At 38.0% G+C, this 281027-nt stretch overlaps 1 protein-coding gene across 6 annotated transcripts; it reads left to right on the top strand.

Annotated features, from left to right (window-relative positions):
* The first annotated feature begins 68385 nt into the window (after positions 1–68385).
* TTLL7 (tubulin tyrosine ligase like 7) lies at positions 68386–268840 on the top strand. Of its 6 annotated transcripts, none has more exons than XR_010750278.1 (22): positions 68386–68548; positions 125305–125513; positions 125720–125851; positions 128216–128337; positions 129174–129241; positions 134628–134786; positions 146726–146942; positions 149403–149567; positions 155087–155245; positions 161506–161600; positions 163870–164017; positions 164100–164173; positions 165763–165898; positions 181102–181188; positions 185472–185670; positions 190835–191040; positions 192391–192525; positions 194311–194391; positions 226279–226439; positions 243300–243473; positions 264013–265599; positions 268526–268840. XR_010750278.1 is itself a non-coding variant. In XM_066376652.1 (22 exons), the coding sequence occupies exons 3-22, from the start codon at positions 125489–125491 to the stop codon at positions 264131–264133; spliced, it is 2664 nt and encodes an 887-aa protein (XP_066232749.1). In that variant the 5' UTR covers positions 83570–83594; positions 84018–84198; positions 125305–125488; the 3' UTR covers positions 264134–268840. The 6 variants fall into 6 exon arrangements, 5 of the variants coding, with proteins under 5 accessions (XP_066232751.1, XP_066232746.1, XP_066232749.1 ...); XM_066376652.1 differs by lacking the exon at positions 68386–68548 and adding exons at positions 83570–83594; positions 84018–84198 and having other exon boundaries at positions 264013–268840; XM_066376654.1 differs by having other exon boundaries at positions 125756–125851; positions 264013–268840.
* The last annotated feature ends 12187 nt before the right edge of the window (positions 268841–281027 follow it).

Raw genomic sequence — 281027 nt, 5'->3', positions numbered from 1 at the left:
TCAGAATTTAAAAAAAATATTCTTTATTACTGACAAAAACGGAGTTGCAACTTGAAAGTTTTGTCAGTCAGCTCGTCCTGCTATTTCTTACTATAAATTTTGTTAAACCAATTTAACAAACATTTATATCATGATACTATATTTTAAGTACTATACAAACAGTAGCTCATTTTATCCTCAGGTATGTTGCTTTATTATTATTATTATTTCACTTATGAGCAAACCGAAGCACAGAGAAGTTAAACAACAGCCTAGGTTACACAGCTATTTGGTGGGAGTAGAATCTGAACCTAGATAGTTGGGTTCCAGAGTCTGACCTTCAATATACATTATGTTGATCAGAAACCTATTGATGCGGTGGTAAATTGCTTTCTCTCTAGTAAAAATCCCATTAACTTGATAATAGTTGCAGTGAGGTTACTGTTTGGGGAAATTTGTTACATTTTTTTCTAGGTTTCCATTAAACTCAAGTAACATAAAAGTAATAGAATGTTTGGGTGATGGGCACACAATGAAATATACAGATCATGTATCACAAAAATGTACACTTGAAACCTATATGATCCTATTAACCAATGTCACCTTAATAAATTTCATTAAAAAATAATAGAACAAAGGGTTTGGTCTAGATGTCGTAAGGTTTTGTGTCAGCATTAAACAGTATTGCAATAGTATCATCCTTTTCATCACATTTAGTTTTGTGTTGTGGATGTGACATTTTGCCTTACATACAAAGAAAGTTCAATAAATAGCATTAGGTCAAATATATACCAAATTAAAGACAACTTTTTAATATACTTTATTCTGGAGGGTATCTTTCTAGAATCCTGGAATTCTCATACTGGCCGTATGCTATCTACAAGAGACCCACCTCAGAACAAAAGATACAGACTGAAAGTAAAGGATGGAAAAATATACTCCACATAAATGGAAACATAAAGCTGGGGTAACAAAACTTATATCTGACAAAATAGTCTCTAAAACAAAGGCTATATACTAAGAGACCAAAAGTGACACTACATAATGATAAAGGGAGCAATTCAATAAAAGGATTTAACCATTGTAAACAGTAATGCACTCAATGGAGTAGCACATAAATACATAAGGAGATCTTGATGGACATAAAGAGAGAGATAATAGCAATACAGTCATAGTTGGGGATTTTAACAACCCATTGACATCAATAGATAGGTCTTCCAGACAGAAAATCAACAAGAAAATGGAGGCTTTCAATGACATGCTAGATCAGTTGGATATCTTCAGAGCACTTCACCCCAAAACAGCAAACATCCATTCTTTTCAAGTGCACATGGAACATTTTCTAGATATGATCATATGTTAGGACACAAAACAAGTCTTCATAAATTTAGGAAGATTGAAATCCTATCAAGCATGGTCTCTGACCACATGGTATGAAACAAGAAATCAACTTCAATAAAAAAAACTGAAAAACATTCAAACACATGGAGGCTAAATAGCATGTTTTGAACAGTGAATGGGTTAACACTGAGATCAAGGAAAAAAATTAAAATTACCTGGAAACAAAAGAAAATGAACATACAACAACTCAAAAATGTATAGGACACAGCAAAAGCAGTCCTGAGAGGGAAGTTTATAGCATTAACAGGCTTACCTTGAAAAGCAAGAGAAATCTCAAATAATCTAACCGTATATTTAAAAGAACTAGAAAATGCACAACAAATAAAGCTCAGAGTAAGTAGAAGGAAGTAAATAAAGATCAGAGCAGAAATAAATGATACAGAGTCTAAAAAACAATACAAAAGATCAATGAAACCAAGAGCTGGTTCTTTGAAAATAAATAAGATTGACAAACCTTTAATCAGACTCATGCGGAAAAGAAAGGACCCAAATATATCAGAAATGAAAGAGAAATAACAACTGACTTCACAGAAATACAAAAGATTATAAAATATATGCCTTTTTAGGAACCAGCTTTAATAATAAAGGAATTGTTCATTTATAATTTGTCCCTTTACGTAATTTTGAATTCCAGATCTCTAATAAGAAGGCAGCCATCTATTTTTGTAAATCATTAATTTGAAAAGGATGCAATTACGTGATTCTAGAGTTCGATATATCAGAACTACGTCCCGAAAAACTAATAAGCAAAAAATTCAGTTTTGCAAAATGTATCCCTGTCTCAATTTAATTTTATCATTAGTTGAAAAAGAAAATTAATTGTTAATAAATAAAAACTCAACAATTGAAAATATTATTTTTTCCTTATACTAACTAATATTTGTTTCTTAGCTTCCACTGCTGCTCTGATCAAGGAAAATTATAATTTAACAGTATAGTTTTATAGTTTTTAACTAGTTAACATTCACAATGATTTAGTTGTAATTAATACAAGTTGGCTTTTTATTGTTAGAAAAGTTATCTGTGAGAATTCAATTGTTTGCATAGCGTCTAAAAGACTTTCAAGATTTTTTTTTATATTTTAGAAAGGATTGAAATTTTATTAACTAGTTATTCTTGAGTGATTAGAGACTGGAGCTCGCATGGGGCAATGCTATCCTTTGCAATGAATGACTTTGCTGTAACTTAGACAAGTACAAAGGTAGAACTGTATTTGGTTTCCCTATGAAAGCAAATTTATAGCAAGTTTCTTACAAAATTCACAAGCTGATTCTAAAATCCATATGGAAATGCAAAGGACTTGGAATAGCTAAAACAACTTATAAAAAGTAGAGCCAAGTTGGGAGACTTTAACCTGACTTAAAGATTTATTATAAAACTACAGGATATTAGGGTTCTCCAAAGAAACAGAACTGCGAACTTGAAAAACGAGGAAAGTTGGTGGTATAATTTAATGAGTCTAAAGGCCTGAGAGCCAAGGGAATGGTGTGATTAGTCCCAGAGCTCCAAGGCCTGATATCCGAGAGCTCTGTCATCTGAGGGCCAGAGAACACGGGTGACCCAACTCAAGAGAATTCACTCTTCCTCCACTTTTTTGTTCTATTTGGGCCCTTAGCAGACTGGGTGATGCCCACTCATATTGGTGAGGGTGAGTGGATATTCTTTACTCACTCTACTGATCTTCTGGAAACACCCTCATGGACACACCCAGAAATAATGTCTTACAGCTATCTGGGCATCCCTTAGCCCAGTAAAGTTGAACCATAAAATTAATAGTCCTATACAATAATCATCAGACTGTGTTGATGGTATAAAGATAAATAAGCAGATCCATAGAACAGAAGAGAGAATCCAGAAAGAGAACTGTACATATATTTTCAATTGATTCTTAACAAAGGCACAAAAAGGTTAAGTTACATATTCAGTGGAGAAAGGTAATGGTTAAACAGATAGTTCCATAACAATTTGATCCTTATGTCACGTATTTTGATCATATATCTATATCTGAGTTATATGGGAACATTAACTCAAAATGTACCATATACATAAATATAAAACAAAACTATGAGAGATTTTCTAGGTAGATTTTGTTGTTAATTTCTAGTGTTATTGCATTGTTGTCAAAGTACATTCTCTGTATTATTTTACTCTCTGAATTTATTTAGAGGGAGTTTATGGCCAGTTACATGGTCAAATTTTGTTTATACTACCAGTCTGCACGAAAAGGACTCCTCCACTAATAAGTAGGAGGTCATTTCCATGGCAGTGTCTCCTACTGTCAGCCCTGAGCTATTGAGCTCCCTCATTCATGGGATTCCTCATTGCATTAGTGAATAAAGTATCGTCTGGGTGCTTTTAAGAAATAAAGCAGTCAGTGGGTTCTCCAATCTCACATGAAATATCTGTCCAAAATTCACACACCTGGAGCCAGCTGAGCTTTTCTTTAATACTATTCCAATGCATTTCTAGTATTCCCATCTCATTTAGGTAGGCATCAGAATGTCCAGGCTTCAAAATGTCATCTCAAACTATATTAGGACAGCCCCAGAAGTCCTACCAGAATGTTGAATCACAAAAAAATGGGTGAATGTTCCCCATATCAATAAGATTTCCTCCATCCAATCCTATATTTTTCAGCCTCCTCTACTAGCAATCTACTCCCACAGTTGTTCCCATAGTTCCTGCAAGTACTTTTTAGCCAGACCTGAAATTCCTTTTGTGTATACAGTGCAGTCAGCTCTTGTTATTTGAGGTAGTTGTGTTCTATGAAGTCACTGAACCATATCCCTAAGTTAAATACAAGGTTAGATATCTGGTAACTTTGGTTCATAACATTTTCATTGACTGATCAATACATAGCCTTGTTTTATATGTGTTGCTGTTTAAAAACACCTTAGTTAATATATGTGGTTGATTCATTAACATTGTATAACTCATGACTGAATGAAGCTAATGTAAGACATATTTTCTTCATAAGGCACAACACAGTCTTTTGAACTTAAAAACATTAGACAACAGCCTGACCTGTGATGGCGCAGTGGATAAAGCATTTACCTGGAACACTGAGGTTGCTGGTTCGAAACCCTGGGCCTGCCTATTCAAGGCACATATAAGAGTTGGTGCTTCCTGCTCCTCCCCTCTTTCTCTCTCTCTCTCTCTCTCTCATTCTTGTCCTTCTCTAAAAGGAATAAATAAACAAAACAAAGAAAAACATTAGACAGCATTTCAGAACTACCCTTGGGGGCCATTTTAAACAGCAAAATTACCAATAAAAAGCACAAAATGTGAAGAAAACATGGTATTAGAAAGATTTGAAAAAGGTCTGAGAGCTGAAACAAGAAGGCAGTGCGGACTTATTCAACCTCATCTGGGTATCTACAACTAGCAACTCAAATTTTTGCAGCTATACATACAGCTGCAAATGACCATGAAAGTACTGTATCAACTTGGTGGTTACAAATAAATTTTAACAAGTAGGCAAACTTGACTGACCAGGTAGTGATGCAGTGGATAGAGCATCAGATTGGGATACAGAGCACCCAGGTTCGAAACCCCAAGGTCACTGGCTTGAGCACGGGGTCACTGGCTTGAGCGTGGGATCATAGACATGACCCCATGGTTGCTGGCTGGAGGCCAAAGATCACTGACTTTAAGCCAAAGGTTGCTGGTTTGAGCCCAAGGTCTCTGGCTTGAGCAAGGGCTCCTTGGCTCTGCTCTAGTCCCTGGTCAAGGCACATTTGAGAAAGCAATCAATGAACAACTAAGGTGCCACAATGAAGACTTGATGCTTCTCATCTCTCTCTCTCTTCCTGTCCGTCTGTCCCTATCTGTCCATCTTGATGTCTCTCTCTCTGACCTTTTTGCAAAAAACAAACAAACAAAAAAACAAGTAGGCAAACTTGCAGATCTGGAGTTCATGAGCCTGACCATGCAGTGGATATGGCCTGGGGCCCTGAGGACCCAGGTTCAAATCCCCAGGGTCACCAGCTTAAGTGCAGGGTCACCAACTTGAGGATAAGATCATAGGCATGACCCCATGGTTGCTGGTTTGAGCCCAAGGTCACTGGCTTAAGCAAGGGGTCACTGGCTCAGCTGGAGCCCCCTGGTCAAGGCACATTTGAGAAAACAATGAACAACTAAGGTGCTGCAACAAAGAATTGATACTTCTTATCTCTCTCTCTTCCTGTCTGTCTGTCTGTCTCTTGCTCGCTAAAAAAAAAAAAATCTGGAGTGCATGAATAATCATTATCAACTGTATTTTCTCAAGCAGGAACTATACTTACCTGTTTAATGCAATGAGTGGAGAAGGTAGATCTTGAAGATGATAAGCATTTTCTTTGAGGCATATGTCTCAAGTGAGGTTCTTGAAAGATTTTTTAGCTCAGTGTCTTCTTCTTTTTATTTTTCTTAGAGAGAGGCAAGGAGAGAGAGGAACATCATGCTACTCTTGTATGTACCCCGACCAGGGAATCAAACTGACAACCACCATGCTCTGAGACAATGCTCCGACCAACTGAGCTATCTAGCTAGGGTTTAATATATACTGCTCATAAAAATTAGGGGATATTTTATAGCTTCATATTCATTTTGAAATATCCCTTAATTTTTTTTTATAAATAAATTTTTATTTTAATGGGGTGACATCAATAAATCAGGGTACATATATTCAAAGAAAACATTTCCAGGTTATCTTGTCATTTAGTTCTGTTGCATACCCATCACCCAAAGAGAGATTGTCCTCCGTCACCCTCTATCCAGTTTTCTTTGTACCCCTCCCCTTCTCCCTCCTTCCCTCCCCCCACCCCCCGTAACCACCACACTCCTGTCCATGTCTCTTAGTCTCGCTTTTATGTCCCGCCAATGTATAGAATCCTGCAGTTCTTGTTTTTTTCTGATTCGCTTATTTCACTCCGCATAATGTTATCAAGATTCCACCATTCTGCTGTGAGTGATCGATGTCATCATTTCTTCTAGCTGAATAGTATACCATGCTGTATATGTGCCCCATCTTCTTTATCCAGTCTTCTATTTTTTTTACAGTGATTAAAAGCCTTTAAGCAAACTCTTGGCCAATACAGCAAGAATCCATAAAAGAGTAGTGTCCGAAATATCCCTTAATTTTTGTGAGCAGTATATATACAGAGGCAGATTTAACGGTAGGTGCACCAAGCTCTCACCCTGGGCCCTGATTTCTGAAGGGCCCCGCAAAATGCCATCTTTACACTTTTTCTAATGAAGGGAAGGCCCTTCACTGGGCCCTTAGGGGCCCAATATTTTCTTCTGCGCCCAAGGCCTCAACCAACCTTAATTGCCGTGTGTGTGTGTGTGTGTGTGTGTGTGTGTGTGTGTGTGTGTGTGTGAGAGAGAGAGAGAGAGAGAGAGAGAGAGAGAGAGAGTGTGTGTGTGTGTGTGTGTGTGTGTGTGTGTGTGTGTATTTTGGAGACAGAGAGAGGAAAGGAGAGAGGGAGGAGTGGGAAGGGAAGCATTTCTTTGTTGTTCCATTCAGTCATGCATTCACTAGTTGCTTCCCCTGACCAGGGATCAAACTGTCAACCTTGTCATTTCAGAATAGTGCTCTTAACCAACTGAGCTAACTGGGCAGGGCCAACTGATGTCTTCTAACAAGGGGCAGAGACCTATTCTGCTGTTCAGAGTAGTCTGGTGATATTAGTCTCAGGCTTGCTTATGGGTCTTCAGAGTCTGACCTTTTCCTGTTAAGGCCATCTTTGACATTGAAGACCTGGAAAGGCTGGACATTCCATCTTTATCATAGCACTAGCACTCTTACAAACAGAGCTGGAGTCCAGTTTTCCTATAGCCTGCAGAAGATAAGGATCACCTTAAACAATACTATTGAGTTGCAAAAATGTGGATTAATAGTTGGAAAAACCTGAGCTTGTCTTTTTCTTCTTCAAGTCTTCTAAAAGTTAGCAACAGCCAATATCACCACCATCCTTATATTTACTATTGTTCCCATATCTTTTGCATTCCATAGCTATCCTGTAACCCAGTGTTAATCTTTAATCTTCACCCATCCCAACCCCATTTCACCAGGTAAAACAGATAAGAGAGGATAGCCAGCAAAATTTTAAAATAAAAAGCAATAACTTTCTTTATCAGATGTTAAAATATATTTTAAACCAAGGTAGAGTGCTGTCCCTCATCCCCCCCCCCCCCACATTGACAAATATTTTGTCATTCATCTACAAATGAAAATGCCTTTATGGAAACCGTGGGATCCAGCACCACTCACCAAGTAACGTAGGAGAGTCTTGCCCACCTGTGTATCAGGTAACAGACAGACCTCCAGCCTGGCTGTGGACACTGAAGTGTCCTGTGAACCACCTCCAGCTATGCTTGACTCAGTTCAGGAGCCCCTTTGTGCAACACTTACTGAGACAATCACTCATGTACAAGAGACCCTTTGCCGAAGTCCAGGTTTTCTGATGAGAGGACCTAGCACTCCACTGGAGAAAAATTTAAAAATCAGTTTGAACACATTGGAACAATTTAACTTTAACTAAGTCATTTCACTTGCAAGGCAGCACAGGTTAGGTCCAAGAGAGATATTCCTTGGCCCATTATTTCTCCGGTAAGGGAAAGAGCAGGCCCTCGCTTCCCCAGCTATGTAGATGGTGACAAAGAGGCTCATTTTTCTCTCACTCCATCTAGAATAGTAAGAAGAACTCTCCATGAGTAGAAAATGGGAAGAGACTGGGAAAGTAGTACATAGGACTGTTGGAGGACCTTAAACAAGCAGGAATCCTAACTGCTTGGTGGACTCCATCAAGAAGCCTCACCTACACCCACAACCACTCTGTGGCCAGCACCTTGCATGTGCTGCTAAATGTGGCACAACCCTAATGAATATTCACTCAAGCAACAAGGAGCTTTAGAAGATGGCTACTTAGCTCATCCAGATTGAGCGGAGGCTCACCAGCTTAAGGGAGGGGTCACTGGCTTGAGTGTGGTATCATAGACATGACCCCATGGTTGCTGGCTTGAGCCCAAAGATTGCTGGCTTGAAGCCAAGGTTGCTGGCTTGAGCCCAAAGGTTGCTGGCTTGAGCCCAAGGTCACTAGCTTGAGCAAGGAGTCACTCGCTCTGCTGTAACCCTCCCCTTCAAAGCACATATGAGAAAGCAATCAATGAATAACTAAAGTGCCTCACCTATGAATTGATGTTTTTCATCTCTCTGCCTTCCTGCCTGTCTGCCCCATCTGTTCTTCTCTCTGACTCTCTGTCTCTGTCAAAAAAAGAAAAAAGAAAGAAAAAGAAGAAGATGGCTAGTTAGCATGCATAGAAAACAAGCCCAACTCTGCAGGACAGCAGAGATGTGCTATAACAGTGGTCCCCAACCCCTGGGCCATGGTCCATGGGCCATTTGGTACCGGTCCGTAGAGAAAGAATAAATAACTTACATTATTTCTGCTTTATTTATATTTAAGTCTGAATGATGTTTTATTTTTAAAAAATGACCAGATTCCCTCTGTTACATCCGTCTAAGACTCACTCTCGATGCTTGTCTCGGTCACGTGATACATTTATCTGTCTCACCCTAAAGGCCGGTCTGTGAAAATATTTTCTGACATTAAACTGGTCCGTGGCCCAAAAAAGGTTGGGGACCACTGTGCTATAAGAAGCTGTCAACACTCATCCTGATGTATTTTAGGTTAGAGAGAAGGCATGTAAGCTTAATAGTTCTGCCACAAGGGGGAGCAAGAGTGTGCCCATAGAGGGTCTGAGAAAGCCTCAGAATCTAGCAGGGCTAATGAAAGTAATTTTTCTCCCTGAAGGCAGTTAGTAAAAACTGAAGGAGGTAACTGCTACTTCAAATGCAAAGATAGCCTCATAAAACTCCAATGAAAGTGAAAAATTAAGGAGAAACATGACACCATCAAAAGATCATAATGTTTCAGTAATCAAAGATACAGAGATCTATGATTTATCCAATAAATAATTCAAAATAGCTCTTTAAAGGAAACTCAATTAGCTACAAGAAAATACAGAAACACAGGTTAACAAAATCAGGAAAGCAATACATGAGCAAAAGGAGTTTAACTAAGAAACAGAAATTATACAAAAGAACCAAACAGAAATTCTGAAGCTGAAAAGGTCATTGAATGAAATGGGAAAATATAACACACAACACCAACAGCAGACTTGATCAAGCAGAGGAAAGAACTGGTGAGATTGAAGACAAAAAGGTTTTCTATTCAAAAGAACAAAGAAAAAATGAAAAGGTGTGAAGAATGCCTACATGATCTATGGCAGGGGTCCCCAAACTTTTTACACAGGGGGCCAGTTCACTGTCCCTCAGACTGTTGGAGGGCCGTACTATAAAAAAAACTATGAACAAATCCCTATGCACACTGCACATATCTTATTTTAAAGTAAAAAAACAAAACGGGAACAAATACAATATTTAAAATAAAGAACAAGTAAATTTAAATCAACAAACTGACCAGTATTTCAATGGGAACTATGCTCCTCTCACTGACCACCAATGAAAGAGGTGCCCCTTCCAGAAGTACAGCGGGGGCCGGATAAATGGCCTCAGGGGGCCGCATGCGGCCCACGGGCCGTAGTTTGGGGACCCCTGATCTATGGGATACTATTTATAGAGCCAATTTGTGAATTCTTGTGTTCCAAAAGGAACAGAGGAAAGGAGACAGAAAGCTTATTTAAAGAAAGAGTGGTGCCCTAGCCAGGTAGCTTGGTTAGAGCATCATTCTGATATGACAAGGTTGTGGGTTTGATCTCTGGTCAGAATCATACAAGAATCAACCAATGCATGCATAAATAAGTGGAAAAACAAATTAATATCTATCTCTTCTTTCCCCCCTCTCTCTAAAATCAATAATAAAAACAGAAAGGAAAAAAGAAAAAAGAAAGAAAGAAAGAAAGAAAGAAAGAAAGAAAGAAAGAAAGAAAGAAAGAAAGAAAGAAAGAAAGAAGGAAAAAGAAATGCTGAGAACTTTCCTAATCTGGGGAAAATTTTGGATATCCAAGTTCATAAGCTTATAGGTCACCAAGAAAATTAACTAAAAGAAATCCTTCCCAAGTCACATTGGAACAAAACTGTCAAAAATAAAAAAAAAACAAAGAAAGAATCTTAAAAGTAGCAAGAAGAAAAAAAACTTGTAACTTACAGGCAACCCCATAAGACCATTAGCAGATTTCTCAGCAGAAACATTATATACCAGAAGAAAATGAGATGAGTGGTGAAAAAAACAAAAAACCCACAATTGCCAACCAAGAACACTTTGCCTGGTAAAGCAGTCCTTCAGAAGTAAGGGAAAGATAAATACTTTCCCTGACAAACAAAAGCTGAGCTAATTTACTACTACTAGACCTTTCTTACAAGAAATGAAAAAAAGGAATCTTTCAAGCTGAAATGAAAGAATGATAAGTACATATGAAAATATATGTCACACTTGTAAAGATAAGTATGTAGTAAAATTCAAAATACTCCAATACCAAGTGCTGGCTGGTTAGCTAGTTAAGAGTGTCATCCCAAAACAAGGTTGTGAGTTTGATCCCCAGTCAGGGCACACAGAAGAAACAACCAAAAAATGCACAACTGAGTGGAGCAACAAATACTTCCCTTCCCCCCGCTTCCCTTCCTCTCTCTGTTTAAAAGTCACTAAAAATTAACTCCTGGCCGGATAGCTCAGTAGGTTGGAGTATCATTGTCCCCGAGCATGGAGGCTGACAGTTCAATTCCCCAGTCAGGGCACATACAGGAGCAGCTTGATATTTCTGTCTCTCTCTCTTCTTGCCTCTCTCAAAAAACAAAAACAAAATTAAAAAATACTCCAATGTCATAATACAGTAATGCATTACTTCTAAGTAATACCCAGTGGATGCCTGAAGCCATGGATAATACTGGACCCTATATATACATGGCTATAATAAAATTTAATTTATAAATTAGGCACAGTAAGAGATTAACAACAATAACACATAGTAAAATAGGACAGTTATAACAATGTACTATAATAAAAGTTATGTGAATGTGGTCTTTTTCAAAATCTTATTGTACTGTACTCACCTTTTCACTTAAAGGAAGCATTTTGTGGCTTCTCTTTGGCATTTCTAAATCGCCATCATCATTACTCTTGCATTTTGGGGCCATTATTAAATAGAATAAGGGTTACTTGAACTGATTCCCTGTAATACTGTGACAGTAAAGGGATGATTCATTCCTAGGCGGGATGGAGATTTCATCACATTACTTAGAATGGTATGCAATTTAAAACTTTTGAATGGGTTATTTCTGAAATTTTCCATTTAATATTTTGGACCATGGTTGATAATGGGTAACTGAAACTGCAGAAAATGAAACTATGGATAAGGAAAGACAACAGCTGGAATTTTAGTGGATATTATATCAAAAAATAACTTGTCATAGTAAGAAAATTGATACTACAGTTAAATATAGTTTACCTTACACTCCAAATAAGATTGCTTAAGTAACCTTTACTTATGGTCTATCTTCAAATTCTCTTTCAAATTCTTATCTATTTACATTAGCTCAGAATTTAAATAACTTGAGCCAGGTCACTACAGTAAAGACAAGAAATTCTAAGCATAGTATGTCACTCCTTACTTACCTCTAGTCTTCCCATTTAGTTGCACAGGAATGTTAGTTTTTGGTGCTCCAAAGAGAAGATTCAAGGATGATGCTTTGAATAATGGAATATTACTTGGCTTTAAAGAAAAGGAAAGCTTACCCTTTGCAACAACATGGATGGACCTGGAGAGTATTATGCTAAGTAAAATAAGCCACTGAGAGAAAGGCAAGTACCATATGATTTCTTTCAAATGTGGAATCTAATGAACAAAATGAGCTAACAAGCAAAATAGAAGCAGATAGATAGAGAACAGACTGACACCTGTCCAAGAGGAGGGAGGTTGTGGGTCTGCATGGAAAAAGTGAAAGGATTAAGAGGGGAAAAAAACCAAGACAAAAAAACTCATAAACACAAACAACAGCATGAAGATTACCAGAGAGAAAGGGGATTGGGGGAAGCAGAGGAGGGTATTGGGAGAATAAATCATGATAGAAAGAGACTTCGGGTGGTGAACATACAATATACTATACAATGATGTTTTAAAGAATTGTACACCTGAAATCTATGTAATTTTATTAACCAATGTCACACCAATAAATTCAATAAAAAAGTTTTTAAAAATAAGGAAATCAATCAGTGTAATGCACCATGTGACTAGAATGAAGGGGGGGGAACCATGTATCATCCCAACTGATGCAGAAAAAGCATTTGAAAAAAATTATTATAATAAAAAAAAAACCTTGACAGACTAGAAATAGAAGGAAACAGCCTCAGCATCATAGAAGGCATTTTGAAACACCCACCGCTAACACAATATTCAATGGTGAAAGACTAAAAGCTTTTCCTCTAAGATGCAGAACAAGATCAGATAAGGATGCACCTTTTCACCACTTCTGTTCCACACTTTACTGGAAATTCTAGACAAAACAATTGGGGGGGGGGGAACACAATTAAAGGCATCCAAACTAGAAAGAAAAAAATAATGATGATTACTAGAGTGGAAGCAGGGTGGGAGGTAGGTTGGAGAAGGTAAATGGGGAATAAATGGTGATGGAAGGAAACTTAACTTGGGGTGGCAAACACACAATACACTATTCAGATGGTGTGTTATAGAATTTTACCCCTGAAACCTCTATAACTTTATTAACCAATGTCACCCCAATAAAGTCAATGAAAAAAAAAATAAAATAAATATTAAAACGTAGAAAACTTAGTGCAAAGCTACAGTAATCAAAACAGAAGTACTGGCATAAGGATAGACATATAGATCAACAAAATAAAATTGAGATTCCATAAATAAAGCAGAAATATATGGTCATTAAATTTTATCAAGAGTGTTAAGACCATTCGATGAAAACAGAGCGGTCTCTTCAACAAATGGTACTGGGACAACTGGATATTCACATGCAAAAGAATGAAATTAAATCCTATGTCACACCATATATAAAATTAACTCACATAGATCAAAGACCCAAGTATAAGCCAAAACTATAATTTTTAGAATAAAATATGGGGGTAAATCTATCAGACTTTAGACTTGTCAGCAGTTTCTTAGATATGACACCAAAGCACAATCAACAAAAAAGTATAATAAATTAGACTTCATTAATAATTTGAACTTTTGTATATTAAAGAATAGTATCTAGAGAGTGAAAAGACAACCCTCAGAATGGAAGAAAATACTTGCAAATTATTAATTTTAATAAGGGTTTAGTATACATAATACATAAAGAACTCCTACAATTCAACAACTAAAAGACAACATAATTAAAAATTAGCAAAGTAATTTTAAAAATCGGTTGCACATACTGACTGTATTAAATGTCACTTAATTGTATACTTCAAAATGGTTAAAATGGTAAATTTTATGTTATGTGTTATCACAAGTGCATGGAATACACACCTGCTAAAGATTCCTAGGAGTGAGTCCCCAACGCTCAGCAGCACTAGACATTATCAACGTTGTAAATTTGGTTGATCTTACAGGTGCAACATATATGCTTTAATTTGAGAAATTTTAATTATTAATGAGATCAAGTAGCTTTCCCTGTAGTTATTAAAACTTTGAATTTTTTAAATTTTGTATTTGTTTCTTTTGTATCTTACTCTGTTTTAGTTGTAAGGACTTTTTTTTTTAGTTCATTTTTAGAGAGAGAGAGAGAGAGAGAAGAAGGGGAGGAGCAGGAAGCATCAACTCCCATATGTTCCTTGACCAGGTAAGTCTGGGGTTTTGAACCAGCAACCTCAGCATTCCAGGTCGATGCTTTATCCACTGTGCCACCGCAGGTCAGGCTAGTTGTAAGGACTTTTTAATGTTTATACTAAACTTTCATCTATCATGCACATTGCCAAAAAAAGAAAAAAGAAAAAAAAGAATGATGTTTTGAAATTGCTGGTCAACCTAGTTAGGTTAGAAGGGTCAGAGGAGTACTTCAGTGAGGGGAGAAAACTAACTAAAGATTCGTAAGTGAGGCCCTGGCCAGTTGACTCAGAGGTAGAGCGTCAGCTGGGAGTGTGAAAGTCTCAGGTTCGATTCCCAGTCAGGGCACACAGGAGAAGCACCCATCTGCTTCTCCACCCTTCCCCCTCTCATTTCTCTCTGTCTCTCTCTTTGCCTCCCACAGCCAATGCTCCATGGGAACAAAGTTGGCCTGGGCACTGAGGATGGCTCCATGGCCACTGCCTCAGGTGCTAGAATGGCTCCAGTTTGCAGCGAAGCAACAGTTCAGATAGGCAGAGCATTGCCCCCTGGTGGGCATGCTGGGTGGATTCCAGTCAGGCACATGCAGCAGCCTGTCTGTCTGCCGTCCCCCTCCCCCCCACTTCTCACTTCGGAAAAATACAAAAAACAAAAAAGAAAGATTCATAACTGGAATTATCTTGCACTGAAGTGCAAAACATGACTAGAATATAGAAAAAAGTAAGTGGAGTGAGGTTAAATTCTAGAGGGCGTATAAGGATTAGACATTTTAATTATTGTAGATTGATGTTTGGAGACCATAGTATAGCATCTTAAAAGGGAAGTATGATAAAAATTATTCTTTAGGACTATGATTTATACTATAATATGCAGGTTAGTTTAGTCCTGAGACTGTACTATCTTTTTTTTTTTTTACAGAGAGAGAGAGGGACAAACACAGGAAAGGAGAGATATGAGAAGCACCAATTCTTCTTGCAGCATCTTAGTTGTTCATTGATTGCTTTCTCATATTTGCCTTGAACTGGGGGGGGGGGGGGTTCAAGCAGATTTGCCTTGAATGAAGGCAGGGAGGGGGTACAGCAGAGCTAGGGAGCCCTTGCTCAAGCCAGAGACCTTGGGTTCAAGCCAGCAACCTTGGGCTTCAAGCCATCAACCTTTGGGCTCAAGCCAGCGACCATGGAGTCATATCTATGATCCCACACTCAAGCCAGCGACCCCTTGCTCGAGCTGGTGAGCCCATGCTCAAGCCAAATAAGCCTGTGCTTAAGCCAGTGACTTTGGATTTTGAACCTGAGTCCTCTGCATCCCAATCTGATGCTCTATCCACTGCACCACCGCCTGATCAGGCTACTGTACTATCAGAAACACCAGGAACATTTATAGTTGATTTAATTGCATATATCTAATTCTTTTAAATAATATTGCTGTTCCAATAAAAATGAAAAGCCATGTGTGTGTGTGTGTGTGTGTGTGTGTGTGTGTGTGTATTCTCTCTGAGAGAACACACAGAGTATAATAGCGAAAAATCAATATAATGTGTTTCTGGGCCAATGCTTTTGTGTCTTTAAAAAAATTTTTTTTTGAAGCTTAAAAATAATAATCAAGTTTGATTTTCATTCTTCTTGGGGTGTGTGTGTGTGTGTGTGTGTGTGTGTGTGTGTATGTCCATGTGTGTGACTGACTAGGTTTTAAGGACAATTACAAAGGCAAGAAAATTTTTGCTTTTTGGCTTTTGTTAGCCTAGATATTGGTTAAAGGTGACTAGGACAAAATGCATTTGAAGAGCATTGCCGTACTATATTAGATGGCAGCTTGCATTTTTATATTATTCTCAAAGGCTTTGATATAATGAAAAAATTTTTCTGAATGAAAATGAAATTGCTATATTCTTTGGGTTTAACGAGGACCAGAGTTCTCTTCAATTAAAGACATGCAACATTTACCAGGAAGAAGAGCCAGAAGTAGAGTTCTGTGATTCCTCTTGAAAGACCAGGTCTAATTTCTAAATTCTAAGCTTTTTTCTTCAGTTTTAGAAAACAAAAGTTGACAGAGTAAATAAGTAGCATATAGTTTATCATGCTCTTCGAAAACTATCAAAAGGTTCTATTTTTACCTTAGGGAATAAAATTTTGGCCCAAATAGTTGTGAAAAACAGAAAAATAATCCTGGGCTTTAAATAAAAGGATCTGAATAAATCTAAAATTCATGATTAACCCTTATTCACCTCATCAGTAAAATGGGTGAAATTAGTACCTACTTTATGGTATTGCTGTGAAGATCAAAGTGAGAAATTCATGCAAAGTACCATGCACATCATATACTACAAAGTAAAAGTTAAATAAAAATGTTAATAATTCTCTTGCTTGCATTATTGCCATAGCTTCTGTATCAGACTGGGTTCATTTAGAGAAGAAAAGCCACCTTATATCTCTGAGTTATATAGAATAGTTAATTTATTATATGGATTAGATCTTACACAAATGTAGAAACTAGTCAAGAAATCTATGCTAGGCTCTGGCTAGGTAGCTCAATGGATAAAGTATCTTGGCTCGCCGAGGTTACGAGTTCGACCTGGTCAAGGAACGTAGGAGAAGCAATCAATGAGTGCACAATTAAGTGGAACAAGGAGTTGATACTTCTCTCTCCCCCCCTTACTTCTCTTTCTCATCAATGGAAAAATTAAAAAAAAATAGAAATAGTAAAGTCTATGCCACACTATGTCGTCTTTGCACCTGGTTTTGGGTCTGTCAGTTGGAGTGAGATGGATGAGAAGTGGAGGAGAGCAAGAACAAAGGAGAACTTGCAATGATGAATGGAACCCAAGGGAACAAACTGGATTTCATGAAGACAACAGGAACCTCAATGGTGTGAGCAACCTGCTGGAGAAGCTGGTATTCACTGTCATGGAGTTTCAGATAGACTTTGCCCAGGACACTAAGAAGAGATGTTGGGCGAACTGGAGAAACTGTGGATTCTGATGGTATCCCACACCAACAAGTTAAGCTAGAAAATCAGCAACAAATATTAACCTCCACACTGCCTGGAACCCTACACTGAACACAAAATGGCAGCTTCTAAAATTTTCCACCATATAAATTTTGAACCGGTTTTTCTTGTGGCCAATGCTAACTTGGAATTACATAGGAAAAAGAATGATAGGATTTTCCTTTTCTGGACATTTCATATAAGCAAAATCATACAATATGTGATATTTTACATCTGGCTTATTTTTTCAAGTGCTATTTTTTTTATTATTTTTTATTTAGAAATTAAATTTAATGGGGTGACATTGACCCATAAGAGTACATAGGTTTTAGGTGAATGTCTCTATAGCATCTGAACTGTTGATTGCATTGTGTGCTCATCACCCAAAGTCAATCATTTTCTGTCACCGTATATATGTCCCTCTTTACTTCCCTCCCCCTTGTCTCTTCCCCCTGGTAACCACTTCACCTTTATTTATGTCCATGCATCTGGCTTTTTAAGAGTAGCATAATGTTTTTCAGGGTTATCCATGTTGTAGTATCTATCAGTAGTCCTTTCCTTTGACTCTGCTTTTATCTCACAGTACAAAGAAGTGTTATGAGTTATTATGAGTTGCTCCCATTGATCTTCTGAATTCCAGACGTACTCTTTCTTACCCCATTATGCAATAATAACATGTCTCCTTGATAGAATCAATCACCCCAATAATTCATTTAGCTCTCTTCTTTGTTGTTTTTCATGCATAACATACCCCAAGCAAGCAGATAGCAATCTCAACCTCTAGTTTAATGGAACAATTGCTGTGTCCCCTGATGGAAATATGCCACCCTTGGGAACTAAATTCTAGACCAGCAAAGCCCAATGTCATGAACACAGGAAGCGATAATTTTTATAGAGGATCCCAAAGAAAAGTGCCTGTAAAAAAAAGAGAAGATATGCAACCTTATATACATTTGTCAAAATATTCTCCATATTTCAAGCCATGCAATTAAAAAATATGACTATCTATATAGCCCTGGTTGCCTGGTCTGCTTGTATGTCATTGTCAACCTTTATAAATCCACCTGGTGGAGGTGTGATAGCCATATGGGCCCAGGAACTCTGAGCTGATTGGAAATGATTGTTCCCTTTGCCAATAACATAAAGTCATAAGGTAAGCAAAGATATTATTTAAAATTCTGTATATTACATAAAAATTCTGTGTATTACAATATTTATCATGATTTTTACATTTTTATTTTTTGAGGAAGATTATATTAAAATATTGTGTTGATTACTAAGTTATGGCACTGCCTTAATTTTGCACCCTAGATGAATGCTTCATGCATCTCATTCTAATCCTGGCCCCGGTAAGAGGTAATATTGAAAGAAAACATTCCCATTCCAACCAGTTAGTTCCCAGAGGTATAAATTCTTAAAAACAAGACAGGGAACATCATACATTGGGCACAGATTTAGAACATACATTGTATCCTGTAGACATTGCCCCCAGCCTTGCAGCTGCTGTTATCTAGTATAGTTGGTGTTTTCACCTGAGTCTTCAAAAGGCTATTATTCTGCCATTCTATCCAGCCAGCCACTTCAGGATAATGGAGCACATGGAAAGACCAGTGAGTTTCATATGGCAAATTGCTGCACTTCATGTACTATAAAATGAACTCCTTAATGAGAAACAAGGTCTAGAATATAAGGGTGCTGAATAAGGCATTCTTTGAGTTCATAGATGGCGGCTTTGGCAGAAACATTACAGGCAGAGAAGGCAAAGTCACATCCAAAGGAAGTGTCCATTACAGTGAAAACAAAGCACTTCAATTTCCATGACAGAAATAGGCAATATAATCAGTCAGCAGGTTCTCTGATGCCCCTGGGGAATGATCCCTTATAGAGGTTCAGTGTTTGTTGGTTACTTAACCAGATCAGCTTTGATTAGAAGTCTGTGTTGCTACTCAAATCTATAACCTCTGTTTCTGTTGCCTTGGACAGTTTGTCATGATTACATTGGACAAAGATGAGGCAGCTAGGGAAAGAGATTGACTGATAGCCAAAGAATCAGTCATCATCTCCACTTGGTTATTAAAAGCATTTTCTGCTAAGCTTGTTCCTTGATTAGCTCTTACTGAGGACACAAATATCTTCACTTTCAGAGACATCTATCTATATAACTTTTCTCCAGACTTCCTTGCCACCAGTTTTCCAATTGCGTTCCTATCAATTTTCTGACCAGCCAGCCAAATTATTAACCACTATCCATGATTTCTACCTCTGGTGTTCCAGGAAAAGTGAACAACCAGATACACTAGTCAGAGTTCTGCCCACTGGAAGGATCTTCCTTCAAGGCCACTTCAGAGTGGGGCTATACTGCTACAGTAGTCTACTTTTGTGTAGTATTAGTATATGCAGAACCATATGCAAATCAAAATCTTTTTCCTAAGTCAACTAACTATAGAACACGTGATAAGAAGAAGGAGGAATTGTAGTAGCCATAAGAGCCATGGATATATGGGTTACTCATGCAACTTACTTGTACCTTAAGGACCTTCTCAAGACCAGTTTCTGTATTGTTCCAATTTTTAGTATATGTGCTGCCAAAGTGAGTCCAAGGACAGTCTCATATATACCACTTCTACTGTGTGACGGTGCTATTGTGTGTGCCCAACATTATGACTTAGTGGATTAGACAACACTCAGTTTATGTGGGCAGCTGAAGTTGCATGTTACTTTTTGGACTCTGGTGAGTCAGCATTCCATCACTACTAGGGCTCAGTAACAAACCAGATGTTGTTTTCTTGGAAGAACCATAGTTATGTGCTGACAGTGCGAAGCTTTGCTCCGAATCTTGAGTGTCATTTAGATACCTGTCAAAAACTCCATCAGGCTTGACTAGGTGGTGGCTCAGTAGATAGAGCACTGGACGGGGATGCGGAGGACCCAGGTTCGAGACCCCGAGGTTGCCAGTTTGAGCGTGGGCTCATCTGGTTTGAGCAAAGCTCATCAGCTTGGACCTAAGGTCGCTGGCTTGAGCAAGGGGTTACTCGGTCTGCTGTAGCTCCACGGTCAAGGCACATATGAGAAAGCAATCAATGAACAACTAAAGTGCCACAACGAAAAACTAATGATTGATGCTTCTCATCTCTCTCCATTCCTATCTGTTTGTCCCTATCTCTCTCTCTCTGACTCTCGCTCTGTCTCTGTAAAAACAAACAAACAAAAAACAAATAAAAAAAACCCCCATCAGCATACATGTCTGCTGCATACACTTTTAAGCACCATCATATCTGCTGAGTCATATGACTCCAGAGCCTTTGCTCCCTCTGCACCCCACTCAAAATTGGCAACTTTTCCAGTTACACAGTAAATTGATCAGAATAGCACACCTAAAATGAGTATATGTATTACCTCCAAAACACAAAGAGACCCACAAGTTGTTATGCTTTTTCTTAGTAGTGAGGGGGACAGATCCAGCAACTCATCTTTTATCTTGGAAGTGATAGCTTAAATATGTCTCAGAATATTGGAACCATAAAAATTCACTGAAGGGTTAAGCTCTTGATTTTTTAATGAATTTATTTCCCATCATCTGAGATTCATTCATCTTACCAAAATGTCTACAAGAGTTTCTGTTTCTTGCATACCAAGCCAATCATTATGATATCATCAGTAAAATGGAGCGCAGTAATCTCCTATGGAATACAGAGGTAATTAAAGTCCCTGAAGAATAGATGTCAGCCTGGGCTGAAGAGTTACTATAACCTTAAGGTAGGAGCATGAAGGAATCTTGTTGGCCCTGGTAACTGAAAAGTAACTTTCTGTTAGTTTTGCTGATAGGTTTAGAGAATAAAAGGCTACGCTGGATAAACAACCTGGATACAAAGTATCAGAGATATGTTGAATTGTACTAGCAACAAAATTCTATATGGAACAGGAGCTTCAAATGAAGTTAACACCTGATTAAATTTAGACATCTCCACTGTCATTCTCTAAGGCAGTGGTCCCCAACCTTTTTTGGGGCCATGGACCGGTTTAATGTCAGAAAATATTTTCACGGACCGGTCTTTAGGGTGGGACGGATAAATGTATCATGTGACCGAGGCAAGCATCAAGCGTGAGTCTTAGACGGATGTAACAGGGGGAATCTGGTCATTTTTTAAAAATAAAACATCGTTCAGACTTAAATATAAATAAAATGAAAATAATATAAGTTATTTATTCTTTCTCTACGGACCGGTACCAAATGGCCCACTGACTGGTACTGGTCTGCAGCCTGGGGGTTGGGGATCACTGCTCTAAGGTACATATGTCTTCAGCATAGATCATGTCGTTTGTATACTTAAAACCCTCCAATTCTTCCCTCAGCCTACAGGACGAAATCTAAAGTCCTTAGGTTCACATACAAGAAACAACTCATGTTATTTTCTTGTGTTTTCTTGAAAGTTTTATGTATCTTTTATTTAGTGAATTTACTGTATTTTAAATATATTTTTACATATGGGGTAGGCAAATATACAAAATTTTTCATCAGGGTAGCAAAGCTTTTTAGAAACATTTGTTAAATATTGCATTATTTCATGGAGAATTTTGCTATTCCCCTTTGCTACATACCAAAATTCTACATGTTCATGTATCTACTTCTGAGTTTCTCATTTGATTCTACATATCTTTACTTTAATTCCTGTAACTATTCTAAGTCTTGAATACTGGCAGCAGGTGTTCTCCCAGTGGCTGCTCAGTCTTCTGCTTTCCATCTGATTTATAGCTTGCTAAATTCTGCTGGAAAGCCTGCACTGCACTTACAAGTGGATTTGGGGTGATCATATTTTCTTTGTTTTTAATGTTTATTTTATTGATTTTAGAAAGAGATAGAGCTAGAGACAGTAATATCGATCTGTTCCTGCATGTGCCCCTGACTGGAGATTAAACCAGCAACCTGTGTGCTTCCAGACAATGCTCACCAATGGTGATATCAGGACAGGGTAGGGTGATATTTTAAAAATATTAAATCTATCCATAAGCGGGTATCTTTCTTCATCTACACCAGGGGTAGTCAATCTTTTTATACCTACCGCACACTTTTGTATCTCTGTTAGTAGTAAAATTTTCTAACCGCCCACCGGTTCCACAGGAATGGTGATTTAAGTAGGGAAGTAACTTTACTTTATAAAATTTATAAAGCAGAGTTACAGCAAGTTAAAGCATATAATAATAATTACTTACCAAGTACCTTATGTTGGATTTTTGCTAAGTTTGGCAGAATAAATCTTTATAAAACAACTTACTATAGTTAAATCTCTTTTTATTTATACTTTGGTTGCTGTGCTACCACCCACCATGAAAGCTGGAATGCCCACTAGTGGGCGGTAGGGACCAGGTTGACTACCCCTGATCTATATAGTCCTCAATAAGTTTATAACTTTCTCCATAAAGATCTTGCATACTTTTTGTTCTATTTTTCCTAATACTACTTTTTTTTGCTTTTATATAAAATTTTAGGAGTATAAGCACACTTCTATTCTTTACTAGAATACCTTAAATGTTTAAAATCTCACTTAACAAAGCTTATGATAATCTCTTCATCACTTTCTGAGTAATTCAATGATTTGAGAGTGCTGAAATCTGACCACACATAGGCTAGGAAACTTAGTACTTGGTTTGGTTTGCCCATAGGCTTATTTTTCTGTGAACCAGAAACTTTTGCTTCTAAGGTTGGTACAAATTTAGGATCCGAATTTCTTTCCCCCAGCACCATATTCTATATTCCATCCATGACGTTGGGCAGAAGGAAAATGTGATCCCTTTTTTGTTTATTTCATTTTTCCCTGAACCATTGGGAAGTCCATGGAGAAGTTAGCATCGAGTGTTCCCCAACTTTATGTAGTTCACTCAACTCAACTGTTACCCGTGCTTGGAACTCAAGACATGGACTTACCTCCTAACACCAACATTAAAGTGTGGGCTCTGCTCTCAAAGACCATATCCAGTAGGATGCCCTCATATGCTATTACTCATCATTCTAACTTAAAATCCTTGTTCATTTCTGTTCTGGTACTTTGCATTTTCCTATTCTTAATTTTGAATTACTAATAAATTGAAGAGAATTAAAAAAAATTTCATGCAGTGTTTTTATGTGTTTAAAGCAGGTACATGATGGATCTTATGCGTCAAGTCAGTTCATCATACTACTAAATTCTCTTTCCACTGGACTAATAGTCATTGCCTTGGGGGCCAAGGTGGATAACATTCTATAGCAAAGAAGTTTTTACGGGAATTTTTAAAACACCCAGCATTCATCACAGTCTGAAAATAAAGAGCTTTTGATTAGCAATGGCTAGACCTTAAGAAGAAAGTTGTTCTGTTTTGATTTCTAAAAAGATTTGGCTTAGATCATCAATGCCAGAGCCTGCAGGACTAGAAGCATGAATATTATAAAAGATAAAAATTAAGTAGGGCAGAATATAGACTGTGACATTATCCCTTCAAAAGAGGCACAGAAAATAAAAAGTCCATGTATCTACAAGAGAGTCACTACAGCAGGATGCAAGGGAACCTGATAACAACAGCTACGGGTAGACCATCTACAACAGGAGACCCGACAGAGGTGTCAGCTGAGTCTCAAATACCATATTCCCCCATGTATAAAATGTTCCCACATAGGCCCAGTGGTTGAGTGTCGGCCAGGTGTGTGGATGTCCTGGGTTTGATTCCTGGCCAGGGCACACAGGCGAAGTGCCCATCAGCTTATCCACCTTTACCCTTCTCCTTTCTCTCTATCTCTCTCTTCCCCTCTCGCAGCCAAGGCTCCATTGGAGTAAAGTTGGCCCGGGCACTGAGGATGGTTCCATGGCCTACATCTCAGGTGCTAGAATGGCTCTGCTTGCAACAAAGCAATGCCCAGAGGGGCAGAGCATCACCCCCTAGTGGGCATACCAGGTGGATCCTGGTGGGCACATGTGGGAGTCAGTCCCTCTGCCTTCCACTTCTCACTTCAGAAATATACAAAAACAAACAAACAAACAAAACATTCCCATGTCTAAGACACATGCACCCAGGACCTGAAATTTGAAAAAAAGAATGTATTACATAAAGTTATTGAACTCAAGTTTTATTCATCTACAACACTGAGTGCAAAAATAAGTACAAAAAAGCAGGAAATGCAAGTTAAGAAAAAAATCTACAACCATTGTGTAAGATGCACCCAGTTTTTAGACCCCAAATTTTTTGAAAAAAGTGTGTTTTATACATGGGGAAATGCGATAATCAGCAAGCCTGAGAGCCAAGGTGATTTCTGGAGCAATCATCCAGTCCTATTTACTCATAAACATCAAACAGCAAGCTACATTTATTAGTGGGCGAGGCAAATGAGGGCAAGAGCGCATCAAGAGAACTAGAAGCTTCTCTTCTACTCTAATGACAATGGTTAACATTTATTAGCCCATTTAGTATATGCTAGAACTTGTTCTAAGCATTCAAGTGCTTTATCTAATTTGATTCTAATAACAACCTCCGAGATTGGAAGTGTGATTAAGGTACCTCTATTTTAAAGATGAGGTGATTAGATACAGCAAATGTAAGGTCACATAGCTAGAATTTGATAGACTCAGGGTTTTGTTTTTTTTTCTTTGTATCCAGAACTACTTATGGGAGAAAAGTGAGAAAAAAATCCTCGAGGGGATGAAAAGCTAGATGAAGGTTTGAATTTGAAAATGACTCAGTTTACATCCTGAAGAAAATTGTCCCAAATGGTCAGACTTCTCTAGAGAGACAGAGTGCATGCATGTGCACACAGACACACAAATACACACGTTTATTTATTTATTTATTTATTTATTTATTTATTATAAGAAATTGGATTACACAATTATGGATGCTGAGAGTTTTATAATCTAATCTGCTATCTGTAAACCAGAAACCCAGGAAAGCTGATGGTGGAGATCCAGATTGAGTCCAAAGGTCTGCAAACCAAGAGAGCCAGAGATGCAACTCAGTCAAAAGGCAGGAAAAAAATCAATGACCTAGCCCCTTCAGTCAGGGGTGCTCTTTACCCTGTCTTCTATGAGGGCTTCCAGCTGATTGGATGGGACCCACTCAACTGGGGAGCACAACCTGCTTTACTCAGTCTACCAATTCAAATGTTTATTTCATCCAAATACTCCCTCAGAGACACAATAACAATGTTTTTACCAACTATCTGGGCATCCTTAGCTCAGTCAAGCTAAGGCATAAAAATAATCATCACTAGTTCATTCTTTTTTAACTCGGCATCTATACAGATCTCTTTAAATCAATCTCCAAATAAAAACAACATATTGGTCATAATTATACCTAACATGATATAGCTATCCTGCACACTGATAATGCGCTAACCCCTTCCCCAGAATAAGAGGTAAAGTCCTTGAGTCACATTTACTCTTCTCCTTGATATTTCATAACAAATACCGCGATGTAAAATGAACAATAACTAAATATTATGATAAAAGTTAATACATCTTAGGTTATATGATAAAAGAATAAGAGAGCAAGGAATACAAAGATATTTGCTTAATATATATTAATATACATACACCACCATATTTATAACAAAATAAGGAAGATTATGCCTTATAGTTCTCATTTCTTTAATGATCACATGGCTGTAGCTAGCCAGTGTTGACAGCTAACTTTTCTCATTGCCTATTCTATATTTCTTTATTCTCATCAAGCAGCTCAGCTGCTCATGGTCCTTTACATGGAGTGACCTAAACCTTCTTTCCTGAAGGATCTGGGCCATTTGCGCAACCTGGAATGGATTCTTGTTAGTTTTCCATTGACTAATTATAAGACATTGCAATACTAAAAAACACTGTGAGGTATACTACTTTACATTCCAGATGTACTCTTCCCCCCCACCACTGTGAAGTAGTAGTTCAATCTCTCCTTGGTAGTCAGGATCAATCACCTCAGCCTGCACACTAACTCCCTTCTATGTCTGTTAATTTAGAGGCATGCTGAGTCCAAAGTGGACTGCACAAACATTAAGCACCAGTTTTAATTTTCAGTTCAATGGAATCATTGTGTGTTTCCTGGTGAAAGCATTTCTCCCTATGGAATTAAGACCTCTAGACCAGTAGAGCATTCGGTCATGGGAACAGGAAGCAAAAATTGTAACTCGAGTAATAGTGAGAAGTGCCACTCCTATTTCTAGATTTATAGATCTGTAAATTTTAGCTGTAGGAGAAATGGGACCATATTTTGGATTTAATTTAGGGCATATACAGCCTTGCCAAAAACCTTGCTTCAGCCCTGTAAGGTATACAACCTCACTGGAGCCGTAACTGGATTTTCAAAAGGCCATCCCACTGTTCTTTCAAAACAGTTGCTTCAGGGGTGGGGATGATGATAAGATTAGTGAATTACATGAGCATGGGTCCATTGCTGCACTTCTTTTGTTGTAAAGGGGGTTCCTTGATCAGAAAAAAACACTATGTGGAATACCATGCTGATGGATAAAGCATTCTGAAAGTCCCTAGATGGTGGTTTTGGCAGAAGCATTGAGTGCAAGGAAGGCAAATCTGTATTCAGAGTAAGTGTTAATTCCAGTAAGAAGAAAATGCTCTCATTTCCATAATGAGAACAATCCAGTGTAATCAACCTACCACCAGGGAGCTAGCTGACTGATCACCCTGCGGAATGGTGCCACATTGGGACCTTAGTGTTAGTCTCTGCTACTGATAGATTAGACAGTCTCTTGTATCTAGGTGAGCTTTAGTGAGTGGAAGCCCATGTTGCTAAGCGCATACATAACTATCATTTCTGCCATCTCTGGTCACTTTGTCCATGAACCCATTGGGTGATGACAAGGGTGGCTTTGGAAAGAGGCTAAGTGAAGCTACAGAATGAGTCATCCTATTCACGTGATTATTAAAATTCTCTTCTGCTGAGGTCATCCTGTGGTGTGCATTCACATGGGACACAAACATATACCTTCATGTGTTTTGCCTATTCAGAGAGGTCTCTCTACATATGTCTTCCCCAACTCTTCTTGTCACCAATTTTTCATGTCCCTGACCATTCAGTCAAACCACTGTCAAGACCCCATAAATTGGTATATAATCCCAGATCTGGTCATTTCTCTGAAGCACAGTGAATGACCAGGTACACAGACCAAATTTCTGCTCACTAGGAATATTTTTTTCACAACTGTCCTTCAAGGATGTCCCAAATATGGGGCTCTAGTGCTGTAACCATCCACTTCCCAGTGGTGCCTACATATGGGGCAGAAAGATCTGTAGACAAGGCCTGAGTCTTCCTTCCACCACTAATTAATTATAGAAAACTCCCCATGAGACCATAGGCACAGACTGAGAGAGAAGATAACATAGCAGGAGTGAGGACCATGGGCTTTTGGGTCAGTTCTTCATATAACTTGTGCCTTCAAGGTCCACTTGGGCCCAATCACATATATACTACTCCCATTTGATTATGAAGTGCTGCTGTGCACAACCAATTCTTTAACTTAGTGGATAGATTATACTCACAGTTCATAATGGGCAAACAGGTTGCATGGTAACTTGATGGCCATAGTTAATATTATCCAGTAATAAGCCAAGAGATACCGTATTTCCCTATGTATAAGATGCACCTTAATTTTGGGGCCCAAAATTTGAAAAAAATTGTATTACATAAAGTTATTGAACTCAAGTGTTATTCATCATAAAATTCATACAACTCCTCATCACTGTCAAAACTGCCATCCATTAGCTTGTCCTCATTTGTGTCTGATGATGAATCACTGTCTTCAACAATGAGTGCAAATACAAGCGCAAGTAAGTGGGAAATGCAAGTAAAAAAATCTACACCCACTGTATAAGATGTACCCAGTTTTTAGACCCAAAATTTTTTGAAAAAATTGTGTCTTATACATGAGAAAATATGGTATTTCTCAAAAGGAGAGTGTCTAACTTTGAAGGAGAGCAGGGCTTTACTCCAAAAATTTAAGGGCCTGTATTGTGATTCACCTAGAGGGGCCTACCTGCCAAAGGCTCCAAGCAGCATCCTTATTTGTCATGAACACTTTAAACATCATTCAGTCTGTTAAACCATTTGTGGTCCAAGAGGCAGAGCGGCTTATACAGCCAACTGGACCTGATAGAAAGTCTTCTCCTGTTCTGGGACCCCTCAAGTCTAGCAGCTTTTCAGGTCACTCAGTAAATGGGCCAGAGTAACACATCCAAGTGAGAACTATGCTCCTTCTAAAATTCATAGAGGTCTACTAGGCATGTTCCTCTTTTTTAGTTATAGTAGCAGTTAGATTCAGCAAGTAATTTTTAACCTTGGAAGGGATAGCTCAACATGTCCCATACCACTGAACCTTTAGAAATTTCACTGAGGGAGAAGGCCCCTGAATTTTTGTTGGATTTATTTCCTACCCTCTGGCACAAAAATATCTTACCAATAAGTCTAGAGTACTTACTACATCTTGCTCACTTGGTCTAACCAGCAAAAGGTCACCAATATAATGAGTCCTCAGGCTATCATGTGGAGAGAAAGGGCAATCAAGATCCTTGTGAACTAAACTACCACCGAGGGCTGGTGAATTAATATTCCTCTGAGGTAAGGCAGTGAGAGTGTATTGCTGGCCTTGACAGCTGAAAGCAAACAGCTTCTGCTGGGCTTGACTGATGTGGATGGAAGAAAAGGCATTTTCCCTATCAATAGCTGCACGCCAGGTATCAGGGGATGTGTTAATTTGCTCAAGCAATGAAACCACATCTGGTACAGCAGTTGTCATTGGAGTCACCATCTGGTTAAATTTACAGTAATCCACTGTAATTCTCAAAGATTCAACTGTTTCTTCACAGGCCAAATGGGCAAATTGAATGGGGAAGTGGTGGGAATTACTCTCCCTGCCTCCTTTTCTTCCCTCATGCTGGCAATCTCTGCAATCCCTCCAAGAATCTGATATTGCTTTTGGTTTTACTAGTCTCCTAGATAGAAGGGATTCTAGTAGCTTCTATGTGGCCTTCCCCACCATAATAATCCTCATTTCACAGCTCAGGGAACCAAAGTGTTATAATTCTGGAAGTGGCAAGATTACGTATTTTCTTCTACTGAGCATAAATAGGGCACTGTGAACATGAGCAAGTTCAAGTTCAGTTACTATCTGTATTATGAATATAAATTTCATACTAGTATACATGTAAACCTTGGTCTTGTATTAAGCATTCTATAAATGTTTACAATTATTATTAACACCTCCTTCATGTAAATTTCTATGTTCTCTACCCAAAAGTCTTCTTCCAAAATTTTAGGTTTTTGTTTTCTTCTAGTGGTCTCTCTAGTTTTCTGATACCAGTGACTTGCCTTATAAAGCATCTTTTGGCCCTCGCTACTACTGCTTGCCTACTATGTAGGTGTATTAGTCTGCTTGGGCTGCCATAACAAAACACCAGAGCCTGACCAGGAGGTGGTGCAGTGGATAGAGCACTGGACTGGGATGCGGAAGACCCAGGTTCGAGACCCCGAGGTTGCCAGCTTGAGCGTGGGCTCATCTGGTTTGAGCAAAGCTCACCAGCTTGGACCCAAGGTCCCAAGGTCATTGGCTCAAGCAAGGGGTTACTCGGTCTGCTGAAGGCCACGGTCAAGGCACATATGAGAAAGCAATCAATGAACAATTAAGGTATCGCAACAAAAAACTGATGATTGATGCTTCTCATCTCTCTGTCCCTGTCTATCCCTCTCTCTGACTCTCTCTCTGTCTCTATAAAAAAAAAAAAGAAAAAAAAACACCAGAGACTGGGTGGCTCAAACAACAGGAATGTATTTTCTCTGTCTGGAGGCTAGAAGTCCAAGATCAAGGTTCCTACTAATTTTTTTTTGGTGGCAACCCTCTAGTAAACACAGGTGCACACAGTTATAAACACATAGCTATAAAATTCAGAGAATAAAAATTTAAATTTAACATGATTCTTTTTTTTAATATTTATTTATTTTTTATTTATTTATTTATTTTTACAGGGACAGAGAGAGAGTCAGAGAGAGGGACAGACAGGGACAGACAGACAGGAATGGAGAGAGATGAGAAGCATCAATCATCAGTTTTTCGTAGCGACACCTTAGTTCATTGATTGCTTTCTCATATGTGCCTGGACTGTGGACCTTCAGCATACCGAGCAACCCCTTCCTCAAGCCAGTGACCTTGGATCCAAGCTGGTGAGCTTTTGCTCAAACCAGATGAGCCCGCGCTCAAGCAGGCAACCACGGGGTCTTGAACCTGGGTCCTCTGCATCCCAGTCTGACGCTCTATCCACTGCGCCACCGCCTGGTCAGGCTAACATGATTCTTATGGGGATACTTATAAACATAATAACTAAGTAAACATGATGAAGTGTGGTTAGTGGTTTATTGGAAGTATCTAAAAGTGTATAAGTAAACATTAGGGAGAAGTAAATGTGTAGGGAAATTGGGGAATGCAATAAAAACTAGATGATTTTTCAGTTAGAACTGAGGCAGGAGTATACTTCCCTAACCAGAACACATTGATGAAGATTATTTAGACAGAGAAATCAAAGGCAAGGAGTACTGAGAGTTAGCTAAGGCCATTGACGTGGTTTTGATATAATACAAAAATTTTCACCCACTGGTAGAGCATCAACTTGGCTTGTGAATGTCCCCAGTTCAATTCCCAGTCAGGGCACACAGGAAAAGCAACAACCTGCTTCTCCATACCTCTTCCTTCCTCCACTCTTCTCCTTCCACAGCTGTGGCTTAACTGGTTCAAGCTAGTTGGCCCAGGGTGCTGAGGATGACTCCCTGGAGGTGGATGGAGCTTCTGCCTCAGGTGCTAAAAATAGCTTGGTTGCCCAGCAACATCCCAAGATAGGCATGGCATGCCCTGGTAGGGAGCTTGTTGGGTGGATCTTGGACTGGCACATGGGGGAGTCTGTCTCCTTGTCTCCTCTCTTCTCACTAAAAAAAAAAAATCTTCATCCATACTCAGTACTACAATTTTATTTACAACTCATTCTTTTGTTTCTATCTATTTCCTCTTTCTAAACTTAAATTTTACTTAAACAAACTGTTTTTCTATAATGTGATGTAGCAAGAAAAAGTTTTAATGTGGTGTTTGTTCAAATTAATAGAAATGCAGAGTCCAGAAAAGAGAAGATGGTAGTCTCTCTCTGCTCTGCACAGATAAAAATGTACTTTGATTAAAATAGTCTGTTCTGAGAATATACATTACAAAGGATAATAAAAACTATAGTGCTTCCACAGAAGAGCAACCTCTATAGTGATCAGAAATTTAATTAATTAATTTGTTTTTGGCTGAAACAACAGAAATTTATTGTCACAGTTTGGTTACTTCTAAGGCCTCTCTCCTTGGCTCATAGATGGCTGCCTTCTCGCTGTGTTTTCTCATGACTTTCTCTGTGTGTGAATGATGAGGAATTTAAACTATGAGCAATGACGAACATTTGGATGATCCCAAAACAAATAGCCTTGTGGAAAGTAAGCAGAAGGAGAGAATAGAGAAGCATATGGCCACAGAGTAGATCTAAAACCACTGGTTATAAAAAGTTAAGAGAAAACAAATTCCATTAAGTGTAAGGAATAATTTCCTAACACATAAAGCTGTCACAAATGATATAGATTGCCTTGGAAAGCAGTGAGCTTCTAACTACTAGAGTTGATTGAGCAGAAATTTGTGAGGGATATTATATAGAATATTTAACTGCTACATAGGGAATCAGGCCAAATGGCATCAAGATCCCTTGTAAACCTGAAACTCTTGGGAGTCAGTTTCAACACTTTGAATTTTGAAGATATGTACTAAGAGTCCATTATGATGCATAGAAGCCAACCTAAAATGCTTGTTATTATGAATGAGAATGTGTCAATCCTCCACATGGTGGAGTATGGAGCAGGAAAGTATCAGAGCCCCAGTTGTATCAGTCCTCTTTTGCTAGATACGCTGGAGTCACAATCTAAAAATCTTGGTGCCTTGCTACAATAAAGGTTTCTTTCTTATTCTCATTACGTTAACTGAATGACTAAAATTCTGGACATCATCTTATTTTGAAGTGTAGGCTGAAAAAGAAGTCTGCACCTAGACTTTGCTGGAAATATGGAACTATATGGAGGCTTTTTTAAAATTGATTTTAGCAAGGGGGGGCATAGCTCTGTTCCTGTATGTGCCCTGACCAGGGATCGAACCGGCAACCTCTGTGCTTTGGGATGATGCTCTAACCAACTGAGCTATCCAGCCAGGGCACATGGAGGCTTTTAAACTTTAGAGTTCACATCACCATTCCCACTCAACTTCATTGCTCACAGCAAGACATCTAACGGGCAGGAAGGGTAGCCTGAAAGGTAGGAAATGTTTTAACTATTTTTAAATGTTATACTATCAAATTTTGTTGCTATGGGTTGAAATTTAACAATTCCACACAGTGAAATAAGTGACATCTAGGGAGTAAAAAACCCCTTTTTACAGCATTTATTTTAGAAGTGCATTTTCCTACCAAAAGACAGAATAATCTAAAAACCTACTACCTATTTCACTGCAGGAAGAGATAATAGAATTCCAGGTATTCATAGCACGTATTTTTGCAGAGATTTAGGAAAAAGTTTTCTCCTTATTTTATCCTTGCCTGTGAAGAAACATAGAAAAATATAAATATCCATGGCTCCCTAAATATAGTTGATAAAGCCTTTGTGCTTCAAAAGTAAAGTTTTGAATAATTAATCAAAACTATAAAGAACTTTGAATAAGTCCATGACCAGAGCTGGTTGGATGATGAGAGATATGACCTTGTTTTATGTAGGGACTGTGCAGCTGGGTATAGAGCAGTTAGTGTTGGAATTGAACTAGAACAGAAGGGATAATAAGAGGGAAGATTTCCAAGATCCTTTCTTTCAAATTAAGAGTATATCAAGCTAAGTATCTGAATTTACTTTGAAGGCTATAGAGGCTAATGAAGACTTTTAAGCAAGGAAGTAGCAGGGCTATATTTGTGTTGTTAAAACAAAATCATTCAGACAATAACATAAATGGATTGGAAATGGGAGAAAAATAAAACAAGACTATTAGAATTAGAGTAATGCTTGCTAGAAGTGAAAGGCCCTGAAACTAGACCATAAACAGTAGTAATAGAGAAGTAAGAACAATGGAAAACTATTAGAGAGATAAAAAAGAATAGGACTTGGTGGCTGATTGGATGAGAGGTCTGAATAAGAAGAAAGACCCCGGTGATTGTCAAATTTGGGGCTTGGTGCAGCTGGGCACGTATTGTGAAATAGTTTAGAAATGCAGATTTAAGTACTAGTTGCTACATTCTTGAACAAGTTCTCCTGAGCCTCCATTTCTTCATACATAAAACCAAGCGGAATATAATATTTCTATCATTGAGCTATTGTGAGAAGTTACACACTGTTACCACTGCCAACTTTAGAGACCCTCTAAGGCACTTTAGAGACTTGGGGACACATTAAGATAGACCAGTCTGCCATCTAGGCTGCTATTTTATTTAACATGTGCTGCTGGAATGTACTGGCCACGTGGATGTCTCTAGTATTACTTCAAAATGGATATACTTAAAAATGTTTGCCACTGTGTTGATTCTGGTTTGCCTCACGTTAATATTAGATGACTTTTCTTCTCCCTTTAGCTTCTTATTAGATGTCTTTGAACGTGAACCTTTGCTCAACTCAAGCTCAGTAGATGACGTACTTAAATTACTATAAATTTTATACATCCGCTAGGGAGGAACAGTGACACATTTGGGGATTAAGTGATTTGTTTAATTAGAAAAAAGATCACAAAGTAGAGTTAAATTTTAAAAATTTGAATCAACTTTGACTATAAATCCTGTTACTTTAGTGGGGAATCAGCATTGATATCAGTCTACCAGTTGTCCCAAGGGACCATGCAATTGGTAGTGTAGTCTTGAGTTGCACAAGAAATCTCTTAATTTGCAGGCTAGCAAGCAATCTGCAGTTTATCTGAGATGTTTAAGATGGAGCTTCATAAAACTTTCCTGGGCTCTTGTTCCCATCCTCCCCTACCAGGTGGGAGGGGGAGAAGGAAGCAGTAAGGGAGTGGGGAAGAAACAAGGAGCAAGTCCTCTCTTGGAAGATCCAGCATATGTCCCAGAGCCCAGCATGATGGCCTTGGATCAGCCACCACCTAATTGCTGTCTTGGTGAGATGTGGACTTGATTGACATACTTTGCGTGCAAATATAAACCTATAGTAAGTCATGACATGTTTAATTTCAGGCAGTGATTGAAAGAATATGATTGGTAAAACAGAACAATCTTAAAAAGGAATGACAAAAGCAACCCCACAAGGGACAAGAGAAAGTGCTTTGGCTCAGTTACTATTATGTAAGAGAAGGTGGTATTTCACCCAAGCACACCCTTCCAGCTGCTTTCTCACCTCTGCAGGCAGACATTCCAGCTTGTGAGACACTGAGGTGTCTGCAGCTGTATTTCCACCCCTTTTCATGAGACTTCTAGTCTCCTTGTCAGCCTTTTCTTCATTACTCTGAATCAGGCTCAGGTGCCTAAACTTCTATGTTTCTATCAGCTCTGGCTTATACAGCAAAATATGATAGGATAGGATAGCATAGGACAGGATAATAATACTCATACAGCAGATTATGATTATGTTTCGGAGCAGCTATGATCTTCTCCAGAATCAGTGTCTTAACATTCAAAATGACAAACTGGTCCCCTCTGCATTGTTCAAAATCTACACCAATTAGAAATTGACCAAAGTTACCATTTCATATTTATTTATTTATTTATTATTTTTTTTTATTTTTACAGAGACAGAGGGTGAGTCAGAGAGAGAGATAGACAGGGACAGACAGACAGTAACGAAGAGAGATGAGAAGCATCAATCATTAGTTTTTCATTGCGCGTTGCAACACCTTAGTTGTTCATTGATTGCTTTCTCATATGTGCCTTGACTGCGGGCCTTCAGCAGACCGAGTAACCCCTTGCTGGAGCCAGCGACCTTGGGTTCAAGCTGGTGGGCTTTTTGCTCAAACTAGATGAACCCGTGCTCAAGCTGGCGACCTCGGGGTCTCGAACCTGGGTCCTCAGCATCCCAGTCCGATGTTCTATCTACTGCGCCACCGCCTGGTCAGGCCCATTTCATATTTTTTAAATTGAGTTTATTGAGGTGATATTGGTTAATAAAATTATATAGGTTTCAGGTGTATAATTCTTTAATACATCATCTGTATATTGTATTGTATGTTCTCTACCCAAAGCCATGTCTTCTTTCATCACCATTTATCTCCCCTTTACCCTCCTCTACTTTTCTCCACCACCCTTCCCTTCTGGTAGTTACTGTTGTCTGTCTATGAGTTTTGTTTTTTGCCTAATCCCTTTACCTTTTTCACCCAGCCCTCCACCCTTCTCTTGACAGCTGTCAATTCGTTCTCTGTATCAATGCATCTGTTTCGATTTTGTTTGCTAGTTAATTTTGTTCATTCCACATATGAGTAAAATCATATGGTATTTGTCTTTCTCTGACTGGCTTGTTTCACTTAGCACTATACTTTCTGAGTCCATCCATGCTGTCATAAAAGGTAAGATTTCTTTCTCTTTTATAGCCAAGTAGTATTCCGTTGTATAAATGTACCACAGCTTCTATCCACTGATGGATACTTGGGCTGCTTCAATATCTTGGCTATTATAAATAATACCACAGTGAACATAAGAAAGCATATAGTCCTGGCCCTGGCCGGTTGGCTCAGCGGTAGAGCGTCGGCCTGGCGTGCGGGGGACCCGGGTTCGATTCCCGGCCAGGGCACATAGGAGAAGCGCCCATTTGCTTCTCCACCCCCACCCCCTCCTTCCTCTCTGTCTCTCTCTTCCCCTCCCGCAGCCAAGGTTCCATTGGAGCAAAGATGGCCCGGGCGCTGGGGATGGCTCCTTGGCCTCTGCCCCAGGCGCTAGAGTGGCTCTGGTCGCGGCAGAGCGACACCCCGGAGGGGCAGAGCGTCGCCCCTGGTGGGCGTGCCGAGTGGATCCCGGTCGGGCGCATGCGGGAGTCTGTCTGACTGTCTCTCCCCGTTTCCAGCTTCAGGAAAAAAAAAAAGAAAAAAAAAAAAAAGAAAGCATATAGTCCTTTAAATTAGTGTTTTGGCTTCTTCAGATACATTCCCAGAAGTGGAATTGCTGGGTCATAAGGCAGTTCTATTTTTAGTTTTTGGAGGTAACTCCATACTGCCTTCCACAGTGGCTACACCAGTCTGCATTCCCACCAACAGTTCATGAGGGTTCCCTTTTCTCCACATCTTCGCCAACACTTATTTTTTGTTGATTTATTGATGATAGCCATTTTGACAAGTATGAGATGATATCTCATTGTGTTTTTTTAATCTTATTTTTATTAATTTTAATGCAGTGACATTGATAAATCAGGGTACATATGTTCTGAGAAAACATCTCCAGATTATTTTGACCTTTGATTATGCTGCATACCCCTCACTCAAAGTCAAATCATCCTCTGTCACCTTCTATCTGGTTTTCTTTGTGCCCCTCCCTTCTCCCCACACCCTCCCTCTCCTTCCTCGCCTCCTCCCCACCCCTTCAGGGAGGTTTCCCACTCCCTGTTACCATCACATTCTTGTCCATGTCTCTGAGTCTCATTTTTATGTCCCATCTATGCATGGGTTCATATAGTTCTTAGTTTTTTATGATTTACTTATTTCACTCCATATAATGTTATCAAGGTCCATCCATGTTATTGTAAATGATCTGATGTCATCATTTCTTATGGCTCAGTAGTATTCCATAGTATATATGTACCAAAGCTTTTTTTTTTTTTTTTTTTTTTTTTTAATTTTTTTTTTTTTTTTATATAATTTTATTTTTTTAATGGGGTGACATCAATAAATCAGGATACATATATTCAAAGATAACAAGTCCAGGTTATCTTGTCATTCAATTATGTTGCATACCCACCACCCAAAGTCAGATTGTCCTCTGTCACCTTCTATCTTGTTTTCTTTGTGCCCCTCCCCACCCCCTATCCCTCTCCCATTCCCCCCTCCCCCCCCGTAACCACCACACTCTTATAAATGTCTCTTAGTTTCACTATTATGTCCCACCTACGTATGGAATAATACAGTTCCTGTTTTTTTCTGATTTACTTATTTCGCTTCGTATCATGTTATCAAGATCCCACCATTTTGCTGTAAATGTTCCGATGTCATCATTTCTTATGGCTGAGTAGTATTCCATAGTGTATATGTGCCACATCTTCTTTATCCAGTCATCTATTGATGGGCTTTTTGGTTGTTTCCATGTCCTGGCCACTGTGAACAATGCTGCAATAAACATGGGGCTGCATGTGTCTTTACGTATCAATGTTTCTGAGTTTTTGGGATATATACCCAGTAGAGGGATTGCTGGGTCATAAGGTAGTTCTATTTTCAGTTTTTTGAGGAACCACCATACTTTCTTCCATAATGGTTGTACTACTTTACATTCCCACCAACAGTGTATGAGGGTTCCTTTTTCTCCACAGCCTCTCCAACATTTGCTGTTACCTGACTTGCTAATAACAGCTAATCGAACAGGTGTGAGGTGGTATCTCATTGTCGTTTTGATTTGCATTTCTCTAATAGCTAAAGAAGATGAGCATCTTTTCATATATCTGTTGGCCATTTGTATTTCTTCCTGGGAGAAGTGTCTATTCATATCCTCTTCCCATTTTTTTATTGGATTGTTTGTTTGTTTGTTGTTGAGTTTTATGAGTTCTTTGTATATTTTGGATATTAGGCCCTTATCTGAGCTGTCGTTTGAAAAAATCATTTCCCATTTAGTTGGCTTTCTGTTTATTTTGTTATCAGTTTCTCTTGCTGAGCAAAAACTTCTTAGTCTGATGTAGTCCCATTCATTAATTTTTGCCTTCACTTCTCTTGCCATTGGAGTCAAATTCATAAAATGCTCTTTAAAACCCAGGTCCCTGAGTTGAGTACCTATGTCTTCTTCTATGTACTTAATTGTTTCAGGTCTTATGTTTAGATCTTTGATCCATTTTGAGTTAATTTTTGTACAGGGGGAGAGACTGTAGTCCAGTTTCATTCTTTTGCATGTGGCTTTCCAGTTTTCCCAGCACCATTTATTGAAGAGGCTTTCTTTTCTCCATTGTGTGTTGTTGGCCCCTTTATCAAAAATTATTTGACTATATATATGTGGTTTTATTTCTGGACTTTCTATTCTGGTCCATTGGTCTGAGTGTCTATTTTTCTGCCAATACCATGCTGTTTTGATTGTCGTGGCCCTATAATAGAGTTTGAAGTCAGGTATTGAAATGCCCCCAGCTTCATTCTTTTTCTTTAGGATTGCTTTGGCTATTCGGGGTTTTTTATAGTTCCATATAAATCTGATGATTTTTTGCTCTATTTCTTTAAAAAATGTCATTGGAAGTTTGATGGGAATTGCATTAAATTTGTATATTGCTTTGGGTAATATAGCCATCTTGATTATATTTATTCTTCCTAGCCAAGAACAAGGTATATTCTTCCATCTCATTAGATCTTTTTCGATTTCCCTTAACAATGGTTTATAGTTTTCATTATATAAGTCCTTTACATTCTTTGTTATGTTTATTCCTAAGTATTTTATTTTTTTTTGTTGCAATCGTGAAGGGGATTGTTCTTTTGAGTTCCTTCTCAGTTGTTTCATTGTTGGCATATAGAAAGGCTATTGACTTCTGTATGTTAATTTTGTATCCTGCGACCTTACTGTATTGGCTTATTGTTTCTAGTAGTCTTTTTGTGGATTCTTTGGGGTTTTCGATGTATAGTATCATATCATCTGCAAAAAGTGATACCTTTACTTCTTCTTTTCCGATATGGATGCCTTTTATTTCTTTGTCTTGTCTGATTGCTCTGGCTAGAACCTCTAGTACCACATTAAATAAGAGTGGAGAGAGTGGACAACCCTGTCTTGTTCCTGATTTAAGGGGGAAAGCCTTCAGTTTAGTGCCATTTAATATGATGTTAGCTGATGGTTTATCATATATGGCCTTTATCATGTTGAGATATTTTCCTTCTATACCCATTTTGTTGAGAGTCTTAAACATAAAATTGTGTTGTATTTTATCGAAAGCCTTTTCTGCGTCTATTGATAAGATCATGTGGTTTTTGTTCTTTGTTTTGTTGATATGGTGTATTACATTAACCGTTTTACGTATGTTGAACCATCCTTGAGATTCTGGGATGAATCCCACTTGATCATGATGTATTATTTTTTTAATATGTTGTTGTATTCGATTTGCTAGTATTTTGTTTAGTATTTTAGCATCTGTATTCATTAGAGATATTGGTCTGTAGTTTTCTTTTTTTGTGCCATCCTTGCCTGGTTTTGGTATGAGGGTTATGTTGGCTTCGTAAAATGTGTTTGGAAGTATTGCTTCTTCTTCAATTTTTTGGAAGACTTTGAGTAGAATAGGAACCAAGTCTTCTTTGAATGTTTGATAAAATTCGCTGGTATAGCCGTCAGGGCCTGGACTTTTATTTTTGGGGAGGTTTTTAATGGTTTTTTCTATTTCTTCTCTACTGATAGGTCTGTTTAGGCTTTCTGCTTCTTCTTGACTCAGTCTAGGAAGGTTGTATTGTTCTAGGAATTTATCCATTTCTTCTAGGTTGTTGAATTTAGTGGCATAAAGTTTTTCATAGTATTCTACAATAATTCTTTGTATATCTACGGTGTCCATGGTGATTTCTCCTCTTTCATTTTGGATTTTGTTTATATGAGTTCTTTCTCTTTTTTCCTTGGTAAGTCTTGCCAAGGGTTTGTCAATTTTGTTGATCTTTTCAAAGAACCAGCTCCTTGTTCTATTAATTTTTTCTATAGTTTTTCTGTTCTCTAATTCATTTATTTCTGCTCTGATTTTTATTATCTCCTTTCTTCGGCTGGTTTTGGGTTGTCTTTGTTCTTCTTTTTCTAGTTCCTTAAGGTGTGAAGTTAAGTGGTTCACTTGGGCTCTCTCTTGTTTGTTCATATATGCCTGAAGTGATATGAACTTCCCTCTTATCACTGCTTTTGCTGCATCCCATAGATTCTGATATGTCGTATTGTCATTTTCATTAGTCTGTATATATCTTTTGATCTCTGCACTTATTTCTTCTTTGACCCATTCATTTTTTAAAAGTATGTTGTTTAGTTTCCACATTTTTGTGGGATTTTTTCCCTCTTTTTTGCAGTTGAATTCTAGTTTCAAGGCTTTATGATCAGAAAATATGCTTGGTACAACTTCAATTTTTCTGAATTTGCTGATGTTGTTTTTGTGGCCCAACATATGGTCAATTCTTGAGAATGATCCATGTACACTGGAGAAAAATGTATACTCAGTTACTTTGGGATGAAATGTCCTGTAGATGTCTATCATATCCAGGTGCTCTAGTGTTTTGTTTAAGGCCACTATGTCTTTGTTGATTCTCTGTTTGGATGACCGATCTAGAGCCGTCAGCGGTGTATTGAGGTCTCCAAGTATGATTGTGTTTTTGTCAGTTTTTGTTTTAAGATCAATAAGTAGCTGTCTTATATATTTTGGTGCTCCTTGGTTTGGTGCATATATATTAAGAATTGTTATGTCTTCTTGATTCAGTGTCCCCTTAGCCATTATGAAATGGCCATTTTTGTCTCTGAGTACTTTTCCTGTCTTGTAGTCAGCATTATCCGATATGAGTATTGCTACACCTGCTTTTTTGTGGATGTTATTTGCTTGGAGTATTGTTTTCCAGCCTTTCACTTTGAATTTGTTTTTATCCTTGTTACTTAGATGAGTTTCCTGTAGGCAGCATACAGTTGGATTTTCTTTTTTAATCCATTCTGCTACTCTGTGCCTTTTTATTGGTGAGTTTAATCCGTTTACATTTAGTGTAATTATTGATACTTGTGGGTTCCCTATTGCCATTTTATATCTTGCTTTCTGTTAGTTTTGTGTCTTGTTTGATCCTTCTCTTTTGTTTTTCTATCTTTTGTTTTTATTTGGTTGTATTCCATACATCTTTCCACTGTTGCTATCTTTTTTATCTCATGTGCTTCTGTGGTGGTTTTTTCAATGGTGGTTACCTTTGAATAATGAAAAGGGTCCCTACCCTGTTCATTGTAGCGAACTATTTTGTGAGTACTTTTGCACTCCATCGTCCTTTGCTACTGTTAATCTCCATCTTCTCCCCCTCTTTCTTTTTGTTGTTGTCACAGTTTAAATTTGGTTTTATTGTGTTCTTCTTGGAGCTTTTACTTGTGGCTCTGTTTTTTTTTGTTCTTTGTATCTGATTGGAGAACCCCCTTTAGTAATTCCTGGAGTGGGGGTTTTCTGATGATAAATTCCCTCATCTTTTCTGTATCTGTGAATGTTTTTATTTCTCCTTCATATTTGAAGGATAGCTTTGATGGGTATAGTATTCGTGGCTGAAAGTTCCTCTCTCTCAGGACTTTAAATATTGGGGTCCATTCTCTTCTAGCTTGTAGAGTTTCTGCTGAGAAATCTGATGATAATCTAATGGGCCTTCCTTTATATGTTGTATTCTTCTTTTCCCTGGCTGCCTTGAGAATTTTTTCTTTGCTGTTGGTTTGTGTCAATTTCATTATGATATGCCTTGGAGTAGGTTTGTTGGGGTTAAGAAAACTTGGAGTTCTGTTTGCTTCTTGAACTTGAGGCTTTAGTTCTTTCCACAGGCTTGGGAAGTTCTCATCTATTATTTGTTTGAGTATATTCTCCATTCCATTTTCTCTCTCTTCTCCCTCTGATATACCTATTATTCTTATGTTATTCTTTTTGATGGAGTCAGATAATTCTTGTAGGGCTATCTCATTTTTTTTAATTTTTGAGTCTCTTTCTTCTTCTCTCTGTTGTGCCTCAAGTTGCTTGTCTTCTATTTCACTAATCCTCTCTTCTATCTGACCTGTTCTATTAGCTAAGCTTGTTACTTCATTTTTCAGCTCGTGAATTGAGTTTTTCATCTCTGTTTGATTTGTTTTTATAGTTTCAATTTCCTTGGACATATATTCTTTGTATTCATTGAGTTGTTTTCTGAGCTCCCTAAATTGCCTTTCCGTGTTTTCTTGTATATCTCGGAGGATTTTTAGGATTTCTATCTTGAATTCTCTGTCATTTAGCTCCAAGGTTTCCAATATATTAAATTTTTTCTCCATAGATTTTTCCTCATCTAGCTGTGTTACCTCTCTTTCTTTTGTATCCATGATATTCGATTTTCTCTTCCTTAATGGCATCTGAGGGTGGTTTTGTTGATAGTATTAATGAGATTTAATAAAGAATAAAAAGTTTAAAAAAATAATAAAAAAAAATCGAAAAAAGTTGTTTTTTTAAAAAAAATTAATAATGAAATAAAGAAAAATAAAATAAAATTAAAATTAAAAAAAAAAAAAAAAAAAAAAAAAGGAAATTATTCCCCCCCTCTTTTTTTCCTCTCCTCTCCTCTCCCCTCTTTCTTGATAAAATCTTGTGGTGGACTGTGAATTATAACAAACAATGCCTGTGATGGAGGGCCTGAATTGGGGAAAAGTAATAAAGGGGCAAACAAAAAAAAAAAAAAAAAGAAAAAAGAAGAAAAAAAAAAAGAGCGTATGGACCCACAAAAAGCAAATAAGGAAAAAATTTGGGTCAAGAATAAAATGATTTGCTTTTAGGTGTTGGTTGTCTAAGAGTTATGATGAGAGGATTAAGAGGAAAACGGAAAAATGGGGGGACAAATTAAAAAATTACTATTGTATTTAGTGGAACAAGAACTAGATAATATGGAGAGCCAGGGATGGGAGCACTGCTAGTGAGTTAAAAAGGTGAAGTAAAAACCCCCCAGAATGCCAGAAACATAAGTTTGAGTCCCAGATAAGATAATTTGTTTGTTATTGAGGTTTGAGTTAGAGGAGATGTAAAGGAGAAAGGAAGAAACTAATATAGAGGGAGAAAAGAAAGAGAGAGAGAGAGAAAAAAAAAGAGGGATCCACTAAAAGAAGAAAAAAGAAAGGAGAGAGAGAGAGAGAGTTAAGGGTTTTGGAGTGCAACCCTCATAGAGAGAAAGGAAGAGAAGAGAAAAGATAATGGGAGATGTAACACTTATGGGTAGTGTAGTTCAAGGAGAGGAGAGAGTAAGACCGGCAGAGAGTTAATCGGCCAAATTGGAGGAGGAAAAAAAACGTATCAAGAATGAAGATAAGAGAAACAAACGAACAAATATAATAAAATGGGATAGGTTATAAAGTCTGCAGATTATTCTTGATTTTGAGAGGTTATCTTCTTGCTTTTTCTTTTCTCTCCCTCTTCCTGGTCGGTGACTCTGTACCCCGGGTTTTGCCCCTTTGGCACGCTCAGGTGGAGGTTTGCAGTTGATAAGTCTCTATGGCAATGTCATGTATTGTGCTTTAGTCTCGTTGGCAGTCTAGGCTATTAGCATTTATAGGCTCCGACAGTGAGAGAGTCCGTGTTCCTAGAGCCTTTCTCCTAGTCTTTCCTTCCTCAATTAGTAGCCTGATAATCCAGCTATGGGGTTGCTGCTGCCTCTGCCTGGATAGTAAGAGGCTCAAAGAGCTGGCAACTCCCCACTCTATTTCCACTCAGCACAGGGCTCTGGGTAAGGCTCAGTCAGTCAGAGCTGCTAGCATAATCAGGCGGGCTTTCCGGCCATTCAAAGACCTCTGGCTCTGCCACTCTGTCCGGTAACACAAGCGGGTGCCCACTTCCGGGGCGCTTGGAGGAAACTCTCACTCACTGGCTGCGCGCGCAGACCAGGATATCCGGCCAGCAGTCTCACGCTCTAAGTGAAACCCCCAACCGCAGGGAAAAGTTGCAGCGTTGGAATTGAGTCTCGCTCCGTCCCCGTGCGCGGCTTTTGCAAGGCGCTGGGGCGGCCCGAGATTCCGCTTTGGCCCACACAAAGGCCCCTGACTCTGCTCCTCTATGCGATAACATGGGCGCGCACTGCCGAGGCACTCGGAGGAATCACTCACTCCTTATCTGCGCGCGCTAACCAGGATATGAGGCCGGCCGCTTTCCCTCTGAGTGAAACACCCTCCGGCACGGAAAATCTCCACCGTTGGAATTAGTTCTCACTCCCTCCCGTGCGTGGCCTTCCCAGGGCGCTGGGGCTACCCAGAGACTCTGCCCTCGGCCCACAGAAAGGCCTCTGACCCTGCCTCTCCGTGAGGCAACACGGGCACTGACTCCCGGGGCCTAGGAAGAAATCTCTCGCCCACTAACTGCGCACCAGCCAGGAGACCGGGTAAAATGGCCGCGCCGCTTGTCTTTCTTTGTTTGGGTTTGGCGCGAGTGTTAGCTTGTATTGCCCGGGTTGCCACAGGATCAGATTTTCCTTGGCTTGGATCTCCGTGCCACAGCCTGGTTCGGCCGTTTGTTTTGCGGCCTGGATGTATTCACCCCCTTTGCCCGCCTCAGTTTCTATATTCACAGTTACCAGAGAAAGCCGCCCTGTTTAGGTTAGTGAGGAAGGCGGAGCATTTCTTACTCCCTATTTCCTTCGGGGTTTGGTTATATATTTAGCCAATTTTTCACTCAATCATACCTTTGGGTGTATTGCGAAGCATCTGGAAGCTCCAAGTATAGGTTTTTCTGTTTCTGGTTGAAGATCTTGTTGAGTTTTGGGGGAGACTTAATCGGTATCGCTTCCTACCCCGCCATTACTCTGACGTCATCTCCCATGTACCAAAGCTTTTCAATCCACTAACTTGCATTTCTCTGATGGCTTGTTAACATTGAACATTTTTCATATGTCTTTTGGCCATCTGTATGTCCTCTTTGGAGAAGTGTCTATTCAGGCCTTTTGCCCATTATTATTATTTTTTTTTAAGAGAGAAAGAGAGAGAGAGAGAGAGAGAGAGACCGGAAGGGAGAGCCTTTGTCCATTTTTTAATTATATTGTTTGTTTTTTGATGTTGCATTGTGTAAGTTTTAATTTTGTATATTAAACTCTTATCAGACGTATCTTGGCGAGTATGTTCTTTCATTCAGTGGGCTGTATTTTCCTTTTGTTAATGGTTTCCTTAGCTGTGCAAAAACTTTTTGGTTTGATGTAGTCCCATTTGTTTATCTTTCCTTTTGTTTCCCTTGCCTAAAGAGATATATCAGGAAAAATGTTGCTATAAAAAAATGTTTGAGGCCCTGGCCAGTTGGCTCAGCGGTAGAGTGTCGGCCTGGCGTGCGGGGGACCCGGGTTCGATTCCCGGCCAGGGCACATAGGAGAAGCGCCCATTTGCTTCTCCACACCCCCCCCCTCCTTCCTTTCTGTCTCTCTCTTCCCCTCCTGCAGCCAAGGCTCCATTGGAGCAAAGATGGCCCGGGCGCTCAGGATGGCTCCTTGGCCTCTGCCCCAGGTGCTAGAGTGGCTCTGGTCATGGCAGAGTGACGCCCCGGAGGGGCAGAGCATCGCCCCCTGGTGGGCAGAGCGTTGCCCCTGGTGGGTGTGCCGGGTGTATCCTGGTCGGGCGCATGCGGGAGTCTGTCTGACTGTCTCTCCCCGTTTCCAGCTTCAGAAAAATACAAAAAAAAAAAAAATTGTTCGAGCCTGACCAGGCGGTGGCGCAGTGGATAGAGTGTCAGACTGGGATGCAGAAGTCCCAGGTTCGAGACCCCGAGATTGCCAGTTTGAGCGCGGGCTCATCTGGTTTGAGCAAAAAGCTCGCCAGCTTGGATCCAAGGTCGCTGGCTCGAGCAAGGGGTTATTCGATCTGCTGAAGGCCCACCGTCAAGGCACATATGAGAAAGCAATCAATGAACAACTAAGATGTTGCAATGCGCAACGAAAAACTAATGATTGATACTTCTCATCTCTCCGTTCCTGTCTGTCTGTCCCTGTCTATCCCTCACTCTGACTCTCTCTCTGTGTCTGTAAAAAAATAAAATTAAAAAAAATTTAAAAAATGTTTGAGATTTTACTGCCTATGTTTTCTTCTAGGATTTTTATGCCTTTGGGTCTAACATTTAAGTCTTTATTTTAAGTTAATTTTTGTGCATGGTTTAAGAAGGTGATCCATTTCATATTTTTGCAGGTATCTTTCCAATTTTCCAAACATCATTTATTGAATAGACTATCTTTACCCCATTGTATATTCTTGCCTTCTTTGTCAAATATAATTGACTATAAAGGCATGGGTTTATTTCTGGGCTCTCTATCTCTGTTTTTATGCCAGTACAATACTGTTTGACAACAATTACCATTTCTACACACCGATCCTTTCACTGTAAAAAGAAAAATGGGTAACTGTAATCTAAATTTTCTCAGTTTTTAAAGGATTTCATTGATAGTATTCTCCCCACAGAAAACCTCAATCAGTTGACAGAGAAGTTTTTAAAATAATTATAAATTTGGCCCTGGCTGGTTGGCTCAGCTGTAGAGCGTCAGCCTGGCGTGCGGGGGACCCGGGTTCGATTCCCAGCCAGGGCACATAGGAGAAGCGCCCATTTGCTTCTCCACCCCCACCCCCTCCTTCCTCTCTGTCTCTCTCTTCCCCTCCCGCAGCCAAGGCTCCATTGGAGCAAAGATGGCCTGGGCGCTGGGGATGGCTCCTTGGCCTCTGCCCCAGGCGCTAGAGCAGCTCTGGTCGCGACAGAGCGACTCCCCGGAGGGGCAGAGCATCGCCCCCTCGTGGGCAGAGCATAGCCCTTGGTGGGCGTGCCAGGAGGATCCTGATCAGGCGCATGCGGGAGTCTGTCTGACTGTCTCTCCCCGTTTCCAGCTTCAGAAAAATACAAATAAATAAATAAATAAATAAAAATAAATAAAATAATTATAAATTTAAATTTGTTATAAAAAGTTATAAGCCTGACCAGGCAGTGGCACAGTGAATAGAGCATCGGACTGGGATGTGGAGGACCCAGGTTTGAAACCCTGAGGTTGCTGGCTTGAGTGCAGGCTCATCTGGTTTGAGCAAGGCTCACCAGCTTGAGCCCAAGGTTGCTGGCTTTAGCAAGGGGTCACTTGCTCTGCTGGAGCCCCCCTGGTCAAGGCTCATAGGAGAAAGCAATCAATGAACAACTAAGGTGCTGCAAGGAAGAATTGATGTTTCTCATCTCTCCTTCCTGTCTGTCTGTCCCTATCTGTCTCTTTCTGTCTCTGTCACCAAAAAGAAGAAGAAAATGAAAAATGATAATAAAATGAGAAGTAACATGGTGATTGAATTTATTCTTTGTCTAGCCCAGTATGAATATATGAATAGTATCCCCTCCTTAGCTACTTTCACCCAATCTCTTTCTGAACTGTTAGATGATATTGACATTAATATAATAATTAATATTGCTATTTCACTTTATAAAGTTTGAAATCAAAATCATCCCTGAAAACCACTGCAATTTGATGATTCTGATGCTTGGTATTTCACTGAACACACATCAGAGCACAGCGTGGTGTGGCAAGAACACTCAGGGAAATCCTCCATCTGTTGGAAATGTACCACAAGGTTCCAGTGAATCTGAAATGGAAAAAAAAAACAGACCAAAGCCCTGGAAGGGCCACCAGAGCAACTCCCAGACACAGCAGTCAGTTCTTCTGGTACCTCCTCTCATGATTTTGGGGAAAAGCACTTCAGTGAGTGATGACAGAATGTAAACACATGAAAATAATAATAAGTGGCTATAAATTCTGTAATAAAACTCCCACTCACAAAAGATAAACATTCAAGCTTCCTGTAATTTTATCTCACAAGAGATGAGCTAAGGGCAAAAGCTCTCCATATCCCTTTAATGACTTCAGTAAAAGGATGTCAAAGGAATTATTCAATAAGGCTCAGTTTACATTAACTGAAGACATACAATGGAGGGGTCGAGATAGTGTGGCTGCTTAGAATTAGAAACACAGGAAATAAGAAATCGGAGTGAGATCTGAATCATTTCAAGAAAGGTGAATTAAATAATTGCTCAATGAAAAAGGGAAAAATGATAAGAGCTTCTTTCTAGCTACTGAAAAATTTCTATCTTGAGTTCTTTCCTTAGGCTACATGATGCAGATGGGAAGCTTTATTCTCCTAGTTAACACTCCCCGCAGCAATCCAGAGATGACAATGCATCATTTGTTCCCTAAGTAGGAAAGAAGCCAAATATTCAGAAAAATTAAAATTGAGATTTTGCCTTTTACTGAGCTGTTTTTTTTTTAATATTGTTATATTAAAGCACCTACTTGAAAGGCAGAAACCACAGGAGGAACCGAAAACATGAGGCTAGTATTTCCAAAAGGAAAGTTTATTTTAAAAGGCCTGGATGTAAGTGGGCTGTCAGTCCAAACTTCAGGAGAGAGCATCAGACATGGGGGTTACTGCAAGCACCACTGGCTTGGGGCTGTGCGCACCCGGACATGCTCAGATAAGCACATTTAGCTGTGGCCCTGGCCACTGACTTGACGATGAGTAGGAGGAGGAGAGCTCTGCTGCAGAAACACAGGTCTCCTTTTGATGCAGCACAGGCTTAATCAGTGTGATCCTTTCTGGCATCCTTGACAAACTTTGAAGACAGCCAAAAGGTCAGGAATCTCCCAGGAACAGCTGAGACCTGGCGTCTCTGAACCCTTGGAGAAGCCTTCATAAACAACTATTGTGACTTCAACTCCCCTAACAGTCAGGTCCCTCCCCAATGCAAGCTCTCCCTGACACTACTGCAAAGGCAAACTCTCTGCTACACCTCAAAGTGAAGGCCAGGAAGCCACCAAGAGAGAGAGAACAGTTAGCAAATCAACCACCACCTCACAGCGAGGGATGAGAATGCTCTGCCCTGAGCCCTACTGGGAAGCTGGGCGAGGGAAATCGGAGCCTCAAAGGAGCTCTGGATCCAAAGGAACCCTGAACCCAAACCCAACATTACTGTCAGAAGAAATGCAGAATGTTTTAATCAGCTACCTGGGATTTGTTTTAATCATGTATGGTAAGATACAGACACAGAAATGGTTGTTATGAAGGGAATATCATGGTTGATCAGGAGGAAAAGGGAGAAGGGGAAAACATGGACAAGAACCTTTACTGTGGTTTCTGAAGGAAGGAACAGCTGAAGCAGGGTAAGAAGGTTTTGGTTTGGCTAGTTTTTTGTTTTTTTTTTTGTGAGAGGAGGGAAGATAGTGTGATAGACTCCTGCATGCACCTCGACTGGGATCCACCTGGTAACCCAATCTGGGGTCGGTGTTTGAATCAACCAAGCTGTTTTTAGCACCTGAGGCTGACCTGCTTGGACCAGCAGAGCCATTCTCAGTGTCTGGGGCCAATGCTTAAACCAATTGAGCCACTGGCTGTGGGAGGGGAAGAGGGAGAGCAGGGAGAGAGAGAGTGGAAGAGAAGCAGATGGTTGCTTCTCATGGGTACCCTGACTGGGGATTGAACCCCAGACATTTGCCTGCCAGGCCAACACTCTGTCCACTGAGTTCATTGGCCATGGCCGGGGTTAGCTAGTTTTAATAATTTAAGCAGTCTGTGGGGGATAAAAGGTAGCTGTGGTCACTATGTCTACACTTCCTGCCAGTGGCAACCAAATTCTGTCTACATCTGGAGTTGGTCTTGTGCATGAGTTTCTTGCCTTTCCTGGGTGGCAGCTGAATGCTGATTAATAATATGCAAGGTCTTGCCTGACCAGGTGGTGGTGTAATGGATAGAGCGTCAGACTGGGAGGCAGAGGGTCCAGGTTTGAGACGCTGAGGTTGCCAGCTTGAGCACAAAGTTGTTGGCTCGAGCAATGGTCACTTGGTCTGCTGTAACCCACCAGTCAAGGCACATTTGAGAAATCAATCAATGAACAACAAAGGAACTGCAATGAAGAATTGATGTTTCTCATCTTTCTCCCTTCCTGTCTGTCTCTATCTGTCCCTCTCTCTGACTCTCTCTGCCTCTGCCACAAATAATAATAATAATAATAATAATAATATTCAAGGTCTCAAATGGGCTTTTGCCTCTCTTCCAGAAAATTCTGCCACTTCCTTAAATGCAATCTGTCTTTGTTTGTACTTGGTAGGCAAGAGGGTCGCTGCCCTTTTCCACAGTGATTTCAGGCTTTTGCATCATAGGAAAGAAGAAAACAAGGAAGCAAGTAAGACCTTGTGTCCATTAGCTAAGAGCTGCCCAATTCTTCCTCACATCTGCATTAGGAATGTGGCTCTCTCAAATCTCCCACCTTATCTTCAGTCTTTCTGCAGGTATCCTGTGGAGGCTTGTGGTGAAAAACTTGAGAGTGAATGCAATCTTATCTTGTTTGGGGAATGTTCAAGTATTCTAAACTGGTACATCAGCCCACACATGTGTTTTTCCTAGCCTGCTACAGGTCAAAAGGTTCCTCTGTTACATCTCTCCTTCGAGGAGCTTATCTCTCATCAGAATTCAGGTTACTCAGCTGCCTTGTGAACTCAGCTCTCTGAAATTCTCCAGGAAAGTTATGTTTTGTAAATGACTACATTTTCTTTCATTTTTAAGTTTAGTATAATAATCTTCACATCTTGTATATCCAAAGTGAAAGCTGCAGAATTGTGTTCTTCCATTTTAAACAGTAGAAATGAATTCTGGCCAATTTAAACAAACAAAAAAAAAATCTTACGGTGAATTAACAAAATCCACAGGTAAGGTAAAAAAACCAAGTTCAAATTTGACAAGAACCAGGGTAATTCCAAGGTTATAGGCAACAAGGACTACTTAACTATTGTAAAGCCAGTATCCAAGGCCAGGGCCGCTATCAAAGCAGCCCGGCCCATGCGGGTTCGCATTGGATTCGGACAGTCGGTAAAGAAACAGCGGAGCCAAAAACTGATGGGCCATAGTCTTTAATTCTAGCTTGCACCCGGCGGGCAAGTAAAAATACACACTGGGCTCCAAAACCCAGTCACATTCAGTGCTCACAAAGCCACTGACTTATCCGAGTTTCCTAGAATCAAAGGTTTCTAGCTCACCAGACTTATTCACCTCTGTTCCCCATCTCCTTCCTTATCCCAAATACAAACTCTACACAAACTGGCATCTCACTCAGCACTCCACCATCTTGGCTGCTTCTCCTGGCCTCCTCCACGTGGCCTTTCTCTGCTCTCCTCTGCTCTCTCTTCTAATGATAATCTCAGGACAAGAGCCAATTCCCGTTCTGCCCCCACTTTATATTGTAGCTTCACAACCTCTAATCCAATATACAAAATAGGGAAGTCTCTAATACAAAGTCACTTCTCTGAGGCATGATTGGATTGTACCACCCCACATCAAAAAGGGTGGGAAAGGCTTAATCCCAAAACCAAGCCCCAGGCTACAAGGATTCTCAACACACATTAATATCACCTGGGTGACGGCCTCACGTGGGCAGCGGAGCCATCTTGAACAAAGTGAGCACAATACATTTTATCTGCCCAACAACTATCTTGTTAGGGTATGTATGGCCAGTAGCCACGGCCACCATCACAGCCTCCTGGCCCATGCAGGTTCGCATTTGATTCGGACAGATGGTAATGAAACAACAGAGCCAAGAACTGGTGGGCCATTAGCCTTAATCTTAGCTTGCACTTGGCGGGCAAGAAATACACACAAGTAGGAGAACACTTCCCTTTATATTCAGGGCTTCCAAAGCCACTGACTTATCCAAGTTTCCTACAATCAAAGGTTTCTACCTCACGAGCCTTATTCACCTCTGTTCCCCATCTCCTCCTCTCTGTACAAACTGGCTTCTCTTTTAGCACTCTGACATCTGGGCTGCTTCTCCTGGCCTCCTCCACGTGGCCTCTCTCTGCTCTCCTCTCTGCTCTCTCCTCTAATGCTAATCACAGGAACCGAGGAAGAGCAAGTTCCCGCTCTGCCCCCATTTTATAGTGTAGAAATCAAAACTTTTAATCCAATATACAAATAAGGAGGTCTCTAATACAAAGTCACTTATCTGAGGCATGATGGGATTGTAACACCCCACATCAAAAAGGGTGGGAAAGGCTTAGTCCTAAAACCAAGCCCCAGGCTACAAGGATCCTGCCTGCCCACAACCTGTCCCCAACACACATTAATATCACCTGGGCGACGGGCTTCCACGTGGGCAGCGCCATCTTTAACAAAGTGAGCATAATATATTTTATCTGCCCAACACATATTTACAAACTTATTTGACCAACAGGAAAAAATTAATCCCAACTGTCCTAGGTTGTCAAGACTGAAAGTTTTGGGAGAATTTCTGATGGTCAGTTTACTCTTCATACTTATCTCTTGGTTTTATGAACACCAAGGTTATATAAACATGTAAAGCTGGTAGTCACGGCCACTATCACAGCCGCCTGGCCCATGCAGGTTTGAATTTGATTCGGACAGATGGTAAACAATGGAGCCAAGAACTGGTGGGCCATTAGCTTTTGTTACATCCCAGCGAGAGAGGCCACAGCAGACACAAAGTGAATTTTATAAGTTTTATTGCAGACCTGCACAGGGACTGCAGGCAACCTAAGCAAGGGAGCACTGCAGCCCCCCAAACCTGCACAGGGATGCAGGTAACCCACACAGGGGAACACTGCAGCCCCCCCAAACCTGCACAGGGACTGCAGGCAACCCACGCCTCCGAAGAGACTGGGGCACTGCAGCCAACCAAACCTGCGCAGCCAACAAACTGCGCAGGGACTGCAGCCCCCCAAACCTGCACAGGGACTGCAGCCAACCAAACCTGCGCAGCCAACAAACTGCGCAGGGACTGCAGCCCCCCAAACCTGCACAGGGACTGCAGCTCCGAGCTTCTAAAATGGCTCCTTTTTATAGGGTGGCTGTCTAGGATGAGCAAGCATTATACAGAAGCTGATGTGGCTGTTAGTCATTGGCTAGGGAGGTCGTGCGCAGTTACGGGGCGGGGGGGGTATTACTCAGTGGAGAATTTCAAACATAAACTTCTGATAAGGGTCTCTCTGACTCAATGCAGGATGTTGCTGAACTCTTTGTTCTCAGCGTCACAGGGACCTTGTACACTCTTGGCAGCCCCAGCATGTCAGTATTCCCTGAATCTAACACTTTAATCCTAGCTTGCACCTGGTGAGCAAGAAATACACACAGTGAGAAAACGCTTCCCTTTCCATTCAGGGCTCCCAAAGCCATTGACTTATCCGAGTTTCCTAGAATCAAAGGTTTCTAGCTCACCAGCCTTATTCACCTCTGTTTCCCATCTCCTTCTCTCTGTACAAACTGCACAAACTGGCTTCTTTTTCAGCACTTCGTCATCTTGGCTGCTTCTCTTCTCCTCCACGTGGCCTTTCTCTGCTTTCCTTTATAGTGTAGAAATGAAAAACCTTTAATCCAATATACAAACAAGGAAGTCTCTGATACAAAGCCACTTATCTGAGGCATAATGGGATTCCTCATGAGAGTGCACACACCCCCGCCATGCAACAGTAAAGAGTGTGGGGAAAAGCTTAGTTTTAAAACTAAGTCTTAGCCTATAAGGATCCTGCCAGCTTACAGCCTGTCTCCCACACCCAATGTAAACTATAAGTGAGCAAACATATATCATATTTACAAACTTATTTGACCAACAGCTTTGTTGTTTCATTACTGTCTGTCTGAATCAAAATGCAAATCTGCATGGGCCAGGTGGCTGTAATGGTGGCCGTGGTTACTGGCCATACATTGGCATAGTCTGTGGCAGGATTTGGAGATTGGTATGGAGCTGCCACCCTTGAGGTGCATGGTAAAGGACTAGTTGCTGTTATGGTTCCCATGGCTGTTCTTTTGGGGGCCGTAGGCTGGCTGACTTTTACAGCCATGCGTGAGGAAACCAAGAGCTCTGTGGAAGAGCCTTCCCGGACCTGCAAACCGAGCAGTGGAAGGAGCTGGAGCAAACGTGGGAGAAAGAGATGCTGACCCTGGAGCTGGAGCAAGCACCGGAGGAGGAGGCCGACCAGGTTTGTGAGATTTGCTTGAAAATGGAGCAGCCACTGGAGAAGGAATCACAGGTTTGTGGGTTGCAGATTGCCCTGGATGTTGTGGAGAGCCAGCAGCAGCAGGAGGCTGGGGGCTCAAGCCCGACAGCAGGAGCTGATGTTTTCAGTTCCTCTTTGGAGGATGAGGGAATAGGGCTGGAGTTGCAATCTGCAGTCTCCAGAAGGTGAGAGCCCAGCAGCAAGGAGTACCTACTACACCCCTGGTAGGTCTGCATTTTTGGGACATATGGATGAATGCGATCATGCTCTCCGGAGCAGAAATGGAAATGCTGACTGCCATTGCCATGTGCTCCTCTTTAGGACAGTGTAAGACCTGCCAGGAAGGCAGGGATGAGGGGAGTGGCCAAGGCCCCATGTGCATGGGCTGATTACTGGACTACAACCAGAGTGGGCACTGGCTCCTTTGTTGGATGGACTTACAAATTTTGGACAATGTGAAACACCCTGATGGAGGTGGGGGGCAGCTTTACTGGAAGCCCTCCTTCCCCTGTCCTGGGAAGCTTTTTCCATGGTTAGAAAGAAGGCCAAGGACATTTTGCACTTTTGTCAAAGTGCTCAGAGACTGGTGAAATGTACCCTTGTAATTGTTGAAATTGTATATTTGTCACGTTGTTGTAATTTTTGTAATATGCCTAATTTCCTTGTGCAGGAATATCTGTGCTTTAGATTGAGAAAGTGAGTAAAAGGAGTGGAATGTTGGTCAAATAAGTTTGTAAAGCCTGACCAGGCGGTGGTGCAGTGGATAGAGTGTTGGACTGGGATGTCGAGAACCCAGGTTCGAGACCCCAAGGTTGCCAGCTCGAGTGCGGGCTTATCTGGTTCGAGCAAAAGCTCACCAGCTTGGACCCAAGGTCACTGCCTTGAGTAAGGGGTTACTCAGTCTGCTGAAGGCCCGCAGTCAAGGCACACATGAGAAAGCAATCAATGAACAACTAAGGTGTTGCAACGAAAAACTGATGATTGATGCTTCTGCTTCTCATCTCTCTTCATTCCTGTCTATCTGTCCCTATCTATCCCTCTCTCTGACTCTCTCTCTGTCCCTGTAAAAAAAAAGTTTGTAAATATGATATATATGTTTGCTTGCTTATAGTTTGCATTGGGTGTGGGGGACAGGCTGTAAGCAGGCAGGTTCATTATGACCTAAGGCTTAGTTTTAAGATTAAGTCTTTCCCACCCTAAGTGACTTTGTATCATAGACTTCCTTGTTTGTATATTGGATTAAAGGTTTTCATTTGTATACTATAAAATGGGGCAGACTAGGGGTGCTTGCTCTTTCTCGGTTCCTGAGATTAGCATTAGAAAGGAGAGCAGAGAAAGGCCACGTGGAGGAGAGGAGAAGCAGCCAAGATGGTGGAGTGCTGAAGGAGAGGCCAGTTTGTGCAGAGTTTGTGTAGAGAGAAATAGATGGGAAACAGAGGTGAATAAGGCTGGTAAGGTAGAAATCTTTGATTCTAGGAAACTCGGATAAGTCAGTGGCTTTGGGAACCCTGAATGGAAAGGCAAGTGTTTTCCCACTGTGCGTATTTCTTGCCCACTGGGTGCAAGCTAGAATTAAAGCTAATGGCCCACCAGTTCTTGGCTCTATTGTTTCATTACCATCTGTCTGAATCAAATGCGAACCTGCATGGGCCAGGCGGCTGTGATGGTGGCCGTGGCTCCTGGCCTTACAGAGAGGGAGAGGGGGAGAGAGAGAGAGAGAGAGAGAGAGAGAGAGAGAGAGAGAGAGAGAGAGAAAGCATGCGCTGAGGGGCTTGGTAGCCCTGCTGAGGCTGGTGGGGTCTGTTAGTCCAGGGGAGTTTGGAAAATGAGTTGGGGCTTTGGGAGCCCTGAGTGAGAGGAAAGCTGTCTTCCCTCCTTGCTCATCTACTGATAGAGATTTTAATAAATGAAATGGCCCACCATTTTCTGGCCCCACTGTTCCTTTACCATCTGCCTGAACCTAATGTGAACCTGCACGGCCATGGCGGCCACCACTGGCTTTACAGTCCTTATGAGACTTGCAACCAGTAGAGCAGTGGGCAGTGGCAACGCACCCTGGGCTCCCTCCCAGATCCTGTCTCCAAGACTCCCTTTCCTCTCTCCCAGAGTAAGCTCTTACGAGGTTTCTGGAGCGCCAACGCAGCCCTGGTCCCTTTTTGCTTCTCTATTCTAGGCCTTTCCTTGTTTCACTGTCTCTAGCTTTATTAAATTTACTCTCAAAATAAATTTCTTTCATTCTTTTTTTTTTTTTGGCCGTGTGTTATATGGAAAGAGCAGACAATGCTAGGGAACTTGTTTTTATTCACTGAAAATTCAAAATCGTCATGTAGCTTATTATATGATATGTTAAATAAAATCAATAGAATAGACTTTGAAAGAAACACTGTCTAGTGTCATTTTTAAAATCTTTGTATAATTATATTAATTTAATAATTCTTCTCTGTAGTCTGATAGTATTCTGAGATTTATTAGTCTTGGCAATGAGTTAGGCAGGACAAAGTCAGAGGCAGCACAAAAACACACTTGATAGAATTATTTATCGTGTCAGACTTTTTTTCCTTGTACTTCTAAGGAAATTACTCTTGTTGAAAGCTGAGAATAGGACAAAGGTTTGCAAGTTTAATTTTTTACTTTTTGCTTGGCAAATGTAATGGCTTTTCCTGAGGAATCGGCCTGATAATAAAATATTTTATGTCTGCCATAGTTGGGTCCACAGATGGGATGAAATATACTAGCTGCTATTCCTTAATGAGGCAGTAGTGTGGAGCAATAAGGATGGGAACTTAGAAATCAGAAAGACCTAGATTTAGATAAACTTGGATATAAATCCCACTTTGGCAATTTCTAACTTTGTAACACTGGAGAAGTTATTTAATTCCTTTAAAATGTCAGTTTCTTCATAGAAGATGGCAATAAAATGGTCTGTTCATATAATCTCTTTAAATGAGAATTAGATGAAGTAAATGAGGTACTTAGTATAGTACATTTTACTTACTGAACAGCCGATATAAAAAGAACTGTCATAATAAGCTCTCTTACCATAACAATCTACCAGGCTGTCTCCTCTCTGGGTAATTTAGGTTGAATTGTTTACAATTTTTCTGGAGATAAACTCAATGCACTGAAATCATGTTATTAAAACAATGATTTACCATAATCATCAACCAGAATTGTTAGAGTCTCTCTTAAAATAACCAGATGTGCAAATTGTAATTACTGTATACCAAAAAAGGTGTCTGTCAATGGAAGGAGCAAACAGAAAACCATAAGCCACATTCTTGACAAAGTGAAGAAAGGGGAATTGAATTGGATAAGAACTATGCCCCTTCTTCAAAAGATATCACTCCTGCCTGACCAGGCAGTGGCACAGTGGATAGAGTGTTGGACTGGGATGCAGAGGACCCAGGTTTGAGACCCTGAGGTCGCCAGCTTGAGCGCGGGCTCATCTGGCTTGAGCAAAAAGTTCACCAGCTTCGACCCAAGGTCACTGGCTCAAGCAAGGGGTTACCTGGTCTGCTGAAGGCCCGCAGTCAAGGCACAATGAGAAAGCAATCAATGAACAACTAAGGTATCACAATGAAAAACTGATGATTGATGCTTCTCATCTTTCTCCATTCCTGTCTGTCCCTATCTATCCCTCTCTCTCACTCTCTCTCTGTCCCTGTAAAAAAAAAACAAAAAAACCCAAAAATAAATAAAAATAAAAACAGATATCACTACTGTGGGGGAACTTTGTACAAGACTGATGATCACTCTCTTTGCTTGAGGGCCTGGCAAGTTTGTAGTCCTTCAAATCCAATTATAAAATCATAGAGCCATAATCAGTAAAACAAATATTTGAGAATTTTTCTTTTTTATCTGCTTTGTGGATGATTTACTTTGAATTATTCCTTCCCTATGTGCCAGTGGATTACATTATGGGTTATAAACTAGGTGAACTAGACTTTAGTCCTTGGACCAGTCTTTGACTTCTTATATGACTCTGAAAAAATGATCCTGTGACTTAGTTTCCTTTTCTGTCAACCTTTGATAATAAAATTGTGTTTCCTTAAACTGCAGCAGCTATGGGTAAAAATGAAGACACAGTAACTACAACAGTTAGTACTCCTTTCTTTCCCTGTCTCTTCTAGGTTCTTTCCCATCTTCTGGTGAGGTACCTTAAGTTCCATTTAACATGTTCCTCAGTTTTTGGAGAAAAGAAATGGGACTGATGAAGAGTTAGCTGAGAACCTAGGATGCCACAGAGCACTTGCCATTTTCTATCCCCTTTGCTTGAGCTCCCAAGAAATCAAGGGTGGTTGCCGCCCCTGGTGCAACTTCTCCCTAGTTTGCTGCCATTGCTGATGCATATGATAAGTTACTGTCCTCAAAAATGGGTCCAGCTGAAATTAGGAAAACAAACAAGAAGTCTAACCCCAAAATTAAACATATCTTTGTCATGAAGCTCCCAAGTATTACTGTTTTATGGTTTCAATGTCTTCCTGAGTTTCCAGTATAACATGTTTTAGTTTTTCTTGCACCCTTACCTTCTCAGGACTTGAAGTTGAGAGCTAGGCTGGAGGACAACGTGAGTAAGAAATAGCAAGCTGTACTCAGGTTCCTGCGCAGAGACATGGTTACGCTTGTGTGCTTTTTTGCTTTTTTTTTACCTTAGAATGACTTAAAAAAAAAAAATCGGTAAACTCCTCAGTCCTTCATTCAGACATATTCTTGGCAGACATAATTCTTCCAGACAAGCTAACTGAGCTTTAAAGCATGGACTACCCAGGCTCAGACAGGAACCTTAGCTTCATTGTCCTTTATATGTTCTTTTTATAGCATGAAAACAGGTGTTAACACATTTAATAATAACTAATGCAGACAGTCTGGCTCTACATAGGTGGAGCCTCTATAATGGACAGATGACTCAGATCAGATGTCCACTTCTCCCATCTTAACATCTCAGCAGCACATAAGAACTCCAGAACCATGATGCAGTTCCAGGAAAAATGAGTGATGCTCTTGCATTGACTTAGATCAAATCTTTACTACCTGAGGAAGTGAGAGACTTACATAAAAGTTAATTTGAGTTATAAGAAAACACAGGTAGGCCTAAGGGAGATTCTGGTTACCTCACCAAACACAACTCCCTTTTTCTTCAGCCCCAGGCTATCTGCTTTCAAAAACTAATGGCTCTTGACCCTGGCTGGTTGACTCAGTGGTAGAGTGTCGGCCTGGCATGCACGAGTCCCAGGTTCGATTCCTGACCAGGGCACACAGGAGAAGCGCCCATCTGCTTCTCCACCCCTCCCCCTCTTTTTCCTCTCTATCTCTCTCTTCCCCTCCTGCAGCCAAGGCTCCATTGGAGCAAAGTTGGCCCAGGCGCTGAGGATGGCTCCATGGCCTCTGCCTCAGGTGCTAGAATGGCTCTGGTTGCAACAGAGTGACGCTCCGAATGGGCAGAGCATCACCCCCTGGTGGGCATGCCGGATGGATCCTGGTCAGGCACATTCGGGAGTCTGTCTGACTGCCTCCCTGTCTCCAACTTCAGAAAAATACAAAAAAAAAAAAAAAAAAAAGAAAAAAAAAAGAAAAAAACAAAAACAAAAAACCTAATGGCTCTTGACTTCCATGGGCAGCTGGGTAGAGAATTGATGTTTCAGGCTTTGTTGGGGTTTCTAGAAGAGGGAATTTAGTTTGATGTCTCTTCCCTATGGGATGGGGAAAGAACATCATCAGGGAACTCATGAGGACTAAAAGCTGTGGATGTTGAAAAATGCTGGGAGATCACAGATCTGTGAATTTCTAGACAGAAGACAATGTTGGTACAGATCTTCTTTTCCTCATATCTTCAAGTAAGAGCTGTGAAGAATGACTGGATCTTCCCATTCCTCAGGTTGTAGGAGTACCAGAAGACCTGATAGCAGGACAGCAACAAGGTCTGGGAGCTTCTGCTGCAAATTATAGGCCTCTATGAGTAGGGATAGCTTCATCTTTCATGGTTTGTGAGATTCTTGCCATATTATTATTATTATTTTGTATTTTTCTGAAGTGAGAAATGGGGAGGCAGACAGACAGACTCCTGCATGTGCTCGACCAGGATCCGCCTGGCATGCCCACCAGGGGGTGATGCTCTGCCCATCTGGGGTATTGCTCCATTGCAACCAGAGCCATTCCATTGAGCCATCCTCAGCGCCCGGTCCAACTTTGCTCCAATGGAGCCTTGGCTGCAGGAGGGGAAAAGAGAGACAGAGAGGAAGGAGAGGGGTGGAGAAGCAGATGGGCGCTTCCCCTGTGTTCCCTGGCCAGGAATCGAACCTGGGACTTCCACACGCTGGGCTGACACTCTACTGCTGAGCCAACTGGCCAGGGCTTAGTTATTATATTTAATTATGAGTCAAGGGAAAAGGGGAATAAATACAACTTGATCAGAAAGACAAGCATAAGAAAAAGTTAAAGGGGAAAACAACATGGTTTTATAAATAAATAAAAAATAAAGAAAGAATAAAGTTAAACACTATTCAACTAAAATTCTCTTTTTAAAAATGATTGTTAAACTTAGGTTTTTAAAAAGAGATTTATATACTTTGCAAAATATATATTTAAACAGTAATAAAAGAGATTTGAAAATAAAAGAAACAAAAATCCCAATAAAAAACCCCCAAAGGAAATGAATAGAAAGACATTAAGAGAGACTAGATTAACAACAAACAATATGAAACAGAAGGTTAAAAACACTAAATAGGTTAAATGCACTGTTTTCAGCAAGCAAAATAAGAAACTAAATAGACAAACAAAACTTTTAGACAAGAAAAAGACGTTATTTCTTTTTTTTTTTTTTTTACTTTTTTTTTATTTTTCTGAAACTGGAAACGGGGAGGCAGTCAGACAGACTCCCGCATGCGCCTGACCGGGATCCACCCGGCACATCCACCAGTGGGCGATGCTCTGCCCACCAGGGGGCGATGCTCTGTCGCGACCAGAGCCACTCTAGTGCCTGGAGCAGAGGCCATGGAGCCATCCCCAGCACGCCCGGGGCCATCTTTTGCTCCAATGGAGCCTTGGCTGCGGGAGGGGGAGAGAGAGACAGAGAGGAAGGAGAGGGGGAGGGGTGGAGAAGCAGATGGGCGCCTCTCCTGTGTGCCCTGGCCGGGAATCGAACCCAGGACTTCCGCACGCCAGGCCGATGCTCTACCGCTGAGCCAACCGGCCAGGGCCAAGATGTTATTTCAATTCAAAAAAAATAAAAGAACATACTAAAAATACAATTGTACTGGGTTTTTCAGTAACTCTCCCAGAATTGAAATAATTTAATAGATCCCCCCCACAAAAGCTATAGAGAAGACATAGAAGAAATGAATAAAATTAATAAACTTGATTTAATTTTTAATATAGTATTCCTTGAATAAAGTATTTTATTTCTTGAATAGGAGATATATATATTTATATTAATATATTATATATAATTATATATATTTCCATAGGGCTTTACAAAAATAAATCATTTCGGGGGAAAAAAACCTTAACAAATTTAAAGAAGTAGAGAGCTTACAGGTTACATTTTGTCATTACAATCCAATATTGGTAATTGGAAATTAAGAAACACACAATGAGCCTGACCAGGCAGTGGTGCAGTGGATAGAGTAATGGACTGGGACGTGGAGGACCCAGGCTCGAAACCATGAGTTCACCAGCTTGAGTGTGGGGGGGCTCATCTGGCTTGAACACGGGCTCACCAGCTTGAGCGCAGGGTTGCTGGCTTGAGCATGGGATCATAGACATGACCCCATGGTCTCTGGCTTGAGTCCAAAGATTGCTGGCTTGAGCCGAAGCTCACTGGCTTGAGCAAGAGGTCATTCGCTCTGCTGTAGCACCCCGGTCAAGGCACATATGAGAAAGAAATCAATGAACAACTAAGATGCTGCAATGAAGAATTGATGCTTCTCACTAATCCCAGTCATGAGAATTCTACCTCACAACCTAAACATCCCCAAAGGCTCCATGTTGGGCAGATAAAATGTATTATGCTCACTTTGTTAAAGATAACACGAGGAAGCCGTCGCCCAGGTGATATTAATGTGTGTTGGGGTGGGCTAAAGGCAGGCGGAATCCTTGTAGCCTGGGGCTTGGTTTTGGGATTAAGCCTTTCCTACCCTTTTTGATGTGGGGTGGTGCAATCCAATCATGCCTCAGAAGGTGACTTTGGGTTGGAGAATTCCCTACTTTGTATATTGGATTAGAGGTTGTGAAGCTACAGTATAAAGTGGGGGCAGAACGGGATTTTGGGTTCTTGGTTCCTGAGGTTAGCATGAGAGAGTGGAGAGAGTAGAGCCAGCAGCTAAAGGAGGCCACGTGGAGGAGGCCAGGAGAAGCAGCCAATATGGCGGAGTGCTGAGTGAGATGCCAGTTTGTGTAGAGTTTGTATCTGGGATAAGGAAGGAGATGGGGAACTGAGGAGAATAAGTCTGGTGAGCTAGAAACCTTTGATTCTAGGAAACTCGGATAAGTCAGTGGCTTTGTGAGCACTGAGTGTGACTGGGTTTTGGAGCCCAGTGTGTATTTTTACTTGCCCGCCGGGTGCAAGGTAGGATTAAAGGCTATGGCCCACCAGTTTTTGGCTCCATGGTTTCTTTACCGACTGTCCGAATCCAATGTGAACCTGCATGGGCCGGGCTGCTCTGACGGTGGCCTTGGCCCTGCCTGCTGGCTTTACACTCCACATTCTAATACCATCATCTCTGAGGGTTAGGATTTCAACATATAAGTTTGGGTGGACCAGTGGTCACAAATATTCAGACCATGTAAAGCCAGCAGGCACGGCCAGGACCACTATCACAGCAGCCCGGCCTATGCAGGTTCGCATTGGATTCGGACAGTCGGTAAAGAAACAATGGAGCCAAAAACTGATGGGCCATAGTCTTTAATTCTAGCTTGCACCCGGCGGGCAAGTAAAAATACACACTGGGCTCCAAAACCCAGTCACATTCAGTGCTCACAAAGCTACTGACTTATCCGAGTTTCCTAGAATCAAAGGTTTCTAGCTCACCAGACTTATTCACCTCTGTTCCCCATCTCCTTCCTTATCCCAGATACAAACTCTACACAAACTGGCATCTCACTCAGCACTCTGCCATCTTGGCTGCTTCTCCTGGCCTCCTCCACGTGGCCTTTTCTCTGCTCTCCTCTGCTCTCTCTTCTAATGATAATCTCAGGAACCAAGAGCGCAAGCTCCCTCTCCGTCCCCATTATATAGTGTAGAAATCCAAACCCTTAATCCAATATACAAAATAGGGAAGTCTCTAATACAGTCACCCTCTGAGGCATGATAGGATTGTACCAACCCACATCAAAAATGGGTGGGAAAGGCTTAATCCCAAAACCAAGCCCCAGGCTACAGGATTCTCAACACACATTAATATCACCTGGGCAACGGCCTCTTTAACAAAGTGAGCATAATACATTTTATCTGCCCAACAGACCACAACAAGAGAAATATAAAAATACCTAAAAGCATTGGGAAAACAAACACTTTACACTAAAACAATGGTGTTGGTCAAATAAGTTTGTAAATATGATGTATATGTTTGCCCGCTTATAGTTTGCATTGGGTGTGGGAGACAGGATGTAAGCTGGCAAGGTCCTCATAGCCTACGGCTTAATTTTAAGACTAAGCCTTTCCACCCTTTTAATACTTAGATCTTTTCAACATCCTTCTAATACTAAGATCTTCTCAAAACTAAGCTTTCCCTACACCCTTGACTGTTGTATGATGTAGGGTGGTGCACTCTTACGAGGAATCCCATTTATGCTTAGATAAATGGCTTTGTATCAGAGACTTCCTTATTTGTGTATTGGCTTAGAGGCTTTAATTTCTACACTGTAGAATGAGGCAGACCGGGGAGCATTCTCGCTCAGATCCTGTCATCAGCATTGCAGAGGAGAGGCAGCCAAGATGGCGGAGTGCTGAAGGAGAAGCCAGTTTTGTGTAAAGAAAAGGAGATGGGGAACAGAGGTGAATAAGGCTGGTGAGCTAGAAACCTTTGATTCTAGGAATCCTTAAATGAGCCAGTGGCTTTGGGAGCCTGTTGGGCAGATAAAATGTATTATGCTCACTTTGTTAAAGATGGAGGCCGTCGCCCAGGTGATATTAATGTGTGTTGAGAATCCTTGTAGCCTGGGGCTTGGTTTTGGGATTAAGCCTTTCCCACCCTTTTTGATGTGGGGCGGCACAATCCAGTCATGCCTCAGAGAAGTGACTTTATTAGAGACTTCCCTATTTTGTATATTGGATTAGAGGTTGTGAAGCTACAATATAAAGTGGGGGCAGAACGGGAGTTGACCCTCTTGGTTCCTGAGGTTAGCATGAGAGAGCAGAGAGAGTAGAGCCAGCAGTGGGAGGAGGCCACGTGGAGGAGGCCAGGAGAAGCAGCCAAGATGGCGGAGTGCTGAGTGAGATGCCAGTTTGTGAAAAGTTTGTATCTGGGATAAGGAAGGAGATGGGGAACTGAGGAGAATAAGGCTGGTGAGCTAGAAACCTTTGATTCTAGGAAACTCGGATAAATCAGTGGCTTTGTGAGCAATGAATGTGAGTGGGTTTTGGAGCCCAGTGTATGTTTTTACTTGCGTGTGTTGAGAATCCTTGTAGCCTGGGGCTTGGTTTTGGGATTAAGCCTTTCCCACCCTTTTTGATGTGGGGAGGTACAATCCAATCATGCCTCAGAGAAGTGACTTTATTAGAGACTTCCCTAGTTTGTATATTGGATTAGAGGTTGTGAAGCTACAATATAAAATGGGGGCAGAACCAGAATTGGCCCTCTTGGTTCCTGAGATTTTCAGCAGAGAGAGTAGAGCCAGCAGCGGGAGGAGGCCACGTGGAGGAGGCCAGGAGAAGCAGCCAAGATGGCAGAGTGCTGAGTGAGATGCCAGTTTGTGTAGAGTTTGTATCTGAGATAAGGAAGGAGATGGGGAACTGAGGAGAATAAGGCTGGTGAGCTAGAAACCTTTGATTCTAGGAAACTCGGATAAGTCAGTGGCTTTGTGAGCACTGAATGTGAGTGGGTTTTGGAGCCCAGTGTATGTTTTTACTTGCCCGCCGGGTGCAAGCTAGAATTAAAGACTATGGCCCATCAGTTCTTGGCTCCGTTGTTTCTTTACCGACTGTCCGAATCCAATGCGAACCTGCATGAGCCAGAAGGCTGCTGCGATAGTGGCCCTGGCCTTGGATACTGGCTTTACAGAGCCCTGAATGGAAAGAGAAGTATTTTCCCACTGTGTGTATTTCTCGCCCGCTGGACACAAGCTAGGATTAAAGGTAATGGCCCACCAGTTCTTGGCTCTGTTGTTTCATTACTGTCTGTTCAAATTAAATGCGAACCTGCAAGGGCCAGGTGACTGTGATGGTGGCCTTGGCTACTGGCCATACACTGTTCCTATCTGTCTCTCTCTTTCTCTGTCACAGAAAAAAAAAAAAAGCTAAGTAAATATGAAAGGTGACTCTGGAGGGTACATTAATCTAATAAGACCTAGAAGAAATAAACACTTCCCTAGCAAAATATACATTATTACAAATGGCCTGGAATTAGAGAAAACTTGAATAAACCAGTTATTATGGAAGAAATTAGAGAAATGATAAATGATTTCTTATTGAAAAAGGCAGCAGGCAGATGGATTCACAGATGAATTTTTAATTTAACCATTAAAGGGTAGATAATTCCAATATCATTTTTAAACTATTGTGGGTCTTAGAAAAAGATGGAAAGTTCTCAAGTTAATTTTATGAATCCAGAATACCTCAAATACCAAAGCCAAAGAAGGAATTCAACAGCAACAATTAAAAGTGCAGGCCAATTTCACCTATGACTGTAAATGCCAACTGTTTACATAATGTATTAGAGAATATAATAGAGAAATGCATCAAAAGAGTAATACATCATGACAAAAGAGGCTGTATAGAGGAATAAAAGGGTAGTTCCATTCCAGGAAGTCCATCCACATATTGATTGCATTAAAAATTAAAGGAACAATAGCCTAACCATTTTCAGTGGGTGGTGAAAAGACATCAGATAAAAGTCATGCAACCAATGTCAAGGAAAGCTTTACTTACTATACTTTGTTTCTTGATTGAATTCTTTCTCTCATGCAAGACAAGAATCGAGGTTTGTCATTTCACTAGTAACACTGGCACTAAATTTCTCTGTCCTTCATTCAGAAATGTTTGCTCCAGTGCTGTCAACTTTTACAAACAGTTGGCTGGAGATGTCACCAATCTATCAGTCTTATAACTGATAAGGTTCTAATCGCAGCTTGGTTTCAGGTGGACCACCCAAGACCTTATCCTCTTTTCTTATATCCCTGTCAACAAGACAGAGAATACTAATTCAAAAGGCATTTTGTCTACCTACTCCAATCCCGTTCTACTGTTGTATCCTTTGATAATGAAAGAACTGAGCACAGAGGGAAGAATCACACCTTTCTAAGGTGGATGCCATCCCGGCCCTGAGTCACACATGCCTGACTTGGGAATTAAGTGTCCTGGCTCCTCAGCAACATGGTGCTCTGGGGATTTCCCTTGCACTGGTACTAAAGTGTGAATATTTGTAATTAAAGTTAACATAATAACAATGGTACAACATAGGGTAATAATTTAGTTTTATTCCTTATTTCTCAAAAAGCTTCCTTAAGGTGATGTAGAGATGTCAAGGCCCTATTGCTTCTCTAAATTCTGATAAGGCATATATTAGGTCCATTTAAAAACTCCAAGATTGGAAGAATAGTAGTGTAAAGTCATATATAATATAGTAATAATAGTTTAGGTGTAAAGTGCTATACAGCATAGGTGATGGTGAAACAATTAACTAAAAGGTAGAGGGGATTTCCTCCTCACTCTTAATGTGATTCTAACAGTGCATTTTGGCCTTGATGTTTCTAGGGTAGTTCTGAGCGAAGTCCAGTCTCTTCCTTCTGATCCTTATTTCTAACCTCAGGGTGTTGCTAACCTGAGATACTTAAGGGTCTCTCTCTGCACCATGAAACCTAGTTTTCACAAAGAAAGAAAAAAACATTCAAGTGTCAACCGTGGACATGATAAGGCTTTGCCTATGTTTCCCAGAGTTTTTCTGGTGGAAAGGCACTAGACAAAATTCCAGGTACAATGCCTACTCTGCCACTCATGATCTGAGCTGGAAATCCAGCACCGCAAACTCTTAGCCCTGTTTCTCTCTTTAAAAAAATAAACACACACACACACACACACACACACACAAACACAATATTAACAATGTCACAGGAGGTTTCAGAAGAATAAATAAAGGAGTAAAACTGGAAATACTCTCAGTGCAGTGTTTGGTCCATAGCAGTTGCTTAGCTTATGTTAAAATTATGTTACTTATAAGAGGATAAAACCTTTATACAGAAAAAAAAAGCTTTTAAGTGTGAAATTTAGTATTGTTTGAAATTTCGTATTGTTTTTCTTTTGCTCTCTTAAATTTTATTTTATAGCTACTTGCTGACTTTTCTTTCCCTCCTTCCTTCCCCTCCCCCCGCCGCCTCCTTGTTCTATTACGAAAACTATACGTTTGTCTTCATCTCTATCACGGTCTGAAATGAACCTATATCACCTGAGGTAGAGACTATAAAGGTGCTTTCACGAAAATCCAAGGGGTGACAGTGTGGGGACTCTCCTCCAGTTCTACAAAGTTCATTTTATATTAGGACTCGATTCCGTCCCAATTCCCAAGACACTAATTAGAAAATGGTGAACAATGAACCTCAAATATTTTAGAATTTCTTTCATAACCTTTTATAGCTGTGTATGCTAAAATGGTTTCCTAAATCTACATTTTCCAAACTCCTGTGGTTCAATGTTTTCCGAGTAGTAACTCTGGGATTCAAAACCGTCCCTCACTTCCCGGTCTTTACAAAGGATGAGCCCCTCTTGACTTGATTTGCTAACTTTCAAGCTGCCAGGATACCGTTTTATTCTTGGCTCCGCAAAGACGCTCGGATAAAAGACCCGAGGAGCCCCTCGGAGGACGCGGGATGCCCTCCCGGCTGGCGGTGAGGTGAGCGCCAGGAACCGGCGCCGCAGGCCCCGCGGTGGAACAGGAGGCGGCACGGGGGCGGGCCCCGGCCAGCGCCCTTTCGCATCTTCTCAGAAGGGGACACCGCCCAGGGGACACCGCCCTGGCGCTCGCGTTGCTAGGTCCTCTGTTTGCGGCCTTCTAAAGGAGCCCCTAGCGGGACCAAGGCAAACCGGGAGGGGGGTGGCCGGAGATTCCGAAGGGCCGTCTTCAGTACACAGCCCGCTCGCTGCGCACGCCGTGCACCCCCGGTCGCGGCCCGCGAATGGTCTGGCCCGTCGGCTGCCACCACCGCCTCCCGCAGCAACTGCTGCTCCAGCTGCTCCGGATCGAGCGCCGGAGCCTGGAGCCGTGGCTGCCGCGGGCGGTGGGCGGCGGAGAGCTGCGCAGGACCTTGGTTCAGGCTGCGGCCGGTGGCCGCTTGCTGGAAAGCGGGAGCCGCAGAGGCACCGCGGGCCAGGGCGGCGAGGACCGGGGCCGGGCTTTCCTCACCCGGGTGAGTACCTGCTGCCCCGATCCTCTCCGATCTCTTTCAACTCCCCACGCCGCCGAGGTCGCTCCCCCCACCCGGGACGGTCACTGCTCTGGGGGCACTGTCCCTCCCGAGCAGCAGAACTGGGAGCTGCTGCTGCTGTTGATGCTAATGATTCAGCATCATTTGTGCCCCAGAGGGTTGGGCATCATGGGACCGTGGGGACGAGGTCAGTTGCTGTGCTCTCCCGTCTGCTTCTGGGCTCCAGGTGAACCACCCGGGCGGGCGGGCCGGGTCGGGCGGGATGAACCAGGAGGCTTCCTGCTGGCTTGTTCTGAAATGCCATCCGTTCCCTACATCCTGGTACAAACCTGCGTTCGTTTGCGGTGCAGTCTTCAAAGTGTGTCAGGTTAGTGTTTTTTTCGACACATGCGAGTGAAGTCTGGGGCCATTGTGGGTATCTGTTTTTCTACTCCTCTCCCCCCCCCCCCCCCCGCATTTCTAATTCATGCCATCATCTACTTAATTTTACATCGCGTGGCATTCTCCGCTAATGTGTGAGAAAGATGCTGCATCAAAGTTGTCTTTTATTCAAGGTGGGTTTGATTGGTCTTGGCCTGGGAGGAAAAGATTGAAGGTAGGAAAGAATACTTTATGAGCCTAGGCATATATATAATTTCATTAAATCATTCACAATCCAGAACCAAATGTGGAAAGTGAGGAGCAGGAAATTTAAATTATGTGCTCAAGGTTACAGAACGCTAATTTGCATACAAATCTTTATCACTCTGAAGCCCATCCCATGGACCTTTCACTGTATTAAGAAATTCTTGATCCAAGTGTAGGTATACTATATGGTCTGTTAAAGTGAATTAGTTTTCATAGGCGTAATCTTAAACTACAGCAACAACAACCTGTAAACTTCCTGTGTGTATAATTATTGTTCTTTTAGTACGAAAGTAAGAGCCTGCTTTGAATTATGTGGGGGGAAACCCCTATTTTCTTAGAAAGCATATGTCAAAAACCAACATCTGGACAATACTGCATGGGAGAGCTAGGTCATAACACATTTTGGCAATGCTATGTGTTGAATGCTTGTGTTGAAGGAATCAGAGAAGTAAAAAAAAAAAAAAAAATCCAGATATGTTTTCTTTTTAAACTTTGGAAAAACAGAGCCCTGGCTAGGTAGCTCAGTCGGTTAGAGCATTGTCCCAATATGCCAAAGTTGTGGGTTTGATTCCTAACTTATGAGTGCATAAATAAGTGGAACAACAAATTGATCTCTCTTTCTCTCTCTGCCTTCCTCTTTTCTCTAAAATCAATAAATAAAAATTGAAAAAACTTTAGGAAAATATTTGCAGTAAGTACAGTTATCTAGTTCATTAAGTGTGTGACTGAACTGTTTTTGTGGGGTGTATTACCCCATTATAAGATGACAGGTAAACCGAGACTGATAATGTTAATTCATTCATTACAATTCTGTGATTTGGCATAGCAGATGATAATTCTATCTAATTCTATATTACAGACTAAGGAACTGAAATACAGAGATGGTTCAAAATCATATAGCTAATAAATGGTAGAATCTGGATGAGCATTGACTCTTAAAAAATATAGGTGTTGTAGCAAAATGTAGTTCTTTGTAATAGTAGAGAACTGAATTGATTTGTTTTTGACCTGTCTTTCAGAGTTAACAATAATAAGGACTTTGTGTGTTCCTTCTGCAAAAATAATACAGGCCAGGTTTTTCTTTGTCCCTTGTTTGGTCATTTGATTTGCTTTCATTTATGATTTATGTATTTTCTCTTAAGATATGCAACTCTTGTTAATGTCTCAGGAGGCAGGTTGCCATAGTGCAAAAAAAAATGCTCATTATCTCTAAGTGCTGGAATAGTATTTGATGACAGACAGGAACATAGTCATTTTAGCTCATCATTTCTAAAGTATTGAACCATTTGCATTGGAGAATTCTTTTTTTAAATTAGTGGGCCATAAGTGCCCAAAGAAGGCCATAAAATGGAGGTACAAATTTACATTTGTTCAGACAAGACTGTAAGAGAAGTAGGGTCTTGTAATGAGTGTTAACTTTGAGTTCTAGGTCATTTCTTTTTGTTCTTTATATGGCTATAGACTATATCCTGAACTTTGGTGTGAAACATCTTGAAGTTTAATCTGGTTCATCCCAAGAGGCACAGCAGAATTGGTATGAATGAATAAGCAAAAATACAACACCACTGCTTTTTTTTTTTTTAAAGGAAAATGCATAGCCTAGTAATGGAAGGTCAGCAGGATATTTTACAACTGAAGCAACACATTTTATTTAGATATCATTACTGAGAGTGTGAATTTAATACCAACTTGGCTTTGGAACTGTTCTCTTTCTCTCCTCTATATTTATTTGTCAAATGACTCCTGTATGCAAACATTTAAATCAGGGGTAGTCAACCTTTTTATATCTACCGCCCACTTTTGTATCTGTTAGTAGTAAAATTTTCTAACCGCCCACCGGTTTCACAGTAATGGTGATTTATAAAGTAGGGAAGTAACTTTACTTTATAAAATTTATAAAGCAGAGTTACAGCAAGTTAAAGCATATAATAATAATTACCAAGTACTTTATGTTGGATTTTCGCTAAGTTTGGCAGAATAAATCTTTATAAAACAACTTACTATAGTTAAATCTATCTTTTTATTTATACTTTGGTTGCTCTGCTACCGCCCACCATGAAAGCTGGAACGCCCACCAGGTTGACTCCCACTGATCTAAATTCTTGACATTAAGAGATTTAAAGTCTAGCTGGGGAGATATTTACTTACATACAGGTAATTAACAAAATAATTAGAATTGGCTTAATACCAGAAAAAGGTGGTCAGCAACCTTAAGTTTGCTTCTTCGTAAGGTCAGTACCTTAAGACGAAAGAGAAATAGTCGAGTTTGGAGTCATTAGAGGTTTCAGGAAAGTCTTCATGGGTTTAAGTGAATTAGATAACAGAAATGGGAAGGATTTCAATAGTCAAAGAGAAAGTCAGTCAAGAGGTTCCACTGAGAAGTGCAATACAGTGGTACCTTGAGATACAAATTTAATTCGTTCTGTAACCGAGCTCGTAAGTCAGTCAACTCGTATATCAAACTGCGGATACTGGACCCGTGCGCCAACACACCAACTTGTGGCAGCTTCCAGAATCATGACTCATATCTTGGAATTTCGCTCGGATCTCGAACAAAAGTATGGACTGAGTCGCATCTTGTATCTTAAAAAATCCGTATGTTGGTCTGTTCATATCTCAAGGTACCACTGTATTTTCTTTGGACATACCATGACAAGTTATGAAGAGCCTTGAATATAGGCAGTAAAATCTGCACCTTAGCTGCTAATGATAGAGAACTAATGCACGTTTTTAAGCAGGCCACGTTCCTCTTGGCTAGTCTTACTCCCATTCTCCATATTCCTTGCTCCAAGTGCCCTTCAAGGAAATGGTGTATTCCTGGGTACTGATATTAGAAGGGTTAGTCTTCAACTAAACTGAGAAAAAGTTTTTTATGCAAGTAAAACTTTTCCTCTTTCAAGGAAGTTGGCCTTCTTAAAAGCTTTCCCCCTTCATTATAGAACTATGAACAATTTGGAAATTGTAAGAATTTAAGAAGGAAAAAAAATCACCATAATCTTACTAACTAAAGACAACTACTATTAATATTTTAATGAACTCTCTTCCACTCTTTTTTCCATGCATAGTTTTAATCATGCTATGTATGTTACTTTTTTTTTTTCTTTTTTTCAGAGACAGAGAGTCAGAGAGAGGGATAGACAGGAACAGATAGATAGGAACGGAGAGATGAGAAGCATCAATCATCAGTTTCTCATCGTGCATTGCGACACCTTAGTTGTTCTTTGACTGCTTTCTCATATGTGCCTTGACTGCAGACCTTCAGCAGACCGAGTAACCCCTTGCTGGAGCCAGCGACCTTGGGTTCAAGCTGGTGAGCTTTGCTCAAACCAGATAAGCCCGTGCTCAAGCTGGCGACCTCGGGGTCCCGAACTTGGGTTCTTCCGCATCCCAGTCCGATGCTCTATCCACTGCGCCACCGCCTGGTCAGGCTATGTATATTACGTTTAAAGTACTTTTACATTAAATTTTAGAACATTAATTTGCACCTAATTACAATTGAGCAGTAAACTTTCAAAATGCCTATGTTATTTTTTCATTAGATTGATGTACCATAATTTTCTCATTTCTCATTGTTGGTATGTTACGGATAGTAATATGTAGTAACACTGGGTGAACATCCTTGTTCATAAGCTCTTTTTTTTTTTTTGGCAGAGACAAAGAGAATCAGAGAGAGGGACAGATAGGGACAGACAGAAAGGGAGAGAGATGAGAAACATCAATTCTTTGTTGTGGCTCCTTAGTTGTTCATTGATTGCTTTCTCATATGTGCCTTAACTGGGGGGCTACAGCAGACTGAGTGACCCCTTGCTCGAGCCAGTGACCTTGGGCTCAAGCTGGTGAGCCTTGCTCAAACCTGATAAGCCTGTGCTCAAGCTGGCGACCTCGGGGTCTTGAACCTGGGTCCTTCACATCCCAGTCCGACGCTCTATCTACTGCACCACCGCCTAGTCAGGCATGAGCTGTGTTGATTGGTCAGTTCATTTATATGGATTGATTGATTGAGTTCAGAGAGATAGAAATACTGATTTGTTGTTCCACTTATTTGTGTGTTCATTGGTTGATTCTTGTATGTGCCCAGACTGGAATCAAATCTGCAACCTTGGCATATTGCTCTAACCGACTGAGCTACCCACCAGGGCCAATTGGTCAGTTTGTTTGCAAGCTTCAGTAACCTGATTTATTCTGCTCCTGGTGGCATCCTGCCCCTGTCTACGGGACTATGACTAGGTAGTTTTGCACAGAAGCCGAGCTCTGTAAGATGTCTTGAGATTGGGAAAGTGATATTATCTTAAGAGCAGAAAAAAAAAAAACCCAGTTAATTGTGGCTTAACAAGCTATGTTCTAACCTTATCTTAAGGAAAGTATGCCTACTAAAACATTCTATATAGGCAGGTCTGCAGGATATGATTACATTCCAGTGAAGCTCTGTCCCTTAAAAAGGGCTCATTGAATAATTTTAACTAAAACTAAATTCTAATGTATCTGGTCTGTTATGGTTTGCTGTCAGATTCAGATATACAACATAATTATTTGATATGTGTATATATTGGGAAATATTACCAAAATAAATCTAGTTAACATTTATCACCACACATAGTTGCAAATTATTTTTTTCTTGTGATACTTAGTTTGACTATTTTATGCAAGTTTTAAACTCCACTGGATTTTGTACGTTCCCTTTGGAATATTTGCATATTAATGATAGGATATTTGCATATTCATAATAACACTCAATCTTGTCCTTGACTCCTCACATTACACTCTTTCAGGCCACCTCTTTTGACTGGAAAGACTACTTAAATCCTGGGGACTGGGAAAAAGGCAGACAGTTGGGGACCCTAGGGGAAAAAGATGTAAATAAAGTTGGAGAAAGATTTTTGTGAGAGTGACCAAGAGTTTATAGTTAGAGAGGGGACATATGTGATAGACTACTTTCTGGTTCTAGTGCTGTACTTGTGGACTTTAATCCCCCCACCCCCCCCAACATCTATCTCTTTCAAACTTCAGCTTCTTCCATCCTCTGTGTCAGATTACCTGGTGTCCAGCTTTACTATCCTGCCAATGCGAAGCCTATGAATTCATTCTTGTACTCTGCTTTGGAGAATACATATAAGTGATGGTAGAAGTTCCAACCTCCCAGTTTTCAGCAGAAGCTCTGATTACAAAGTACAAGAGGGTGGTGGACATTGAAGACCACCCTCCACTTCCCCATTCGTATTGTCAGAGATGGCCTTTAAGAACAGCAGTCACTGGGAGACACATAACCTTCCCAATGGCCCCTCTGGCCATTCATATATTCCCTTCTTCTTGTTCCCAATATCCTCCAATATTTCTCAGAGGAAACGTCTCTCAAGGTGGAGAGAGACTATGCCTCAGTTTCCCCCACCAGTTGTACAGACAGATGGTACTTCCTCCTTAGACAGGTATATTGGCCAGATCACTGACTGGCTCTTCTAGGATCTCACCTGAGCTTCCTCCTGGTCCTGCCCCCACCCTATTTGGGAAGCTGTGGAGATACAGGGAGATCATTCCCTGTAAGGATCAGTAGAAGGGGACTCAGGGCAGATGAACATATCTGCAGACACAAGCAGAGAGCAGGGAGGCATGTTCTTATCATATTCTGTCCTGGGAAACTTGAAAAAAGACAGTGAAAACTGAAACATCACATTACAAACCAAAAAGAGAGCCCCCATGTTCAGGACCGGACAGGTGCTTTCTGCTGTTGGAAGCAGGACATTGAGGTAGGCAGAGTGTTTTGTCCTATACTTAGTTGGGACCTATTATTTAAAAGTTTGCTAAAGCTTATAGACGGTGGTGAATCATTTCTATACTTCTTAGGCATTATGTGTCAAAGTTGAACTGGGCTTAGACAACAGTTTCCCGAAGGTTAAGTTAAAGTTAAAAAACTTACATTTAAGTAGGCTTGCCTATTTATTCTCCACTACTCTTATTTCCTAGTTCCCATTTGACATTTTTCTGCTAACATACACCTGCCCATAGTACATATAAGCAGTTGACAAAGCCATGGTTTTTGTTTAGCCTTTGGAAATGTGAGCGATAAATATACTGTTCTCTTTTTTCATTCACCTTTTGCTTGCAAGCAAGTGGTTTGCCTATGCTTATTTGGCTCCTTTGAAAGTTCAGAGTTAGGTAGTCAAGTGGTCACTGGGTCTCTTCTGGGGCTTCCCTAAAGGTCTCTGAGAACTCCTTTAAATTGATGATATCCTTGGTCTACTGGGTATGCTGAATTATCCTCATTATTTGATTTGTCTAAATTGGTTGTGGCACCCAAGTTTTCAAACTTGTCTTCTTTTTGTTCCTCTGCTTAGTTATGCTAAATGGAACATCATGTTTGACCAAGGATTATTTTGAATATTTCTCTTTTCCCCACTACTTTGCACATTTTGAACTGGTGCCACATCTAACTCAACAAGATGACAGTAGTGTTTTTTATAAAAATTCTCCTTTCTCCACCATTAGTGTATTTGCAGTCAAGTTGACTTTAAAGTAAATCGATCACTTGTAGATTTGGAAGATGGAGCAGCAGTAATTCAAGCAGCAGCTTCAAGACAATTTCAACGCTCTCTGTTGGATTAGATTTTTAGGGTGGCTTAAGTATACGCCTCATTTGAGATAGTACTATCTTTCTTTTGTAAGAGAAATGACTCTGCTTAAGATTTATTTGTGTAAAATATGCTTTTATTGGTGTGGTCTTAATACTAGGTTTGACTGATTTTGCGATATGAGTGGTTATACGTCAGTATTGGTAAGACAAGTTATCAACTGTGGATTTAATTTGAATCATTGCATATGATGGGGAAATTTTCATGTGTAATTTTTCATTAATATTATTTAAAGTCTGTTTCTTCAAGTTCCTTAATAAATAAAATCTGTAATGATGTGTGACATTCACAATGATTGCTAAAAAATCAGGACAATAATTTTAGCACACATCTCAGTTTATATTTAGAATCAGCCAGTCTGCAGTTACTCAACAAATATGTGCTAGCTACTGTACAGAGAGGAACGATAGAAATTTTACACTTCCTATAATCAGCTTACTGTGCAAATCTAGATGGGGCATTTTCATTTAGCTTTAGGTTTGATGAAATCCAAGATGATAATATTCAATTACTTAACATCCCTTATCCTAGAATCCTAAGGTTTGGAAGATTATTTCTTTCCTCCATTTTAACACTAAAAGTCATGCTAGATAGAGAAGGAATAAAAGAAAAGCAAAATTCACATGAAGAATCACAGTAAGGATTAGAAATTAGGCTACAGCTTCCCCTTTTAGAAACTATTTTTGCCTGACCTGTGGTGAAACAGTGGATAAAATCTCAGCCTGGAATGCTGAGGTTGCCGGTTCGAAACCTTAGGCTTGCCTGGTCAAGGCAGATACGAGAAGCAACTGCTTCTCACTCTCCCTACTTCTCTCTCTTATCTCCTCTCTAAAGAAAATAAGTAAAATCTTAAAAAAACAAACACTAATTTTGACCTTAGAAGCTAGTAGCTACTGTTACATGTAAACAAGAGGATAACCTTCATTAATTTATTGGATAATTTTGTTGGTTTACTTTTTTAGGATAATTTGAGGAAAAAATAACTTGTCAAATTTATTGAATACTTTTTCCTAATTTCTGACATATACTTTTAGTTCACATCTGCTTCCCCTTGGTCAGCACACATATTTCAACTTATTATTTTTGGAAAATTGAAACAAATCATTTCTGGTACCTGCCACAAAAAAATTAAGAAAAATAGACACCTTAAATATTATAGAAAGTTCAATGGGAGGATTCAGTGTTTCTTAAAATCAGATGGACTGTATGTATGTGGAAAGCTTTTTCACTTGTCAAAAATCAGTGCCAAATGAGTATTTCTGGCAGAAAAAAATTTTGCTACTGCATATGTTAGGGGTTGTCATTGTGGAATAGGAAGCGTTCTCTCTTAAAAATTTATCTTGGGTACATATGTCAAGAGCTATTTTCATCCTTGACTAAAGAATTAAAAATTAAATATGTTTTCTATTAGATATAGTATGGAATATTTGCTTCCATAATGTGCTTGAGAGTATCTGTGAATTTGTTTTTAGAATCCACAAGGAACCAGAATAATAAATATAGGATGGAATGAAGGTCCTAAAGTGAAATTCTACTAGAAACAAAATTAAACACATACAGTCAGCAATATCTATGAATACAGGGTGGGGCAAATTAGGTTTACAATTGTTCATATGAAAAATAATACAATAATTAATAAACAATAATACAAGAATAAATTCTGTGTTTGTGTACTCACAAGTGAAAACCTACTTTTGTCCCACCCTGGACAGAGATTTAGATTTCCAAGTAAAATTACCTAATGGTTGTCCAAGAGTTTTACTCTTCTTGATATATCATCATATTCTGGTAATATTTATCATGTTTTCTGGGAGAAAATGTAGTAACTTTTTCTTTCAGAGTAGTATATTGTGATTCATGTAATTACTTGGGTAATTTCTGTCATTTTGTAGACATTCCACAAATGCAACTTTTTCTTCCAGTTAATATCATATTTTGCAGCATTGGTTATTTTTTATATAATCTTTTTTGTGATGAAGAAATATAACATGAAATATATAATATTAATCATTTTTAAGTGTAATGTTAAATATGTTCATATTATTATGAAACAGACCTATACAACTTTCAGATCTTGCAAATCTGAAACTCTATATCCATTAAGCAACAACTTCCCTTTCTCCCACCCCCAAGCTCCTGGCATCACCATTCTGCTTTCTGTTTCTATGAATTTTATTACTTTAGCTACTTCATATGGATGGATTGATATAGTATTTGTCTTTTTGTGATAGGTTTATTTCACTTAATTTAATATCCTAATGGTTCATCCATGTTGCAACATGACAGGATTTCCTTCTCTTTTTTTTAAAAGCTAAATAATATTCCATTGTGTATATATACAACATTGTAAAAATTGAATTTATTGGGGTGACATTGGTTAATAAAAGTATATAGGTGTCAGGTGTACAATCTATATTACATCAACTGTATATTGTATTGTGTGTTCCACCCCAAGTCATGTCTCCACCAATTATCATTTATCCACCCTATACCCTCTTCTCCTCCTTCAGTCCTACCACATTTTGTTTATCCATTCATCTGTTGATATAAATTTGGGTTGCCTCTTTGTTAATGAGAATAGTGCTGTTTGAACATAGATGTGCTAATATCTCTTTGAGATACTGCATTATATAGTTCTATTATAGTTCTATTTTTAATTATATGCGGAACCTCCATAATGTTTTCCATAGTGATCGCAGCATTTTAGCATCCCTCCAATAGTGCTCAAATGTTCCAATTTCTCTTTTCCTTCACCATCACTTGTTATCAATTGATTGATTGGTTGATTGATACTAACCATTCTTAGGGATGAGGTGATATCACATTATGGTTTTGATGGGCGTTTCTCTGATGTTTAGTAATATTGAGCATCTTTTCATGTGCCTGTTTGAATATCATCTTTGGAGAAACATCTATATAAGATCTTTGCCCATTTTTTAATCTGGTTATGTGATGTTTTGTTGTTGAGTTTTTGGCATTTTTTATAAATTCTGGATATTAATCCCTTATCAGGTATACTCTCACTCTATAGGTTGCTTTTTCACTCTGTTGATTGTGTCCTTTGATGTCCAAAAACTTTTGTTGTCCCACTTGTCTATTTGTGCTTTGTTTTCTATGTAGCATTGAGTATTTTTAGCAGTTATAAAAATGTGTTCACAGAATTGTTTCAAGTTGGTGTTTATTATTTTTTCTCTTTATTCTTTAAAGTCTACAAGATTATTATTATTTAAAATTTTTTTTTGATAGAGACAGAGAGAGAGTCAGAGAAAGAGATAGATAGGGACAGACAGACAGGAAGGGAGAGAGATGAGAAACATCAATTATTTGTTGCGGTTCCTTAGTTGTTCATTGATTGCTTTCTTATATGTGCCTTGACCTACCGGGGAGCTACAGCAGACCAAGTTACCCCTTGCTTAAGCCAGCGACATTGGGCTCAAGCTGGTGAGCCTTGCTCAAACCATACAAGCCTGTGCTCAAGCTGGCAACCTGGGGATTTTGAACCTGGGTGCTCTATGTCCCACCCAGTCCGATACTCTATCTACTGTGCCACCGCCTGGTCAGGCCACAAGATTATTATTAAGACTATTTAGTTATAATGAATGGTGTAATTATTTAACAAATTAAACTTAATTTTGATTGACTTTTTTTTTTTTTGAAGAGCTACTTTTTAATCTGTGCCTGTAGAATTTTGTTGGCTATGATTTATATGTTAATAAGGATTGTTTTAAACCTATACATCAATTTAGAGACAATTAACATGTTTACTATGTTGATTCTTCCAATCTGTGAACATGGTATGTTTCTCCAGGTATTTAGGTTATTCTTGATTTCTTTTATTATCATCACTTATAATTTTCATTACACATATCTTGTATCATTTTCTTTGGAGCAATTGTAAATGATACTGCATTTTAAATTTCTATTTCCATTTTTTGTTTTTATTATGTGGAAGTACAATTAGTTTTTATGTGTTAGGTTCTATCCTGAATCCTTACTGAAGTCTATTTTGGGTCAAAGATTAGATACTTTTAGCTTTTTTCCCCCCTTTTACATAGACAATAATGTCATCTGCAAACTGAGACAGTTTTATTCTTTCTTTTCAATATGTATGCCTTTCTTTTTCCTTTCCTTATTGTAACAGCTAGAACGTCTAGTATTGTGTCAAAATAAGAATGGGTGTGAGTGGACATCTTTGCCTTGTTTCCAATCTTAGAAGAAAATTATTCAGTGTTCTGTTGTTAAATATGATGCTAGCTGTAGGTTTTTTGTACACGTTCTTTGTTAGATTGAGATTTTCTCCCCACTCTTCCTAGTGTACTGAAACTTTTTACCCCGAATGGATGGTAAATTACATCAAATGCTTTTTATGCCTCATTTGGTATGGACATATAATTTTTTTAAAGCTGTTGTGCATTGATTAATTTTTGAATAGTGAACCAGCTTTGCACATATGGAATAAATCCCATCTGATCATATATCTATACATGACACACAAATATATACATGCATACATATACAAACATTGTTGCATTCAATTTGCTAAAAAAGTTGTTAAAGATTATTGCATTTATGTTCATAATATTGATCTTTAGTTTCATTTTTGCTGTGCTTTTTAAATTTGGTTTTGATTGTTAGAATGCTACTGGCTTTGTGTTGAATTTGGGTGTGGTCTCAAGTTCAAATATCTATAATTACCTGAAAAGGCTATTAAAATACTCTTCTTTTCTAACTATATCTCTGTGAGGCCAAATATTTTTATATACTTCAACTAAAATAATTTTTTTTTTTTTTTTTACAGAGGCAGAGATAGACAGGGACAGACAGACAGGAACGGAGAGAGATGAGAAGCATCAATCATCAGTTTCTCGTTGCGCGTTGCGACTTCTTAGTTGTTCATTGATTGCTTTCTCACATGTGCCTTGACCGCAGGCCTTCAGCAGACTGAGTAACCCCCTGCTGGAGCCAGCGACCTTGGGTCTAAGCTGGTGAGCTCTTTGCTCAAGCCAGATGAGCCCGCGCTCAAGCTGGCGACCTCGGGGTCTCGAACCTGGGTCCTTCCGCATCCCAGTCCGACGCTCTATCCACTGCGCCACCACCTGGTCAGGCTAACTAAAATAATTTATCAGAATGAATACAGAAGCAGATATGGATTTTTTCTAAAGGAAGATATTAAAAAATTTGATAAAACATAAAATGATGCACTCATGCCTTTTTAAAATATAGTTTTTTAAATAAAGTATGTTTTAGTTAACATGTAATGTTATTATTGTTATTTTAAAATAAATGAAGAAGGAACTTAAACATGTATCAGTTTTAGTTTCTAGTAGGGTAAGAGTTGATATGTATAACCCCCAAAACAAAACTCAACAACATTTACAGATCATAAAGAGTGCCAACACCAAAAAGTTTGAGAATCACTATTGAGACAACCAAGGCAAAGAGAAAGGTGAAGCCAGAGGCAAGGATATGTGCATCTCACACTTGCCATTGGTTTAACCAAGTTGTTCCATGTGCTTGTTGTCCTTTCTCCACTAACACTTACATTTCACAAAAGAAGCATTTTCTTTCACATTGGCTCACTGACGTGTACTTCCTGTCCTAGAATAAACATGGTAAATAGACCAATAGAACTTCACAATGTATTCTTCACCAAATGAAGTACCTTAAATTATTCCCATCCTAACTTTAACAAATACCAAACATGTAACTATATTTGAAGTTATAAATTATAGTAAATGGAATAACAGTATTAACTCAATGAGTACTGTACAAGGATGAAGTAATTTAGAATGTTTTATTAAGGTTTGACTCTAATACAGTACAAGAAATATTTGAATTACTGCCCTTTGATTTTGATGATTGTGAATGGTTTTTCTTTTGTACGTTTCCTTAGTACTTTATTGAGGTATAATTTATATAGAGTAAAATATATAACTTTGTGGGGTTTTAAAAGATTGTGGTAAATGGTCTTGAAGATTAGTAATTTGTAATAGTATGAGCAGGCAAGGTGAAATGAACAAGAATCTGAAAATATCAGTAAGGACAAAAAATAAGATGAAATTAGCTAGGGAAGACAGTGACATTGGCTTATAAAATACATATTCTGAAATTGTATATGTTTATTAGGGCTAGTTCTACATTTAATATTGAGTTTTCTACCTACCATGCAAAAAGGGAAACACAAAACGTTTAATGAGTAATGAAAAAGTTTATTCATAGGAAAAACAAACCAATCACCTACGAGGAACAAAATTGTTCCTGTATAGAATTCAGAGTGAAATTTCTGCTGTAGTTTCTTTTACAAGTGGACTCCTTCTAGTGTAGTGCCAGATGTCCTCAACATTGTTACAGCGCACTCAACAGGATTTGTTGAGCTATTTTTAAAAATATACTTCAATATAGGTCCATGGTATGGCTCTGTGTCTTTGGGGGAAGTAACCTTAAGATCTGATTATTCTCTTTTCTTATATGAGAATAATATTTGCCTTGAGAGCATGGAGATGTATAAAGATCACAGTATGTCCTCAGTAAATAACTAGTATTCTTCTTAAAGCAGTTCTGTTAGGGTGTCCATGACCAGCAATGTGGTGTGTGGCCCAGCTATAGAGCTCTCTGATGACCTGGCTAATCCAGGAATGGATGTAACAGTATCTCAAAGAAGGAAGGTTTACATATCTTTTAGGAATTTCTTCATACGTATTATTTTTATTACCTAACATTTTGAGAGGCAATACACTGAAGATTTTACTTCCTGAAAATAAAGTATGATCTTCCCTTTGTTTTGAGTGCTCACAAGAAAAAGAAGGGCCCAGATGTTTCCTGTCCAGACTAATTCAGTGTAATGGTCGTGGTCTTAGGTTTGGAGTCAGTTAGGTACTTTTAATATGTGTTGAAATAATAAATGAATTAGAGTCAAGTTTATACTCTGGCACTCATAACTGTCATGACATTATATGCAACTAATTTGATAATAACATAGCTAAATATCTTTCATATCAGAAATTTCTATTTTCACTACTGCTAGATTAGAGTTTTCAGGTTTAAATAAATACTTCATATCATATATTTATATTAATATAAATTATTATATAATTTTAAGTTAATAATTACTAATATATGTTATTATATCTTATAATAATATAGTAAACTATAATTCATGTTTATGTCTCCTTCTCCAAATACCAAAATACCTCCTGCTTTATTGGAATGCCTTCTGGTATAATTTTGACTTAAATTGATTCTTTAAAAATTAGTTATAAAGTGAGTTACAAAAATCAGTTATAAAAATATGTAAATATTAGATTTTTGCTGTCAATATATTAGTCTTTCTTTCGTAGTTGAGATTAGTTGTTTCTAATAGGAAAACTAGATGAATGCTTGATTTGTGCAGAGTATTTTTTCTCTATAACATGAAAGATCTTTGGTAAACCATTCTAGAGGGTGGTTAAGGATTCCTTCCTCCCTCCCGCTTGCCCTCCTTTCTCCGATCCGTCTCAGCTGAATTTTGGAGAGGGCTCTGACTCAGGGTCCCTTTATTAGGTGTGTCCTCTGATTTGAGGGTTTCTGTTTGTAAAGAGCCAGATAAGTGGACTGGGAAGGTGAGAAAGAAAAGCTTCTCTGGCTCATATAGTCCCGTGGGCATGTTTGTAACTTGATCTCCATTTCTGACTGGTGTCTGCATCATTGTTATCCTATGGTCTACTTAGGCAGCCGCCTCAGCTTCTGCAATGGGTGATGGGTTATTAGTTTAATTCTCGGAAGTTTAGTTATATATTTGGGTAGGTAAGAGAGATGTTGTTATATAACACCAAACGGACTAAAATAAGGAAAATAGGAAATTAAATTTTTGGTTTAGGCTACCTGAAGGGAGTTATATTCAAAGTACAAACTAAATATTTAGCATGGTATAGGTAAAATAGTCACATAAATTCTATTAATGGAATTAAATGAATAAGGAAGGAAAGCATTGCTGTAAACATATCTGAAGTGTCCAGTCTTGGGACCACAATAAGTAAGGCTTTGCAAATTATTACTTGTACCCTCCCCCAATGACCCCTTATCCGGCCCGAAAGAGCCATGTTTAAATTGAAGTTCAAATGTAGAAAACTCTGAGTTTTGCCTACTTTTGGTATTTCTGTCTGTGCTCGAAAAGGAAATGCTTGGCTTATGACCAATTCTTTACCCTGTTTGGACATCATCAGAACTGTAGATGCTGCAGCCTGTTTTTTCCTGAGATGAATCAGCGATGCTGTCTGCCAGTCGCTCCAGCCGTGGTTGGCTGTTGACTCTAATAGTGAGGCCTGTAGTGGTAAAGTGAGGCTGCACAAATTAGAAGATCATAAAGCCATTTGATTTGAGCCAAAAACTTGAAAGGAAAAAATGGTATGTGATCTTCTTTTTCACATTTTAAGATTTTATAAGTTTCTAACTAGAAATATAGAAGATTAACTTTGCAGAAAGACTGGAAAATCATGAATTCCCAAAATAGATTTTTACGGAGCATGAAAACTTCTAATTTTAATTCTCATTTCTATCCCATTAAAATTTAAAATTGCTTTCTTCTAATGCTACATAATTTTAAATCTATTTTAAATTTATATAGTTTCCATGCTAACTGGCATTTACTATGTACAGTGAATGATAGGTGTTAAATGTTTTAATTATTCAGATCACTGTGATAATACTGGACTTTTGTATGATCAGGGATATAAGATAGTCAAACTGTATATTTCTTTATATACATATATGCATGTATATATAATATATTTTTAAAAGGCTTTTTTGAATCATCGAATAGTTCCAATAATTCAATAAAGTTAACAAATTTTAAAGACATGGTAAAATGCTTTTATTTAGGTGAACATAGATGATAAAGAGTTGGATGGTGTTAAGGAATTAAAATCAAGAGAGAATAAATGGTTATTTCTTTCCTTTAGATTGATGTTTTAGTAAAAATGTTTTTTTCCCATTGCCATTCATAGTATGAAAACATAGTGCAACATTAGTGTATTTTATTTGATGTGTTTAACACAAGTATTTAGTTAAAAGCAAGTATGAAAACAGGAATTGGAAGAGTCAATTAATATTAAAATAGATAAGAGAATAGGCTGGTGTAAACACTGTAGGCTAATCCAGTAGAGTGGTTTTTAAAGTTTGTCTTCTTTCTTTGATGTAATCTTTAGCAGAGCAGAGTGTCATCTAGGTGAGATGTGGATAAGCCAGATATTAAAGTAATTCTAGTAGTAATTTGTGATAGTTCAGAAAAATGGAAGCTGAAATTTATTTTTCACTTATAATTTGTGTCACCGAAATTTCATGAGTAAAATAACGAAGAGCTACTAGACCTGTTAAAAAAATTAAACTCCGCTGTGTATCAGGCTCTGCGTTTTGTTCGTATTGCTCAGAGAGACATGCCCTTTCCAATAAAGAACTTTAAAGCAGGTGCTTTAACAAAGCAATGCAGTGTGGTAGGTATAACAGGGGTGTTGCACTGCAGAACAGCTAATTCTGTCTAGAAGACAGAAGGAAAGAGGGGACAACTAAGCTATACTTGAATGTTGGGTAGAGAGGAAAATATCCCAGGAGTAAAGAAAAACATAAATAAGGATATGTGAATTAGAAAATGAGTAACATTTTTTCAGGATTGTCCTTTTAGTCTCATGCTTTTATTTGTAGAATATTTTATTTTATTTTATTTTTTTTTTGTGGCAGAGACAGAGATAGGGACAGGCAGACAGGATGGGAGAGAGATGAGAAACATCAATTCTTCGTTACGGTTCTTTAGTTGTTCATTGATTGATTTCTCATATGTGCCTTGACCGGGGGGCTACAACAGACCAAGTGACCCCTTGCTCGAGCAAGCAACCTTGGGCTGAAGCTTGTGAGCCTTGCTCAAACCCAATGAGCCTGCGCTCAAGCTGGTGATCTAGGGGTCTCGAACCTGGGTCCTCCGCATCCCAGTCCAACGCTCTATCCGCTGCGCCATCGCCTGGTCAGGCAATCTGTAGAATATCTTACAGACATATTTAGTTGCAACTCATGGTAATAAATATGATTTACTTTTTGCTATAGTATACACACCCGCACACACTGCACACACCACACACATAGAGACATACAAAAGTTTCAAGACACGGTACTTGTAGTTAATACTTTTTATACTATATGTAATGCAGTCTGGCACTGTTATGTTTTCATCTAGTCCATTCTATTATTTTATTTAAAAATGCTTATTGAGTTTCACTAAATTGTGTTTATTACCCTCTGTGGTTCATGATCTGTATTAAAAACAAAACCAAACAAGCAAAATCCTGTACTAGAGCTCAGAATTCATAGGAAGACCCCCTTCATACCTAATGAACAGATTTGTAACTATATGGTGCTTTCTCAGCAGGGTTTCAAGATTCTAAGAAAAATATTGATGGCTTTAGCATATTTGCAATTCAGAAGGCAACATGGTGTATTACAAAGGTTTTGAGAATTGAGCAGACTTGTCCAAGTCTTTGACAAGTTATTGAACCTCTCTGAATCTCATATTTCTCATCTGTAAAATGGAATTAATAAAAATCTATTAGGACTAAATGAAATAACATCTGTTTTTAACATGACTCTCAAACTTGGCTATAGCTTTAAATCATCACAGGGGAGCTTTAACAAATTTCAATGCTGAGGCTGTGTCCCAGATCAATTACATTGGTATGTTTGGGGTTGGGACATAGGCATCCCTATTTTTTTTTTGAAATTTTATTCTTGAATAGCAGTTCTCCATATCTCCCATACTCCAGCCCTTGACAACCACTATTCCTCTCTCTGTTTCTACTTGTTTGACTATATTAGATTCCTCATAAAAATGCTAGCATGCAATATATCGTGGCTATGACTCACTTGTTTCACTTACCATATTGTCCTTCAGATTCGTTCATATTGTTACATAGGGCAGGATTTTTCAAGCTGAATAGTATTGCATTGTACACATACACACACACACACACACCACATTTTCCTCACTCATTCTTCCATCAATGGATATTTTAGTTGTTTACACATCTTGGTTATTGTGAATAATGCTGGAGTGAACATGGAAGTACAAATATCTCTTTGTAATCCTGACTTCATTATTTTGGGTAAATACCCAGAAGTGGTATTGCTGGGTCATGTGGTAGTTTTATTTTTAATTTTTCGAGGACCCTCCCTACTGATTTCATAGAGGCTGCATCATTTTATATTCCCACCAACAGTGTGCAAGGGTTTCAGTTTTTTCTCATCCTCACAAACACTTGTTACCTTTTCTTTTTTAATATAATCATTCTAACAGATGTGAGGTGAAATTTCATTGTGTTTTTGATATGGATTTCTCTGATAAATAGTGACTTTGAGCATCTTTTCATACACCTGTTGGCTATTTACATGTCTTCTTTGGAGAAATGTCTATTCAAGTATTTTGCCCATTTCTAAGTTGGTTTATTTGTTTCTTTTGTTTTGAGTAGAAGGAGTTCCTTATATACTTTGGATATTAACTCCTTACCAGATATATGGTTTGAAAACAAATTTCTCCACTTTGTTGGTTGTCTTTTTACTCTTTTGAAAGTTGCATTTGCTATGCAGAAGCTTTTAAGTTTCCTTAGTCTCACTTGTCTACCTTTGCTTTTGTTGCTGGTGCTTTTGGTGTCATATCTCAGACATTATTGCTAAAAACCAGTATTATGAAGTGTTTTGCCTATGTTTTTCTTCTAGTGGTTTTACTGTTTTAAATCTTATATTTACATCTTCAATCTATTTAGAGTTGATTTTATTTTCTATGTGGTGTAAGATAAGGGTTCAAATTCATTTTTTTCACATGTGAATATCCAGTTTCCCAACACCATTTTTTTTTTTTTTTTTTTTTTTTGTGACAGAGAGAGGGACAGATAGGGAGATTAGAAGCATCAATTCTTTGTTGCGGCACCTTAGTTGTTCATTTACTGCTTTCTCATATGTTCCTTGACCCAGGGCTACAGCAGACAGAGCAAAGTGACCTCTTGCTCAAGCCAGTGAGTGACCTTGGGCTCTAGCCAGCGACCTTTGGGCTCAAGCCAGCAACCATGAGGTCATTTCTATGATCCCACGCTCAAGCCAGCAAGCCCACACTCAAGCTGGTGATCCCGCGTTCAAGCCAGATGAGCCCGTGCTCAAGCTGGTGACCTCAGGGTTTCAAACCTGGGTCCTCTGTGTTTCAATCTGATGCTCTGTCCACTGCACCATCACCTGGTCAGGCTAACCAACACCATTTGTTGAAGAGATTATCCTTTCCCCATTGCTTATTGCCATATTTACATGGATTTGTTTCTGGGCCCTCTATTGATCCATTGGTTTAAGTCTATCCTTATGCCAGTATCATATGTTTTAAACATGATAACAATATATTTTGAAATTATGATGTGTAATGCCTCAACTTTATTCTCCTTTCTCAAAATTGTTTTAGTTTTTTGAGAGTCCTTTGTAGTTCCATCTGAATTTTAGGATTGCTTTCTCTGTTTCTGAAAAGAATACCTTTGGATTTTGATAGAGATTGCATTGAATATATAAATCATTTTGGGTAATATGAGCAGTTTAACAATATTAAGTCTTCCAATCCATGAACTTGGGATGTCTTTTTATTTATTTGTGTTTTTTTAAATTTCTTTCATTAGTGTTTAATATTTTTTTCCTAATGATATGTGTGAGAGAGTGAGAAGAAGGAAAAATGGGGGGGGGGAGAGAGAGAGAGAGAGAGAGAACTATCAACCCATTCTACTTAATTGTTCTATTTAGTTATGTGTTCATTGATTACTTCTCATATGTGCCCTGACTGGGGGTCGAACCTGTGACCTTGGTGCTCTAGGACTGTGGTCTCCAACCTTTTTTGGGCCACGGACCGGTTTAATGTCAGAAAATATTTTCACGGACTGGCCCTTAGGGTGGGATGGATAAATGTATCATGTGACCGAGACAAGTGTCAAGAGTGAATCTTAGACGGATATAACAGAGGGAATCTGGTTATTTTTTAAAAATTAAACATTGTTCAGACTTTAATATAAATAAAACAGAAATAATGTAAGTTATTTATTCTTTCTCTGCAGACCGGTACCAAATGGCCCGTGGACTGGTACTGGTCCGCGGCCCGGGGGTTGGGGACTACTGCTCTAGGACAACACTTTATCTACTGAGCTACCTGGCCAGAGCTATTTAATATGTTTTTAAATGTATAAGTCTCTCATGTTTTAGTTAAATTAACTTCTAGGTATTTTATAGGAATGAGTATTTTTTAAAGCTCCTCTGGTGCAGTCTTTGTTGAAATGCCTAATTATGTAGCCTATAGCACAATGTGTGGAACATGATAGGTATTTGATACATGTACAATTCCCTTGATTAATAATATCAACAGTAATATATAGCTAACTCTTCTGTGGGATCAGTGCCTGTGTTCTAGGTACTGTGCTAAATACTTTTCATATCATGTAGAAAATACTATGCTTTATTTTCATTATTATTCTGTCAAATAATAGAACAACATGGCTGAGAGAAAAAGAGAGAAAATGACTTACTAGAGAGGAAAATGGCTACTTTTATCATTAGCAGCTCAGTTACCCATGTAATTATTTCAATGAATTAGAAGAACTGGCTTTCATTGAACAGCTTCAAAAATAGATTGGAAACTTTAAAAAATATTTTAGATTCTAGTTTAAACTTTTTACAATGACTTACATGGCAGGTGTAACATCAATTTTGATAATACCTCAAACATAACAATTCTAATTTTTGCAGAAATATATTGATACTATGTGGTAGATTATGTCTCGTATATATATATTTCAGATAGTAAAAAGAGTGAGCATTAACCTACCGATGCTTCTGCCATATTATTCACTTTACCCCCAAATCTATTAGGCTTAATATTATGATGACAAGACCATTTTTATATTTTTTTATTAACAAGGTCTATATTTTTTTCATTGTATTAAATAAGACTAGTTAGTAGTCTGCTGGTATGCTTTTTGATATTGTTTTTTTTGTGTTGATTTAGGTCTTAAAAAACTTTATTATTTGATCTTAGAAAGCTTAATTATTTTTCAATATGAGTTTTCTATAATAACTGCTTTAAAAAGAACATCTAAATGACTTCAAATATATAACATTATTTTTCTATGCATTTAGGTAAGAATTTACTTATTTTTGTTAAATTTTTAGTTTGTCTCATAGTTTTCAATAACAGCTTTTATAATGGTGACTGAAAAACATTTTTTTTAAATGGACACATGTGTTCCTTACACGTAGTATATATTCAAAACAAATATTTTTCCCATGTCAAGGAAGTGGATTTATACATTACTGTATCAATTTTGCTTAGATGAAATGGATGCTTATCTTACATTTTTCTTTATGAATGTTTTAAAAATTTTATATAGGAAATTAAATTTAACAGGATGACATTGTTCAATAAGAGGACATAGGTTTCAGGTAAACATTTCTATAGTATTTGAACTGTTGATTATGTTGTATACCCTTCACCCAAAGTCAAATAAATCATTTTCCGTCACTGAATTTTTTTGAACTTACTCAGTTATGAAAACATTTGTAAGATACCTATACTTCTAAATCCAAATGAGTTAATAGAGGTAAGGCTTTTAGGTAAGGACCTGGTGCTTAGTAAGCATTTAAGACATCTTACTCATTGTTCATTGCCAGACATACAAAAATGCTAATGCAAAAGTGTATTATGATATAGTCAGATAATTGCAGAATAACTGAAAGAATTTTGGGTTTGTGACTGGTGAAATTTTGTATTCCTGCCTGTTGGTGCAACTAAAAATGAAATGCTTGATACGCCAAGTGGCATCATATATTTAAAGTTCTTTAAAGGTCTTTAACTTTGAAGTGTCTTATTCTAGGAGGGGAAATTCACTTTTCTGAGATTATTTTACAGATAATTTTGTTTAGAAAGCTTTACTATGGCCTGACCTGTGGTGGTGCAGTGGATAAAGCGTCGATCTGGAAATGCTGAGGTCGCCAGTTCGAAACCCTGGGCTTGCCTGGTCAAGGCACATATGGGAGTTGATGCTTCCAACTCCTCCCCACCTTCTCTCTCTGTCTCTCCTCTCTCTCCCTCTCTGTCTTTCTCTCTCCTCTCTAAAATGAATTTAAAAAAATTAAAAAAAAAGAAAGCTTTACTATTAATGACATTGAGAAAATTGAATTGTAAGCCTAAAGAAATGCTTAATCCTTTACTTAGTCTTTGTAGACACAAGATTACATTCATTCAATAACAATAAAACAGTTTTGAGGGGAAGTACTAGAGAATGGAGAAACATTTTCTGAATGTAGGTTCTGAATGAAGGATTGTTTCCAGGACATTCCAATAGGATAAACCCTAAGCTAGAAAAATATACTGGGATTAGATTCTAGAGTTTGTGAGAAGCACCTAAATCATTGACTTGAATCTCATGAGGACTGACATGTGTGTCAGAATGATTATTTGCCATGTGGTCTCATTCCTCTGTCATCATTCTCAAGTTATCTCTTTTGACATGCGGACTATAAGAGTTTCTTATGGTTGAAAATCAAATCTAGAATATGCTACACGGATAGGTTGTAGGACAGCATTGTCAGAGACTGTTTCACTCAGATTAATGACTAAGTGTATTTTGTAGAGGCTAATGAAATTGTACATTCTTATGTGACTGATAAAACTTGCTTGATTTTGCTAAAAAGAAAAATTTAACTTTCAGGCCCTTCCTCCCATCCTCTTCTTTTTGTTTTTCTCCTTTATTCTAGTCTTTTGTTCTTTCTTTCATTTCCTTCTAAAAAATTAACTGTATTCTTATGAAAAACTTTTCTATATAAATATGGTATGTTATACATTTTTTTTCTAGTTTAGATTTTCTTTTATTAAAAGGCTTGAGATGTTAAAATGGCACTAATGTAAAACAAGCCAAGACATTGGTCATTAGCATGAAACTGTGTTGTTTACAGTGCTGTGCTGTGTCTTCCCATCACCTTGATTGGTTTTTGAAAAGAAGATACAGTGCTCCTCCAGAGTTTACTGTGGCGGGCAGGCATAGTTGGAGAGATTTGGTGAACGTGAATATGGACAGTAGTATAGGGGTGAATTTGAGACTTGCTTAGAGGGAGTAAAGGGATCAAGTTTTTGGAAACAATGATCTTTAAAACAATTTTTTTTAATTCATTGATTTTAGAGAGAGAAAGGAAGGGCAAAAGAGAGAGAGAAAGAAACATCGGTTTGTTGTTCCACTTACCGTATTTCTGCATTGGTAGATTATTGTACATACCCTGACTGGGGATTGAACCCACAAGCTTGGTGTGTTGGGATGACATTTTAACCAACTGAGCTACCCAGCCAGGGCTCAAAAACAATGATCTTGATGGATACGGATTCTAGCTTTAACTGGTACCAAGCATGACCTTAGGCAAGTCAACTAACTTTAAATCTTAGCTTCATTTGTCAAATGGAAAAATAAATTTAAAACTTAAATACAAAATGAAAATGGTCTTATGGTGTTATGAAGGGCAAAAAGATTTAGAGTGTTAATGCCGAAGTAAAATTGTTCTTTGCTCAGGTGGTAAGATGTCAGTCTCACCACTTACGACAGTGTAGTGGTGTTACCAGATAGTAACTGGCAGAGCTGGTGTGCCTCGGGCTGGCCTGCAGTGTGTGGCCATGCTCTTGACTTCATGTAGGAAAGATTTCACAACACGAGCCCAGGGAATTTTGAAAGTGTATTTATTAAACCTGGGGACGGTGAAACAAGGAAGGGCTTATGATAGAAAAAACAACAGTAGAGAGTCTAGGTGGGGCTGTTTTGGCTCACTGGAAAATTAGAGAAAAGGGGGACTTGGAGGCAGATTCAGGGTGTTAGCCAGGAGCAGCTCCACTGTCCATTGCTCCTTTGGTTTCTAGTCTCATGGAGACCCTTGGAGTTTAGGGGATGCAGGCCTGAGAGTGAAGGAAGACGTGGATGCGATCCTCGGAGGGTGAGTGTGTCCTGGGTCATTCATCTTGAGGGTTTTAAAGCTTAGGGGAGGATCTCAATAGAATATTCATCAGCTTTATGCTGATGTACCAAAATGAGATTTATTTTCTTAACTTCATCTGTCCTTGGGTGTGGTTGACACAAATGTCATTAATTGGTTTACTGCTATCTATCTCTCTGAGCTGGGTGATTTAAGCTGTTTACCCTCTGGTTAGGGAAAAGTGTAAACCGTATTTACTCTTATGTGTATGGTGGCTAGGACTATAAGAGGAGATGAAAGTGATGGAAACAAGTAGGTGGGTTTCAGATATATTTAGAAGATAAGGAAAATAGGACTTGGAGCTGGATTGCTAGTGTTTGAGGGAGTAGAAGATGCCCAAGATTATGAGTTTGGTCTGATATTTTTAGTTCATGGTTACATTGAGAATATTCAGATGGAAATGTTCAGTAACAGTTATGATATTAATATAGCAGATATGATATTGCTGTAGTTGTAGAAGCATCTGTATTTGTTAATATTATCACTGTCTTACTTTCTGGAGGCCTGAAACTATTGCTGATTTATTTATGGGCAGTCAGTGCACTGCTCATTCTCTGACATAGAGTAGGATTGATTTTTTTATATCTCGTTCTTCCTCTTTCACGACATGTTATTATAATCACACATTCTCTGCTCTTTTCTGAGGGCTAACCTCTGTACTTCTGCTAATTCTGTATCCTTCTTGTTCCTAGAGGACCCTTATTCAGGGATCAGTAAATTTTTCTGTAAAAGGTTAGGTGGTTTTTATTGCAATTCTTCAATCTTGCCTTTTTGGTACAAAAGCAGCCTGGACAATACATGAACAAATAAATGGTGGGGGTAGCTGTGTTCCATTAAATCTTCATTTACAAAACAGGCAGTGGTCTGGATTCAGCCTGGGGGCTATAGTTGGACCCTTGTGCTTAGTCCACTTGGTGTTTTATTTCTTTTATTTTAGTTATTTTTAATCTATTGGCTTTCAATCATATTCAAGTTTTTTCTATCATATCACCGCCACCAAGCACCTTCAACTTTTCTTTAGACCTTTTTGCCTCTAAACTACATATTATGTTTCTTTTCCATTATTTCTTTAAAAACTTTTAAATTAAATTTATTGGGGTGATATTATTAATAAAATTTTATAGATTTCATATGTACAGTTAGTTATATAACATATCATCTGTATCTATATTACATTACATGTTTACCACCCAAAGTCAGATCACCTTTCATTACTTTTTTATTTTTTGTATTTTTCTGAAGTGAGAAGCGGGAAGGCAGAGAGACAGACTCTCACAAGCGCCCGACGGGGACCTACCCGGCAAGCCCGCTAGGGGGCGATTATCTGCCCATCTGGGGCGTTGCTCCATTGCAACCAGGGCTTCTAATGCCTGAGGCAGAGGCCAAAGAGCCATTCTCAGATCCCAGGCCAACTTTTCTTCCAGTGGAGCCTTGGCTGCAAAAGGCGAAGAGAGAGACAGAAAGGAGAGGGGGAAGGGTGAAGAAGCAGATGGGTGCTTCTCCTGTGCGTCCTGGCTGGGAATCCAACCCGGGACATCCACATGCCAGGTTGACACTCTACCACTGAGCCAACAGGCCAGAGCCATTACTTCTTTTTGAAAAAGATATTTATCAATTGATTAATTTTAGAGAGAGAGAAACATTGATTTGTTGTTTCACTTATTTATGCATTCAATGGTTGATTCTTGTATGTGCCTGCACCGGGGATTGAACTGCAATCTTGGCATATCCAATTGGGATATCTAGCCAGGGCCTTTTTCTACTACGTTTCGAAGGTCATCTTTTGCTGCTTTTATTTATTTATTTTTTTAATTTATTCATTTTAGAAAGGAGAGAGAGAGAGAAAGAGAGAGAGGAGGGGGGATGAGCAGGAAGCATCAACTCCCGTATGTGCCTTGACCAGGCAAGCCCAGGGTTTCGAACCGGCAACCTCAGGGTTCCAGGTCGATGCTTTATCCTCTGCGCCACCACAGGTCAGACCTACTGCTTCTATTTAGTAAGCCCTTAGTAATCTGACTTTTCCTGTTGTCTCAAAAATAATTATGGACCCCAGTCTTTTAAATAAGGTTACTTCTTGATCTTCCTTTTTGATCTTTCCTTTTGTAGTGTTTATGTGATTGCTTATACTTTACCATTTGGAATACTATAGCATGTTTCCCTTTGCCTTCTGTGACTCTGGAGTCTCAGTCTCCTCCTATCTCTAATGGTTGTATATCACTACCTTTTAAAAAACTGCGGTAACACAGAGAGAGACATACCCACACACAAAAAATGTATATAACATAAGTAGTGTAAATTGCATAAATCTTAAGGGTACAGCATGATAGATTTTTAAACATGCAAACATTTGGGTAGATATAACCCAGATAATGATATAGAACATTTCTAGCATCCCAAAAGCTTCCCTTATGACTCTTCTCAATCAATTACTCCTGATCCTGCCAAGAGAGGTAGCCTTTATTCTGACTTCTATAACTTTAGATTTAGTTTTTCCTGTTCTTGAACCTCATTTAAATGAAATCATGCAGAATATATGGGCATACTCTTTTGTGACCAGCTTCCTTTACTCACCATTACGCTGTGATAATAATCCATGTTCTTGTGGAAGCTGTAGCTCATTCTTTTTAAAATTGTTGTCGAGTTTTCCATTGTATGAATATACCACAACTTATTTAATCTTACTCTTAGTTGATAACTGAGTAGTTTTTGTTTTTGGACTACTATTAGTAATACTGTTATGAACATTTTTGTACAGGTCTTTTAGTAGTCTTATGCCCTCACTGGAAATGTTAAAATTTTGAGATAGAAAATACCACTAAACTTAAAATGTTTAAAGGAAAAGCTTTGATTTTATGGATCTGGAGGTTTCTGGAAAGTTCGGAACTAAAGATAGATTGTCTTAGCCTTTTTCACATCATTCCACTTCTTTTATCTGCCTCTTAGTTTTTATTTTTAGGATGTCTAGGACTGTCATGGGTTTTTACAGAGCAGGGGGACTGGAATGGGGAGTTTACTAATAGAGATAACAGAGGCATCAAACCCTAACAGCAAGGACTTACTAAGGCCCATGTGTGAAGAACTAAAAGGTAAGTCTGAATGGGCTGTTACGGCAGAGTCCACAGAGCTTTCAAGGCTGGGATGCACAACTGAGAGCCTAGCAAACTCCAGCAAGTACAGAGGAGTTGGCAGAGAGTGACAGGTTCCAGCAGAGTGGCACTGAAGGGTATTCTGTGGATGCAAACGACATGGGACCATTCTCTGTCAACTCCATTAAAATCACTTCAGAAAAAAGGAAAACACCAAACAACAATCTAAGTATGGAATCTAAACATGGAATACCAGCTATGCCAATACAACAAGTAAACAGTAAATAATCCAGGCAACTCTAGTGTACTTGCTGTGTGTCAAGTCAAATCTAGTACCACCCACCCAAAACAGAATGCCATTTCTAAATCCTTCTTATAGAAGCTGGATTCCAGCCTTGTGAAGAATCAGTGCAGATATTTTAACTCATTTTTTTTTATAAGATAACTGGGCCATAGTAGATGATCTTGTTAGTTGAATTTAAATGCCATGTCTGGAATAGAGCCACTATCAGGTAACTGGTAACTGAAACTTTGGATGTGGTAATCTAATTTAGGTAATGTAATTTAGGGATGGGAGGGCTGTGGAGTAGATGCCCCCAGTGCCTTCCCCATATTCCTGGCACTTACCCACTTCCTCATGCTGTCCCTACTTTCCAACTGCCTGCCAATGTCTTTTTTTTTTCCCTGCCAAAAGCTTTTGAGGACTTTTCTGGATGCTGCAGTAGTGAGAGGCCCCTTGCCTTTCCAAACCTCCTTTCCCTAACTCAAGCCCTAGCCCCTAGGAGGGCTGGAAATGCCATGGAATTAATACCTAACCATACCACAGCAGCCCTCAGCCAGTGACTGACCCTGGGGCTGGCTCCCTGACTTTCCTAGTGGATTACGCTCCAGCCGCCCACAACGTAGCTGGCTTTCTAGCATCCCTTCATTGGCTGCCTTCCCTTCCCCTGTCTCACTTCCTGGCTCCCCTGTTAGTGTCTCCTTCACTTCCCCAAATAAACACTTGGTATTAGGGTTTGTTTGGGGGTACCCAAACTAAGAGCTCTTGGATAATACCTGCAACTAAGAAGCATACAGGAGAAGAAATGCCTTTTTTTTGGTTGTTGTTGTTAGCAATTATTTTAATTTCAACTGCTTGTAATTTTTACTTGGATGTGCAGTTGATAATCTCAAACCTGACATGACCAAACTGAAACCAGAACTTAAAAAGGACTGTAATCTGGTAACAGTCAGTGGGAAAGGGGGATGGAGGTAGGTGAAGGCGGGCAAAGGGTGGGGAAACGGGGGAGGAAAGAGACTTTGCTTGGGGCGGTGGGTGCGGGATTTGGTGTGCAGATGATGTTTTATTGAGTCGTATACTTAAAACGCATGTGATTTTGTAACCAACATCACTCTGATAAATTCAATTAAAAAAAGACTTTTCACATTGATTAGGAAAAGAAGATTTTTAGGATTTTGTGTGCTTTTTAAACTTTCTGTTCATATTTAAAAAGAAAATATTAAATACATCCAGTATGTACTGCATGTTCCTAATTTTCTGTGATTTGGAGTGTGCATAGCACCTCATACAAATATAACTTTTACTGTAACTTTACCGCTAGCTATTTTTATTTGATCTGAGTCTTGGCTTGATTCCTGGAATCTGGGATTGGTGAGTTGACACTTTACTCAAAGAGTTTACCTCAGAGGTAGTTTAGCAAATGTTTCAGGTGTTCAAAATAAACGCAAAATGTTATAAATCACAATCAAAATCCTGTGTAATACTTAAGAATCAGTCTTTTTTGGAAGTAGCTAATTTTATAGATTTTTAAGAGTTTTTTAAAATAATACTGTAGTGAAGTACATTCTGGCATATGATTCATAATTAATGATTTTAATATCTTGCTTTAAAACATTCTGAGCTTTCAGGTTCTGGCCAGTTGGCTCAGCAGTAGAATGTCCACCTGGTGTGTGGAAGTCCCGGGTTCGATTCCTGGCCAGGGCACATAGGAGAAGCACCCATATGCTTCTCCACTCTTCCCCCTCTCCTTTCTCTCTGTCTCTCTCTTCCCCTCCTGCAGCCAAGGCTCCATTGGAGCAAAGTTGGCCTGGGTGCTGAGTATGGCTCCATGACCTCTGCCTGAGATGCTAGAATGGCTCCGATTGCAGTGGAGTAATGCCCAAAAGTGCCCCTTGGTGGGCATGGGCATTCTGGGTGGATTCCAGTCTGGCACATGCAGGAGTCAGTCTGCCCCCCAACCCCCTCATTTCTCGTTTTGGAAACAAACAACAAACAAACAAACCATTCTGAGCTTTCAAAAACAAAACAAAACAAATGCAGTGTCACATGTAAAGTAGATAGGCGGTGAGTATATTTGTTTAGGTTTAATAAATTAAAGCAAGTATTCTGCAATTTTTATTATTATTTGTGGTAAAAAGAATGATATTATTCAATTTATTACAAGTCATTTATATTCCTGCTCAAATAATTATGTGCCTCCCAGTGCAATAAAGTTCTTTATAGTCAGTTTTAAAGACCACACAACCCATCCTTTGGCTATAACATAAGTCACTTCATTCCTCTTGGATACATTTAGCTTGTTTTCAGTTCCATGTAAAAATCGTGTCTTGAGACACATTCCTGTTCACAAATGTGCCTCCGTAGTTTGAGTGGCTTTATAAGGCCTGATTCCTAGAATTGGATTACCAAGTCAAGAACATAAACATATTACATATATTAGACTTCTGTTATACTTCTAGTTGCTTCTAGAATATCTTCTTTAGTGAGAGAGAAAAGTTATAGGCTACCTTAAAGTAAGTAGAATAATAAATTGTTTTATTTGATTTTATATAGTAGTTGGGATTTTAATTTACTGTGCTCTATTTTCTAATGTTAGTAGTAGTGAAGTCAGGGTTGTTCTTGAAGTGATGATTTAATGTACTTAAATGTGATATATTTAATTTTGTGTTATATGAAATATTATTTGTAAATAACATTGCAGATTTAGTCATGTAACAGTAATTGGAGTCAGTATAATTTAGAGAATTGATCCTCAACCTTTTCCATCTCATGGCATACAAAATTCTATAGCACACCAAAAAATATATTTTTGCTGATCTGACAAAATAATAGGTATAATTTTGATTCATTCACATTGGAGGGCTATTGTGTTGGCTGTTGTCATTTTTAATTTGACAATCTAAGGGAAAAGAGATCAGTGCCCCTAACTAAATAGTCAAGTATTGCATGTTTTAAAAAGTCTTATGTCACACTGGTTGAAAATCACTCATCTAGAGAGTAAACTGCAAAATTTAATCATTGTCCATTTTGGCTAACATTTTTTAGTATATTTGTGTTCTCTCTGGAAACCTAAATATTTTATTTATCAAGTTACTCTATTATCTATATGCTTAATTTATTAAAAGTAAATCTAAGGAGAGTTATGTAATCAGGATAATACTAATATTGAATATCATCAAATTGGTACTCTTAATACATTTTAAAGGGTATCCATATTCACTCTGAGAAAAGAGTTGAAAACAATAAATAGAATTTTTTTCAGTGATTATTAAATATTAATTTAATTTAAGAAATACTTATGGAGTGCCTGCTCTGCTCAGAAGTTGTTTCTGCATACAAGAGAGAATAACTGAATATACTTTTCTTGTTTCTTATTAGGATAAGCATGTTCTCATTCTGAGAATAAAGATTATTTTATAATGAGATAAACATTGGTTTATCTTCCACTCATTCTTATCATAAAGAAGAAAAATTGGATAAATATAAAATTAAAGGATAGACAGGGAGACTTCTTCAAAACTACTTTAATGTTTATTATTAATATCCTCACTTCTTTGGATGAAGGGAAATTTCACTGACAGTTATATAGACTGAGATTCTGAGGTCAGCATTCCCACTTTTTCCTTCATAGCATGAGATAGGAACTGGGCAGGGGGATAATCATGAGGAAGTCGTTAGCTTAGAAAGGTGTCTTAGTTCCCTAATCTCAGTGTCACAGGAGGCTAAAAGAAATGATATCCTCACTGACTTTTGTTAGAGATTTTTAATAAAACCTCTTCTGCTTGGAACTCAGCTGCTCTACATTCTCGTCTAACTAGAACCCAATTGAGAGTCAAGAAACATACTGCTCACAAAAATTAGGGGATATTTTATAGCTTCATATTCATTTTGAAATATTCCCTACTTTTGGGGGCAGTATAGATGTAATTGACTTCTAATTAGTCAAAGTGTTGTAATATCTTCATTGAAAACATGAATTTAGAAATAACAGGTTTGCCTTTAAGTCTCATGCTAAATTTCTCATCCTCTTAGTGGGTGGGTGAGGAGTGGAAATAATGGGTAAGGAGGGGAGAGGAAATGTGAAAATGTGAGGCAGCTTCATTTTGGGTTTAGGTGTGACAGAGGGTAGGTACTCATGACTCCTGTAATTTTCTGGTTCAATAATATCATAGCCACATCACAACCACAGGCAGCTGGAACATTGGCCTTCCCTGATTATTTGCCACCGAGTTTGCTATTCTTTTCGATAATGTCAATGGGCATGGTGCTTTTCCACGCTTTGCTCAAAAATCATTTCCCTCTAGTAGCAAAGCTGCTGCTCTTCCTGCCTTGGCCAGCCCTGGTGGAACCACTGCACTGATGGAGCTGGAAGGTGGTGGTGTGTGGGGGGGCGGCTCCAGCTCGCTCCTCCTGTTCTAAACCCCAAGTTCAGTAAATTGTTTTTTGAATAAAAGCTTCCCCATTTCTTATATGCCTTTAGTAATTTCTTCCAGTTCTGAAATGGTAGTTTTTGACAATTTTATCTTTTTTTTTTTAAAGAGAAGAATTGGTGAACTCCAGTATTTTGGAAGTTCTTTCTGGGTCTAATTTTAATTGGAGTGTTGAAAGTTATATTTTGAGTGAGCTCTGAATAGAAAACTTTAGTTCATTATATAGTGACCTATATAATACTTTGCGTTTCTTTCCTCAGGCCAAAGATTTTAGAATTTTAGAGCTAGAAGAGATATTAGTTCCATTTTTTTTTCCAGGTTAATAATTGGCAATGTTAGTACCTTGTGCAGTGACTGCACAAATTTTTGGTATCAGAACTGGATTGGAAATGGGTCATTGCTCCATCAGTTGTTACTCTCCCTCTTCCTCTGCAGCTGCAGGTACTGATTTTGTTTCTCTGTAGCCTGAGCCCTTCACTCCTGAGCTAATCCTGCCCAGGTCAAAGAGCACATGAGAATTCTCAGCCCTGCGCAGGAGTGAGGTCTGACGTGAGTTGTGTTACCTTGAACTAGAAGCTCAGGTATGGGGCCTTATTCAAGCCTTCCAGGAGATTCTGATGCATATTCAAGTTTGAGAACAGCTGCACTGAGTAAAGCCTCAAAAGGTGGTTGCTATTGTTATTAGTTTTGTACACTAAAAATGTGCATAGTCAATCTGCTGCTATTTTTCATCACAGTTAATATTATAAGATACACCATTGTTTTATTTACTTGGGACAAAAACCCTCTTCAATTTCAGCTCTGAAATAATGCTTTATTTGTCTACTGCAATTTTATTGTATGTATGTTAGAAGAACCTTTTAAAGATAATATTTGAAATATTACTTTATGCATACCGAAAAGGAAAATAAAAGTAAAATAAATTGATCAAGGAATTGCTAAGCTTCTTCACATTCAAAAACAGATAACTTCAATCTCTTCTTCACTTAGAATTCACACTGTCCATGTTTTCCAACAAGTGTCATCCTCTGTGTCATAAAGAGTTGATGATACATTTCTTAAATTTTTATTTTTATTATTATTTTTTTTACAGAGACAGAGTCAGAGAGAAGGATAGACAGGGACAGACAGACAGGAACGGAGAGATGAGAAGCATCAATTATTAGTTTTTTGTTGCGCATTGTGACACCTTAGTTGTTCATTGATTGCTTTTTCACATGTGCCTTGACCGCGGGCCTTCATTAGACTGAGTAACCCCTTGCTTGAGCCAGTGACCTTGGGTCCAAGCTGGTGAGCTTTTGCTCAAACCAGATGAGCCCACACTTGAGCTGGCGACCTCGGGATCTCGAACCTGGGTCCTTGGCATTCCAGTCCGATGCTCTATCTACTGAGCCACCGCTTGGTCAGGCTGATACATTTCTTTCTTTATTTATTTATTTATTTTTATTTTCTGAAGTTGGAAATGGGTAGGCAGTCAGACAGACTCCCGCATGGGCCCGACCGGGATCCACCCGGCATGCCCACTAGGGGGCGATGCTCTGCCCCTCTGGGGCGTTGCTCTGTTGCAACCAGAGCCATTCTAGCGCCTGAGGCAGAGGCCACAGAGCCATCCTCAGCGCCCGGGCAAACTTTGCTCCAGTGGAGCCTTGGCTGCGGGAGGGGAAGAGAGAGACAGAGAGGAAGGAGAGGGGGAGGGGTGGAGAAGCAGATGGGTGCCTCTCCTGTGTGCCCTGGCTGGGAATCAAACCTGGGACCCCTGCATGCCAGGCTGACGCTCTACCACTGAGCCAACCAGCCAGGGCCTGATACATTTCTTAAAAGAGTGTTCTATGATATTCTCAGGTTTTTCTCTCAGCCTCTGATACTGAGTTTACAAATTTTGATCTGTAGACACTGGCAATGATAACTATGTCAGGACTGCCACCGGCCTGACAGTGATTATACATCACAAGTTTAGGTGTTTTTAAACATTAAAGAAATAAAACAAAATAGACCCATATGGCTTAGAATCACAGAAATATGGTGCTAATTATGGAATAGTCTGTATTTGTCTACTCTTATTTCCTCACTTCTATTCTAGAGATAAATCTTATAGATTATTCTTTATACAACTGTCCTCATCCATTCTTTTCACACTATTCTGTCATCCTTAGTTTAGGCCTTGATTATATTTAGGTTGGTATATCCTTTTCTCCTGAACCTTCTTATATTAAAGAATATTTTAAATCACCTTTTTAGTCTCATGAAATGTAGCTCACCTTGTGGAATAAAGAATGTATTAGTCAAGGTTCTCTGGAGAAATAGAACCAATAGTATACATATGAAAAGTGGGGGGAGAGGGAGAGAGAAAGGGGAGAGAAAGAAAGATAAGGAGGAATATGAATGAATGAATGAATGAATTGGCTATGTAATTGTGGAAGCTGGCAAGTCCAAAATCTGCAGGTAGGTTGGCAGGGTGGAGACTCAGGAAAGACTCGATGTTGCAGCTTGAGACCAAACATAGTCTGAGGCTGATCTCCACTTTCTTGGGGGACCTCATTCTGTTTTCTCTTAGGGCTTACAACTGATTGGATGAGGTCCACCCACATTGTGAAAATGCCATGTGCTGTGGAGAATGCAGGATATATATGTATGTGTGTGTGTGAGAAGTTTATTTATTTATATATATATATATATATATAATACACACACATATACACATATATAAGAAGTTTTAATTGTTTAAAAAGGACATTCAAGTGAATATTTAATCAAATAATAGAAGGAAACAATAATGTAGGTAGAGACTATTTAAAATTGCACACAAAGTGTATATTGCTGTTGTGAAAGTCATCTTCCTCATGTTCTAATGAAAGGAATTTTTTTTTCTTTAATAGGTTGATTGAGAAGCTATAAATGTGACATTTAAATGTAATCTCTTGGTGTAAATTCCAGCATTGTGACATTATCACCAAAGCTAGTTCAGGCCCGAAATAGATGACAGTTTTGCAGTACAGGATTAAAATTATTCTAATGACTGCACATCTTTTTTTCTAGTCAGGTTTGTATATATGGGCAATTTTGAATACTAGGTAGTAAATCCATATCCCATGATGCAGAACTGATAATCAATTTTTTTTGATTTAGTATAATCCTTAATTTGTAAAACTCAGTTGTGTGTGGATATGTGGTTACATATTATTTTTATAGATATTTAGGGTCAACTTTCATTTGTGAGTATAATTTGTAGTTGATATAATCAGCATGTCAGTATGTTTTGGATCAATTGTTGTTTTAAGGTATATTTAGATGGGATAAGTCATTTATTTTTTTAGGGGGTAAAGGAGGAAAGGTGTTTTTTTTTTTTTTAATTTTTTAAATTCATTTTTAGAGAGTAGAGAGAGAGAGAGAAAGAGGAGAAGCAGGAAGCATCAACTCCCACGTGTGCCTTGACCAGGGAAGCCCAGGGTTTCAAACCGGCGACCTCAGCATTCAGGTTGATGCTTTATCCACTGTACCACCACAGGTCAGGTGGGATAAGTTTCTTTCTAAAAATAAAAATGTATATGTTGAAGGCAAGATACTTTTTTTTTTTTTTTCGTACTGGAGCACCTTATAAAATGATGAGCATTAAATGTTTTTGCTTTTATTAAAAATGTCATGAAACAGTGAAGGGTTTACTAAACCTTTAAACAGATTTGTGATACATCTTTATAATATTTTCTCTTTGTGAGAAGAGATGATAGAGGTCAAGAGAAGAAAGAATGATTAAAAATACAAATTTGAGTTATTTGAGAGTGGATATCTGTGGATATCATATTACTGTGCACTGGTTAACTTCTGCACTGGGTCTGTTCTACATTCCATTTTTATTAGAATGAAAGACAAAAATAATTCTTTTCTTCTGCGTTTCTATAAAAGGTCTGGTTTCACAGCAAAGCTTGTGATGCCAGGTAGATACCATGTTTTTAAAAGTCTGCAATGATTTTTGGGGAATAGTCTTATTTTAAAATGAGCTAAATTTATTAAGATATAGTTATGTTTAGTTTTCTTAATAGTGCTCCTGTTAGATAAAGGCTATTAGTATGTTGTTGTTGTTTTTTCCCCCAAAATCGATCTTGTAAATTCAGCTTGTACTTAGTTTAATGATTTAGAAACAAAGTAGCCTTATGGTTCTTTTTCCCTCTCGAAGATGTAAGGATGATGTACTGGCCGATGCAGGACTGCGCAACAGCATGCAAACTAGCCTGTTTTCCTTTCTCCATGTGGGTTTCCTGCTCTTTGATTGCATGATTCTTAGACCAAGGCCTGATTTTACATGGATTTAATTTAATTTGGGGGGATTTGTAAACTGACAGATTTACACACTTGAAAATTTCTTATTTCAAGTTCAAAAATCTCCTGAGGAACTCTAACCTCGGATATAGCATCTCAGGCCTACGGCCATACCACCCTGAATGCATCCGATCTTGTCTGCTAGGCAGCTCAGAAGTTGCACTCCTGTCTTCCGAGACTCTGTGTTTGAGATTGAAGAATATGTAAACAAAAGGCATTTTAAAGCTGCTGCCGAGGAGCCAGTTGTCTCATGGAGGAAATGTGCGAGAAAGCTTCCTACTTCACTTGAATTGTGGCATTTTTGCAAGGACATTTTGAAGTAATTTTTTTATTTGAAAACAAAATAAAATATGGAACCCAAGTTCATTATTATTAGTATTGGTTAGGAGCTTGGTTTAAGCAAAAGAAACCCAAAACAAAACTGCTTTTTTGTTTATGTTATGAAAAGTTCAGGAACCTGTCACCTCTCTGCTTCTGCCTCCTTTGTGTGGACGCCACCCTCAGGCTCTGTGTGGAGGCAGGGTGAGGACCAGCAATACAGGCGTGTGTCCTCAAATTCAGCAGAAGAGAACCTGTGTTGTTTAAGAGTCTGAATAGAGTTCTGGGCTTGACTCTTGCTGGTCTTAGTTGGATCCCGTGTTCAACTGTGAGCCAGCTTCACAGTCAAGGGGCTGAGATTCTATAACCATTTGAGATCTAAGTTATTTGCTCAGCTCTGGGATTGGGATCAGCCCCAACCCCATCCTAAGTACGTGGGATGAGAGCAGGGGAGTTGTGCTTCGCCAGAGCAAATTCACATTGTTGTTCACAGAAAATTAGTGAATACTGTATAGGCTGTGGCAAAAATGATAAACGTCCAAAGTCATTGTGCCAGTGACTTTGAATTTAGGCTGGTATATCTTTTTCAGAAACTCAAACAGTAATTTCTCTCTGGAGGTAGGCAGTCCAAGACTGGTATACCATTGCCATGACAAAACCAATGTCGATTTGAATTGCTGTAGCTCCTGCAATCACATTTGCAGTGTCTGTCAATTGTCTACCTCACTTCTAAGGTTTTACTAGTTGCTCAACAACTTTAGGTTATACATCATTGGTCATAACTTGGTAACATTGCCATATACACCTGTATGGAAGTCTGGAAAAGGTAGTTACTTAGCTAGGCATAATGCTGTCCTAGTAATAACCCTACAGGTGTTTCATTAGTAAGGAAGAAGTAGTGATGGTTATTAGATAGGTATCTAGTCGTCATTCAACATATAGTATTTACTAACTGATATGAATAACATAAGAGTATATAATAACTTAATGAATTTTATACATTTAATATTTAAAAATTATTTTAGAAGTAGATGGTAATGTAAATAACAGAATCAATATAACCCTAAAGTTGGTAACAAGGCATGCATTGAATGAATATCAAACAAAGTCTTCAAAGGAAGGGTTAGAGATGATTCTGATTTGTCTCTCTCCTGGATGTTGGGCTACATAGTGATACCTTTTACTAAGGAACATAAGAGGAGTGCCAGGTTTTCAGCAGAAGCTAAAGAGTTAAGGTTTGGATATGTGAAATGATAAATGCTGGCCTCAGATGACATTCGGGTGATGTCATTTGTTCACTAGCTGCACATTTTGATATCTATTGTGTATTTTCTGGCAGAGAACAGAGAACTGAATGTTTTAGAAATTCTCTCCTTTCTTCAGTTTCTCTCTTTCACCTGTGATCTAGGTTACTAGAAGTTTATAGAGAGTTGGATCCAAAGGACCTTAAATTCCAACTTTATACCTCAGAACAAGAGAAGTCTTTGTGTGTCAAGCATAGACTGGGTGTTTTGAGGATGTGAGATTCAACTGTCTTAGCTTTGGCACAGTTCTTTGCAGGGTGAAGGAAGGAGAGGAGGCAATGTGGACTTACTAAGGAGAGAGAAATACACAAAAATTAATTGATAATTCGCTATATTATTCCTAGGGAGCAAGGGACATTTTTTAAAGGTTACTGGAATGATATAGAATAGCAATATTATATTCAGACTCGGTATATATTTGCAGACAAGGGGCTTTGACTCAGGGGCTTTTAACTCAATTAAGTAAGCATTTGGTGGCTATGCTGAATTCACCTTGTTTTCTGTCACTTTAATAACTGAGTTACAGCTGTCACTTACTTTGAACATTATTTAGTTCAACATTTATTGAGTGAGCTTTTTGCCTTTTTCATTATTCTAGATACTGAAAATATAAATAAGGGACAAATGCTTTCAAGGTGTATGCTGAATTATCATTACCTATTTATTAATCTCTACTTTTTCATGTTACATGAGGCAAAATTCCAAAGACAAGACATTCCCCCAAGCTTAGTGGACATTTTTTAAGGATGCTATAATGTAACTATAAACTGAACATTGAACAAATACTAATTTGGCTATGGTAATTTGAAAAATAAATAAGCAGTACTTAAACGAGAGCTACCATTATTTAAGGTCAGTATTAATTGCTACTGGAATTAAACAGTTCTGTTTATTTTTACATAATATCACACTTGGCTCCCTGTCAAGTTTTTAGAAGTGGTTAATCAAATGTTTTTTTGGGATCTAGAACATACTACAGATCAGCCTTTTGAGAATATACCAAGTCTGAGAAAGGGAGACAAAAGCTTTTGTGTTCAGGGCATAAGTAGCTTCTCTAAAGACCCTTTTAATCTGTGCACACAATGAGTGGTGCTGCTGTTTTCTTGTTATGACGGTTGTTTGGATGATGCCATTTGTTCACCAGTCAGGCAGCTGGGCATTTTGAAACTCTATTGTCATTTCTTGGCAGAGAGCATAGAAGTAGGAGCAGTTATGTTTTCTAAAGGATCCTTCTGTATTTAAAAACATTGTATTTATAAAAGAAGAGGTTTTCTTTTTTTGTAGTCAACCACTAATCTTACTGTTTTACTCTGTTTTACTTTTCTATCTATCCTTGTCTGCAAATATAAAACTCAAATAATTTTGCCCTCAAAGTACCTCTTCTTTCCGCAGCCTTCTCTTGATGAATGGTGCCACCTTGTACCCAGTTCTCCTAAGCCGGAAATCTGCAAATCATCCAAGATTACTTTTCCCTTTTTGACCAACAGGTTCTGTTGCTATTCTGTAGTAGCAGATTCTTTCTCCTTGCATCTGCTCCTTCTGCCCCTGATCACGGCCTGTCCTGGACATTGGTACGTTGTAATCTGTGAAAAAGAAATTTGGATTGTGTTACTCCTCTTTCATCTTTCATTGATTTGACAATTCCTATCAGTTGAATTGGACCTAAGTTTCCAACAGTGTGACTTAAAACACAGTACTTCCAAAACAACAAACAAAACCAGGTACTTCCAAGGAGTCATTCAGTGGTTCAAACAAAAGTATATTGGCTGTTTCATTCCTACGTATTATTTCAAAAGTTAAAACATGATAAATATATATTCATGCTTTATATTAAGAATTACATCTTCAGTATATTTAGAGCACAGATGTTCACTGTCTGTAGAACAGGACTGGCTATTGCACCCTCCCCGTCTCTCAGGAGGGTGTTGGACTTGGTCTCTATCACTCCCTGTATGTAGTTCTTTATACTTTTTTTTTTTTTAATAATTTTTTTTTTTTAATGGGTTGACATCAATAAATCAGCATACATATATTCAAAGATAACAAGTCCAGGTTATCTTGTCGTTCAATTATGTTGCATACCCACCACCCAAAGTCAGATTGTCCTCTGTCACCTTCTATCTTGTTTTCTTTGTGCCCCTCCCCACCCCCTCTCCCTCTCCCATTCCCCCCTCCCCCCCGTAACCACCACACTCTTATCAATGTCTCTTAGTTTCACTATTATGTCCCACCTACGTATGGAATAATACAGTTCCTGTTTTTTTCTGATTTACTTATTTCGCTTCGTATCATGTTATCAAGATCCCACCATTTTGCTGTAAATGTTCCGATGTCATCATTTCTTATGGCTGAGTAGTATTCCATAGTGTATATGTGCCACATCTTCTTTATCTAGTCATCTATTGATGGGCTTTTTGGTTGTTTCCATGTCCTGGCCACTGTGAACAATGCTGCAATAAACATGGGGCTGCATGTGTCTTTACGTATCAATGTTTCTGAGTTTTTGGGATATATACCCAGTAGAGGGATTGCTGGGTCATAAGGTAGTTCTATTTTCAGTTTTTGAGGAACCACCATACTTTCTTCCATAATGGTTGTACTACTTTACATTCCCACCAACAGTGTATGAGGGTTCCTTTTTCTCCACAGCCTCTCCAACATTTGCTATTACCTGACTTGCTAATAACAGCTAATCGAACAGGTGTGAGGTGGTATCTCATTGCCGTTTTGATTTGCATTTCTCTAATAGCTAAAGAAGATGAGCATCTTTTCATATATCTGTTGGCCATTTGTATTTCTTCCTGGGAGAAGTGTCTATTCATATCCTCTTCCCATTTTTTTATTGGATTGTTTGTTTGTTTGTTGTTGAGTTTTATGAGTTCTTTGTATATTTTGGATATTAGGCCCTTATCTGAGCTGTTGTTTGAAAATATCATTTCCCATTTAGTTGGCTTTCTGTTTATTTTGTTATCAGTTTCTCTTGCTGAGCAAAAACTTCTTAGTCTGATGTAGTCCCATTCATTAATTTTTGCCTTCACTTCTCTTGCCATTGGAGTCAAATTCATAAAATGCTCTTTAAAACCCAGGTCCCTGAGTTGAGTACCTATGTCTTCTTCTATGTACTTAATTGTTTCAGGTCTTATGTTTAGATCTTTGATCCATTTTAAGTTAATTTTTGTACAGGGGGAGAGACTGTAGTCCAGTTTCATTCTTTTGCATGTGGCTTTCCAGTTTTCCCAGCACCATTTATTGAAGAGGCTTTCTTTTCTCCATTGTGTGTTGTTGGCCCCTTTATCAAAAATTATTTGACTATATATATGTGGTTTTATTTCTGGACTTTCTATTCTGTTCCATTGGTCTGAGTGTCTATTTTTCTGCCAATACCATGCTGTTTTGATTGTCGTGGCCCTATAATAGAGTTTGAAGTCAGGTATTGAAATGCCCCCAGCTTCATTCTTTTTCTTTAGGATTGCTTTGGCTATTCGGGGTTTTTTATAGTTCCATATAAATCTGATGATTTTTTGCTCTATTTCTTTAAAAAATGTCATTGGAAGTTTGATGGGAATTGCATTAAATTTGTATATTGCTTTGGGTAGTATAGCCATCTTGATTATATTTATTCTTCCTAGCCAAGAACAAGGTATATTCTTCCATCTCATTATATCTTTTTCGATTTCCCTTAACAATGGTTTATAGTTTTCATTATATAAGTCCTTTACATTCTTTGTTATGTTTATTCCTAAGTATTTTATTTTTTTTGTTGCAATCCTGAAGAGGATTATTCTTTTGAGTTCCTTCTCAGTTGTTTCATTGTTGGCATATAGAAAGGCTATTGACTTCTGTATGTTAATTTTGTATCCTGCGACCTTACTGTATTGGCTTATTGTTTCTAGTAGTCTTTTTGTGGATTCTTTGGGGTTTTCGATGTATAGTATCATATCATCTGCAAAAAGTGATACCTTTACTTCTTCTTTTCCGATATGGATGCCTTTCATTTCTTTGTCTTGTCTGATTGCTCTGGCTAGAACCTCTAGTACCACATTAAATAAGAGTGGAGAGAGTGGACAACCCTGTCTTGTTCCTGATTTAAGGGGGAAAGCCTTCAGTTTAGTGCCATTTAATATGATGTTAGCTGATGGTTTATCATATATGGCCTTTATCATGTTGAGATATTTTCCTTCTATACCCATTTTGTTGAGAGTCTTAAACATAAAATTGTGTTGTATTTTATCGAAAGCCTTTTCTGCGTCTATTGATAAGATCATGTGGTTTTTGTTCTTTGTTTTGTTGATATGGTGTATTACGTTAACCGTTTTACGTATGTTGAACCATCCTTGAGATTCTGGGATGAATCCCACTTGATCATGATGTATTATTTTTTTAATATGTTGTTGTATTCGATTTGCTAGTATTTTGTTTAGTATTTTAGCATCTGTATTCATTAGAGATATTGGTCTGTAGTTTTCTTTTTTTGTGCCATCCTTGCCTGGTTTTGGTATGAGGGTTATGTTGGCCTCATAAAATGTGTTTGGAAGTATTGCTTCTTCTTCAATTTTTTGGAAGACTTTGAGTAGAATAGGAACCAAGTCTTCTTTGAATGTTTGATAAAATTCGCTGGTATAGCCGTCAGGGCCTGGACTTTTATTTTTGGGGAGGTTTTTAATGGTTTTTTCTATTTCTTCTCTACTGATAGGTCTGTTTAGGCTTTCTGCTTCTTCTTGACTCAGTCTAGGAAGGTTGTATTTTTCTAGGAATTTATCCATTTCTTCTAGGTTGTTGAATTTAGTGGCATAAAGTTTTTCATAGTATTCTACAATAATTCTTTGTATATCTACGGTGTCCGTGGTGATTTCTCCTCTTTCATTTTGGATTTTGTTTATATGAGTTCTTTCTCTTTTTTCCTTGGTAAGTCTTGCCAAGGGTTTGTCAATTTTGTTGATCTTTTCAAAGAACCAGCTCCTTGTTCTATTAATTTTTTCTATAGTTTTTCTGTTCTCTAATTCATTTATTTCTGCTCTGATTTTTATTATCTCCTTTCTTCGGCTGGTTTTGGGTTGTCTTTGTTCTTCTTTTTCTAGTTCCTTAAGGTGTGAAGTTAAGTGGTTCACTTGGGCTCTCTCTTGTTTGTTCATATATGCCTGAAGTGATATGAACTTCCCTCTTATCACTGCTTTTGCTGCATCCCATAGATTCTGATATGTCGTATTGTCATTTTCATTAGTCTGTATATATCTTTTGATCTCTGCACTTATTTCTTCTTTGATCCATTCATTTTTTAAAAGTATGTTGTTTAGTTTCCACATTTTTGTGGGATTTTTTTCCTCTTTTTTGCAGTTGAATTCTAGTTTCAAGGCTTTGTGATCAGAAAATATGCTTGGTACAACTTCAATTTTTCTGAATTTGCTGATGTTGTTTTTGTGGCCCAACATATGGTCAGTTCTTGAGAATGATCCATGTACACTGGAGAAAAATGTATACTCAGTCACTTTGGGATGAAATGTCCTGTAGATGTCTATCATATCCAGGTGCTCTAGTGTTTTGTTTAAGGCCACTATGTCTTTGTTGATTCTCTGTTTGGATGACCGATCTAGAGCCGTCAGCGGTGTATTGAGGTCTCCAAGTATGATTGTGTTTTTGTCAGTTTTTGTTTTAAGATCAATAAGTAGCTGTCTTATATATTTTGGTGCTCCTTGGTTTGGTGCATATATATTAAGAATTGTTATGTCTTCTTGATTCAGTGTCCCCTTAGCCATTATGAAATGGCCATTTTTGTCTCTGAGTACTTTTCCTGTCTTGTAGTCAGCATTATCCGATATGAGTATTGCTACACCTGCTTTTTTGTGGATGTTATTTGCTTGGAGTATTGTTTTCCAGCCTTTCACTTTGAATTTGTTTTTATCCTTGTTACTTAGATGAGTTTCCTGTAGGCAGCATACAGTTGGATTTTCTTTTTTAATCCATTCTGCTACTCTGTGCCTTTTTATTGGTGAGTTTAATCCGTTTACATTTAGTGTAATTATTGATACTTGTGGGTTCCCTATTGCCATTTTATATCTTGCTTTCTGTTAGTTTTGTGTCTTGTTTGATCCTTCTCTTTTGTTTTTCTATCTTTTGTTTTTATTTGGTTGTATTCCATACATCTTTCCTCTGTTGCTATCTTTTTTATCTCATGTGCTTCTGTGGTTTTTTCAATGGTGGTTACCTTTGAGTAATGAAAAGGGTCCCTACCCTGTTCATTGTAGCGAACTATTTTGTGAGTACTTTTGCACTCCATCGTCCTTTGCTACTGTTAATCTCCATCTTCTCCCCCTCTTTCTTTTTGTTGTTGTCACAGTTTAAATTTGGTTTTATTGTGTTCTTCTTGGAGCTTTTACTTGTGGCTCTGTTTTTTTTTGTTCTTTGTATCTGATTGGAGAACCCCCTTTAGTAATTCCTGGAGTGGGGGTTTTCTGATGATAAATTCCCTCATTTTTTCTGTATCTGTGAATGTTTTTATTTCTCCTTCATATTTGAAGGATAGCTTTGATGGGTATAGTATTCGTGGCTGAAAGTTCCTCTCTTTCAGGACTTTAAATATTGGGGTCCACTCCCTTCTAGCTTGTAGAGTTTCTGCTGAGAAATCTGATGATAATCTAATGGGCCTTCCTTTATATGTTGTATTCTTCTTTTCCCTGGCTGCCTTGAGAATTTTTTCTTTGCTGTTGGTTTGTGTCAATTTCATTATGATATGCCTTGGAGTAGGTTTGTTGGGGTTAAGAAAACTTGGAGTTCTGTTTGCTTCTTGAACTTGAGGCTTTAGTTCTTTCCACAGGCTTGGGAAGTTCTCATCTATTATTTGTTTGAGTATGTTCTCCAATCCATTTTCTCTCTCTTCTCCCTCTGATATACCTATTATTCTTATGTTATTCTTTTGATGGAGTCAGATAATTCTTGTAGGGCTATCTCATTTTTTTTAATTTTTGAGTCTCTTTCTTCTTCTCTCTGTTGTGCCTCAAGTTGCTTGTCTTCTACTTCACTAATCCTCTCTTCTATCTGACCTGTTCTATTAGCTAAGCTTGTTACTTCGTTTTTGAGCTCGTGAATTGAGTTTTTCATCTCTGTTTGATTTGTTTTTATAGTTTCAATTTCCTTGGACATATATTCTTTGTGTTCATTGAGTTGTTTTCTGAGCTCCCTAAATTGCCTTTCTGTGTTTTCTTGTATATCTCGGAGGATTTTTAGGATTTCTATCTTGAATTCTCTGTCATTTAGCTCCAAGGTTTCCAATATATTAAATTTTTTCTCCATAGATTTTTCCTTATCTAGCTGTGTTACCTCTCTTTCTTTTGTATCCATGATATTCAATTTTCTCTTCCTTAATGGCATCTGAGGGTGGTTTTGTTGATAGTATTAATGAGATTTAATAAAGTATAAAAAGTTTAAAAAAATAAAAAATCGAAAAGAGTTGTTTTTTTAAAAAAAATTAATAATGAAATAAAGAAAAATAAAATAAAATAAAAATTAAAAAAAAAAAGGAAATTATTCCCCCCCTCCTTTTTTCCTCTCCTCTTCTCTCCCCTCTTTCTTGAGAAAATCTTGTGGTGGACTGTGAATTATAACAAACAATGCCTGTGATGGAGGGCCTGAATTGGGGAAAAGTAATAAAAGGGCAAAAAAAAAAAAAAAAAGAATAAAAAAAAGAAAAAAGAAAAAAAAAGCATATGGACCCACAAAAAGGAAATAAGGAAAAAATTTGGGTCAAGAATAAAATGATTTGCTTTTAGGTGTTGGTTGTCTAAGAGTTATGATGAGAGGATTAAGAGGAAAACGGAAAAATGGGGGGACAAATTAAAAAATTACTATTGTATTTAGTGGAACAAGAACTAGATAATATGGAGAGCCAGGGATGGGAGCACTGCTAGTGAGTTAAAAAGGTGAAGTAAAAACCCCCCAAAATGCCACAAACATAAGTTTGAGTCCCAGATAAGATAATTTGTTTGTTATTGAGGTTTGAATGAGAGGAGATGTAAAGGAGAAAGGAAGAAACTAATATAGAGGGAGAAAAGAAAGAGAGAGAGAGAAAAAAAGAGGGAACCACTAAACGAAGAAAAAAGAAAGGAGAGAGAGAGAGAGAGAGAGAGTTAAGGGTTTTGGAGTGCAACCCTCATAGAGAGAAAGGAAGAGAAGAGAAAAGATAATGGGAGATGTAACACTTATGGGTAGTGTAGTTCAAGGAGAGGAGAGAGTAAGACCGGTAGAGAGTTAATTGGCCAAATTGGAGGAGGAAAAAAAAGTATGAAGAATGAAGATAAGAGAAACAAACGAACAAATATAATAAAATGGGATAGGTTATAAAGTCTGCAGATTATTCTTGATTTTGAGAGGTTATCTTCTTGCTTTTTCTTTTCTCTCCCTCTTCCTGGTCGGTGACTCTGTACCCCGGGTTCTGCCCCTTTGGCACGCTCAGGTGGAGGTTTGCAGTTGATAAGTCTCTATGGCAATGTCATGTATTGTGCTCTAGTCTTGTTGGCAGTCGAAGCTCATTAGCATTTATAGGCTCCGACAGTGAGAGAGTCCGTGTTCCTGGAGCCTTTCTCCTAGTCTTTCCTTCCTCAATTAGTAGCCTGATAATCCAGCTATGGGGTTGCTGCTGCCTCTGCCTGGATAGTAAGAGGCTCAAAGAGCTGGCAACTCCCCACTCTATTTCCACTCAGCACAGGGCTCTGGGTAAGGCTCAGTCAGTCAGAGCTGCTAGCATAATCATGCGGGCTTTCTGCCCACTCAAAGACCTCTGGCTCTGCCACTCTGTCCGGTAACACAAGCGGGCGCCCACTTCCGGGGCCCTTGGAGGAAACTCTCACTCACTGTCTGCGACCAGGATATCCGGCCAGCTGTCTCACGCTCTGAGTGAAACCCCCAACCGCAGGGAAAAGTTGCAGCGTTGGAATTGAGTCTCGCTCCGTCCCCGTGTGCGGCTTTTGCAAGGCGCTGGGGCGGCCCGAGATTCCGCTTTGGCCCACACAAAGGCCCCTGACTCTGCCCCTCTGTGCGATAACACGGGCGCGCACTGCCGAGGCACTCGGAGGAATCTCTCATTCACTATCTGCGCGCGCAAACCCGGATATGAGGCCGACCGCGTTTCCCTCTGAGTGAAACACCCTCCAGCACGGAAAATCTCCACCGTTGGAATTAGTTCTCACTCCCTCCCGTGCGTGGCTTTCCCAGGGCGCTGGGGCTGCCCAGAGACTCTGCCCTCGGCCCACAGAAAGGCCTCTGACCCTGCCTCTCTGTGGGGCAACACGGGCACCCACTCTCGGGGCCTAGGAAGAAATTCTCGCCCACTAACTGCGCACCGACCAGGAGACCGGGTAAAATGGCCGCGCCGCTTGTCTTTGTTTGGGTTTGGCGCGAGTGTTAGCTTGTATTGCCCGGGTTGCCACACGATCAGTTTTTCCTCGACTTGGATCTCCGTGCTCAGCCTGGTTCGGCCGTTTGTGTCGCGGCCTGGATGTATTCACCCCCTTTGCCCGCCTCAGTTTCTATATTCACAGTTACCAGAGAAAGCCGCCCTGTTTAGGTTAGTGAGGAAGGCGTAGTATTTCTTACTCCCTATTTCCTTCGGGGTTTGGTTATATATTTAGCCAATTTTTCACTCAATCATACCTTTGGGTGTATTGCGAAGCATCTGGAAGCTCCAAGTATAGGTTTTTCTGTTTCTGGTTGAAGATCTTGTTGAGTTTTGGGGGAGATTTATCGGTATCGCTTCCTACCCCGCCATTACTCTGACGTCATCCTGTACCACTTCTTTATACTTTTAAAATATTGTATGTATTAATTTCTGAGGTCTATGTTTATATCTCAATGTTATCATAAATTTTACATTATTTAAAATTTTATGTAAATGATATACTATTGTATATATTCCCAATACATTTTGATCTGCATTGTTTGTATGATTTATCATGAAGTTCTTGTTCATTGTTTTCACCATTTTGTGAGTGTAGCATAATGTAGTCACCCTTCTGATGTTCATTTACATCCCCTCTCTCCCATTTTTTAGCCATCCACAACCTTTTCAGATTAATCTCCCATGCGCTTGGCCCAGTACTTGGGAGTAAGGATATATTATTCTTTGTAGTTGCTGTTAATCCTTATATGTTTAATGATTTTTGGTAGATTGATTATCTTTAAAATGAATATCTTGATTGCTCAGTATTGGTAACTGGTTTTGGCTCAAGAAAGGGGTTTAACTACCTCTATAGATTAGCAAGACCTCACCTCACTTAGCAGGGCTATCTACAGTAGCAAATGAGTCACTTTGTAGCAAATTTCTTCCTTTCTGGCTGCTCAAAGTCCTCCTTGGGAAATGCTTTCTCCTCTACTTGTTACTTGACCAGGTGATTTCTGTCACCCACGTGGCTGTGATTCAAAAGAACAGTGAGGGAGTGAATAGACTCCAGGAGTGGTATCCTGACTTTCTTGGAGTTTGACACGCCACTGTCCCTCTAGTCCAGCGGTTCTCAAACTTCAGCCTGCTTCAGAATCACCTGCAGGCCTTGTCAGCTGGTGAACCTCACCCCCAGATTTCTGATTCAGAAGATCTGGGATTGGACCTGAGAGTATTCATGTCTGTTAAATTAGCAGGTTGTGCTGACGCTGGGACTATACTTTGAGAATCACTGGTTTAGGCCAACATTTCTCAACCTATTTTATTTTTGACTCATGGGACCCAATATTGAGATATAATTTCACATCACCCACATGCATTTTAAAATTGTTTTCTAATTGTATATTGTTTACATGTTGTAAAGAAGGGCTTTAAATTGAAAACTGTGTTTTGGCAAAATACTAAACATTGTGGTTGTCTAGAACCTCACCATCCAAAATGTGATCTGTGGGCCAGAACACCTAGGAACTTGTTAGAAATGCAGACTCTCAGGCCCCACCCAGCCCTAATGAATTAGAATCTGAAGTTTAGTAATATTCCCAGGTGATTAGTATGCATATTAAAGTTTAAGAAGCTGCTGGTCTGGGTCTCACATTAATTCCACTCCTATTAATATTCAAAACAAGAAACACTTCACATTTTAATGTTCAAAAAGTGGCACATATTTCATTCACTTTCATTTTCTTGCTTTAATGTATGAAAAACTATTTCTTTGAAAAGAAAAGAATATATAAAATTTGGTTTGGGGACCAAGTACTGAAATTTAGTGATGGATTATAGCACAAAAATGAACAAATCTGTATTCATGTTTGGAAATACTACTTATTGCACTTAAAAACATCAACTGCCTTATTTTAACAATTTTTGTGACATACTGGGTTGCTGGCCTCTACTGGAAGTAACTTCTCTGTAGATAACACATTATGTGCTTGGAGAGTGGTTTCCCTCAAAGTGAAAGCTTAACTGGATATAATTTTGCTGTATTGATTATTTTTTGATGTTTTGGAAATAGTAATACGATCATCTTTTTGCAGTTTAGGAATCTGGAGAAGATTGTCTTGAGGCAAATTTGCAGAGTGTGTTCATTTAAAAATGTCCTTACAACTTGTATTTTAATATCACTTTTTATTATCTCTCTTTTATTTCACTGTCACTGAGGATAATAACACAATCTTTTAGGGTTGTGAAGATCAGAGGTTTCTATGTAAAAACTTAGAAGAGCGCCTGGCACCTAGTATGTTTTCATAAGTGACTGCGTTAACCCCGTCCATCTCTCCTTCCTCTTTGCCTTATCCCTCTTCCTCCACACCATTATTTCAGTACATAGCAGCTCAGGGCAGAGAAGTTTAATTATCACCTGTACAGTCAAGGGTAGACTGGATGCAGTACAGTGTCTCAACTGTGTTTTGCAGACAGCAAAGGATACTATAAATGGAGAACTAGAAAATAGTGTCCAGGGGTGGCGAGCTAGGTTTAAATAGGAAGTAATGAAGGTTGGAGTCTGTGGTGGTTGTTAGTATTACTGGCTCTTTTTTCCTACTGGCCTTTTGATACGATTGCAGTTCCTAACTCTTGTTGGCTGTGGTCACATGGCTGCTTCAGGCCATTGAATTTTGAGCAGAACTTTTGTGTCATGAGTTGCCTGTATGAGATTTTCCAAGACTTTCCCTCTGGCAAAGTGATTAGTAGTCGTTAGGCTGATGACCTCTTGACAGCGTGGGTTCCTGTGGACTTGTGGAGCACTACTTCCAGTCTCCTGCTGGAATGGAGGGCGAACAAGAAACAGGCCTTCGTTTTAAGCTCCCGAGATTTGGAGGCTCTTTTTTATTGCAACAATATGTCTGTATTGGCTAACAAAGATTTCACTGATGAGTTTTGAGAACAAAAATGTCATACAATAGAATAGCAAGTGTGACAGTGAGTGGGGGTGAGCTAGGTGCGCCGAATCATGGTGCTAGGAACTGACCAAGGAGATTCATCAGGAGTGTGTGCAAATCTAATGTCAGGATCGGGACACAGGAGGAGAGAGGGGTTGAGATCTTCCAGCCTCCTTTCCCCCATTCAGATAACTGACCTGCTATCCCAAGTATATACATACAATGTGAACCATGTTTGTTTTACTTCTTGTCAGTGTGAAAATAGTAATTTACAAGTCAATGTAGAAAATACAGTGTAGAGAAAAATCAGAATTTAGGAAAAAGAACTATATTGGAGGGTTTAAAGATGTTTTTAGTACCATAGAAGGTAGTATGTTTTCCCATTCTCTCCCATCATGCGGGTTTACAGTCATCATTCTCACATGCCCTTATATGCATATATATATAATGTTTATCACCTCTACTTGTGATGTCATTACCCTCCTTGAACTATTACCTTCCCAATGAGCCCTATCTATATATAGTATTCAGAATTGCAACCCTTCTTCTTTTCCCTCCAAACACCTGATCTGCTAATCAGCTCTTTTTTTCTGTAGTACTTAGCATTTTCTTTAATTCACTTGTTTAATATGTTTACTGTTACTATTTGTCTCTTTCCCCACCAGAATGCAAATGCCACAAAAAAAGAAAATTTTTACCCATGTTGTTCACTGGCAACAGAGCCTGATATACAATAGTATTTGTTGAATTGCGTGCAGTGCCTTCCTGAAGGACAAATAGGAACACAGCCTGGATACGGATAGCTGCCTAGGTGTTGCGAGGAGAGGGAGATTACATCTGAAGCAACTGTGATCGCAACCACTTTTTAAACCCCAGTTGATTCTCTTGCTCTCATTTTGTAGCTTATAAAGTAGTTCCAGTCAAGCAGAATTAAACTTCTTTGTGAAATTTTTAGTATATCATGTTTAAAGACAGAATTTTGAAGGTAGCACAGAAATTGGGAAAAAAACATGGGCTTTAGAGACAAACCATTTCATTATCACCTATCAGATATGAATTTGGTCAAGTTACTTAAGCACAGTCAATTTTCCTGTCTGTAAACTTGGAATGAGTGTGCCGGGGCACTTGTTGATCAGACTGAATGCACAATGTGAAAATGCTTAGTACACAGTACGTACCGGTTTATATTGGTTCTCTTTTCCTTCCTTGCCTAATCATAAAAGCAACATTTATTACATTTTTATTTAATAGTATTTCCCAATTTAGCTCTAATTCTGGTTCCCACTGACTCTTTTGTTAGATTATTTTAGTACACAGAATTTCACAAATATTTTCAAAGAGTGCATATATAACATTCACCAGGGAATGGATGGGGGGAGGGCTTGTTAGGAAAGGTCTATTTCCCTCATGTGATTTGCACAAAAGATGTTTTGTCTTTTACTTGTTGTCATAAAAACTGTCAACAATGCTATCCTCATGGGTTGGCATCATAGACTTTAGGGCTGGAAAGAATAATGTTTTTCTTCTGCATATTAAGCAATTAAATTATCTAGATGGTAAGTGGCAGAGTAAGGGATAATAATTCAAAGAAACCAACAACAAAGCAAAAAGGCAGCCAACCAAATGGGAGATGATATTTGCAAACAACAGCTCCAATAAGGGGTTAATATCCAAAATATAGAAAGAGCTCAAAGAGCTCAGCAACAAATCAGCAAACAATCCAATTAAAAAATGGGGAGAGGACCTGAACAGACACTTCTCCAAGAAAATATAGAAATGGCCAACAGATACATGAAAAATTGCTCATCTTCACTAGCTGTTAGAGAAATGCAAATCAAAACTGCAATGAGATACCACGTCACACCTGTTAGATTAGCTATTATCAACAAGACAGGTAATAACAAGTGTTGGAGAGGCTGTGGAGAAAAAGGAATCCTCATTCACTGTTGGTGGGAATGTAAACTAGTACAACCATATGGAAGAGTATATGGCGGTGATTCCTCAAAAAATTAAGAATAGAACTACCATATGACTCAGCTATCCCCTCTATTGGGTATCTGCCCCCCAAAACTTGAAAACATTGGTACATAAAGATACATGTACCCCCATGTTTATCGCAGCATTATTCACAGTAGCCAAGACATGGAAACAACCAAAGTGTTCCTCAATAGATGATTGGATAAAGAAGATGTGGTGTATATATACTATGGAATACTACTCAGCCATGAGAAATGATGACATGTTGCCATTTATGACATGGATGGACCTTAAGAACATTATACTGAGTGAAATAAGTAAATCAGAAAAAGCTAAGAACTATATGATTTCACATATAGGTGGGATATAAAACTGGGACTCATGGACATAGATAAAAGTGAAGTGGTTCCCCGGGGGAGGGGAGTGAGGGGGAGGGGAAAGGAAGTAAAGAGGGATAAATATAAGGTAACAGAAAATGGTTTGACTTTGGGTGATGGGTATACAACATAATCAACAGTTCAAATGCAATAGAGATGTTTACCTGAAACCTACGTACTCTTATTGATCAATGTCAACCCTTTAAATTTAATTTTCTAAATAAAATTAAAAAACAAAACAAAAAAATGTGACTTCTTGTTCAGTGTTCTTTCTACCATATTATACTGTCATCTAAATGAAATATAAAATTTGATGGTTTTTGTTATTAACACGGTACTGTTGACACAAACTTGTCGAGTTCTGTTCCACCACGCAGAGCACTACCTGGTGTGCATGAAACTGAGTCTCCCGTGGCGCTGCCCCCGCCACGACACGCCAGTGCGACTCTCTGCACGTATTCCACTTACTCTTCTATCATTTCCACCAAATGTAAACTTTTATGTACTTCGCTTTTTTTCACTTATAAATATAAAAATGATACACTACGAATGAAGTGTATGTGCTTCTCAGAGCTCCATGACCACTTCTTATAACAGCTGTTATGAATTAATGGATTTTTAAAAAATTGTATTTATTAGGGTGACTTCGATTCATTCAGGGGTACAGTTCTATAAATTCATGTACAAGTGCTTATTGAGCACAGTGAGTGACAGTATTTCAGCCTTTGTGAGGGGAGGAGTGAACATGATAGGAGAAAACCAGTGTCTGTATGGACTTACCTTCTTGGTTTTGTGGCAGGTGATATTATAAGGGTAAAAATGACAGTGTTCTGATAGACCAGAAGAGAGAGATATGAGTTTCTGCAGGCATGATCAGAAGAAGCTTTCAGGGAAAAATAGAAATTTATCTGGATTTAAGCGATAGGTGGAAATTCAATGGGAAGAACTGAAAAAACCAGTGTTGGAATCTTTGTTGTTGTTTCAATTTTGTGTATCTGTTGTTTTGCCTGGTAGCACTTTAATTCTACATTCAAGGTTGCCATTTACATGAAATTTTGGAAAATTGATTCCTTTTGCAAATGGTTTCTTTATTTGCAAAATAACATTGTTCCTTTGTTAGAAATTGATATTTCTTTTTTTTTTAGAAATTGATATTTCTTGATTTCCTAATTCCTTTTCCAAATTTGTTTAGTTGAACCTAGACATAAGAAATTTTATGAGTGATTTGAACCTATTTGACCCATTTTTACATAGTTACATAGAAAACAAAAGTTTTCTTCTCTAGCTTTTTTCTTATAATTTTATATGTGCATATTATAATGGGTATTGCTTCTGTGCCATTAAGTGCTTACAGCACAGGTTGTCAACCTTGGCTATGTACTAGACTCATTCAGAGAGCTTTCATAATACTGAAGCTGGGGCCCCACCTGCGTCTGGGGCGCAGCCTCAGCTCCTGGATTTTTGCAGCCAAGTTTAAGACACCATTGGCTTAAAGTGTTCCAGAAGTAACTGAAACATGCTTTCTACTTTGGAAAGTAGGTAACCATGGCTTATCTGAGTGGTGTGATCAATCTGTCATCTCAAATCTCTTACTTAGAATAAAGTGAAATGATTAGAATTGGAATGCTAGAATCAAGTCCTTGACTTTGTTAAAGCACTTTTCATTGTTATTCACTAAATCATAATAGAATTAAAGCATATATATGGATAGAATAATTTTAAGGCCTTTAAATTTCTGTGTGGATGAGGGAAGAGATAACAGTTCTAGTTTTGAGTTCTATGTAAAATAAAGTTCTTTGGCTTGTTATGTAAGCCAGAAATTAACAGATCTATTTTTAGAGCCTATGACAAATACTAATTTATTGTTAGTGCACTTAGGCAAACATTGTTCTCAAACTCTGTTGACTTTGTCACCTACTTTCAATGTAATAAGTACTCTGTTACCATAAGAGGATCTTTGTTTACTCCAGTAACAAGATGTTGGACAAGGACTTGTCAACTCAAATAGTTACCTCCCTGAGGTATCACAGAGCTTCCAGAAATAAGTCAATCTGAACTTTATAGAGTACTCCTTGCTTTTATTCTGAAAAGTAATCCAGTCTATTTCCAGTTTGGAATTTGGAGTTGAGATCAGGTTAGGAATGTTAATGTGTGTGTGATTTCACTGTTTAGCTTGAAGCATTGTGAATTCCCAGAATATACCCATATTTGCAGTATGTACAGCAATAGTGTTGCAAACTTCTTTCACATCTACATGACATTTTAGTGTGGTATCTGAAAATAGTGAGGTTTAGTGAATAGGTGAATAGGATAATCAAAATTGGGCTCAAAGGCTAGGTTTTCTATTTATAAGTCGTGTTACTTTGATTTATTGAACTTAGTCTTAGTTCCCATATCTGGAAAATGGAGGAAAATGATGTAGTTGTAGGTTTGTTAGTGAGGTAAAATAGTTTATATTCGGCACACAGTTGGTCTATAATAAATAATCTTTCTGTAGTTTTGAGATGGAATTATTCTAGAGAATTATATATTCTAGTAAAAATGATACCTGAGAACAAATTAATCTGTAATTTTCTTTAATAATGATTATTTGGGGGTGATATATATGAGTCATATTGTATGTAGCTAAATTTCTGATTAATTTTTAATTTATAATAAACCTGATAATATCCTGATAAAGGAGATCTTGATATCATGCCTTTATCGTGATAGGTTTTATACTTTCCATTATGTTTAGAGACGTTTTATAGAACTCAAAGATTTCTTACAATATGAAGGGAGAAATTAGAAAGTTGACAGTGTAGACTAGGCAGTATAGTATAGTAAGGGCATAACTACCTATGCGCATATATATAGATATCTAAAATGAAAATATAAGTGAAATATACATGTTGAGGTGTAGCCAAATCAAATGAAATCTTTTATTGAAAAATAGTTATTTTATTTCCTTGTGTACCCGAATAAGATCGTCATAGTAATGACTCCTAGCATTTTCTGCCTTTCAAAATTACTCTCATTTTTAAAGACACAATTCAAATGTCATCTATTTTAGAAAGTCTACCTGCCCTACTTCCCCTTCACACACACTATGAAGAGAAACACCTTTTCCTGCATTCTCTAAGCACAGGACCTCTACCTGGCACTTCTTTCACTGTTTTGTTTTAAAAGCAGTTAAGTTTATGACTTTAGGTTGAAGGTTGTATGGGGTCCCACTGGCTTTGATGTCAGAGAGGTGTTAGTTTTAATTTCCACTTAATTTCTTTGTGAAGTTTTTTCCTTTCTGTGCTCAATTTTCTTATTTATAAGATGGGAATAATAGCTTCTCATAGTTTTTTAAAAAGGTAAGTAGTGTCAGTGGTCCTAAGATAGTAAGTGCTCAGTAAATGTCAGTGAATGTTGTTATTGTTTGTGTATGGCATGTTATTTATTATATGTAAATATAGTATGTACCTTAAGTATTAAGTATACTCTCCTCATCTAGACTGCATTTTTTTTTTTTTTTTTTTTCATTTTTCTGAAGCTGGAAACAGGGAGAGACAGTCAGACAGACTCCCGCATGCGCCCGACCGGGATCCACCCGGCACACCCACCAGGGGCGACGCTCTGCCCACCAGGGTGCGATGCTCTGCCCATCCTGGGCGTCGCCATGTTGCGACCAGAGGCACTCCAGCGCCTGGGGCAGAGGCCACAGAGCCATCCCCAGCGCCCGGGCCATCTTTTGCTCCAATGGAGCCTTGGCTGCGGGAGGGGAAGAGAGAGACAGAGAGGAAAGTGCGGCGGAGGGGTGGAGAAGCAAATGGGCGCTTCTCCTGTGTGCCCTGGCCGGGAATCGAACCCGGGTCCTCCGCACGCTAGGCCGACGCTCTATAGACTGCATTTTTTAAGACAGAAAACCATTTCACGTGGCATTTTGCATAAGGTTTAATATTCATGAGGAAATATTTGTTGATTGACTTTTATTTTTACTTGACTTTTACAAAGGACAGTATTGGCAGATTTCAAAAAAATTCATAAAGATTGTTTTCTAAATGCTTTTAAAAAAAATCCCTCCAGGTATCTTCTTATCCCATAACTTCAGTGCCCTGAAATCTGAGTATTCCACCAAGATAATGTGATAGGAACTGTCCGTGGTTTGGAGCCATATCCTACTTAGACGAATGCGAATGCGGCGGGCCTTTCACATTCCCTGAGAGCGTGATACAGAGCACACCCCGCCTGCTCATCGACACAGGCGACAATGCCATCTCTGCCTCAAGAGAGAGGTAAGCAGATGGACTTAATCATGTGACAAAATGTAGCTGTATTATAGATTGTCACTGCTAATAATTTTTAAGAATTAAAAAAAAATTGGGGAATCTTAAAGTACCAGAACTTAAAATTTTACATTTTCCGGGAGGGCATTTGTGTTCTCTATTATGGAATTTTTGTTATTTCAATGAGATTTGGTGGGTTTACATTTCTCTTAAAGTTATTCAGGGACCCTCTCCCCTGGATCTGAATACAGAATTGCCTTATCAACGCACAATGGAAAGGCAAGTCAGGAAGAAGAAAAAGAAAGAAACAATTACAGCAAACGTCGCTGGGACAAAGTTTGAAATTGGTAGGTCTCCTCAGAATCATGAGATCTTTGTACTTGTTGGAAAAACTAGCTTGATGTTGACAAGGTAGAAGTTCAGAGAGACATTATCTTTTATGTAGGGAATTTATAAATGCCTTCTAGAAAATTTTATTTTTTATGAAATATTTAAGATGTCAATAAACAACATCAATGTAAACTAACATCTTTAGTTATTAATGTGATGATTTTGATTAAACTTAATGTTAAAATCAGGTATAAAATAATATGAACATTAAACAGATTAAAATGTTAGATATAAAATGAACAGTATAAAATTTGAGATTTTTATGAAAAAAACATATTTCTGTTTCCAAAGAAAGTTTTTGAAGATGGTGCTGCTTTTTATTAATGAAATTCTAGGTTTTTGTGTGTAAATGTTATCTGCAAATGTAGAAAAGATAAGAATTAATTTGTTGAAATTAAGATACTTTTGTTCAGCATTGCAAAACTCATTATGGATAGAAAGTACTCAAATAATATTCCTCCTTTCTTAGTTATTTTGCATTAAAAGAGTTGAGGAAAATTATATGAACTTCAAGGATGTTAATTTTTCTTACCCTTATTCATCTCTGAGAATCTTATTTTCATTTATTATAATTCACCAAAACTTGCCAACAGTCAGTGGAATATTTTTGTGGAATTGAGGTCCTCCAATAGTCTATTCTAATGAGTGTTCCTTAGAGGAAAATATTTTAAGCACAATGGTGTGAGCGGGTGCGATGTGAAAGTTTCAGGGTTTATCTGCAGCATATTTTCCAGGGTGAATGATAATATCAGGAGTCAAGTGGCCACTGTAAAGGTGATTGCTGAGTTGTGTTAACTTGTGCTCTCACTTTTAAGGTTCTTGTGGGGTTCATAAGGAACCTTGATTTAAAGGACAGTGTTTAAGTGTAGTTCTCTCTCCCTTTCCTAGGAAGTCTTCAGTGAGGTGAAGTTGCATTAGTATTCTTCATACTGATTCTCATTCCATTTCTCTCTTCAAGGTCTTCCCAGTCATTTCTGAGAGCCCCAGACAACGTGTTTTGTGTAGTCAAGAATAGGTCTGCTCCTGAGCTGCTGTTCTGGCCTCCTCATTGTTTTTTCTGCCTGTGGGCAGTTAAAGGAGTCTTCAGGCTATGTTGCTATTGCCCTGGCTCTCCCTAGGAACTCTAGGTGGCACAGCAGCTCCTGAGCCCTCAGGATGCCAGAGTTGCCTGACAGTTAGTGACAGATGACAAAGGAACAGCCCTTTCCCCAGCTGGGCCTTCAGAACAACCCCTAGTTTTACCAAGCCTCTCATGGAAAACAGCAAGTTCAGCTCAATATTCCCCTCCCTGACCTCATCCAACTCCAATCACTGTCCTCTTTTATGCCTGTGTTTTAGGCACTGTTGCATAAAAAGTTCTTTCTTTTTCATCAGCCAGGAAACAAACAAGAGTCCACAGGACTTGAGACGAACAAGTCTTTGCTCATCAGTTTCATACTTGAGCCAAGTAAATTTAGACAATTCTTTTACCATTTCTCCTCTGATACTGGATACCAGTAGAAGTAAAACATTTAAAAATAAAACACTGAAGCAGTGCTGTATGTATACACCATTCTGTTAGACTTAGAATCTGTTGGAACCCACAATTTATCCTATGTATTTTGCTTATCTTTATTGTAGATAAGGATGAATTTGAAATTTATTGGAAGAAAAATGTCAATATGTTAATTTTGATATCTAAATCAGAAAAAATCTAGAAATAGTTTGTACTAAAAAGGAAGCTTTCTTCTGAGCATAAATTATTTTCAGTAGGATGAGAGGGTTTGGGACAGATAGGAGGGCCAGTTTTCAAATCTCTGCAGTGAATTCTACATTATTATTTTGTTTCCTGAGTCAACTTGCTGACTGGGTTTTAACTGCTAAAAATAATTTGAACGAGAGAGGTGGAAAGTATAGCTTAGGTATAATGATCTAATGACCAGGGGCTATTTTTACCTTTTCTCTTTTGTTTGTAGCCCAAGGTCATGAAAAAGCCAGGAAAAGTACATTTTCCTGATAGAGGTGTTGTCTCAGCTGTGCAGATGTTTTCCTTGTGCTGTGAGGAATCACTAAGCTCTTTCACAGTGTTGTGCACCTGTTAAGTCATGGCGGATAGAAACAAAGGGTTTGGGGTGCAACCTAAAAACAGCTGTTGGTTACTGTTGAGTATAATTTTACCCTAGATGAATTGTTGTGACTCAAAATCAGGTTATGCTATAACTAATGGATATTTTGCCAGTTAAACACTTCGAGCTAAAATTTACATGTATCAAAAATGTTTCCCCATTGAATATATTTCTGCAGTGTTTTAATTGTGCTTTAACTTAACCATTTCCTTGCAGTTCGTTTAGTAATAGATGAAATGGGATTTATGAAAACCCCAGATGAGGATGAAACAAGTAACCTTATATGGTGTGATTCTGCAGTTCAGCAGGAGAAGATTGCAGAGCTGCAAAATTACCAGGTGGAGTATTTTTGACTAATTATTGGCCACTAGGAGAGTTATATAAATTTCCTCATAATTTTCTTTAGGGTAGGGTTTTTAATATGTTTGAGGTATTTAATTTTAGTTCTACCTTACCTGAATAGGCTGCTTTGTTGCTGTCCAGTTGTACTGACTCTGCGTGAAGCCTGCATCCTTTCAGATGTAACTTTTAACCTTTTTCCATCTTTAAGCAAGAATTGATAGAAGCACCTTTTCCTAGGCTGGTGCTTTGCATTGTGCTTAAAGCCAAGTGATGTGGAATTGATTATGTAGGGAGATCACAACATAGAAATACCTTGTGATTTTAGTTATACATCTGGTTTCATTTTTTTTTTTTAATTTTTAGGATATGACATAAACTTATCTTTAAAAAATCAAAGAATGGAATTTTAAGCAATTGACAATTTGTATAGTTCTTCCTCTCTTAGTATAAAGGCTAATACAGAATTTACTGTAGAGAACAAATAACTCCATTTTCACGGGCTTTTCTACAATGCTTATCTTAATGAGTGCAGTAAATCTAGAATGCCAACAATAATTTCAATAGTGGACTACCAGTTATTCAACACATAAATTATAACTTTAATGTCTATAAAACATCCTTTTCTGATTTCTTTAGAATTGTGCAATTTTATTATCTGATTTTTATAGATTCTTTAATTCATTTTAGGCCATTTAAATGAAATATTTCACACTAATAATTGTCAGTTTATTAAAACAAAAAACTTAAAGCATGGTGGTAACTGTATTATAGTATAAATGAATGTATTCATTAAATCAATGAGAATATTAATGTTTACCTTTTTATTTTCCAGAGGATCAACCATTTTCCAGGAATGGGGGAGATCTGTAGGAAGGATTTCTTAGCAAGAAATATGACCAAGTAAACTTCATTTTCTTGTAACAGAATAAACTTGTTGAAATTTACATTTTGAATATTATAGTAGTATTTTTCACAAAGTTACATTGATTTGAAATGATACTCTGATGGAAGAGAGAATTTTAGAGCTAAGAGGGTCTTAAAAGTTCTCTGGTTCTATCTGCACTTTACGGAGGGAGGTAACTAAAGGTCAGAGGAGTGTCTTGTACAAAGCTGGACAACTAGTTCACAGCAGAGCTGGAGCAGAATCTCGGTTTCCACAACTTCAGAGTTATTTTCACTTGTATTCAATATGTACTTATTTATTTTCAGTTAAGCCTTGCAGGAACTAATCTGCTGCATTATTGCTGTGTGTGTGTGTGTGTGTGTTCATATAACTGTTTATTGAGCGTCTAATATGTGTTAGGCACTGTAGTAGGTGCCTGTGTGCACACACACACACATAAACCACATGCAGACGGGGTGGGGCAAAAGCAGGTTTACAGTTGTGTGTACACAAAACACAGTTTATTCTTGTATTTATTAATTATTGCATTATTTTCCATAAGAACAACTGTAAACCTACTTTTGCCTTTCCCACCCCTGGGATATGTCCATCCAAGGGACATATGCATGGATATTTATTTCTGACACCACTGTTTAGACTGACAATCTGTTTTCATGGGAAAAACTGTTCCTAGGTACTCAAAGTACTGAATGAATTACAGAATTTTTTCACAATTTATATTTCTGTTGATTAGATTTTTGTGTGTGTGTGTGTTTTTCTGAAGTGAAAAGCAAGAAGGCAGAGAGACAGACTCCTGCATGCACCCAACTGGGATCCACCCGGCAAAGCCCGCTAGGGGGCAATGCTCTGCCCATCCAGGGCATTGCTCTGTTGCAACCAGAGCCACTCTAGCACCTGAGGCAGAGGCCATGGAGCCATCCTCAGAGCCCAGGCCAACTTTGCTCCAGTGGAGCCTTGGCTGCAGGAGGGAAAGAGATAGAGAGAAAGTAGAGGGGGAACGGTAGAGAAGCAGATGGGTGCTTCTTCTGTGTGCCTTGGTCGACAATCGAACACAGGACTTCCACACCCTGGGCCAACGCTCCACCACTGAGCTAGCCGGCCAGGGCCTGATTAGATTTTTTTAGTTTAAGAAAGTTGAGTGTTAAATTGAGAAAAACATTTTAAAAGACATCTCTTTCACAGAGAAAGGTTAGTAGAACTGTGTGTGCAATTCAAGAAATAGCTATATGTATCTGTGTGAAAGCTTATACATCCATTCATTCAACAAATAGTTTTAAATGTCTGTTTTATCCCCTAGATACTGGTAACTTTGAAGTAAAAAAGGAAAATAAGATCTAGTGTCTGCCTAGCACTCAATAAATATTTTTTGCATGTCTGTTTTATGCTCTAACTTTGAAGTAAACAAGATAAATAAGGCCTGGTTCCTGTCTAGAACTCCCATTTTGGTAGGGAAGAAAGACTGACACGTACAATACCGGTTGCCAGTGCTAAGATAGTGAGACATTTTTTGTGGGGGGCTAGGGAAGGCTATCTGGAGAAATTAAATATGAGATGAATATTGAAGTAAGATTTCACTCTTTGAGAAGAAGGCAAGGATGTTGAAGGCAAAGACAACAGTTGGAGAAAATATATATAGACTTCAAGCAACGTAATGTGTTTTGGGGAACATTAAGCTGTTTCTATGGTTATGTAGGATGTTGGGAAGCTCAGCCTGAGACGATGCTAGAGAGAATGCCAAGGCCAGGCTGTGTATGCCATGTTGTTACATTTCATTTAATCATTGATTCTCTAATCTCTTTACTCAGCAAACATTTTGTTTATCCTGAGAGAAATAGGAGTTATTTAATGGGTTTATACAGAGAAATAGTATGTTTTAGATGATCTTGGGAGCAATGTAGATAATTCAGTGAAGGTAAGACTAGAGCAGTAGTAGTCAACCTGGTCCCTACCACCCACTATTGGGCGTTCCAGCTTTCGTGGTGGATGGTAGTGGAGCAACCAAAGTATAAATAAAAAGATAAATTTAACTATAGTAAGTTATTTCATAAAGATTTATTCTGCCAAACTTAGCAAAAATCTGACATAAAGTACTTGGTAAGTAATTATTATTATATGCTTTAACTTGCTGTAACTCTGCTTTATAAATTTTATAAAGTAAAATTGCTCCCCTACTTCATAAATCACCATTACTGTGGAACCGGTGGGCGGTTAGAAAATTTTACTACTAACAGAGATACAAAAGTGGGCGGTAGGTATAAAAAGGTTGACTACCCTTGGACTAGAGGGAGAAAGCCCTGGAGAAGACGATTATTGACGTCTAGGTGAGAAATAATGAGCGGCTAACCGGTCTTAAAGAGATAGAGAGGGAATGGGGAAGAGAAAATAAATCTGAAAAATATAAATGCTATAGACTTGATAGGACTTGAAAACTGCTGTGATGTGAGAATTAAAGGGGATGAGGAGAGAAGTTTCCAAGATGGCTCCTAGGTTTCTGGCTTAGGATAGTGTGTAGATATTATGACTGATTAATATAAGGATTACAGAAAGAAGGGATTTCAGAGTAAAGGGAATTGCCTTTAAAATATTGAACATTTTTTTTAAAAGATACAATTGATTGTAATTATAAACTGGAAGGCGTGTACAGAAGAAACAGACAAGGGACCGAGAGAGACAGTACAAGAGCAATGGGGCTGGGACTCAGGGGGAAGGGCAAAGGCAGGGGATGAGGCCAGAGGGGAGGAAAGGCGCCACATGACATAGATCCTGTCACTTTCCTCGAGCTCCCTGATTTTTGCTTTCCTTCATAGTGTTTATTTATGTGTGGCTTTTCTTGCATTATAGCAGGCTCCCTGACTGGACTAGATACCCCATGAAGTTAAGGACAGGTCAGCCCTTCTTCCCCAGGGCATACCTAGTTGACCATGTTTTTTATTTGTTTATTTTCACTTTACACATATTTATTAAATATGTATTATATGCCTGGCACTGTGCTGGGTACATGAGGTGATCAAGAGCAGACTTACAGCTTTTACAATTTTGTATTGCCACTGTGTGATGAGTGTTATGAAGTAGGATGTACAGTTCTGAATCAGTGCACAGTGAAGGACTTCTAAGTTAGGGAGGCACTGGAGAGGTTTTCTGAGGAAGTGATATGGAAACTAAATATAAATGATGAGGAAGAGTTTACTGATGAAGGTGACAGGTGAGAAGCCTCTGGGCAGGAAGAATAGCGTGGGTCAAGGATCTTGTGGAAGGCGAAAGCGTGAAGAGTCAAGACATTGAAATAAGGCCACATGCAGCTGGGGCACAGAGATGCTGATGGGGAATGGGGGAGAGATGATCTCCTATGGCATATAGAATAAAGATTATGGTCTTTATTCTAAATGCCATAGGAGAGGAGGGGGTGATGAAGTTAGTAATATGACAAGATTCACATTTTAAACGATCATTTTTGTTGATTTGTAGAGTACAGAAGTCTGTATGGTTGGGAGATGTAAGAGGTTTAATGTAGACCCTCTTAGACACATTAGTAGGCTATTGCAAATAGGCAATTTGTCAGTCTATCCCTGAAATTTTCCTTAAAGAAAAAATAATCTTCTAGTAGAAAAAATATTGGCTTACTAATATAAAAATAGTTATATAAATCACATTTAATATAATTTAGTAAATCCATGACAGAGCAATATACAGAAATTATCCCAGATTCTTAAATTCCACAGCGAGACCAAATGTCTTTTTTAAAGTTTTATGTTTTCACATTAAATGATTTGTGTTAGATTGCCTAAATGGAATAAAGTACTTCTTTTGAATATATGTACACTTTAATTTTTTATAAGAATATATGTGCCTGACCTGTGGTGGCGCAGTGGGTAAAGCGTCAACCTGGAAACGCTGAGGTTGCCAGTTCAAAGCCCTGGGCTTGCCTGGTCAAGGCACATATGGGAGTTGATGCTTCCAGCTCCTGCCCCCTTCTCTCTCTGTGTCTCTCTCTCCTCTCTAAAAATGAAAAAAAAAAAAAAAAAGAATATATGTGAGTGTTATTCATAAATACTACATGGTTAGTTTTAAACTATATTGTTCTAATTAAAGCTTTAACTTGGTCTAATTTTATAAAATTGTTAAAAATATAAAAACATGGAAAGGTATTGGAAATAGAAACAAAGATACTAGCATTTTTATTGTGCTTTCTTTAGATGTGTTTCAAATCAGTCAGTGTTAGCATATTTTGTACTGAAATTATTTAGCTTGTTGGCTTATTCTGGGTTTGACACATGGGGTTGGTAATTATATCCCTTCTCATAATGGAAACATAACTTTTTTACTGGGTTCTCTTGAAAGAATACTTGAAATATGGTAGTTATATGAACCTTCAGTTGCGGAGGCCAAGTGGCTTATGCATTTCTTATCTCTAGTCTTATAATTTAATTTAGGCCCTACCTTTCTGCATACTATATGCTATGGTTCCATTTTAGTTTTTACTAGTTTTATCTTGAGACAATATCTGCTCATCTATAAAAGACATATACATTTATGTTTAAAAACCCCTTTTTGAAACAGTCAGACTTTTAAAAATAGTTAATAGTTTAAAATGCTTCTAATTAATTTTTATTGGGAGTCAATATATACAAAATGGTTAACATTTGGGATTCACCAAAAGGAAACATTTTTTACTGATTATTATCTTTAAGTTATGTATCAAATAGGCAGCCTGATTTGTAGCAAATGCAAAGACTATTAGGACCTGTGTTGTAGCCATAAAACTATATTTATAAGCACATATAGTTCATATGAACGGAACCTCTGCTAAATCACGGCTTCACATAGTTTTCTCAGAAAAGGAGTTAGAACTCCAGGAAACATTGCAGTAAAAGGCATTCAAAACTGCTCCCTCTGGGTAACCCAGAGGACTCAAAATCATCTTTAAAGATACAATATAAATCGCCCTTGACCGTGAGCCATTTCCTGCCCATCCTCATCCTGAGGCTGAGTTAGTGACTCTCCATGTTATCTTGCCTTGTGTTACCTTTATTGCATCTATCACATTATATTTAATTAATAACATATATAAATTTCTCAGGGAAGAGATCATATTAACTTAATATCCCCAGTGCCTCGCACATAGTGTATACTCAAATATATGTTTGATCTACTAATATGTAAATTAGTACATAGGACAAAGAACTGTGTCTATTTTTCACACTGATGTATCCCCAGTGTCTAGAATAGTTCCTAGTACATGGTAGATGATTAATAGACATTTGCTGAATGAATCAATAAATGAATAGAAAGATTTAAATCGCTGCAGTAAATGTCAGTATCATGGAAAGAAAATTTAGAAAAGTTTGAATAGAAATTACTTTTTATATTATCTCTAATTTACAGAATGATCAAGTCCCGGCCTCTGGATTATACCTTTGTTCCTCGAACATGGATTTTCCCTGCTGAATATACTCAATTCCGGAACTATATGAAAGAATTGAAGAAAAAAAAAAAGCAGAAAACTTTTATAGTAAAACCAGCTAATGGTGCAATGGGTCATGGGTAGGTATTTTTTACCTGCAAAATATATTTTAAAAAATTAGGAGATGGGGAGAATAAATGTATGTGAGCATTTACTTATGGTTGAATACTAATATGAACAATATAATAAAAGAGGTTTCTCACTATTGCTTTTTTGGAACTAAGTATTTAATGAGTCCTTTTACTCTGTCCCTCAGGCTTCCGTAATTCAATTTAAAAATTAAATCAACAGTTTGTAATACTTTAGTAGCAGATAACAAAATAGAGGAAAAAAGATGTTTTCTATTTTTTTAAATATAAAATTTACATTTTTAATAGTTTTAGAGTTGGCCCTGGCCAGTTAGGTTAGTGGATAGAGTGTCGGCCCAGCATGCGGATATTCCGGGTTTGATCTCCAGTCAGGGCACTTATGAGAAGAGCCCATTTGTTTCTCTTCCACTCCTGCTCCCCATTCTCTCTCTTCCCTTCTCATAGCCAGTTGCTTGGTTGGTCCAAATGTCAGCCTTAGGTGCTGAGGATAGTGAGATTGATCAAAGTGTCAGCCCCAGACAAGGGTTGCTGGGTAGATTCCAGTAGTGATACATGTGGGAGTCTGTTTCTCTATCTCCCTTCCTCCCACTAAGGAAAGATAATAATTTTAAAGTAATTTTGGAGAATAAAATTCAGTGAATACCATTAAGCTAATTTAATTTAGAGAAAGAAATGGAAAGAGAGTTACTTTCACATGTATCTTCTTTATGTTACATATAAGTTTTCATCTTTATGTAGCCATGGTAATTAGATTAATAATTAGTAGTATACATTAAGCTAAAACACCAGGAATTAGACATGCTAGCTAAGAATAGAATATACAATTTATATTCCTGTTTTCTTTTGCTTTCTTATGTTTTCTGCAATGTACTTAAAAAAATGTGACTGAGTTTGCTTTTAATATAAGCTTATTAGTCATTTTAATCTTCTGTTTTAAATGCTTGGGGAGAAAAGATAATTGGAAATATAGCTGCCACATAAATTATTGTTCAACAAATTTCATTTTCAATCATAATTTGATTAGACATTATTTTTAACTGTGGTTTAATAATTTAAAAAATAAACATAGTATTAGTAGGAACTTTGTACTAATTGTTTAATATAAAGTTGGTTTGCTGTTTGTTAGTATCAAAGGAAAAATTTTGGGGAGTATAACTGAATTTCACATTTTTCTCAATTTAAGTGTTAAAAAATTAATGTTAAATTTGTATTTCTATATGTCTTTACTTAATGGTAAAACATTATAAGTATTAATCTGACTTGACAATAGTGTAAAAAAAATAGCTGAAAATGCATACTGTGCATGCTGTGCTGCCATGGTTTTTGTCTTATGTAATACAGTGAACAGGTGTAGGACACCGCTGTTGTCTGTGGAATATATCCATTTCTCTTTGTTTGGTTGTCCTCGGCATTGTTGAAAATGGGGTATTAAAGAATTCTACTGTTATTCTTGGATTATCTATATCTCCTTTCAGTTCTATCAGTTTTGCTTCATGTGTTTTGGAGCTCTGTTGTTAGGTGCATATAAGTTTATAATTATTATATCTTCTTGGTGCATTGACTGTTTAAACTTCATTATATACTGTTTGTCTTTTGTAGTAATTTTTATCTTAGAGTCTATTTTGTCTGATACTGGTATAGCCAACCCAGTTCATTTTGGTTACTTTTTGCATGAAATATCCTTTCAATTGTTCACTATCAACCTATTTGAGACTTTGAATTTAAATGAATCTCTTGTAGACAGCATATAGTTGTATCATTTTTTAAAAAAGATACATTGTGCCAATTCCTGTTTATTTTATTTTATTTTTATTTATTTATTTTTATTTAATTAGTTGTGTTTACATAGATTCTAGGGTCACCCTGAATGCATCCCCCCTCCCCCCTATTCCCCTCAACATCTCCCTTTTCCCCCTCTCTACAGCGCCCTCTCCCCTTCCCTTCAGGTTTATCCCATCCTATCATCCCCTTTCCCTCTGTCCTCTTTTCCTCTGGTCCCTTTGATCCCTCCTCAGTCTCAGTTCTGTTCCTCAGTTCTCATTATTCCTTGGATTCCTCAAATGAGTGAGGTCATATGATATTTTTCTTTCTCTGCCTGGCTTATTTCACTCAACATAATAGTTTTCAGGTCTCTCCATATTGTTGCAAAAGGTAATATTTCCTTCTTTTTCATAGCCCCATAGTATTCCATTGTATATATGTACCACTGCTTTTTAATCCACTCATCCACTGACAGACACTTGGGCTCTTTCCAGATCTTTGCTATTGTGAACAAGGCTGCCATAAACATGGTGGTGCATTTCTTTTTTTCAGTTGGTGATATGGTGTCCTTGGGGTATATTCCTATAAGTGGGATGGCTGGGTCAAAGGGCAGTTCCATTTCTAATTTTTTGAGGAATCTCCATACTGTTATCCACCGTGGCTGCACCCGTCTGCATTCCTACCAGCAGTGCAGGAGGGTTCCCCTTTCTCCACATCCTCACCAGCACCTATCATGTGTTGTTTTGTCAATGAGCGCCATTCTGACTGGTGTGAGGTGGTATCTCATTGTGGTTTTAATTTGCATTTCTCTAATGATTAGTGATGTTGAACATTTTTTCATTTGTCTATTGGCCATCTGTATGTTCTCTTTGGAGAAGTGTCTATTCATTTCTTGTGCCCATTTTTTGATTGGATTATGTTCCTAGTGTTGAGTTTTACAAGTTATAAATTTTGGTTATTAATCTTTTATCAGATGTATTGTCGAATATGTTCTTCCATTGTGTGATTTCTCTTTTGATTCTGTTCATATTGTCTTTAGCTGTGCAAAAGCTTTTTAGTTTGATATAGTCTCATTTGTTTATCCTGTCTTTTATTTCATTTGCCTGTGGAGATAATTCAGCAAAGATATTGCTGCGAGAGATGTTGGTGAGCTTATTACCTAAGTTTTCTTCTAGGATACTTATGGCTTCACGATTTACATTTAAGTCCTTTATCCATTTTGAGTTTATTTTTGTGCATGGTGTAAGTTGGTGGTCTACTTTTATTTTTTTGCAGGTAGCTGTTCAGTTTTCCCAACACCATTTGTTAAAGAGGCTGTCTTTACTCTACTGTATGCTCTTACCTCATTTATCAAATATGAATTGTTCTTAAAGATATGGGTTTATTTCTGGATTCTCTGTTCTGTTCCATTGATCTATATGCCTGTTCTTATGCCACTACCAAGCTGTTTTGAGTACAATGACCTTGTAATCTAACTTGATATCAGCAAGTGTGATACTTCCCACTTTATTCTTCTTTTTCAAGATTGCTGAGGATATTCATGTTCTGTTTTGGTTCCATATAAATTTTTGGAATATGTGTTCTATATCTTTGAAGTATGTCATTGCTATTTTAATTGGTATTGCATTGAATTTATAAATTGCTTTGGGTAATTTGGCATTTTAATTATGTTTATTATTCCTATGCTTCCACTTGTTTGTATCTTCCTTTATTTCTTTTATCAATGTTTTATAATTTTCTGAGTACAAGTCTTTAACCTCCTTGGTTAAATTTACTCCTAGGTACTTTATTATTTTTTTTGCAATAGTGAAGTTGATTGTTTCCTTAATTTCTCTCTCTGACAGTTCATTGTTTGTGTATAAAAATGCCTCTGATTTCTATGTATTAATTTTATATCCTGCCACCTTGCTGAATTTGTTTATTAAGTCCAGTAGTTTTTTGACTGAGACTTTAGGGTTTTCTATATACAGTATTATATCATCTGCAAATAATGATAGTTTTACTTCTTTTCCAATTTGTATGCCTTTTATTTCTTCTTCTTGTCTGATTGCTGTGGCTAGGACTTCCAGAACTATGTTGAATAAGAGTGGTGAAAGGGGGCACTCCTGCCTTGTTCCTGATTTTAGGGGAATTGCTTTTAATTTTTGTCCATTAATTATAATATTGGCTGTGGGTTTGTCATAGATGGCTTTTATCATGTTGAGGTATGTTCCCTGTATTCCCACTTTGCTAAGAGTTTTGATCATAAATGGGTGCTGGATTTTATCAAATGCTTTTTCTGCATCTATTGAAATTATCATGTGTTTTTTCTCCTTTCTTTTGTTTATGTGGTGAATCACATTAATTGATTTACGAATGTTGTACCATCCTTGCCTTCCCATAATGAATCCCACTTGATCATGATGTATGATTTTTCATGATGTATTGCTGGATCCGGTTTGCAAATATTTTGTTGAGAATTTTAGCATCTAAATTCATCAGTGATATTGGCCTATAATTTTCTTACTTTGTGTTGTCATTGCCTGGTTTTGGAATCAGAATTATTCTCACCACATAAAAGGAACTTGGAAGTGTTCCTTCTGAATTTTTTGAAATAGTTTGGGAAGGATAGGAGTTAGTTCTTCTTAGAATATTTGGTAGAATTCACCAGTGAAGCCATCAGTCCCAGGAGTTTTAAGATCTTTTTGATAACTGTTTCAATCTCTTTTGTTGTAATCAGTCTGTTTAGGTTTTCTAATTCTTCCAGATTGATTTTTGGAAGATTATAAGGTTTCAAGGAATTTGTCCATTTTACCTAGGTTGTTTAATTTTTTGGCATACTGTTCTTCATAATATTTCCTTATAATCCTTTGTGTTTCTGCTGTGTCCGTTACTTCTGCATCCTCATTTCTAATTTTATTTATTTGAGTCCTCTCTCTTTTCTTTTTTCTTTTTTTTTTGTATTTTTCTGAAGCTGGAAACAGGAAGAGACAGTCAGACAGACTCCCGCATGCGCCCGACCGGGATCCACCTGGCACGCCCACCAGGGGCGACGCTCTGCCCACCAGGGGGCGATGCTCTGCCCCTCCGGGGCATCGCTCTGCCGTGACCAGAGCCACTCTAGCGCCTGGGGCAGAGGCCAAGGAGCCATCCCCAGTGCCTGGGTCATCTTTGCTCCAATGGAGCCTTGGCTGCGGGAGGGGAAGAAAAAGACAGAGAGGAAGGAGGGGGGTGGGGGGTGGAGAAGCAAATGGGCGCTTCACCCATGTGCCCTGGCTGGGAATCGAACCCGGGTCCCCTGCACGCCAGGCCGACGCTCTACCGCTGAGCCAACCGGCCAGGGCCTCTCTTCTTTTCTTGGTGAGTCTTGTTAAAGGTTCATCGATCTTGTTTACCCTTTCAAAGAAGCAGCTCTTGGTTTCATTGATCCTCTGTATTGTTTTTTTAGCTTCTATGTCTTTTATTTCCACTTTGATCTTTCTGATTATTTCCTTCCTTCTACTACCTCTGGGCCTTACTTGCTGTTCTTTTTCTAGTTCTTTTAGATGAAGGGTTAGGTTGTTTATTTGAGCTTTTTCCAGCTTCTTAAGGAATGCCTGTAGTGCTATGAACTTCCCTCTCGGGGCTGCTTTTCCTGTGTCCCATAAATTTTGAGTTGTTGTTTGCTCATTATCATTTGTTTCTAGGAATTTTTACAGTTCTTCTTTGATTTCATTGTTAACCCATTCATTATTTAATAACATGCTATTATGTTTCCATGTGTTTGAGTATTTTTCAGTTTTTCTGTTGTGGTTGATTTCTAGTTTCATGCCATTGTGATCAGAGAAAATGCTTGATATGATTTCAGTCTTCTTAAATTTGTTGAGACTGCTTTTGTGTTCTAACATGTGGTCTATCTTAGAGAATGTACCATGAGCACTTGAAAAGAATATATATTCTGCTGCCATAGGATGAAAGGTTCTAAAGATATCTATTAAATCAAGTTGATCTAGTGTGTCCTTTAAGTCTGCTGTTTCTTTGTTAATTTTCTTTCTTGAGGATCTATCTAGTGATGTTAGTGGGGTATTTAAATCTCCTACTATTATAGTACTGCTGTTGATCTTGCCCTTTATATGCATCAAAGTCTGCTTTATATATTTAGATGCTCCTATATTAGATGCTTAGATATTTATGATTGTTATATCTTCCTGTTGGATTGCTCCCTTTATCATAATGTAGTGACCTTCTTTATCTCTTACTATAGTCTTTATTATAAAGCCCATTTTGTCTGATATAAATATTGATACCCCAGCTTTTTTTTTCTATTTTCATTTGCATGAAATATTTTTTTCCATCCTTTTACCTTCAGTTTATGTGCATCTTTTGTTTTAAGGTGTGTCTCTTGTAGACAGCATATGTACGGGTCCTGTTTTCTTATCCAAGCAGCTACCCTGTGTCTTTTGATTGGATCATTTAATCCATTTACATTTAAGGTTATTGATATGTAGTTGTTTATTGCCATTTTATTCTTTAAAGCTGTATTCCTCTTTTGCTATATCTTTTCCCACTTTGATCTGTTTACAATATGCCCCTTAAAATTTCCTGCAGCATTTGTTTGGTTGTAATGAATTCCTTGAGTTTTTTTTTTTTTTCTGGAAGCTTTTTATTTCTCCTTCAATTTTAAATGATAGCCTTGCTGGATAAAGTAGTCTTGGTTGTAGGCTCTTGTTCTGTATTACTTTGAATATTTCTTGCCATTCCCTTCTGGCCTCAAGTGTTTCTCTTGAGAAGTTGGATGTCATTCTTATGGGGGCTTCTTTGTAGGTAATAGCCTTCTTTTCTCTAGCAGCTTTTAATATTTTCTCGTTATTGCTTAGGTTTGGTATTTTAATTACTATGTGTCTTGGTGTAGGTCTTTTTTGGTTTCTCTTTAATGGAGTTCTCTGTGCTTCTTGAACTTGTGAGACCCTTCCTTACATCAATTTAGGGAAGTTTTCATCTATGATTTGATTGAATAAAGTTTCTATCCCTTGTTCTTTCTCTTCTTCTTCAAGAACCCCTATGATACGGATGTTATTTCTCTTCATGTTGTCACAGAGCTCTCCCAGAATTTTTTCAGACTTTTTGAATCTCTTTTCTTTTTTCTGCTCTGCTTTTGTGCCTTTGTTCATCTTGTCCTCCAACTCGCTGATTTGATCCTCAGCTTCAGCCGTCCTGCTTTTAATTCCTTCCATTGTGGTCTTCATTTCTGATATTGTATTTGTTACCTCTGATTCTTTTTTAATATTTCAATGTCCTTTTTTATACTTGCTATCTCTTTATTTAGGTGTTAATAATGACCATCCATTGTTGTTCTAAGATCCATAAGCATCCTAACAATCATTATTCTAAACTCTGCTTCCGGCAGTTTGGTTATTTCCATATCACTCAGTTCCTTTTGTGGAGATTTCTCTTGTGGTTTCATTTGGATTACATTTCTCTGTCTTCTCATTATGTCTGTGTGTTTGGTTGTGTTGTTTGTAGGGCTGGTTGAGTCTAGGTTTGGTGTTGTCTGCCTCCAATTTTCAGTTGTTATTTCTAGATCTTCTTGGGTTGGCATAAGCTGTTATTTGTAATACAATTTTGGATTTGGGCTGCTTAGAAGTCTTGATTTGTTTGTTTTGTTCTTAGTTGTAGTCTTGATTACTGATCTCAGCAGGGTGCTTATTTGAAACTGTATCCAGAAATGTGGTGGGTGTAACCTGATACTCTGAAGGCCTGATCTGCCAGTTACTCTCTCTGGGGGTGGGGTGCTTTCTCCGCTTCAGTAGGGGGAGGTGTCTCACATCTCCAAGGAGACCTGAGTTACTGCCCCTTATCCTCACTTCTTGTTTTCAGCTGTGTCTTGTTGCGCTGATTGGAGCTGGAGAGATGTCTGGAGATGTATGACCCGGAAGCACTTTAGTCTTGTGTTATGTGGAAGGATCAACCCCTTCCCCAGCTATGGCCGCCTCCAGCACTGGATGAGTCAGCTTCTCCGGTCCTCCCATGCATTCCTCTGCCAGTCACCATCTGTGTCTCTCTACCCCATTTCTTTTTGGAAGATAAGCCAGCCCTTTTAACACACCTCGTTCCCTGGTCACCAGGCAAGTGGCTGTGAGTGATATTTACTACTCTTTTCCTTGGAATGAGAGCCCTTCTCAGCTCTCAGCCTCACAGCCCCTTTGTTCCTGTAAGCAGGGGAGACTCACCGCTCCTTGGTGCTCCCTACCAGGCTCAGTGTGGCTTCTTCTTTGGTCCTTGGTTTTTGAGAGTTGGTCTTGTAGTCCAGAGTTGGTTTTTCACACTGATTGTTCCTAAATTAATTTGTAATCCAGTTTGGTGGTATGAACTGGGAGTCTGTGCATCTGCCTACTCCGCTGCCATCATCATCAGGTCTCTGGAAAGTCTTTTTCTTTTCTTTTTATTTTTTATTTTTTATTTATTTATTTATTTTTTTTCTTTTCTGAAGCTGGAAACGGGGAGAGACAGTCAGACAGACTCCCACATGCGCCCGACCGGGATCCACCCGGCACGCCCACCAGGGGCGATGCTCTGCCCACCAGGGGGCGATGCTCTGCCGCTACCAGAGCCACTCTAGTGCCTGGGGCAGAGGCCAAGGAGCCATCCCCAGCGCCCGGGCCATCTTTGCTCCAATGGAGCCTTGGCTGTGGGAGGGGAAGAGAGAGACAGAGAGGAAGGAGGGGGTGGGGGTGGAGAAGCAAATGGGCGCTTCTCCTATGTGCCCTGGCCAGGAATCGAACCCGGGTCCCCCACACGCCAGGCCGACACTCTACCGCTGAGCTAACCGGCCAGGGCCTTGGAAAGTCTTTTTCAATGACTAAATTATGCTCTGATCCTAGCCACCTCCCCAATGCATGTCCGCACTCCCGCTTCACGCTCCGTCAGCCACCGCCTCCTCCACCTCCCAATTCCTGTTTTTTAATAGGAGAGTTAATCTACTTGTATTTAGGTAATTATTGATAAGGAAAGATTTACTGATTTACTTCTGCATTTTGCTATTTATTTTCTATGTCTTTTTTTTTAAATTTAGAAATTAAATTTAATGAAGTAATACTGGTTCATAAGATCACAGAGGTTTCAGGTGTGAATCTCCATGACACTTGATTTGTACATTGCATTGTGTGCCCATTACCGAAAGTCAAATTCGATATCCTATATATAATATTTATTTCTCAATGCTTTCATTTCTGCCCTCTTGTGTATTAAATAATTTTTCTAGTGTGCCAACTTTATTTCCTTGTCATTTCTTTTAGTATATATCAATATATATACATTTATATATATCATATATATTTAATGGCTGACCTGGGATTATAATTAAAATCTCAGTATATAGGAGTCTTATTTGGATTAATATCAGTTTTGTTTCAACAGTGAAAGAAAGACTGCTCTTATATAGCTCTACCTCTCTTTATTATCACAAATTATATTGTGTACATTGTATGCTCATTAACAGTTATAATTATTGTTTTATGCAGTTGTATTTTAAATAATATAGGACAAATTAGGAGTTACAAACCTAAACTACACTAATAGTGACTTTCATATTTACCATAAATTTTCTTTAGGGGTGATCTTTATATTTCTTTGTGTGGATTTGAGGTACTGTCTAGTGTCCTTTTGTTTTAGCCTGAAGAGTTCTCTGTAGCATTTCTTATAGGCCAGGTGAACTAGCAATAAACTCTCACAGCTTTTGTTTATTGGGAATGTTTTAATTTGTCCTTTAATTTTGAATAGTTTTGCCAGATACAGAATTCTTAGTTGACAGTTCTTTTTTATTTTATTGTCAGTTCTCTGAATATGTCATTTCCATTATTTCTGATGAGAAGTCAGTTGCTTATCTCATTGAGGAACGCTTGGACATGATGAGTAGCTTCAATCTTGCTTTTTAAAAGACTCTTTGCCTTAGCTTTTGACAGTTTGATCACATGTTTCAGTGTACACACACACACCCACACACACACATATGTAAAATTTATGAATTGGGAAGTCTTTAGCTACTCTTTTTCTTAAAGTTTTTTTTTTAGATTTTATTTATTCATTTTCAAGAGAGGAGAGAAACAGAGAGAAAGACAGACAGATAGAGAAGAGGGGGAGGAGCAGGAAGCATTAACTCCCATATGTGCCTTGACCAGGCAAGCTCAGGGTTTCAAACTGGTAACCTCAGCATTCCAGGTTCATGCTTTTATCCACTGTGCCACCACAGGTCAGGCTCCAGCCACTAATTCTTTAAATATTTTTTTCTGCTCTTGTCTTCCTCTTCTCTTTTTTTGAGACTCCCATTATGTGTATTTTAGCATTTAAAAATTTTTTTATTTATTTTTTATTTTAGCATTTTTATGGTGTTCCACAGAACTCTTAAGCCCTGATCATTTTTTTTTTATTAAATTTTTTATTTATGTTCCTCAGACTAATCTTAATTGGCCATCTTTGAGTTTTGTTTCTTTTACTGACTTTCTAAATCTTCTGTTTATCTCCTTTACTGAATTTATTTTTATGTGGGTTTTTTCTTTCTTTTTTTTTTTCAGGGACAGAGAGAGAGTCAGAGAGAGGGATAGATATGGACAGACAGACAGTAACGGAGAGAGATGAGAAGCATCAATCATCAGTTTTTCATTCCGATACCTTAGTTGTTCATTCATTGCTTTCTCATATGAGCCTTGACCGAGGGCCTTCAGAAGACCAAGTAACTCCTTGCTCGAGCCAGCGACCTTGGGTCCAAGCTGGTGAGCCTTTTTTTTATTTATTTTTTTGCTCAAGCCATATGAGCTTGTGCTTAAGCTGGCAAATTTGGGGTCTCGAACCTGGGTCCTCTGCATCCCAGTCCGATGCTCTATTCACTGCACCACTGTTTGGTCAGGCTGTTTTTATATTTTGTTGTTGTACTTTTCAACTTCAGAATTGATGTTTGAGTTCTCTCCCTCATTCTTTAAAAAATAATTTCTACCTCTGTTGATAGTCACAATTTAGTGAGATAGCATCCTCATGGTTTCTTTTAGCTCTTTGAACAGATTTTAAATAGTTGATTGAAATAGTTTATTGTCCAGTAAGCCCAATGTCTGGGTTTCCTCAGGAACTGTTTCTATTAATTGATAATATTCCTGTGTATGAGTCATACTTTTTTTTCTCTGTATGACTCATGATTTTTGTTGAAATCTGGACATTTTGAATATTATAATGTAGTAACTCTGCAAATCAGCTTTTCGCTCCCTCACCCCCGTAGGTTTTGTTGTTTCTGTTCATGATTGTTGCAGTTGTTATTTGGTTAGCGGCCTTTCTGAAATAATTTTATAAAGCTTATTTTCTTTGTTATGTGTGGCCACAGAAGTCCCTGTTCTGTTAGGTCACACATAACAATTGGACAGAGGTTTTCTTAAACATTTGGAATTCCCTACACCCCCTGCAAAAAAACTTGCCTAATCCTTGTAGATGGGCTGTGTGTATATTTGTGTTGGAGAATGCCTTCTGAATTCAACTAGGCAATTTACAGCTTTGCCTTAGCCTTTACTTACTACTTGTGTTGAGCATGATGGTTAGCCAGAGGTAAAAACTTAGGGATTTCTCAGCAGGTACCTAGCTTGGGCATGCACATGGCCTTCCAGAGCCCAAGAAATATGTAAGAGGGTTTTAAAGCTCTATTCCTCAAAGGTTCTCATTATTCAGTCTTTTTCACAGTATTTTTAGTTGGTCTATTGTTTTCCCCAATAGGGTTATTTTGTTGCCCTACGCAGCAGGGGCTAATACATTTGTCTTTAAATGTTCTTCATAATTGTCTCCCCAAGGAGCTGCCTCAGCCCTGGGAGAATTCCCAGTTAAGCAAGATAAAAGCAAGTCCTTTGAGGTCCTCCAGGGAGCCACTACACAGGTTAAAAAAAGAAAGACAACCATTGTAATAAGGTCTATTCTGCTCCCTTCAGACCCAGTACCTACCCTGGAAACATGCGCTGTTCACAGACACTGTTGACCTGGTGAGCTAGGTGTTAGGGGTGGTAGAGAGAAGTTAAAATGTCACAAAATTATTGTACAAAGATTCATCTTTTTTTAAATATTGACTGCTTTTGTGAAGGGACACTTTCGAGTTACTCCATTTTTATTGAGTAGTAGCTATAACTTTATAAACATCTTGTCTCCATATCAAATTGTTCTTTTGATTTTTTTCTTTAAATTAGGATTTCTTTGATAAGAAATGGTGACAAACTTCCATCTCAGGATCATTTGATTGTTCAGGAATACATTGACAAGCCTTTCCTAATGGAAGGTTACAAGTTTGATTTACGAATTTATATTCTGGTAACATCATGTGATCCACTAAAAATATTTCTCTACCATGATGGACTTGTGCGAATGGGAACAGAGAAGTACATTCCACCTAATGAGTCCAATTTGGTAAGTGATACCAGACAGATCCTATGATTTTACTCATATGTCCAATCTGTACTTTTTAAAGCACCCATTGTGTTGAAAGATCCTATGAATGATAGTCCCCCCTTTCAGGTTTTTATGGTCTAGAACAGTGTTTTCCAACTGCCTGTCCAAGGATTGGTATCAGTCTGCTAGAAATTTCTACTGTCCACAAATGAGTTTACCACCCTGATGCTTTATGAAGATTATAGACCCAGTGATTATAGACTATATAATCGTCATACAACATCAGGGTGGTTAACTCTTTTGCAGACTGATGGTTAAAAAATAGTGGTTTAGAATAGCGATTTTCAACTGGTGTTCTGTGACACTTTGGTGTGCTGCCAGAATTTTTAAAACATGTAATACCTGACTATTTAGTTAGGGGCATTGACCTCTTTTTCCTTAGATTGTCAAATAAAAAATGACAACTGTCAACACAACAATAGCCATCTGTTGTGAATAAGTCTAAATTATACCTATTTTTTTTTTTTGTCAGATTGGCAAAAAATATATTTTTTGGAGTGCCACAGACTCTTAGTAATTAGTTTATGCATGTCATGAGATAAAAAAAGGTTGAAAATCTCTGGTCTAGAGGATTGAATACACAAACAGGCCTACTTCTAATTTATATAGACAGCCTTTGTGGAAATTAGTGTGAGAAAAGGTAGCTGCTCCAGGAAGGCTCGTCAGGGAAATCAGCCCCTCTGGGAGCTATGAGTACAGGATGGATTTCAGAGCATATATGTGTATGCAGTGGCTCTGGATAGAAATGATTTTTATGGGAATAAAAATAAAAAAATAATATGCCCCTGGGAAGTGGAGGTAAAGTGTTATGGAGTTGAGTATAGTATGGATATTTGTGTTCAGTTTCTTGTGGAGGAGGTAGTATTTGGGCAATGTTTATAGTATCTTTGTATAAGATACTATACAAAAAAAATTTTACTTTGTAAAAGGTAGAATTTAAACATATATATGTGGGAGAAAGTATATGAAACAAAAAAAAATATCAGAAAGTGGAGTAACTTATTCATGGTAATATTTTTTTTTGGTTAAAAATCAAGTACTTAAAATTAGACTAGCATAAGGTTTTGCTATTTCCTTTTTTAAAAAAGTTAAAAAAAATTTTAAATTCATTTTAGAGAGGTAGAGGAGAGAGAGGGAGAGAGAAGGGGGGAAGGATCAAGAAGCATCAACTCCCATATATGCCTTGACCAGGCAAGCCCAGGGTTTTGAACTGGTGACTTCAGCGTTCCAGGTCAATGCTTTATCTACTGTGCTACCACAGGTTAGGCCAACTATTTCTTTTAAAATAATTTCATTTAAAGTTTTTTTCTGAGTTTCATGTCTTTATCATATATTTTTGTATCCACACCACACAGCACTAATTCCTGCTGGTAATAGGGCTCCTTAAATATTGCTTAATGAAAGAAAAAATAAACTCTTAATTAGTGATGGGTACATGGATTAGTAAAACAACATGTCATTCAGATGAAGAGTTGTGCATATTTGCTTCAAAGATTTTAAGACTGTAGACCTAAGTAATGGCAGTGAAAAACTATGATATGAATATACTTGGTTATTAACAAACCAAAATAATTATCATGTACATGAAGTATATATTCATTGTGATGCAACATTGCTATTGAAAATAATCGGTAGGAGTAGGATTATGACGGTAGAATTTAAAGAATTGATGAATGTTTTTTTATTGATGAGCCATTAGATGTGTATTAATTGACAGCTATGCGTAGTTTTAAATTTTGGATTCTGTATCAAGTTTATCTGAGAAAAACAGTATCAGCATGGTTATAAAGAGACTAAGACATAAAAGCTCCAACATGAAGCACTATACATGTACTGTTAATCAGGGAGACTGTACCGCAGTGTGTGCTATACAACACTGTCTGCTGGCTTGAAGTACACTCTGTCCTGTTAATGAGTTAAAGTAGCCTCCCCGTTGGTATGGGAGGGCAGAGGCTGTGTCTGATAGTCCTTTCTCTTGGTTTATGCTACTTACTGGAGCTTTCATTTTTTAATTTTTCTTTGAAAAGATATAGAATGTTTTCTTAGAAAATTCCTTTCTCAAAACAAATTTGGGTGAAAACTGTAAGTGACCAAAAACATAAAAAACAAACAAGAAGTGAACAAAAACAAAAATAGAACTTTTTTCTTGCTTAGCAATAGGTAGTTTCACCTTTTTATTTAATTACTCTCTTTTTTTATTACTTTAGTACTTTCAATGGCAGATATAGGTGACTACATTCACAGTCTTTTTAAAGGATATGTGCCATTTCATTTAATTTGGAAATTAAGTAATCTTGAAATTGCTACTCTTTATGTTTTAAACTTTAAAATTGCCTTTCATCTTTGGATGTTTTCTGTGCAATCTCACAGTTCTAGAGTCTCATAGGTAATAACATCTTTGGTTCTTACTTGTTACAGACTCAACTGTACATGCATCTGACAAACTATTCTGTGAACAAGCACAATGAGCATTTCGAAAGGGACGAGACTGAAAACAAAGGCAGCAAACGTTCCATCAAATGGTTTACAGAATTTCTCCAAGCAAATCAACATGATGTTGCTAAGTTTTGGAGTGACATTTCAGTAAGAGTATACTATTCCACAATTATAATTGTCTTTCCTCAGATTAATTTAAGGATCAACAAGTATTTTAAATACAGAGCAGATTACATTACATTAGGTTGGGCGCATAAGGTGTGTTTTGGGAAGTAGAGTTTGTGATGGACTTTGATAGATAAGTAATATTTTCACTGCTGGGGATGGGAGAGAGAATTCTAGGTGGAGGCGAAAGCTGAAGCAAAGGCGTGGAGGTATGAGAATAGAGACAAGTTGGCACATTTGGTATTTGTGGGAGATTCAAGGGGTCTTATGGCAGAAAAGATATGTAGAGGCCACATTTTAATTCTTAGAATCAAGGCATAACGTCCAGTTTTTAAGGGAGGAGAGTAATAAGGCCAAGGGCTATGAATTTAAAAGATAAATCTGAAGAAAGGTGTAGGATGGGTTAGAGTGAAGACCAAGAGTAGGTAGAAGAGGGCACTTGGGGGTAGTTTCGGGGAAACGAATAGCCTAGTTGGACACAATAAAGGTAAACATTGGGATTAACTGAGTGTTCAGATTAGGGGAGAAGTATTCAGAGATTGTTTTCCAGTTTTAAGGAGTAATTATAGGAAAATGGGAGTGGCATTATCTGAAATAGTATAATAGGAAGAAATTGTTCTTGAGAGGATTTAGAGCTTAGTTTTGCAGATGAGGGGAAAAAGTTTTATTTATTTGTTTGTTTATTTATTTAGAAAACATTTATTAAACCTATATTATAAGTCTTTGTGGCTGATCATTTGAAGATTTACAAGATAACACCTGCATTTTTGTGCAGGAAAAACCAGCACAAAAATTGTTATTGAAATGCAGTGTAGCAAATACAACAGCAGAGGCATGTGTGGACTCCGTGGGGTTGTAGAGGAGGACCCCCTATAGTAGCTTTGAGTGGGTAAGGAGAGGGGAGGACTTCTTGGAGCAGTTGACTTCTGAACAAAGTTTTTAAAAGTCCATGAGACCGTGATGATGACTTTTATTTTAGATATGTTGAACTTGAAATGCTGTCTCAGGTAGAAAGATCAAGCAGTCAGAAGTGTACGTTTATGATGCTATTGATATGAAAGCCATGGCAGTTCATGAAATTCCAAATGGTAAAGGTAAAGAGGAAAAATTAAACAGATTTTAGAAGATAACCTTGGTGATACGCACCTTTTATCAATTCTTATTCTTTTTTTTTTACAGGGACAGAGAGAAAGTCAGAGAGAGGGATAGATAGGGACAGACAGACAGGAACGGAGAGAGATCATCAGCTTTTCGTTGTAACACCTTAGTTGTTCATTGATTGCTTTCTCATATGTGCCTTGACTGCGGGCCTTCAGCAGACTGGGTAATCCCTTGTTCTAGCCAGTGACCTTGGGTCCAAGCTGGTGAGCTTTGCTCAAACCAGATGAGCCCACGCTCAAGCTGGTGACCTCGGGGTCTCGAACCTAAGTCTTCTGCATCTCAGTTGGACGCTCTATCCACTGCGGCACCGCCTGGTCAGGCCCTTTATTAATTCTTAACAGAAGTGTCAAAGTGGTATTCAAAGTTAGACTACTGTATCTATTGAAAATACTTAATATGAATAAAGCTATAGAATTTGATTTGGCTTTCCATTGGGGACAAATAATATATAATTTAAAAAACATCCTGGAAAATGGACATGAAAGTTTATAGGTAGTTGAACTTAGTTTTCTTGAGAAAAATTAAAAAATATTATATTTATCCTTATGTTGAGTGTTTTATTTGTTGGTGTTTTTTACTCCTTGTTTTTTATACCACAGAATGTTAATCTAAAGGTTTTTAGATGTCAAATAGGTAAAGATGAGTAAGGTAGTCTGCATAGAAGCAGTTGGGGTGTGTTGGGAACTGGTCATTTTGAAGAGCATAAGTGGTCTGAAGGACACACACCACTCAGTACAGTCCATTGGTGCACATGGTATTTTGGACTTAGTGTAGTTTATTCTTCCAGTTTGTCAATAAAAGCCATAAATCCCCTGATTTATGAATATTACCAACACTTTGAAAAGTTTTAAAGATGTAAAAATGAAAAATGTTTAGCATCTGAATTTGGTTAGATGCCTACCAACTTGTGAACTTTCTATTATATCTTCCTGAGAGACTAAATATATCCAAACAAGAATTTGATCACAGTAATGCTGTTGTTTATTTACTTGTCTGTTTATTTTAACAAGACCAACTTTGTGGAAATTCCAAAATACTTTCTAATAATGATAGATTTACTATCATAGTGGGTCAGAAGAATCAGAGTAGTGAAATTAGTTATTTTTAGACCGTAGATTTTTAATGGAAGATTATATATACATTGTATTACCTGGACAATTTAATGAGTGGGTTATTTGATGAATAGCTTGGTAAAACCAAGTAGGTTGTTTATTTTTTGTGACAAAGACAGAGAGGTAGGCCCAGGGAGGAACAGATAGAAACAGACAGACAGGAAGGGAGAGAGATGAGAAGCATCAATTCTTCGTTGCAGCACCTTAGTTGTTCATTTATTGCTTTCTCATATGTGCCTTGACTGGGGAGCTCCAGCAGATCGAGTGGCCCCTTGCTCAAGCCAGCAACCTTGCGCTCCTGCCAGTGACCATAGAGTCATGTCTATGATCCAATGTTCAAGCCGGTGACCTCAGGGTTTTGAACCTGGGTCCTCTGCGTCCCAGTCCGATGCTTTATCCACTATGTCACCACCTAGTCAGGCCCAAGGAAGTTTTTTATACTCTCTGTTATTCTTCTTTCTTTTATTTTTTAAATTTTATTTATTTTTTAATTTTTTGTATTTTTCTGAAGCTGGAAACGGGGAGGCAGTCAGACAGACTCCCGCATGCGCCCGACCGGGATCCACCCGGCACACCCACCAGGGAGCGACGCTCTGCCCACCAGGGGGCGATGCTCTGCCCATCCGGGGCGTCACTCTGCTGTGACCAGAGCCACTCTAGCGCCTGAGTCAGAGGCCATGGAGCCATCCCCAGCGCCCGGTCCATCTTTGCTCCAATGGAGCCTTGGCTGCGGGAGGAGAAGAGAGAGACAGAGAGGAAGGAGAGGGGGAGGGGTAGAGAAGTAGATGGGCGCTTCTCCTGTGTGCCCTGGCCAGGAATCGAACCTGGGACTTCTGCACACCAGGCCGACGCTCTACCACTGAGCCAACTGGCCAGGGCCTTATTCTTCTTTCTTTACCAAATATGTCATGTCCATATGGGAATGTCTTTGTGAAAAAGTGGAACCTGTTGGGCTGCCTTGGTGAAGTATGTATAGAAAGAATCAATCCACAAAAACTGAGCATTATTAGCTTTACATACATTGCTTTTAAGTGGTACTTTTCCTGCATAATTAAGTTAGGAGAAGGTATAGAAGTAAGACTAATACTTTTAAGAGGGTAGGAAAGTGACTTTTCTGTTAGAGCCCAGAGCATAATTTTCAGATATGACCTAAACATTGCCGGTGTGAACCTATTAAGCTCTGACATATTCATGATCTCTTCTGTAAATGGCTACATTTTGCATCATTCTTGCCCACATTACTTAGAATATATATTAATAATCTATAAGTAAGCAATTACTTACCACTTAATAAATTATTAACTTTTCCAAGTATATTTGTTACATTTGTCAATTTGTCTAGATTTATTTAGTTATTTGAAATTTTTTCTCTATTCTGAATTACAGATAGTTTATAAAGATCTTTGTTTATGGTAAATCTACAGAACATTATATTTAAAAAGACAATAATAGGAGGAGATAGAAAAGGCAAACATTTTTATCTTACTGTTATAGTTTTATGGATTTAACTTAGGACTTTTTTTAATAACCTCTTTTTTCGGGGTAATTTCTCTAAAAAAGTAACTGTCTCTATCTAAAAACTGTTTTCCATGAAGTGCAGAGCTGTGTGCTTTCGTGCTAGTCTAGAGTGAATTAAAAATTGATAGAAAATCAGGCCATGGAGGTTAAAATAATTATAATCATTTATAAAACTATTTATACTGAATTTTAAAAAATATATTGGGTACAAATCTACAAACCATATATCAAAGCATGACACTTAAAAATTCTCAAAAACATTAGTGGAATTTGATTTGTGTTTGGTTATATCATTCCTGATTTTTACATATATCTGTGATCTTGCCTTTATATTCCTAAAAAGATTTTTTTTAATGTAGAAAAAACAGATTTATAATCAGGGTCTATTAATTCTCCCTAGCTGTCTTGTTTCACACAGATACTACCTGAATAAGGTTTTAACTTTTTTTTTTGTATTGTCTAGTTGTTTTAGTATTATTTCCAAAAATTTATGAAAAGTGGCTTTTTGTCCTCTTTTTTTAAATATATTCTTTGGTGTTACCATTAATTTGTTATTTTGAATAAAACTTTCTGAGAACAACCTCTCATGGCTTCTCTGACACTTATAGCCAAATATTATCTGGGTTGGGATTCTGGGCAACTGTGAGGTTAATGTCTGTCTCCCATTTTTTTCTCCTGTATAATGAAATGTTGCTCCCACCAGGCAGTGGAATGTTTGTGTCTTACCTGACATATGTGATGGACATCTAGTGGAGTAATAGAAAAACTAACAGTAGTAGTAGATAGGTTGCTGACATTATTTAAGGTTTACTCTGTTCTAGGCACTCCACTTAGAGTTTTACATGATCTCATTTTGTTCTTCCATCAGTCTTTTCCAGTAGGTGTTCTTGCTATTGCCAGCTTACATTTGGCAATAATACTGTAGAGAGACAGTTCAAAAGAGGGTATATAGTCCAAAAACCAGGGAGATACCTTTTCAACAATCCATAGCTTGTTCTCCAATTTCAGTAAAAAGCTTTTTGTTTTATTAACATCAGTAACTCACCCTAGTAGTATTATGTGTCCTCACAGCAAATAATGATAGCTAGTCATTAATTGGCAGAACTTTCATCTCAGATAAACCTTGTGAACTATGAAATCATCGCTGCACAAAGAATCCCAGCTCTCCTAGATTCTGTCCTAGCTCTTTTCAGCCTTTGCCGAAGTGGAGATTCTATAATGGTGTCTGTGAAAAGGTTTACTTATTTGCTCACAAATGTGTCTGAGCACCTATTAAATGCTAGGTACTTTTTAGGCACTGGGAATAGGGTTATAAATAAGACAGACAAGGACCCTGCTCTTGCAAAACATGGGAAAGATCAGCTGGCTCTATGCTCTGTGGTGGTGCAGTCAGGGAAAACTGGGCTGGGTGGTGCAATTTTGACTCCAGCCTCCGGGATGGCCTCTCTGAGTATCAAGGAGCCAGACATGAATATTGGGGGAAGAGTGTTCCAGCAAGAGTGAGGGAGCAGTTATTACACGGGGCCCAGAGAAGACAGGTGTGGCTGGAGCTTAGCGGGAAGGGGAAGAGTGGGATGACCAGAAGTCAGAACCTTGCTGGGGGGGTGGGGGTGTCATAGAGGGAGTTTGTAAGTTCAGGCCTTATTGCCTCTTGTGTAAATGAGAAAGTAATCAGGCACTTTCACCTTTTAAGAAAATCTATACTTGTAGGAATTGGTTGTGAAGACCCTGATTGTGGCGGAACCTCATGTCCTGCATGCGTATCGGATGTGCAGACCTGGTCAGCCTCCAGGAAGTGAGAGTGTCTGCTTTGAAGTCCTGGGGTTTGATATTTTGTTGGACAGGAAACTAAAGCCATGGCTTCTGGAGGTAAGGCAACTTTTAAGAAGAAAGAGACATTATCACTGTTCTTAAATATTTCAAATCAAATGTTTTTTAAATGTGTACGTGGCACAATTGTCTCATTAACTGAGCAGAAGGAGGCCTGAATGGAGTAAGTGGGAGGAAGAGAATGAAAATTCATGGAACAGAACAGTTCTAAGAATGGATAAATATGTGTTTGATATTATTTTTCCTAAATTAGTATTGAATTTCTAGGCCAAGAATTTTGAATATATCTGTGAGTCTTCTTTTACTGATTTTTTGTCTACTTTCTGAGCCTCATGCCTTCTACTCCTTCATGACTTCTGGGTACTGTCTTTCCTCTTCCTGTGTGGGTGTCTGGGCTTCTGGCCACAGCTGCTCTGTCTTCAGAGTGTCTCCCTCAGACTCTCTGAGAGAGAGGCCCCAATGGGTTCATTGATCAGTATTCACTGTCTAACCGCCAGGTAGCATGCATTCTCCTTTACAGCCATATTATATACTTGGGGCTCCCTTCGTGTCTAGCCTATCAACTGTGTGCCTTTGGGTGTATTGCCAGCCCTGGGTATAGGCAGAGTTATTATTTTTCTTTTATTTATAAAAGGTCACTTAACATCTGGAAAATACAGAATAATATTAAGAAAAAAATAAAAATGATCTTTTAAAAATATTTTTGTACTTTTTCTTTCAGCCTTATTTATATTTATGATATATCCAAAAGAAACCTTAGAAGTCAAGTGGTCCATCTGTTCCCTGATCTGGGGTAATAGAGTGCATGGCCATGAAATACTGTGTTTAGGAAACTTGATCAGGAAAATAACATGTATCTAAACACTGAGGTTTTACTAGATTAGTTGTAATTTTAAGGAATATATTGCTATAGAATATAAAATAAATAATTACCTTTCATTTTAAGTTGATTATTTCTCCTTTTTTAGAAAGAAAGAGTAAGAGAAAGACAAGGGAGAGAGAGAGGGTGAGAAGCATCAACTTGTAGTTGTGTTCACTTTAGTTGTATATTGATTGTTTCTTATATGTGCCTTGACCAGGGCTGAGCTAGTGTTCCCTTGCTCAAGCCAGTGACCTTGGGCTTTTCACACCAGTGACCTTTGGGTTCAAGCTGGTGAGAGCTTTGGGATTGTGTGGATGATTCCCCCCACTCAAGCCAGTGAATCCGGCTTGATGAGCCTGTGCTCAGAGCTAGTGACCTTGGGACTTTGAACCAGCGACCCCAGCGTTCTGAGTCGATGCTTTATTCACTGTACCACCACTGGTCAGCCTGATTATCTCTCTCTTTTTATTAATGATTTAGAAGTTGGCAGTTACATCTTTAATGTCAAGGTTTGCAAAAGCAAATTGAATGATAGGTGAAATCAAAACATTCAAAATATATTTTTAGGAAAGAATACTTTTACAATTTGATGATCATGGTTTCATGTGTGTTTTCAATCTACTGTAAGCAAATAATATATATATTTCCAATCAAGTACAGTTCTGCCACGTGTTCAGATTTCACTCCTGCTCGGGTCCTAGAAATAAGCTAAATGTGAGAAATTTTGCTTGTCCTTTAGCTTTCTGCATTTGATCGAAGCCCTTGACTGCACTATGGACCCCTGACTTTACTAAGGCCTGACATTGTTTTTTAGGTTTATTATTTATCTGCAGTCTTACTTTCCAGTTCTTACTTGTATGTGTTTTCTACCCCTGCTACTGGTCTCTTATCCTCGAAGAGTTGAGGAAGAAGTGAGGGTACATGCATGAGGCAGAACTGAAAGGATAGTTATCTATAATAACTTTATAGATACTTAGTGACCTATTTTTAAAAGCATTGACCTAACTGGAGATTTAACTTGGTAAATCAGAATTGACTGAGTGGTTAAATTCTGTATTGTTTTGTATTTTTTTAAAGACTCAAAATACCATTGTTTGCATTAATGTTTCTTCATACTTTATTTTCTTCCTCATCATTTTACAGATCAATAAGAACCATTAAAAAATTCCTCGGGCCAGGCCGGTTGGCTCAGCGGTAAAGCCTCGGCTCAGCCTGTGGATGTCCCCGGGTTTGATTCTGGGTCAGAGCACACAGCAGAAGCAGCCATTTGTTTCTCTTCTCCTCCACTCTTCTATCTCTCCTTTCTCTTTCCCCTCCCGCAGCTTGAGTTGTTTGAACAATTTGGCCCTGGGCACTAAGGATGGCTCGATAGCCTTGCCTCAGGCATTGAAATAGCTCCATTCAGAGCAACGGAGCAGCGGCCCCTAGTGGGATTGCGGGCTGGATTCTGGTCGGGCACATGAGGGAGTCTTGTCTCTCTGCCCCTCTGCCTCCCTGCCTCTCACTTAAAAAAAAAATCCTCAATAACCAATGGTTAAATTGCATTGTTTGTATGAACATATTTTCATTTTCTGTTCATTCTTTTGTCATTTCTGGGTGAATTAGTACCATTTGAAAAACTCCACAGTAACCAATAGCTGTGGTTAATGAACTTTTATATTAAAACAGTAAAAAGAATCTTATGTAGATCTTGCTTCTTTGTATTTTCTCTCAGCTGCCATTGTAGTGATTCTATGTAGTTAAAAACCTTTGGTGCCATCCAGTGGAGTAAGGTATAAGGTGCTTCTGACACTGGAATAACTTACTTCACTGGAATAATTGCTAGCAATGGTTTGTAGGAAAAAAACATTTCTAGGAAAAAACATGGAAACTAGACTGAGTATGAATATATTGCTAATACTTTAAGTATCCTTGAATTAATTTCAATAAATCATTGTGCCAGGTGGTGGTGACACAAGAAGAATAAGACAAAATATTTGTTCTGGTCTTGTAGGGACTCAGATATATGTTTTTTTGTTTTTGTTTTTTGTATTTTTCTGAAGTGAGAAGCGGGGAGGCAGAGAGACTCCTGCATGCACCCGACTAGGATCCACCCAGCATGCCCACAAGAGGGAAATGCCCTGCCAACCTGGGATGTCTCTCTGTTGCAACTGGAGCCATTCTGGTGCCTGAGGTGGAGGCCATGGAGCCATCCTCAGTGCCTGGGCCAACTTTGCTCCAATGGAGCCTTGGCTGCAGGAGGGGAAGAGAGAGATAGAGAGAAAGGAGAGGGGGAAGGGTGGAGAAGCAGTCGGGTGCTTCTCCTGTGTGCCCTGGCCAGGAATCGAACCTGTGACTTCCACACACCAGGCCAATGCTCTACCACCGAGCCAACTGGCTAGGGCCCTCAGATATGTGTTTTATAGTAAGAGTTGTAGGCATTAATAGGGAACAGGGTACCAGCACAAACAATAGAGTGATTAGTCTCTGTGTGTATTATGTGTGTGCATTTGAGAGTTAAAGCAATCGTTGTAGAAGAAGTAACACCTGGACAGAGTGTTTTAAGGCTTTAAAATGTGGGATAAGGGGGTAGGGTGTAGGAGAAGTAAGGGGGTATGGTGGGGGGAAGTTATTGGGCAGAGGAGAAAGCACTAATTTTTAGGAACACAGAATCAATTATGGATACTTTTATATATGCATGAAATGATTGTGCTTATTTTGATAACACAACTATGATCTGGAGAGTTAAATAGTATTAATTTAATTTTCTTTCTAATAACTTTAATTTTTGCATATACAAGGTAGGGAAAAAATAAGTTTACAGTTGTGAGTACACAAAGCACAGAGTTTATATTTGTATTTTTATTTATTAGTTATTGTAATATTTTCCATGTGAACAACTGTTAACCTACTTATGCCCCACCCTGTAGTAGAAGCTGCTGAGGTTTAAGACTGTAACATCTTGACTGTCTGTTCTAGAATTGGAGCTGGCAATGAGAGCTAAATAAGCCATCAACCCTTACAGAGTAGAACTTTGGCTGTGTGGAACCCTAATTTTCAGAGTTTCTTCTGTTAAGCATTTGTGGTTTCTTTTTTATTTTATTTTTTTACTTTTCTCATAAGACTTTAAGAAATCCAAAATGTTAATTGAAAAAAGGGTTTTTTTCCCTTTTCACATATTAGTTTAACTGGGTATATTTCTTCATAGATCCAATTTCTTTTATATCATTGAAGGAGGAAAAATCTGAAATAGATAAGAGAAAGGGTCTGAGATTGTATTATACCAAATGTCATTGCCATCCTGGAGGAAGGAGATGCCTGGAGGAATTCCAGACTACAATTTGGAACACCTAAGAAATTCTATGTAGATAGATAATATTTCAGTGGACCACTGAAATAATCAGTTCCTAAATTACTGGTTTATTTTATAATTCTGTAACATGTAGTAGCAAAATCGTCATTAATTGTATTACAAATTCCAGAGATTTGAGTCACTGTGGAATGGTTGAAACTTTACTTTTTTTAATTTTATTTTTAAAAATAGGGACAGAGAGAGAGATTCAGAGAAAGGGATAGATAGGGACAGACAGACATGAACGGAGAGAGATGAGAAGCATCAATCATCAGTTTCTTGTTGCAATACCTTAGTTGTTCATTGATTGCTTTCTCATGTGTGCCTTGACCATGGGCCTTCAGCAGACTGAGTGACCCCTTGCTCGAGCCAGCGACCTTGGGTCCAAGCTGGTGAGCTTTTTCCTCAAGCCAGATGAGCCCGCGCTCAAGCTGGTGACCTTGGGGTCTCGAACCTGGGTCCTCTATATCCCAGTCGGATGCTCTATTCACTGTGCCACCACCTGATCAGGCGAATGGTTGAAACTTTTTGCATATAAAATACATGCCTTTACCCTTTTGCTGCACTTGTAAGAGATAATAGAGCTTTGAAGTAGCACATTTTAAACTCCTTTTTGCAAATTTACCTGGAATAAATGGATGTTCCTGTAATTACCAAGCTACTCTTTTCTCTTCAGAGCATAGTGCACAGATAGGAATATGTTAATCACCTTCTAAATCAGAAATCAGCAAAGGTATAATACAAAATTGCCAGCTCTATAAAAAAAATACAGTTTGTCATATCCTTGTGAAAAATACTATCACGCATCCATCAAAATGATGGCATGAAAGATTTTCATGATACATTGTTAAATGACAAACTTGGATTGTAAAATAGTATAGTTAATATAGACATGTGTTAGGAAGTTAAAATGAATATTATAAATATGTATGCAGAGCAAATATCTGGAATACCACTTAATAAATAGTTAACAGTACAGGAGGTAGTCAGATTAGAGGTGATCTTTCTGTCATTTGTTTAGTTTCTATTTACTACTTTTTCTGCAGTGATCCTGTGCCACATTCCTAATTAGAGGCAATTGTATTCCTGGATGATTTAAGTATAATGTGGTATTTCCTTCAGCTGCCAGTATGAAATGCTTGTCATCCGCTATCTTGTTCTCTTGTCTCTTGTGGTGATAGATTTGTATAAGATGACCCTCTACTATGACCAGGTTGTTTTTAGGTAGCCTGTGGGGGTGTTTGAAGCTAAGTTCTGTCCAACTGACTTGAGTAAGTAATTTTTTTAAACACCTGCTCTTCCAGTTACATTTTCACAACAATAACAAAACTCAACAACAAAAAAGACAAAAACAGAACTCCAGCTCTTGAAGTGATATGGTGTATTGTCTAATGGATTTCTGGGTACATACAGTTACTTTTTATTTTTTGTCTTAATGAAATACTGGCAATGGTTTGGAAATGGTGTAGAACAACCACAGATGGCTTATTTATTCCCATGAGTTTTAATACAGTTAGAAAAGTTTGTAGAGTTCAGTCTGCACTACCCTTAATGGTATGTATCTTCTGAGTAATATTTGGTCAATGGCTTTGGAAATAAAAATTGATAAGTCTTGTTTGATATCCAGGTAGAAAAAAGCAAAATTTATCCAGAAGATCTGAAGCAGTGAAAAGAGGGCACTGATAGTTTCTATATGCTAAATATGTACATGCATATAATTATTACTATAAATATATTGGTAATGTGCATAGTATTTTTGTTATATTTTTATTATACAGGGTGAGTCACTTGTACTTCTCTAAACTTAAAACTTAAGAGTCTATGGGGTAGTGGGTTGGAGAGTAGAGAGGAGGAGAGCGCAGAAGTGCTTACTGAAGGCACTGAGTCCAGGCGGCAGGGGAAGGGGCGGTGCTAACAGTCAGGTCTTTGCAACGCCCTGGCCTAGGGTGATGGGGAAGGGAGGCATGTGGTAGAAATGTGCTTTCAGATTTATTGCGGAGTCCTTCTACAGGTTGGGAGTCCCACATTAGATTAACAAATATGTATTGAATATTTATTGGCCTACCCACATTTGGCTACTGTCATTGTTTTCTTTATAAATTTTAGATCAATCGAGCTCCAAGCTTTGGAACTGATCAGAAAATAGACTATGACGTAAAAAGAGGAGTACTGCTGAATGCCTTGAAGCTACTTAACATCAGGTAAAGCATTGCCTCTATCTTTTGGAATTTTTTTTCACCACATTTGACAAACATTCATTTGTATATGGGATTGGCTTGAAATTTTTTGTATTTTATACTTAGAAATTTTTGATTCTTCAAACCCATTTAATTTTTTTAAGTGTCTTTTTCCTTTCTTGAATACACTGTTTTCCCTTCTCCCCATTTAATGCTTTGAACCTACAGTAAATATGGCCTAAGTATTGGTATAATTATTTAATACAGACTATGAAGCTGAATTGAAGAATACTTTAGGAAACCCTCTATATTATCTTACTCAATTTACCAGAAGAGACTAACGCAGGTCATTGAGGAATAGAAAAACTCAAACATTGGATTTTCTACCTTTCTCTTCAGAGGTCTCGCCACTGTATCTTGTTGCCCTGTTAAACAGAAAACGGGCAGTTATTAAGTGGGGGTTAAACTTCCCATTAGAAAACATAGATGGACATTCCTTTTTTTTAAGGTTGAATAATGTTCCATTGTATATGTATACCACATTTTCTTTGTCCATTTATCCACCGAGGAACATTTACATTGCTTTCCTGTCTTGGCTGTTGTGAATAATGCTGCAATGCATATGGGAGTGCAGTTACCTCTTTGAAAAAATCCCACACCCTGGTAATAGAATGTCTATTTGATTGACATCCATGTACAGACTGACACTGAGTCTAATGGATGAGAGCACACTGTTAGGGTGTATATGCTGAAAAGTCAAGAGGGGCCTGGGCAGAACCCTGCAGAATGCCAACATTTGAAGAGATCTTTACAAACTCTGATATTCTGATATAATGTTCCCACACTATCAGATCAAGTTTAGACACTGCATTAAGGCATATTCGGTCTTTCAGTTGTACACAAGACAGTGATTGGCCTTTGCATCTGTTATCAATATGATCACTTTTTGTTCTTTTCCCTGCCTTAGAATTAGTTTTTTTAAGAATGCTTGTGTGGTACTGTTTTTTTTTTTTGTTGTTGTTGTTTTTTTTTAAATTATCTCTCCCTTTTTTTATTTTTTATTTTTTTATTTTTTTTACAGAGGCAGAGATAGACAGGGACAGACAGACAGGAATGGAGAGAGATGAGAAGCATCAATCATTAGTTTCTCGTTGTGCGTTGCGACTTCTTAGTTGTTCATTGATTGCTTTCTCATATGTGCCTTGACCGTGGGCCTTAAGCAGACCAAGCAACCCCTTGCTGGAGCCAGCGACCTTGGGTCCAAACCAGTGAGCCTTTTGCTCAAACCAGATGAGCCCGCGCTCAAGCTGGCGACCTTGGGGTCTCAAACCTGGATCCTTCTGCATCCCAGTCCGATGCTCTATCCACTGTGCCACCGCCTGGTCAGGCTGTGTGGTACTGTTTTACATGTTTATAGTTTGCATGTATTCTCATTTAAATGTAGTTTTAACTTTGTTCCTCTGGTGAATATCAACTCATTTTTTTAAAAAATTGGTAAAATATACTTAACTTTAAGTTTACCATCTTAACCATTTTTAAGTGTGCAATTCAGTGGCATTAAATACATGCACATTGTTGTGCAACCATTACCACCATCCTTCTCCAGAACATTTTTCATTGTGCAAAACAGAAACTCTGTTCTCATTAAACAATAAGTCTCCACTGCTTGTACCAGCCTCATGGGAAGGGGGGAGGGAGGGAGGGGCGAGGACCGAGTTTCAGAGGAGAGCAGTCTCACAACAGGACTCGATAAAAACCAGACAGCTGTAACTAAAGTTTCATGCTTGAAAATGAGAAGGACTATGCAGAAGTTTTCAAATAAATAATGATTGTTAGGCTAGGATTTCAGTCAGAATTGAAAATACACTAGAGAGCGGTCAGTGTATGTGAGAATGCTTCAATAATAATGCAATTGGTTGAAAGAAGAGAAAGAAACCATCATTTGTTAAGGACCTATTAATGTCACCACAAGTTAATCTTTATAAGAACAATAGGAGGGAAACATTGTTAACATTTAATAGATGGGGAAACAGACTCAGTAAGTAATTGACCTAAGATTGTACAGTTAGTAAGTTGTTATAACATTTCTATTTTATTTTGTTACCTTCAGACTTGTATTTACAATAGGGGGACTCTTATTTGGTGTGTGATTAAATGAATATAATGTATGCAAATATAACTTAATAAATATTGATTCCTATCTTCACTGTTTCCTTTCTGCTAATTCTCCTCACAGGGATAAGATCAGAGCTTATTTGAATTTTAGAGTATGGTTTTATATTTTATATTTTAGGACCAGTGATAAAAGGAGAAACCTGGCCAAACAAAAAGCTGAGGCTCAAAGGAGGCTTTATGGTCAAAATTCAATAAAACGGCTCTTACCGGGTTCCTCAGACTGGGAACAGCAGAGACATCAGTTGGAGAGGCGGAAAGAAGAGTTGGTATGAAAATTGGAATGAATCCACATTTTGAATTGCATAATTCATCTGTCAGGATTTATTTGTACAATTTCTTTATTTCTAGAGAGAGAGACTTGCTCAAGTACGAAAGCAGATTTCTAAGGAAGAACATGAAAATCGACATATGGGGAATTATAGGTAAGTGTGCTTCCTTTTTATATAGATTGTACGAGTAGAAGGCCAGTGGCTGCTGTCATTGTGACCATGCAGGTTCACATTGGATTCGGGCGGATGGTAAAGAAACAGTGGAGCCAAAAAATGGTGAGCCATTCTGTTTATTCAAGTCTTGTACCTTTGAACAAACAAACACACAGGGAAGACTGCTTCCCCTCATTCAGAGCTCCCAAAGCCCTGACACATTCTCTAGTTCTTCCTGGAATTAAAGGCCCCCACAAGCCTCAGTAGGGCTCCCAAAGCCCCTCAGCTCTCCGCATCTGCACTCCTCCTGCTCCTCTGCAAAAAAACTAGCCGGGGCACCCAAAAACCCCTCCTCCATCAAACAGTAGTAAAACAATGGCCCTTCCCAAGCAGGAAGGTAATTCGCAATTTGCAATCTTCTGCAGCCTTTCACAGACTACATATACGTGGTGCTGTCTAGGCCAATGCAAAATATAAGTGAGCAAACTTAAAAAACACATTTTACAAACTTATTTACCCAACAACAAGTCAAGTGGCAAAACAATTAGTCTACATTATTTAGCGCTTTAGGCTTATTTTAAGCACTGCTTATTTTATTTTGAGAAAGTGTTTAGTTTAATATTTTTCTAGAATGAAAAGGTAGACAGCAAGTAGATGGTTCAGACTTGGGAGACTAATGCTGGCCTGCCTCAAGGGTGGATAATATGAGGTCTTTTAAATATGATATTTTCCTGTGACCTTATTTGGTTATAATGTGGTATTTTGAGAAAAGCAGGTTTCAGGTCTCATATTATTTCTGTCAATTCAAAGTGATTGCTATATTTTGTTTAAACTCTACTATATCAGGAACTAGGCAAATAATGAAAGTGTTTGAAGGAGCCAGGTGTGAGAAAATAGAATGAGTGTGGACTCTGCTGATCTGGAACTGCTCCACATATCAGCTTTGACAGGGTTAAAGGGGACTCCCTGAGCTCTTTGTGTCCTTAGAAAGACTGTCATTCCTCCCAAGGCTTGACACTGACCCAGCAAAATCCGGAGAATTTGGGGCCATAGAGGTTTTTGCATTCATGGTAAAACTTTCCTTCCTAGCCTTAACACCATCAGCAGTAGTAACGACAACACATTTCCTGTCACCCTACCTCTACCCAATTCTCTGTACCAGAGAGGCAAATTCCTGTACCCCAAGAGGTCATCAGGGTTAATCTCTACATTCTTGTTAACCATGCTAATCCCAAACTTCCAAATTATTCCTTATCATCTATACTTTCTCCTGTGATATTCTATATTTTTTCATTATGCCCAACTGTAGTGAGTTTCCAACCACCAGCCTCCAACTGGGTTATAAGTGTAAACCCTTATACTGTATCATCTGGAATTGCATTGTTTTAAGATGATTCTCTAGATAAACTTTAATTTGTGTGCATGGCAGATGAAATTTCTGATTTTTTTTATAACTATTCATCTTTATTTCTAGCACCTAGTAAAACCTGGCAGAATAGTTAATTGGCCAATGGATGTCTATGTAGTTTACCTTAATTCTTATATAATAGCTTCTTTTTAATATGTTGGTTTATCTGATTTCATTTTAGACGAATTTATCCTCCTGAAGATAAAACTCTACTTGAAAAGTATGAAAGTTTGTTGGCTGTTGCCTTTCAGACCTTTCTTTCAGGAAGAGCAGCTTCATTCCAGCGAGAGCTGAATAATCCTTTGAAAAGGATGAAGGTAAAGAAATTGTTTATAAAGAGAAATAAGAATTAAGCCAAATAATCTAACAACAACCCAGCTCAGTCCCATGTATAGAAACACTGAAGATGCATTAACTTCCATTTTAATAATTGGTAACATTTCAAAACCAGCCAAGATATTTCAAAAATAAGATGTCTAATAGGTCAATTTATGCAATAGAGAATGTTGATATCATGTTGTAATACCAATCTATTGGAACATACATGTCTTATAACAAATGTGTATATATAGCTGAATAGAAAAAATTATTAAATTTATCAAGTGGTTTGTGAAACTCCTATTATTTATGTTATAACTAACATTATACAGTATTTTTTCCCTTATACCTCATAGACCTGGCATATGAGAAGTAATAAAAATATACGTGCATACCCGCAAACATTCCCTGACCCCACACACAGTGATCTGTTTACCTTACTAAGAGTTCTATCAGTTATATATTGCAGCATAATAAACCACTTTCTTTGTTCATTATTCTGCACTTTTGGCTGGGCTCACATGAGTAGTTCTTTCTGCTTGTTTTGCTTGGAGTAAATCAAGTATGAGTTACCCCATTTATCTGAAAGGTCAGCTGGGGCTGGATATACAAGATGGCTTCACTTACATGTCTGGAGCCTCAGTTGAGGTAGCTGAAACATCTTGGGAGCTGGCAGGTGTCACTTTCTTTCTGCATGGTCTCTCAGCAAGGTAGCCAGATCTCTTAATATTGTTAGCTTGAGGTTCCAAAAGGGAGGATTTCAAGAGGACAAGCCCAGTGTGTAAGTGCTAATCAAGCCTCTGCTTTCATTATTCTTACTAATGTCCCATTGGGCAAATATCTTTATGTGGACCAATTGAAACTGTTTGTACTTTATATTATTTAACATCTCCCCACAGTGATATATATTGGATACACTGTTATAATAAGTGATTAAAAGATCATGATAAATGTGGTCTTTTTACTCAAATTCCACAACAAGTTATAAAGCCACTTTCAAACTGTCTAGACATAAGAGACAGAAGCAGAAGGAACATACTGTACACCAAATTATTTTTTCCTCCAAATTTTCCTCTTTTGACATCTGTAAATGTTTTACCATTAGAATTATGTTCTGTGGTCCTTTTGTTTTTCTTGACCAAGACAGTGAGAGACCTTTTTTTATTTTTCTTCATCTGTTCTATAATGCTATTATTCCATCTTCTCATTACTCTGCTTCTCCACCCCTGTGTTTTCTAGTAGAAAACCTTTGGAGCCAGGTAGACTTAGATTCAAATTCGAGTTTCCCCACATGTTAATTTTGTAAAATTAGGCTAAACTATTTCATCATTAGTTTTCTCATCATTAAAATAGTAGTATTAAAACTACTATATTTGTCAGGTTAGTTGTGAAAATAAAATTGAGGTAAATTAAAATAGTCTATTAAAGTACTTGCATATAGTAAATAGGGTTTAAAACTTAATTCCCTTTCTACCTCTGTCCTTCAAAATCTAGTTTAAATGTCATCACTTTGTCTGCCCTGTTCCATTAGCCCGTGAGCTTATTGTTAAACAAACATTATACTTTCTTTACTATTGTTTTGTAATAATTGTTGAAATCAGGTAATGTAAACCATCAATTTGTCTTTGTTTGTTTTAACTCTTGGCTTTTCTAGGTATTATAATCTATATACTGTAAATTTTAGAATCATCTTAAGGATCTTTTTTTAAAAAGAGGCTGCTGGGATTTAATTGGGACTGTGAGGAATCTGTGAAACAATTTCTGGGGAAATGCCAGTACTGAGTCTCTGGCCCATTAATACGGCACACCTCTACATTTATCTGGGTCTCGAATTGCTCAGCTGTGTTTGTAGCTTCTTCTCTACAGTTCTTGTACCTTGCATTAAGTTTATTCTTAAGTATTTGATTTTTTTTGCTACTGTTGCCAAAAAATATTTAAAAAATTTTTTTGGTTTGTTGCCAGGATATAAATATCTGATTATTTTTGTATATTGCACTTGTATCTAGCAATTTTTATATATTGTATTTTTATAAACTGCCATTTCAAGTTATTTTCTGATGTTTATTTTGGTTATTTAGATGTGGTTACTTAATTTCCATACATTACAATTTTGTAGTTTAATTTTGGTAGGGATTTCTGGTTTAGTTGATTGGTGTTAGAAAACATTCTCATTTCAGTCTTATAAAATGACTTGCTTTATTTCTCACTTGCTTATTTTAGCAAATGTACCAAGTCTACTTGGAAACAACATGTGTACTACAGGTTTGGTTGTAAAAATTTATACATGTCATTTAAATAAATTTGGCTATTAGTGTTGTTTAAATATTCTATATCCTTTTATATTTTTTGGTTTATTTGATGTAACAATTACTGAGAAAGATTTGTGGATTTAGTTCTGTTAGTGTTTGCTTCATATTCTTTGAATTTATGAAAGTGTCTTCCTAATGAATTCACCTTTTCTATTTTATCATTGTGAACTATTTATCTTTCTTTTGGGTAACATTCTTTGTCTTAAATTTAACTTTGTATGATTTCTAGAGCCACACTAGTTTTTTTTCCCATGGTTAGTTACTGTTTGAATGACTTATCTTTTCTATCCACTCACTTTCAACTCACCCGTGTTCTTATATTTATACTACCTCTGGTAAATAGCGTATTGTTAGCTATATTTGTTTGAAAATCCAGAGTATGTCTTTAAGTCATTTTAATCTGAATTATTGGTATAGTTGGGTTTATGTCTGCCTTTTGCTTTTTTCCCTCTGTTTACACCATCTGTTATTCCTTTTCTTGCTTCCTTTATTTATTCTTTTGGAAAAGTCAGTTTTAAAACTTATTTTACCTTCACCGTTGATTTTTAGTTATATTAGCAGCATAATATGGATTTTTAAAAAGAAATTACAATATGCATTCTTAAATCATAATAGTCTACTTGAATTAGTATTTTTACTACTTCACAGACCACATAAGAACCCTAACAGTTTAATTTTATTTGGTGTCTCTCTCTAGACTTTGTGCTGTTTCCACATATTTTACTTTTATATATGTTAGTCTTTAAAATATTGTTATTATTGTTTTCTAAGCACTAAGTGGTCTTTAATAGTTTTTTTTTTTTTTTTTTCTGAAGATGGAAACGGGGAGAGACAGTCAAGTCAGACAGACTCCCGCATGTGCCTGACCTGGATGCACCCGGCACGCCCACCAGGGGCGACACTCTGCCCACCAGGGGGCGATGCTCTACCCCTCCAGGGCGCCGCTCTGCGGCGACCGACCAGAGCCACTCTAGCGCCTGGGGCAGAGGCCAAGGAGCCATCCCCAGCGCCCGGGCCATCTTTGCTCCAATGGAGCCTTGGCTGCAGGAGGGGAAGAGAGAGACAGAGAGGAAGGAGGGGGTGGGGGTGGAGAAGCAAATGGGCGCTTCTCCTATGTGCCCTGGCCGGAAATCGAACCCGGTTCCCCCACACGCCAGGCCAACGCTCTACCACTGAGCGAACCTGCCAGGGCTTTAATAGTTTTTTAATTAATGTTTCATATTTACCCACATATTTATACTTTCTTGTGTTCTTCATTTCATCCTAATTCATGCTTCTGACAGGGTCACCCTTCCCATCTTTCCTTTTAGCATAAATTCTCTTTGTTATTGTTGTTGTTTTTTTAACTGAAATGGACTTTTATGTTGCCTTCATTTTAAATAGTTTAACTGGTTATAAAATTCTATCTTAGTAGACCTTTTTTCTTTTCCCTTTCAGTACTTTTTTTTTTATATAATAATTTTATTTTTTTAATGGGGTGACATCAATAAATCAGGATACATATATTCAAAGATAACAAGTCCAGGTTATCTTGTCATTCAATTATGTTGCATACCCATCACCCAAAGTCAGATTGTCCTCTGTCACCTTCTATCTAGTTTTGTTTGTGCCCCTCCCCCTCCCCCTTTCCCTCTCCCATTCCTTCCTCCCCCACGTAACCACCACACTCTTATCAATGTCTCTTAGTTTCACTTTTATGTCCCACCTACGTATGGAATAATGCAATTCCTGGTTTTTTCTGATTTACTTATTTCGCTTCGTATCATGTTATCAAGATCCCAGCATTTTGCTGTAAATGTTCCGATGTCATCATTTCTTATGGCTGAGTAGTATTCCATAGTGTATATGTGCCACATCTTCTTTATCCAGTCATCTATTGACGGGGTTTTTGGTTGTTTCCATGTCCTGGCCACTGTGAACAATGCTGCAATAAACATGGGGCTGCATGTGTCTTTACGTATCAATGTTTCTGAGTTTTGGGGGTATATACCCAGTAGAGGGATTGCTGGGTCATAAGGTAGTTCTATTTTCAGTTTTTTGAGGAACCACCATACTTTCTTCCATAATGGTTGTACTACTTTACATTCCCACCAACAGTGTATGAGGGTCCCTTTTTCTCCACAGCCTCTCCAACATTTGTTATTACCTGTCTTGCTAATAATAGCTAATCGAACAGGTGTGAGGTGGTATCTCATTACAGTTTTGATTTGCATTTCTCTAATAGCTAAAGAAGATGAGCATCTTTTCATATATCTGTTGGCCATTTGTATTTCTTCCTGGGAGAACTGTCTGTTCATATCCTCTTCCCATTTTTTTATTGGATTGTTTGTTTGTTTGTTGTTGAGTTTTATGAGTTCTTTGTATATTTTGGATATTAGGCCCTTATCTGAGCTGTTGTTTGAAAATATCATTTCCCATTTAGTTGGCTTCCTGTTTATTTTGTTATCAGTTTCTCTTGCTGAGCAAAAACTTCTTAGTCTGATGTAGTCCCATTCATTAATTTTTGCCTTCACTTCTCTTGCCTGTGGAGTCAAATTCATAAAATGCTCTTTAAAACCCAGGTCCCTGAGTTGAGTACCTATGTCTTCTTCTATGTACTTAATTGTTTCAGGTCTTATGTTTAGATCTTTGATCCATTTTGAGTTAATTTTTGTACAGGGGGAGAGACTGTAGTCCAGTTTCATTCTTTTGCATGTGGCTTTCCAGTTTTCCCAGCACCATTTATTGAAGAGGCTTTCTTTTCTCCATTGTGTGTTGTTGGCCCCTTTATCAAAAATTATTTGACTATATATATGTGGTTTTATTTCTGGACTTTCTATTCTGTTCCATTGGTCTGAGTGTCTATTTTTCTGCCAATACCATGCTGTTTTGATTGTCATGGCCCTATAATATAGTTTGAAGTCAGGTATTGTAATGCCCCCAGCTTCATTCTTTTTCTTTAGGATTGCTTTGGCTATTTGGGGTTTTTTATAGTTCCATATAAATCTGATGATTCTTTGCTCTATTTCTTTAAAAAATGTCATTGGAAGTTTGATGGGAATTGCATTAAATTTGTATATTGCTTTGGGTAATATAGCCATCTTGATTATATTTATTCTTCCTACACAAGAACAAGGTATATTCTTCCATCTCATTATATCTTTTTCGATTTCCCTTAACAATGGTTTATAGTTTTCATTATATAAGTCCTTTACATTCTTTGTTATGTTTATTCCTAAGTATTTTATTTTTTTGTTGCAATCGTGAAGGGGATTATTCTTTTGAGTTCGTTCTCAATTGTTTCATTGTTGGCATATAGAAAGACTATTGACTTCTGTATGTTAATTTTGTATCCTGCGACCTTACTGTATTGGCTTATTGTTTCTAGTAGTCTTTTTGTGGATTCTTTGGGGTTTTCGATGTATAGGATCATATCATCTGCAAAAAGTGATACCTTTACTTCTTCTTTTCCAATATGGATGCCTTTTATCTCTTTGTCTTGTCTGATTGCTCTGGCTAGAACCTCTAGTACCACATTAAATAAGAGTGGAGAGAGTGGACAACCCTGTCTTGTTCCTGATTTAAGGGGGAAAGCCTTCAGTTTAGTGCCATTTAAGATGATGTTAGCTGATGGTTTATCATATATGGCCTTTATCATGTTGAGATATTTTCCTTCTATACCCATTTTGTTGAGAGTCTTAAACATAAAATTGTGTTGTATTTTATCAAAAGCCTTTTCTGCGTCTATTGATAAGATCATGTGGTCTTTGTTCTTTGTTTTTTTGATATGGTGTATTACGTTAACCGTTTTACGTATGTTGAACCATCCTTGAGATTCTGGGATGAATCCCACTTGATCATGATGTATTATTTTTTTAATATGTTGTTGTATTCAATTTGCTAGTATTTTGTTTAGTATTTTAGCATCTGTATTCATTAGATATTGGTCTGTAGTTTTCTTTTTTTGTGCCATCCTTGCCTGGTTTTGGTATGAGGGTTATGTTGGCCTCATAAAATGTGTTTGGAAGTATTGCTTCTTCTTCAATTTTTTGGAAGACTTTGAGTAGAATAGGAACCAAGTCTTCTTTGAATGTTTGATAAAATTCGCTGGTATAGCCGTCAGGGCCTGGACTTTTATTTTTGGGGAGGTTTTTAATGGTTTTTTCTATTTCTTCTCTATTAATAGGTCTGTTTAGGCTTTCTGCTTCTTCTTGACTCAGTCTAGGAAGGTTGTATTGTTCTAGGAATTTATCCATTTCTTCTAGGTTGTTGAATTTAGTGGCATAAAGTTTTTCATAGTATTCTACAATAATTCTTTGTATATCTACGGTGTCCGTAGTGATTTCTCCTCTTTCATTTTGGATTTTGTTTATATGAGTCCTTTCTCTTTTTTCCTTGGTAAGTCTTGCCAAGGGTTTGTCAATTTTGTTGATCTTTTCAAAGAACCAACTCTTTGTTCTATTAATTTTTTCTATAGTTTTTCTGTTCTCTATTTCATTTATTTCTGCTCTGATTTTTATTATCTCCTTTCTTCGGCTGGTTTTGGGTTTTCTTTGTTCTTCTTTTTCTAGTTCCTTAAGGTGGGAAGTTAAGTGGTTCATTTGGGCTCTCTCTTGTTTGTTCATATATGCCTGAAGTGATATGAAATTCCCTCTTATCACTGCTTTTGCTGCATCCCATAGATTCTGATATGTCGTATTGTCATTTTCATTAGTCTGTATATATCTTTTGATCTCTGCACATATTTCTTCTTTGACCCATTCATTTTTTAAAAGTATGTTATTTAGTTTCCATATTTTTGTGGGATTTTTTTCCTTTTTTTTGCAGTTGAATTCTAGTTTCAAGGCTTTATGATCAGAAAATATGCTTGGTACAACTTCAATTTTTCTGAATTTGCTGATGTTGTTTTTGTGGCCCAACATATGGTCAATTCTTGAGAATGATCCATGTACACTGGAGAAAAATGTATACTCAGTCACTTTGGGATGAAATGTCCTGTAGATGTCTATCATATCCAGGTGCTCTAGTGTTTTGTTTAAGGCCACTATGTCTTTGTTGATTCTCTGTTTGGATGACTGATCTAGAGCCATCAGTGGTGTATTGAGGTCTCCAAGTATGATTGTATTTTTGTCAGTTTTTGTTTTAAGATCAATAAGTAGCTGTCTTATATATTTTGGTGCTCCTTGGTTTGGTGCATATATATTAAGAATTGTTATGTCTTCTTGATTCAGTGTCCCCTTAGCCATTATGAAATGGCCATTTTTGTCTCTGAGTACTTTTCCTGTCTTGTAGTCAGCATTATCCGATATGAGTATTGCTACACCTGCTTTTTTTTGGATGTTATTTGCTTGGAGTATTGTTTTCCAGCCTTTCACTTTGAATTTGTTTTTATCCTTGTTACTTAGATGAGTTTCTTGAAGGCAGCATACAGTTGGATTTTCTTTTTTAATCCATTCTGCTACTCTGTGCCTTTTTATTGGTGAGTTTAATCCATTTATATTTAGTGTAATTATTGACACTTGTGAGTTCCCTATTGCCATTTTATATCTTGCTTTCTGTTAGTTTTGTGTCTTGTTTGATCCTTCTCTTTTGTTTTTCTATCTTTTGTTTTTATTTGGTTGTATTCCATACATCTTTCCTCTGTTGCTATCTTTTTTATCTCATGTGCTTCTGTGGCGGTTTTTTCAATGGTGGTTACCTTTGAGTAATGAAAAGAGTCCCTACCCTGTTCATTGTAGCGAACTATTTTGTGAGTACTTTTGCACTTCATCGTCCTTTGCTACTGTTAATCTCCATCTTCTCCCCCTCTTTCTTTTTGTTGTTGTCACAGTTTAAATTTGGTTTTATTGTGTTCTTCTTGGAGCTTTTACTCGTGGCTCTGTTTTTTTTTGTTCTTTGTATCTGATTGGAGAACCCCCTTTAGTAATTCCTGGAGTGGGGGTTTTCTGATGATAAATTCCCTCATCTTTTCTGTATCTGTGAATGTTTTTATTTCTCCTTCATATTTGAAGGATAGCTTTGATGGGTATAGTATTAATGGCTGAAAGTTTCTCTTTTTTAGGACTTTAAATATTGGGGTCCACTCTCTTCTAGCTTGTAGAGTTTCTGCTAAGAAGTCTGATGATAATCTAATGGGCCTTCCTTTATATGTTGTATTCTTCTTTTCCCTGGCTGCCTTGAGAATTTTTTCTTTGCTGTTGGTTTGTGTCAATTTCATTATGATATGCCTTGGAGTAGGTTTGTTGGGGTTAAGAAAACTCGGAGTTCTGTTTGCTTCTTAAACTTGAGGCTTTAGTTCTTTCCACAGGCTTGGGAAGTTCTCATCTATTATTTGTTTGAGTATGTTCTCCATTCCATTTTCTCCCTCTTCTCCCTCTGATATACCTATTATTCTTATGTTATTCTTTTTGATGGAGTCAGATCATTCTTGTAGGGCTATCTCATTTTTTTTTAATTTTTGAGTCTCTTTCTTCTTCTCTCTGTTGTGCCTCAAGTTGCTTGTCTTCTATTTCACTAATCCTCTCTACTATCTGACCTGTTCTATTAGCTAAGCTTGTTACTTCGTTTTTGAGCTCGTGAATTGAGTTTTTCATCTCTGTTTGATTTGTTTTTATAGTTTCAATTTCCTTGGACATATATTCTTTGTGTTCATTGTGTTGTTTTCTGAGCTCCCTAAATTGCCTTTCTGTGTTTTCTTGTATATCTCGGAGGATTTTTAGGATTTCTATCTTGAATTCTCTGTCATTTAGCTCCAAGGTTTCCAATATATTAAATTTTGTCTCCATAGATTTTTCCTCATCTAGCTGTGTTACCTCTCTTTCTTTTGTATCCATGATATTTGATTTTCTCTTCCTTAATGGCATCTGAGGGTGGTTTTGTTGATAGTATTAATGAGATTTAATAAAGAATAAAAAGTTAAAAAAATAAAAAATCGAAGAGTTGTTGTTTTTTTTTTTTTAAAATTAATAATGAAATAAAGAAAAATAAAATAAAATAAAAATTTTAAAAAAAGGAAATTATTCCCCCCCTCCTTTTTTTCTTTCCTCTCCTCTCCCCTCTTTCTTGAGAAAATCTTGTGGTGAACTGTGAATTATAACAAACAATGCCTGTAATGGAGGGCCTGAATTGGGGAAAAGTAATAAAGGGGCAAAAAAAAAGAAAAAAAAAAAGAAAAAAGAAGGGGGTATGGACCCACAAAAAGCAAATAAGGAAAAAATTTGGGTCAAGAATAAAATGATTTGCTTTTAGGTGTTGGTTTTCTAAGAGTTATGATAAGAGGAATAAGAGGAAAACAGAAAAATGGGGGGACAAATTAAAAATTACTATTGTATTTAGTGGAACAAGAACTAGATAAAATGGAGAGCCAGGGATGGGAGCACTGCTAGTGAGTTAAAAAGGTGAAGTAAAAACCCCCTAAAATGCCACAAACATATGTTTGAGTCCCAGATAAGATAATTTGTTTGTTATTGAGGTTTGAATGAGAGGAGATGTAAAGGAGAAAGGAAGAAACTAATATAGAGGGAGAAAAGAAAGAGAGAGAGAGAAAAAAAGAGAGAACCACTAAAAGAAGAAAGAAGAAAAAAGAGGAGAGAGAGAGAGAGAGAGAGAGTTAAGGGTTTTGGAGTGCAACCCTCATAGAGAGAAAGGAAGAGTAGAGAAAAGATAATGGGAGATGTAACACTTATGGGTAGTGTAGTTCAAGGAGAGGAGAGAGTAAGACCGGTAGAGAGTTAATCGGCCAAATTGGAGGAAAAAAAAAAATATCAATAATGAAGATAAGAGAAACAAACGAACAAATATAATAAAATGGGATAGGTTATAAAGTCTGCAGATTATTCTTGATTTTGAGAGGTTATCTTCTTGCTTTTTCTTTTCTCTCCCTCTTCCTGGTCAGTGACTCTGTACCCCGGGTTCTGCCCCTTTGGCACGCTCAGGTAGAGGTTTGCAGTTGATAAGTCTCTATGGCAATGTCATGTATTGTGCTTTAGTCTCGTTGGCAGTCGAGGCTCATTAGCATTTATAGGCTCTGACAGTGAGAGAGTCCGTGTTCCTGGAGCCTTTCTCCTAGTCTTTCCTTCCTCAATTAGTAGCCTGATAATCCAGCTATGGGGTTGCTGCTGCCTCTGCCTGGATAGTAAGAGGCTCAAAGAGCTGGCAACTCCCCACTCTATTTCCACTCAGCACAGGGCTCTGGGTAAGGCTCAGTCAGTCAGAGCTGCTAGCATAATCAGGCGGGGTTTCCGCCCACTCAAAGACCTCTGGCTCTGCCAGTCTGTCCGGTAACACAGGCGGGCGCCCACTTCCAGTGCACTTGGAGGAAACTCTCGCTCACTATCTGCTCGCGCAGACCAGGATATCCGGCCAGCAGTCTCACGCTCTGAGTGAAACCCCCAACCGCATGGAAAAGTTGCAGCGTTGGAATTGGCTCTCGCTCCGTCCCCGTGCGCGGCTTTTGCAAGGCGCTGGGGCGGCCTGAGAGTCCGCTTTGGCCCACACAAAGGCCCCTGACTCTGCCCCTCTGTGCGATAACACGGGTGCGCACTGCCGAGGCACTCGGAGGAATCTCTCGCTATCTGCATGTGCAGACCAGGATATGAGGCCGGCCACGTTTCCCTCTGAGTGAAACCCCCACCAGCACGGAAAATTTCCACCGTTGGAATTAGTTCTCGCTCCCTCCCTTGTGCGGCTTTCCCAGGTCGCTGGGGCTGCCCAGAGATTCTGCTTTCGGCCCACAGAAAGGCCTCTGACTCTGCCTCTCTGTGGGGTAACATGGGCACCCACTCCCGGGGCTTAGGAAGAAATCTCTCGCCCACTAACTGCGTGCGCGCTGACCAGGAGATCGGGTAAAATGGCTGCCCTGCTTGTCTTTCTTTGTTTGGGTTTGGCGCGAGTGTTAGCTTGTATTGCCCGGGTTGCCACAGGATCAGTTTTTCCTTGACTTGGATCTCCGTGCCACAGCCTGGTTCGGCCGTTTGTGCCACAGCCTAGATCTATTCACCCCCTTTGCCTGCCTCAGTTTCTATATTCACAGTTACCAGAGAAAGCCGCCCTGTTTAGGTTAGTGAGGAAGGTGGAGCATTTCTTACTCCCTATTTCCTTCGGGGTTTGGTTATATATTTAGCCAATTTTTCGCTCGACCATACCTTTGGGTGTATTGCGAAGCATCTGGAGGCTCCAAGTATAGGTTTTTCTGTTTCTGGTTGAAGATCTTGTTGAGTTTTGGGGGAGATTTATCGGTATCGCTTCCTACCCCGCCATTACTCTCCCTTTCAGTACTTTTAAAAGATGTCATTTATTTGTTTTCTGGCTTCTATTCACAATTCAGCCATTATTGTTTTTGTTTTTCCTCTGAATGTAATATATCTTTTGTCCTGACAGCTTTTTCTTTTATTTTCAATGTTTTGACTTTCTGTGTGATTTTCTTTGTATTTACACTGCTTGTGGTTTTATCAACTTGGAGACATGGATTAATGTCTTTCATTGATTTGGGAAAATTTTCTTTCATTATTCCATCAGATATTTCTGCTGTGCTTTCTATATTATCTCTCTTTTATGGGGCTCTAGTTACACATAAATTAGATCATTGGACAACATCCCATAAATCTTTGATGCTCTTTTTCACTTTTTTTCTCTCTGTATGTTTCAGGACATATATTTGTTGTGTCTGGACTGCCATTGAGCTAACCCAATCACTTTTTTTTTTTTTTGTATTTTTCTGAAGTTGGAAATGGGGAGGCAGTCAGACAGACTCCCGCATGTGCCCGACCGGGATCCACCTGGAACGCCCACCAGGGGGCGATGCTCTGCCCATCGGGGCATCGCTCTGTTGTGACCAGAGCCACTCTAGCGCCTGAGGCAGAGGCCATGGAGCCATCCCCAGCGCCCAGGCCAACTTTGCTCCAGTGGAGCCTTGGCTGCGGGAGGGGAAGAGAGAGACAGAGAGGAAGGAGAGTGGTAGGGGTGGAGAAGCAGATGGGCGCTTCTCCTGTGTGCCCTGGCCGGGAATCGAACCCGGGACTTCCGCACGCCAGGCCAACGCTCTACCACTGAGCCAACCGGCCAGGGCCCCAATCACTTTTTAATTTTAAATTATATTAGTCAACTCAAGAATATCTATTTGGATTTTTAAAACTTTTGTTTTTCTGGTAACGTTCTGCATCTTTTATTCCTTTTGCTCCCCTTTTCATTGCTTTCTGCAACATGTATTTAATAATTATTTAAAAATCTTTGATATTTTAATATATGGATTATTTATGGACCTGCTTTAATTGACTTTTTTCCTTTTGGTTATGGGTCACATTTTTTGTTATTTTGAGTATCCTATAATTTTTGCTTATTTGACCGATATTGTGTATAAAAGAATCATAAAGATGAAGTGATATTATTTTCTCCAAAAGAAGCCATAATCTTTCTTCTTACAAGGTGGTAGAGTAAGTGGCTACTTTCTTTGAATCAAAGAAAGTTAAAGAGAAGGAACAATCAACAAGGTGTATTACATCAAATTTAAAAGCTCTACACAGCAAAATAAACAAACAAAAAAATGAAAATACAACCTAGAGAATAGGAGAATATTTTTGCAAATTATATAAATAATAAGGAGTTGTTAAACATATTAAGAATTCATATACCTCAATAACCAAAAGAATCCCATTTGATTAAAAATGGGCAGAGGAACACAATAGACATTTTTTTTCAAAGAAGATATCCAAATGGCCAACAGATATATGAAGCGTGACCATATTACTAATCATAAAGGAAATGCAAATTAAAACCACAATGATAAGTCACGTTACACCTGTTAGACTATCTGTCATCAAAAAGAGAAGAGTAACAAGTATTGGCAAAGACAGGGAAAAAAAGGGAATTCTTGCACACTCATGGTGGGAATATAAATTGGCTCAGCTGCTGTGGAAGACAACAACCTAAGATGAGTGGATATAGATGATGTGGTGTATACGTACAATGGAATATTATTCTGTGATGAGAAGGAAAGAAATTCTACCCTTTGTGACAACATGGATGGACCTTGAAGACATTATGCTAAGTGAGATAAGTCAGATAGAATGACAAGTACTGTATGATAACACACATGGAATTTAAAAAAGCAAAGTAAAAACAGTAAATTTTTGGTTACCACAGGCTGGATAGTGGAGTGGGAGAATAGGAGAAATGTTATTTAAGATACAAGCTTGCAAATAGTAGTAAATAAGTCTTAGAGATCTAATGCACAATATAGTGAATATAGACAATGCTATTTTATTATAATCATTAAACTTGCTATGAGACTAGATCTTAGTTATTTCATTTACAAAAAGGAAATTATAATTATAGAGGAGTTAAGTATTGCTACAATGGAAATATTACCATATAAAAATGTATCAAATCCATATGTTGTTTCTTTAAATTTACATATTATATGTCAAATACATTTCAATTAAAAAATAAAATTAAAATAAAAAAGGTTGAACTGGGTTCAAGCCAGGTTGTAATAGTTTTAGTTTACTTGTGGTTTCAAGTGCCTTGAGGGTGAAATCTATTCCCTATTTATTTTAGTCCTCCTTCTCTATTAGTATCTAAGTACTGTAAGACTACAGAGAAGTGTTTTCGGTTTTCCATCCATGCCTCCATCCTCCTGCATCACTTCATACTTACTCAAATTGCTATCGGAGAGACCCAGCAGGTGAAGAGATCCAGCTCTGTGGGGCTCCTCTAGATGCTACGCTAGCTCACATGGCCACAGGAAACTCAATTGGATTTTATATCACAGCCTCTTCTAGACATGATCTTTTTCCATCTTTGTGCAGACATGACAGAGGACTCCAGTCAGTCATCTCTGCCAACTTAGGAAGAACTTTACCCTCTCTGATATTTAGTTCCTAAATACTACTTTTTATCCACAGCTTTCCAATGTCTTAAAAATATGATTATTTAGTTTAGCTGACTTTTTCTAGCTGTTATGATAAAAGTATTTTCATTTATGACCTTTCTCCTAAACAAAAGCAGAATTAGATGCATTTCTTTTTAACTATCCTATGCCTTGAATTTTATTGTAGAATTATTATTTAATCAAATTTTATAGCAAGAACCTTTTATTATTTTAATAGCTAAACTTTTTTGGATTGGTATTAAGAGTAACTTATTTTACAAATTGCTATTGCACAGTGAGATTTCCTGTTTTTTCAGAAACCTTTTTTTTTAAAGAGACACTGAAATACAAATCATAAAATGTGATATTTTTATAGCTTGAAGAAATAGCTCAGTGAAGCTGTTGATTATTCTTTCAGTATAGCTATTATATTCCTGTTGCTTTGGTTTGCTCAACATTCACTTGGGTGTTATGGTTTTGTAACTTTCCTTTGAATCCAAGATGACTCTAGAAGAGGTTAAGAGAAGGTATTAAGTCTATAGAATAGAACTTTTTATAAAGTTATAGATACTCTTATGCAATAATTAAAGTTTTAAAAATTTTATTAAATTTTGCCCATTAAACAAGTGCTAACATTAGATTGCTGACTGTTAGGCCAGTCATCAGTTTTCTGTCAAGTTGCAATAGTATTTTGCAATGATCAATATAGAAATGATTGATGAAATTGTGATATGGAAAATTAAAGTGATTTTAGAAATTTTAAGTTGTCCGAATTATTTTACTCTTAGATTTTAATAGTGTACTAAAACATAAAGACACAATGTTTATGATAATACATAATAAATTTCAGCAATGTATTATTTATATTGTCAGATTTTAGTGAAAAAAACTTTTTAAGAGTTTGCATAATCCTTTATTACTCATTTGATCTGAACAGTCTTTATTAACTAGTTTTAGGAATACTTGTACACTATTTTACAAGATTAATGAACTTAGAAAAATTCTAGAATCCATTGTTGATCACAGTTTTAATTAAATATCTTTTAAGGAGGAAGATATTTTGGATCTTCTGGAACAATGTGAAATTGATGATGAAAAATTGATGGGCAAAAGTTCCAGGCCTCGAGGACCAAAGGTACAGGACCTCTACCTGTCTTAGTATCACAGTAGATGCTACAAAGTACAGGGAAATCTTCTTCACTCCCCTAGTTAGACTTAGGTTTTCCTTCCCCCCCCTTCTGCTGTACCATATAAAATATTTATAAAGCAGTTGTAACAAATAATTTCATGTTTGCCTTAATACAAATGTGCAAATTCTCTCACACAACTAATACAGCATCTGGAACTTAGTAGGTTCTCAAAAACGTTAGTTAAATTTGTTGAATGTGTCATAGGGACCTAGTGGAAGAGCAGATAGGTGAACCCAAAACCATGGTATATTGTGGCAAATATTGTAATAAGGGGAGTGGAGAGTGCTATATATAGCAGCATAGAGAAGAAAGGGTGATGATGGATGGCTTCATAAATGCCATTTGAACTGGGTTTTTAAAAATGAGTAGTAATGGCCTTGGTCGGTTTTCTCAGTGGATAGAGCATTGGCCTGGCATATGGATGTCCCAAACTCAGTCCCCAGTCAGGGCATGCAGGAGAAGTGACCATCTGCTTCTCTTTCCCTTCTTCTCCCCCTTCTCTCTCTCTTTCCCTTTTGCAGCCAGTGACTCAATTGGTTCGAATGTCGGCCCCAGGCTCTGAGGATAGCTCAGTTGGTCTGAGCATCTGCCTTAGACATTGAGGATAGCTCAGTTGATTTGAGCATCGACCCCAGATGGGGGTTGCCAGGTGGATCCTGGTCAGGATGAATGTGAGAGTCTGTCTCTGTATCTCCCCTCCTCTCAGTTAAAAAAAAAAACAATAGTGCTATAACATTTAAGATGGATGGAAGGATGTTTGGGGCAGAGAGAACATTAAAGGCAGTGACATGAAGTTATGCACTGTATAGGATGTTAGAGAAACATAAAGAAATTGATTTGACTTCAGTGGAAGGTACTTGGAGAGTGAAATGGTGCATGGTGAACCTGGGGAGAGAGGTGTATCTGGTGGAGACCAGGGATCTTGGATGTCAAGGATCCTGTTCTTCTGAATTACATATTCTGTATTGAAGAATTGTAGGAGCTTTCATTACTAATTCCTTGGGAACAAATGTATTTTAGAGTATCTGTAAAAGTGAATGCCTTCATGAGTCATTGCTTCACTTTGAAAATATTGGGAAGTTTCTGAGCTTCATATTTATGTAGTTCAGCAAAGCAGACGTGAGACAACCTGGGGGCACCATACTTACGGGAGGATGATAAATACAAAGGCCCTGAAGTGGCCTTCTACTTTCTTATATTTTCCTTTGCTTCATCAAATAAGAGTTATTATCCAAATAAAACTCCCGGAGGACAGAATTTACATTATATTTTAACGCCTATATTCCAGGCAGTCATAAGAACTAATAATGTATTTGTTGAAATGAATTGGTTAGTTCCTATAGGCTATTTTTTTTAATTTATTGATTTGAGAGAGAGAGAGAGAGAGAGAGAGAGAGAGAGATTTGTTGTTGCACTTATTTATGCATTCATTGGTCAATTCTTGTATGTGCCCTGACTGGGGGATTGAACCCATAACCTTGGCTTATCTGGACAATGCTCTAACTAACCGAGCTACCCAGCCAAGCTAGTTCCTGTAGTTAATTAATGCTGGTGATATTTCAAAGTGATTGAAAGCTGCATAATCAGTATGAAATAAAAGTATTTTTATAAATTTTTATATACACTGAGAGTGTGGAGTGAGCTAAACTTCAAAGCACACTTTCTCTTTTAGAGGGATGATATCACATTTCAAACACTGATTTCCAGTGTCTTTACTGGTAGAAGAATAAAGAATTATTGAAGATAATCAAGGTTAAATGAAAGTTATACTAGGAGAAATATTTTTTTTACTTATTTGAGAATCTAAAAAATATTAACTACAAAAATAATACCACAAAAATAGTATTAGCATTTTTTTTTCTTCAGCTGAGTAGTAGATACATGGGTATTTGTTTTATTATTCTTTATACCAGTCATATATTGTTTTATTTGTGACCCAGTTAAATATAAAATTGGACATAAAAGTAAGTAATATGGTTTGTGTCATAATTCAGTGCTAGTTTACAAATTTTATTTTGTAGTCAAGTCATTGTTTAGAGTTAATCTGCTGTGACTTATTACTTGAACAGTGTTTTAGTCAAAAAGTCTCAATGCATATCTGACACAGCCATTTGTTTTCCATTGAGATTCTTTAAAAATAACTCATTATGTAGTCAAGCTCCTTAAAAAACCTCAAATCTTACATGAAGGAAGGCATTACTAGCAAGCCGATGGCGCCATGTTTCTTCTGGGTATGCTAGACTTATCCTTTTCCCAGAAATTCACATTCTCCAAGGCTGTCAAGCTGTTTGATGATTGTGTTACTGGTAAATGTTTTTATGCATATATATCTTTAAACATGTTAGTGCTCAGTCAATATTAGACTATCAAAAGGAGAACATACTTTTAAACACAAGTGGTAGTGTAGTGTATTAAACTACTTTCCTCCTTTGGTTATTTTTCATCCTTTGCAAAGCCAATAACTTTTAGAAGATCGTGCTCTGGCCTACTATGTATTCCAGGCACTTCATGAAATTCTGTTCTCCTCTTTACTTTTCATCCTACACTGTTACATGAGAAGATATACTTCATTTCAGTGAAATCCCATGGTAACCAAGGATTTATTATTGTGTGTGTGCTACATCAAAACATCTTTGTTTGATTTAACAGAAAACAAGAAACTTGTTTACCACTGTGGGAACTTTTCCCAGCAGGAATAAGAGGCATATGGTGTGTGTAGTAAATTTTCTCTTGAAATGACTAAATTCCAAACCTGTTTTGTTCTTGGTTGTGTGTATTCCTTTAAAGTAAAGCTGTCCCATTTCCCTCATCTTATTCCTTTAGCTGGCCTTGGAAACACATTGATTGGGAGGTTTGGAAACAAGTGATTCTAATGCAGATATTGAAACATAATAACATGGCATTTTGAATTTTATAGATTTACCCTTCTGCAAACACCAGTCCCATAAAATATTCATATATTGAGTTTACATTATATCACATTTTTAAAAAATGTAGCATAGGCAATAAAAAGTAACGTCGTCGGTTGTGGCCGGACCCTATGTGTCACATAGTTAGGAATCTTCTGAGAAAGGACATAACCAATTTGGAAAGTGGATAATTAACTAAAATTTTTTATTTGTAAAAATGTTAACAGTGAGTTAGATGTGAAAAATACCTTGCTTCTTTTTGTGTATTAGCTGAGTGATTAGGTTTATAGGCTTTTGTTTTTTTTTTTTTTTTTTTTTTTTTTTTTTCATTTTTCTGAAACTGGAAACAGGGAGAGACAGTCAGACAGACTCCCGCATGCGCCCGACCGGGATCCACCCGGCACGCCCACCAGGGGCGGTGCTCTGCCCCCAGGGGGCGATGCTCTGCCCATCCTGGGCGTCGCCATATTGCGACCAGAGCCACTCTAGCGCCTGAGGCAGAGGCCACAGAGCCATGCCCAGCGCCCGGGCCATCTCTGCTCCAATGGAGCCTTGGCTGCGGGAGGGGAAGAGAGAGACAGAGAGGAAAGCGCGGCGGAGGGGTGGAGAAGCAAATGGGCGCTTCTCCCATGTGCCCTGGCCGGGAATCGAACCCGGGTCCTCCGCACGCTAGGCCGACGCTCTACCGCTGAGCCAACCGGCCAGGGCTATAGGCTTTTGTTTTAAGATGTGGCCTTTCTGTACCTACAGTAGTTTATTTGACTTTACTTATGGTGGTTCATCTGGCTGCTACTTTTTTTTTGTCTCTCTGCCCTTCTTTTCCTTCTCCTCCTCACTACAAGCATGCACACACAAATACACAAACACATACACATATTTTTATTGAATGACTCTGAACATCAGTGATACAGCAAATGTACCTCTCTGAGTCTTGGTGAGTAATAAGTAATTGTTCTGTATGCAATGGAGAAAAATTGATTCTGTTTCCGATTTTTATATTTTTATCAATTTTTTTTCATTATTTTGTCTTTTTGTTTGTTTGTGATAATCTGATCCTTTATTTTAATCATGTGGAAACAGCATTCCCCTCATTGTAACTGAATTATATCATTTATGAAAGAATAGTGTCAGAAACAGTGAAATTGGTGAATTGTGTTGTAGGCTCATAGCAACACTGTAACAATAGTACTCAAGGAGGGGATTTTCAGGTGTCAGTGAAGAGCAGCATGCATAAACTAGAAATTGAAAATAGTAATTAATCATGTAGATAAATCTTTTTTTTGAATTCTGACAAAATAATGCATTTTTCTCTATGTTAGCCTCTCTGTTCCATGCCCAAGACTACAGAGATCACCAGAAGATACAAGTACTGCAGCAGTGACAGAAGCTATGACAGCAGCAGCAGCTCTTCAGACTCAGATGACAATGAAAAGGAAGAATACCAAAATAAGAAAAGAGAAAAGCAAGTTACTTATAATCTTAAACAGTCCAGCCACTACAAATTAATTCAACAATCCAGTAAGTTAGTTTCTTCTAATTTATATGAAAAATTATGGAATTGGGATTATGGAACTCAATAAATGATCTTGGGCCAAATGAACTCTTGTCATGTGTGAGGAGACCTGGGTTCTATTCCACTTCCTTCCTGAACCAGACCTGGGCGCCTGCCGCAATTTTCCTCAATGTCTGCAAGCAGAAGACAAAAGGGTTGACCCAAGGGTCTCTACAGTCCATTTGTCTCCATTTCATAAGCATTTGTTGAACCCTAGGCTTCTGCATGCAGTTATAGCTGCGACCCAAGGCTGAGCTGTGATTGCCTTGCCTCTTAAGCCAGTGAGTTTATCCTGTCATTGTCTCTTCTGCTCTCTCTACCTGTCTGCCACCCGTGTCCTGTGTTCACGTCCGCTTTATAAAACATGTATCTCTCTAGGTATTTGACTTGGACGTATCTGTGAGCCATACAATTGTGAAATGGTTTTGTTTCCCCTCATTTTCATCATAGGTAAGCACTAAAGTCAGGGCTTTTGGTGCATTCAGGAGAGTAACTAACCAGCTTCTCTGTCTCTTTCCTTTTCAGCTTTCTTTATTTCTTTTCACATTTTGTCTTCTATTCTCCTGTCCTTTATTCTTTATTTAATCCCTAATGTGCACTACTGTGTCCGTGGTTTTTTCATTTTCAAGTCTTCCTGGTGGCATCACTGTCTGCGCAGGCTCAGTTAGATACCCCTTCCTCACGCTGCGTCCAGGGCAGAGCTGGTCTTCACTCCTGTCAGTTTGCCTCCATTATGCCAGGACTCTCCTCCAGGGACTGGTTTGGTTATGCCATGAACACACGTGTGAGCCTTTGTTGATCTCTAGCAATGATTTAATATATTAGCTTACCTGATAATGTGTGCATTTTAAACCAGGCCTTCCATACTTAGGGCAAAATGCATGAGAAACGCAGAACTAATCGACGAAGATTTTAATGGTTTTTCATTTACTTATTCCATATTATTTCATAAAGATACCTGCCAGTGTTCCTGCCTTTGAAGGGAAATATGTTGTATTATGTTCCATTTCATTTGTTTATTTCCTCATTTAAGGTTTGTTAATTGAGCACCTTTTCCAGAGTTTGTAGCTATTTTATCACTTTCTCCCTTTTTTCTTAAAGATGTCTTAAGTATATATTTTCAGTGTGTCTCTGTGTAAGTATGACTCTTTCCTCTTTTGGAAGCTGACCTTGTTCTGCTCAGATTTCATCAGCTTTTTAACTCCTGTTGGCTAATGTGCATGTCTCTCAAAGCATGAGCAAGCAGAGGATGAGGGGAGGGGTAAGGAAAATTGCTCAGGGTCCAGTAGCTCTGAGATCATTTTTTGTTCTTACAACAATAGGTTAATAAATTGAGATTGGATAAATAGTATACTAAGGTGTTTTTATATGTAAATTCTCATTTTAAAGCTAGTCTAATTCAATTACATATCTTTTTCCTAAGTATTATATATTATTTTCTACTCATTAGAAATTGCAATAAGGGTTTTACTTTGTTTTATATTCTCTTTTACACTAAGTGATATCATAGCCACAAACTCTCCTTGAATTTTCTGTCCACAGCGATGCTTGATGACTGAGGATAAAATCCAGATTATGTGTAACACTTTCTGTAGTAGATAGTTAACTTAGGAAATCAAACTTGTGTCAAAGAATATATTTTGGTTTGCTATAAAGTAGTCATATACAAAACTATATGAAATATTATTTTCACGTAATTTGTATTTGCAAGTTACAACTATTTATTGTTAATCAACCTAAATATTATTGGCATGTCTAGCTATTTAGTTACTCTGTCTGAAAATCCAGTGTATTCAGGGGAAAATGGGAATCTTTGGTCATGCAAGAGTAAAGATATTTTCCTTCTGCACCTATGATCAGACAGATTAGACATGTCCCAATCATCACCTTAGGCCTTAACAGAGAGCAGTGGCCCCAGGTGCAGGAGGTAGCACATGCTTTGCGGTACTTGCTTAGTGGGAGATTGACCAGTGGCATGTTCCCCACACGGCCCTTCTCTTGAAGCACTTTTCTTTCAAAAATGGCGCTACTTTCAGGTTTAGATGGAAGTTACTAGTTTGAACAAATGAAAAATATTTTAACATCTTTTATAGCTTGAATAAGTATACATTTTTGTACCTTTTAGAACCAAATGAGGAGTATTAGGCTTATTAGCTCCTCAAAATATCCTTTAGAAATGCACCCCTATTGTGTCCCTTGATAGAGGATTGAGTAAAGAAGACGTGGTACATATATACAATGGAATACTGCTCAGCCATAAGAAATGATGACATAGTGCCATTTATGACTACATGGGTGGACCTTGAGACCATTATACTAAGTAAAATACTATAAGTAAATAAGAAAAAGCTAGGAACTATATGATTTCACACATAGGTGGGATATAAAACTGAGATTCATGGACATAGATAAAAGTGAAATGTTACCTGGGGGAGGGGAGTAAAGAGGTACAAATATAGGGTGATGGAAAATTTGACTTTGGGTGATGGACATATAACACAATTGACAGGTCAAATGCTATAGAGATGGTCACCTGAAACCTATGATCAGGTGCTTATTGATCAATGCTGCTCAATTAAATTTAATTAAAACAAAATAAAAGCTGATTAGAAAAAAGAAAAAGAAATACATCCCTAAATATAAGGTGTGTATATCCACTGCCTTTGAAAAGGTTCACATTTTTTTACTTTTTTTTTTTTTTTTTACAGAGACAGAGAGAGAGAGTCAGAGAGAGGGATAGACAGGGACAGACAGACAGGAATGGAGAGATGAGAAGCATCAATCATCAGTTTTTCATTGTGCATTGTGAAACCTTAGTTGTTCATTGATTGCTTTCTCATATGTGCCTTGACCGCGGGCTTTCAGCAGAACGAGTAACCCCTTGCTCAAGCCAGCGACCTTGGACTCAAGCTGGTGATCTTTGCTCAAACCAGATGAACCCGCGCTCAAGCTGGCAACCTTGGGGTCTTGAACCTTGGTCTTCCGCATCCTAGTCCAACGCTCTATTCACTGTGCCACCGCCTGGTCAGGCCACATTTTTTTTTCAGCAGCTAATGAAGGGAAATATTTGGCTATTCAGCCTGCCTTTATTTGAATTTTATTAAATTATTTAACCAATGAAGATTGTTATGTTCCCAAAGCAAAGGGAGTGTATAGGACAGAAGATATATATAAAATATATGAACTAAAAAAAAGATATAAATGTTCACAATATTGAGTGATAAAATTTATTTTCCTGTGTCAGGAGTCAAATTTACATGGGAGAGTTGGTTCTCTCTTTTAAATTTTCTCACTATACACTGGGGAAAGATATTCAATTCTTACTTGATTGTCTGGTAATAACCCTTTAGTTTTATTACCAGACCTAGCACCACTCTTATAATAATTATATATTTAAGCTCCATTAGGATAATCTTTGTTTTCAGTTTTATTTTTTTTTCTCCTCATAGGCTTGAAGTTCTATAACTCACTTATTTATCCTTGCCATTCTCTAGACTCCTGTCTATCCCTTCCTATGAATCTTTCTGTAAAATATTCTGTTTATAAACTCTACACAAATTCTTTTTTTTTAAGTGAGAGGTGGGGAGATAGACCGACTCCCATATGCACTCCAACTAGGATCCAACTGGCAACCCCGTCTACGGCTGATGCTGCAAACAACTGAGCTATCCTCAGTGCCTGAGGCTGACACTCAGACCAACCAAGCCACTGGAGCGAGAGGAAGGGGGAGAAAATGGGGAGGGGTGGGAGAGAGAAGCAGATGGTTGCTTCTCATATGTGCCCTGACTGAGGATCAAACTGGTATGTCCTCATGCTGCTCTATCCACTGAGAAAACTGGTGTGGGACACATACAGATTCTAATGATTGACCAGTCTAGTCTGACGATAGTGGATAGTATTTTTATTTTATTTTTTAATTTTAATTTTATTTTTATTATTATCTTTATTATTATTTTGTATTTTTCTGAAGTTGGAAACGGGGAGGCAGGCAGTCAGACAGACTCCTGCATGTGCCCGACCGGGATCCACCCAGCACGCCCACCAGGGGGCGATGCTCTGCCCATCTGGGGCGTCACTGTGTTGCAACCAGAGCCATTCTAGCGCCTGAGGCAGAGGCCACGGAGCCATCCTCAGCGCATGGGCCAACTTTGCTCCAATGGAGCCTTGGCTGCGGGAGGGGAAGAGAGAGACAGAGAGGAAGGAGAAGGGGAGGGGTGGAGAAGCAGATGGGCGCTTCTCCTGTGTGCCCTGGCTGGAATTGAACCTGGGACTCCTGCACGCCAGGCCAACGCTCTACCACTGAGCCAACTGGCCAGGGCAGTGTTTTTATTTTTATGACCTTACAGGAAGAGGGAGACACTGGCATTAGATAGTTCAGGATTTAAATCTGAGCTTTGCACACTCTTTGACCTGAGTCTTCAGGTGATGGAGATTCCTAATTCAGAGGGTTTCTGTGAGGATTAAAAGTAGATATAGCCTGACCAGGTGGTGGCTCAGTGGATAGAGTGTTGGCCTGGGACACTGAGGACCCAGGTTCGAAACCTTGAGGTTGCCTGCTTGAGTGCAGGTTCACCGCCTTGAATATGGGATCATAGACATGACCCCATGGTCACTGGCTTAAATCCAAAGGTCACTGACTTGAAGTCCAAGGTCGCTGGCTCAAGCAAGGAGTCACTGGCTTGGCTGGAGCCTCCCGGTCAAGGCTCATAGAGAAAGCAACCAATGAACAACTAAGGTGCCACAACTATGAGTTGATGCTTCTCATTGTTCTCCCTTCCTGTCTGTCTGTCTGTCTCTCTTACACACACAAAAAATGTCTGGCTTATAGATGGTGCTGTGTTAATGTTAGTTTACCTTTCTTCTGGTTCTTATATGTCATGTTTCAAAAACAGAAAATTAAAATACTGTTTAATTATTATTATGATATCCATTTTTCATACATGGTAAGTGTTCTGGACCAAGTTCACTGTTCAAAATGAAGAATTCCCTGCAAACTCATGTTGTCATGATGATACCTTACGCTTTGACACTCATCGCCATGCTACTACCATGTGGAATAATTAATAGTCTATATAGACCAAATACAATGGTAAACTTCTATTACCTATCCCTCTTCTCCATCATTGATAGGTTCCATAAGGCGTTCATTCAGTTGCCCTCGGTCCATCTCTTCTCAAGCACCTACTAGTGTGGACATCCGCCCCTTTTCTGCTCAACAAATCATGTCATCATCCCGGCCAACTTCAGCGTCTCGGTCACATTCCTTAAACCGTGCTTCCTCCGGCGTGACGCATCTGCGTAATACTAGTGATTCCAGCTCTACTAACTCTCAGATGGTAAGTCATCTACTTTGGTCCTTTTGCAGTTACAGGTACCACTGCATTGAGGATTTAGTTGGCAAAGGGATCAGCTGGAAGGAGGACAGATTTAATCTCAGAGCCTATCATTCAACTCATGGTCTCCTGGAATTTGAATTGTTGAATCTATCCTAGGCTGTAACTTAATGTGAACTCTTAGAAGGCAGACCATTATATCACAGAACTCTAGGATAGACACTGAGAATAGCATTTTATTTTCTATTTGCTTATGAAGTAGGATAATTCTGTTGAAAATCATCTGAGTAAATATATGATTTTGCAGTGTATTGTGTGGTTTGTATTTATAAATTTGAGGAAATTTGTTGCATGGAAAGTTTTCTTTAATGGGACTATTAATAGGTTAAAAAGATAGACCATTGGTGAATTACTCTTAGAGTATTCTGAAATACAACATTGTTTTCTGTATATTAAATTAATATATAATATTTCCTCCTTAGCATGAACCCCAGAGATTCAGTACTGAGGAAGTAGTGAATTTATTTTGCTATCAGATTTACTTGTACATGTTCAAATATTGTAGATAACTCCAAGTACTTTCAAAAAGACTGGGAATTTATTTGTTTATTTACTGTGGATGATGTTTTCAAAATGAAGAGTTTTTTTTAAATGTAAGTGAATAAATTTCACTTGTTAACAAAGAATGATTTTTTTTTCTAATCAAGAATTGCCTAAGGCATATATAGCAAATGAAACTTTTGACCAGGAAGTCTTTTTTAACCATTTTTATTTTATTTTTTGGTGACAGTGACAAAGAGAGAGACAGAGAGAGGGACAGATAGGGACAGACAGATAGGTAGGGAGAGAGATGAGAAGCATCAGTTCTTCATTGTGGCACCTTAGTTGTCATTGATTGCTTTCTCATGTGCCTTGACTGGGGTGGTGGTGGGGCTACAGCAGACCGAGTGACCCCTTGCTCAAGCCAGTGACCTTGGGCTCAAGCTGGTGAGCCTTGCTTGAACCAGATGAGCCTGTGCTCAATCCAGAGACCTCGGAGTTTCAAACCTGGGTCCTCCGCATCTCAGTCTGATGCTCTATCCACTACGCAGCCTGGTCAGTCTTAACCATTCCTGTTTTAAATTTAATATTTTGAACTAAAATACAACTGTGTGGAAGTTTGAAAGACACTCTAAAAAATCATATTCATTTAATCCTAATAATAAATGTAAAAAATTACTTTCTTCCATTTATATTGTTTTTTTCTCTTTCCCAATCAAAAGTACATCATTTTTACCTAGAAATATCTTTCAGATTATAGTGGCACAATGAAATAAGACCCCCTCCAAATATCTGTATTCTTTCAAATTTAAGAGTGAGTCTTTGCGGCAACTGAGAACAAAAGAACAAGAAGACGATCTAACGAGTCAGACCTTATTTATTCTCAAGGACATGAAGATCCGGTTTCCAGGAAAATCAGATGCAGAATCATTACTTCTGGTGGAAGATGTGAGTATTTGATGTAAATAAACTTCTGAGGAGCTCATACCTTTTGTTTTTCTTAGAATACTAAAACTTATTTCCCGTGGTATTATTCTCAATGACATACTAAACTTAATTGATGTTCTTTCTTTTCAATTTCCACAAGCTTTAGAAAATACAATGGTTGTTTTAATTATTATGATTCAGGAGCAGTGAGATCACATTTCTAATTAGCAGTTTAGCAGTGCAAAATATCTTTTAGGGCATCGTCCCATTTTAATGATGCACCTGCTTCATGAAGTGAAAATAATCATGCTATTCACATATTGTCCTTAATGATTAAAGAAATATCGTTAGAGCTGCTTTTGTAAAGACGTAGAAAGATCTAATATAGAATGAGATGTAATAAAAAAAAGTGGGGCCCTGAGCTTAAAATATCAAGAATACTTGATTGTGACACCTGAATGGTTTTGGTAAGATTTTAAAATGACTTATGCTGTGTGTTTTTCTTATTACACACACATTTGCACCACCCAGTGGAACTTTCTAAAATGGCAAGAGTCCTAAAATTCACATTAAAATCAATGACTTTTCCTAATGTCCAAGTTATTTGTATTTTTGGTGAAGAAACATTTCTTAATTAAAGTTTGTTCTTTTTATTCAAACATCTTTTTCAATTTTTGTTCCTAGATAATTTTTCAGTAGTACAACTTTCTTCTGGTTTCCCTAATATTATCTTTTTCCAGAGGAGAAGGCACCATCTAGTGGCTAATTGTAGGATGAAAACCACAGCTATCCACTTGCATTTTTAAATTTTTTTGCATTACTTTAAGTGACTGTCTAGAAACAAACACCAAATGAATAAAATAAAATGACTTTCTTAGTTTAAAAAATAAATAATGATAATTTCTATTTTGTAATCATGGCATAGTTATAACCAAGTCCCCCAAATATAGTGCATTATGCTGTATTTTTTAAAAAGTTGAAATATCATCTTGTGTGCAAATGAGCTATTTGTTACATTAAGGGAAAGGAAGAAAATGAAAATTAGTTCTAAAGATTATGCTATATATGTTTTTATTTACCTATCTCCTTATTAAATCAAGTTCTTTTCTAAATATAGCCAATGACTTTGTATCAGACACATATTTTTTAGAGCTATTAGTAATATACCACCTTTTTGGAACAACTGGAAGAAAAATGAGATAATCTGAGAGTAGGACTAATATTTATGGTTAATGTAATTGTTTTATAAAAACATATAGGCTTATATAATTAATAAAAATAATTAGATTATTTAATATATGTTCAATTTATACAGCAAATATTTTAATCTGTTTGCTACAGTCTATATTACTAGATTATATATTCATAAAATTTGCAAATTTGACTAAAAAAGAGGATAATAGAATCCTAATAATATATAGGCTATCTTCTAATATATTATGCAATATTCTATTATTACAGATGATGTGGTAAATACAGGTTTTGGAATTAAGTTGGAAAATCTATGTCTTGAGCTTTTTTTCAAACCCTATGTACCTGAAGACATTTCACTTTCATTCATTAGAGATCGTGTGTTTTTAGAGCAAGAAGGAAAAATTTTGGATTTGTATAGCTTCTTAACATTATATTAGAAATCTTTGGACACCTTTTTATGAACGTGGATGTTCTTTATTGCAAGTAATATTATAGTGTTTTTATTTTACAAATTCACTTCTAAAATTGGTTTCATCCCATTTATTTACTTTTATTTGTTACTCTTGAGAAAAAGTCTAAATTAAATTTTTTAATGTTTCTCCCCCACAACAGATCATTGATAACTGGAAGTATCATAAAACAAAAGTGGCTTCATATTGGCTTATAAAATTGGACTCTGCAAAACAACGAAAAGTGAGTAATGCCCAAAACAGGTCTTCCCTTTTTAAGTTATGTCTTAAGCTAGAGTCATTAAGCCACGTTTATAGTCAAACTATATGGACATTTATTTGTTTACTCATTTCTTCAACATATATTTGTTGTATACCTACTATGTTTCAGGCACTGTTCTAAACTCTGAGGATAAAAAAAGTGAATTAAAAAACTCATGGTGTCATAGAGCTTACAAAACTTGAATGGAGTGTGTCCAAGAGTGAAGGATAGAGAGGAAGAAAACTCAGCTAGTACTGGCATTTTTTTTCAAGGAATTTTACTGTAGAGGGGTAAGGGATGTGGGTTAATGAAAAGTATGTTCTGTTTTTTTTTTTTTTTAAATGAAGAGATTTATAGTTTGTGTGCTAATAAGAATAATCTAGAAGAGAAGAAAGAGGGGTGATGGAATGTTCTTGAGTAAGTAAGCTGGGAAGGTTTGTCCTAACCAGGAGCATTTATTCTAAGAGGAGGGAAGGCAGAGGTCATGGCAGTGTGGTGGGAAGATGTGAAGGTTTTCTTCTTATGGGCAGGGGCTTTTGGAGATTTGAGGAGGCAGGAGAAGGTATGTAATAGCTATCTTGGAAAGTGAGAGAGGGGTTTGGCCAGCAGCCTCAGGGGCCCTTTGGATGCACTGCAACATTATTTTGGGGGAGAGATACTATTTTAGTAGTTTTAGTGAAGTTGTTGTATCCCTTCAATAATGCCTGCTATTATTTCCTCTTTCTAAGATTTATTGCTAATAAGCTGAAAGTTGACACTAATCAAGTGATGAGTTTTGACTTATACACTTTCATCTGGATAAACTGAACTCACTATGCATATTAATTAAATCAATAAATAATTACGTGGTGTTTTGCATTGTGCCAAATATTGTGCTACTGTTCAAGAGGGTATAGCAATGCTGGTAACGGGGAGATTGCAAAACACATTATAAATCCTGAATACATTTTTTCCAAATCACTGACTATAGCCTAGATTAACTAAAATAAAGACCTTTTATTAGAACAAGTATCCCGAGTTTCCTCCATTCCATGTCCTTATTGTAATCTAGACATTAGAACACGATAGGTAAATTGCTAATTAAAACAGACTAGACAGTTCAGGAATAGATTAAAGGATTTTTAAATGGTGATAAGGACTTGACCTAAGGGTGGTGGACACACAGTACAGTGCACAGCAATGTGTTGTAGAACTGAGCACCTGAAACCTGTATCATTTTGTTAACCAGTGTCACCGAATAAATTCAATGAAAAGAAAAAATAAATAACATATGAAAAGTACTTAGACGATATTAGCACGTGATATATGTGACATTTTAAATCAGAGAAAAAAAAGGTAATTTTTCCTTTAAATGATACTAAAGCAATTGGCTACATATTTTTTTTTTTTTAAAGTTTTTCTTTTTTTTTTTGTATTTTTCTGAAGCTGGAAACAGGGAGAGACAGTCAGACAGACTCCCGCATGCGCCCGACCGGGATCCACCCGGCACGCCCACCAGGGGGCGACGCTCTGCCCACCAGGGGGCGATGCTCTGCCCCTCCGGGGTGTCGCTCTGCCACGACCAGAGCCACTCTAGCGCCTGGGGCAGAGAGGCCAAGGAGCCATCCCCAGCGCCCGGGCCATCTTTGCTCCAATGGAGCCTTGGCTGTGGGAGGGGAAGAGAGAGACAGAGAGGAAGGAGGGGGGTGGAGAAGCAAATGGGCACCTCTCCTATGTGCCCTGGCCGGGAATCGAACCCGGGTCCCCCGCATGCTAGGCCGACGCTCTACCGCTGAGCCAACCAGCCAGGGCCTGGCTACATATTTTAAGAAAATTAAATTGGAATCTTATTCCTTACCGTATACAGAAATAAATTCCAGATAGATTACAATTTTACGTGTAAAAAATATTAAAAGTTTAAAAGAAAATAAAGAAAGATATGTTTACAATCTTAGAATGAAAAACAACTTCTTAAGAAAGACCTAGGCTGCCCTGGCCGGTTGGCTCAGCGGTAAAGTGTCGGCCTAGCGTGCGGAGGACCCGGGTTCGATTCCCGGCCAGGGCACACAGGAGAAGCGCCCATTTGCTTCTCCACCCCTCCGCCGCGCTTTCCTCTCTGTCTCTCTCTTCCCCTCCCGCAGCCAAGGCTCCATTGGAGCAAAGATGGCCCGGGCGCTGGGGATGGCTCTGTGGCCTCTGCCTCAGGCGCTAGAGTGGCTCTGGTCGCAACATGGCGACGCCCAGGATGGGCAGAGCATCGCCCCCTGGTGGGCAGAGCATCGCCCCTGGTGGGCGTGCCGGGTGGATCCCGGTCGGGCGCATGCGGGAGTCTGTCAGACTGTCTCTCCCTGTTTCCAGCTTCAGAAAAATGAAAAAAAAAAAAAAGAAAGACCTAGGCTTGGCCGGGGAACTTGGTTGGTTGGAGTGTAGTCCTGGAGTGCTGAGGTTGCCAGTTCAATGCCCTAGTCCAGGCAATACAGGAGCAGCTTGATGTTCCTGTCTCTCTCTCTCTCCTCCTGCCTCTCGTTCAAAAAAAAAAAAAAAAAAGAAAGAAAGAAAGAAAGAAAGAAAAAGACCTAAAACTGAAAAGTCTTAAAAAAAAGAGGTTGACAGATTTGATTACATAAAAACTTAACAGATGGCAAAAGACAATTAATAAAATGGCAAGTGTATAAAAAGGCTATGAAAAGACAATTTATAAATCTTCAAATAGCCAATTGATGTATAAATAGATTCTTGGCCTCACTAATGATGAAGGAAAAGCAAGTAAAAAGTGTGATACTGGCAAAAATTAATAAGACAGATGATGTCCAGTCATGGAAATAGTATGGATAAAGGGCTTTTACTATGTAATTAGAGGAAGAATACATTGGTACAACTCTTTAGAAAGGTATTTTTCAGTATCTATTAAAATTACAAGTGTTCCTAACCTTATAACTCAGAATTCTATTTAACAGAATAATAGTTGAATGTGTAAAAGAGTGCTTGTGAGCATTTATTGCAGTGGTATTTGTGAAAGCATAATATTTGAAGCCACCTAAAAGTCTATTAATAGATTTAGAATAAATAAATTATATACATCCATCCTATTTAGTTGCATTAAACAGAGTACTATTCTGGCATCATAGATCTTAACCTAAGCTATAGCACAAGATTATGACTCATGACATATGAAACAAACATACATTAGTAAAATTAGCCAAATTAACTAATTATGAGTAAAGGACAGAAGCAATAAGCAGCCATCAAGTGCATGGTTGCTGGGAGAATTTCCATCAGCATCAGTTCTCAGACCTGGAGGTATTCTTGGTTTGAAGAGATAAGTGCCAATTATGTGTGGTGCCCATGGGCAGAAAGGGAACTTTCCAGAGTTGGGTAGCCTTCATTTTTAACCAGTTAGTCACCCATATAGTTGTTGTGACCAACTTCCGAGTCTAGCCAGATGAAATCAAAGTACCAGGTTTACTTACTATGAATGTTGGCCTATAGAACATTCTGCAATGATGGCATTGTTCTATATCTGTGATGTCCAGTATATAGTGCTAACCAGACACATGTGACCATTGAGTGAACACTTGAAATGTGACTATAGTGACTGAGGAACTAACCTTTTAATTTTAATTAATTTAAGTTTAAATAGCCAAATGTGTCTAGTGGTTACTGCATTTGACTGTAGCTATAAACAGACCAGGAATAGCTTTGTAAATATGTTCTTAGATAAGACTTTTCTCAGTTACATATTTTCCTGCTGAGAAATTTCATCAGAGGATTTGCAAGAATGTGTTGCAAGGTCCACATTGCCATAGGCACTCAAAGGCGGAGTGCTTCTGTTAGCCTTTTCCTTCCTTACACCATCCTAAAAAGATACCAAGATAGTAAGTTAAACAAACATGTTGCATAATATGTATTGTCCTATTATAAACAACATGTGTGTGTATGTGTAAGGCCAGTAGCCATTATCGTGGCCATTCACATGCAGGTTCTCATTAGATTCGGACAGAGGGTAATGAAACCAAGAACTGGTGGGCCATTGGCTTTAATCCTAGCTTGCACCCAGCGGGCAAGTAAAAACACACACTGGGCTCCAAAACCCACTCATTCAGTGCTCACAAAGCTACTGACTTATCCGAGTTTCCTAGAATCAAAGGTGTCTACCTCACCAGCCTCAAATTCCTTTGTTCCCCATCTCCTTCTCTCTGCACAAACTCTGCATTAACTGGCTTCTCTTTCAGCACTTCGCCATCTTGGCTGCTTCACCTCTCCTCCACATGGCCTTATTCTGCTTTCCTTTCTGCTCTCTCCTTTAATGCTAATCTCAGGAACCGAGAGAATGCAAGCTCCACTTGTCTGCCCCACTTTATAGTGTAGAAACCAAAACCTTTAATCCAATATACAAACAAGGAAGTCTCTGATACAAAGTCACTTATCTGAGGCATAATGGGATTCCTCATTAGAGTGCACCACCCCACATCAAAAAGGGTGGGAAAGGCTTAGTCCCAAAACCAAGCCCCAGGCTATAAGGATCCTGCCTGCCTACAGACCACCCCCAACACACATTAATATAATCACGCCCATCCCAAGCAAGAAGGGCAACCAATACCATCACCTGGGCAGGCAACAGGCTTCCACGTGGGCATTGCTATCTTTAACAAAGTGAGCATAATATATTTTATCTGCTCAACAGTATGATACTGTAAAAATATATATCTAGCACTTAAAAATTTTACAAACTAGGTACCTGTAGGGCCAGTGGCCACTCATGCAGTTTCATATTGGATTTAGCAGATGGTAAAGGAACTGTGGAGCCAGGGAATGGTGGGCCATTCCGTTTATTAGAGTCTTGTAATGGCGGATGAGCAAGGATGCAGGGAAGACAGCTTCCCTCTCTGTCTCTGGATGCACCCAGACTCACAGGCCCCCACCAACCTCAGCACTCCCCCACCAAAACAGGTCAGAAGGAAATCTCAGAGTTCCCAAGCCCCTCATCACTTTCTCTCCTTCTGGACTCTCTAGCAAAACAGACTTGGAGGGGAAACCCCTTCTCCTACAAACAATAGCAAACAGTGGCCCCTCCCATGCAAGAAGGCAATCGCAATTTGCAATCTGCTGCCCTGAGGGCAAGCACCAGCAGCCTTCCACAGACTATACACACATGGTGCTGCCCAGGCCAATGCAAAATACAAGCAAGCAAACCTAGCTCACTTGTTTCACACTTGAAACACATTGGTTTGCCCAACAGTACCAAAATGTCAAGATAATATATATTTGGAGGATAGACTTATGTAAAGCCAGGAGGCACGGCCAGGGCTATCAGGGCTGCCATCACAGCCGCCCAGCCCGTGCAGGTTCGCATTGGATTCGGACAGTCGGCAAAGAAACAGCGGAGCCAAAAACTGGTGGGCCATAGTCTTTAATCTAGCTTGCACCCGGCGGGCAAGTAAAAATACACACTGGGCTCCAAAACCCAGTCACATTCAGTGCTCACAAAGCTACTGATTTATCCGAGTTTCCTAGAATCAAAGGTTTCTAGCTCACCAGCCTTATTTCCCTCAGTTCCCCATCTTCTTCCTTATCCCAGATACAAACTGTACAAACTGGCATCTCACTCAGCACTCCACCATCTTGGCTGCTTCTCCTGGCCTCCTCCACGTGGCCTCCTTTAGCTGCTGGCTCTACTCTCTCCGCTCTCTCATGCTAACCTCAGGAACCAAGAGCCAAGTCCCGTTTTGCCCCCATTTTATAGTGTAGCTTCACAACCTTTAATCCAATATACAAAGTAGGGAAGTCTCCAACCCAAAGTCACCTTCTGAGGCATGATTGGATTGCACCACCCCACATCAAAAAGGGTAGGAAAGGCTTAATCCCAAAACCAAGCCCCAGGCTACAAGGATTCCGCCTGCCTTTAGCCCACCCCAACACACATTAATATCACCTGGGCGACGGCTTCCTCGTGTTATCTTTAACAAAGTGAGCATAATACATTTTATCTGCCCAACAATTTACTAAGCCAGGGGAAAAAAAAAGTGGTGATACTTGGTGTCAATTTTCCTTTTGTTTTTGTATATTTCTATATATTTTTCAAATTAATCTTTTAAAAAATGGAATAATGACAGTGAAGCACAAGTGTTTCTGTGAAACATCACTCTCCCTTTTATCAAATATTATCTGTCCCTGTTCTAAATCTTAGGCTATATTTATGACTTGCATTGAGAGTTTCTGTATTAATTTTTCCCACTTCTTTAAAAGCTAGGGAATGTGTCTTACTTTGTAGTCACCTATAGGGGACTTTCTCTAGGCATTTGTTGATTCATTTTCGGTAGTTTTATGAACTGTTGTCTATAGCAAGCTAATTTTCTGTACCCTTCGTTCTTTACTGGTGATGTGTGTTCATTTGAACAGCAACAACAAATTAAGACCATGCTATTCTGTTTTATAACGTGATATGAGCAGGTCTGTTTTATAATATGCGATATGAAATAGGACCACGGTGTTCTGTTTTATAACATGTGATATGATATAAATGTATGGGATGATGAAATGATGTGTGTGATAGTAATCATATTTGTGAATTGGAAGAATTGATTTCATATTTAGGGTTATGCTCAATTGCATTTATAAATTTCGAGTAAAAATAAATCTTTGCTTATAAATTACTAGCACGTACTTATGCCTTTAGCACGTACACAGTTCCTTTACCGTCTGCTGAACTTCTTTCTAGTTCTCCTGTGCTTATTTACTCTAAGGATACTTGAAGTGAGTTATCTTTGTGTAATCCTTTCTTCTAGTTCTCAGACGTGCCACCACATTTCTGTGTATATTATACACTGTTGTGTTAAGGGAGTGGAAGCACTAATGTGAGGGCCCATGATTCTTATTACAACTTATGTACCTAGTTACCTTTTCTGTGAGCCTCTTCGTTTTTTCTTCTGTTTTTGCAAAAGTCAAAAGTACTGTATATCTTTGTGTTTATAAAAAGTAATCTCTCATCTCCAATACAAGATTTAAGTCCTATATTTGCTCTTATCCAAAAACAGATATTCTTCCATATAGAAAATTAATTAAAAGACATATATTTTGGGAAAAAAGAATTCATAGGTTAAATTTTGTCTCTCAGAGCAGGTAAGGGATGATCATAACAGAGCAAGTTTACATTGCAGAGTTGCCCGCTTTCCTGAGGTCCCGGGAAGGTGACTGAGGGCACGCTAGGCCTAGGTTAGACGAGAAGGAAAGCCCGGTATTTACACATGTGCAACTTACTAGTAGCAACTTTTCTTGCTGTGGTTATGATCACTGTGTTTCTTTTTCTTTCCTCACCTATTTTGTTCTTTAAGAGGCTTTTTCCAAAACAGACTCTACTTCCTTAGATATGTAGCAAAGGGTGGGACGCTACTAGGAACAGATGCAGAGAGCAGCTTCCACAAGTGTTGGTTTTGTGACGACACTCTTCTTCTTCCTAGAAGGAGGATGTGAAAGTTCATGACCATGAGTAATTATTGGAATAATAAGAAAAAATATTTTTGTAAAACTTTTCATTTTTGTAACGTTAACCTGGCTGAATTTATTATAATGCTCACAAAAATTAGGGGATATTTTATAGCTTCATATTAATTTTGAAATATCTCCTAATTTTTGTGAGCATTCTATTTCTTTCCATGCTTATTCACAAAAAAGAAGCATAACAAATGTATACATTGTGAATGCAAATCATCAAGCCAGCCAACAGCAATGGGGGTATTGAGCTTTAACATAAATAAAGATTTTTTTTTTACTGAGGTGCTTTTTTTGTGTTTTCTTTGTTTGTTTGTTTTTTTTTAGCGCACGCATGAGACAGAGAGACAGGGACAGATAGACAGGAAGGGACAGAGATGAGAAGCTTAAGCTCATAGTTGAGGCACCTTAGTTGTTCATTGATTGCTTTCTCATATGTGCCTTGACCAGGGTGGGCTCCAGTGAGGTCAAGTCTATAATCCTACGCTCTACCTGGCGACACTCTGCTCAAGCTATTGAGCCAGTGCTCAAACTGGCAACCTCGGGACCAAACCTAGAATCTCAGCACTCCATGCTGATGCTCTATCCGCTGCACTATCGCCTGGTCAGGCTTCTTTTCTTTATTTTATTTATTTTTTACATTTTGTCCACTTAATAGCATTAGAATTAAGTGAAATAGTTAAAATTCACTTTGGATGGAAATAATCATTAGCACACACTTAAATTATATGCTTAGCTTGATTTTATTTATATATATAATACATATAAGTATGTAACATATATTATAAATATATAATATACAATAATATATATAAACTTTTCTACCTCATTTCAGATGAAAACAAAGGTAAAATTGGATCAGAGATTGACTGACTGAAATATTTTTTTGACAATAAGAGGGCTAATCGTAAGCTTAAAAGTGCATTGAAAAAATTGTTTAAAGCTATATATGTTGATATTAAACTAAAGGGGCGTATTAGGTAGTGGCAAGAGTACTGGACTTGCAGTCATGTGAACTTGGGTTCAGTACTGCCTTTGCCCTTTACTTGGGCCTGATAACTTAGACTCCTCTGAGTTTTAGAACGTTAAGTAGTGCAGGGCTCTTGTGAGGAAGTGAGGCACCTGGGGAGGGACTCTGGCCTTAGCACGTGTAAAATGCAGGCTGATTCTTTTCTCTCCCGCTAAGGATCCTAGTGCCAGGCTGTTTCTCTGACGTACTTTATTTTACCAAGAATTCTTCACATGTAGACTTTTTTAGGTCAAGTATGTAGATATGAGGTATAAAATTTGTCTTGGGTTGTAACATACTGACCATTTATATCCATTGTAACCTGTGCTATTGTTTTATAAAGCTAGGAGCTGCCTCCAGAGAAACAGAAATCAGCATAGAAATGTGGATCAGTTGTGGAATGGAGAATTAGATGTTATAACTGATTACACATTTAGGAGGCCAGTGACTTAACTAATTTACATTTAGATGTGGATTAATTAGATCTATTCTATTTTTTTCTGTGATAATAGTCAATAATCATTGGAAGGCTGTGTGAGTTCAGGACACATAAAATCAAATTAGCAGTAAAATAGATTTATAAGAGAAAACATCCAGGAAAGATAAAGGGATGAGAGAGTGCTAACAGGTAGAGAGAGCCTTGAGACTGCACTGCAGGTCTGACACCTGTGAATGAAAGCCTGGAGGACTGAGGAGGAAGCCTTCAGACTTCAGTGAAGTTCCGAGAAATGCCTGTCCAGCTGATGGGGAGCCCAGAACAAAGACTGCTGTTTGGGGATTGAACTGGGGAGCAATAGTCATTCTCTGGTATCCAGCCATGCGTGATCCTTGGCAGGCAGCAGTCTGGGGAACAGCATAAGCTTAGCTTGAGTGTTGCAGTGATCCCAAATGGAGAAGCTGTCAGCTAACTGCATTCTGGAAAACAGGTTAATTCAAATGGCATGTGTCCAAGGCTGCCACCAAGGCTATGTACAGTGTGATTTAATTTGACAAACATTTATTGGTTGTCAGTTTTATACATGAACTATGATAGGCACTATTGGGGATTTGAAGAGTTGTACCTTTATTTATTTATTTGCTTATTCAGCCATGCATTGAATAATATTAATTGAAGGACTACCATGTCCTGAGCACTACACTAATTGTTGAAATACGTGTCTCAATGTTTCTTTTCCAGGATCGAAGCATTTGCTGGCTGCTCATTAGAATGTTGTAAAACTCTAAGAATGCCATACACACACTCTTCCACATGCCTTATTTCACATTTTTCTTAATGAGTGAAAAATTTAAAGGTCAACAATGTAGGTATTCAACTGAAAAGAATCCTCACCAGGTGAACATGGAAACAGCTAATCTTACTTAATATCATGTTGTGGTAACTTCACACTTGCATAATTTAGTCTTCTGCCAAGACTGTTGCTTTGTATAGTTTGTAAGGAATATATGAAATATGAAACTATTGCAATGTTGGTGGTTTGTGAAGAATGCTAGATTTACTCAAAAGTTTGATCGCTAGGCATAAACTAAGATTGAAGGTGAAGAGAAATAAGTAGGGATATTAAGGTTGTACTATATTTGAATTTAATTAAGGGTTTTAAGAGACCCTTGTTTATCAAGCATTTTTTCCTCTAGTCACTTTAGTACCTATTGTAGTTGCCTCTGCATGCATTTTAATGTTATTATTCTGTGTTTCTTTTTCATTTGGGCTGACATAGATGCTACCCAGAGTTGTTCGTTTTGCATTAGCAAAGATGCTTTTTCCCCTAGAACCATGGCTGCTGCAACATTAGTACAACATGCAGTCATTTTAATGTTATTTTTAAACCTCCCTTACCTCATACCATTATTTTAACTTAGGGCCAACTGTCCAGGCATATGGAGCAGTTTGTCACTCAACATTTGTATGTTCTTGCAAAAATATGAATTTGTCTGCATGCTTTATGCCTTCAAATGTGCTATATTTCATATGGAAAAGACAAATCTTTTCATTGTATTATGTTTTCATTGCCTGAGTCTTCCATTTATTTTTTTTCCTTTGGAGAGCTTAATGTTGGATTGGGATGCTTTCAAAAGTCACAATGTCAGGAAGTGTATATCTATATTCTATAAGTTTGCCTCACTTGAATCCACAGGTAACCACATAAGGGCACCTTGCTGACCATTTGTTTTTGTGTTTCATGAATTCTTTATCTTCCATCTACTTTCTTCTAACCCCAGGCACCCAGAAATCCTAAAGAGCATTATGAAAAAAAGTGGCATTGATTTACCTCGTCCCAGTCTGACTTCCCACCTGCCTGCTCTCTGACTTTCTAAAATTATTTAGTGGGAATTTTGCTAAACCTACAGTCACTGTCTCCCCACCTGCATGGTCTTTTAAGCAAAGTACAGTGGTACCTTGAGATATGAGTTTAATTTGTTCTGTAATCAAGCTCGTAAGTCAGTCAATTCATATATCAAACAAATTTCTCCCATTTAAAATAACTGAAATAGATTTAATCTGTTCCAGCCTGTGAAACATCCCCAAACCACCCTAAATTATGAAAAAAGACATGTTTTTAATTAAGAAACACACATGTATACTTTACCAATGCATAACAAAATATAGAAAGTAAAAGAAAAAAGTGCTATTCAGTACTGTATTCTTACCTTGGAGACAGACGAGTGCGGCTAACGGAGGTGAATGGCAGAGGAGGAGGGAGGGAGGAAGGGATGCAGGCAATGTAGACACGTAAACTAAAACTGCACATTCTTAACACTAAATGTAAACTAAAACTGCATTTTCTTTACTTTAAAAAAACTAAAACTGCACTTTCCTTACTTAAAATAAAACTACAAAAACTTAATTGTAAAAAAGTGCACTTTTTTTAAAGATTTTTTTTAATTTTTTAAAAAATTTTATTTATTCATTTTAGAGAGGAGAGAGAAAGGGAGAGAGAGAGAGACAGAGAAGGAGAGAGAGAGGAAAGAGAGACAGAGAGAGAAGGAGGGAGAAGTTGGAAGCATCAACTCCCATATGTGCCTTGACCAGGCAAGCCCAGGGTTTCGAACTGGCGACCTCAGCATTTCCAGGTCGATGCTTTATCCACTGCGCCACCACGGGTCAGGCATAAAAATGCACTTTCTAGGCCCTCGCCGGTTTGCTCAGTGGTAGAGCGTTGGCCTGGCGTGCGGAAGTCCCGGGTTTGATTCCTGGCCAGGACACACAGGAGAGGCGCCCATCTGCTTCTCCACCCCTCCCCCTCTCCTTCCTCTCTGTCTCTCTCTTTCCCTCCCACAGCCGAGGCTCCATTGGAGCAAAAGAGAGCCCGGGCGCTGGGGATGGCTCCTTGGCCTCTGCCCCAGGTGCTAGAGTGGCTCTGGTCACAACAGAGCGAAGCCCCGGAGGGGCAGACCATCGCCCCCTGGTGGGCGTGCCGGGTGGATCCCGGTTGGGCGCATGCGGGAGTCTGTCTGACTGCCTCCCTGTTTCCAGCTTCAGAAAAATACAAAAAAAAAATGCACTTTTTTTTTATGAATAAATTTTTATTATAATGGGGTGACATCAATAAATCAGGGTATATATATTCAAAGAAAACATTTCTAGGTTATCTTGTCATTTAGTTCTGTTGCATACCCATCACCTAAAGAGAGATCGTCCTCCATCACCCTCTATCCAGTTTTCTTTGTACCCCTCCCCCTCCCCCTCCCTCCCTCTCTCCCTCCTTCCCTCCCCCCACCCCCTGTAACCACCTCACTCCTGTCCATGTCTCTTAGTCTCGTTTTTATGTCCCACCAATGTATGGAATCCTGCAGTTCTTGTTTTTTTCTGATTCACTTATTTCACTCTGTATACTGTTACCAAGATTCCACCATTCTGCTGTAAGTGATCCGATGTCATCATTTCTTCTAGCTGAATAGTATACCATGGTGTATATGTGCCCCATCTTCTTTATCCAGTCTTCTATTTTTTTTTTACAGTGATTAAAAGCTTTTAAGAAAACTCTTGGCCAATACAGTAAGAATCCATAAAGGAGGAGTGTCCTTAACATGTTCACCAAGTCCAAGTTGGCCCCATCACCATGCCAAATCCCTGAAAAATGCAACCCAACCACAGTTCAGTCTCTTAGGAGCTGTCACAGGGAGCAGGAGTCCAGAAAAGTCCACATCCAGGAAAAGTCCTCATGGCACTGGAATTGTTGTCACCATTCTATACTTTGCAGCTCATGTCCAAGTCCCAATGACCGCTGCTTCTAGCTGGTAATGATTCAGGTAGACTGGAAAAGCCATTTGCAGCATGCGTGGATATGGAGCTTCTGTTCTCCTCTGCCTGGAGAGATGAGACCAGGTTGCTCTTTCCTGGAGCTCTGCGACTGTGGCATGGTAAAGAGAACCTTGAGATACACTAAGCTGGGTGGCAAAGGTAGATTCATAATAGAAGTTGGCAAAAGGGGGAAAGAGAGCTCTAAATTAGGAGTAGGTCCCAGCCTGAAATATGAGTGGGGCATTGAGGTAGGAGGGATAAAGGAAACACTATATATTAAGCAAAGCAGCAGAAAATAAGACTATCAACACCCACAACAGAGATCTTTGAGGGAAGAATAAAAAACCTGACTATTCAGGCAAAACATAGTTAAGTGGCCCTTGTGCAAATGAGATCAGTTTACCTGCTTCTTGGAAGAAATACCTTAGGCTCATCCACAGTATCGTAGATGGGGCCGACGGCCCTGGGCACCTTCAGCCTTCAGTGGCAAACCCCAGTATTCTGGGCAAGGTTAGGTCATAGGTGGCTGGAGCAGGGCTGGCAGAGACTGAACCCTCCCTTAAAGGAGTGAGGGGGAAGCCTACCTTCCAGTGTCCCTGTTTCCTCACAGCAGAGGCATGTAAGTCTGGCAGGCTTTAGCTCAATGACCTTCCTTTCCACTATTGAAGCAGGACCCAGATGGCATCCTATGAGACCCCTTGGGAGCGTTGGAGCCTTTAATGGTGTATCCTAAAAGCTGGTAGTTCCCCTGATCTCTATTGGGCTTTTTCTGCCTCTAGGTATCTTAAATGCCATGCTCAGAAGATCTCGCTGAGGGGTTTGAGGATCCCCATCTGCTTATATAAATCTTTTCCATATATCTGGAGCTATTTGGAAAAAGACAAAACAGTGTTATTAGCTGGATCTAATAAAGAAGGTAGTAGTTTGCAGGCAAAAAAGATTTGGTGTCTCCTGTTCATCAGCATTCAAAAGAAATGTAAAATTTGTGGGTTTTTTTGGGTTTTTTTTTTTTTTTAAGTAAAAAGCATGATATGGTAGACCCATAGGAATTCCAAGATATGACTACCCCCTTTTAAATTTTTTTTAAATTGACCTTAAAATGTTTGCTGAGTACATTTTAATAATACCTTAACTTTAAAGATTGTAAGCATGACAAAATACAGTAAATGCTTTTGCTCCATATGCAGGAGCATTTTCAGTTTAGTCAGTTTAGGAAATCCAATAATAGAACAATGCATACAGACAATGAGCTATAACATGCTTAGCAGCCTCTCCTGTTCTGACAGAGGTTACTATAGATCCGGAATATGTATCTACTGTAATGTGGACATACGACTATTTGCCAAATGAAGGTATATGAGTAACATCCATCTGCCAAAGTTGTCCTGGTAGGGGTCCTTGAGGGTTAACTCCAAATGAAGGGGCAGTATAGGACTCCTTGGACAGGATTTCCCAATCTGCCGTGCTGCTTCCCGGGAAAGTTGAAACTGTTTACACTGGGTTGCAGCGTTCTGGTGATGAATAGTATGAGACTGACTTGATCGGTCTGTCATGGTTGCTCCATATAATTTTCTTTTGGGTAGCTTGATCAACAAGGGCATTCCTAGGCCCTGGCCAGTTGGCTCAGTGGTAGAGCCTTGGCCTGGTGTGCAGGATTCCCGGGTTCGATTCCCAGTCAGAGCACACAGAAGTGCCCATCTACTTCTCCACCCCTCCCCCTCTCCTTCCTCTCTGTCTCTCTCTTCCCCTCCCACAGCCAAGGCTCCACCAGAGCAAAGCCACCCTAGGCACTAAGGATGGCCCCATGGCCTCTGCCTCAGGTGCTAGAATGGCTCTGGTTGCAACAGAGCAACACCCCAGATGGACAGAGCATTCCCCCCCCCTCCCCCCCGTAGGCGTGCCAGGCGGATCCCGGTCAGGCGCATGCAGGAGTCTGTCTGACTGCCTGACTGCCTCCCCATTTCTATCTTCAGAAAAATACAATAAATAAATAAATAAAAGAAAAAAATACAACAAAAAAAAAAAGAAAAAAAGAGAGAGAGAGAAAAAAAGGGGCATTCCCTTGTGCTAAAGCTCCAGGGAGCATGGAGTGAGCTTGAGTATGTCCTATGAAACATGGAGCTCTATGTTGACTTATAAGTCTTTGAAGAAGGAGGAACTGCTGAAATAGTTCATCAGCATTTGTCCCTAAGACAGCAGTCTTTATACTGGAAACACCATAAGTAAATATTTGCTGTCTATCTATAGATTAAAGGGGGAATATGCCAAATGCTGAAAAGCCATGATATTTGTGCCCCTCCCCTCCCCCAACCCCCTCCCTCTCCTCCCCCCACCCTGTAACCCCAACACTGTTGTCCATGTCTCTGAGTCTCATCCTTATATCCCACCTATGTATGAAAACATATAGTTCTTGGTTTTTTCTGATTTACTTCTTTCCGCTCAGTATAATGTTATCAAGGCCCATCCATGTTGTTGTAAAAGATCCTATGTCATCATTTCTTATGGCTGAGTAGTATTCCATAGTATATATGTACCAAAGCTTTTTAATCCACTCATCCTCTGATGGACACTTGGGCTGTTTCCAGATCTTTGCTATTGTGAACAATGCTGCCATAAACATGGGGGTGCATTTCTTCTTTTCAAACAGTGCTATGGTGTTCTTGGGGTATATTCCTAACAGTGGTATAGCTGGGTCAAAAGGGAGTTCGATTTTTAATTTCTTGAGGAATCTCCATACTGTTTTCCACAGTGGCTGCACCAGTCTGCATTCCCACCAGCAGTGCAGGAGAGTTCCCTTTTCTCCACATCCTCACCAGCACTTATTCTGTGTTGTTTTATTGATGAATGCCATTCTGACTAGTGTGAGGTGATATCTCATTGTGGTTTTAATTTGCATTTCTCTAATCATTAGTGATGTTGAACATTTTTTCATATGCCTATTGGCCATCTGTGTGTCCTCTTTGGAGAAGTGTCTATTCATTTCTTTCGCCCATTTTTGGATTGGATTGTTTGTCTTCCTGGTATTAAGTTTTACAAGTTCTTTATAAATTTTGGTTATTAATCCCTTATCAGACGCAATGTCAAATATATTCTCCCATTGTGTAGTTTGTCTTTTTATTCTGTTCTTATTGTCTTTAGCTGTGCAGAAGCTTTTTAGTTTGATAAAGTCCCATTTGTTTATCCTGTCTTTTATTTCACTTGCCTGTGGAGACAAATCAGCAAATATATTGCTGCGAGAGATGTCAGAGAGCTTACTGCCTATGTTTTCTTCTAAGATGCTTATGGTTTAATGGCTTACATTTAAGTCTTTTATCCATTTTGAGTTTATTTTTGTGAGTGCTGTAAGTTGGTGGTCTAGTTTCATTTTTTTGCAGGTAGTTGTCCAATTTTCCCAACACCATTTGTTGAAGAGGCTGTCTTTACTCCATTGTATGCCCTTACCTCCTTTGTCAAATATCAGTTGTCCATAGAGCTGTGGGTTTATTTCTGGGTTCTCTGTTCTGTTCCATTGATCTATGTGCCTGTTCTTATGCCAGTACCATGCTGTTTTGAGTACAATGGCCTTATAATATAACTTGATATCCGGAAGTGTGATACCTCCCGCTTTATTCTTCGTTTTCAAGATTGCTGAGGCTATTTGTGTTCTCTTTTGGTTCCATATAAATTTTTGGAATATGTGTTCTATATCTTTGAAGTAAGTCATTGGTATTTTAATCGGTATTGCATTGAATTTATAAATTGCTTTGGGTAATATAGACATTTTAATGATGTTTATTCTTCCTAACCATGAGCACGGTATATGCCTCCACTTGTTTGTATCTTCCCTGATTTCTTTTATCAATGTTTTATAATAGTAGTCTTGGTTGTAGGTTCTTGTTCTGCATTACTTTGAATATTTCTTGCCATTCCCTGCTGGCCTCAAGTGTTTCTGTTGAGAAGTTAGAAGTCATCCTTATGGGGGCTCCTTTGTAGGTGGTAGTCTTTTTTTCTCTAGCAGCTTTTAATATTTTCTCTTTATCTTTTAGCTTTGGTATTTTAATTATGATGTGTCTTGGTGTTGGTTTCTTTGGGTTTCTCCTTAATGGAGTTCTCTGTGCTTCCTGAACATGTGAAATGTTTTCCTGCCTTAATTGGGGGAAGTTTTCCGCTATGATATGTTTGAACAAAGTCTCTATCCCTTGTTCTTTCTCTTCTTCTTCAGGAACCCCTATGATGCGGATGTTATTTCTCTTTATGTTGTCACAGAGCTCTCTTAGAGTTTCCTCAGACTTTTTGAGTCTCTTTTCTTTTTTCTGCTCTGCTTCCATGCCTTTATTTATCGTGTCCTCTAACTCGCTGATTCGATTCTCTGCTTCATTCATCCTGCTTTTAATTCCTTCCATTGTATTCTTTATTTCAGACATTGTATTTGTCATTTCTGACTGATTCTTTTTTATTATTTCAATGTCCTTTTTTATATTTGTTATCTCTTTATTTAGGTTTTCGTAATGGCCATCTATGGTTGTTCTAATATCTTTGAGCATCCTAACAATCGTTATTTTAAACTCTGCATCTGGTAATTTGGTTATATCTGATTCACTTAGGTCCTTTTCTGGGGATTTCTCTTGGTTTATTTGTGTTGTATTTCTCTGCCTCCGCATTTTCTCTTCACGGGAGTGGCTGTGATCACACGCTCGGGTGCACAAGCATTGGTGGCCTTGGCCTTTGCCCCGCCCCCGTGTGTGACGTTATGCTCAGTCCTGAGGGCACTGGCGAGCACCTTTGCTCAGCTGCGGGTCTCTGCCTGTTTCAGGGCTTTCACCCTGCCCTTGCAGGAGGAGCCCACTCAAGGAACACCTGCTAGCCTTGGCTCTACCGCCGGGAGGACTGTGTGCCCAAACTCAGCTCAGTAGCGGAACTCTGCCTCTTCTGGGCTTTTGGCTCCACCCCCGCGGGAGGAGCCGGCTACGAAGTCAGACTGCAAGCCTGGGTTGCACGGGTGGGGCAATGCTGTGCTCCTCTGCCCTTGCTCAGGGGCTGGTCTCCACTCTTTCCGGGGTTCCTGCCCTGCTCCCACAGGCTGGATTACAGGCTGCCGGCAGCTGAGCTTGATCGCTTTTGCACGCCCCCTTTCCCCCAGCCAGGCAAGATTGAGCTCACACCTGAGCCCAGTGGTGGCCAGCTGGCTTCTGCCCCTGCCAGCAGAACCGCCTGCCCTCTGGCATGCCCTCAGCCACGTGGGTGGGGGCGTTGCAGCTCGGACCCTAAGACTCACTACTGTAGACCCAAAAGCTCCCTCCTTCTATGCGACTCTGCTCTGAGTGCCGCAGGGGAGCTTGTTTGGCTGCTCTCCTTCTTCCCTTTGCTGGTATTGCTGTTTCCGGGGGAAATATTCACTTCAGCTTTGGGGAGTGACTCGTCCCAGGGGTTAGGGTGGCTATCTCCCAAAATGTTTCTCCCTGTGCCTCCTAGATTACACTCTCTTCCTGTTACTCTGGTCCTCTCCTCTCTCCCCCCATCCCCAAGAGCCCCGGGTGAATAGTTGTGAGAGAGATGTTCTGCGTGGTCCCTTTAAGAAGTATCCTGGGTCTGAGAAATCAGACTCTTTCTCACAAACAGTATCCTGACTTGTTTCCAGCTAAATACTGTCCTTACGCCTCTTCTGGGCTCTGGGGCTGCAGGCTGGGGCTTTGTTCCTGGGGCTCAGGACCCTTTCCCCTCTGCTAAACTCACTTGCCGCCTCGCGAGTCTCTCCCTGCTGCTGTTCGCTCTGGGGAGCTGGGCAGCCCTCTCCGCATTTCCGCTTTTCCTACCAGTCTCGGTGTGGCTTCTTCAGTGTTCCTTGGTTGAAGAGTCCTCTTAGTTTAGTCCAAAGTTGGTTTTTCCAGATGATAGTTCTTAAAATTAGTTTGCAATCCACTTTGGTTCTGGGAGGTAGATGTTGGTATGTCCACCTACTCCAGCGCCATCTTGTCTCTCCAAAAATGCACTTTCTTAACTTTAAACTTAACCTAAGCTTAGCATTATGTATTTTTTATTTAATCATCACCTGTTTTTGCCTTTTTGGCTGCACTTTCAGCACTTTCACTTGCAGGACTTTTGAATAAAAATCTGTCCAAAGAGGTTTGCTTTTGACTGCCTTTTAAAATGTTACGGAAATGTGACGAACATGTGTCATTAAAAAGTGCTAAAGTACGACCAGTTGAAACTTTTTCTGGGTGTTTCTTTTCAATGAAACTTGAAAGCTTCTCCCACATTGCCAGCATGTCTTTAATTTCACTTGTAGAAATCACTTCCTCCAACTCTGTCTCCTCTTCACTACTAATCTCTTGCAGAAGCTCTGTATGTTGCATCATCTGTAGCTCCTTCAACTCCTCAGTTGAGAGTTCCACCTCATGTTCTTTGATGAGCTCGTTTACCTCACCCTCATCTACCTCCAGACCCATCGACTTTCCGAGGGACATAATCTCCTCCAACACTTCTACCTTGTTCTTGGTCTCTGGTTCGAATCTTTTGAAGTCCCTGTCTGCAACAACATCAGGCCATAACATTTTCCATGCCGAGTTCAAGGTTCTTCTTGTAACCTCTTGCCATGCCAAGTCAATAATGCATAAACATATCATGATGTTGTAGTGATCTTTCCAAAACTCTTGAAGGGTTAGATTTGCATTCTCAGTCACCTCAATGCAGCGGTGGAACAAGTGCTTTGTTAAGTTGGAAATGACCTGCTGATCCATAGGTTGCAAGATTGAAGTTGTGTTGGGTTGGGAGGTAGAGGACTTTCACAGATTTGAACTCGAGAATGTCATCTTCAAGACCAGGTGGGTGGGCTGGAGCATTTTCAAGGATTAGTAATGCTTTCATCGAGAGTTTATTTTCTTGAAGATATTTCTTCACTGCAGGACCAAAGACGAGATTTACCCATTCAATAAAAAACTGCTACGTACCCATGCCCTAGCATTGGCGCGCCACATAACCTACAGTTTTTCTTTAAGAATCTTGTGAGTCTTAAAGGCTCGAGGATTTTCAGAATGATACACTAACAGTGGCTTTATTTTACAGTCACCACTAGCATTTGCACACAATGCAAGGGTCAGATGGTCCTTCATGGGTTTATGGTCTGGCAGCTTCTCCTCTGTGAAAGTCCTCCGGGGCATTTTTTTCCAAAACAATCCTGTTTCATCACAGTTGAACACTTGTTGGGGGATGTAGCCTTCCTTTGTGATAAGCGCAAAAAAACATGTGATATACTCCTCAGCTGCCTTAACATCAGCACTCTCAGCTTCACCATGCCTCACCACTGAGTGGATGCCAGATCTCTTCTTGAAATTTTCAAACCAGCTGTGACTTGCCTTAAATGTATCTTCTGCTGTCTCTTTTGAGGTTGACGGTTCTTCTTCTTCAAGTCGCCATAAATAATACATGCCTTTTCGCATATTACAGTCTTTGTCACTATATCTCCTGCCAGCTTTCTCTTTCACCCACGTCACCAGAAGCTTCTCCATTTTTTCATGGGTATTTGTCCTTAATTGGGACAGAATTGTAGTTTCTTTTGCTGTATTTGTGCTTTTGATGGCATCCTTTTGTTTAAGAATGGTACAAATTGTAGAATTATTGCGGTTGTACAGCCTTGCCAGTTCAATCACTTGTACACCATGCTCATGTTTTTTATTATTTCTTGCTTTACTTCTATTGACATCATTCTCTTCTTCTTCTCACCACTGTCCTTTACACTTACTTTCTTCAGCCCCATGATAGCACACACAAAAAAAAGTTAGTAAAAAATGCAGAGAACTATCTTCTAGAAAAACCAACTTTGGACTAAACTAAGAGGACTCTTCAACCAAGGAACACTGAAGAAGCCACACCAAGACTGCTTAGTGTATCCCAAGGTTCTCTTTACCAAGCCACAGTCGCAGAGCTCCAGGGAAAAGCAACCTGGTCTCATCTCTCCGGGCAGAGGAGAACAGAAGCTCCATCTCCACACATGCTGCAGATGGCTGTTTCAGTCTACCTGAATCATTACCAGCTAGAAGCAGCGGTCATTGGGACTCGGACATGAACTGCAAAGTATAGAATTGTGACAACAATCCAGTGCCATGCGGACTTTTCCTGGATGTGGACTTTTTCTGGACTCCTCCTCCTTGTGAAGCTCCTAAGAGACTGAACTGGGGTTGGGTTGCATTTTTCAGGGATTTGGCATGGTATTGGGACCAACTTGGACTTGGTGAACACGTTAAGGACACTACTATTTTTTGGATTCTTGCTGTATTGGCCAAGAGTTTGCTTAAAGGCTTTAATCACTGTAAAAAAATAGAAGACTAGATAAAGAAGATGTGGCACATATACACCATGGTATACTATTCAGCCATAAGAAATGATGACATCGGATCACTTACAACACAGTGGTGGGATTTTGATAACATTATACGGAGTGAAATAAGTACATCAGAAAAAAACAAGAACTGCAGGATTCCATACATTGGTGGGACATAAAAACAAGACTAAGAGACATGGACAAGAGTGTGGTGGTTACAGGGGGTGGGGGGAGGGAAGGAGGGAGAGGGAAGGGGGTGGGGGAGGGGCACAAAGAAAACTAGATAGAAGATGATGGAGGACAATCTGACTTTGGGTGATGGGTATGCAACATAATTGAATGACAAGATAACCTGGACATGTTTTCTTTGAATATATGTACCCTGATTTATTGATGTCACCCCATTAAAATAAAAATTTATTTATAAAAAACAAAACAAAACAAACAAACAAAAAACAAGTAATAAACAGAACTTTTCTGAAGGAGAAAATAATCTAACATTTAATGGGGCTATTGAATACTAAATAAATTAATAAACGAAAAAAATGCAAAAATGATGCAAGAACGAGTACAGTGCACGAGATTCGGCTTGATTCTGCGGGTAACATGTGAGAAAGGACGAGATGCTGGTGTTGTGCTGCTGATACTGGACCCATGCACCAATGCGCCAATTAGCAGCAGCTTTCTGAATCACGACTCGTATATTGGAATTTCACTAGGATCTCAAACAAAAATGCAGACAGATTTGCAGCTTGTATCTTAAAAAAAGTATGTTGGTCTGCTCGTATCTCAAGGTACCACTGTAGTTCTTATGCCAAGGCCTGATGGAAGGAGTGCCTGGTGTTCTCTTGATCATGCACAGCGACCCCACCCATCTTCCTAAATATTCCTCAATTAGAGGTGAATTTGAATCTTAAAAGAAATAGTTTGATTCTCTTCTAGGGTTTTGCTGTTAGCACTTGGACAGAGCACATTAATTATATGGTGTTAGGTAGTGGCTAAGAGCATGGGTCTGGCTACACAGCTGTCCATTTACTAGCTGTGTAATCTTGGGTAAATTACTTATCTGCTCTATGCCTGAGTTATCTCTTCCATGAAATGAGATCCAAAGTATTTTCAAAACCAAAAAAAAAAATCACAACCAATAGGCAGCACAGCTAACTCACCTTAACTCATTTGATGATAGTGACCTGACAGAAAGTTATATGTTACTTTTGTCTGTCTCTTGGTTTAAATACATATTCACATGTTTTCCTGCAGAAATGGTAATGTATATGATTTGGAATCTAGCCTCAAAATTTCTGGAAACAGACTATGGACCAAGTGTATCTGCCTTATGGTTTTGTTTTTTTTTCTCTGAGAATTAAATAAATTGCTCTATAAAAGTGCTTAGAAAAGGACTTTGGAATTGCTTGGTTCTAGCACTCAATGAGTGTTAGCTCTGATTTTCATCTTGTCTGCATAGGTTTCACTTTCTTGCAAGGAACAATTTCACTAAGGCAAACACTAAGTTCTAGACCTGTCTTGAGCCTTGGGGACAAGGTTGGTTTATTAGCAAGATGGGCATAATTCCTTCTTTTGTGGAGATAACAGTCTCTATTAACTAAACAGGGAATTAAAGTGAGATATTACTAATAGGAAAGAACTGAGCATTAAGGGATCATACAGTAGTTTAGTGGTAGATAAAGGTTTCCCTGAAGAAGTGATGTTTGAGTTATCGACATTTACCAGGCAAACGGGAAGACTGTGCCAAGCAGAGGAAAAAAACTCTTGCAGGCTCAGAGGAGAGATGAGGGAGTTGGGTTCTTGTTCTCTTCATTGCATAGCCTCATGTTCTCCAAATTACAGGTCTCCCGACCCAGTCAGCTACCAGGACCAGATTGCTTCCTTGTGCAGGCTCCTTTAAAATCAAAGGCAAAGAGAAGCAAAAGAGAATTCATGTTCCCAGTGGGGTGCTCTGTAAAAGAAGGAAAAGTTCTTAGGTTGCCCCGTCCCTGCTAGTCTCGCCAGTCTGGAAAACCACTCCTCAGATAGAGGTACTTGGTGGGGCACAAGAGGCCTGAGGGTTTATCCATTTCCATGTGGAGGAAACATCAGGAGGGAGTAGAAGCATTCCTCACCCCTAACCCCCTGGTTTCTTTCTGAAGTTGCTGCTTTTATTAGTCATGTGTGGGCTAGATAATTTAACCATCATGCTTTTAAAATTTCCTCTAAATTAAGACTAAAACATACAAAGAGCAGTGGCCAAGAAAGTCTGCTCTGAGTGATGTACCTAGTACAGTTGTTGGCATAGAGCAGGCAGCCAGCACATGTTAGTTGCCATTCTCTTTGGTTCAAAAATGAATTGAATTAACAACCAACCCATAATCTCAAATGTTTTTATCACTTTCTTTTTTTTCTTTTTTTTCTTTTTTTTCTTTTTTTTTGTATTTTTCTGAAGCTGGAAATGGGGAGGCAGTCAGACAGACTCCCTCATGCGCCCGACCAGGATCCACCCGGCAGGCCCACCAGGGGGCGATGCTCTGCCCCTCCAGGGCATGCTTTGTCACGACCAGAGCAACTCTAGTGCTTGGGGCAGAGGCAAAGGAACCATCTCCAGCGCCCGGGCCAACTTTGCTCCAATGGAGCCTTGGCTGCGGGAGGGAAGAGAGAGACAGAGAGGAAGGAGAGGGGGAGGGGTGGAGAAGCAGATGGGCGCCTCTCCTGTGTGCCCTGGCCGGGAATTGAACCCGGGACTTCTGCACGCCAGGCCGACGCTCTACCACCGAGCCAACCGGCCAGGGCTATCACTTTCAAGTTAAATAATTATTTAGTGTAAGAGAGTGTGCTATACAGTAATGTTAAAATTCCAGTGTCGTTAATACTTTTTAATTTCATTATATAGAACTCATTTATCCTATTTATTTATTTATATATATATTTATTTATTTATTTTGTATTTTTCTGAAGTTGGAAACGGGGAGGCAGTCAGACTCCCGCATGCACCCGACCAGGATCCACCCAGCACGCCCACCAGGGGGCGATGCTCTGCCCATCTGGGGCGTCACTCTGCCACAATCAGAGCCATTCTAGCGCCTGAGGCAGAGGCCACAGAGCCATCCTCAGCACCTGGGCAAACTTTTGCTCCAATGGAGCCTTGGCTGAGGGAGGGGAAGAGAGAGAGAGGAAGGAGAGAGGGAGGGGTGGAGAGGCAGATGGGCGCTTCTCCTGTGTGCCCTGGCCAGGAATCGAACCCGGGACTCCCGCACGCCAGGCCGATGCTCTACCACTGAGCCAACCGGCCAGGGCCAGAACTAATTTATTCTTGAGGTTATCTTGGTTACTTTTTTTTTTTTTTACAGGGACAGAGAGTCAGAGAGAGGGATAGATAGGGACAGACAGATAGGAACGGAGAGAGATGAGAAGCATCAATCATTAGTTGTTCATTGATTGCTTTCTCATATGTGCCTTGACCATGGGCCTTCAGCAGACTGAGTAACCCCTTGCTCGAGCCAGAGATCTTGGGTCCAAGCTGGTGAGCTTTTTGCTCAAACCAGATGAGCCCGCGCTCAAGCTGGCGAACTCAGGGTCTCGAACCTGGGTCTTCTGCATCCCAGTCGGACACTCTATCCACTGAGCCACTGCCTGGTCAGACTATCTTGGTTACTTTTTAATTTTTTTCTGCATTATGACCTTTGGCCTGCTATTACTCATTAATACCTAGACAGTAGAAAGAAAAATTAAGAGAGAAATAAATTGACCATTTACTTCTAGAGTTGATTCTTATATCACATCAGTCCTTAGAACTGCTTTTTACATTCAGAAATATAAAGAGATAGACTAGTAACTTAATAGAAAATTATTTTTTTAAAGTATGAATTAATGCTTGATATGTATATTATATCAGAATTAATGTAAATAATTCATATTGAAGGTTGTTTTTTTTTTAAATTTCTCTTTGTAACTAAGCATTCATTTATCTGTAATAACACACTTTTCTGGGACAGTTTTTTCACATGCCAGTAGATTACAGGTTGCACTGTCTCCCCTCTTTGTCCTCCTGTTCAGCTAACACACCCTGACCTGCTATAGGACTTGCAACACTATTCCAACTTCACAGTGAAAGGAGCTGGAACAGGGAGGGAAGGAACGATGCTGCTACACAAGTCCTTGTGAGAAGCTGCAGTCGAGATTCCTCTACAAAGAAAATGCTATTTTGAATGTTTTTACAGAACTGATTTTGAAAGTAGTGTTTATTCTAATTTTGCCTCAATCAGAGAAAACTAGTTATACTTTTTATTGTGGCTGTTTTGAAGAGAAACAAATTAAATTATTTTATCTGCTTCCATTTGTTCATACATTTGTGCCTGTTGAGGGACTTTGTATCTTCACTAAACCTTTGTGTTTGCAAGTCTCTCTCTTTTCACGTCTTACCCTAATATTTATAAGCAGTTCCTTTAATTACTTTTTTCTTGAAAAACTACTTTGGTGATCTGAAATTAGAATAACTATATTTGTTAGTATTTATTTTTTAAAAAGAGTTATATTTGTTGGAAATACCTGCATTGCATAAATATTAAATACATGTGAATTAGACAAAGTAACTTTTTGAGATTTATGAATTTTTTAGAATCTCTAAATTTTTCCCCACAATTAGTTGTCCTTATTTCATGAAACTTTCATTATTTGTCTGTATGTAGGTAGCCTCCTTTTATTTAGTGTTTTAAATGTTATTATATCATCTGTGAATCAAAGCCCAAAACAAAAGGTAAGATCTTGGCAGTAGCCTATTATCTAACCAAGTGACTCCTCCATCTCCCTGGCTCCCCATGTTTCAGGTAGTCATTGTCCTGAGTAAAGGATTCATCAGTCCTGTGCTTGCTTTCTTTATATATTCTTATTATATCGATGTGTATTCCCCATAAGTATTTTAAAAATTCAGTTGTTTTTACTTGTATTAAAAGGGTTTCCTACTGTATGTAATCCCTGATATGTATTTTTTAAGTTATCATTATGTGACTAAGATGTGCTATATTGTCATATTTCATTCATTCTGACTACCTTATAATAGTCCAGAGGGATGGGTATACCACTGTTTATTCACTTTCCTGTTGATGAAGAGTTTGTTTGTTACAATTATGGACAGTGGTTTGAACATTCTTGTCCATGCCTACTGTTTTTAACCTATGAGAGAATTTTTCTTAGAAACAAAATTGCTGAGTCACAGGGTGACTTCAACTTTAGGAGATAATGCCAAGATATTTTCCAGAACCACTGGAATTTGTACTCCCACCAACAATGTCTAGGATACCTTCTAGATGCCTTTTTCTCCAGCACTTAATATTATCAGACTTTTAATTTCTTTCAATTAAATAAAAATAAAATGATATTATGGTCTTAACTTTTATTTTTTATGTTTATTGGGCATATTTATTTCCTCTTTTGTGAAGTATTTTTGCCCATTTTTTTCTCTTAAGTTGTTAGTGTTTATGGTAACAGTATGTTAGGTATTCATTATCTATTTCTGGTACTAATCTTTTGTTGGAGTATATATATTTCCAGTTTGTAATTTGGTATTTTATTTTTAAGGTATTTTTTGATGACTAGAAGTTCTTAATTTTAATATAGTCAAAATCTATTAATCTTTTATAGCCTATATCTTTTTATTGACTTAAGTAATCATTTTTAAACCAAGGTCTAAAAGATATGCACTGATACCTTCTACTCAAATATTTAATGGTTTATTTTAAAACTTAAGACCTTAATCACTCTAGAGTTTATTTTTGTTAATTAAATGAAGTGAGGGTTCAACTGCATTTTTTAAAATAAAGATTGCTCTTTTCCAAATCTCCTTTTACTGATCTAATTTAAGTTTAACTTACATTTAAATTTAATTCTTTTTTTTCTGTCTGGCTTCTTTTTCATTGAATTTATTGAGGTGGCATGGGTCAGTAAAATTTTATGGGTTTTAGGTGTACAATTCTATAATAAGTCACCTGTATGTTGTATTGTGCTCACCACCTCAAGTCAAGTCTCCTTCCATCACCATTGCCCCCTATACCCGCTCCTACCTCCCAAACCCTTTTCCCTCTGACAATCACCGTGCTGTTGGCTGTGCGTGAGGTATTTTTGTGGTTTATTTTGTTTGTTTTGCTTAAAATTCTTTACCTTTTCCACCCAGCCTCACAATTTTCCTCCTGTCTGTGAGCTGTCAGTCAGTTCTCTATCTATGAGTCTCTTTCTATTTTGTTTGTTGGTTTATTTTGTTCATTAGAGTCCACATATGAGTGAACTCATATGGTACTTGTCTTTCTCTGACTGGCTTATTTCACTTAGCATAATGCTCTCCAGGTCCATCCATGCTGTTCAAAGGGTAAGATTTCCTGCTTTTTACAGTTGGAGTAGTATTCCATAGTATAAGTGTACCACAGTTTTTTATCAACTCATCTACTCCTAGACCTTGGGCATCTTCCAAATGGTAGTTATTGCAATAATGCTGCAGTGAACGTAGGGGCATGCATGTATTCTTTCAAATCAGTGTTTTGAGTTTCTTCAGATACATTCTTAGAAGTGGGATCATTGGATCATAAGGCAGTTCCAGCCTTTTTAAAAAAATATTTATTTATTTTTAATTGAATTTTATTGGGGTTACATTGGATAATAAAATTATATAGGTTTCAGGTATATAATTTTATAATACATCATCTGTATATTATATTGTGTGTTCACTATTCCATGTCAGGTTTCCTCCACCACTATAAGGGTCATAAGGCAGTTCCATTTTTAATTGTTTGAGGAAACTCCATACTGCTTTCCACAGTGACTGCACCAATTTTTATTTCCACCAACAGTGCAGGAGGGTTCCCTTTCCTCCAGAATTTGTTGTTTGCTGATTTATTGATGAGCGCCATTCTGTCAGGTGTGAGGTGATATCTCATTGTGGTTTTAGTTTTCATTTCTTTAATGCTTAGTGACATTGAGCATCTTTTCATATGCCTATTGGCCATCTGTATGTCCTCTTTGGAGAAATGTTTATTCAGGTCTGGTCCTTAGCCCATTTTTTAATTGGGTTGTTTGTTTTTTTGGTGTTGATTGTATAACTTCTTTATAAATTTTGGATATTAACCCCTTATCAGATACATCATTCGTGAATTTATCTCCCATTTAGTGGGTTGTCTTTTTATTCGGTTGATAGTTTTCTTTGCTGTGCTAAGTTTGATGTAATCCCATTTAATTGTTTTTTGTTTCCTTTGCCTGAAGTGATACAGCAGAAGAAATATTGCTACAAGAAATGTCTAAGATGTTACTACAATTTTTATGATTTTGAGTTAACATCTAAATCTAATCCATTTTGCATTTATTTGGTGTATGGTATAAAAAGTGGTGTATTTTAATTTATTATTATTTTTTGCACGTGTCTGTCCAATTTTCCCAGCATCATTTATTGAATAAACTATCTTTGCCCCATTATATGTTTTTGCCTCCAGTGTCAAATGTTACTTGACCATAAAGGTGTGGGTTTGTTTCTGGGCTCTCTGTTCTGTGCCATTAATTTATTTGTCTGTTTTTATACCAGGACCATGCTATTTTGATTGCTATGGCCTTGCAGTGTAGTTTGATATCAGATAGTGTAATTCCTCCAATTATTTTTTTCTCAAGATTGCAGTGGCTATTCAGTGTCTTTTGTGGTTCCATATAAATTTTTATGATATTTGTTCTAGTTCAGTAAATTACATCATTGGTATCTTGATGGGAATTGAGTTGAATCTATAGATGTATTTGGGTATTTTGCACATTTTAGTGATGTTAATTCTTCCTATTTATGAATATGGTATATACTTCCATTTACATTGCTCATAAAAGGTAGTGGATATTTCAAAATGAATATGAAGTGATAAAATACCCCTAATTTTTGTGAGCAGTATATTTATATCTTAGTTTCTTTCTTCAGTATACGGATCTTTTCCAGTACAGGTCTTTTTTACATTCTTGGTTAAATTTATTTCTAGCCTGAGCAGGCAGTGGTGCAGTGGATAGAGCTTCGGACTGGGATGTGGAGGACCCAGGTTCAAGACCCCGAGGTTGCCAGCTTGAGCGTGGGCTCATCTGGTTTGAGCAAAGCTTACCAGCTTGGACCCAAGGTCACTGGCTTGAGTAAGGGGTTGCTCGGTCTGCTGAAGGCCTACGGTCAAAGCACATATGAGAAAGCAATCAATGAACAACTAAGGTGTCGCAACGAAAGACTTATGATTGATGCTTCTCATCTCTCTCCCTTCCTGTCTGTCTGTCCCTGTCTATCCCTCTCTCTGACTCCTCTCTCTGTCTCTGTAAAAAAAAAAAAAAAAAAAAAAAAATATATATATATATTTCTAGGTATTTTTAAAAAGTAATTGTGAGTGGGATTGTTTTTTTAAGTTTTCTTTCAAGTAGTTTATTATTGGTTTGTAAATCTGTAACTGATTTCTGGAATTTTTGTGTGTGTCTGTCCTGCTGTTTTACTGAATTTTTTTATTCTAGTAGTTTTTTAGTGAAATCTTTAGGGTTCTCCATATATAGTATCATGTCACCTGCAAACAATATGGTTTTACTTCTTTCCAATTTGGATGACTTTTATTTCTTCTTATTGATTGCTGTGGCTAGAACTTCTAGTACTATGTTGAATAGGAGTAGTAAAAGCTGACATCCCTGTCTTGTTCCTGATCTTAAGGGAAACACTTGTAGTTTTTGCCCATTTGGTATGATGTTGGCTGTGGGTTTGTCGTATATGACCTTTATTATGTTGAAGTATGTTCCCTGTATTCCCACTTTAATGAGAGCTTTTAGCATCAATTGGTACTGGATTTTATCAAGTGCTTTTTTTGCATCAATTAGATATGAGCATGTGGTTTTTGTCCTTCATTTGTTTATGTGGTGTATCACGTTCATTGATTTTTAGATGTTGTACCAACCTCACGTTCCTGGAATAAATCCCGATTCACCATGGTATGTGCTATTTTTAATGTATTACTGAATATGGTTTGCTAATATTTTGTTGAGAATTTTAGCATCTAAGTTTAGGGATATTGGCTTATAATTTTCTTTCTTTGTAGTGTCTTTATCTGGTTTTAAAATTAAGATAATGCTGGCCTCATAAAATGAGCTTGAATTTTTTGGCATAATTTGAGAATGATAGGTGTTATTTTGTCTTTGAATATTTGGCAAGTTTCATCTATGAAGCTTTTGTTTATTGGGACTATTTTTTGTGTGACAGAGAGAGAAAGACAGAGAGAGGGACAGATAGGGACAAACAGGAAGGGAGAGAGATGAGAAGAATCAATTCTTTGTTGCAGCACTTTATTTGTTCATTGATTGCTTTCTCATATGTGCTTTGAAGGGTGGGGCGTTACAGCAGAGCGAGTGACTCCTTGCTCAAGACAGTGACCTTGGGCTTCAAGCCAGTAACCTTTGTGTTCAACCCAGCGACTATGGGGTTATGTCTATGATCCCACACTCAAGCCAGCAACCCCATGCTCAAACTGGTGTCCTCTGGGTTTCAAACTTGGGTCCTCTGCATTCCAGGCCTATGCTGTATTCACTGAGCCACTGCCTGGGCAGGCTATTGGGGCTTTTTTGATTACTGCTTCAATTTCTCTAGTTTTAGTCTGTCTAATTTAGATTATCTGATTCTTCCTGATTTTGTTTTGGAAGATTGTATATTTCTAGAACTTATCCATATTGTCCGGATTGTCCAAATTTTTGGCATTTTGTTGTTCATGTTTTCTTATAATCCTTTATATTTCTTTGGTGTCATTTGTTACTTCCTTCTCTTATTTCTGATTTTACTTGTTTGGGTCCTCTGTCTTTTTTTCTTGGTGAGTCTGGTTAAAGGTTTGTCGATCTTATTTATTTTTTTTAAAGAACCAGCTCTTTTTTTTTTAATCTTTTGTATTATTTTTAGGCTCTTTTGTTCATTTCTGCTCTGATCTTTATTAGTTTCTTCCTTCTACTTACTTTGGGCTTCATTTGTTGTTCTTTTTCAAATTTTTTTAAGTGTAAAAGCTGGATTGTTAATTTGAGATGCTCTTACAATAATCCTTATAATGCTATAGTTTTCCCTCTTAGGACTTCTTTAGCTATGTTCCATAGATTTTGGGTGTTCTAATTTTCATTTGTTTCAAGATATCTCTAGATTTGTTCTTTGATCTCATTGTTAACCTACTCATTGTTTAGTAACATGCTATTTAGCCTTGTCTTTGTGTGTTTCTTAAGTTTCTTTTCTTGTGATTGATTTCTTGTTTCATATAATTATGGGCAGAAAAGATGATTGACATGATTTCAGTCTTCCTAAATTTATTGAGACTTGTTCTCTATCCTAAATGTGGTCTATCCTAGAAAACATTCCATGTGCATTTAAAAAGAATGTATATTCTGCTGTTTTGGGGTTAAATACTCTGAAGATATAAATTAAATTTATATGATCTAGTGTGTCATTGCCTCTGTTTCCCTGTTGATTTTATTTCTGGAAGATCTATCCATTGGTGTCAATTGAGTGTTAATATCCCCTATTATGACTGTATTACCACCAGTCACTCTGTGTTCATCAAGATTTGCTATATTTAGGTGCTCCTACATTGGGTGCATAAATGTTTATAAGGGTTATATCCTCTTCCTGGATTAAATGTAATCTTCTTAACTATAGTGGTATGACTGGTCACCTATGTAATATACCAAATTTTCATGAATGCATGGATCTATTTCTGGACTTCTTATTCTGTGCTTTTATACAGTTAGGAGTGTGTATGTTGTGTGTGCATTCATCATTAAATTAAATATTTTATCATTGAATTTTAGACACACACATATACAGTTGGATTTTGAAATACTTGGTTTTTCTACTAGGTTTTGGACATAGTAAGAACAAGTATTCGTACTATTCTTCCACACATCTGGAAGGTAACTGATGTCGAAGAACTACATTTATATCGGATTTTTAAACGGGTTTTTAATCGTTTACTCTGGAGTCATGGCCAAGGACTATGGAACTGTTTCTGTGATTCAGGGTAAGTTCTGAGTTATCTTTTATTTTTGCCATTTAAAATAGTTTACTAATATTTGCACAGGTATCTCAATAAAGTGATTGAGTTTCTTTAATAATCTCTTAAAATATGGATTTCTCATTACATGCAATTTTTAGTACTCAGCTATAATTTATAGCAGTTAAGCTGATTTAGATGAAATGTTGAGTATAAACACACCACCTAACTAACTTGAGTTTAGGGGACAGAGGTGGTCTTAATTAATTAAAAATCTCATTATCTTTAAGGTTCTTCTGCTGTTGCTTTTATGTAGCAGAATTCCAGAATTAAGGCTATACTCCGGCTTCTCTCTAGAATTTCAGTCCTGCTAAAACTGTTGTGACTTATTATTATTTTAGCCTTAAAATATCTAGAACCAAATATTTCATATCTACCTTTTTATTCAGAAGTGATTTTTTTTTTTTAATTTCTCTTAATGCCATCATTACTCTCCCAGTGGTAGAGGCTTATATCACAGGGGTATCTGGATCTTCCTTCCCTTTCATTGTCTTTATTCAGTCATCTGCTAAACCCTGTTTGTTTTCCTGTCAAATTCCCACTGTGGCTACTCTAGATTGTTTCTCATTGTTCTTAAGAATTATCAGCCCTGGCCGGTTGGCTCAGCGGTAGAGCGTCGGCCTAGCGTGCGGAGGACCCGGGTTCGATTCCCGGCCAGGGCACACAGGAGAAGCGCCCATTTGCTTCTCCACCCCTCCGCCGCGCTTTCCTCTCTGTCTCTCTCTTCCCCTCCCGCAGCCAGGGCTCCATTGGAGCAAAGATGGCCCGGGCGCTGGGGATGGCTCTGTGGCCTCTGCCTCAGGCGCTAGAGTGGCTCTGGTCGCAACATGGTGACGCCCCGGAGGGGCAGAGCATCGCCCCCTGGTGGGCAGAGCGTCGCCCCACGGTGGGCGTGCCGGGTGGATCCCGGCCGGGCGCATGCGGGAGTCTGTCTGACTGTCTCTCCCCGTTTCCAGCTTCAGAAAAATGAAAAAAAAAAAAAAAAAAAAAAAAAAAAGAATTATCAAATACTATCGTGTTAAATACTTTTGGAGATACAAAGTTGAATCTAACATAGGTCCTGCCCTCAAAATATTTTCAAAAATTATAACAGCTAACACTATCTAATGTTCTGTGTGTCAAGCATTGTTCTAAATAGTTTGCATGTTATTGAGTGGCCGAATCCTCATAACATGACTTTGAAATAGGTTCTCTGATTATCTCTATTTTATAGACAAGGAAACTGAGGCACGAGTAGGTGTTAAGGACCTAGTACACTGGGATTTGAACTCAGGGAGCCTGGCCCCAGAATTCATGCTCTCTTAACCAATAAGCTCTGTTGTCTCTTTTTTTTTTTTTTTAAATAAATTTTTATTAATGGTAATGGGATGACATTAATAAATCAGGGTACATATATTCAAAGAAAACATGTCTAGGTTACCTTGTCATTAAATTATGTTGCATACCCCTCGCCCAAAGTCAGATTGTCCTTCGCCACCCTCTATCTAATTCTCTGTGCCCCTCCCCCTCCCCCTAACTCTCCCCCTGTCCTCCCTTCCCCCACCCCTGGTAACCACCACACACTTGTCCATGTCTCTTAGTCTCATTTTTATGTTCCACCAATGTATGGAATCATGTAGTTCTTGTTTTTTTCTGATTTACTTATTTCACTCCTTATAATGTTATCAAGATCCCACCATTTTGCTGTAAATGATCTGATGTCATCATTTCTTATGGCTGAGTAGTATTCCATAGTGTATATGTGCCACATCTTCTTTATCCAGTCTTCTATTGAAGGGATTTTTGGTTGTTTCCATGTCTTGGCCACTGTGAACAGTGCTGCAATGAACATGGGGCTACATGTGTCTTCACGTATCAATGTTTCTGAGGTTTTGGGGTATATACCCAGTAGAGGGATTGCTGGGTCATAAGGTAGTTCTATTTGCAGTTTTTTGAGGAACCACCATACTTTCCTCCATAATGGTTGTACTACTTTACAGTCCCACCAACAGTGAATGAGGGTTCCTTTTTCTCCACAGCCTCTCCAACATTTGCTATTACCCGTCTTGTTGATAATAGCTAATCTAACAGGGGTGAGGTGGTATCTCATTGTAGTTTTGATTTGCATTTCCCTAATAACTAATGAAGCTGAGCATCTTTTCATATATCTGTTGGCCATTTGTATCTCTTCCTGGGAGAAGTGTCTATTCATGTCTTCTTCCCATTTTTTTATTGGATTGTTTGTTTGTTTGTTGTTGAGTTTTATGAGTTCTTTGTAAATTTTGGAAATTAGGCCCTTATCTGAGCTGTTGTTTGAAAATATCATTTCCCATTTAGTTGGCTGTCAGTTTATTTTTATATCAGTTTCTCTTGCTGAGCAAAAACTTTTTATTCTGATGTAGTCCCATTCATTTATCTTTGCCTTCACTTCTCTTGCCATTGGAGTCAAGTTCATAAAATGTTCTTTAAAACCCAGGTCCATGAGTTTAGTACCTATGTCTTCTTCTATGTACTTTATTGTTTCAGGTCTTATATTTAGGTCTTTGATCCATTTTGAATTAATTTTAGTACACGGGGACAGGCTGTAGTCGAGTTTCATTCTTTTGCATGTGGCTTTCCAGTTTTCCCAACACCATTTGTTGAAGAGGCTTTCTTTTCTCCATTGTGTGTTGTTGGCCCCTTTATCAAAGATTATTTGACCATATATATGTGGTTTTATTTCTGGGCTTTCTATTCTGTTCCATTGGTCTGAGTGTCTATTTTTCTGCCAATACCATGCTGTTTTGATTATCGTGGCCCTATAATATAGTTTAAAGTCAGGTATTGTAATGCCCCCAGCTTCATTCTTTTTCCTTAGGATTGTTTTGGCTATTCGGGGGTTTTTATAGTTCCATATAAATCTGATGATTTTTTGTTCCATTTCTTTAAAAAATCTCATAGGGATTTTGATGGGAATTGCATTAAATTTGTATATTGCTTTGGGTAATATGGCCATTTTGATTATATTTATTCTTCCTATCCAAGAACAAGGAATATTTTTCCATCTCATTGTATCTTTTTCGATTTCCCTTAACAATGCTTTGTAATTTTCATTATATAGGTCCTTTACATTCTTTGTTATGTTTATTCCTAGGTATTTTATTTTTTTTGTTGCAATCGTGAAGGGGATTATTTTTTTGAGTTCGTTTTCTAATATTTCATTGTTGGCATAGAGAAAGGCTATGGACTTCTGTATGTTAATTTTGTATCCTGCGACCTTACTGTATTGGTTTATTGTTTCTAATAATCTTTTTGTGGAGTCCTTCGGGTTTTCCATGTATAGGATCATATCATCAGCAAAAAGTGATACCTTTACTACTTCTTTTCCGATATGGATGCCTTTTATTTCTTTGTCTTGTCTGATTGCTCTGGCCAGAACTTCTAGCACCACGTTAAATAAGAGTGGAGAGAGTGGACAACCCTGTCTTGTTCCTGATTTAAGGTAGAAAGTCCTCAGTTTTATGCCGTTTAAAATGATGTTGGCTGATGGTTTATCATATATGGCCTTTATCATGTTGAGATATTTTCCTTCTATACCCATTTTGTTGAGAGTCTTAAACATAAAATTGTGTTGTATTTTATCAAAAGCCTTTTCTGCATCTATTGATAAGATCATGTGGTTTTTGTTCTTTGTTTTGTTGATATGGTGTATTACGTTAACCGTTTTGCGTATGTTGAACCATCCTTGAGATTCTGGGATGAATCCCACTTGATCATGATGTATTATTTTTTTAATATGTTGTTGTATTTGGTTTGCCAGTATTTTGTTTAGAATTTTAGCATCTGTATTTATTAGAGATATTGGTCTGTAGTTTTCTTTCTTTGTGCCATCCTTGCCAGGTTTTGGTATGAGGGTTATGTTGGCCTCATAAAATGTGTTTGGAAGTATTGCTTCTTCTTCAATTTTTTGGAAGACTTTGAGTAGAATAGGAACCAAGTCTTCTTTGAATGTTTGATAGAATTCACTAGTATAACCGTCTGGGCCTGGACTTTTATTTTTGGGGAGGTTTTTAATAGTTTTTTCTATTTCCTCCCTGCTGATTGGTCTGTTTAGGCTTTCTGCTTCTTCATGACTCAGTCTAGGAAGGTTGTATTGTTCTAGGAATTCATCCATTTCTTCTAGATTGTTGTATTTGGTGGCATATAATTTTTCATAGTATTCTACAATAATTCTTTGTATATCTATGATGTCTGTGGTGATCTCTCCTCTTTCATTTTGGATTTTATTTATTTGAGTCCTGTGCCTTTTTTCCTTGGTGAGTCTTGCCAAGGGTTTGTCAATTTTGTTGATCTTTTCAAAGAACCAGCTCCTTGTTTTATTGATTTTTTCTATAGTTTTTCTGTTCTCTATTTCATTTATTTCTGCTCTGATTTTTATTATCTCCTTTCTTCGGCTGGTTTTGGGTTGTCTTTGTTCTTCTTTTTCTAGTTCCTTAAGGTGTGAAGTTAAGTGGTTTACTTGGGCTCTCTCTTGTTTGTTCATATAGGCCTGAAGTGATATGAACTTTCCTCTTATTACTGCTTTTGCTGCATCCCAGAGATTCTGATATGTCGTATTTTCATTTTCATTTGTCTGTATGTATCTTTTGATCTCTGCGCTTATTTCTTCTTTGACCCATTCATTTTTTAGAAGTATGTTGTTTAGTTTCCACATTTTTGTGGGTTTTTCCCCCTCTTTTTTGCAGTTGAATTCTAGTTTCAAGGCTTTATGATCAGAAAATATGCTTGGTACAATTTCAATTTTTCTAAATTTGCTGATATTGTCTTTGTGGCCCAACATATGGTCAATTCTTGAGAATGTTCCATGTACACTAGAGAAAAATGTATACTCTGTCGCTTTGGGATGAAGTGTCCTGTAGATGTCTATCATATCCAGGTGTTCTAGTATTTCGTTTAAGGCCACTATATCTTTATTGATTCTCTGTGTGGATGACCGATCTAGAGCCGTCAGCGGAGTATTGAGGTCTCCAAGTATGATTGTATTTTTGTTAGTTTTTGTTTTAAGGTCAATAAGTAGCTGTCTTATATATTTTGGTGCTCCTTGGTTTGGTGCATATATATTAAGGATTGTTATGTCTTCTTGATTCAGTGTCCCCTTAATCATTATGAAGTGACCATTTTTGTCTCTGAGTACTTTTTCTGTCTTGTAGTCAGCATGATCAGATATGAGTATTGCTACACCTGCTTTTTTTTGGGTGTTGTTTGCTTGGAGTATTGTTTTCCAGCCTTTCACTTTGAATTTGTTTTTATCCTTGTTGCTTAGATGTGTTTCTTGTAGGCAGCATATAGTTGGATTTTCTTTTTTAATCCATTCTGCTACTCTGTGTCTTTTTATTGGTAAGTTTAATCCATTTACATTTAGTGTAATTATTGACACTTGTGGGTTCCCTACTGCCATTTTATAAATTGCTTTCTGTTAGTTTTGTATCTAGTTTGATTCTTCTCTTTTGTTTTTCTATCATTTGTTTCTGTTTGTTTGTGTTCCATACTTCTTTCCTCTGTTGCTACCTTTTTTAAGTCATGTGTTTTTGTGGTGGTTTTTTCTAGGGTGGTTACCATTAAGTAATGAAAAGGGTACCTACCATATTCATTGTAATACCCTATCTTATAAGTATTTCTGCACTTCATCGTCCTTTGCTACTGTTAATCTCCATTCTCTCCCCCCTTTTTTTTCCTTTGTTGTCACAGTTTAAGTTTGGTTTTATTGTGTTCTTGGTGGAGCTGTTACTTGTGGTGTTGTTTTCTTTTGTTCTTTGAATCTGGTTGGAAAACCCCCTTTAGTATTTCCTGGAGTGGGGGCTTTCTCGTGATAAATTCTCTCATCTTTTCTGTATTTGTGAATGTTTTTATATCTCCTTCATACTTGAAGGATAGCTTTGATGGGTATAGTATTCTTGGCTGAAAGTTCCTCTCTTTCAGGGCTTTAAATATTGGGGTCCACTCTCTTCTAGCTTGTAGAGTTTCTGCTGAGAAATCTGATGATAATCTAATGGGCCTTCCTTTATATGTTGTACTCTTCTTTTCCCTGGCTGCCTTGAGAATTTTTTCTTTGTCATTGGTTTGTGTCAACTTTATTATGATGTGCCTTGGAGTGGGTTTGTTGGGGTTAAGAAAACTCGGTGTTCTGTTTGCTTCTTGAATTTGAGGCTTTAGTTCTTTCCACAGGCTTGGGAAGTTCTCGTCTATTATTTGTTTGAGTATATTCTCCATTCCATTTTCTTTCTCTTCTCCCTCTGATATACCTATTATTCTTATGTTATTCTTTCTGATGGAGTCAGATAATTCCTGTAGGGCTTTCTCGTTTTTTATTATTTTTGAGTCTCTTTCTTCTTCTCTCTGTTGTGCCTCAAGTTGTTTGTCTTCTATTTCACTAATCCTATCTTCAATCTGGGTTGTTCTGCTAGCTAAGCTTGTTACCTCGTTTTTCAGCTCGTGAATTGAGTTTTTCATTTCTGTTTGATTTGTTTTTATTGTTTCAATTTCCTTGGTAATATATTCTTTGTGTTCATTGAGTTGTTTTCTGATCTCCCTATATTGCCTTTCTGTGTTTTCTTGTATATCTCTGAGTATTTTTAAGATTTCTATTTTAAATTCTCTGTCATTTAGCTCCAAGGCTTCCAATATGTTAAGTCTTTTCTCCATAGATTTTTCCTTATCTAGCTGTGTTACCTCTCTTTCTTTTGTATTCATAATATTCGATTTCCTCTTTCTTATTGGCATCTGAGGGTGGTCTTGTTGATAGCACTAATTAGAATTAAGAAAGAGTAAAAAGTAAAAAAAAACAAAAAAAAAAACAACCAAAGGGTAAAACACCCCACAAAAAAAAGCAGTAATAATTTATTATTTCCCCCTTTTTTTTCTTTCTTCTCCTTCCCTCCTCTCCCCTCCTCAGGGAAATATCGTGCCTATAATGGAGGGCCTGGTTTGCGGTGAAGAGTTCAAGGGGCAAAAAAAAAGGGGAGTAGGGACCTATTAAATGCAAAAAAAAAAAAAAAAAGGAAGAAAATCTTAGACAAGCATAAGTTGATCTGCCTGCGGGTGATGGTCAACTAAGAGATATAATGAGAGGGATAAGAGGGAACCAGAAAAAAGGACAAAAAAAGGAATAATAAAGAAGAAAAAAATAAAAATAATAAGTAAAAATCTGTTGTATTAAGTGGAGCGAAGACCAAATACAATGGAGACCTTGGGTTGGGAGGACCCAAAATGCCACAAAAATAAACTAACAAGAAAAAAAACAAAAACAAAAGCGAAAAAGAAAAATAAAGCCAAAAAAAGCCTTGAGTCCCAAATTAACTAATTTGTTCGTGATTGAGGATTAAATGGGAGGAAAGTAAAACGAGAAAAGAAAAAACGAATAGAAAGGAAAAAATAAGAAAAAGAGAAAAACGAAGGAAGAAATAAAAAAGGAAGAGAAAAAAAACAAAATAAAGCAAAAAACAACAACAACAACAAAAAAAAAGAGGAGAGAGTGAGAGTTAAGTGTCCTGGAGTATAACCCCAAAGGAGGGTGAGGATGAAGAAGAGAAATAAAATGTAACACTTATGGGTAGTGTAGTTCAAGAAAAGGGAAGCATAAGATGGGCAGAGAATAGAAGGACCGAGGTGGAGGAAATAAAGGCAATAGGATAGAAGAAACAAACAACAACAACAACAACAAAAAAAAAATTAGTGGAACAAGTTGTAAAGTCTGTGGATTTTTCTTGATTTTGAGATGTTAACTTCTTCCTTTTTCTTTTCTCTCCCTCTTCCTGGTCGGTGACTCTGTACCCCAGGCTCTGCCCCTGTGTCACATTTAGGTAGGGATTTGCAGTTGATGGGATTCTATGGCAATGTCATATAATTGGCTTTAGTCTTGCTGGTAGTCAAGGCTTGTTGGCGTTTGCAGGGTCCAACGATGAGAGAGTTTGCTTTCGTGGATTCTCTCTCCTAGTCCCCCCTTCCTGAATTAGCAGCCTGGTGATCCAGCTATAAGGCTGCCACTGCTTCTGCCTGGGGAGTAAGAGGCTCAAAGAGCTGGGAAATCCCCACTCTATCCCCACTCAGTGCAAGGCTTTGGGAAGGGCTCTGGCAGTCAGGGCCTCCAGTGTAATCAGGCGGGGGTGGGAGTCAATTGTTGTCAAGGTGACTGTTCAGCGCCTAGCATTCAGTTGGACCTCTCAACCCAGGCTTTCCACACTTTGTAGCCTGTTTTGGCTGGTAAGAAGAGGCACTAGTCTCTGCTTGCGACTAGTGTAGTATAGATCTTATTATCTGCCAAGTCCTTCTTGTTAGCGTTTATCCCTGAATATGGAGGCTCTATCAATCAGAAGTTGCCCCCGTCCCTTTAGCGAGAGGCACTAAAAAATATCACGCCTCTTGTCTTGGGTCGGTGAACTGAGAGAGATCTTATCAATTAGAACCGAGGGTGCGCAGATTTCACGGGTTAAGTTAATTTTAGTAATTGGGTCGCAGCTGTGCTCCCGAAGGTATTTCAGGCTGCCTGCGCGCGCCCCTCCCCCAACGCTTGATTGTTAGCTTGAATGGCTGGGTGAGGTGCCCCGCCCGCAGAGAGAATCTCCCAAGTAGGGAATACCGCCCTGGGGCCTCTCTCGCTCCCCGTGCGCGGGCCGCTGGGAACGTTAGCGGTGCTTGGTCTGCAATGCTCGGTCTGCAACCAGACCAGGCGCGCGCCAGCGGCTGCTCGCAGCTCCGGAGTGTGGGCGGTGCTCGCTCTGCAACCGACCCGGGCGCTGCTCGCGGCGGCTTGCGGCGGCGGCCGCTCACGGCGGCCGCTCGCGGCTCCCGAGTGCGGGATGACTTACCACAGGCGCACTTCCTCGCGGTTTGAATGAACGTCCCTGCGGTAGCTTCCTCCACACCCTCGTCTCTCAGATTCAAGTGATAACAGTCCTTTTGCTTTCAGTTTGTGTGGAACTCCGTAATGCTCCGAAGATAAATTTTCCTGTTTCTAGTTGATAAATTTGTTGAGATTTTGGGGAGATCTGTCGGACGCGCTGCTCACGGCGCCATTTCCGTAACGTCACTCCCAGCTCTGTTGTCTCTAATGAGAAAAATAAAAAGTACGTAAAAGTAATGATTATAAAAGAGAGAGATATAAAGTATAATATTATAGAATTTCAGAGAGAAGGAGACTTTTTTGGTAGAAGTTGGGATTAATAGACTTCTAGGCATTTTTACCTTCAATTTTTTATTTCCTTTATTCATCCTACTCTCAGGGGTCATTTCCTAAAATCTGTAATTATTTCCCTCATTTATTATTAAGGTCTAGACTTCTTATCTATAGGTACAAGGCTCCCTAATATGCTGGTTCTTTTTTATTTTTCCAGTCTTCTTTCACATTACTCTCCTACTTGAACCTAGTCTAGAAAAAAAAATAAGCATTGTTTTTAAGTATCTTAGAAATGTGTCCTTTTCTTTCTATGAGCTGTTGATATCATTGAGTATCTGATTGAGTTGCTTTCTACAACTCTATTCCTCCAATCGCCTCTGCATTATTCAAACTCTGTGTAAAGACTCAAGTATAAACATTTTTTATAAAACCTTAACTACTGTAGTCTAAAATATCTGGATGTCTTCCATTTAAATACTCTAGTTATTTAGTATTGAACCATTTATAGCATTTGCAGACTTATTCTTACCACCATAATTATCCTCAGCTGCCATTCACCCATATGGAGAATTCCTAAGGTGCTCTGGGTTATAATAAAATCTGAGAATAATTGTGGCTTTAAATTATTTCTACAGATACCTAAGTGAAACTTTTGAACTGTACTCCTTGGTCCCTTAGTTGATGTAGAAGTTCTCTCAATGTGAATTCATAATTGGAATTTTTGTTTGTTTGTTGATCCATTGTTTGGTATATAAATCTCAGCTGTTGTTCACCATGGAAGGCAGTGAGACAATCTGCTACTGATATTGGAGCTGATAGTTTTGAGTATATCGCCAGTGCCAGACCCTAAGGATGCTCATAAAGTGGTGGTTCTTTCTCCCTGAACTATTTTGGTAATACACTCTAACTCAATTCAGAATTCTTATCTCTTGTTCCTGGCACAATACTCCTCCCAATGTTCTCTAGTGGTATATATTAGTACTAGTAACAATAATGAGACTGACATTTATTGAAGTCTATATCTGACAGTTAGTTTTACATATAAAACATTCTTATAATCACTACAACAATATTTAAAGCAATCTATTATTATTATTTTCATTGTATAGGTAAGAAAATTAAAACATAAAGACAGTATATAGCTTGCCCATGTTCTCGTAGTAACTAGTTGAGCCTGGATTTAAATCCAAGTTTTCTGAGTCAGGAACTCAAACTCTTAACTCTATGCTTCATTAAGTTCCCTCAAAGTTGCACTGCCAGTGGTTGCTAAGCTTGCTTTACTCAAAGCCCATAGAATTGCCCAAATCCCTAGTCCCCTGGTCGGCAAACTGTGGCTCACAAGCTACATGTGGCTCTTAGGCCCCTTGACTATGGCTCTTCCACAAAATACCTGACTACCTTGATAAGGAATGTACCTACCCACATAGTTTAAGTTAAAATATTTGGCTCTCAAAATAAATTTCTTTTTTTTTTTTTTTTTTTTTTTTTTTTGTATTTTTCTGAAGCTGGAAACGGGGAGAGACAGACAGACTCCCGCATGCGCCTGACAGGGATCCACCCGGCATGCCCACCAAGGGCGACGCTCTGCCCACCAGGGGATGATGCTCTGCCCCTCCGGGGCATCGCTCTGCTGCGACCAGAGCTACTCTCTAGCGCAGGGGTCCCCAAACTTTTTACACAGGGGGCCAGTTCACTGTCACTCAGACCATTGGAGGGCCGGACTATAAAAAAAACTATGAACAAATCCCTATGCACACTGCACATATTTTAAAATAAAAAAAAAAACGGGAACAAATACAATATTTAAAATAAAGAACAAGTAAATTGCCTGACCAGGCGGTGGCGCAGTGGATGGAGCGTCGGACTGGGATGCGGAGGACCCAGGTTCGAGACCCGGAGCTTGCCAGCTTGAGTGCGGGCTCATCTGGTTTGAGCAAAAAGCTCACCAGCTTGGACCCAAGGTGCTGACTCAAGCAAGGGGTTACTTGGTCTGCTGAAGGCCCACGGTCAAGGCACATGTGAGATGCAATCAATGAACAACTAAGGTGTTGCAACGAAAAGCTGATGATTGATGCTCCTCATCTCTTTCCGTTCCTGTCTGTCCCTATCTATTCCTCTCTCTGACTCTTGCTCTATCTCTGAAATAAACAAACAAACAAATAAAATTAAAAAAAAAAAAAAAAAAAGAACAAGTAAATTTAAATCAACAAACTGACCAGTATTTCAATGGGGACTATGCTCCTCTCACTGACCACCAATGAAAGAGGTGCCCCTTCCGGAAGTGCGGTGGGGGCTGGATAAATGGCCTCAGGGGGCCGCATGTGGCCCACGGCCGTAGTTTGGGGACCCCTGCTCTAGCGCCTGGGGCAGAGGCCAAGGAGCCATCCCCAGCGCCCGGGCCATCTTTGCTCCAATGGAGCCTTGGCTGCTGGAGGGGAAGAGAGAGACAGAGAGGAAGGAGGGGGAGGGGTGGAGAAGCAAATGGGCGCTTCTCCTATGTGCCCTGGCCGGGAATCGAACCCAGGTCCCCCGCATGCCAGGCCGATGCTCTACCGCTGAGCCAACCAGCCAGGGCTCAAAATAAATTTCAGTCGTTGTACTATTGATATTTTGCTCTGTTGACTAATGAGTTTGCCGACCACTGCCCTAGTCCATTGCACATGGGCAGGTGGGAGTAGCTTTGAATCCAAAAAATTTGGTGGTTTATAGAGGTGACTTAAACACCAGATTTTATTTTGCAGCTTTACAAATGAGTTTCTTAAAATTCTTCAATTTTATGAAGTCATATGGTGTTGTGTGTGTTTGATTCTTAGTCTGGACTCAAAATAGTTCTACTTTTCTTTAGGTCATATCCAGTTATTATATACATACATCTTTAACTTTGCCCTGACTGCCTCATAGTCAGGACAAAACTGCAATCTTAGTTCAGTTCTAGAAGAAAGATTTTAGTAAAAGGTGCGTTTATTTTTTCACAGGTGTAAAATCTTGAAATAATATAATCCAAATAACTCTGGGCCAATTTGATTGCTGTCTCTACCTGTTAACACCCCAATAATAAAACAATAAATAAACCATTCCATGTCCACATCCAGAAATAACAAGGAATATGGTGTGGTAGGTGTCTCTAAAATTGGCCCAGAGGTTTTACTGATGCATCAAGGAGAAAACATCCTCATCCCTCCCTGTTCTTCTAGGCTGCTGAGTGCGTGCTCAGTGACCCTTTCTATTACCTGCAGCCTCCTGGGAGTGTTATTTGGTCCCACATTTTATTATTATTATTATTATTATTATTATTATTATTATTACAGAGAGAGAAAGAGAGAGAGACAGGGACAGACAGGAAGTGAGAGAGTTCAGAAGCATCAATTATTCGTTGCAGCACCTTAGTTGTTCATTGATTGCTTTCTCATATGTGCCTGGACTGACTGGAGGGCTATAGCAGAGTGGGTGACCCCTTGCTCAAGTCAGCAACCTTGGGCTTCAAGCCAGAGACCTTTGGTCTTAAGCCAGCAATCATGGGATCATGTCTATGATCCCACGCTCAAGCCAGCGACCCCATGCTCAAGCTGGTGAGTCAGTGCTCGAGTCAGATGACCCTGGGATCAAGCTGACAACCTTGGAGTTTCAAACCTGGGTCCTCTCTGTCCTAGTTCAATGCTCTATCCACTGTGCTACTGCCTGGTCAGACTGGCCTCTCATTCTGAATGTGTTCTCTTTGAGAGATGGCTTTTGAAATTGTCCACTATATTTTACTGGGATAGCGGAAGTCTAGGTTCTGTTGCGACTCAAACAAGGCCTGAAACCTTAGGAAGGGTGGCCAAGGGAAATAACATTTAATCTGAGACTTGCAGGAAGAGGAAGAATAGGGTTTTCCAGGTAAAGCAAAGAAGAAGATGCAAGGCCAATATGGGAGAAAGAATGCTTTGGAAAGCCCTCTCTCTTCTCAAATCCTGACATGTAAACCTCCCAAAAAGAGAATCTAGTTTGTATCTCTTCGCCTAAGACATTTTCCTGTGGAAGTTTTTCATGGAAAAGCTTTTCTTATAGAATCTTGAGGCAAGAGGAAATTGTCAGAAATATTCTACGGTGGTCTGCTTCTAGGCAGAATCATATGCCTCCTCAAAAATATGTATAACATGTAGGCTCCTTAAAATGATATAGATCTTATTTTTCTCATCTACCTTTTATTTCAGTGTTGTTGTTGGTACTTTTCAGTTGTTACTCTTTCTGATGCTGATTAGCCAATTGTACAGACCAGATTTTTTACCTTCCCTTTTTCTTCTTGTCCTCAACTTTGGGCCACCCATCCATCTTTTAGGACTTCTAACAGAAGAAGAAAGAAGTGTGTCAGTTTTACTTTTTTTTTTTTTTTTTTTCATTTTTCCAAAGCTGGAAACAGGGAGGCAGTCAGACAGACTCCCGCATACGCCTGACCGGGATCCACCCATCACCCACCAGGGGGTGATGCTCTGCCCATCCGGGGCTTCGCTCTGTCACATCCAGAGCCATTCGAGCACCTGAGGCAGAGGCCACAGAGCCATCCTCAGTGCCCGGGCCATCTTTGCTCCAATGGAGCCTCAGCTGCAGGAGGGGAAGAGAGAGACAGAGAGGAAGGAGGGGGGGTGGAGAAGCAGATGGGCGCCTCTCCTGTGTGCCCTGGCCGGGAATCGAACCCGGGACTCCCGCATGCCAGGCCGACGCTCTACTGCTGAACCAATCGGCCAGGGCCGTGTTTTACTTTTTGAATAACTGCTTTATCAAATGTTTTTATGAGAAAAAACATGAAAATAATTGCATTACTGGGTTATATGAAGCTTTTCAAGTTTCTGAATTTCATTAATTAGTCCTTTTTGATGCCAGAAGTTATTCAGTATTTTGTATTTTATTTATTATTACTAACAAAAATCACATGAAATCGTTTTATTTTATATTTCTCTGAGGATTAGGGTGTGCCAGAAAGAACTTTTTAACCATTTAATTTTTCTTTCTGGACTCATGGATTTTGGTTCTCCCGTTCCCTTGGAATTTAGATTCAGAAAGTAGGCATATAAAACCCAGGTCCATTTGATGAAGGCACTGGTATTTTTAATTATTTCTGCATCCTTCACCTCTTAAAAATTTTGCATTAGCATTGAAAGTTAAGATACAGTAGTGTTATGGAAGCCTTTTACCTTTACCCAGCTATGGCCGGTGGTGGGTTGGAGGTGGGGTCTCAGTGTGAAAGACAGGTGTTCTTTGTGCAGAGAGGGTGCCATTCGCCTAGTGTCAATGAAGCAAGTCCTTTCATTTTATTTTTTTCTTATGAAGGGCTCTGGCATGCTGACACTTAAATATAGATAATAGAGTAGGATTTTATCTCTGGCCAGAGTGGTGAACACACACACCAAAAAATGGGTAAAGGACCCATTGATTCAATGTTTATTTTAAATATTTAAGAAAGAATGAGAGAATGAGAAGTGAAAACAGCTCATATTATAACTCACATATGTTCAGACTGTTACATCAAATTAGAGTGTTATGGAAGAAGCTCTTTTATCTTCCTTTTATTTTATTTCCTACCTATATACTCCAACTCTGGAGAAGAAAAATTACTATGATGTGAGTGATCTCATAGTGGATCTAATCAAATGGCTCCAAAGAATCAAAATATAAGTATATACAGATTTAGAGTGGAGGTTGGTGGGAAAGGTTGACGTTTTAGAAATACCTAGAATCCTAAGAGAGAGGATTACCTAAGTGTTACGCAGACTGTCAGACACTGGATACTTTCTGTGCATATTTATATTTATATGAAATTTGTATTTCTCTGGGCTCAGACATATAGGGCCTGCTAATTAGTTTTAAACATATTCCCTAACTAATTGATGCTCTCCAATATTTTTCTTTATCAAAATAGGTAAATTGGATATTTATGCACACGCACACACACATACACACACACACATAAACATATCGAGTTTATCTTATTTAAGTAATCCAGTTAAATTTTATTTTTTATTTTATTTTTTTTTTTTTTCATTTTTCTGAAGCTGGAAACAGGGAGAGACAGTCTGACAGACTCCCGCATGCGCCCGACCGGGATTCACCCGGCACGCCCACCAGGGGCGAAGCTCTGCCCACCAGGGGGCGATGCTCTGCCCATCCTGGGCGTCGCCATGTTGCGACCAGAGCCACTCTAGCGCCTGAGGCAGAGGCCACAGAGCCATCCCCAGCGCCTGGGCCATCTTTGCTCCAATGGAGCCTTGGCTGCGGGAGGGGAAGAGAGAGACAGAGAGGAAAGCGCGGCGGAGGGGTGGAGAAGCAAATGGGCACTTCTCTTGTGTGCCCTGGCCGGGAATCAAACCCGGGTCCTCCGCACGCTAGGCCGATGCTCTACCGCTGAGCCAACCGGCCAGGGCAGATTTTATTTTTAGAGTTGATTTAACTAGCATATTATTGTTGAGCTCTAAACATCTCAGAACATGGAAGAAAATTTATTCCTTTTAATTTATTTATTTGAATCTTACTACTTTTAAGAAAACCTATCATTCACAAAAGATGACATACTCTTTGAGAACACGTTCTCCTGAAAAAAAAAAATAAATAGTAGCCTTTCTAATAAAAAATACATTTCTGAGTTTCCAAAGTATTTTTTAAAATTCCAAAGTTATCAAATATCTACAGAAGATTGAAAATGAAGCCTCTGAAATTCCCATTGGGAAGTATATTTGTTCAGAAAAATATTTTCTTTAATATATTTTTCTTCTTGAAAATTTACTCTTTTCTTTCTCTGAGGGTTAAGGGAATTGGTTTATGTAAAATGAGACTTGAACCATCACTACCCAGTCTCAAACCAAACTTTTGCCCTTGAGGCTTGAAAAGAGTTTCATTTACTCTAAGGAAATAAGTTCTCTTTCTCTCTCTGTCTCTCTGGCGGTTGTGGTGGTGGTAGGGTGATGAATGAGGAGGTATATCCTGATTTGGGCCATGACAGTAAAGGTAGGAATTGTAAGTATATATACACATGCACACTTGAAGTTTACCAGAAAGTGAGCACTCACCCTGCCGGCTTTGGTGAAGGCTAAGTGTTCTTTGGTATAAAGGCAGGAGGACCCTACCTTTGGGCTTGCAGTCAGGCAGTACTTGCTGGGATAACATTACTTCTTGAGTACAGAACCTGTGCTCTAGGAATATCATGGACATAGTAATTGCATCTGAAAGTGTTTTGAAAAGTGTGGTCATAATTAAGGATTAGCCTAAATTCTCCTAGTGCATAGAGGTCACAAATATCTTTTTAATTCTTTTTTGTGGGATTATTATTAATATCAAGGTAAATATAATTTCCTAGAAAAACCTAAATTTCTGGAATACCCGACTTTTGAGAAATTAGCTCAGTATTTTACAAACACTTTAGTATATATATATATAGAGTAACTCAATTTTTTTAAAGGAGGTATTGGAAAACCATTCTTTTATTTACCTACAGTTGGCAGCAGTAAAGTCTTAAAACACAAATAAATTCTATGAATTCTGTTCTTTTTAATATCAAGATTAATTTCAAAGTATATATTTATTTTATGCCTTTCAACTGCCTATAGTCACTTCAAATGTGTGAGCCTATTTTTATTTTTTCTTAATGCTTTGTTGCTAGGTAAGTGATATAGCTGGTTGACATTTTTAACAGTCTCATGAGGTCATGTCTGTTTCTATGCCAATAGATCCTCTTGGGAGAGTATTTTCAGTAAAAGCCCAGAGATGGTGACTCCTTTGCAGCTCCAGTGTTGCCAGCGCCTGGTGGAGCTATGTAAACAGTGCCTGCTAGTGGTTTACAAATACGCAACTGACACAAGAGGATCACTCTCAGCCTTTGGTACCGACTGGGGTAATTCCAGGTACTCGTTTCTCTCCCTAGACTGTGAGTTTTATACAAAGTAATGTCTTAATGTAGTTTTAAATTGAAAGTCTTTTTGTTTTTATGGCTAGTAAAAAAGTTAAAGACTGAAAATCCATATATACTCTTATCTACCCAATACTTTTTAAATGTATAATCTTTATCTTTAAAGGACCTAACAAACGTGAAGGGCATAGAAATAACCTACAAAGAAATAAGATTATTTGGTTTAAATACTTTTGCTTTCAAAGCCAAGTAAGAACAATAAAAGATGCTAATAAACTTAACTTTTTCCCCCTGATAGGGATATTTCAACATTTATCCTTAAGCCTAACAGTTGGAAAGATGCCTTTAGTTCAGTTTTTATTGTTCAGTATGCCTATACTGTTCCCTTTATCAGCAAACAAATCTGTGGTGGGTGAACTTTTTAAGTTTTGTTCAAAACTAAACTTTTATAAATATTATCTAGATAAAATAGGTAGTTTCAAAAAGCATAAAAATAATATCATTATTAAGTAGCACCTCAAGACAATCATAGTTCCCATTAGAATTAAAGATGAATATATGACTTTAGTTTTAGTATATATAAGCTACAGTCCTACTCAGGATTGAGGAGAGTAAACCATGACATTGAAAAACAGTGATCTTAAAAGGATGGCAGGATTCAACTAAGAGTTGAATAGACATGGAGGAAAATGAAACCACTGTAGCTTGAATTTTATTTTTGAAACATCTAGAACTTGATCCATATGAAAAAGCTCACAGGGAGTTGAATAAAGCTTTCCACAAAACTGACCAACATTGGCTTGGAATCTTTTTCACAAAAAAGTATTGAGAGATGTACCTATAATCTTTTCTTGTCCTGGATTCTGTTATTAAACTGTTGCAATAACTTTACCTTACTTTTAACTCTCTGCAAACAGAAGCTGATTGATCACAACAATGGTAGGGGTGAAGTTACCCATTAATTTTTGTGTAAATATCGAAGTTATATTCTACAGTTTCAATTGTTTGAAGCAAATTATTGAATTAAATTTATATTACTTTCATGAATATTTCCATATGATTTGGCCATCTTTAAGACATTACAACGTATACATGAAGAGGTTTCCCTTTAAGTAGATCACTCGGAAAGCATGGTCAGGAAAACCTTAAAATTCTAGTCTAGGAAGGATAGTTTCAAACTCTTTAATTCACTCTTGCAATTCCAAATTTTATAATCCATTTTCTGTTGTGGACTCTTGTAACTTTTGTGAGTAGGCAAAATAGGAGGTTACTATGGAGGAAGAAGTTATACCTTACAGTTTTTCAGGCTTTTTATTTTCTTCCCTTTCTGGTGGTCAGAAGAGATATTCCTGATGTTGGAATCTTGAACTCTGAAAAATGCTCTTATAAGCTCAATATGGTGATTATAAGTATTTTGGGAGGGAGTGGTAATGGTCTGTAAACATATCCTTTATCCCTGTCCAAGTTCAGAACCATTTGAGAGAGAAATGTAGAGACAGACACATAGTCATCAAAATATGGCTTCATTATGAAGAAAAGCTTCATTGAGGTACATGGATGTAAGCAAGTGAGTTTTCTGATATTGCGTTTAAGAATATACCCATCCAGTAAAAGGCAGAGCTGGATCAACCCAAACTTTCCACTAGTACTACCTCATAGAGTCTAGTTCCATTGAATTGGCAGGACAGACAGTAAGGACACATCCTGTCTGCTGATAAGTTGGTTTGAAAATAGAAAGGGACTGAGCCAAGCATCCCTGCTTCTTTCTTTTAAACCTTCAAGTCAGATGGCTCACATTGGTGGAAGTTCTACACAGAAACACAAGAAAGAGTGAGAAATAAACATGTCCTCCTAATATCAAGTTATTAAAATCTAAGTCCATGTCACATTAATTTTAAAATAGTGGAAAAAGTGGCCATTTTTCTTTCCCTTAGAGATCAGGAACCTATATCGTTTTACTTTATATGTGGAAGTCACTTAATTTGGTATTTATTAATATATTGATAAATTCCATTTATAAAGTATATCTAATAAAATATAAATATATTTATAAATATAGTTTAAGTAAGTATAACTTATAAATATGACTTAGCCTAATATAAATAATTTATGAGGTACCTGTATAGCTAAATAGCTTATGAAGAGGTATATATGTTTGGCTAATTTAGCAGTATTATTAAAAGAGAAGAAAATAGAGGTAATATCAGTCAGGTTTATGGCCATGTTTTTCTTGATCACGGATCTATGGGACATTTCTTAAGAAGCTTTAAAGAGTATATGGCAACTATTATATAGAAGGGAGTGAGTGGGCTTCAGCCTTGCAGTCTCAGAAAAACAATTGAATAGACACATCAAGTGAAAAGCCATTTCTTGGAGTTGGATTTATAACTAAGCAAACAGAACTGATATATAAACCCAGATGGTCAATTATATGTATATATATCCAAGGTACTAGAATTCTATGGACCAGATCAATATTTCATTGTATCTAGACTTAATTGTGAAGCTTAGTGATGTTCAAACACTTTTCAACCTCAGCATTTCTTTGTTTTTTTCTCTCATGTACTGAACTTCCACATAAGCTTATATCACAAAAGAGTTTCTATGGCAAAAATCATTTTTAGGAAACACTGATTTAGGCCCGGGCCAGTTAGCACAGTTGGTTAGACTAGAGAGCATTGCCCAGAAATGACAAGATTGCAGGTTCGATCCCAGTCAGCAAAACACATGGGAAGCAACCAACAAATGCATGACTGAGTGGAACAACAATGAATGCTTCCCTTCCCTTCCCCTCGCTCTCCTTTTCTCTCTCTGTCTTTCTAAAAATCAATCAATCAATAAAAAATAAATCGCTGGACAGAGAGCTTGGTTGGTTGGAGTGTCGTCCTGGAGTGCAGAGGTTGCCGGTTTCAATCCCTGGTCAGGGCACATACAGGAACAGCTTGATGTTCGTGTCTCTCTCTAAATTAAATAAAAAACTAAAACAAACAAACAAACAAACAAACAAAAAACCCAACAACTAAAAAACACCCCCCAAAAGCCAAACCCCCAACAAAACACTGATTTAAAACTGCTGTCTTTGGTAATAGGGTGCTAGGTATTTGGACAAATCCTTCCTCTATTAACACCTAGAAAAGCTGGAAAAAACACCAAAACATTTGCTTGCAGACAGCAGAGTATTAACCAAGTACTTGTTAATAAGTACTTGTTAGTACCTAGTTGTGCTTTTGACAAACTCATGTGCCTAAGAAAAATAGGAGGGGTTCAGGGCCTGTAAAGATTGGGGCCTTTGTAAATACCCTAAATTTCTAGGAACAACGGTGTTCCAGATATTTTGCAAAGCAAAAGTTGACAGAATTGTACAGAAAAATAGACAAACCTACAACCAGAGGATGATTTCAATATAATAATTTTTTTTCTCAAAAAAGTATAGAACACTTTAATAATATGGTTAACAAATTTAACCGTCGTATGTGACAATAAATCCCTTAACCTCAGAATACAGTACACCAAGCACACCAGGAACTTTTATGAAAGCTATATAGTAGAGTAATAAGTTGTATTTTAACAAATTTGAGAAAATTGAAATCGTTTTCTGACCACATGTCATTAGCTAGAAAACAATAACAAAATATAATCAGAAGATTTATGCTTTGGAAAAAGAAAATGTACACTTTTAAGTAATCCAGATGTCAAAAAAGAAATCATAATGGACATAAAAATTTTGAACTGAATAATCATAAAAATATTACAAATATAAACATAATATATAGCCAGATCATTATTATATGGATATTTACAGACTTAAATGAACATATTAGGAAAAAGAAAAGGGAAAAATTAAATGATCTAAGTGTCTTTCATGAAAAGTGACAAAATGACATTAAACCCAAAGAATACAAAAAGTTATTAAGACTGAGAGCAGAAATTAATAGATACTCTTTGATTATAATGTGCTATGACCCAATAAACCCCTAGTTGAAAATATGAAATGAGTTGATAATACATTTAATATACCTAACCTATTGAAATCGTAGTTTTACCTAGTCTACCTTAAACATGCTTAGAGCACTTACATTAGTCTACAGTTGGGAAAATACCTTGAGTTTTATCTCAAGAATAATTGCCTTTCTCTTCTTACCAGAAGCAGGAGACACAGATGGACATCTTCTAGACATAATAAGATATGAAAATATACAACACAAAATTCATAGAATGCCAGCAACACAGTACACTGTAGAGTATTGGCTGTTTACTCTCATGACTACATGGCTGACTGGGAGCCACAGCTGACTGCTGCTGCCCAGCATCATAAGACCATATCATAGAGCATATGTCTAACTTAAGAATAGATAAAAATTCAGAATTCAAAGTATGGTTTCTTCTGAATGCATATCACTTTTGAAGTATCATAAACTTGAAAAATTGTACGTTGAACCATAAGTCAGTTACCATCTATCTGTATAATAAAACAAACAATAAAAATATCAACATGGCCAAAATTATATATTTGAAGACTAATAAAATTGCTAAACAACTAGTGAGACTGGTCAATAATATAAGAGACAGAAATAGTTACATCAAGAAAAAAAAAAAAGATATTACTATAGATCCTACAAACATTAAACATTTTATAAGAAAAAAATAATTTTATGCTGGTAAGTTTGGCATTTGATTGTTACTAAATTCCTAGAAAAACACATATTATCAAAAGTGGAAGGTGAAAATATAGAAAGTCCTAAATAGTCTTAACCATTGAAGAAATTGCATCAATAAGGAAAAGCCCTCCCACAATGGGAACTCCAGATTCATATGTCTTCATTATCCAGTTGTTGTTTTTTAATTCAGTGAGAGGAGGGAAGGCTGAGATAGACTCCTGCATGTGCCCCAACTAGGATCTACCCAGCAAGCCCTCTAGGGAGGGTGATGCTCTGCCCACCTGAGGTATTGCTGCATTGCTCTGTTGCTCAGCAACTGAGCTCTTCTCGGTGCCTGAGATGGAGGCCATGGAGCCATCCTCAGTGCCTGGGGCCAGCTTGCTCCAATTGAGCCATGGCTGCAGGAGGTGAGGGGAGGGAGAGAGAGAGAGAGAAATGAGAGTTGGAGCTGTGGAGAAGCAGATGGCAGCTTCTTCTGTGTGCCCTGACCAGAAATTGAACCCAGGACATCCACACATCAGGCAGACACTCTGTCAATGAGCCAACCAGCAAGGGCGTCATTGTCCAGTTCTATTAAACCCACCAGAGGTCAAAAAAGGAGGGAACATTCTCTAATTCATTTTATACAGCTACCTTTAATATGAAAACTTGACTAGGACATTATAGCAAAGTATAGTGATAGTTCAATCTTATTCCTGAATGTAGATGCAAAAATCTTAAATAAAATATTAGCAAAATGAACCCAGAAACTTTAAATGGAATAATACATCATGACCAACTTCTGTTTATTGCATCATTTTAAAGGTACAGTAACATTAAAAAGTGATCAATGGAATTTTAATATAATAAAAGATCATTAAAAAGATATAGATGAATCACTTAATAGAATTCAGCTTTTAAAAAATGCTGCAAGCTAGAAACAAAAGGTAAATTCCTCAATCTAATAAAAGATAACTACCAAAAACTATAACAAGCACACTTAATGGTGAAATGTTTAAAGCTCTCCGTTTGAGATGAGAAACACGACAAGATCTCCTGTTGTTACTACTGTGTAGCATTGTATTGGATGGAGGTCTAGTTGATTCAGTGAAGCAAGAAAATAAATAAAAGGCATTAGATTTGAAGGAAAGAACTAAAACTTATTTCTAGCATTTACAACTCTGTTAAAGAAATCTAAATAAATTCTACAGTTAAATTAAGTTGAACAATTTTGATAAACTCAAAGTCAAGCAAGATCAATTATATTTTTTCTATATCAACATCAAACAGCAATGAATATAAAATATTAGCTATGATATCATTTTTTAATTGCGTTGAAAATGTCTAACACTTAGGCATACACATAACAAAAATGTACAGTATATGCAGGAAAATGTGAAAAATGAAAAGATAAACCTTACTCATCATTGGGATAAATATTATCATTATGTCAGTTCTCAAATAGCTCTGTACATCTATAAATTCCATGTAATCCTGATATAAATGTCAATACAATTTTTTGGAGGAAGAACAGTATTTGATAAAAGCTTGTTCTAACACAGGGGTCCCCAAACTACGGCCCGCGGGCCGCATGCGGCCCCCTGAGGCCATTTATCTGGCCCCCGCTGCACTTCGGGAAGGGGCACCTCTTTCATTGGTGGTCAGTGAGAGGAGCAGAAGATGCATCCGCATCCTGTGCTCCTGGAGTACTGTATGCACCGCAAAGCGCTGCATTGCTCAGGTACAGTACTATTTCTGGTGATGCGGGACGCACATGTCACAGCTCTGGAAGCGTGTCATATCACTTGTTACGGCTAGCAGTGACAAATATGGAACTGGACACTGACCATCTCATTAGCCAAAAGCAGGTCCATAGTTCCCATTGAACTTTCTCATATATGAGCTTTCTCATATATGCCCTGGTCAGTTTGTTGATTTAAATTTACTTGTTCTTTATTTTAAATATTGTATTTGTTCCCGTTTTGTTTTTTTAATTTAAAATATGTGCAGTGTGCATAGGGATTTGTTCATAGTTTTTTTTATAGTCCGTTCCTCCAACGGTCTGAGGGACAGTGAACTGGCCCCTGTGTAAAAAGTTTGGGGACCCCTGTTCTAACATTTACACAGGAAAGCAAAGAACCAAGAACAGATAGGATACTCTTGAGGTAGAACAATAAAATGGTAAGATTTATTAACTGTTGTGTACTAAGGCTTATAATAAAGCTAAACTAATTTAAGACACTATAATATTGCCTAAGTATGGAGAATTAGATAGTAAAACCATTCAGAAAGTCCATAAATAGACTGAGGCATGTATAGAGACTTGATTTACAACATAAAGGGATAAAAAATTTGTTTAAACAAATGGTTCTGGGACAATTGGGTTGTTAAATAACAATAAAAAAGAAACTTGATTTTACCCACACCATATACAAATATCGTTTCCAATGAATTAGTATACAAATGTGGAAGCAAAACTAGAGATTTCAGGAGGAATATTTTCATCACTTTTGAGGTAAGAAAATATTTTTAAAAATAGAACTATAAAATCATAGATAAAAAGATGAATTTTAACACATAAAAGTAAAGACACATGTTCATCAGAAGTCCTCTTTAGGAAGGTGAAAAAGCAAGCCACGAAATGAAAGAAGGTATTGGCAAGTCATATAACCTATAACAGATTCTTAAACAGACTGTGTAAGAACTACGAATTTCTAAGGAAGAAAAACAAAACAAAACAGTCCATGGAAACATGGGGAAGATACTTAACGAGGCTGTTCACAAACGAGTTAAAAAAACAAAACAAACAAAACAGAAAGGACCAATAAACATTTGAATATGTTTTCAAGCTAATAATCAGGAAAATGCAAAACTACAAAAACACTGCATAGCCAGAGTTGATGAGAGTGTAGAGTAATGGGAACTCTCTTACACTGCTGATGATAGTGAAAATTGGTCCCTTTTAATAACAGTTTGGCATTACATACTAAAATCTACCCTTTTATCTATTTTATTCTATTATGAGTAATTCTGAACAGAAATGTCTGAATATGTGCAACAAACCCATTATTAGAATGGTCATAGGAACATTTGCTTATAATAGCTAAAATTTTGAAACAACCCAAAATATCTGTTCATGGAAGAGGGATACATTTTTGTAATAGTCACAGAATGTAATGTAATACACATTGAAAATAAACAAATGATGGCTATTAAAATACGTGTTAGTAATTATTGGTGAGGATATTGAGACAGGTACACAAAGCAACATGGATAAGTCTCAAATGAGCAAAAGAAGCCGAAGCCCAAGGAATATATACTTTGTTCCACTTATTTAAAATAAAAAAACCAGGGACAACTAAATTATGTGTTTCTGGAGTGTATACTTGGGTGAAAAAGGAAGTAATTATGATAAAAGTCTGGATAGTGGGTAACTTTATTGGGAGGGAGGGTATTGTGATACAGGGCTCTGAGGTGTTAGAAATGCTCAATTATTTAATCTGGGTAACAGGTATATAAGTAATTATTTCTTAATATTCATTAAACTGTACATTTAAATTCTATGCACCTTTTCAATATATGCTATATTTTAAAATGAAAACATTTTAACAATTCAAGTTCAATATGTAGCACCATTATGGTCTTAGGCTAAAGTAGCTTGGTAGTCTGTTTCAGAACAGAGATGGTCTTGCTAATGAGAGTGATGTTCAAAATACACAAATACTTCACCCATATGCATTATTTTATTGGCTTCATACTCTGTGAGTCAGTCGTGACAGGAACTGTTGGATTCTTTTTACAGGTAATAAAACTGAGGCCAGAGAGGCTAAATGGCTTGTACAAATTCTCATTGCTAAAATATGGCAGAAGTGGAACTTGAAACAAGGGCTCCTCTCCCCCCCAAAATCAAAGTTAAAACTACAGGACTATGCGTACTGACTAGATGGCTATTAAAAAATGCATGTTAGTAATTGTTGGTGAGGATATTAAGAAGTTAGAACTCTCTTTCATTGCTGATTTAGAATGGTGTGTTTGCCATGAAAAATAATTAGGCAGTTTCTAAAAAGTTAAATATATATAGAATTACCAGATGACCCACCAGTTCCTCTCCTATGTACCCCAAAGAATTAAAAACAAGAATTTAGATGTTCATAGCAATATTATTCACAATAGCCAAACGGTAAAACAACCTATGTGTCCATCAGTAGATTAATGGATAAATGTGGTAGATTCATACAATGGAATATTATTTAGCCTATATAAAAAAGAATGAAATTCTGATATATGCTACAACATGGAGGAACCTCGAAGGATGCTAAGTGAAATATGTCATGAAGGACCAAATATAGTATGATTCTACCTATATGAGCTATGCAGAATAGACAAATTCATAGAAACAGAAGTCAGTAGAGATTACCAAGACCTGGAAGGAGGAGGAAATGGGGATTTAGAGTTTAAGGGGCACAGAGTTTCTGTTTGGGGTCATAGAACTACATACTGGCAATGGTTACACACCCATTGTGAATGCATTTAATGCACTGAATTGTATAATTCATAGTAAAACTAGTAAGTTTTATGTTATATATATTTTACCACATTAAAAAATTTAAACAAAAAACATAGGACAAATATTATGATGGATTTTATTTACCTTGTGTTCCCCAAACAGGGAAGTTGAATTTATTTGTGGGGGTATCATGGATCCTGGTCTTACTCCAGGAAAACCTCAGAAAGGTGGTGTAGCTTTCATGTTTTCATTTATTTATTTGTTTATTTATTTAGACAATTAAATTTAACAGGGCAATATTGGTCAACCAGAGTACATATAGTAGATTTAGAGAAAACATCTCCACATCCTTTGGACAGTTGATTATGCTGTATACCCATCACTCAAAGTCAAATCATTCTCTGTCACTCTATATTTTGTTTCTCTTTAAGCCCCTCCCCTTCCCCCTACCCCCTTCTCTCTCTACCCTTTCCTTCCTCTGGTAACCACTGCACTTTTGTCTATGTCCATGAGTCTCAGTTTTGTGTCCCACCTATGTATGGAATCATACAGGTCTTAGCTTTTTCTAATTTACTTATTTCACTTAGTATAATGTTATCAAGGTCCATCCGTGTTGTAAATGATACTATGTCATCATTTCTTATGGCTGAGTAGTATTCCATTGTACTGTATATATGTACCACATCTTCTTTATTCAGTCTATTGAAGGGCATTTAGGCTGTTTCCATGTCTTGGCCACCATGAACATGGCCTGCGATGAACATGGGGGTACATGTGTCTTTATGTACTCATGTTTTCAAGTTTTGGGGGTATATACCCAGTAGAGGAATTGCTGGGTCATGTGGTAGTTCTATTCTTAATGTTTTGAGGAACCACCATACTTTCCTCCATAATGGTTGTACTAGTTTACATTCCCACCAACAGTGGATGATAGTTTCTTTTTTTCCTCAGCCTCTCCAGCACCTTGTTATTACTGTCTTGTTGATAATAGCTAATCTAACAGGTGTGAGGTGGTATCTCATTGTAGTTTCGATTTGCATTTCTCGAATAGCTAGTGATGATGAGCATCTTTTCATATATCTGTTGGCCATTTGTATTTCTTCTTGGGAGAAGTGTCTGTTCATGTCCTCTTCCCATTTTTTTATTGGATTGTTTGTTGCTGAGTTTTTGTGAGTTCTTTATATATCTATATTTTGGATATTAACCCCTTATCTGAGCTGTTGTTTAAAAATATCATCTTCTATTTAGTTGGCTATTTGTTTTGTTGACAGTTTCTTTTGCTGTGCAGAAGCTTCTTAGTTTGCTGTTGTCCCATTCATTTATCTTTGCCTTTACTTCCCTTGCCTTTGGGGTTAAATTTATAAAATGTTTTTTCTGGCCAAGATCCATGAATTTAGTAACTATGTTTTCTTCAGTGTAATTTATTTTTTCATATTTTATACTTAGGTCTTTGATCCATTTTGAATTAATTTTTCTGCAAGGAAATAAACTGTAGTTAAATTTTATTCTTTTGCATGTTGCTTTCCAATTTTCCCAGCACTATTTATTGAAGAGGCTTTCTTTTCTCCATTGTGTGATTTTGGCTCCTTTATCAAAGATGATTTGACCATATGTATTTGGTTTTTTTTCTGGGCTTTCTATTGTGTTCCATTGGTCTGTGTGTCTATTTTTCTGCCAATACCATGCTGTTTTGATTATCATGGCTCTGTAGTATAGTTTGAAGTCAGGTATTGTAATGCCTCCAGCTTTGTTTTTTTTCCTTAGGATTACTTTGGTTATTTGAGGTTTTTTTATGGTTTCATATAAACCTGATGATTTTTTGTTCCATTTCTTTAAAAAATGACATTGGAATTTTGATGTGAATTGCATTAAATTTGTATATTGCTTAGGGTAATGTGGCCATTTTAACTATATTTATTCTTCCTATCCACGAACAAGGAATATTTTTCTATTTTGTGTGTCTTTTTCAATTTCCTTTAATAATGCTTTGTATTTTTCAGTATATAGGTCCTTTACATTGTTTGTTATGTTTATTCTTAGGTATTTTATATTTTTTGTTGCTACTGTAAAAGGGATTATTTATTTTTAGTTTTTTTTCTGAGATTTCATTGTTAGCATATAAGAAAGCAATAGACCTCTGTATATTAATTTTATATCCTGCAACCTTACTGTATTGGTTTATTGTTCCTAATAGCTTTTCTGTGGAGTCTTTGGGGTTTTCTATATACAGGATCATATCATCTACAAAAAGTGAAACCTTTAATTCTTCTTTCCCAGTATGAATGCCTTTTATTTCTTTCTTTTGTCTGATTGCTCTAGCTAGAACTTCCAGCACTATGCTGAATAGGAGTGGAGAGAGTGGGCAGCCTTGTCTTGTTCCTGATTTTAGAGGAAAAGTTTTCAGTTTTTTACCATTTAGTATGATGTTAGCTGATGGTTTGTCATAAATGGCCTTTATTATGTTGAGGTACTTTCCTTCTATACCCATTTTGTTGAGTGTTTTAAACATAAAAGGATGTTGTATTTTATCAAATGCCTTTTCTGCACCTATTGATAGGATCATATGGTTTTTGTTCTTGTTTTGTTGATATGGTGTATTATGCCAATCGTTTTACTTATGTCGAACCATCCTTGTGTTTCTGGGATGAATCCCACTTGATCATGATGAATTATTTTTTTGATTTGTTTTTGTATTCTATTTGCTAGTATTTTGTTTAGGATTTTTGCCTCTGTATTTATTAGAGATACTGGTCTGCAGTTTTCTTTTTTTGTGTTGTCTTTACTGGGTTTTGGTATGAGGGTTATGTTGGCCTCATAAAATGTGTTTGGAAGTATTGCTTCTTCTTCAGTCTTTTGGAAGACTTTGAGAAGGATAGGACCAATTCTTTGAATATTTGGTAGAATTTACTAGTATATTCATCTGGCCCTGGACTTTTATTTTTGTGGAAGTTTTTGATAGTTGTTTCTATTTCCTCCCTGCTTATCAGTGTCTATTTAGGCTTTCAACTTCTTCATGATTCAGTCTAGGAAGATTGTATTGTTCTAGGAGTTTATCCATTTCTTCTAGATTGTTGAATTTGATGGCATATATTTTTTCATAGTATTCTGCAATAGTTCTTTGTATATCTATGATATCTGTGGTAATTTCTCTTCTTTCATGTTGGATTTCATTTATATGAGTCTTTTCTCTTTTTTTTTTTCCTTAGTGAGTCTTGCCAGGGGTTTGTCAATTTTATTAATCTTTTTCAAAGAACCAGCTCTTCATTGTATTATTTTTTTTCTATAGTTTTTCTGTTCTCTGTTTCATTTATTTCTGCTCTAATTTTTATTTCCTTTCTGCTGCTGGTTTTGGTTTTGGGTTGCCTTTGTTCTTCTTTTTCTAGCTTCTTAAGATGTGATGTTAGGTTGTTTACTTGGGCTCTCTCTTGCTTTTTTATGTAAGCATGTAATGATATGAACTTCCCTCTTATTACTGCTTTTGCTGCTTCCCAGAGATTCTGATATGTCGTGTTGTCATTTTCACTTATCTGTATATATCTTATGATCTCTTCTTTTATTTCTTCTTTGACCCATTCATTTTTTAGAAGTATCTTGTTTAATTTCCTCATTTTTGTAGGTGTGTTTACTTCTTTTTTGCAATTGAATTCTAGGTTCAATGCCTTATGGTCAGAGAATATGCTTGGTATAATTTCAATCTTTCTGAATTTGTTGGTGTTAGTTTTGTGGCCCAGCATATGGTCTATTCTTGAGAATGTTCCATGTACACTGGAGAAAAATGTATACTCTGATGTTTTGGGATGAAATGCCCTGTAGATGTCTATTATGTGCATTTGTTCTAGTGTTTCATTTAAGGCTGATATTTCTTTATTGATTTTATGTTTGGATGAACGATCTAAAGCCATCAATGGTGTATTGAGGTCTCCAAGTATAATTACATATTTTTCTGTTTGCACTTTTAGATCAGTTAGTAGTTATCTTATATAGTTTGGTGCTCCTTGGTTTGGTGCATATATATTAAGGAGTGTTATGTCTTCTTGATACAATGTCCTCTTTATTATTATGAAATGTCCATCCTTGTCTCTGGTTATCTTTGTTGTCTTGTAGTCAGCATTGTCAGATATGAGTATAGCTACTCCTGCTTTTTTTGGATATTATTTGCTTGGAGAATCGTTTTCCAACCTTTCACTTTGAATCTATTTTTATCCTTGTAGCTTAGGTCTGTCTCTAGAAGGTAGCATACTGTTGGGTTTTGCTTCTTGACCCATTCTGCTACTCTGTGTCTCTTTATTGGTGAGTTCAATTTATTTACATTTAGTGTAATTATTTTCACTTGTGGATTTCCTTTGGCCATTTTATATTCTGCTTTCTGATAGCTTTGTGTCTTGCTTGGTTCTTCTTTTTTGTTTTTCTGTCATTTGTTTTTGTTTTGTGGTATTCCATACTTCTCTTTTCTGTTTCTTCTTTTTATAAGCTATGTGTTTCAGTAGTGGCAACCCTGTTTTCAGGGTTGGTTAACATTAGGTTATTAAAAGAAAAATTATCATATTTATTAGAGTCCATTATTTCATGAGTGCTTCAGCACTTCATCCTCCTTTGTTACTGCTGATCTTTATCCTCTCCCCTTTTATGTTATTGTTGTCACAGATTATCCTTGTTTTTATTGTGGTTTTGTTAAAATTTTTTACCTGTAATTTTGTCTTGTTTTGTTCTTTGTATCTGGTCAGATAACCCCCTTTAATATTTTCTGTAGTGGGGGTTTTCTGGTGATAAATTCCCTCAGTTTCTGTATGTCTGTAAATGTTTTCATTTCCCCTTCATATTTGAAGGATAGCTTTATTGATATAGTATTCTGGGTTGGTAGTTCCTCTCTTTCAGTACTTAAAATGTTGGGGTCCACTCTCTTCTGGCTTGTAGAATTTCTGCTGAGAAATCTGATGATAGCCTAATGGGCCCTCCTTTGTAAGTTATATCCTTCTTCTCCCTAGCTGCCTTGAGGATTCTTTCTTTGTCATTGATTTGTGATAATTTAATACAATGTGCCTTGGAGTAGGTCTCTTTGGGTTGAGGTAACTTGACGTTCTGTTTGTTTCTTGGATTCGAGGCTTTAACTCCACAGGCTTGGGAAGTTCTCATCGATTATTTGTTTCAGCATGTTCTCCATTCCCTCTTCCCTCTCTTCCACTTCTAATATATCCATTATTCTTATATTTCTCTTCCTAATGGAGTCAGACAATTCTTGTAGGGCTTCCTCATTTTTTTTTTTTTAATTCATGAGTCTCTCTTTTCTTCTCTCTGTAGTATCTCTAGTTGCCTGTCTTCGATGTCACTGATTCTTTCCTGTATCTGGCCTGTTCTATTGGCCAAGCTTATACCTCATTTTTCAGTTCGTGTATTGAGTTTTTCATCTGTTTGTTTTCTTTTTTATAGTTTCAGTTTCCTTGGTGAAGTACTCTTTTTGTTCATTAATTTGTTTTTTGAGCTCACTAAATTGCTTTTCAGTGTTTTCTTGTATCTTATTGAGTATTTTTAGAGCTTCAATTTTGAATTCTCTGTCATTAAACTCCCAGGTTTCCATGTAATTGAGATGTTTTTTCTGGAGATTTTTCATCATCTGTCTAAGTTACGTCTCTGTCTTGTATATCCATATTTGATTTCTTTTTCCTTGATGACATTTGTGAGTGGTAGGTATTGTTGGTAACCCCAATAATAGATAATTATTCTTTTTCTGGCAGGGGGTGCTGTACTACAAGGTTTGCCTCTGAGAGGTTCTTGGGTGTTCTACAAAGGCTTAGCTGTCGCCTTTGTAATGATACAGGCAGGATCATCACGTTGGTAGGAAGGGCTTGTTGTTAGGGCTTTGCAATTTTATGGCACTGGCAGTGGCCAACCAGGAGTCCTCCAAGGCCCTCCCCCACATCTCAACAGAGCAGGGGATCAAGTATCTGGGTGTCCCTGCCTCTTACAGGAGAGAGCAGCCTGGAGACCCAGTTGAGGAGGATCTGCCACTCCCACTGTTCTCACAGCAAGGGGAGCAATGAAGAACTGGAAGGCTAGAGTGACACAGTCTAGTCCCTCCTGCGATACCACTCTAAGCACTCCAAGCACAGCCGTAGGCAGGGCAGGGGTTTGCAACACAAGCTGGTGTCCCAGAGTTTCAGCAGCAGTTGCGGTAGACATCGCAGATCAGGGGCCTCCCGCCCACACACGCTAAACTCCCTCTAGCAATCTGGTGCCAGAGCTTCAGAGCCGGTGGCGCGCAGATCCCAGATCAAGAGCGTCTGGCGCCACAAGGCTAAACTGTGCGGGTGGGGCGGGCAGATCAAGCATGCCCCAGTGTCCTGCGGGCTGATCTCCACAAGCTAATCGCCCGCAGTTCTTGGGAGCTTGCCACTGGTTTTGTGTGCGTCCAGCACCTGTAATCGCCCAGCCCTGCAATCACGGGTGCAGCAGACGCTGGGAAACGTCTGGCCCTGCTCCCTGTTCTTAATATTTCCCCTATCTCAGCTCCTTCCAACCAGACTCTCCTCTTCTCCCCCCTCCAGCTCTGAGACAAAGCCTACACTAACAGTGCCTCCCTTCCTCACATCCTTGAGGAAAGAGAAAGACTTGGTTGTCTGGTATTTTGTTTTTCTTCTGTGCTTTGACCCGCCTTCTTGAGCGATCATACCTTTGTATATCCAGTGTGTGTATATTTCAGGTTCATCTAGGTTTTTTTCTCTGCATATAGTTATAGAATTTGTTGAAATTTCAAGGGGAGAGATTTCTCATGCCACCATTTCTCTGACGTCACTCTTCTTAGTACCGCTTTTAATGTTTTCAATGCTACTTCCCCACCAGTCTTGGAATCCTCCATCGTCAGCAACAAGTTGGTACATGACAGACTGACCAATTCTACATCAAGCAAGAATTAGATAAATGCACATTTTATGTCTATATCCTGGATTTGCAAAGATGTGCAAACTTAGCCTCAGATGTCAGTTAGGGTATGTATGTGAAGCAAGTAGGGTACTCTGAGGTATTTGTCCTTGGGTACGAAGTAGCTACAAGGTAGCTATTTTTATATATCAAAAGTAAGCTAGAATAAAAATAAAACTGTAAACTTTTCACATTTTTGCTGCTTCAACACAACCTCTTTAGATCTAATCTATAAATCCACTTCCTAGAGATAGTCATTCTGTTAAAAAAATTAAATTTATTCTTTAACTTTGTTGCAAAGAACATTTCAAAATAATCTTTGATGTTCACCTAGTGTGGGCTCTCCCAAGAGATATTAATGGAGATTTTAAGGCAAATAATCTGCAATGTTTCCCCTGTAATACTTTAAAACAGGGGTCGGGAACCTTTTTGGCTGAGAGAGCCATGACCGCCACATATTTTAAAATGTAATTCCATGAGAGCCATACAATGACCTGTCTACGTTATGCATTATCCAATAAAAATTTGGTGTTGTCCCAGAGGACAGCTGTGATTGGCTCTAGCCACCTGCAACCATGAACATGAGTGGTAGGAAATGAATGGATTGTAATATATGAGAATGTTTTATATTTTTAACGTTATTATTATTTTTATTAAAGATTTGTCTGCAAGCCAGATGCAGCCATCAAAAGAGCCACATCTGGCTCGCGAGCCATAGGTTCCCGATCCCTGCTTTAAAATAGCCTACAATATTTGCTTTAAATATTGTAGGGAAGCAAGGTGTTTCTTCCATTGTGATTCATATGAATCACATATGAATTTTTTGAGTTTCATTTTAGCTTTTTTCGCTTCTATTAAAAAGTTTAGTTTTGTGGATGTATAATATTTTCTACTTTCTCGACTATATTTTGTATTTCTGAAAAATGAGCATAACCATAGTATCCATAGTTTTAAAATTGGGATTCACACAGAGAAATGACAATATGGTATTGTTGCTAGGAACACTGATTCTGGAGCTAGACCACATAAATTTTAATCCTGGCTTTGCTGCTTGCTCTGTGACTGTGGGCAAGTATTTTGACCCCTGCATGCTTGCAGGGGTCCCCAAACTTTTTACACAGGGGGCCAGTTCACTGTCCCTCAGACCATTGGAGGGCCACCACATACAGTGCTCCTCTCAATGACCACCAATAAAAGAGGTGCCCCTTCCGGAAGTGCAGTGGGTGGCTGGATAAATGACCTCAGGGGGCCGCAGGTGTGTTCTTCTGTAAAATATAGCCTACAGTGATAATGATATCAACATATAGAATTGTTATGAGAACTGTGTTAATATTATAAAGTAATTAGAATAGTGCCTGGAACATAGAAATAAAATAGTATAATTCAGTGGTAGTCAACCTGGTCTTTACCTCCCACTAGTGGGCATTCCAGCTTTCATGGTAGGTGGTAGTGGAGCAACCAAAGTATAAATAAAAAGATAGATTTAACTATAGTAAGTTGTTTTATAAAGATTTATTCTGCCAAACAGGGAAAAGCCGACATAAAGTACTTGGTAAGTAATTATTATTATATGCCTTAACTTGCTGTAACTCTGCTTTATAAATTTTATAAAGTAAAGTTACTTCCCTACTTTATAAATCACCATTACTGTGGAACCGGTAGGTGGTTAGAAAATTTTACTACTAACAGAGATACACAAGTGGGCAGTAGGTATAAAAAAGTTGACTACCCCTGGTATAATTGGCTATAACCCAAACTTTCTGTTTTTAGTTTTCATCTATGAAATGGAGAGATCTTTAATTCAAAAGGACATGTGAATGTTATTGTAATGCCAGTTGTAACTATTACTTGAAAATTATTCAAAAGAAAGTTGGCAGCAGTAACTCTTTACTATGATAATTAGCAATGTAATAAGAATGCATTTTATTTATTTATTTTTTTAGTGAGAGAGACAGAGAGAGGGACAGATAGGGACAGGCAGACAAGAGGGAGAGAGATGAGAAGCATCAATTTTTCATTGCAGCACCGTAGTTGTTCATTGATTGTTTTCTCATGCATGCCTTGACCCAGGGTTCCAGCAGAGCGAATGACCCTTTGCTCAAGCTATCGATCTTGGGCTCAAGCCAGTGACCTTGGGCTTCAAGCCAGTGCCATGGGATCATGTCTATGATCCCATGCTCAAGCCAGTAACCCCATGCTCAAGCTGGTGAGCCTGGGCTCAAGTCGGATGAACCCCCACTTAAGCTGGATGAGTCCTCACTCAAGCCAGCAACCTTGGGGTTTCAAACCTGGGTCCTCTGCATCCCAATTTGATGCTCTATCCACTGCACCACTGCCTGGTCAGGCAAGAATGCATTTTCAATAGAAGATAACTTTCAACTAATACATATAGAAGGTTTTGGTTAAACACCTTATTTCTTTTTCACTTTTGCCCTAGACAAAATAAATAGCTTTTTCATGGCAGAAGATATCTGATTAATCATTGTGACTCCACTAATTCTTGACATAATAATTAATCTTTATAAATTACCCGGGTACTATTAAGAAAATAATTTGTATAGTCTGTGATGTGAGAAATCAATTGTTTCATTATTTATTATTCGCTGTGTACTTTTGATTTACACTGGTTTGTTGTATATTATTTTACTGCTCTATTAACTTAATGATTTGAGCAATTATTTATAGTTGTGATATTAGCTAATAGATTTAAGAGACATTAATAGATAATTCATGATAAAATGATGTTTATGAATATTACAGAGAATTCCGCCATTTTAATTTAATGCTGTATACAGTTTATAATAAACATACTCATCTACAAAATTCATATCACACAACTATGAATGTAGTTTCTCATTGATATAGAGGTACAGTAGTTATCAACATTATTTAATATAGAATAGGTAGCTGATAGTACCCTTAGCCTTCAACTTCTTCATATATCTATGGAATTATTGTACTGTTGCTATAAGATTCTAATATCATATGAATAAAATAAAATAAAAGATTTGATGCTCCACCATTGTTTATTCTCTCAAGACAAGTGATAATTACAAATCTTCTATTGCTGCTTCTTCTCTTTGAAATTCCTCATAGATGTCTTGGTCCTGATTTGATTGCATGTCCTTCTCATCATAACCTTTTCATAGTGATGTGGATTTCCTAGATCATTTCTTTCTAGGTATAATGATTGGGCTGGCCTACTGCTAATCAGAGTTTCTCCAGAAGAAAACAAATTGTACAGACACACACTCTTGTTTGCAATTTCTAATCCCAAATCTCTGAAAACTAAAAGTAATAATAATAGTAACTTATTTATTGGCAAATCTGACCTGAATTGACATGACATTATTTAGTCTTTATCTGAGCTCTTGTGAATATTTATATCTTTTCCTACAGATATATCGATAGTTTGTTTTTAGGATGCTGCCCCAAAGCCCTGATGGAGATGTTGTACAGGGTGAGGGCAGATGTAGGTTTACAGTTGTGAGTACACAAAACACTGTTTATTCTTTTCTTTTTTTTTTACAGTTTATTCTTGAATTATTATTTAATTATTTAATTATTTTTCATATGGCAACTGTAAACCTACTTTTCCCCTACTCTTTATATAACATATACACTATATTGTTTTAAAATTCTGGAAAATTCATGTATTGTGAAATACATTTGGTTGCAAAGGTTGCATGTGACATGTAATTGTGATTGGTTTTAATACACTGTAATCATAAGCACTGTGTGGTTAAGAATATAAGATTTATAATCTAGTTATGAATGTCAATCTTTAGCTTTTCCTTTTAGATTACCTGTAGTTGTAATACATCAATGAAATATTATGGGGGAGGGGGTAGCAGGAAGGGAGTAAAGAGGGACAAATAAAGGCAATGGAAAATGATTTGACTTTGGCTAATGGGTATACAACATAATCAACAATTCGAATGCTATAGAAATGTTTACCTGAAATCTATGTACTCTTATTGATCAATGTCACCCTTATAAATTTAATTTTCTAAATGAAATTTTTTAAAAGAAATATTAAATTATAATTAATGATTCCAACATCTTAGAAACAAATAATTATTGCTAGTGTGGCCAGCCTAATTCTCATATCATATGTTTTTAAGAAATATTTAACTGGTTCCACACATTATTTACAGAGATTAATGATGAATTTCAAATTAACATGAACCACATAAACAATTTCTTTGCATGTGAGTGCAGTGGCTTTTATGGGGTGTCTTGGGATTCTAAGATCAGATGTTGCTTCCCTGGTCAGCCTTTTGGGTAAGGATTTATGACTCTTTTCCACTTCCTGTTCTCAATTTGGGAGAAGAAATCTTTTTATGTGGATCGCATTGTTTTTATAGTATCATTTCTCATGTAGGATGTATAAATTACTAGCCACATAACATTTTAGTGAGAGTTGTTAATACTAATTTGCTTGTAAAAGTCTAACTTTTAACTATTATTTTTAGGTATTTACTACCAGGAAGTACACAATTCTTCATGAGAACACCAACCTTCAACTTGAAATACGGTTCACCTGGAATGACTCGCTCCAATGTTTTGTTTACATCCCGATATGGCCATTTGTGAAATAGGAGGGAAGATCGCCATGGGTTATGCATAATAGCAATTCATTTTCCCCCTAATTTAAACACACAAAGAAAGTAACCATTAAGTGCTGTTTTATGTATATATAACACATATATGTGTGAAATATAAATACATATGCACTCAAATAATATGTATATTTATTATAATATATAAAAGAAGATTTAGCAGAAAACTTGGATATAAGACTTATACTTTCTGGAAATATAATAAACCATGTTAATATTGTTTACACAAATATGTAAATGTCTAGAACTTGCTAGGTTTATAATTAATGCCTTCCTACTAGAAATGTTATTTTTGCTGCAGAGTATATGAAACAAAATTGATCTTGAAGATCCCATTACAGTGTTAAATTATTTTCTAGATAACATGTTTTTTGACCTGAGAAAACAATAGTATAATACCTTATTCTCTTATGTATATAGTAGCCATATAAAATGAAGAAAAATTAGAATCCTGGTGTGGCTTTGATTATAGGATTAAGTATAAAACGGGTTTATCATTACTATAGCATACTGCAAAGTTCTACAAAAATCCCAACCTGATTCTTCAACATTTTTTCCCCCTCTGTATAGAAATTCAAGTACTTATGATAATGTAAAATTTCAGTAAGGATCTCTCTAGTGAGAGCATATTCTGATCTAAAATGGAAGACAATCCAGTGGCTTAAAAATAAACAAAACATAAACTAGGATTTCTTTTTACTCTTTACTGGGAGTCACTTAAAGGAACAGAAGATGATGGTAATGACAAAATCTTTTCATATGATTTTTGTATCACACCACTCATTTTTATTTGGAAAGTATACCTCCAATTGGTATATATGTTCAAATACAATTTTTCCTGTTCTTCAGAAGTAGAAGATTTGACCTCTCAAACTCATTTTGGTGTTACAGAATAATATGTCATGCTTATTTTATAAGTCTTTCAATGTTGAGATCAAATAATATTGCAGAGTATACTACAGTTTCTCATTGCACCATAGAAAATAATTTAATGTTTTATAAATAGAAGATTCTGATTACTGGATATTATTAGTTATGATGTAACCTTATGAATTTTTTAAAATCAAAATAAGAATATGGAGTTCCTTTTTGTTCAAAGTTATTATGCATAAGTTTCATAGCCACTTACTTCCGTTTCTTGCTTAGAGTTTCAAAACACTGAGTGAGCATTCAGTTTTCCATGAAAATATAAACACTATCATTGACATAGAAATCCTTAGAAATTGTAATATTCACCTTCAGAAGTTTGTTTAAACTTTTCTTCAAAGTTTTATTTTCTCCCAGATGCTAATTGTTTGCAAAATTCATGAATGTTTTACATCCTTTTATTGTCCTAAAAGCTATTTCCAGTAAATCAAGAAATGGCCCAAAGCAGAAGAACTGAGAGAGGCAAACTAGCCTGGTTTGATTCACAAGCCGGATAGTTGACAACCTGAAGTTGTAAGTTAGATGTACTTTGCTTTTAAAGCCATGTTCTGAAACTGTGTTAGACTAAAATAGGTTATCCCCTAAATTATTGCTAGTTATTTGATTGTTTATTACTACCTGACATCCTTATTCCAGCAGATATTTTTTCTTGCTAGATGTCCCAAAGAAGTTGTTATTGTCTTGGTGGAAAAAGAGAGTAAGGATGTCAGGATGAAGGACATTACTGTGTAACTCTGAGTGTTTATGATTCCGTTTTATGAATTCTTAAACATGTGTTGTAGATTTCTTAGAATACATAATTCAAAAATTACCCTATTACAAAATCATTATAAGAATGATCAGCACATAGGCCTTTTCAAGGAGTATTTTAAATAATTTTTTTTTTAATTTACAGTTTGTCCATGAATGAGACACAATTTCAAGTGTCTGATATGTGCTATCAACAGTTTGTTGGCCACTCACTTCATTAGTTTAAATTAAAACAGTTATTTAATTTGCTAGTGTGGGTGCTTTGAAACTTCTGTTTTTAGTTGCACAAGAGTGAAATTTTTATTTAAAAGAAAAAAAGAAAATTGTTCAACACGATGTTCTTTTTCTTCCTAGGAAAGACACACACACATAGAATTTTAAAAACCAAGAGTAAATTTAAATATATGAAACTACCCAACTAATTGATGAATAAATTTCATATCTCTAGTTACTTAAATCTGCCTTTTTTCAGCACTAGAATTTCATTGCCCACATTTACCTATTTATACTGATTGAGTTGATACGATGAAATTGTGAATAAACCATATATACTCATTATTTATATCTACTACCTGGTATGCTGTGGTCAGTGGGGGTGTAGTGCTTATTTTCTAATGAGAAACTAAGAAGAGAATATACAGTAATAAATCGTGGAGGTGTCTAGAGTCTATAGAAATATTTTAGAGGTATAACATATTCCTTAGTTTTTATTATAATTTTTTTGTTAATAGAGTTAAAACATATCAGTGTAAGTGATAGATGTCTCTCTCTGTCCTAGGAGAGAAAAGTAACTTTATCTGAAAAATCTAGTAGCTATCCAATATTACCCAGAGTTTTTATTAGGGAATTTGGTTTCTTATGATGAAAGCATCTTTTTATTTTGTTAAGAAAATATCACTGACCATTCTGTAAATCTAAGATTGGAATGCTTCCCAATATATATTATTGAAATGATTTCCAGAATTGTATAAAAAGCAACCTTTTTATTTTAAATCATCTATGAATACAATTTGGGACACAGATTAGTTTTTATTTTAATAATCCAGCATTGTAGATTAGTTCCCATTTGTAATCTGTTGAAGGAAATATTGTGATTTTTCTTATTATTTTTACTAGCAAGAAGTTTTTATTTTACTATTATTTAGGTACCTTGCATGTAGAAAAATGAAGTTATAACAGAATGAAATATAGAAGTGACCTCTGATTAGAACTTTGTTGAATATCCCTGGTTATCTGTAAGATGCAGGCATCTACACACACTTTTTATATGTCTAAATACACGAAAAGTTTCTACTAATGCCTCTTCCCTAAAACTAAAATAAACCAAACTCAAACAAAGAAACCCTTCTTTACAGCTAGATGACAGTGGACTCTAGATATTGAAAAAAAGATTTTACCCTAATCTTCGTTTTAATTTAGAAATATGATTGTAGCATTCTGTTATCTAACTGGAAATTTCAGATATTTTCATATAAATAAATCCAAATGCTTTTTTCTTTAACCCGTCAAAGCCATTTTGTTTAAAAATTCGCTTTAAATCTAAACATACACATTACTTGACCCTTTCAAAAGTACCCCCAAATTAATTGTTGCATAAATACTATCACTTCTGTTTTCTCTAAAGCACTGATTTATTCTCAAATGTGTATTCTTTAAAAAATAATAGCAGATACCTCAAGAAGAATGACAGAAAATACTTTTCTGTTATGTTCTCTAATAGCGACTTACATTTTGAGTCTTAGTTAACTTGATTATAAGGATTAAACAGTAAAAAGTAACTACAATTAATGTGTTTCTGTGACTTGATAATTATTGAAAATTTGCTTTCCTATTTAAATTGCAAAATTTAAACTTTCAAGAATGAAATTAGTTGTCTAAATATTTTGAGCTAATATTACTTATAAATAAATTTAAAATTTAGAAATATATTAAAGATCAAAATTTTATTCCTTACACTGTATTTTCTTCCTCCCTCTCTGCCTCTCTCTCCTTCCCTTCCCTTCCCTTCCCTTCCCTTCCCTTCCCTTCCCTTCCCTTCCCTTCCCTTCCCTTCCCTTCCCTTCCCTTCCCTTCCCTTCCCCTTTCTCTTTTTTCTCTTTCCCCTTCCCTTCCCTTCCCTCCCTCCCTTCCTCCCTCCCTCCTTCCCTCCCTCCCTCCCTTCCTTCCTTCCTTTATAAACTTTAAATTCTCTGTGAAGTTTTAACCTTTGGACAAAATCAAGAAAAAAGAAATCTTGCCTTGTTTTTTCTTTGGTGACATTAAAGATAATATGTCATTGGATCTATTTCCATTTGCTGAGATTTTTAGGAATCTGGTTGAAGTCTGTGCCTAAAAAACATTATTTGTCTGGATCTTTGTGAATCAAGGCAGATGGCTAAAAATAACAGTCTTGAAACAAAAAGTTGGTATATTAAAACTTATTTAACACTTTGAGATTGCTGCCCCTTCTTTTTTTTGCCTTGTAGTAAATGAATATATAGTTTATTGAAGGAAAACTATTCGGGTAACACATTCTGCATTAGCCAGGTTTGTTATAAAAAAAATTGCTACATAAAGCTTTTATTTTTCCCACTTACTAACTTGAAAACTATTGGTAAAATCATAATTCAATAGACTAATATTTTCTAAATTAGTAAGAAGACTTACCTTACAAAAGTAATCAGATAATGCTGATATTTCTCTTTCAAAGGCTAACAACGACAGTTCTTGGTCTTGAGCTGGTCGGTTCATACAGTAACTACTATACTTGCTACAGCATCGGATATTAATAGATTTGCTGAAGATTCTGGGTTTGAAGATTAACTCGAAAGCAATGCATTTGCTGCCATGAATTATGACTCAAATTATCCTCATGTACTTTACTACCTTTATATGAATGCAAATGTTGTTACAGAATATATGCTTGAAACGTCAACACAATGTGCAATTAGTACGGCATTGTCATGCTTTAGCATGTGATATCTGTATGGTAAAGTTATTTCAGTTACTCAGATATGTTACTATAATAAAAAATGTTTAATATAAGAAACCTACAGTATGTCATCAAATGTTCATTTCTGCTTTACACACACACAGACACACACCTGTCTTTAGTGGTAAAAGATTGGCTCTCGATTAAGCGTTCAGGGTGATGAAATATATTTTCACAGTAATTTTCTTTTGCTGTACAGACAGCAATGATACTATGGGGATAATTTACCTGCTATTAAAGTCAAGTTGAGTAAACAAAATGGTGTCAATTCCTTAGTTAGCCAGAAGGCACACTTTTCTAAAATTTAGAAATGACACTTTTATATCTTTCTAGCATCATTGATTACAACAATATTGTTAACCTGAATAGGATTATGTCAGCATCTCAGCTATAAAGTTCAGTTTGGAGGGAATTTATCATTTTAATTTTGTTAAAAACATCATACAAGAAGCATATCCTAGTCTTGTCACCATTCATACCATTGTTCTTTAAGATGCTTATATACAAAGAAATTATATTTTCCTTTGAAGAAAGAAAGCACTTTGCATAGAAATCCTCTCATGTGCTAGGAACTTGAATACATGTATTTTAAATTTCTGTTACTATTTTTATAAAGTAAAAATATTATATGAAAGCTCAGAGTTAAAATTTCGATTTTTTTTTCAGTGACAGATAAAGGTCAAGCCAGTGTGGGTAGTTTGCTATGTCCCTATTTTATTGAATAATTTGTAAGATTTTGAAATATATAGACACATACATATATAAATTTAACTCAAGTGACAGTAAAATTTTAAATTATAAAATAAATCTTCCCCAAATAATCTCAAATGTTAGAAAACTTTACATAGTGCTTTAAAACAATATTTAGCTCTTTTTTTTGGTAGAAAGTAATAGATCTTTAATTTGGAGAGTGTTATCTCTTAATGATTACTCATGTCTATGTAGAATATGGTGACAACTATACCTGTCTGCATGGTCAGGTAAATTTGGAAAACGTTGGGTATAAAAATTGGAATGTATTTCTCTGCTTCTGGACCTCTGAGAGTCTATAGTATTCTAAGATGCATGGAGTCTCCAGCAAGGAAATACGGTGTGCATCAGCTTCTAAACTCATTTCAGCTTCTATTGACATTCATCTCCCAGGGCTAGTCTTTTATTCAGCAAACTTTAGAAAACACCAAACTAAACCAGTTCATTCTCTAATAATGGAATCAAGGCATTTCTTTAATTATTTGCGTATACACCAGTGGGTGGTCTGAATATTGTCCAAGCCCTTATAAAAAATATTAATGATTTATAGGGCCTACCATGGTAAAAGGCTGTCTCTAATGAAAATCTAACACCACCCATCAGCATATGATAGAAGCTTTGTATATCACACACTATATCTAGAAACACTTGTTGGCCATCTGAAAGTATCATCTCATACAAACAAAAAGGTCTGTTAATTCCCAACAAATTTATTTCAAAGCTGGAATTTATGAAAAGTTTGTTGTATTATTTATGAGAGGCAAACATTTTTTAAAAATTATTTTTAATTTATTAGGGTGACATGGTTCACCGAACCATACAGGTTTCAAGTGTATGACCCAATAGAACATCATCTACACACTGCATCGGCACTCCCTTGCCCCACGCAAGGTCTCCTTCCACGCCCTTTTCCTCCCTTTGCTTTCTTACCCCTGCATCCACCGCCCCCTTTCCCTCTGGCTATTGCCACCCTGTTGTCTGTGTCTATGTGGTGTGTGTTTTTTGGTTCATTCCTTCACCTTTCGTCCAGTCCCATTACCTCCCTCCCCTCTGATAGCTGTCCCTGTGTTCCATGCCTTTGTTTCTATTTTGTCACTTTATTGTGTTTAGATTTTACATATAAGTGAGATCATTTGGTATTTGTCTTTCTCTGACTGACTTATTCCACTTATCATAGTAATCTCCAGGTCTATCTATGCTGTCGCAAAAGGTAAGATTTTCTTAATTTTTGTGTCTGTATAGTAGTTCATGGTATAACTGTACCATAGCATTTTTATCCACTCATCCACTGATGGGCACTTGGGCTGTGTCCAGATCTTGGCTATCGTAAATAATGCTGCAATGAACATGGGTGGGGGTGCAAATTTTCTTTCGAATTAGTGTTTAGAGATTCTTAGGATATATTGCCAGAAGTGGGATCACTGGGTCAAAAGGCAGATCCATTTTTAATTTGAGGAAACTTCATTCAGCTTTCCACAGTGGCAGCATGAGTCTGCATTCCCACCAGCAGTGCACAGGGTTCCCTTTTCCATGTCCTTACTAGCACTTGTTGGATGTTTTGTTGATGAGCACCATTCTGACAGGTATGAGGTGATATCTCATTGTGGTTTTAATTTGCATCTCTTTTATTAGTGATGTAGAGCATGTTTTCATATGCCTATTGGTTATCTGTATGTTCTCTTTTTTTTTTGACAGAGAGTCAGAGAGAGGGACAGATAAGGACAGACAGCAAGAAGGGAGAGAGATGAAAAGCATCAAATCTTTGTTGCAGCTCCTTAGTTGTTCAGTGATTAATTTCTCATATGTGCCTGGACTGGGGGCTACAGTAGAGCAAGTGACTCCTTGCTCAAGCCAGTGACCTTGGGCTTCAAGCCAATGATCATTTGGCTCAAGCCAGTGACCCCTCGCTCAAGCTGGTGAGTCCACACTCATGCCATCAACCTCGAGGTTTCACACCTGGGTCCTTCAAGTCCCAGTTTGACGCTCTATCCACTGTGCCACTGCCTGGTCAGGCTGTATGTTCTCTTTGGAGAAGTGTCTGTTCTGGTCTTTTGCCCATTTTGGGGGAGGTTGTTTGTCTTCCTGGTGTTGAGTTTTATAAATTCTTTATAAATTTTGGTTATTAACCCCTTGTCAGATGTATTGGTGAGTATCTTCTATACAGTGGGTTGTCTTTTCATTTTGTTGGTAGTTTCAGTCAAACTTTCTTTCCATATCTAAGATTTTTTAAAGAAATATGTTAGATAATTTGGGTGTCTTAAGAAGTCTCATCACACTCAGTCTGTTCTGTCCCACATGAAATATTGCCAAATTAATCTTCTTCTTTAAAAAATATACCAAATAGATTACTATTTAGAATATTTAGGGAGTTACTTACTGAATGGCACTATAATGGCCTAAACTAAACTATTCTATATAGTTATCAAAAATACTGACATTTTGGCTTAGAAAGCTGTATCTTTACTGCTGTGTAGAAATGACACCATTCTGATGACTTTATAGTAAGGCAGCCTTCAATAGTTGATTAATAATAGAAACATATGGTGAAAATAAGCTAATTCCATATCATGTACTATGGAATTTATTAGGGTGACAAGGTTCACCGAACCATACAGGTTTCAAGTGTATGACCCAATAGAACATCATCTACACACTGCATCAGCACTCCCTTGCCCCACGCAAGGTCTCATGTACTAAAAACAGGATGTGCAAATGGTCACAAACCCTTTAAGTACTAAATTGATACTGCTGTGTCAGAAACTTTCAAGGATAACAAAACTATGTAGATTTAGACAAGCTCTGTTCCATTATGCTATTGCTAATGTTAAAATAAGATAATTTTTAAAAGGTCAAGAAACATAATAAAATTTATTTTTAAACCTACTGTATGCTGTTAGCAGTAAAAATAATATACTATATATGCATGTTTGTAATATATTTGATTTAGGGGAAAATATGTGACACAGTGTATGTGAAAAATCAGAGTATAGAAACCTTAATACAATCTAAGAAAATACCATTTCAGCATATTACCTCAATTTCATTAAAATGATGAAAATGTGAATTCAGAAAACTACTTAGTCCTTAGGCTAAAAGTAGGTAGATCATCAACACGTAATATCATTTTAGCTGAAATTGGTATTTGTTCAGTAAATGTTCTACATCATAATGTGAAAAGTACAAAGGAAAACTCAAATTTGGGGAAGAAATGATAGGTATTTAAAAAATATATAAACAAATTTAGCTAATTTCATTATATTTTTAACTCTTCCTAAACTAGGCACTAGATGTGTTACCATAAAACATTTGCTACAAATACAGCATAATTAAATTCCTCAGAAATTAGTTTGATTGCATATGTTAGGCTGAGTTATCTCAGTCAATGATTTCCTTTTTTTTTTTTTTTTGCTTTTTAATTTCTTTTCCTGACCATTTCTGAGTTTCTACACTGATTTCATTCAGTTCCACTTTTCTCAGATTGCCTCATTACTCTTACTAAAAATACTAACTGATCATTGCCTATTTTGATTGTTTTAACTAAAACATTGTGTTCTTATCATAAATGTCTAGAAAGAACAAAGGCAGATTCCACTTTTGCATTATTATTTACACTTTTGGACTAATATTTTATTTTTCAGCAATTTGGCTGACCGTTGTAGTGTCCTGTTTCGTTGAGCTGGGGGTAATTAGCATATTACAACTCCTACATTCCATAGCTACTCAGAATCTCTTGTAAATGTATGTCCTCGTTAACCATGAGAAGCCCACTTCTAGACCTGAAATGTTCTAATATTGATCTTGCTTCTTTCTACACACGCTAGAAATTTCCCCAGCAGTTTGTAGATCTGACCTAAGTACTCAATTATTATATGAGAAATAGAGATTTCTCAAAGACTCCATAGTAACATTAACACCTTGCCAAGTAATCTCATGATTTTGGGGAAATAAAGCTCCTTACAAGGATTGTCTCTATTATTTACGTTAGTTTATTACTTTCATCCATTTTACTGTTTACTTTTCTAATGTAATAGAAAATATACTGGAACCGGAAGCACAGGGTGGGGGTTCCAATCCTAGTTCTTCTATGAACTAGTCAGGAGGGACAGGGTGATTGTTTCCTGAAAATAATACCAACTTTGTCTACACTACGTGAGAACTTTATTGTGAGAAAATAAGAATCACCAGTCTCTGTAGTAAAAGTATTATAATTCCCTCATATATAAAAATATTTCACTAGTGATCAGAAAACTCCTTGGTGATTCTAAGTCTGGTGAGTATCATTGGGGTTTGGTTCTTTAAGAATAAAGGTGGTCATCTATTGCAATAAAAACTTTCTGTGTACCTACTAAATTCAGTCTCAAGATCACTAAGTTAAAATGTATTCATACAGCCAGGAGTCTTAGATAAAAATCAAACAAAACCCCTAGATTTTGTTATTCCCAATATAGATAGTGGTTCAGAGACTGGCCCTTGGATGCCAGATGACCTGACTTTCAGTCCCCAGAGCCTCAGGGGAAAGTGACTCTGAGCCTCAGTTTCCTGTAGTGGTGTAATGGAATTAATTGGGATAGCCTGGCAAGTACCTCCCAATAAAAGTTTAATGTTCTTAATTTTATATACACATAATGCCTTTCTCTGCCATCCCCAGAGAAACACAGCTCTGTCAATACATTTTAGGATTGAGCGCTCCCAAAGCCCATATGGTGTTCTGGGGCATGTTCCAAGTTCTTCATCACACATTTTCTGGCCTCATTGTCTATCTCATTCCTCTTGTAACATCAGTTCTAGACAAGGGAACAATGTAGTGGTTGGGATCACAAAAATGTTCTTCTAACCATTGAAACCTTTGAGTAGATGTCAGGACAATTAAACAATCTGTAAGGAACAGTCTTTTAAGTATTTGTTCTTAGAAAATGGCAAGTGTAAACATGCATGTGTCTTTTTCTGAAACAAGAAGGTGTAGAGAAAAATCCTAATTGGAAGTTTTTAACTGGCTATACCTGGTTTTGCTCAGCAGGTTTTAATAGATTAGCACCACAAAAACCACTAGGCCTGCCAAGCACTGCTAAATTGTGTTTGGGGGTACAAAATGGTCATGTTTTAGGTAGGGGGATTCATGAACACTACTATATAATACTAATGCAGACAAGTTGTACAATGGAGTGGCAAGGGGTTTCTGGGAGTACAGCAGAATCAAGAAGGAGTATCCTGTGTAGAAAAACTAGGGAGAGTGTCAAGAGAGTAGTTGAATTGGGTCTTGATATGTGAGCAAAATTTCCACAGCAATAAAGAGGGTTCCAGATACAAGGAATATCGGGCCCAGGGAACAGAGAAACTGCACTGTTCACCGGGTTTGGGGGTTGGTTAGGGACAAATTGCCAAATTCTTAGGTGCCACGCTTAAGAGTTTGGGTTTTACCCTTACACAATGAAATCAATGAACATTTTTAATATCAGGTTGTGAGAAGATGGAGTCTGCATTTTACAGAGTTGGTTGTGTTGGCTTTATTGAAGAGGGAGGAACTGGGGCTGGGAGTGGTTGGTGGCCATAAAGTAGTTAAAACTCTGGGACTGGAGTGTAGGCAGGTTAGGATGAGGGCCTAAATTTAAGTGGGGTTGCAGTTAATTCAGATTCAGGGGGCTGATCTGAGGGAGAATCCTTCAGATTTTTGATCTATTTTGTATCAGGAATGAAGTAGATAATTTGAGATTGTTTAAAATATTTTCATTGTCATGAAAAATTTTTTGTAGTATAAAAAGGGACATTGTTGTTTCTGTCAAGCCTGCTTTCCTTGGCTACGACATAATTTCATGTTGACAAACATGTACTGGGTATTGGCTATGTGTTAACAACTATATTAGATACTTGAGAAACAAATTATTAGTAAAATATCCTCATTTTTCACAAGCTCAATTTCTAGTACAGGAAAATGTCATCTAAACAAATAATTATAACAATGTACAAAGGTTTTATAACAGGGCAGGTATATGTAAGTAATTGTATAAAATGTTCTATTACTATTAGCACGAAACACCTTTAGATAAAATGAGGCTCTATCTCTGAAATGGCCCTTATAAGCATCATGTATAATGGATAATTTGCTTGATAGAAAGCAGAATTGCATGTCTAATATTGAGGACTATAAAGAGGAGCATCAAGTAGACAGAGGCAAAAATAACCCAGCTCAAGATAAATGTTCTCTTTGGAAAGAACTGGATTTTCATTTACCCCAGATGATGAGAGGTGTGTAATATAGTTGCTTAGAGCCTGAACTCACAAGCTACACTGTTGGGGGTTGAATCCCAAGTCCACTTCTTCTAATTGTCTGACCTTGGATAAATTTTTAAATATATTTTTCTCATTTTCCTTATCTGTAAAATGGAGATAACAGTAGTGATAGGGTGGTTATAAAGATTGATTTGTGCATTTTGGAAACCATCAATGAGATGAAGTCTTATTTTCATCCCTTATGATAGAGAAACTTCAAAATCACTGTACTAGAGGTCAGGTTTTTATTTTATTAAATAAAAATTTTTTTGACTTAGTATTGTTTTGAAAACATTTTTATCATGTGGTTTTGCAATAGGTTCTGATTATATGTTGTACTTAAAAATGATTATCATATATCTCATTTTAAAGATTTGTAACATTGAAAATTGCATTCTCATTGATTGTTTTTTGCAGTGTGATAATTCTTCCTGTTACTAATGTGATGATCTTCCTGTCCTGTCAATAATGTTAGAAACAATCTTACACTACCAAAGATCTTTTTATTCTGAGGTTTTATTGATAAAGAGACAGCTCTTGCTGCTTTAAAGATTATATCTCCTATAACATCTTCATTTAAAAAATACTTTTGTTAGTTTTCATTATGAGGAAATACATGGAAAGATTAATTTGAAAGGGTCTTTTCTTGCCCTTGCTGTCTGGTACTGTTTATCAATTGCTCAGCTGTGCTGACACTGTTAGTGACATTGTTGGAGCTATTTAACTGAACTATCACTCAATTAGTCTCCTTCAATTATTTACATGTGATCATTAATTAATTAATATTATTCTTTTCAATAAAATAGTCACCTTGAGATATAACATCTTCAAGTGGGTCCTGAGGGCATAGGCAGAACTGGAATAATGATCAATCAAACCCTCCCTAGATAATCCTCCCCACACAGTGAGCTGTGCCTAATGCAAATGCAAGCTACCAGACCATGCACCACGAGTTCATTTCAGTGCATTTGACCTACATGAGCTGCAGAAGGCTATGATACTTTAGAAGTTAGATTTTCATGTCTTCTATGTGAGGTCCTGCTTTAAGGTTTTAAATACCATAATGGTTTCCTGAGGTTATTTCTCTAAACTTATGGGCAGGTCTTTCAAAGAAAAGGAAGACTCAGAAAAGTCTCTGAGTCTTGGTTTCCAAAGATGAATGTAACCAGTGAACACACCAGGGACTTATGAAATATCCATTTTAAGTCTTTCTCAAACTTTTGTTTATATCTTTTGTGTCTTCTTTCATGCCATTAAGCATCTACTTTATTCAGTCTCATATTTAAAGTACAAAGGGATACATAATGTGTTTTTCATTTTGGTTGAGTGTAATATTCTGATTTTAAAAATTTCCCAAAGGTGCCTGACCAGATGGTGGAGCAGTGAATAGAGTGTTGACCTGTGGCGCTGAGGACCCAGGCTCAAAACCCCAGGTCGCCGACTTGATTGTGGGTTCATCTAGCTTGAGCATGGGCTCACCAGCTTTAGTATGAGGTCACCGGCTTGAGCATGGGATCATAGATATGACTCCTGCAGAGCCCAAGGTCGCTGATTTGAGGAAGGGGTTACTGGATTGGCTGGAACCTCTCTGTCAAGGCATGTATGAGAAGTAATCAATGAATAACTGAAAGTGCTGCAACTGTAATTTGAAGTTCCTCATCTCTCTCTCTTCCTGTGTATCTGTCTGTCTTACTGTCTCTGTTTCACACACACACAAAAATTTCCCACAGATTACTGAGCTCTATTTGACTACTGTAGAGAACTGGTTAAAACTCTGACTGGAGTGCCTCTCTGAAAAGACTCTTGATTTGGTGGAGAGGAAATGAGGGAATGGTAAAAGTGAAGAGTGAGTGAGTGAGTGAATGATTTATTTATTTATTTATTTATTATTGTGACAGAGAGAGAGAGGGACAGATAGGGACAGACACACAGAAAGGGAGAAAGATGACAAGCATCAATTTTTTGTTGCGGCACCTTAGTTATTCATTTATTGCTTTCTCATATGCATCTAGACGGGGGGGGGGGGGGGGCTACAGCCAAGTCAGTGACCCCTTGCTGAAACCAGTGACCTTGAGCTTCAAGCCAGTGACCTTTGGGCTTCAAGCCACCGACCTTTAGGCTCAAGCCAGCAAATATGGGGTCATATCTACCATCTTATGCTCAAGCCAGCGGCCCCGCACTCAAGCCAATGACCTTGGGGTTTTGAAACTTGGTCCTCTGCATCCCAGTCTGATGCTCTATCCACTGCACCACCACCTGGTCAGGCTGGATAGTTTTTATTCTGACTATAAAATTCTGTATGTTTTATTTATAAGTGGATTAAAGAGATGGGAATGATGCTTTTTTGTTTCATGAGAGTACACTAAATTTAGTAGTATCTTTACTTTTCTAAAGTTTAATATGTAATGACTTACCCTAAATATGGTCCTTTATTCAGTATTTATATTTGTTGCAATTAGGAAAATTTGTTAATTATATATCAATTGTCATTGGTCAAAGAAAAAGATCTTATTTTTGAAATGCCCTTTGGCATCTTTAGTGGTACACTAGTAAATGTTTAACAACCAGTTCAGTGAACATACACACACACATGCACACACACACACTCCTAGAAAGAAAAACAAAACCCTGATTTATAGTGTTTGCCAGTTTATGTGGTATAAATACTCCCACCATGACACTGAATTATGTCACTGAATAAGGAATTGGGAAGTTACATGCAGTCAGCTCTTACAAGTTGGTACCAGTTGGCTCCAGCAAATTACTGGTTCCGATTTTAAAATAGGTAATCAAACAAGTTTTTATTTTAATATTTGGACTTCTGCTGCTACTTATGTTTATTTAGTAAATTTTCTTTTCAGATGGCTTGTCATTTGTTTCTGCAAATATGTAAATGAAGAGTACTTAGGAGACTGCTAATATTTTCACCTTCTTTCAGGGAACCAGGTTTCAAAATTGACTTTCTTATATAGTTGGTACCCTCCTTACCCTCCTGTTCATTTTCTTTGGTACTTTATTACAAGATAAAATTTCGTAGGAATCGATAAACGAAAACATTTGAGTGTGTGCTCCAATTGGCTTTTAATTCACATCAATTTAGAAACTCAGAATTATTTAAAGTAGGTCTAGCTGTTCTAAGTGTAGCAATTAGCACTTTAATTTGGGCAAATGGCACTGGAAATGCTGTATCAAAATACTTTAACAAGAAAACCTTTTAAAAAGTTTAAAAAATCAGTTACAATCAATTTGAACAGTACTACTTTTTCGCCAAGAGAGAGCAACATAAGCACACTTTATAACAAAACATTTAAGTGCCCTTTTACATTGTAAGTGGGAGCGACGTGTCCGTGCTTTATTTAGGAACCTATGACTTTCCCTACCTCTGAACTGGATAAATGAAGTGCAGGGATTAGTGAGGGTTATGGCAGTCGATAATGCATTCTATAAAGATCATATTTTTGTCTTCAGATATTTACTAAACACTATACATTTTTTCATTATGATTTTACTTACACTCCATGTTTATGAGTCTGAATATTGACATTCTTTTTCCTGTCAGAAATGGCTTTCAGTGGGATACATTTTCCTCCATCTGGAATAGTGAAGTAAAACTGCAAGAGTCTTAAGTGCCTGAGTGGTGAGGTTTTAATTTTTATGTTGTTTAAAAATAATTAAGGTGCATAATACTCAACTTTAAAAGAACTGATGTTGTCTAGACATTTTCTTTAAGAAGATTTTAGTACTACTAAATAAAATAGCAACTTTGAATATAAACAACTGACACTTGATCATAAAATGGAAGTGTGAAAAGTTCATCAATACATTTTGAAACTTTAAAGAATTACTTATGATTAACTTTAATTAGAAATTTTGCTAGATTTTGTGGCTTAATGTCTTGCCTTAATTATTTTGGGGGCATTATCATTTTCAAGATTTTCATACTTCAGTAAAACATATTGTCTTTAGTTTGCAGTAACTAAATATTAAACTTATATTGCTTCCATATAACAGCAGGAGTACCTGCAAAACATATCAGTTATAACTCAATAAGGCCGAATCTTTAAAATGCCAGTGTCAAATGATTTATTATACTTATTAAACTTATGTTTTATGGAACTTTAGATGCTTGTCAACCTCTGGGGGAGCACTTACCAGGATGAGAGTAGAAGAAAAAAAGAAAAAAAGAGAACAGGTCATGGCTACAAATAAATGCAGTAATTCTGTTTTTAGAAAAATAATTTTAATATGGCTTTCAACTTAGGAAAATTGAGAAAAAGATTAAAATACACTGAAAGAATTATTCTCTTAAATTTATTTTTAGAAGTCTTTATAGGAAGAAGCTTGTGGATTTAAACAGTTCTGCGTAATTATTTGCATGGTTTCTGTAGCTTGTTAGGAATGCTGACAGGCACATGTTAGAAATGTTAATGCCACAAGGAGACATTGCCCTGTGTCACTGTACCCCTGAGATCTTGTTCTACTATTGTCCTTTCAAATTTAATTTTTAGAACACAGTAATTATATCTAAAGACCTGGGTCTAATTTTATACTTGACATAGTTATTTCAGAATATAATAATGAGTCACCTACTTTACTAAAAACAAAACAAAAAAAGCATCCCTAGATCAAATATGTATATTTATAACGGCAAAATCCCCAATTAAAAATTGTAACTTAGAAATTATTCTGAACATTTAAAAATATTTTTCTAAATATTTTACTTGAGTGCACTTTTTCACAGAAAACTCCCCTAAAGAACTTAAAATGTAAATTAAATGAATGAAATCTTGACTTATAGTCTTTAAAGACCCAGCAATCAATCAATTGATCAAACAATCAAACAAGTATTTACTGAGCACATAGTATGTTCCAGGCACTCCCATAAGAACTAGATACCCAGTGGTAAAATATCTCTGCCAGTGGAAGAACATTCCGCTGAATCTCAAAGGTTCTTGAGTGGTACAAGATGGTGTTGGGAGGTGGAAACCATGGAGTCACACGAAGAACATGAGGCCAAAATGTATTTAAAGTAAAAGTTCATTAAAACGCATGGGATGCAAGCGGACTGAAGCAGTCTAAGCCACATCATCACTGAACAGAGAAAAGGCATTGTCTTTTACACTGAAAGGTGGGGAATGGGGAGATTATCAGCAGGTGGGTTTTTGGTTAACTCCCTAGTTTTCAGTTCCTAGGCCAGCATGCC

The sequence above is a fragment of the Saccopteryx leptura genome, chromosome 3, assembly GCF_036850995.1.
Source record: "Saccopteryx leptura isolate mSacLep1 chromosome 3, mSacLep1_pri_phased_curated, whole genome shotgun sequence".
Classification (NCBI taxonomy): Eukaryota; Metazoa; Chordata; class Mammalia; order Chiroptera; family Emballonuridae; genus Saccopteryx; species Saccopteryx leptura.
Note: the sequence above shows the minus strand (reverse complement) of the source record. Positions and strands in the feature narration are given on the sequence as shown.

Coding starts and splice junctions, on each gene's coding strand:
- TTLL7 (XM_066376649.1), top strand. CDS start 125,489: ATGCCATCTCTGCCTCAAGAGAGAG. Junction 134,787..146,725: donor AATGGTGCAATGGGTCATGG/GTAGGTATTTTT, acceptor TCTTTAAATTAG/GATTTCTTTGATAAGAAATG. Junction 165,899..181,101: donor ATCCTTTGAAAAGGATGAAG/GTAAAGAAATTG, acceptor ATATCTTTTAAG/GAGGAAGATATTTTGGATCT.